The sequence below is a fragment of the Ambystoma mexicanum genome, chromosome 2q (assembly GCF_040938575.1).
Source record: "Ambystoma mexicanum isolate Mex_15411 chromosome 2q, UKY_AmexF1_1, whole genome shotgun sequence".
NCBI classification, from domain to species: Eukaryota; Metazoa; Chordata; class Amphibia; order Caudata; family Ambystomatidae; genus Ambystoma; species Ambystoma mexicanum.
The window spans coordinates 288,906,517-289,194,874 of record NC_090924.1 but is presented as its reverse complement, the minus strand read 5'-3'; the positions used below and the strand labels follow the sequence as shown (position 1 = coordinate 289,194,874).

Sequence of the window (288,358 nt, the reverse complement as noted above, 5' to 3'; positions counted from 1 at the left end):
GAAGGCAGAAAGATTCTCGAGGGAAGTCCTAGAGCAGATTCGACAGATCACAGGCCTGTCAATCCCATGGGAACCAGGCATCATCTTACTGGGAGACACAGGAGAAGGACAATTTTCTTTGACCGGAAACCTGGCAATCCTCTGTACGCGCTTACTAACGGCAGCCAAAATCTCGATTGCCAAAGTATGGAAACTCCCGGAAGGTCCAGCAATCCCGATTTGGTGGGTAAAATGTTGGGACATCGCAACAGCCGAGAAATCACTGCCATCCACCAGGGAAACAGGAACAAGTTTCACAACATTTGGGACCCATTCTTTGACTTTGTACACAGATTTCCAGGCATAGCCAGACAACCACCATCACTCTGATGGCTGACGAAGATGGACTAACAAGTCAGAGTTGCCCCAACCCAGACACATAGCGGTCCCCCCAACCGCGAACAGTGATCAGAAGATCTGTAGTGCTGTAATGAGGCAACTGCAATCCCCAACGGTCCCCTCCGGGACACCTCCCACCCAAACCTAAGTTAGCCTCAGTTGAGGCGATATTACTGTTGTAACTGTTTTTCGTTTGCTTTCCCTTTTGTTTTGTTCTTAAAAGCAAATCAGTAAGATGTATAATGGCTTGGTTATATATAAATGCCAATAAACTAACATGTTGAAAAAAGAAGGCAAAGTTTTCATATGCAAGCAGTTTTGACTCAATAACCCAGAGTGCTTTTTTGTTAATGTCCAGTTGCATATTAAGATTGAGTTCCAGATGTAACACCCAAGGCACACATCATCATTATATTCCCTTGCACAACAACCATCCAAATGGTGCTGTTCTTCTGTTCTTGGGGGGTGCCGGAGGGTGCAGGTGTAACCCAGGGCAGTTAGTGCTACTACTCAAAATATATTTACTCGCTGCCCCTTGGTTCATCCTAAAAGCCTGTGCTCATTGGATACCATGCTGATCTCTGGCACAATGCCCCATAAATGAAACCTGCCACTGACTTGGTGATGTCACCTTCAAAGTCCCCTAAGAGAAAGGACAAAGCTGCAGTCCCATTCTCTAAAACCCTTCCTTCGTTCAATAAGTGGGGTTTGATGCATCTTGATCTTAGATCATCATATGCTGGACCTTTGAGAAGGACGAGTTGCACATGTTTATCCTCTTACCCACATATTTTACATTTTGAACTGGAGGAATTGTTCCACACTTCAAGGTTTTTACCCGTGGGAGGGTATCAACTATAGCTAGAGCAAATAGACATCTAACTTGTGGATTTACAAAGGTCGTCAGGTACATTTGGTGCTATCTCCCCAGGTCAAAAATATCTACCCAGACTAAATAGGTCAATTGTTCCAGTCCCACTTCATCAATACGTCTTGTTCGTGCCAATTGGGAGTTTTTTAGCTTGTTTTTCATCTTCCTGTATGTGTCAGTGAGGTGGAAAAATTGATCCAAAATGTAGCCTAGCGCCAGTGAGGTCAAGTTGTTTTCCAACTTGTTCTTGTAGGTGGAAACAAAGTCGTGTTCAAAGTGTTCTCGTCATGCCAAATCCACTAGCTCGTTGTTATTTGATGTGATTCTTTTCTATGCATCCTCCATTGTTGACTTCAAACACTGACATCAGCAAGCAGGGCAGAGTTTGGAAAGCCTCCCTGGAGATATAAAAGCTGTTTCAAGAATTGGCGTTCATAAATGCCAACTCTGGTGACATTCTTGTCCAAGCCCCAGATCTCAGTTCCATAGGCCACCATGTCGCCGCAATTTGCATGGTGGAATTTTCTGACTTCCGGCACAAACTTGTCATTGTGCTTATGGGCAAAGCTGATTATTGCTCTCCCTGCTCTCCCTGCTACTGCCGCTATTCTTGTTGCATATTCGACATGTACTTTCCAAGAGAGATTTGGTGTTATAACCACCCCAATTTGGAGATAGGAGAGGTGGGGGAAAGAGAGGAGGATGAAATGAGTATTTGAACCCAATGAGTCAGTGGTCTGATGGAGAAGGCTCAAATGTGAGGATAGTTGTGGTGAAGGCACAAGATAGAAAGACAAGGGCAAGGAGGTTGCCTTCAGCATAGATAGGTTGGCTCAAGCTAGTGGGGAATGTTAATTTTCGGAGGTTGAAGTGTTCCATGAGGGCAATAGGAGCCTCAGTAGGAAGGGAAAAGGCAGGAGATCGGGGAAGAGACAAATGGGGTTGAGTGTCAGGGGGTGTAGATCAGGAGCATAGTCTGAGGGGGGGTTCAAGGTGTTGGGTGGCAATTTATTCAATGGCAAGAAGGGTTGAAGGTGAGCAGAGATTATTAAGCCTTCACTTCTACTTATCTTGGCCACTTAGGAGCAGACAACAAAAGTATTCTTGTGTGTATGTTGAGCAACACTGGGGGCAGTGTTGAAGTGGGTTAAGCATTCTTCTCTTACAATCATGACAGTGGTTGAGAATTATGGGATTTAAATAGGTTGGAGACAAAGGGGATGCAATTAAAAATGATGGGGCATTTCATATCCCCCGAGTGAGAGTTGCATAAGAGGAGGGGGTTGGAGAGCAAAAGGTTTGGAAGAGGACCTGAGCCGGATAGATGAGGTAAGAGCCTGATTGATTGACCCTTGCTCTTTTTTAGGTGAATAGAAGGACAGTAATGGTCAAGGAAGGATACGAGTAGGAGGCAGGATGGAGCAGACGGATGTTCTTTCATGGAGGACTTGGAGAAATCCAAAGAAGGGGAGGAGGGTTGTTGCGAGTAGCAAGATGTAGATATGGAGATGTGTAGTCTGGAATAGGTTTGGATGAGTTGTTGTGAGCAAGTAGGGCCATTAACGACAAGGTTCAATAACGACCAAGGCTTAAGGGCACAGGGCCACTTACTAATAATGTGCAAAGTACATGGGCACTAGTTACTAAAAGGCATAGTACCGGGCGACTAATGGACACTAATGGACACTAATGAACCGGGAACAATGTATTGACCAAAATGCAGAGTGTAGGGCCTCTCATTGGCAAAGAATAGCATAATTAATAGTGAGGATCATGCACCGATGTCACTTTGAACCTTTTTCTCTGCAAGATCCAAACCATAATGCCTCTTCTGTAGTACCAAATGGCCATCCCCCCTCCTCTACCCCACATTCAAGGTGTGCATTTCTGATTTGCATGAGTTGGTGGACATTGTGTATCCTTCACCTGAGAAAGGCCTTTGTTTGGGTCATAGAGGGCCGATTGTCACTTCAATGGACCCCACAAGGGGAGGGTGGGGCCTTATTAAGCTGTGTCTCAATAGCCTCTGGGGAATATTAGCCATTTTAGCTTTCTTAGTAAGCGCACAGCCACAGCCACATGAGTAGTGCACATTAAAGATGCTGTCTTTTTGCCAGGGCCAGACACTCAGTATTTGCAAATAACAAACAACCAGTACCTCTCAAAGTGGTCCTGAGGCCATCGCCACTAGGTGTGGGGGTGCAGTCCCTTTTTCACCCACAACCCCCATTGAAAGATCACAACAGTTCTGAGAAGGTGCAGAGGTTCCTTTTGAATTTCGAAACAAATGTGGGTGGGCACAAACGGCACTTCAATTTAATGCACCATGTACACAATTCGGCCTGCATGCACCCTCTAGCCTTTATCATAGTCATATTTTGTGCTGACGCAGTCCTTAAGGTCTCATCATAAAATCTTCTCATGACCAAGCTGTGGTAATCTGTGAACATTGCGGCCCTGTGCCTTTTCTTGTGTGTCATTGTGTGCATCACAACAGATTGACATTTTGCTACTTTATAGTTTTTCTATCATAACGCGCTTAACACCAGAGATTGGTTTCTAAGCGTGGCATCGGGATTCGAACCTGTGCTACACTGTGTTGTTTTGTTCCCAGGATAAATGCTTTGCCCCTGCTCTATCCCCACCTTAAAACGTAGAATGAGCATTCAGCACACTGGATAACAAACCTAATGCAGGAAAGTGTAGCGACAGGAAATGCACCTGATGTCTCACCTGAGTCCATTGAAATCGGAAACGTCAGATAACCAAAACAGAGAGAAATATGCAAGCATGACTTGTGCTAACACGTGTACAACTTGACTAGTTAGCAATAGTACATTTTCGCTCCCTATCCCAGTGAATTCATCTAGTTCCTAATAATTTCAAATATTGAGAATTCAACATGTATGCCCCTTCATAGAAGCATAGTTTCATTTGGATGATGTTTTCACCTTCTACTTCACCTTGCCTGCCCTTTGACCCTGGTGCCCTGTGAACTTCTCAACATGATGATTTGTGTAATGCCATGACATAGGCTTTTCTTAACATTTTATTACACACCTATATAAAGGCGGATACGATACTACATAATTTTCCATTAAATCAATTTCCTTTGCTTACTAAGGCCCCATTCTAAAATTAAATCGTACATCCTTGAACTATTCGGGGCCTATCCATCATTGCCCCTCCACTGCTCCCCAGCTATTATTCTGTCTCAGTCCTTCCTGCCAAACGTCCCCATTATTGCTACTTGGCTCAGAATTACGTCCCCGTTCTGGGCTATGGATCATAAGTCTGTGCTGCCACAAAATATTAATTTTAATCTGGATGAGTCATGTAGGCACACTTCAAACTGAAATTCCCAACATTTTGGAATATACTTCCCATGGTTCAATCTTCAGTTCATTGTTTTTTATGAAGGAATACAAAGTGTCCCTTTATGTGTATGCGGTTAATGGGTTCGGTCAGCCCCATTTGGAATTCTCTTAGGGTAACACTGCAAAATTAATTTAAAACTTGGTCTTCACTGCTTGGTTTATAAATAAATGGTATTCAGAGTTTCCCCTGATCTCCTATCAAAGTTCCAGTCTATGAAGTTATTGAAAGCCTGTTAGCAGGGAATTGTGAGAAATGTCTTTCTCCCTTGTCCTTCTTTTCCTTCCAGGATCTCAAACCTGCGGTAAGGGCGCAAGTGTTTGGTGCCTGAGCAGGGGTGTTGCTAGGCCTGGAAAAGACCAGGGGCTACGCTAATGTCAGAACTTTCGGGACTGGGGGCTAGCTAGTCATTTGGCTGTAGCTCCTGAGATTCTATCTGGGGCTACAACCAAAAGACCAGGGGCCCCCTTAGCCACCCCTAGCAACGCCTCTGTGCCTGAGTCATTCACCTGGCCCCTGGGACTTGCCGTAGCTGAGTGTGTCCAGGCCCGCCACCTTGCCTAGAGCCTGTGGCAAGGGCACAAGTGTTTGCACTGGGAGGGGAGTCTGTTGAGACTATACCCTGCACTGGGAGGGGAGTCTGCTGAGACTAAACCCTGCACTGGGAGGGGAGTCTGCTGAGACTAAACCCTGCACTGGGAGGGGAGTCTGCTGAGACTAAACCCTGCACTGGGAGGGGAGTCTGCTGACACTAAACCCCGCACTGGGAGGGGCGTCTGCTGAGACTAAACCCCGCACTGGGAGGGGAGTCTGCTGAGAATAAACCCCGCACTGGGAGGGGAGTCTGCTGAGAATAAACCCCGCACTGGGAGGGGAGTCTGCTGAGACTAAACCCCGCACTGGGAGGGGAGTCTGCTGAGACTAAACCCCGCACTGGGAGGGGAGTCTGCTGAGACTAAACCCCGCACTGGGAGGGGAGTCTGCTGAGAATAAACCTTGCCCTGGGAGGGGAGTCTGTTGAGAATAAACCCCGCACTGGGAGGGGAGTCTGCTGAGACTAAACCCTGCACTGGGAGGGGAGTCTGCTGAGACTAAACCCCGCACTGGGAGGGGAGTCTACTGAGACTAAACCCTGCACTGGGAGGGCAGTCTGCTGAGACTAAACCCCGCACTGGGAGGGGAGTCTGCTAAGACTAAACCTTGCACTGGGAGGGGAGTCTGTTGAGAATAAACCCCGCACTGGGAGGGGAGTCTGCTGAGACTAAACCCTGCACTGGGAGGGGAGTCTGCTGAGACTAAACCCTGCACTGGGAGGGGAGTCTGCTGAGACTAAACCCTGCACTGGGAGGGGAGTCTGCTAAGACTAAACCTTGCACTGGGAGGGGAGTTTGTTGAGAATAAACCCTGCTTAACTGATTGGGCTCCTGCAGTCGCAGTTTGGATTTGCAAACGGAAAAACGGAAAATAGCAAACTGCACCTCACGGCGGAAAAACATCATTCAAGGCAAGTGTTGCATCCATAGCGTCAGAGAGTTAGAGAGAGGCTAACGGGGGAAAGTTACCTCAGCGCAGAGATTACAACCTCTTTCTGGCTCCTGCTCGTTCACCGCTGGTGTTATTTCCTATGAAAGGTTCAATTTCGGCACTCAGCCCCTGGCATCGCTAATGAACTTACTTTTATCCCCATGAGGCCTGTGGGGGGGGGGGGGCAAATACTGTGATCAATGAAATGAAACACTTTCTAGTCGCAATAAGCGACTCTTCTATTTCGGAGCCCTGAAGTGATCAAGACGCCAAGCGTGAACTCAGGGCAGGACTGGCCTACAGAGAACTCTGGAGATTTTTCTGGTGGGCCTCTTTTGTATTTTATTTTTACAATCTCTCATAGGAAAAGGGTTGGGCTTGCTCAAAATGTGTAATATGGGGCTGCTCTGAAAATTATTTCCACAGCCTCTTTTGGTTCCCAGTCCACCCCTAGGTGAACTGTGCAGACACCGTGTCTCTGATTCTCCAAATGGTGCAATGATGCCCCCATTGCCCAGGTACTTGGCCCCACCCTAGGCGGATACAATCCATGTGGTGTCACGGGGGGGGGGGGGGGTTGAGGGTTGAGGGGGGGGCAATGACAGGAATATGAGCACCACCATCTCGGATGCTCAGATTCCCAGCAAGGCCATGTCGTTCACTATTGACATTCCTGATACATTGCCAATCACTCAGGCAGGAGTGAAGCACAGCATTACATCAGCCACTGTCTGTACTGCCAGTGCGGGCAAAGGCAAACCAGTGCTTCCAGTGATCATCACTGGCCAATTCCCTCTCACCGATGGGCAACGGGGTGGAATGCAGGGCGGACATTGCGTAGATGATGTGACCTCAACCATGTAGGGTACCGCACCAGAGTTCAGAACCTCGACTTCCGATAGATTTGCCTTACTCATATGAAATGCGGGAGGCGATAGTAAGGATTGTGTTTATGCTGATCACCTAGATCAAGAAGGGAAAGGCCAGTTTACGCCTGCTAAGTGTGGCCCCATGTATCACATTACCCCCACCTCCCTTTTATCTACCCTCTCCAGTCCCTCTGCAATACATAACCCCTGATTTAGCTGGTAAGGGAGGAGTCGTGACCACTGGATGCACATGCAGCATTGTCCTGTCTGAGTTGGCGGCCTTAAGGAAACTTGTTTAGTTTTATTTATTTATTTATTTATTTATTTATTGGGTACCGGGTCGTTTGTGTCTCAGTTTTTTCTTTGATAAAGGTCTCTATATGTCTTTGATTGTAAATAACAACACGAGAGGGGCGCCACATCCCCTTGACCCCGTGGGAGACTCCTTGACCACTCCAGTAAACTGGACGGGTACACGTTGACCCACCCCACAGCTTGGAGCACACAGCGCTGCGCTAACATGATTTGGCCCATAGGGACTACATTGCCCATCATCCTGTGCGGCCTTGCTTCATTCCACTCCATTGGACATCACGCGATTGGCTCCCAATAGCCTTTTAGGCACAACCACTCTGCCTTTCCATACAGCAACCACGGCGTTCAGAGGTGTCAGGGGCAGACCTGGGGTGGCATGCAACAAGCCTGGGGTGGCACGCAAAAAGCGTGCAGCAAAACCTAAAGTGATGAAGCTGGTGGGTGCCCTGCACTATGGGCCACGTGTTGTGGATGTGTGTAGTGTTCAGGTAGGATGGGGAAGGGTGCTGCCATACAGGAGACTGCTTTGTCCTCCCTGTAGGCTGCAGGCACTGCAAGTGCATCGAGACTACACTTCCCAGCATGCCTCGCGCACAGACAACCAATCAGGGATTGGATCGGGCGTGGTACGCCCCAACGTGCATGCGCGAAAACATCAGCACGGGGCTTGTGCTCGAGACCGCCGGGGAGAAAGACGTGAGACACTGAGCTCCGCAGGAAAACTCGTGCGAGGGGCCCCGCCCCGTCTGATTGAGAATTCGGCCCCTCGCCTATACTCAGATAAGTTGGGGACGCATACCCAGGGGATTGAAGCCGCGCAATACGCAGTACTGAGAAAGCCCGTAGAGGGAGTTTTGGGAAGCGCAGGGGGCACAGTCTCCCAGTCCATATCGCTCGCCCCTGCGCCGGCATACGAGATAAGTACTAACCCTGGGGTGAAAGTGTTTAGCAGCGAGAGTCATGCAGATATGAGGAACGCAACATAGGCATTGGAGAATACCCGCGCCCCAAGCCACGCGTGGCGAAGCTCGCGCTGGCATTTTTACTAACGACTTGTTCGCTAAGAAGACAAGCACGGCGAGCGGGATAGTTTGTGGGGAGTCGTATCGTTAAGCCTGGGAAGAAAGTATGAATGTGGCATGGAGTGAATGACCACGTGTGTGTGTGACCAAGAATAACATATATTCTTTCTTTGTAGCGGAAGGCGTGACCAGTCTACACCGTTTCAGAGACGCAGCACAGACTGACAGTTTATCAAGGACTGAGCACTTGGACCGGACAATGAAGCCAAGCCAAGAGTTGCATGCTAGTCTAACTGTGACAGTGGTTTTCCACTGCCAATTGAATTGCTCAAAGGAGTCAGATGCTGGTTTATGTGATTCATAATTCAGAAAGCGTACTGTCTGGCCCAGCCTGTAGGCACTGTAGGAATTATCATGTGGTGTGTGATGAAGATGACGATGAAGGTGTGCAGCAGTTAAGCCTCACCCAATCTCCCTCTACCTACCCATTACCTCGCCCTACTCCTCTACCCGGTTTTCCCACAACCCCCCAACCTATCCAATCAACGAGACCCTAACCCTCTTTCCCTGCCCTGGTCGCGAAGGCCTGCGTAAGCTTAGTCTTGCAGGTATCAAGACCGGTGTGGGGGTAGTTGGTACATCCACTCCTGCACCAGGTACCGGTGTGCAACCTTGACAAGAGGTCCTCGTCCAGCTAAGCACCTGCGAGATTACTGCGGTAAGTTACCGGTAGGAGCACTTTGCGTTTTCGCTCTACGCCCTCAGCAAGAGGACTGGGCAGCATTTTTAAACGCAACACTAATGCACCACGTTCTCTCCACTCTAATAAACGTTTTTATTCCAGGCACCGTCACGTTGCCCACAATAGCACTAGATTGCCCAGCACGGCATTTGCACATGCAGTGTCTACCATCTTGCCGGTAGTGAGGCCCTGAGGTTTGTTACTCCCATGTGAGCACCATTGTCACCCTGGAAGTTCTTCAGCAACCTGCTGATCTCGGCCACCCATCACGCACCAAGTTCCATCCTGGACACAACAGCACTGATAGTGCACTTAATACCTCGAGGACACGGCCCCCACTACAAACAGTAGGCATGCCTTTCCCAGCACCTATGAGAACTTTTGGACCACCATCACCAACGGTATTCTGTCCATCACGCTCAGTTCGGGATCCATTACCTTTTTTTCTGTCCCCTCTCAGATATGGGATCAGTCCTGGCCTATACCAGTCGCATGGGACCGTGAGAGACGTCGGCCCGTACAAAACGACAGCCGACTCACCAAGTGCCATTTATGCACCAGCAATCCTGCATCTTCTAAGGATTACCTAAACAGCAACTTTCTGCCACCACAGCAGTAGGTAAGCTGTTCTCCAGATACGCCACATGATGTATCACCTTGGCACTACTTTGCCTGTATTGAATACTTTTAGTACTTAGTCAATCTATACCCGAGATCCTCACAGGTCTGTTTAAATCCACAGATTCAAGGGACAGCACCGCCACAGGTGCCTCTCCTGACGAAGGCCAGCACAAAGACAGGCGCTAATCAAGCCCCCTTTTTTGGCCGAAACACACCCTGTGTCGATCCTTGTGACACAACTATACCACCCCCCTCGTGTATGTTATATGTAAATATTGTTGTGTGCACCATGTGTAAGCTATGCCTTGGACCTATGCAAGTCTCAGGCTCACGTTTCCCTGCTCTATAGGGTTGTTATACCCCCTCCATCTGTGGGAAATGTGCATCCGATTGAAGTTTTGACCTCAATAATTATTGAGGCCGACACCTATCTGTGTTACTACTATCCATCACCGACCTTGTCCGTTTATATTTCACTTACCTTTCGTGCTTATCGAAAGAACTGTAAAATAAATTGTCTAGTCACCTGAAACTTCCTGTGTTGATGCAAAATAAATACACACACAAAGAAGTTCTCTGTTTTCTGCCGGATCTCTTGATCCTGATTTTTTGTCTATTATATTTATTTATTTACTTATTTATTTATAATATGCTCACAGCCAAAAAATGGCTTTACATATACAGACAATTTACACATACAACAGTTTAAAACACAAATTCACACAATCCATGTTAAAAACGGTTTTCACACAAAAATACCCTCTGATAGATCCTTTAAAATTGTTAAAACAAGTTCATAAAATTTCATCATGTGATATATTAAGTTAATATGATTTCCTTCCAGCAGTTTCTTCCAAATGATTTCAACATTCTCAGTTATACTGGAGTTTTTGTAGTTTAAAAGGATTTTTTTGCGGATGAATGCAAGACTCTCACAGTGACATATTAAGTGTTTGGCATTTTCAATTTCAGACATTCTTCATAATCTACAAAGCCTTGTATTTCTCTCGAGTCTCAATTTAGCTCCAAGGATTTCCATCGTATCACAATGGTTAAACTTGAACAGAAAGTACTATCTTACAGTTGCTGCGGTAGGGAAGGCATATTGATATTTGGGTTTCACAGATGTTAACGACCTGTGTTCTAAAAATAAACCACTTGTGGATTTTGTGGACAGGGTAATCATGTCACACTCCTTTGCATAGCTGTATATTATTCCTTGTAATAGTTTTTTTAATCTTAATTTGCTTAAGGAGTAACCAACTCTTCGTGTTAACTGTCACCCATTTCTCATATACAGCATGTAATCTACTTAAAGATGAAAACTGTTTTTTGTGGCCCTCCTTAATGAATATTTTCATCAGTTCAACCACAAAAGTACTGGTAGATGGCATACTTAATTTTGCATATAACATTGCTGATTTGTATTCTAAGATGTCTTTCGCAAATCTAAAGTTACATTCTAATAAGATGTATTCACATGATGTTGCACTGGCTAACTTAAACAATGATTTTAAATGTTTCCTTCTAATATACACATTTCATTAGCATATTTACCTCCCCAAATCTCAGCACCATATAATAAGCAGGATATTATCTTACTTGCGATAATAATAAAATTGTATTTACAGAGATACCTCCTTGCTTTCCTATGAATTTACTAATTGCACCAGTGTTGTTTAAACATAGAAGTTTAGTTGCTTCCCAGTGGGGTTTCCATAGCAGCTTAGAGTCGATAATGACTCCTAGGTAGCGATAACATTCAAAGTCTTTCTGAGTTCAACATCCACTTAAAGTTGTTGGACCAAGTTTGTTTCGTGGTGCCCATAAAGGCCATTACTTTTGTTTTTGCAATGTTAATCTTTAACCCATTGTTTTCAGAAAAATGCAGCAAACAGTTTAATCTTGTTTGGAGTCCTGTCGGCGTATAATCTAGTAGGACCAGATCATCGGCATAGCCTAGCCATGGTAGCTCTATTGTACCCATCTTCACTGGGTTAACTATATTTTTGTCTACCTCGTTCATACAATCGGCCAGGTAAAGATTGAACAGTGTTGCTGCTAGTGTGCAGCCTTTTTTTACTCCACAAGTTGTGGGAATTGATTGGGAGAGCCTTCCTTCACCATCTAGGCGTACCCTAACTGAGGTATCAGAATAGAGTAACTGTATCATGAACAGAAGCCCTTCTGGAATCCCCCACAGTTTTAGTTTGTTCCAAAGTTTATCTCTTATCAAGGTGTCAAATGCTGCAGTAAAGTCTATGAATACTACATATACTGGTAGCTTGCAAACATGCCACGAAAACTCAACTGCTGATACTAAATTAATTACATTGTGAGTGGTGGAAGATTTTGCTCGAAACCCAGCTTGGTAGATTGCCAAGATCTTATTCTTCTCTATCCATATATCTAGGTCATCGAGTAGAACTTTTGCAAATAATTTTGCCGGGATGTCCAGCATCGCTAACATACGGTAGTCTTTCCATTCTCCCTTTTTGTACATCGGCAGAATAACACTTTCTTGCCATGTTTTTGGAATCGCCCCGTTCAAACCGATCCATCTAAACAGCCGGTATAAAGCTTTTGCCCATACATCTGGTGCTAAACGTAAGAGTGCATTACATGTCTCGTCAGGGCCAGTGGCTCCAGATGTATGCAATTTCACTATCACATTGACCAAAGAAAATTTTGAGAAATTGTCTACCCAGATTGCTTGTCTTGGCAATGGAACGTTTTAGTGATCACTTCAGAGCCCAAAGTATGTATTACGTGCATGATCTACTCATTTTCTCCCATGCTGTTAATGGGGAGATTACGTTTTTTTGCATCTTTAATTACTCTCCACATCCCTTGCTGATTATCACTTCTTGCTTGGTCCGCAATCTTTAACCATATATCACATGCCTTATTTTTTTTCTGGTAACGCATCCACTTCTTATGTTGTTTTTTTAACCATTTTATCTGTGTGGTAGAATCAATACTCTTGGTTTCAGCAATTTGTTTGATAGCTTTCCTCAAGGTGTTTTTTGCTTTATTTATTGCCGGATCATAGTGATTGCCGTGAGTTAGATTCCATTTCTCACCGTTGCTGGAATACTCACGTTTTTTGGAGGCAGCTACTTTGATCTTACTTATGGCTACTTCATATGTGACAATGAGTTCATTGTCGGTAGCAGTTTGCCCAAGGTCTATCATCTCCCACCATTCTAGCAGCTCTTTAACAGCTACACCATTAACATTTTCTAGTTTAGTGGGATTCCAAGAAATCCGGTTAGCACCATTATTAATTTTTATATTCCCAGCCAAATGATATTCTGACTCCTCTTTAGGGTATTCCAGCATTACAATAAGTGGAAAGTGGTCACTTTCTTCACGGCTGCCTATTGCCATATCGATAATAAAACTGTTGGCTTTTTCATTAACAAAGATGTAGTCGATTGTGGATAGACTACCCCAGTCTACTTTTGTTGTCCCACGGTTAGCATCACCTTTAGTGTGACCATTTAGCATGGTAAGCTGTTGGCTAATCAGCTTACACCAGGCATCGCCACACCTATTGGAAAGTTCCATTGCAATGGGGCCAGAGGTCTTATCATCAAGCATGAGGTCCACTGGTAAAAATATCTTGGCATTAAAATCTCCTGCAATGATGATAGGAAGCACAGCATTATGTTCTAACAAGATTTTTGTTACCATCTCGACGTTCTCTTTATTCTTAATTCCATTCGGAGGGTTGTAAATATTTATAAGCAGACAAATGGGGAGACGGATACTATTGGTTTTAACAGTCACTCCCAGGATCATATGATTGGACCAGCTGGATTTAACACCGGTCCATGGGTGTTTGATAGCTGTTAAAAGTCCCCCTTTTGGGCGTCCTTTCGGACCTTTAGATGCCAGACTTTGAAAAGAACACCACCCGTCTATTTCACATGTGTCACATAACCATGTCTCTTGCAATGTGACCAGACGGAATATATCTAAATTATTGAGGAGTCCAGCTTTTTTCTCATAGTGCAGATTCCCTCTGGTGTTCCATGAGATCATCATGCTAGTGTCATCAGGAACATTGTTCCAGTCTGGATTTGAACTCTATTGGGAGCCATTTCCAGTAGCCAACGGTGTCTGGATCGTTGTTGGAAATACCTTGAGCTTTAATGTTACCGATTGTATTTGGTTGGCTAACCTTACTAGCATGGTTTTGATTCACTATTTCTTCAGGACATGTAGGTGGTTCAGGTGAGTTAATATCAGTATGCGTCGCATTCAAGTTTACAGGTCTTAAATTCTCACTTCTTTTTACTTGAACAGGTACTCTCTGGTATTTCACTCTACGCATGGAGGTTTCTGTGCAGGTGTATCCTAATTTAGTAAAATATTCATGGTGACTAAGTATAAATTCATGAGTAGTAGCTTCAAGACACCACACATTGGTCGTAATAAGTTTTGGAGTTATTAGTTGGTTGACGATCTTAAAGTCGCTAGATTTTACTGTCCGCAGCGGCACTACCAATGAACAGAGTTCAACTATTCGTTGTCTATTTAGTAACACAATGGGTCCATATTTATCAATTGCCTGAAACTGTAGTGCTTTAACACAATTTAATGGGTCTCTCTTATAAGTAGGATCATGCACTTTATTGTTACTATTTTCATCAAAATGGACAAAGTTTTCAGCCTGTTTCTCTACAGCATTACCTTCCTGGGAAGATACAGCCTCAGGGGATGAGACTGGACTTAGAACAGGTACCAAATTTTCTTCTAAGAAGAGAGTTGTAATGGCTTTTAGTACCTTGGTGGAGATTTCTTTATTCTTATTCGTCTTTTTTCCCTTCTTATCTTTTTGCTTTACTGGGACTACCCATTCATCCAGTGTTGGTGCCTCTAGTTTGATCGGTTTTGGGGTCTTGTATACTTTATTTGGACCCTTATGCTTTTTGTGATCATCCTTTCCAATCATATTTACTGGAGCCTGGATAGTGACTATGTGCTTACCAGAGAAATTGGGTTCTTTGGTAATATGAATCGGTTTAGATCTCATAGCTTCCATAGTGACATCTTTGGAGCATATAGATGCACATTTTTCTACATTATTAGACATAGCTTCATCATTTACAATGCATCCATTAGAGATTACTCTCTCACACACACCATATGCAGACGGCTGCTGAGTTTTTTTCAACTTTCTTTGTTTCATTACTTTTTTTTCCCTTTCTCAACTTTTCCTTATACCAGCAGATTGTAGCATTAGGGTCTATAGTGTACCCCGCAAGCTGGTCATGTTACCTTAGCTGTGTTTGCATCGGATTCAGGACCACCTTCTGTAAATGGCATTAAATACGATTCAGTATTAGTGCAGGCTTCTCTGAATGTCGTACCTTCTTTAGAGGAGTTAGCATGCAATATGGCAGTGTGACTTTTTATCTTTCGTTCAATCATATCACATCTTTCAACAATTTCAGTCAACACCCCCTCTAGAGCTTCCCACAATTCCTCATTTTTCATTAGCGTGAAGCTCTCATTCTCATCAGATTGTCTGCTATTTATGGTGATCGTACTAGCATTCATTCTAGTATTAGGGATAGATGTTTTTATGTTTGTCTCCTTAGGAGAAGTGACAGTATATGTTATTAAGCCCGAGATGGGGTCAACAATAATCCTGTCTTTTACTTCTTCATCTAATTTACACCATTGGCTGGTGTTGCGACCACAGTCCACCTTAATGGCAGTATCGTAAGGTGTGTCTTCTTTTACGGTTTCGTGGCTCGTGGGATCTGGGACTTGCCAGTTTTTTAGATCTATAGGATGGGGCATATCAGGTCGATAAACTGCAGAACTGCTCCATATGGCCATATCGGTACATATATTACCTGAGACCGTGGTATTTATTCTCTTAAGTGGACTCAACTCCTCTTTGACGTTTTGAGTTTCTAACAACTCAGAAAGAAACTTAGCGCCAATACATGGTAGTCTATTGGAGAGATCGTCCACTAGTTCAGCGCTAATCTCAGATCTTACACTTTCAGCCAGGTTAGTGTTAGCTGACTTTATACACTCAATTTTATCAAAAAAAAAGATGTCATTTTGGCTAACTTGGCTTCAGGTAGTAGTCCCTGGTTGCCAATGATCTTTCTTTTACAGGCACGGTTAGGGCGCTGAATCATTTCAGTTATTTTTTTTTACTTCAAAGTCAATGCTATTATTAGATCTTAAATTCATTCTCAATCAAAAAATATTTTATTATAGCAGGATGATTGCTAAATTACAATAATAATTCCACTCACCTTTATAAGAGTTTCACTAGTGGGCACTCTTTCAATTAGATTCTGTGCAGCGTTATAAATATAAAAACAAACTAAGTTGGTTTCGTTCACATGTGTAGCTATCGAATTCCCTTGATTGGACTTCTGCATGGGTCTCGCGCAAAGCCACTCGCGCCTCACACCGCGAACAGCCAACAGCACACTTTCGTGCACTTACTGGTGCGCGCACATGGTGCGCTGCATGCTGGGATTAGGTTCCAGCTCAGGGGAAGTGGGGGGGAGGGGCCATATGAGTCGAGCCAATCCGTGGATCTAAAAGTTTAAAAAAGATTAAAAAAGCTGCAGTTAAAATCATGAGTGTGCATCCGGGATGTGACTATTACTGGGAGGGATCGGGTGGGTTTAACAGAAGGTGGGCGTATCCAAGTAGGAGTGTGTCAAGGTACTTGTACAAGGGGAGTGGGCGTATCCAAGGGAATTCAAATCTCGAGCGACACAGGGGAAGATAACATGACCAAACAAACTGATTGAGAATATTTACTGGGAAGTCAGGGAAAGTCCAGGTGTAGCCGCAAAAGACTTCCTCCACGTGTCTCGCCGGCTGTGTCCTTGTGTGTAGCTGCTGCTGAGCTGCTGAGCGAAATCCAGGAATCAAAGGCAAAGTCAATCCCAGTCAACAGCACACTTTCGTGCACTTACTGGTGCGCGCGCATGGTGCGCTGCATGCTGGGATTATGTTCCAGCTCAGGGGAAGTGGGGTGGAGGGGCCAGATGAGTCGGGCCAATCCGTGGATTGGGAAGTCAGGCAAAGTCCAGGTGTAGCCGCAAATGACTTCCTCCACGTGCCTCGCCGGCGGTGTCCTTGTGTGTAGCCGCTGCTGAGCTGCTGAGCGAAATCCAGGAATCAAAGGCAAAGTCAATCCCAGCCAACAGCACACCTTCGTGCACTTACTTGTTTAGTTTTTTTCTTGAAGCTCATGGAAGGGGGGCACCTTGGTAGAGCTACCAAATGGGGTGGAGGGTGTCAAAGAGGCCATAAAACCATCAGAGGTAGTAGCGCTCAAAACCTTAGCTGCTAGTACTAATACAGTCAGCACAAATATGGATGGGCAGGGCTCTAATTGTAGCAACATAGAGAACATTGGGACTAATAGTGTCTTGCCCGATAAAGGGCACCAGGCTTTAAGCCAATCAGCATTCCCCACCCACCCAAGTGCACTGCATCATGCAGTACCTCCACTCCTATTGATCTCTACCCAGTGGGCAGATTGCACAAGTGGAAATACTGTGGTCAGCAAGTGGACCAATAGGGCTGGCCACTATACACCCAACTTTACCCCATATGGTGATTTCCCCAGAGCCCTTAGACACCATCCTGGGTAGGGTAAGAAAAACAGGCAGGTGACAGGTGTTCTAACGGGGGGGGGGTCTTATTCTTGCATAAGGTCCCCAAAGTGGCCCCAAATCAGTTTGCCACCATGTAAGCCCTTCTAAATTAATGTACCACTGATTCTGTGCTCTGCGTGGTTGCACATGCGTAATCCGCGATGACATCGTTAGCTGCACCTGGTTGCATCATCAGGGGGAAAGTGTTTTTTGGTTTCATATGGATTGAATTTAAGGAGCCGACAGTGACCACCAGTGTCTTATTGGGAATTGACAAAAGACGCTGCCCTCTGCCTACCAGTATGGTAGAAATTAGAGACTGACCTCTGCCTAAGTCTGATTACTCTTCTGTAGCTAGATCACAATGGCATGTGCCCTCTTAAGACAAAACAGTGCCATTGGGAAAAAGGATTCTGGACAATTCCAGCCTGTTCAAGTAATTATTTATGATACATGCTCAGTAAGCCGCAAGTCTGTTAGGTCTGGTGTGCCTAGAAGAGGACTGAGTGATGGTCTCGTATCATCGTTGTGCACCTTTAGATAGAGTAAGCAACTTTATTATTTGAGCACAAACGATGACATTGTATAACTATATATGTCAAGAGGCCCCTAGCTGGGAACAGAGTGTGCTTGATATCTGCTAAGTACTAAGGTTGTCGCTATTGGTTTAATTATAATGTGGGTGAAATGTATTATTTAATTGATTTGATTGTTTTATTGTTGTTGTGTATGTAACCTGCACTTGTACGTTCTCAATGGCACTGGGCCTAGTAAGATCGTTTGTTTTTGTCCTCCCTTGTTCCCGCTCCCTTGCCTCGTCGCGCTCTGAAACACTTGTGTATGAGTGCGATACAAATAAAATATCATATCATACCATATGTGTCGTGATATACGTTTATGACCACGTGCTGAAACTAAAATTACTAATGATGAAAAGCACCTCAACCCTCTTCCTCGAAATATGAAACTAAATATCTATTATGGAACAAACATTTATCATTCTGCCATGGAATGGCAATGGGCTACTGAATGAATGCAAGAGATCCACCGGATTGATGAATGGTAGCCTGATGTTATTCTACTGCAGGAAATCATATTTGACAGCAAGCAGAAACAAAACACATGATCAGAGTCGATGGAAGAATCTATAGGTAGCTCTTACAATGTAGCCATGGGTGAGTGTGGGTAGCAATTCATAGTTAGATCAATGAAATATAACTTGTGAAGTTGGGCAGTGGCTGAATCCTCAGGGGAAGGTCCTGCCAGTAGTGAGCCTTTGTAGCCTGAATGCAGATAACATCATGGCATTTGGTTCTCTCATGGTTAACTCAGCCTCCCAGCCCCTTTTTGAGGGAATTTAACTTTGCACTCAAGCCATTAAATGATTCCGCTCAGAGCAACCTAAATTCAACAAATAAAATCATCCTAGGAGAAACTGGAGGGTTATTTACATATCTTCCATGTAGCCGACAGATGGAGGATAAAATAACCCAAAACTTAGGTCATGCAATTTACTCTCATAGACATAAAACGACATTTAGAATGGCCTATGTTTCGAATCATCTATCCTATATGAAATTGATATCTTCCACCATAACATTTCAGAGCACTCTGCAATAACTATAACAGTAAAGGGGAGTGGAGTGCAAAATAGCGATTACACATGGATTCTGGGTAAGATTCTCCTCTGTACTGAGCCCTTACAACAAGGTGTGAAGGCTGAAATCAAATGGTTGTCCTGCCAGAATAAAATCCATTCAAAATTGATGGTAGTCTGGAACACTTTAAAACGCCTTAATGGAAGGTCTGTGTATGAGTTAAGTAATGTCCAGGAGCCAGCATGAGAGAAGAACTTGATACCACTCTGACAAAGGCTTAATATTACCACGATTAATTATAGGGAGGGAATCCAAATGCTAGATGTTGGTATCTTCTGTAAGAAACTGACCATGCTAACATGTTAGTTTTGCTTATCATAACAGGACAGAATAAATAATTGTATCTGGATCCTAAGTGACTGGGCTTCACAATCAAATACAGAAACATACAGAGCACGGTTTTGAGCTTTTTGTCACCTTCCTTAGGGGAAACAGATACTCTAAACTAAGATGGAGAGTACCCCTACTGCAGACAGATCTTATATTAAAGGGATATGTAAAATCCCAATGTAGCTCATTTAAAAATAAATTGTAGTTGCACAGAGTTGACCGTTTGCTGGAGCAAAAAGCAGGCGGTTTTCATGGGAAAGCATTGGTTTCACTGAAGCATGAAAATTTCATGCTGGCGAGAAGCCATGTTGTTTTTGTAGGTGGAGGGCAAATGGGAGCCAAAAATGGTAACTCCCATTCCACCCCTTCCCGCCACCTTCAAAAACAAAATAAATCCCCTGTAGCGTGCATAGAGGTGTTAAAACAGGTCTACCACCATGATACCTGTCTTTAACTCCTCCATTAATGCTACAGGGACTTGAAAAATTAGCTCCATTAAGTACACAGAAGAATTCCTTACATTTTGGCATTTAAAGCATGGGTCCACTTGCGGCCCACATGCATTTCTGAAGGAGTTTCATTAACTCTTCAAGAACAATATCTCTCACTTTTTCACTACAATGATCAGCAGCATTTATCAAAATTCTTTACCACCAAAAATAGGGAATGAAGACTTCTTCAAAGATGGCGAAGACCTGAAATGCTACAGTTCATAGGAATAGTTAGAAATTACTGCACCGAAAGTTGTGACCTATACAAAAAGGTCGTAAATGCATGCCACCAAAGGTTGGAACACCAAAAGTTCAAACCTTTAGTGGCATGCTTTTTTTCAGTAGGTAAAAAAAAGAAAGAGACTCTGGGGGTTGCAGGCTAGTCCCCCGCAACACCCCAGTCACCATATTAAACAGTATAGTGATTGAGGGTTGCGGGTGACACCCCCACAGCACACACAAGAAAAAAAAAACGGGGGCTGCAGGGGGTGTCCCCCACAACACCCCGCTCACCACACTGTACAGTATAGTGAGAGGGGGTTGCGGGGGACACCCCCGCAGCACACCTGAGAAGAAAAAAACAGGGGCTGTGGGGGTGTCCCCCACAACACCCCGACCACTATACTACACACTATAGTGAGCAGGGGTTGCGGGGGGAACCCCTGCAGCTGCCCGTAAAAAAAAGAAAAAAAAGAAAAGGACCCTGCAGCACCGGTTCCCGATCATGGTAGTGAAAGGGAATTTCCGCTGCAGGGACACATCGCGTCTTCAAAGGTAAGTAGGGTGTGCGTGCGGGTATGTTGGGAGGGTGGGTGGAGGTGTGTTGGTGGTGTGGGTGGGGGTGTGTTGTGGGTGTGTAAGGGGTGTGTGTGTGGGGGTGGGCTTGTAGGGTTTTTAAATGTATGTTTGCATGGGAAATGTACAACCCTTTTGTGGTGTGTACATTTCTCATGCAAACCTTTCCATCGCAGACTTTTCCATGACGGAAAAATCCCCTAGATCCCAGTTCATATAGACCAATACCATTCCTTAACAAGGACTGTACATTGTGGCTCGTACGTGGGGCCCAACTCAAACATTGCCCCGATCAGATACTTATTTCAACAGACAATAGTTACATATTAAACATGTGTCTTTGCAAGAGAATAGAATCTCTAACAAATTCTCAATAGGGTTGAATGGGACCTTCTGTGGCCACACTCAGAAGGATATGCTTTGAGAGAAGGCTAATTACTTTGATTTGGGATTGTTAGTCCTAGGGAGTTCAAGAGCTAGGGTTCATGTCAACCTTAATATTAGCCCCTTTACGAACAGAAGAAGGGGCACCTGGCAGGATATCAACCTGTTGCATTGTTGTTTGTTCTCGTGTGGCACAGTAGCATAGAGAGGAGATGATGTGCATAGACTTTAGCTACAGCCTCTCTAAATTGAGCCTAACTGTGGATGATGGGCTCCTCTCAACTTTCAATTACAACAGTGATTATTGATAATTATGCAAAGGCAAAAATGAAGACATTTTCAAAACATTCTGGTTATAAAAAACAATTGCTGAAGACAGCTAACATGATATGATGTGCCCACTTAAAAGATAAAACTCCAAAAAGTACATATATAACTAGGGAAATCGTTAGGATGCACTTTGAGACATTACTTAAGAAAATTAAAAAAAACAACGTAGGATAGGCTTCAATTCATTATACTTGATGGGGTGACAAACCTTAGTCGGGTGTGGGCGCTGACTGGATCCGAGTGTCCAATGCTGGCAAATTAAGCAAACTTTTTGTAGTCTAGTAATAGTCCAGTCTTTAGGTTTGTAGACATGGGGCCTTATTATGACCCGGGCGGTAAGGGATTACCGGTACTGGTAAGGGCACCGGTGCCAGTAATCCCTTACCTCCCAATTCCGAGGTCCCTTTGCGGGTCCTCCCTAAATGGCTGGTTTTACTAGCCGTTAAGGACGGGCCCTGCAAAGGGACCTTGGAGGTAATTACGGTACCACAATTTGCGGTACCATAATTACCGCCTCCCCCATTTCCATTGAGCCCTATGTGGGCAAAAATAGGAATGGGGAAGGGTCAATGGTGAATGCGGAATTACCGCCCCGCCAACCTTGGAATGGGGTGGTAATTCCGCAATTCACCATGGCGACATCGGTAAGGTATCAGCGTCAACCATGGGGCTAATAGTGCCATGGTTAACGCCCGGGTCGTAATGAGGCCCATGGTGTTTTATTGGTGTAAGTTACCAAAACCAGTCCATATGGCATTGTGTGCCAGAAGTGAAATGGAAGATGAGCAATATTTTGCAGGTGCATGGAATAACACGGCCAACTATCATCTATTAGCCATGCTTGATATACCGGCAAACATTTTTGCAAGGGTCCTCCTAATTGAACTCAATAATTGGATTTGGGCTTTTAACATCTTGCTTTCCAATCAAACTGGATTTAGGGAAAAATCCAATACGACACACAACATAATCATTCTAACCACTGCAGTTGAATATTATTGGAAGTGGCGTAACTCTAATATGTATTGCGCATATATTGATTTTAGCGCAGCCTTTGCCTTGGTGAATAGGAAGAAGCTGTGGGCCAAATTTGTGAAGTAGAACATCCCCACGGGTTTGCTAAAAATGCTGTTGGCTTTGGATTCAGACTCCTCAGTACAAGTAGGCCTGGATGGTAAAATATTTCCCCACATATCAAGGTGTTAATCAATGATGCATAGTGGTGGCTATACTTTTTAATCTTAAGGATAACTTGACAAGCCCCCACATGTGCCCGGATAAAAATAGGATCTATGTCATTATACTGGTTAACTTACGCAGATGATCTGTTACTGCTTGATCACACTCCCTATGGCCTACAGTTGACGCTCAATGTGTTAAGCGATTATGCCATAAGTAATAATCTCAAGGTAAATATGGAGGAATGTAAAATCATGGTGTTTGCGAAAGACAGAGCTAGCCGTCAAAAATATACATAGACACTCGAAGGTACTCCCCCGGAACAAGTGGAGAATTACAAATATCTGGGTCTATATGTCGACAACAAGCTCAATTGGAAGTCCCACTGGCTAGAATGGAAATGTAAATATCTAAAAGTAGTAAATACGATAAGCTGTTTTATTGGGAAAAATATGAGGTTCTCGGTTATGACGGTTTTTCTTCTGTACATGGCAAGAGTTAAATCTATGTTATTATACGGTGTGGAGATCTGGGGACACAACTTTAGATGTGAACTTGTAAAGTTTGAGGCTTTTTTTCTGCGTAAATGTTTGCATCTTCCTCACTGTGTCTCTGTTGAGTACATTTTGTCAGAGTTTGAGTTGAATAGTATAGTCACTTATGTTAACTACAGACACACTATGTGCTATGAAAAACTGACACGATTAGATAATAATATGATAACAGTCCAATTTGTATCTGCCTTTAAGAAAATTGAAAATTTTATGAAGATGGGATCTCTCTGGAAAATGATGTCTGTACATAAGAATTGGAAAGATAAACATGAGTCCATCAACGCTCCCCAGAGTGTTCAAAGGTTTAAATCTAGGTTAAAAAAGAAATCCAAAGAATGTAGCACTGAAGTAAATATGGTTAAACTGGCTACTACCCTTAGCAATAGTATAGAGTAATTACAGTAGCGGATGTATCGTAATACTATTCCGGTTACATACAGGCATAGCCTTGTCCAAAGATAATATGTCAGTATAGTTTATTGAAATGTAATAGTTGCAAGACTGTGGAGACTATTGGTGCAAGACTAGGTATACCACGAGCAGTAAGGTGGTGCTGTTTATGTGGCAATGTGAAATTGGAAACATTCAAACATCTGTTAGTCGACTGTGAAAGTTTAAATGATATTAGAGAAAGCTATCTGAAGGCGTACGATAACCAGTGTGATTGTAATAACTTATCAACTCTTTGGAGTCGTCTTATGGATGGAAATGATATGAATAGTATAAATGTTATTGTCAAATATTATTGGAAGTCCATTGACATTTTAAATCAGCTTTCTGAAGATGTCTTAATCCCTAAACTTTCCAGCATGAATAATACGTTATACTGAGAGTTCTTAATGTAAAATGTAGCTTGTTTTAATTAGGTTTTATCTACTCTTTTTTTAAATGTATATATGTCTTTGTGTTGTATTAATGCGTGCATTAACTGAGTGTTTTCTATTTGTTATGTTTTATATGTATATACAAAACCTTGTGGTTATATGTATATTATATCAATAAAATAAAATAAAATAGTTTTGCCTGCACTGACTTTGTTTCTCTTTCCACTTAAGTACACCCCTTCAAGGATGATGATATAGCTATTTCGTTTTGTAACACTTACCCATCACCTTTCCATCTCAGCCCACTATTATTGGCACTAACATTTGCTCCAGACGTTTGAAGAATCTTGGTCTTGCTACATTCCAAACAGCCCTCTCAGTCTCCCCTACCATCACATCCAACCCTGATCCTAATCTTGATTATCCCGATAACATTGTTGGTTAATGTCTGCTTTAGACTCCAGCACTTCCTGCAATTATCTAGCCACTCCCAGGTGGAGATGGTGTATCCCACCCTGCTAGCTGAAAAATCCCTTAATAATGCCTGTGAAAGGAACTCAAGAATGAACGTGTTGTGTTTTATGGGTGGGCACATGCAGAACAAGGTGCGGCACAGCAGCACGTAATAAGGACAGCCACACAGGATATTGTTATTGACAACTCTGATTTATTTGTGCCTCAGACACACTTTTTCCAACACCAGTCATGTGACCGCTCTACATGCTGAGCTCAGGTCACCTGATTTGGTGACCTGACGCGTAACTAGAATGCTACACCTCCCCCCAACATAACATTGTCCTAGCCCATCTCCTTCAGCCATCATCTTGGTCTTTGGATGCTCCAACAGGGCGTCCTTCTGTCTGGGAGATCGGTTGGATTGTCCATGGGGTCATCTTCATGGTCGATCTACACTTTGGTTCTGGACTCATCTTCGTCCCCTGAGGATCTGGACTCTTCCCTGACGTGGGTCTCATCATCGCTCCATTCGTAATAGGTTTGTGGCAGAGTGCCTTGCGTTTTCCTGAAGAAGGAGCTGTTCATGTTCATTTGCTGTCACGACCCTCGCCCAAAACCCCCTCTGGCAAACCCATTGGCCAGGTGGAGTCAGGACTCTGGCCTCTAGAGCCTGGCATCCTCTTCAAAAGCCCTCCTGGGGCCAGTCCTAGTGCATATTTCGCCATGCTCATACACCATGAAAAACATGTGCTTGGGAACTACTTTATTGTGTTGTCAGCCAACATGGAGGCATCCACATAGCTTGGTTCCTCGGAACCAAGCTATGTGGTCTAGTGTTTTGGGTGTGGTAGCCTAGGGACTACTTTACCTGGACTATTTTGTTGGGGCTATTTAAACCACACCCGAGCAAGACAACATGCTTCCCGTTACTTTGCAGTTTGCAACGTGCCGCTCACGGTGTCCAGCTATACTCACGAACCTCGGAGAAGCAGAACCTGCATGGAGACAAAAGGAACATCATTTGCAGCAGCATCTTACCTGCAGTCTTCATCTTTAGCTACTCACAGCTTCTGAGAACAGCTTCCTTGAATCTGCACCAGACTGAACGACCTGAAAGAGGAAGATAGAGGCAACATTAAAGAAAGCAGAAGAGGCATTGCAAATTACGAACTGCTCTAAAGGCTTACCTGGCTGGTCGCCTCTCGGCTGGCACCACTCTGGAAATTCCACACGCGCTGAAGGACAACGCGACCAACGAGGAAAAAAGGAAAAAACAGGCTAGCAAAGGCAAGACATGGCAGCGCAGTGCATAGCGCTTACCGCATCATAGCACTCTTAATGCACCATCATTTATCAGTGGGGCTCAACCAAGCCAGTTCACCGCGTTGAAGCTCCGCATACCTAAGGGAGAAAGAGACATTATTAAACAAAGAAAGGCATGCAGGATAGCAACAATACTAAAGAACAGCAATAAGACCTGCCTGAACGATAACAAACGGGCCGGCGTCAGTGAAGTAACTGGACCACACACGCCCACGAAAGACAACGCGCCCCTGAAAAGAAGACAGGATGGAGAGCATGCCTAACTCTACCACAAGGTGAGGAGAGGGTCCCAGAGGGGCTGAAATCATGTGGGGGTGGAGGGAGGATACTTACCCTGGTCGGCCAGTCTTGAACACAGTCCTCCTGTATTTTCAGGCAGAACCTTCCCCACAGACCACATCTGGGCAAAACAGAAGTATACCAGCGAGTATCCCAGCTGGGTGGCGTCCCTGTGGATACCAGGTGAGCGTAACATTTGCTAGCTGTCTCTTGTAGCTGTGACCATGGACCCCTTCATTCCAGTGATCGTCATTGGCTTGGGTGAAATGGCAGTGTCGCTTTGTGGGATTTAGTTTGCCATACTAAGACAGTGTTGCCCACTTGTAGGCTAGATTCTTGGGCATGTCGCCTCCGCTCTGCGTATTCTTTCATTTTCTCATTTGCTTGATTGTTACTGTTCTTCACGTCCTGTGACTGAGGGTCTTCTTTCTGTGATGGTATTTTGTGGGGTATGTGTGATCGTGCTGGACACATTCTGGTCGAGTCATGGGGTGTATTGCGATACTCCCTTAGGAGCTGACATAGCATCTGTTCAATGGGCAAGTGGGTCATGTTCGCTTTTCTGACTGCTCTTTACATTTGCCATGAACCGCTCTACGGTTCTGTTTGCATGTGGCCAGAGTGGCATGAATTTTCTGTGGTGGAATCTCATGTATGCAGGGAAGTTGGCAAAGTATTTCCCCATGAATACAGGGCCATAATCCGATTTTACCACTTTGGGGACACCATAGGCTGAGAATATTTGGTCAATTGATGGTATCACAACCATGGCGGCTGTGGGTGGCAGTATTGCGGTCTCTGGGTACCTGGAGTGTTCGTTGAGGGCCACTAATACGTATTCTCCAGATTGAAAAAGGGCCATAGAAGTTGATCACTCTTTCTTCCCAGACACACTCTGGGAGGGGTGTCATGTGTAGGAGTTCTGGACTTACTTGAGGTTGTAGGTTGAGACATATGTGGCATGCGTTTCATCGACACAATCCCTCTGTGATTTTCATGCGCAATATCTGCCCCCCTCTGGTGAAGGGAGGCTGGCAGCACTATTCAATCTCTTTTCAGCACTTTGGAAGATGGTGACATAGAGAATTCATCTTTGGATCGGTTCAGGGTCTTAAATAGTTGTTTGTCCAGTGATGGAATGCTCTGAACTAAGTCCTCTACCGACCTCCACCTGCTGTTGAGGATGCAGGTGTTTACGAGGGCCAATGTTGTGTCATGTGCTGTGCACTTTGCCAGTTCCACTGTGGGTATTGCTCAGGGCACCGCGTGATGGATGTTATGATTAACATATCTGTCTGCCCGGTCATTGGCATCAAGGACTCCTGGGATAGGGTGGCAGACAGGAAGTCCACCAGATTCTTGTGTTTTCTGGGTTTGTGGACAATATCATATCTGTACTCTTGTATTCATATTCCGAATCTGGCTATCCAGGGAGGCATCTGGGCCCTGGGCTTTCCATATATGGTGGTGAGGGCCTGATGGTCTGTGATGATGGTAAACAATTTACCATACAGAAAGAGGTGGAAATGTTCAAATGCCCATACTACTGCTATTGCCTCCTTTTTGGCCTGAGAATACTGCTGTTCTGTATCTGTGAGGCTTTTGCTGGAATACAAAACTATTCTCCTCTATGCATGTCCGCTGACAGAATGTTGAGCAAGAATAGCATCCAACCCCACTGGGCTGGCATTGACTATGATTTCGGTGTGCAGGTTGGGGTCGAAGTATGATATGCAGATGACCCTTGCAATGTCTTTCTGAATTCTGTTGAATGCCTTATGTTCTGCCTCCTCCGACACAAAGGTGTGGTCTTTCGTTGTTAGGGTTCTAAGTGGGATGCTCGGGGAGGTGAAGTCCAGCAGGTAACGGGTGCAATAGCATGGTAATACCCGAAATTATCTGTCTTGTGCAATGTTTGTCTGGTGGGGGTCTCCGTTAGTACTTGGATTTTGTATGGGTCTGGTTGGATTCCCTTCTCAGAGAATATGTGCTGGGAAAATGTCCATGTCGTCTTGTTGAATGCACATTTCTCCTTGTTGCGGTTTAGTTGGGCATCACTTATCATGGAGAACACTTTCATCAATATGGCATCATGGGCCTCTTGTGAGTGGCCGAAGATGAGAATGTCATTGCTGTCATTTGTGCATTGCAGTATGTGGCAGATTATTTTGCGGACCTCCTTTTGGAATATCTCTGCCGCTAGGGATATCCAAAGTTTAATCGCTTGTAGAAAAAAAGTACCAGATGGGTGGTGAAGGAAGTGATGTACCATGACTCCTCGCTAAGCTCTATTTGGTGGTAGCCTTTGAGGTGTAAGCAGGAGAAGTTCTTTGCCCCATTGAGGAGATGCATCATATCTGTGATGCCCAGGAACTGGTGGTGTTCCCTTAAAATGGCTTGGTTTGGTGCATGCATGTTGATGCATAGCGTAATATGTCCTTCTGGTCCTTTCTTCGGCATGGGTGCTACCAGGGAGATGCACGGGGTGGGACCCAATACAGGTTACATTTTTTCATCTTCCACCAGGGTTAGAAGCTCCTTTTCCACAAGGTGTTGGATGCTAAAAGGAATTGCCTGGTAGTGTTGAGCTACAGGCTTCACTGGTTCATTTATATACAGTTTGATTTTCCATCCCATCAGATCCCCTATGCCCTTGAAGAGGTTGGGGAAGTGTGTCGCAACTTTGCCTGCAGGTGAGATGTACTTGTCCATGATTATTTGGTATAGTATGTGAATGAGGCCCATCTGCATGGCTGATTTGAAGCCCAGGACGCAGCCACTGGATACTTCGGTGTCTAGAACGTGGATGAGAATGCGGTCTTGTTTGTCTTTGTGGCGGCAATTGGTTGTAAAGGCCGCTAGGCATGGGAGAGGTCATTTGGCCCCATATGTGTATATGTCCATGCAAGCTTTCTGCAGCTTTAGGGTTCGCTCCAGTTTGTGGTATTCATCTTCTGGCATTGCGTTGATCTTGGCGCTTGTGTCAACAAGGAAGCTGAACTCCTTTCATTGTAAGGTGATAGTCAGTGTGGAGCTGTGTTCTGAGGCTGTCGGTTTGCCCAGGACATACAAATATCCCCTCTTCCTCTGCTCCGTGCTCGACTGAGACTCTGATCCGCTCGTGGAGGGTGTGCTTGTGCGCATGTGTTGGCAGCCTTCCCGTGAGGGCAAGTGCCTTGGTCGGGCATGGCGTCTGACTCTGTTGTGTCATCGTTCTACATGTTTGGACCTTTCCTCTCGGTGGTAAAGTGGGGGAGATTTGGTGTGTCTTTGGCTCCGTTCAATGAACATGCTTGGCCGATTGTCGGGCATAGTTCAGTGTGCGAGAGGTCATAGACACACAGGAAACACTGGTGCTTCTCTGTCCTGGAGCCATGGGGCTACATGCATCTGCGCAATGAGTTTGTATATAGCTTCTTCCTTTATTTTTGGTGCTGTTGATAAGTGGACCTTGCTCAAAGAAGATATTTGGAAGTCCAGTGCCGAGATTGTCCTTGCCAGGATGAGGATCTCAGCCACTGAGTGTGGAACTTGCAGTATTTTTTTTTAGGGTAATGGATTCACATCCAGCAAAAACCTATGATTTGATGGCCTCGTCATTGGTATAGCAGTGGAATTTGCAGTGTTTCACCTTAGACCGAAGGCATGTCACAAATGTGTCCATACACTCCCCTGGGAGTTGTCTTGTGGTGTGGAACACGTGCCTTTCGTAGTCTACATTCTTGTGTATGGCAAAAGTTTCATTCAATATGGTCTTGAGTTCTTCAAATGTGTATTCCACATCTTCTGGGAGTTCAAAAATGATGTCCCACACTTCGAGGCCAGAGGTAACAGTGACGAGTCCTATTATGCGTTTATCATTCTGAGTACCTAGTGCATTTAGATAAGCCTCAAATTCCTTCATCCATCGAGACCATCGCAGGACCCGGCTCGTGGAATCTGAGGTGAAGGGCAGTAGAGACAGTAAGGGGAATGCATCCCTCCCTTGAGGTCTCTGTGGGTCCAGGGTGGCTGGGCCAAGGTCTGGGGCTTGGGCGCTCATGGTACTGTGCTTGAGTTGGCAGCTTGTTTCCATTATTTGTACTTGGGCAGGTGCTGTTCTTCTGCAAAGGGAGAGTCGCGTCCATGCATGATGCTGGATACTTTCTACACTGTCCCTTTAACAATGTGTGCAGGCATGGCAGGGGGTCGCCTCTGTAGCAAGTGGAGCATGGGCCAAAAGCAGCTGGGCTTCTTGATGCTGGAGCTGTGCCCTCATGCTATCCAATCGGCTCTGCGAGTGAGGCTCCGCAGGCCTTTGATGTTGGACTGAGAAGACTGCAGCAAAAGCAGCCTGCAGCATTATGGAACCTGGTGTGGGTGGCAGGGGGTTCACTGCTTCGTCACCATTGTTGCATTTTATGGGCGGGCACACGCAGAGCAAGGCACTGCGAGCAGCGTGCAAGGACAGCTGCACAGGATATTCTTAATGACAACTCTGATTTATTTGCGCCTCCGGAGTGCTCTTTCCAACTCTGGTCATGTGACCGCTCTAAACGGTGAGCTCAAATCATCTGAAGTGAAACTAGAACCCTACATAATGTTTCTCCAGTTGCTAAAGTTACCCATCACGCACAATCTCGCAGTTGCAAAGAAAAATTCAGAAATCCTTTAAGAGGCTACTACTCTAGGCTCCTCCTGTTAGTCCTAGCCACCTCTCTACTGTGATCACTCTACCTGTCCCTTGCTGGATTCCTTTAATTTTATCCCAGCACATTCTGTTCCTAGTCTGCATAATACTTGTACTGGATGTCAACAGAGTATTGGCCATGATTATTTAAGATCTGGCTGCAGCCGTCCACACCATCAACCATCACTAAGCCACCTCTCCTCTGTGGATTAATTACCTTTGTGTGTGACCACACCCAGACCAGCCCTATCTCTCCTTTTATTTTGCAGTTCAGTCCTTTGCCTTGTGGAATTTGCTTGGGCTTCTCTTCTTCCTCAATTATTTTTAACATGCTTGTTAGCTGATGTCATTCAGACATGTGGCCGCTTTTTATCTACCTGCACAAATGGCACTCAGTTGCTCCTTGGCCTGGATGATCATCCCTAGGAGATAGCTGAGAAAATCCAACTCTGCATGTGGGCTGTTTTTAGCTGGATGAACATCAACAACGTCAAGGGGATCTAAAGGCGATCATGTTGGTTGGAAACAGCATTCCCTGTTTGGCCCTCATTTTTGGCCTGACTCTTTGGGCCAACCCCCAATGATAGTCCTGCTGTCAAACATCTAGAGGTAAATCTTGATAAGCAGCTCTACCTCGTACCTCAGGAAAGTCAGGTTAGCTCTTCCCACTTTCACCTGATTTGCATCTTGAATCACACTTGTCTTTACTCTCCCCTGCCTCTTGTTAAGTATTTTAATCAGGCAATGCACCCTGGTCTCAGCCTAGTATGCAGCGCACAGTTGAAATGCTTATTTTATTATGTCTGTAGGTTCAATATTCTGATTGATATACCACTCATATCACACCCCTTCTCAAATACCCCAGGTCACAATGGACCAGGAATCAGGCTGGTTGGTAAAGGTAATATTTATTTATTTATTTAAAATTCAAATCAAACATTTACTTTAAATAGGGAGCAGCAATCAACAATGTGGTGACAATTACAGATAAAAGGTATGTAATACACTTAAATTCACTCTTTAGCAACACAGAACACAGAAGGAAAACACCAGAGAAAAGAACATGTTTGGCTTGTTTGGAAAGATAGCATTTAAGTTAGGGTTTCCCCCTGCAGTATTCCTCAACCCACAAATAGACAATTCTAAATAGATATAAGGGGGCAGCAAGTAATCAAGAACAAGGAATGGCAAACAGAATTTGAATACAACCTTCCCTCCCCAAACAAGAGAGAAACATGGGGATTTGAAATCTCACACTTTAAAATTACATTTCGGAAATGGCTGGGTAAAACAGTGAATGTGTGCATAAATCCTTAAATCAGTACAAATCTCTATGGGAGCAACATTGGAAAGATACTAACAAAAAGTAAACACTTTGAATCTGAATGGAAGGTTGCAAATAGTTCAGAACAGAAATCACACGTGTAAAACTTCGCAAATTGTTGGATTCCCACCTAAAATTAACCAAACAGGTTGTAAGAAAAAATGGTGAAATACACTGATTTCTCTAGCTATTATATTGATGAAAATATGCAAGGTTGAATGAGAGGCGTTTTTAGAAAAATCGGGTAGTGAAAACAGAAAAGAAACTCAGTTTGGACAAGAACATATTTACTATAGTTTTACTCTATGACTAGAGCATTCCGGCTAGAATATCAAGGAGGGACAAATTAAGCGCTGGAGTAGATTCATGACTTCAACACCAAATCCCCACTGCTCGCCACGGCAGAACCAGCCGGATCACTTGAAGTAGGATGGATAACTTAACATTTACACAAGATAAAAATGACTAAAGAAATGGTGCTTAGCAAGATAAATCAAAGACAGGATGGCAATAAGGATTCTGACAATGTTACAAGTTATTAAGGTAAGGATAGGATGTTTTAGAGATTGAGATGAGACAAGACAATGCAAGGTATGCTATAGTTTTCTATGCATCTTATTAATAGTTACAGTCCACTTTAATTTAGGATTTTGGACTGTCAAGGGTTCTGGTCATCACACGGATCAGGTCTAACCAAGAACAGCTGGGCAACTCAGGAGGGGCAGGATCATCTGGACTGTTCTGGTCAATGGACTGGCCCTTCTGGTTACTGGAGACTGGAGATCAGTGGGATGCGAGTTTTTTTCAGCAGGCATGCATTTAGTAGCAGCAAGCCACCTCGATCAGAATGCTTCTCTTGCGGTTTTGGGATTTTTAGGATTTGAGGCCTAGCTGAAAAGGGTTCAGCAATGCATAGGTCTTGGCTTTGCAATGAAATCAGGAATCAGGATGAAGAAATCAGGAACAGGACGCTATGTAGGAAATCAGGAAGAAAGTCAGAAATCAGTGTGTGTGTGAGCGGTCACGTTCCCTTATTTATCATGCCAAATGACATTACTAAAGTATATGGCAGGGGCAGGCTTACTGTCCACAACCATAATGCTAGGATTTGGCAAGAGCATAGTTTCTGCATTGCTCTTCACTGATTGGATCACAGAAAAGGATGTACTTTTACAATGTCTAGAAACCTCCCCAAGCTCCTAGAACCAAAATCGAATTTTACCACAAATACATATTTATACAGTGATAACCTCTGAGAAAAGCAGATACCCAGGTTACATATTGTGTGGGTCATATTACAATCCAAATCCCAAGTCTGTGGGACCTGGTTTAGCCTTTCTTCTACATTTTGGCAATTTTAACCATGAAAGATTTGGCCTAAAATTTGCCAATTTTGTACATAGATGCACATTTACCCCTAAGATGTGTGTGCAAAATGCTATGAGCGCAATATCAATACGTTCCCCACAATCTGTAATTCTTTACAACTTCTGATCCTTATGCAGTAGTGAGTTCTACCGAGTCTTCACAGAAAAAGCATACAATTAGATTTAAAACTACCAACTTTCATATGTTTCCTCATTCTTGCTGCAAAGTTAAATGTCTTGAAACTTCAGTTACAAAATAGGCTTTTTAAAACTTACAGGAAGTCTATTGTCACTTATCAGTTTTTTTTTTCTTTTCCCCAACTGTAAGCACATTTCAATTCCTTTGAAGCAGGATGAAGGGCTTATCTCTTGACTGAAGTTTACTGCCCTCCCACTTGAAAGGTGAGAGTCTTAGCCTGCTATTGTCTCAACCTGGGGCAAAGACGAATGTCTGACGACTCGGGAAGTCCCATTGTCCTGGGTATTCAAAGCCTCCAAGCTAGCAATTAGCCTTTCCTGTGCCAGCAGTTTATGAGGTGTCACCCTTTTCGCAGGGCTAGCACTGGCAGAGCAGGTATTTTTTTTTTACAGTTTAGCAACTTATCCTGGGTTTAGCTTTTATTTTCTCATTTTAAATCTTGCCTGAAAGTTATGGAATTAAAACAGTTTATAGGAGTACTTTTACCAGCAAGACATATTTTTACATTTCTAAATGAACATGCCTTTACACAACAATGTACTTTAAATAGGTGATTTTTCTCTTCATTCAGGAAAAACACATTTAACTTATTTCTTTAAATTCGATTTTCATCTGCAGCAAATATACACTTTGTAGCACTCTAGTTCTTTCCTTGAGTGCTGGAGTTGTTTGCAGCATGGATACATGTATCAGGCATCTGTTTAGAGTCTGTCTCTTACAGCTAAATAAAAATAAATAAATAAAGCTGATTCTTTAGATACACTTGCAAAGTTTTAGCCACATTTCCTCTGTAAAATGAAAAACAAAGTCCCTGGTTGCTTTTCCAAATATACATTTGACAGGAGCTATCGTTCAAATGAGGCCCGGTTCCTCTGAGACACATTAAATAATGCTGGGCATTGCAGGGCCCCTTAATCACAGTGGTTCATGAGAAATGATGGATTCAGCACCAAAATAGCACTTTGAAGGTTGAAAAAGTGACATTTTAAAGAGGCTTTTTTGGGTTTTCAGCACAATGATGCTGACTCTTTCACTTCACTCCTTGGTAAACGTTGCAGAGCACACTGGCACATTCCTGCAGTGAGAACTCTGTTCTACCACCCTGAAATGTGTGTTGGCAGGGCTGTGCAGTCATTTTCTGGTTGTTACAATATGCAGTTTAGAGATCTTGGCATGCACAGGAGTCATCACAACCATTTTGTGTTGTTTCTTGTGCACCAATGCATCAACATGATGTAGCATAGCACAGCTGAGAGGATCAAAATATCCCACAGATTCCCCCCCTGACTTCGTCTGGAATTCCAGTCGTGGGGGAGTCGGGCAAGTGGGATTTTATTTTTTCATCTTGAAAAGCAGGTTCAGTCGGGTATGAGTCCTTCTTCCATCAGCAAATGATGCAACATGCTCTCCTCGCTGCCTCTGTTTGGAATGTGGAACGATACCCCAGCTTTCTCTCAGGTTTTCTTTTCTGGTGTCGAGTGACACTCTGGATTTCCTTGGGTTCCTCCTTCCGGGTCCCTGAGGAGGTCCTCCTTGGCAATGACCGTATAATCAGTGCAAATCTATAAAATACAACACAAACCAGTTATGACATTTTTCCCACTTTGTGCTCCAATCGGGATTTCAGCAGTGGGATATACATGCATTCAGTGAACATTGAAATAGTTCTATGCTTCAGAAGTATCCCCCACTGGGTTTTCTGTAGACTCCTCTATTTGTTGCATTGTGTGCCCGGGGTGGAAACTCTTTAGCTGATTGATGTGGAAATACCTTTCTTCTGTCTAATCGCCTTTGGGGATGCGGATTCTGTAGGCGACTGGTGAGATTTTGTCCACAATTTCAAAAGGTCCCTACCAGCTAGGCAAGAATTTTCACTCTTTGGTTTGGTTCCTGTAGAAATTTTCCAAGTATACCCTGTCTCCTCCTTGGTATTCCTTTTTGGTTGTCTTAGATAATAGTGGTTCTTCATGCTGTCTGCAGATCTTTCTAGATTCTGCTGAGCATGCGCAAAAGCATGTTGAAGGCGTTTTCTCAGATTCTCAACATGCTCATGAGTTGTGGAGGCATTTTTCAATGTCTGCTCTTGGGTTCTATAGAGCAGATGCTGGGGTAGCACCATCCTTCGTCCAGTCATCAGCTCAAATTGAGACATTTTAGTTGCAGAAGAAGGGGTAGATCTGATGACCATCAGGACAAGTGGTAATCAGATATCCCAACTTGGCCCAGAATCTGCCACAAACTTTTTTAATATGCTGACAATGGTTTTATTGTACCTCTCAACTCCACCACTAAAGGTCCGGCGGTATGCAATGTGTAGTTTCCTTTTTACCCCTACTATCTCCCACCTCTTTGTCATCACTTCACTGGTGAAGTGACTACCTCGGCTGAGTCAAACCTTTGGGGTAGTCCAAAACACGAGAAGATGTGATTGATCTTCAGGGAAGCTGCTGATTCTGTCTTGCAATTTGAGGCCGGGAGACATTCCACCCATTTATTAAACAAGCATGTTATGGTTAACATGTACTTGTTCCCGCTAGAGGAGTGAATCACGGGCCTGATGAAATCTACTTGTAAATCTGACCAAGGCAGTGTCATTCCCCTTTTTTTGGGGGGGGAGCTCGGTGTGTGAGTGATGGCTGAAATTGTGCACACACAAGACACCCCTTCAAGTATTGGTGGAGGTCCTGCCCCATGTGTGGCCAGTGTGCAACCTCTCGCAAGATTTCTAAGGTAGTATGAAACCCCCGATAACCAGCTGTAGCCGCATCATGGGCGTGACTTAGCATCAGGCTTCGGATTGAGGTAGGGACAACCCACTGGTCACAGCCAGATATGGATCTCCGCACCAACAAACCGTCTTGGATTCAGAACATTTTTGGACATTTCATCAACACTCTGAGGTCATCTTTCCCAATGCAATCGGTATCCGTCAGGGGAAAGTATTCAGGGTCCTCAATGTGCTGATAAAACTTACCAATTATTTGATCCCCTTTTTGAGCTGTGATTAAATCAGCATCTGGGGTCTCCTTACTCCACTGGGCAGTTGAGAGTTCATTGTGAGCATTTGTCTGGGACCTAGTGATAGCCGTGATCTGGATTTCCCCCAACAGGGACTCGATCTCAAGGAGATCCCCTTGGATGGCTCTGGTTGGGGCCAGCTGATCAGCAAGGTCATTTGCAGTTTTGGCTGGTCCCTCTATTCTGGAATGACCCTTGATCTTTTTCCAGTATATGGTCATCCCACTAGAGGTGACTAGATCAATATTTTGCATTAGCTTGCCATGATGAATGGTTTGTTGTTAGCACATAGCATGCTTCTGGTTTTCCAATTAACCAGGTGCTCCATGAACCTGTTCCGGACATAATCTGAATCCGTGATTACGACCAGTTTGTAGAGGTGGTGTTGGACAGCAGTGAGGATGGCTTGATGAACTGCTATCAGCTCTGCCATCTGATTACTACGGGGACCAATTTTGTACCCAGCGGAGGGTTCCAGGCATCATCCACCCAGGCATTCCCAACGCCGGGCACCAGTTCATTTTCCCCATTGTTGTCAACATGGTAGGAGCACCAATCCACATAAACAGTAGGCATTCCCTCACACTTGTCTTCATAGACTTTGTGCAGGGAATTCAGGTACGCCTCCATGTTGTCCTGGGTTTTAAGACTTTTGTCCTAGAGACAGCTTTCTCTGGCACAATCATGCAAGTCAGCCAAACCTTGCGTGAATGGACTCTTCTTGTTTTGGCCATATCTGACCTCCATAGGAAAGCCTTGCATTGACAGAATCCAGGAAGTAATTCTGGAATGATGATGACTTGGGAAGTCCCATTGTCCTGGGTATTCAAAGCCTCCAAGCTAGCAATTAGCCTTTCCTGTGCCAGCAGTTTATGAGTTGTCACCCTTTCGCAGGGCTAGCACTGGCAGAGCAGGTATTTTAAAAAAAAATATAGTTTACCAACTTATCCTGGGTTTAGCTTTTATTTTCTCATTTTAAATCGTGCCTGAAACCTATGGAATAAAACAGTTTATAGGAGTACTTTTACCAGCAAGACATATTTTTACATTTCTAAATGAGCATGCCTTTACACAACAATGTATTTTTAAATGGGTGATTTGGCTCCTCATTCAGGAAAAAGCACATTTAACTTATTTCTTTAAATTTGATTTCCTTGAGTGCTGGAGTTGTTTGCAGCATGGATATATGTATCAGGCATCTGTTTGGGGTCTTTCTCTTACAGCTGATTCTTTAGCTACACTTGCAAAGTTTTAGCCGTGTTTCCTGTGTAAATGAAAAACAAAGTCCCTGGTTGCTTTTCGAAAGATACATTTGACAGGAGCTGTCATTCAAATGAGGCCCGGTTCCTCTGAGAAACAATGAATAATCCTGGGCATTGCAGGGCCTTTTAAGCATAGCGGTTCATGGGAAAAGATGGATTTAGCACCAAAACAGCACTTTGAAGGTTGAAAAAGTGACATTTTAAAGAGGCATTTTGGGTTTTCAGCACAATGATGCATTATGGGTTTTCAGCACAATGATGCTGCCTCTTTCACTTCACTCCATGTTAAATGTTGCAGAACACACTGGCACATTTCTGCAGTGAGTACTCTGTTCCACCCCACCCTGAAATGTGTGTTGGCAGGGTGGTGCAGCAATTTTCTGGTTGTTACAAAACGCAGTTTAGAGATCTTGGCACGTACAGGAGTCAGTGCAACCATTTTGTGCTGTTTCTTGCACCAATGCAGCATCATGATTTTAGCATAGCACAGCTGAGTGGATCAAAATATCCCATACTCTCACCTTCAGTAGTGACTGGCACAATGTGGTGTAGGCTTAACTACGGTAACATTACCTATTTAATTCTTCCTGGGTATAGCATTAAGCATCTGCAAACAAATAAAAATGCTGCATCTAGGCTATTTATCAATACTAAAACATGTACCCACATAATCACTATCCTACACTCTCTCCACTGGTTGCCCATCTCATTTCATACTTTGCCTTGTACATCACACATTCCATGGACATGGGGCAACTTTTCCCATATATTGTCAGAAGTCCTGCACACCTGTATGGTCTCTGCATTCTTCAGACACTTTGCTTCTCATGATGCAATGTTTTGAGATGTTGTGTGCTTGGGGAGACCATCTCTATCCTTGCACCTGCACTAGGGTAATATCTTCCAGTCTCACTATACTCTATCCCAAATGTTTCATATTTCTTCAACTAGTTAAACACCTTTCTTTTAATAATACCACCCCTGAGTCCCCCTGGATCTGTTACTAAACCTTGATTTTCCAGCAGCACCCAGAACCCCACTTCTGGATTTACATTTCACTAAAATTAATTTAAACTATCACAACATATTCATCAAGCTTCTGCTTTGAAATTTAGGGTACATACATCAACCAAAAAACATATTAAGACATGGTCTGGCAAGCCGATCAGTCCCCTATCACAAAATCACCAATGTTAATGTTGCCAGCCATCCACCACTTCATAACCCTCAAGACTCATCCATGTTTTCAGGGCAAAGCCTATTAGTTGACAACAGAGTATCGCTATACCTGGGTCTCCCCTGCAGCAACAAAACACCCATGTGTCCTAACCCAACTCACATAGAATTTCACTAGCACAGTTAGCTGGTGCTTTCTATATGCATTTAAATATTTTATTTTATTTTATTGGATATTTATAAGGCACATACACAACAGAACAGTGTTTCAAGGGGCCACAAGGCACAAGGGAAGGGAACAACAAAGAAAAAAAACAATAACAGTGAATAAATAATACAAACTAGCAGCAGTTCTACTAGGCCTTGTGACATTTGGACCATGCAAGTGTAGTGAAAAAAGGGGAAGGGGATAAGTGCTGGAATGGGTCGCCCATGGGAAAGGGGGCGTGCCAGAGGTCCTGTGAGCATTGTAGGGGGTGGTGCTGGTGGCAATGGGGCATATGGCCTGGACCCTGATGGCCGCTGGAGGGACCAGGCCACCAGTTTCAGTGGCAGTGGGGTAGATTAACATGGGTGGGAGAAAGGGAAGAAGGTGGAGAAAACAAGAAGTTGTTTTTGGAACTTTAGGTGGTCTGGTTCAAGATGGAGAGGGGGAGGGAGACTGTTCCAGAGGAGGGAGCCAGCAGAGGAGAGAGATCTGCTCCCATCTCTGCTTGGGGACACACCTGATCAGCAGAGAGTTGGAGCTATGAGATCAAAGGGATCTGGAAGGAGAGTATTTAGCGAGAGACAGCTGCAGATGGCATGGTCTCAGGCCCTAGAAATCCTTGTGGATGATGCAGAGGGTCTTGAATTTGATCCTTGCAACCACTGGGAGCCAGTGGAGAAATTTTACAGTTGGAGTAATATGGTCCTTGGACTACAGGCCATGGATAAGTCTTGCAGCTATATTCTAGAATCAGTTGAAGGAGCAAAGGAGGAAAGTGGTGGGTTAAGGAAGAGGCTGTTGCAGTAATCCAGCCTGTAGAGTACCAGAGATCTAGAGACATTGGTCCTCATTCCGAGTTGGGCGGTAAGGATTAACGGTCACCGGTAAGGAACCCGGTGCCGGTAAACCCTTACCGCCCAATTCTGAGTTGCCTTAGCGGGACCAGCAAAGGACGTGTGGTCTGACCACACGTCCTTTGCTGGTCCCGCTAATGGACCAGGGCCCTAATAATAGACCCGCTATTTGCGGGCCCGTAATTAGCGCCTTCCCCATTCCCATTGAGCCCTATGTGGGCTCAAATGGGAATGGGGAATGGTTGGTTGAATGGGCACTTACCGGGTCTGCAAAGGTCGGAATGTCCCAGTAAGTCCTCATTCAACCTGACTGGACCCGGACCCGGTTTGTAGTACTACGGCTACCTCTGAACTCAGAATGAGGCCCATTGACATTCTGGTGGAATGTGAGCAAAGGGGAATGCTTCTGAGGAGGAGAAGTTGAAAGTGGGCCTTCTTGGCATGTTCCAAGATGTGAGTAGTTATGGAGAGAGAGGAGTTGAAGATGACCCCAAGGTTTCTGGCCTGAGTGGAAGGACAAAGGGGAGAGCCCATAGATGGTAGCCAGTGTGCTGGAGGGAAACTGGGAGCAGTTGTCCCGATAGGAAGAATTTCTGTCTTACTGGCATTAAGGCAGAAAGGCACACCAAGACTAAATAGCAGACAGATCATCAGGAATGATGTAGGAGGAAGAGGAAGAAGGGAGCTGGAAGAAGAGTTGTGTGTCATCCACATAACACTGGAAATGAGGAGAGAAGTAGGAGATCAGGTGAGCGAGAGGTGCCAGATCGATGTTGAAAAGCCAAGGTGAGAGTATTGAGCCCCGGGAACACCACATGTAGAGAGAATGTTGGGAGAGGAGGAAGGACCCAGGTGCACCTGGGAAGGACAGTCAGTGAAGAAGGAGGTCAGCCAATCCAGTGTCCGGTCTGATATACCAAGGGCATCTTGGAGCAGTTTTATGAGGATAGAATGGTTGGCCGTGTCAAAGGCAGAAGAGTAGTCAAGGAGAATGAGAACAGCAGGAGAGTTGAAATTGAGATTTGCGAGCAGTTTTTTACGGTTGTTCAGGAGAGCAGTTTCCATGCCGCTAGATGCTTGAAATCCAGATTGATGGTCATGAAGACAACCAATGAGTTCAGTGTGATGGGTAATTTGGGAGAACACCAACTTCTCCAGGAGTTTCCCAAGAAAGTAGCTGGTAGATTGGCCAGATAGGAAGGGTCGGCTGAATACTTTTTTAGGATGAGGTGCACAACGGAGTGCTTGAGAGAAGGAGAGAACGAGCCAGAGGCTAGGGAGTGGTTACAGAAGTCAGCTAGAGCCCGAGCAAGAGAGGAGGTGTTGTCCTTAATGGTTCTGGAAGAACAGGGAGATACCTGTTTGGATGAGACCTTCATTGAGTGGACTACTCTCGAGACCTCATCTTTGGTGAAAGGTGAAAAGGAGGAGACAGTGGGTGGGGCTGGAAGAGAAGCCAAGGGAGGCAGGGGCAATGGGAGTAGATGAGGGGAAGAAGAGAAAAAGGTCAAAACAGCTTGAATTTTAGAGGTGAAATGAGTGGTCAGTGCAGTGCAGGAGGCCTGGGAAGGAAAAGGCAAGGTTGAGACTGCACATGGGTTGGCTAGTTCTTGCAGATTTTGAAAAGTTCATCTGTGTCGTTAGTGTCTCCAAAAATGCAAGCTTGGATGCGGGCCCACTTCTTGGAGTGGATAGAGAGATGGTATTGCTTTTCAAGTAGGCCACAGGCCAGTTTGTCAGAGGGTGAGCCCACAGGCCAATTTATCAGAGGGTGAGCCCGAGGATCTGCCACTTGCATTCAGCGACTCTGCACTTGCCTTTTAGAGAGGCTAGATCAGAGTCAAACCAGTTGTTACGTTTGGAGGCAGGTTTTAGGCGGATCCTCATGACAGGGGCAAGAATGTCAAGAGAGTTGGAGATAGCAAGGTGAAGATTGCCGTGGACATATATGCATGTATCCAAATTTCATGTTTTTCACATTTTGCTTTTCCTTATGTTACCACTACCTCTTACCCCAGCTCCCCACCCACTATTCCAGACCCAGTTACATTGCATTACATTCTATGGTAAAGATAATGTTGGCTTGTACCTGTAAACAATTAGTCTTGTACAAAATTGGAAAATTAGGACTGTAAAAAATTAGGACATATGAATAAGCACTGTCCATTAACTGATGTATACAAATCAGACTATGGTAGGCCTTTAAATGTAATAAGCTTAAAGTTAAGCAATCTCTGGTGAATTACTTCTGTAGCCATTGTTCACCAAAATTGTGCATATCCTCTAGCGGCCTTTCACTAGAAGTGGTTTACCAGACCCTTTTTAAGTCAATAAATATAAATCAATATTTATATTTTATTCCAATATGGGGCTGCACTCTGAGATGACAGGATGGAGGTACTTTTCTGTAACTTGCAAAGTCTTCTCTGTAGCAGATTACACACCATAAGCAATATACATATTTGTAAATCTGACACATTAATAAATCGAATTGCTTTTTGTATACACATATACAAAACAAGGAGAGTAACAAAAAATAAAGTCCTTACATACATTCGACCAAGTCAAACACACTGTACGGGTTGCCACCTTTTGAAGGACGGTATCCATGGACAACAGTGTAGGTCATTGATATATGTCTCCCACTCACCTTCTCACCCACACTTTTCTCACATTCAGTACACTGTAACTCTTTGGTTATGTACAATATGAGTGTTAAGCACTATATATGTGCAAGATACACAGTAACATCCATCTGCATGTTATTCCCTCTTTGGTCATCCATTTCGTCTTCAATTGTGCTGATCTATAGCATTTATATTCTTGTGTAGTTTGTATTCAAACTGTCCTGTAAACAATATTCCAATTAAGCTATGTCACCACCTTGTATGAAGCAGGTTAGTTCGAAATGTGCACTCGTGCACTAATGTATCTTTCCAAAAGTGTTCTCGTCATGCCAACATCCATTCTGTACTTCATCCCCATCTTGGACTTTGGATGATTTGATATGCTTTACACATCTGGCCTCTTGCATGTTGCAGTGAATCCAAATCATAATTTTGATCATCACAATTCTATCATGTTTCTGATAACTATGCAAATGGACAGACATTCGTATTGAGATCCTTACAGCTTGGACTTGAAATAGTGTCCAATTCTGGTCTATGATTTAATGGTCATGCTTCAGTGCTTCTATACATGAATTCCACCACAACATACCTAAAATAAGACAGTTGTGTAACCAAAATCATAAGAGATATTACTTAAATGGACAAACAAACAGAATAGGCTTAAAACAAGAAAATGTAGCAAAAATTATAATTAAAATTATTAAATCAATAAAAATTGCATGACCACAATAGAACACCAATGGCTGTTCTCTAATATGGCCTGCCACATCTGAACAATCGATTTGTAGAGGAATACACATTAAATCACCTCAATACAAACAAATTGCAACAACTGGTACAATGCATAATGTCTATACATAACATTGATATACTGGTCCAACATAAACTCTTCCCCTAAAGTCATTTGGCTAGCCAAATATTCTGAGGTTTACAAGAGGGATTGCTCATTCTGGAGACAAGGCAATGCTATCGCTTGTCTGACATTTTGCACGGTTGACCCTGAATGTAAAAGAGGGTAGAAATGAGAAATTCTGAAAATAATTCCATAATGGAGACATAATTGGTCGTGATCCTAGTGGGTAAAACGATTGCAACCTTGATCCTATTTTTAACTTAGCACAATTGCCTGCCAATCCCACTTTCAAGGATAATGATTTTATTATTTAATGAGCGCCATGTACTGACATTGCTTATTGCAGAATCCACCATAAGGACATGGTCAAATAAACGGTGTAGAGACCTAAAGGAGGTAAAGGGGATTACACAGAACTCTTTGGGAGCAAAAGGAGCATCAGGAAACAATGGCCCTCATTACAAATCAGGTGTTAAGGGCTTAACGGCGCCGTCGGCGCCGTTAATGCATAACGCCTGATTCACATTTTAATGCCTGCTTTTTGCAGGCATTAAAATGCAAGGCGCTAAGCCACCTTAGTGCTAATTACGGCACCGTAATTTACGGTGCCGTAATTAGCGCCTTTCCCCATTCCCATTATGCCCTATGGGGCAAAAATGGGAATGGGGAAGGGGCCATTGGTGAATGGGGAATTACCGCCCCACTCACCTTGTAATGGGGCGGTAATTCCGCCATCCACCATGGCGTTAACGTAAATTACGCCTTGGCGGTAAAGTTGAAAACTTACCGCCAAGGTTGTAATGAGGGCCAATGTGTGGTTGACAAAGCAAGGGATCCCCGGCTGTCGAAATTAGTGCAAGGGGCCAATGCCGCATTGGCAGGAGTTGTGATGAGAATTTGGGAACTAAGGCTTCATCATTTGAATAGAGAATAATAAGAGTTATTCAATAATTAGCGCAGTTCAGCCTTAGGAGTATTTTAAACATAACCAAGATAGTGCATATAGGAAAACAACAACAGTGCTTGGCAAATCAAATAACCAATTCAGAAAACATACAGCATCTGATAAAATGCAGTGAAGGTAATTAAAATGACTAAAAATGATATAAAAGCTCCTGAGAGGCTGAAGGAAATGCTTAGGGACTTGGGTGAATGAAACAACAGAATATTCTGGAACTAATGGTCCCATGGATTGAGAAGGACTACAGAAGGATAAAGACATGTAATTATAAGCACACCATTGGGTAATCCTCTTCTGCTGTGTAGAATTACTTCTTTTTCTACGCACCAAATGTAATGTCCATGTTCAAGAGTTCCACTGAATCAACTGGACAAATATCTTTTACAGGATACAGAAAATGTGGAGGGTCATGAGACAGATGGCATGTGGGAAGCCGTCAAAACACAACATGGTATCAGCTGTGACCTTCCCACTGAAGGAAGGATGGGGGATTTCAGTGCGGATATATGGTTTTATCATCCTCGCAGTGGAAGAACCTCTTCCAGCAGCATGGCACCAACATATGCTCTGGTCTCTCTAAAAGAAAAGGCCAAACAATCGGTTGCGATCGTACAGGCGAAGACTATTCAACATTGATCAAAACGTAAGTGATTCTGGAGGAGCTTTATGCATGGGGTGATGATAGGGAAATCTTCAACCCGACACATGGTAGCTCTCCAGAGTAGACCAGGGCCGTGTTCTCTCATGTATTAAAAATACATTTAAGAATCATGGTATGCCATCTATTTGACATTCTCGGACCTTCCGTCTGCATTCAGGAAGATTACACTCTTCTTATAAGCAGATGATTCCACTCTGATTGCTAAAAGGGGGCATGCCCCTCAAGAAACATTGACTGTAGTGGGAGATAATTGCATACTGAAAAAAAAATGTAAAACAAGGCAGGAAACAAATAAACAAATACAGTAGTGTTTGGAACAAGTAACCATAGGAAGGCTCAAATAAAGATCAATTGGTGGAATGGGACATTCAAACTGGTCTCCAACCTTTTGCAACCTGATGGCTACCATCACTGCATGCCCCCAAAGAAAAGTGAGTAGTAGACTCACATAAAGGGTTTACATTTGAGTAGGTGGTATCCGAATGACAAGCTCAGGTTTCTCAGAATGAGCAATTTGGAAATACACCTTCACATACCTCTCTGCATTCCAAGAGTGCCCTCAATGTTTGACTGGAAGCCACATTGCATTCTGGGAAGAGAATGAAGGGCTCCATTAAGTCACGTAGCCAAGACAACACCGGCTTCCATGGAATTCATGCTCAAGAGGTTCTGGAGAGAGCACAGAAAAACACAGAAAGGTTCTCTTTGTTCTCAGGGGAAAACACAGAGAACCAAACAAAAAATCAAGAGATTTGAAGGAGCTGGAAGTGACTGGTCACATTACATTTTGTCCCATGAAGGAGTTAGAGTTTTTTTACAGGACGTAAACCTAGCAATCTGAAAAGGGAGAATGTGCCGTGATCGTCTCAAAATGCAAACAATTAAAACGTTTTAAACATTTCAGGTTTTGCCAATGGGGGTACATTTAAAACCATACATCTTGTCGTCAGTTAAAGGGGCTACATTATGCCCTTCTAAAAAGAACCAATGAGCACTCATAAGTGCCAAAAAGACAGAAATCCAACCCCATGCAATAGGGGACTAAGAAATATCTGCCGATGTTCATAGTGCATTTCATGCAATTGGTCTTAGCCGGCCAATGCCTTGTGCACAATTCACAAACAATATTTAACAAGTGTTTTCCAAGTCAGCCCCCAAAGTGTGAGGAAGTGTAATGTGCCACCACCGTATCAACATATATAAACAAACTATATAGGGCCTCACAGGTCCATCGGTGCTACCGGCGGGTTGCTGCCAGATCGATAAAAAATGACCGGCAGCTGAATTCCCATTGCCACTGGGCTATTCCAAGTCCGGTGGCCAGGATGTCAGGTGCCGGTAATTTCGTTAGTCGGTGCCCCCGTGAGAACTCTGCAGGCAGGTGCTGTCCCACCGGCAAGTCTGACCTGCCGGTGGACCAGAACCCACCCGCAGAGTTGTAGTGTGCCGGTCTGGAAACCACAGTGCTGGTAAGTTTGCCGGTACCATTGTTTCCTGACCGGCACACTTAGAATGAGGCCTTATGCGTAGTGTCAAAATGAGGCAATTCTGAGGATCACTGAAGAATCTGTCCTTCTTGATCCTAGGTCTCATTTGCTACTTCTCGCTGTCCCTTCTTGCATTGCTGGTCTGCTATAAGAGTGAGCGTCCTATGATGGCATTTTGAACTCAACAAACCTGGGGGTGGGTTTTTATTTGTATTTGTATGCTCATCCTCTGTGGTTACATTTTTGAGCCGGGTCTCCCTCATCTGCTATTCTTGCAGAAAGAACCTGGGTCCAATCTTTGGTATAGCTAGATAGATGGCTTCAAGCAAGAACAGCATGGATATCCTTACATCTCTTATCTCTTGTTGCATCAGACTCACCCAATCTCTCTGTTCATGTGTTGCTATTTTGGACACAACCACATAACATGCTGGATGGTTTCATGGCACTTCCATTTGCAGAACCGCAGATAAGACAGTTTACTTTTCAACAGAAGACTTTGAAGAGGAATTGAGTTTCCTCTTGCAATAGCAAACGTGTCTTCCATCCAGACTGGCACATGTTGAGGAGTAAGGGTTTTGTTTATTGGAATATTAAAATGTTTCCAATTTTTGCGGGGATTATTTGAGGGTAGTTTATCTTTCAATCACTCCAGCTCAGGTCAAATGGGTTTCTACAGGTTAACATCTTAATGTGTTGAATGGATTCTCCACCCCTCTTCTAAATAGTACTCATATATATATATCCGAATTTCCTGATGGTATAAATCAGGGATCTGCAACCTGTGGCTCTCCAGATGTTTTCGACTACAACCCCCATGATCCCTCTCTATTGACAGTTACTGCTAGAGATGATAGAAGTGTTAGTCGAAAACATCTGGAGGACCATAGGTGTCAGACCCTTTGTCTAAATGAACAAAAGGAGTGGTTTACAGCAATGACCTAATACATGCAGCATTTTCTCTGAAATTGTTTTAAAGAATGTGTGAACACTGTGTTGGATAGATGTTGATGGTAGGATGGCTAGCTGCTGCAGTGGGTTGGATGTGAACTGAATGCATGCATGCCAGTGGTGCTGCGTGAGGGATTAGCAGGTGAAGTAGCAGACTAGTTATCATAGTGACGTCACTATGTTTGGCTGTAATGTGTATGATTTACACATAAATTGGCCTTTGGCATGACTCCAGGTGCACTGGGTTTTCAGAAATGCTATTGTGTTACATATACATTTGGTACAAGATGCTTTGATTCTCTAAGTATGTACAGAATTATCCCTTTTAATGGTTTTTCAAGAAGCATTTTACAGGTTGGAATACATTAAGTATAATCTATAGCGAGTGCAAGGGTGTGAAGAATGAGCAAATGTAAAGAAATTATGGAGCCTCTAACAATTGAAAAGGCTAGTTCCGACAAAAAGAATTTGTTTTTGTACAAATAGACTATTCTTATAATGAAAGGTGTGTCCATTTATGATATATTTGATTGATTCTATTGTATTTTTTTTAAGACAATGGGCCTCATTACGACTGAGGCGGAACGGGTTAATGGGCTTCGCTAAAGGAGGCAGAACCATTAAACACGTTGCGCCTCATTACAAGCTCCCCTCGCGGGACCCGGTAAGTAACGCCTGGTCAAACCAGGCGTCCTTACCGGGTCCCGCGAGGGGAAGAGGGAGCAAACAACGGGCTGCTCATAATTGGCCCCTTGTTTGCTCCCTCTCCCATTCCCATTGAGCCCTATGGGGGCTCAAATGGGAATGGGGAAGGTCCGGGTTCATGAAGGGAGGAATTACCGGGCCCTCCAAACTCGGAATGGCCCGGTAATTCCCCATTCAGGGAACCCGGACCCGATTGTGGCGGCAGCCATGCCGCCAATAGCGGCATGGCTACCGCCAAAGTCGTAATGAGGCCCAATGTCACTGAAAGCAAGAGGCCCTCGCACTCTGTGAAGATGTGAGTATGCAGTAATAACCTTATAAGTATGAATTTGACAGTGCTATCAGACTAAATGTAGCTTTCATATTGAAGCCTTTTGTAAGTGTAGTCTGGTGACTGGTTCACTGGTTCACTTATTCCATCAATCATCCACTTGTTGTAGGTATTGATAACAAAAACGCATTACTTTGGCTAAATAAAGTAGATATATAGTTACACTGAATTACAAAAATGGTGTTGCCATGATTTAACATTAAAATATTAATAACGGTGTGTTGCTGGGAAGTGTTAGCATTGTTTGTGTCTCATAACTTAGTGGCATTTCCTGAGGAAGCCAATGAGGTTTATTCCAAGTTTGCCGGTCTGAAATAAACGTGCCGGTACCAACGTTTACCGGCACATTCCCATGCCGGTAAATGACAAGTTTGCCTGTGGGGTAGCCTGATTTACTTCCAGCAAAAAGCTGAAGGTAAGTCAGGCACCCCACCAGCAAACAACTGCTGGTATTACAGCTACCGGTATTACTGGTGCCGGTAATACCAGCAATCCCCCCATGGAGTCCGATGGGACTCCATGGAATGGGGATTAACCGCCCCTTACTGGCACTCAGAATTGCTGGTAATTCCATCAGACGAGTGCTGATAAAGGTAATTCCATTTGGTGGTATCCTGCTGGATTTACTGGCAGCATACCACCAAACACACAATGAGGCCCAATGGGCCTCATTATAACCTTGCTGATGTGGTAATAACATGCTGGTAATTCTATTACTGGCAAGTTACTGTACTGGCAAATTAGCAAGTTGATTGTGGGGTGGCCTGAATCAACTCCAGCTAGCCTGTAAAACTCCCCTATGGAGCACTGGAATGGCGATTAACATTACTTACTGGCATTCATAATCCAGCAGTAATTATGCCAGACTAAGTGCCAGTACTGGTATTACAGGTTGCCGGTTGATGCCAAGATATCAGCAAACACTTAACCCAATGTCTTAAATAATGGGGTTGATCGCCAAAACTAATCCACTGATGTGAGATGGAATTAGAGTATATTGTGCGCTGACAATATTAATTGCTGATATGATCATTATTATCATGTATTATTATTATCGTTGTGTATTGTTATTATTGTCGTATTGTATAATGTAATGTATATTTATGAATCGGATGTATTTAAGCAGATTTTAACAATAATGCTGTATTTATGGAGACATAAACATTGTGAATTAATACAATGTATTTTTGATAAAGAAATCACTAGCAGTCAGAGTTGTTGACAGAATTCTTTATCAAATCATTTTATTTCGGCAAATTGCCATAAAAGAATAAAACGCATATGGATATATTATAAAAGGATAAAACACATGTAAATATTCATATAGACATTATAAATAACACAAATCTCAGGAGCAGTACAGAGTTCTGGCAGATGCAAATTCTGGGGTACAGAATGGAAACTCTATTTATGCGTTCCAGATTGTATTCAGTTAATATGTTGATTTTTTTTTTTCGACATACCAAAATGTCGAACCAAAATGCAGAATTTATTTCTCTCGAATGTATTTTTTTTATTTTATAGGTTTTAGTTTTGTTTAGTTAGAAAATAAAAGATGTTTAAAAAAAAAAACGGGATGTTGGGGCGGTATCCCCCCAAACATTTTTTTTTTAAAAAAGGCATTCTAAAAAAAAAATGTCGGCAATTTTGGTTCGCCATATTGGTATGTCGAAATAGTCACTGTCGAAAAAGTCACTATAAACCGTTCCAGATACCACAAGGTTAAAAATGTATCTATTATCAATAGAAATAATGAGTGATGAGAAGCAGCTATATACGTTTTGGTCAAGAATTTTGCAAATTGCACATATTAGCGTGTGCCTCTCCCATTTGTTATTATTTTTCTGGACTGGGCCACTTTTGTGAGCCCATAAACTAACACAGATGGAGGATAGAATAAATGCCCTCCTGGCCATAGCTTGTCTCAAGAAGGATAACAGTGACCAGCTCACGAACAGATTTTCTGCCCAGAGATGATATAACAAGGCTGGCCGGCATTGTGTGAATTGTCTGTCTGCAAAGACTTGAGCCAATGGTGTTGCTCTAATGTCCTTAAAGACTGGACAAAACAACACAAAGTGTAAAGTATCCTCCACAGCATCACTACCAGAAGGGCACACATTGCTCTCCCTGCCCCATGACCATCGGGATAATGTAGATCTTACTGAGAGGCAATTGAATCTTAATCGAGTTATGAGGTTTATTTCACCAGGAGTGTTTGCCCACAGTAAGTAGTTTTGTGTTGCATCTGATGCAATCTTAGCCAAGGTTCTATTAGTGCCCTTTTCCAATTCCAAACATTCTCTGTCGGCCCAATATATGGGAAATGCCTGGAGCTTAAGCTTTGTCAAAACGGCTTCGGTGATAAACATGGGGTTCGTCAGATGATGTCAACATTCATTTTTACCAACCACTTCCTCACCTCTGAGAGCCATGGGACGTTCTTGTACAACCTCTGCCTGTCTAGCCGGGCACAGGAGACCTTTAGTCAAAGTCTCCCTTCCTCCATTCTCATTAATACTCTGTGTTCACCGAATTTAGCTTCATGTTGGTTTTCACCTACTTAGGAGTTGTTTTCCAAATGTTTTATCGTATCCATCACGCTTTGTAACTATTTTGTTTGTGTACTGGACTTTACGCACAACCATGTTGAACACTAACTGTTTCACTACTATGCTTATCATCAATTGTTCTCTAGAAAAATGTTCTAAATCAATGCATAGAAAAGCCATAATATCAGCTAATTAATAAAAAGCTGTAATACTACATATGAATGGTATGTGTTTTCATAAGCAGTTTGCTTTTGTTACAAATGGTGAATACCCCATTTAGATGGGTGTTCAGAAGGGTTCAAACTAACATGCATTTAAATTGTCTTGCACATATTTGAATTTCAGAGGGTAGGACCACCCCCCAGTTACAGTGTTTTGTAGGCCCACCAGTCCTCCCCGTCCCCGGGCAGCCTCTTTTTGTTCATCCCTTTTTAGTTCAGCTAGCAAACATATTTTTCCCTACCTCCAATTCTTGTCAAACCAAGAGGCCTTTTTTGACAGAATTCACATAATTGATGATGATTAAATCTAGGAGTTTAAAATTGTATAGTACAATATTTTTACTGGTCTCGAACTGAAGCCTGTGTATATGTATGTCAGGTATAATTGCCTTTTCTAGTTCAAGTTGTTTGATACAAACCAGTGTTTTATCAAAACATCTGGAGAACCAAATATTGCAAAACTATGTCCCAAACAGTTGACAGACATGTTCATTGTACCACTTAGTACCACCCAAAGTGTGATCCAAAACATTTGCAGACTGCTTATTTCTAAAGCTAACAACCAGCTATTAAAGAAACAAAAACATAACACAATTGATTTTTTATTAAAGTTCATGTATTTACAGAAAAAACATCTTCAATGACTTATCCAAAGTAGACCAGAGAAACAAATCCCTATCCAGGCCCTGTCAAATAGTTCAACCACTGGAAGTGGCCGACCTGCGCTCCTTAGTGCGCAAAAGGATCTGGTAAGGCAACCATTTGTAACGAAAAAGGAGACCAGCAACTAATCTACTAAAGAGCTCATTTAAAAAAATTGTCTCTTTAAAAAATTGTGTCTTTACTCTGAACAATATATGCAAGAGTAAAATTGACAATGGGCCTCATTAGGACCGTGGCAGTAGCCGTGCCCTTATTAAGGGCACGGCTGCCGCCGGTAATTATTTTTTTACCAGGTCCAAGAAAAGGGCAATAACTGGGTCATGCCGACCTTGGCGGACCCGGTAAATATGAATCCCCATTCCCATTTGAGCCCTATAGGGCTCGATGGGAATGGGGAGGATCCTAACAATGGGCCCATTAATAACGGCCCGTTGTTAGAATCCTGGTCTGGTAGCGGGACCCGCTTAGGATGTCTGGTCTGACCAGGCGTTCCTTACCGGGTCCCCCAGCAGTCCTCGTAATAAGGCAGCCTGTAATGAATGGTGCCGGTCCCGTACTGGCACCGTTCATTACGGAAACCGCCAAGGTCCTAATGAGGCCTAATATCTCTTTCTTTACAGTGACACCCAAAAAAAGACAGTTGGGACACCTCAAAAGAAGAAACATCACAAAATGGCTAACATGTCTCAAAAACACATTTTCTCCATCATTGAAGTAAATATCACGGAGCACTCGCTACAGTGCTTCCTTAAAAATAAAGCATCCAGCACGAATTAGGCATAATACTAATAAATAGTGTTATTAAAATCAACATAGAACCAACTTATCAATTAAGAGAATGTACTAAATTTAGAAGCATAAGAACTGTGCATTACCATAAAATCAAATATTGTGATAATTTAAATGTAACAACAAAATCAATATTCCCAACTTTAACATCACTAAGTATGTGTTATCAGCTTCAAGACAACATAGTCCCCTCTGAGATATGTTAGCTGCACCAAGAAAACTGTTGAAGCCTCAAACAGCAACATTAAGCATGCGACCATGGAACAAGAAAAGGGGGAGCATGACACACACGCAAATCACCAAAGAAGAGACCCTAGCTACTAGTACCAGCAGGGAAACAGATATAGAAGTTGACATGCGTGATTAGCAAAGTCCTTAGGAATGTGTTAACCAACTGAGAATGTGCTTAAAAAGTGAGCCAATCGAGAAGTGAAAAGGAAATAATACACCACCTAGATTTGGGAAACTAACAATACAGTGCACTTTCATTATACCACCACTGCCAAAACAAAGCAGCAGAAAAGGCTCAGGCAACAGAAAAATGCTTCACATAACCATAGCTATAAAATGAGGGTGGATGGTCATCGCTCCAGTAATCCTTATCTGTGCAAAATAAGTATAATTTGCAAGCTTACTATGCTAGTCAGAAACCTTAACTCTATTTTAAGGTTTATCAGAAGCATACCTTCATCAATTTAGTAAGAAACATTAACTATATTAGTCAAATTGTGTAACACTACAAACAACATGACTTTATACAAACTAATGCCTATCTACAGGTGTGCATCGAGTTGTGAAACAGATTCGTATACCTGCCAAAGCCAAATATTCACTGATTAAATGCTTCACAGCAGAACAAAAGGCTACAGCATTAACAAAACATTCAGATAGAAAGTACACACTCTAATTCCCTTCCTACGTTGGAAGTTGGGATACCTAACATAAAATATGGGTTTACTTAACCAACAATGAAAGTAGAAGAATGTCAACTTTCTAACTAGGGTGGGTAAGAACTAAACAAACTACATGTGCAAAAACAAGACAGAAACAGCTAAAGCTCGTAAACAACAATTGGGGTAATTCATAGATTTCAGCGCAGAGGCAGCACACGCGAGCAGTGCAGAGAGGGAGTGTGCGCCAGCGGGTGCCAGCCCTGTGCGCTAAACAGCATTCTGGCACACCGTGTATTAATGGAATTACCAAGCCATTTTGAGCGCTGGCATAGAGAACATCCCGCAGCGCCAGTTACGGCCCCAAGAATGCCCCTTGCGCAAGTAAAAAACCATTGAAATCCCCAATGCAGCGCAAAGGGCCGCGCTAACCCTGGACCAGGTAAACTGCAATCGCGCGAGCGGAGAATGTGTATTTTGGGGATTTGCGGGAAGTTTCACACACGATAGGCCTTGTCCGAGCAGGGTACGTGTATTTCGGGGGTTCGTGGGAAGTATTACTCGTAATAGGCCTTGTCCAAGCAGGGTACGTGTTTTTCAGGGTTTCACGGGATGTTTCACACGCGATAGGCCTTGTCTGAGCAGGGTACATGTATTTTGGGGGTGCGTGGAAAGTATCACACACAATAGGCCCTGTTCAAGCGGGGTACATGTATTTCTGGGTTGCGCGGGCAGTTTCACATGCGTTAGGCCTTGGGTGAGCGGGGTACATGTATTTCTGGGGTGCGCGGGACATTTCACACGAGATAGGCCTTGGGTGAGCGGGGTACGTGTATTTCTGGGTTGCGCTGGAAGTTTCACATGCGATAGGCCTTGGGCGAGTGGGGTACGTATATTTCTGGGTTGCGCGAGAAGTTTCACACGCGATAGGCCTTGGGTGAGCGGGGTACGTGCATTTCTGGGGTGCGTGGGAAGTTTCACATGCGATAGGCCTTGGGCGAGCGGGGTGCGTGTATTTTGGGGGTGCGCACTAAGTTTCACACGCGATAGGCCTTGAGCGACCGGGGTACATTTATTTTGGGGGTGCGCAGGAAGTTTCACATGCGATAGGCCTTGGGCGAGTGGGGTACGTGTATTTTGGGGGTGCACAGGAAGTTTCACACACGATAGCCTTTGGGTGTGCGGGGTACGTGTATTTCTGGGGTGCGCGGGATGTTTCACACGCAATAGGCCTTGTCTGAGCAGGGTACGTGTATTTCTGGGTTGCGCGGGAAGTTTCACATGCGATAGGCCTTGGGCGAGCGGGGTACATGTATTTCTGGGGTGCGCGGGAAGTTTCACACGCGATAGGCCTTGGGTGAGCGGGGTACGTGTATTTCTGGGTTGCACGGGAAGTTTCACATGCGATAGGCCTTGGGCAAGTGGGGTATGTGTTTTTTGGGGTGCGCAGGAAGTTTCACACGCGATAGGCCTTGGGCGAGCGGGGTACGTGTATTTCTGGGGTGCGCAGGAAGTTTCACACGCGATAGGCCTTGGGCGAGCGGGGTACGTGTATTTTGGGGGTGCGCGGGAAGTTTCCCACACGATAGGCCTTGGGCGAGCGTGGTACTTGTATTTTGGGGGTGCGCGGGAAGTTTCACATGCAATAGGCCTTGGGCGAGCGGGGTACGTGTATTTTGGGGGTACGCAGAAAGTATCGCACGCGATAAGCCTTGGGCGAGCGGGGTATGTGTATTTCTGGGGTGCGCGGGAAGTTTCACACGCGATAGGCCTTGGGCGAGTGGGGTACGTATATTTTGGGGTGCACGGGAAGTTTCACACGTGATAGGCCTTGGGCGAGCGGGGTACGTGTATTTCTGGGGTGTCCCAACGCGAATTGTCAGTGTGTGGCCTCCCAGGTAAGCCCTCAGCACCTTCCCCAGGGCATGCAGGCAGCCCACACCCCAGGGGACTACCCTGCACCCCTGGCCATGCCCCGCAGGCAGCCTATCCACCCTGTCCATGCAACCAAGCTAGCCCACATGTCACCATGCACAAGTGAGCACCGACACATGTCCCCCTGGACCCCCACCCAAACAGCAGTGACGGGCGCCTGCCAGCAGGCCCCGACTCATGTCCCCCTGCACCCGCACCCACCCAGCAGTGACAGGCACCTGACAGCACAGCAGGCCCCGACTCATGTCCCCCTGCACCCCACCCACCCAGCGGTGACGGGCACCTGCCAGCAGGCCCCGACTCATGTCCCCCCCAACATGTCATAAAGATGCACACTCATGGGCCTCATGTCCACCAAAATCCCACTGCACGTCACCCCAGTCTTGAGACCCAATCAAGTTTCCCATCCACCCCACACTGAAAGGCCTATTACATGACATAAACCATAAGTCAACTATCTACATCAACACATGTCCCTCACACACACACACACACACTGGTTGCCAGTGATTGTGTAAACCCACATTGTGACATGCAGTAAACCAATGAGCAAAAACCACACATGGTAGTATTAAATCAAAATGTATTTAGTACAAAATGAAGGTAATGGAATGAAAACATGAAAAATATTTTAAACAAAAAAAGAAATGCATATCCACAAATGAAAAAAATAATGAAGTTCTAATCCAAAGTAATAAAAACAAAAGTTTGTCCAAACTCTCTGTCCACCAAAGCAAATCCAAAGGAAACATAAATTGTAAAATCTATTCATCCATGGTGATAAAAAAATATTTTGTTTTCATAAATGCACTGTTCAACTATGTACAGCGATTCAATCCAGGGTCCATGAGCCCAACAAATGAAAAGAAACCTATAAAAAAATACCTAAGAAATAACAATATACAAAAGGGTCAGGCATTGTCCAAGCACCCCAAAATAAAGCAAAACGAAAATGAAACCTAACACTACGAACTATATACAGCGGGCTAGTCCGACGGCTCACTTATTGATTACCTGGGCCAGGACATCATCAAACTCCTTGTCTATGTCCTGGAGGCTGGACTCGTCCATGGCCCTGAGGTTTCGCAGGGACGATGCCATGTTCAACTCCAACTCCTTGAGAATTGCATCGAGGCACTCGGCCCGCCTCAGCGCCCTGCGCATGGAGTTCTCCGCCATGACCATTGTGAGCCGTGCCTCTTCTGCCTGCTGCTGCTAAGCATTTATGGCCTGGCCCAACTGCTGCCTCATTGAAGACACTCCCAATCCAGGGTCCTCCTACCCTCTGGCCGCTGCCTGGCCCTCTGATGTTGATGGTCCCGAGCCATCATCGCTCCCACCTTGTGCCTGCTGCTGCTGTGCCTGTTCCCTGCCTCTTGCTGCCTGCACGTCCTCCTCCGGCTGGGGTGCAGTTGTTGTGGTGGCCACCCCTGCTGGATGTCTGACTCCCGACTGTGGCATCGATGTGTCCTCCACCAGCCTGGCAGTTGGGTCAGAGGCAGCTCCACAGGGTACCCAGGTGATACATGAGTGGGAAGATGGCATGGAGGACGACTGGCACATAGGGGGTTCAGGTGAGGAGGGGGTCAGAAGAAGGTCCAGCACACAAAGGAATCCAGCACTGGTGACCCGTCCTAGTAGGTCAACACAGTCAAAGAGGCATACGAGATGACGTGCAGTGTCTTGACGAAAACACTGCAGTTCAGCTCGCATGCCCTGTTGATGCAACGCCATCCCAGCCAGGACAGGCTCAACCTGGTCCCAGATTGCCACGTCCACAGGGAGAGGGAGTCAGTTGTTGTGCGCTCATCCACTCCCTGAAAATGGGTCTGGATGTAGGCATCCCTGCTGGTGCAGGATGATGCTCACAGGATCGGGGACAAGATTACACACAGGCACCTCCGCAGCGGCCTGTGCTGCCTCCTATCCCTGCCCCTGGACTGCACCACTAGCACCAGTGGAACCCCCCCTCCAGACCCTATGTGTGTCCCTGTGCCCTTCCATAATCTTCTCCTCCACTAAACCACACATCCAACCTGGATGACTCTGTGCCATCTTCCTCCGTTGGACTCTGTGGGGTCTCAGCTGCCCCTTCTGCTGCCGAGGAGTCCACCTCCGACCTCCACCTCTTGGACCTACCCTCAGCAGCTGCGGCCTGGGATGCGGCACCAGACTCCTCACTCCCCAATGAGATGACAACATGGGAGGGGAGCTGGGCCTTGCGTCTCCGGCTGGTGGTGCGATCCCTGCCGCTTTGCTCCACAGCGACCTCTCCGCCCTCTTCATCAGTTGATGCTTCAGACAGGGAGAGATAGAACACAGGCATCAGGGCACTGTACAAAGGTCTCATACACACATGCCAGTTGCACATGAGTGGAAGTGTCAAACTTCATACATGGCATCACACTCCCCAACACACATGTCATTTCAACTCACACAAATGAGCAAATCAACAGGAATGTTGCACCAGGCAGCACCATCCATACACAAACAACAGCATGATGAGCCGAAGGTGAGCCTGACGTCACATGCAACACGGGGGGTGAAGAACACATGCACACACCCCACCAGACTTACATGCATCTGTACATCTCCACCACCTGTCGCAATGATAACATCGCCATCCATGTCACATCTGGCAATTAGCCTCCCTCATGTCAGTGTCACATGCATCCATGTTGTATCACAGTTGCACACTTGTCAAATACACACACATGCACATGTACATAGTGCAGATACATGCAGCTGGAACCAGCATCCATGTGTGACACCACAACCATGCCACAATACATACATAGAAATTTTAACATGTGTGCACCCACACATGCATTTGGCCAGCATGCTTACCAACACATACACCATCGATGAGTCTCTCACACGAGAGGACTCACATGTGGCAGGTTCACGTCCCTGTACACACGCAACATACACTCCTGGCACACCTCAACACGCACAGCGTCCAATCAGTACACAAGTACACTTACCACTCGACTCCAGACGGGTCTGCCTCTCAAGGACCTGGATGTGGAGTGCTGGTCGTATACGTTCCAGGACCCTCAGTTGGTTGTTGGTTAGGCGGACCCGGCACCCCTTGCCTTCAAGAGGGTCCTGGACCTGAAGTCCTCCCACTGCTTCCGGATATGTTGAATGTCGTGGACTGCAACCCCCTCCTCGTTGATGGCAGCCACGATGTCCATCCAGATCCTCTTCCATCCTTCATTGTTGGCGCACAAACTTCCAAAGAGGGCATCATACTGCCCCAGGACTTGCTCCACCAGGATAACAACTTCACTGGCACTGAAGCTGGTAGCCCTCTGCCTCTCTGGCTGGGGGTTGCCATTGGTGCAAGATGGTGTTGTGTCTGACATGGCAACCCCAGAGGCAGGTGTGGGTGGGCAACTGGGTCATGGGGCTGGGCTGTGGAGCAATGGTATCCCAGTCTGGAGTCCTCAGTTCCAGCAGGGGTGGTTACAGCAACTGCACCCCTGCAGATGGCTGCAGATGGCTGATGTGCAGGCATCAAATAGCAGGGCACGTGGGCAGCAGGCAGGCAGGCAGCAGCAGATGGCAGGTGGGAGCGTGATGGTGGCTCTGGGGGTCAGGAAAATGGCCTTTTGGGCAGGAGTGTGGTCTTCTGTGTGTTGTCGCGTGGCCAGATTGATACAGAGTGATTTGGCACGTGAAAAAAGTGCACATCAGCTTGTAATTCGAGGAAAGGCCCTTAGCGCGTAAGCGCATCAGTGACGTAATGCACACAGGCGTTTCCCACAACACGGGTACATGTTCATTGTCCACGTGAAAACAAATTGTCCGGGTGGCACTGCATGTAATTGGAGGAAAGGCCCTTACCGCGTACGCGCGTAAGTGACATGACACATGTTGGCTGGCTTTAAAGATACGTGTAGGATGCCATTTTCTTGTACGTGCTTTTTGTGGAGAGCGAGCGTGTGATTCTTGTACTTCTTGTTGGTTCACACGCGATTACTTCACAACGGTTCCAGTTCGTATTCCCTGTTTCCTCAGACAGCGTTCATTTCTTCTTTTGGCGGGGGAGTTGCCAATGCGCACACGCGCATCTTTTTCACATTCTTTTTCCAGGCAGACGGTGAGTCATGCACGTATTTTCCAACTGTGGTTGCCCCCGTGTGTGGCGTACCCCTTCAGAGGTCATTGTAGGCTGCGTGTATCACGCATACAGTTATTTTTGTGTTCCTGGGTGCCACATCGTATTGCGGGTTCATTTTTCCACAGGTTTACCAGGGGTTGCATGCATGTTTAATTTTGTTTTTGGGGTGCCTGTGCATTGCGTGACCCGTCATCTTCCCCCAGGGGTCACAGACAGCCTTGCTAGAGCACTAGGGTACGAATTCCATCTAGTACCCTACCCCTTTCACCCCAATTGCCCAGGACAATTGTTTACTGCAACTCCCATATGCACAACATCAGTGCCATGGTTGGGGGGCGACCAAGCAGTAAGGGAGGCAAAGGTGGCCGACCTCCAAAAGTTGGGCGCAGTAGGGGACGTGGCCAAGATGTGCAGGGTGCCCCAAGAAGCCAGTGTGTGGAGGACCAATCGGGGCCACCTATACCCTTCCCCCAATGGTTGTGGGAAATGTAGCTGACACCATCCCAGCTCAGCCCTTGTTAAACCAGCCCATATTGTCAACTGAACCGGCACAGGATGACTTCCAGGCTGTCTTCCATGTCACCAAGTCTAAGTCACGTGTGGCAGTGAAAGTTGCTGTCACCAGGCAACATGGATCTGGGGCAGCAATGTCATCTGCTGCCCCAAGTAGCCAGGGTGAGGAGGCTGCAGGGGCAGCTGCAGATCAATCCACCCCAGCTCGAGTCTCCCAGCCGGGACAGTGTCGGTCCAAGTCCTTCACACCGAGGTTGGTCCTGCCAACATCACCCTGCGGCCAATGCCTGCATTGAGACCTTTGGTCATTGTGCCTTTGCAAACTAGAAGTACCCAGTCCACCTGCGTTTCTGCCCCTACCAACCAGAGTGGCGTAAGCCACTCAGGATCCGCACCACCTTCCAAGAAGAAGGGTGCTCTTGCACTACAGGCTGGGATCACAGACACGGCTTCACACTCCGGCACGTCAAGGAAGCCTAGCTTCAATGACGCCGAACTAGATGCAGTTGTAGCCTATGTGTTGGCAGCCGCAAAATGGTGGTGACTGCAGGGTACAAGACTACGCCTGCTCAATGTAAGGCCCACTGGCAGACCATCGCGGACCACATTAATGCCCTTGGATTTGTGAGGCGCACAGCTGATGATTGCTATAAGTGGTGGAATGACCTGAAACGCAGAGCAAAGAACAAGCTGGCTTCCAGTCATGCCTCTACTCTGGTGACTGGCGGTGGGTCTCCACCAGAGGACGACCAACTGACTGAACATGAGTCTGTCGCTGGAGCCTTCATCACAGAGGAACAGACCCGAGGCGTGGGAGACCTACCAGATTTTGAAGCATGGTCCGGTGAGTGCCCATGCATGTGTGTGCAATCCATGTGTATGTTGCTTGTGTGATGTGTTCTGATTGAGTTGCAGGTGAGGCTGTGTAGTCATGACTGGTATGGGCCACCCATGTGGTCCCTCAAAACCATTCCCCGGCCTTGGGTTTGGGTGTGACAGTATCCCTTACGACCGCAGTTGCCAATTTGCACCAGATTACTGCAGTTGCCCTTCAACTGTCATCTTGCAACTACATTGTTCAAAATGTTTTCCTGTTCATTCAGCCTGATAGTTTCAATCCTTGCCATTTTTAGGACACCTTTTTTGGACGTACTGCCAAATATGTGACATACTTCTGTCATACATTGCACCCCACAATGGCCCAAATTTATTACCTTGTTATGGGAATTATTTAACCATTCAGGCTGATTGAGTAATGGGCTGCACACAATCATTTTTGGGCCCTGTTTGAATGTTGAACATGACTGTTGTCTTCTGTCATGTTGAAGTGACCAACCATTGATGTATTCATCTGCCTGCCATCACTGTATCAGGGACCACTGGATGTGTTGCAGCGTGTGGCATATGCATATTTTGTCACACTATTTTGCATGTTTCATCTCCTCATGTCCATCTCACATGGATGGGTGACAGTACAGATTTCCTACCATATGGATGTAGTAGTCAAATGTACCAGGGCTATGCTACGTGACATCTGTGTGATGGCATGTGTCATGTATGTGTATTGGACATGCCACTCACAGGCTAATGTTTGCTGCCAGTGCTATCCAGCATGCTGCACATGTGTTGCTTTTCCATCTTGGAGTCCTCAGTGTGTGCTTTTTGCCTCCCCTTCCAACTCATTGATGGTGCATGCATGCCAGAGTTATATTCATGTGGGACATGTGCAATTTATGTACTGGATCTCTGCCTCGTCAGGCCTATGTGTGTGCTATGGTTCTCATGCCTGTTTCCATTTGTTGTCTTTCATGTTTTTGCAGGTGATGAGGCACTTGATGCTGTTGAGGAGGAGGAGATTGTGCAGACCTAGGAGGAATCTCAGCCACAACTGGGCACCAATGGAGGACGTGGGGTGGTGGTGGGTGAAAACCCAATCCTCCTGCAGACCATACTGTCCACGGGTGTCTCTGGGTACACCTCCGCAGACCTCTATGAATCAGGTGCTGAATCGGACAGTCAGACATATGTGCCATTGCAGGTGAGTGTTTCTGGCAGGGATGCTGTTCTGTCCAACCCACCTGCACCGGGGGTAGACCCCTCTATGGGGATTTCGGTGTTGGAAAGTCCGCCTGTGGCGGTTACGAATGCAGGGTCACACTCCGCAATATTTGCTCCTTTTCCTGAGCCAGCAGATCAAAGGAGGAATGCAGTCCCGGAGCCTCAGGCAGTGCCAGCACAGCAAGGTGCAGATCGCCTTGCCCCAAACAGGTGCGGTGCCCGCCAACGCGGAGGCCGTGTGCCACCAGGCAATACTGTGTGGAAGAACTCAATTTACAGTATTGCAGCACAACAGGGGGCATCGTGTGAAATGATGGCTCAGGCAATGGATAGGGTGGCCACTTCCATTCTCCCCCCTGAAAGGCAGATGGAGCTCCAGCAGCAGGCAACAGACTCCATTTGCCACTCACACAGGGAGGACATGTTGGCGTCCAACAGGGACCGAAGGGCTGCACTGGAGACTCTGCGTGCAGCCATGAGGTTAGAACACGGGTCCCTCAGAGATACTCTGGATGAACTTGAGGTTTCCCGGAATTTTAGGTCAGAACAGCAGCTGAAGCAGCTCACACATTTACTCTCAGCTGAACTCCAGGCAACCCGTGAGGAGATCCGGGCATCACGCAAGGCCATGCAGGCAGAAATTGGTGCTACTCATGAGGTGCTGCATGCGGATCTCCGTACCATCATCCTGCAGAACCAAACCTTCCAAACCCGCATACTTGCTGCCTTGGAGGACCATACCAGGGCTTTGCGTGGGCTGCCTCCCATATCACGGCCACCTCCTGATGTAGCCGCAGAGGGTGATGAGCGACGCCAGTTCTCCCACTGTAGCGTAGCCGTGCAGGCCATGAGCCCATGGAGGTTTTTTTTTCAACATCCACGCATGTGGGTGTTGGGGTGCACCCTGTACCTCGTGCCTCCTGGGTGGCCTCCCCCTCCGCTGGTCCACACATGGCCATTTTTGATTTTTTTTCAAAAAATATATTTTTTTTACAGTGTGTTGCTTTGTGTGGCACCCGTGGGCATCCACTGTGTATTCCAGCTGGGCACATGCAGGCTTGTCCTGTCTTTGGGTTAGATGCTTGGTTTCCTGACACACACACACACCCCTCCTGCTTCCCCTTTCCATGGGCTTGCAAAGGGTGTGACCAAGTGACAGTAACTTACACAGTGACATTGTCTCCCATGAGTTGTGTGGGCAGTCTGTAGTCAAAACTGTGTGTACATCCCTAGTGGGGATTGTTGTTGGATTCTACACTGCATGGTGTATTGATATGTGCTTGTGCATCCATGTCTTTCTCCTTATACACATGTAGGTTCTTCATGTCTTCACAAGGCCGTCTCCTTTGCAGATGCAGTTCATGTTGTATGCAGTACACTGAGACATTTGCCTGACAGCAACACTCTGCAGTTGGAAGGGGCATACTTGCAAACCCTACAGATTTAGGCAGTAGGCTACTGCTTTTTAAACAGTCCTACCGCCTACAGATTTGGGGGACAGATCCTACTGCTTTTTACAGTGGGAGGTAATTTATTTGACTCTAAGGCAGGATGCAGGACAAAGCATGTGACTCATTAATTTGTCTGTACAGTGGGATGGTAGGTGATTACTTTGATTGGGCTCAGACCAATCCAATGACCTGCCATCTACGTGACTCTGTCCTATACTCTTGCCGGTACAACCATTAGGTGAATCACCAGTGAATGCAAGCAGCAGAGCGTAACACCAGCACACAGTATCTGCCTATCAGACTGAGGGGAATATCAGTCTCCATGTCATTCGGTGTTAAACTTGCACTGCAGGAATACATATATATTGCCCAGACTGATGCTACAGAACAGTGGCAAATGTTGCCTACCAGCTCTATGTGGATTTGATGTTAACTTGTCATTCCGAATTTTACATTTTGAACATTTGATCATCTTTCCATGTTGTACTGTTTGATGGGTTGGTATTTTAGAATGCTTCAATGATGCCAACAATGTATGTTTTGTATTTTCCTGTGATGTCATTGATGAGCAAAATATTTTTGAAACTTGAAAAATCCTACATCTTTTTGGTCACAGAATGTTGGCAAGTATGAAGGGGTCGATGTGATGCCTTAGTCAGGTTGTGTGACTTGCACTACTTTAATTTTTTGCTGTCATATGTTGCCATGATTTCATCCTGTACTGCTGTTTTGTGTTGCTGGTAAGTATTTGTTCATGTGTGGTGTTTCTTATTGATTACTGAGAGCATACTGTCTGTGGACTGTTTACATTAGGGACATTACACTTTGTGACACTTGTGACACAATGCTTTCACATTGCATGACATGCCATGGTGTGTTGGGTAGCTGAGATGGGGAGGGGTTGGGTGACATGGCACTATTTTGATGTGGTATTTTGCAAGGAGGTAATCATTCCTGCTGCATGAATGTGGGTCTTTTTGTGACACAGCATTGGGTGTCTTTAAATAGGTAGGGATGCACACAATGTAACAGTTCCAGGTGAACAATCTCAGGCTGGTATGGTTGTGACAGTTTTGGATTGGTAACCACTACACTAATGTGCAAGATTTCATCATAAACAGGACTTTGCCTGACCAAATAGCCCTCAGAATAAAAAGTCAAGCTACTTACCTCGAATACACTGAATTTTGGGTTTCACTATCTTGGTTCTATTGCATTATAAATCTGTTGTGCCAATACTGGATGTATTAGAATCCATAATTGCTTTACCAGTAAATTACCACACTAGCAAAAATTATTTTTGTATACTTGTTGTTTTCGTTTTTGAAGAATTAGGAATCAGTTGATCCTTGAGAATGGTTCTCACACAGAAAATAGTTTTCTGTTAAATCCAATATTGTTTTCCAATTTCAGACTTCATGCTTTGTCTTAGATATGGGTAAACCTGGTTATAAACAATGTCTCCATTCCTTGACCATATATAATGTCAATAATTTTGTCTATGTTTATATGTTGTTGATTTGATTCTCACTTTTAATACATGTAAATAAACACATGTTCCCTGAATTAAGGGATTTAGAAAAGCTGTTATGATTTACTTAAATAGCATTGGTTATGTCTCTAAAATGAGGGGATAATCTGAATACTTGTATGCTGGGTTTAAGGTGATTAATTCCAACTCAACTACAGATTCTTATAAATAATACAACATTCCAAAATTTGAGAATGGTTAAAACTTCTCGGCGGTTACCAACCCCCTCAGTTAGATATATGGTTGTGACAGTTGACTGTCCCTTTTGTCATCATCATTGATTGTGAGCTGGTATGTGGCAGGCCTGTGTGCACTCCACAGGGGTGGGATTTTAGGTGAAGTAATTTGCCACAAGCTGGGTACGGGCTGCCTCACCACGTGCCCTTTCACCTTCCATGCGCAGCAGCCGTGCATGTGGTTGGGGATGTGGGGGCACCACCATGTCCACCGGCACACGCTGGCGGGTTGCAACTTTGTGCAGGACACATGCTGCCACTATGATCCTGCACACTCCTGGGGGCGCGTATAGCAGTTGCCCACCAGAGCGGTCAAGGGAGCGAAAGCGTGACTTGCGCACTCCGAATGGGTGCTAAACTATGCCCGGATTGCAATATGGGCTGTGTTGTATCTTACCTCGGGTGATGTGGTGGGGTCCCAAATTGGCATCATCATGTAGGTGCTCAGAGAGTAGACACTGTCCGCTGGGAGGTGATAATGGCTATCATTAGTGGTCTTGTCACATTACTCAGTATCTGACATGCATGCATGTGCAGAGGCATTTATACTCACCAATTTACATACATATACTCAGCACTTTGGGGAAGTGTGCCACCCCGTAAAAGTCCTGCACCACGGCCTGCCTTTCTGCAGGTGTTCTGGGCATGTATATGTGCCTGCGGACTGAGGGGCGTGCAGTCATGATGGCCAACACATGGTGTAGGCAGCGTGACTGCATGGCGTGTGACACATCCCCCACTATGGCACTTGTCTGCTGAAATGAACTAGTAGCCAAGAAGTGCAGTACATTGAGCAGCTTTTCCAAGGGGCTCAGTGCTTGCGAGCACCAGGTGGGTGATGTGAGGTCATCCTCCCTCTCCCTCACCAGCTCTAGGATTATGTGTGGTGGAAACCTGTACCTCCCATACACCGGGTCATCAGGCATCCCAAAAAGGCTGGTCCTTGGTAAAAAAAATGTGGGACCTGGCTATCCTCCTCCTGCGGTGTCCCACGACCACTGCTGCGAGGAACGGTATATTTATCGTAGCGTCTGAGCTTGTTTGTTGTTTGCGCGCACTTTTATGCTGTGCGGGGCCACTTACGCCTGCTTCCTGCTGGCGTACGTGTTTCCGGATTAGTGCGTCTTTTTTGGCACACTCCTTTCCCCTGTTCGATTCCATGAATACGTGTTGTTGGCGCGCATGTGGGCGTTGCAAGCGTTTACCTCCTGTACTTCCCCCGTAACGGCCACATTTCATGTGCTGTTGCCCATTCCGCGTGTTATGCCCCGTGTTCCGCCCACTTTTGTTGTGTGCGCTGCGCTATGTGCACTTTCCCTGTGCACATAGCGCACACCGTTTAATGACATGTGCGCCCGCGTGCGCCACCCACGATTATAGCGCACATCCCAGGATTTAAACACGCACTGAATTCCATGTGTGCGCTGCGATTTTCACGCTTGCTCTGCGATTATCACGCTTGTGCTCCCCTTTTTGGCACATATTTATTCCATGAATCGGCCTGAATATGTAGTCACCTTGTTCCATATGCTATAATGCATCTTTCAATGGTGTTTTTGTACCTTCCAGTGTACTGCACACTTTTTTCTGCCCTTACATTTAGCGGCCACACTGTTTTGATTCCATTCTTTAACCCCTCTTTGCCCCTCTTTCCCTTCCTACCAACTACCATCCTTTCTTCCGTTCTCGGTTCTCATAGTGTTCTTTCCTTTGCTTGTGGATCCTCTTTTGCACCCACATTATCGCGTATCTTTTCCTCTTTCATCACTTTCTCTAGCTCAGTATTCTTCAAACTGCAGGGCATGCCCCCCTTGTGTGGCGTGGCACCATGCCCGGGGACGGTGGCTCAAATCCCACAGCTTGAAGAAAAATGAACAGCCGATCAATGTTTGTCTTTCAGTTGATGCTCCTTTCAAGTTTTTGAAGGGAACATCCGACTGAAAGGCATAATTCAAAGGCAGCACTTGCTGCAACAACACCGATAAATTCCTCTAAAAACTGATCGTATTTTAATCGGCTATGCTGCAGCAAGTGCTGCCTTTCAGTCAGGTGCTTCTTGAAAAGATCACCTGATTGAAAGGCAGAATGCAAAGGAAGCTCTTGCTGCAATTGTGACAAAACAAATTCTGGGTGAGCCAGTGGTCCAGGGATGAATATTCGTTTTTAAAACATCAGCCCCACACCACTAGTAAACCAGAAAGGATCCAAACAGATTGGAATACAGGTCAGTTATAAAACTCCTTGTCCAATTTTGGCAATGTGGACAGAACGGCATGCTTATCTCCGCAAGGTTTTGGATCATCCGTCAGGTGCAACACAGTGAAAATACAATTAGTACCCAATGATAAAAGGGACTGTCCAGTCAAGTATGTATTAAACATATCTACTTTATTATTACTACAACAAACAGTTCTAGCACACTGCAAAATACAACCCACCCTGTTAAGGATCACAGAGGACAGACAGTTTCACGAAGGAAAGGGAAGCACTCTGGATACTGACAGGAGGGTAGTTGGTAAAGTAATCAGTCTTACTGTTCAATGTTATTTGGATTAAACACCAAGGGGAAAAGGGTCGTAACTGGCTCTAGGGGCCTTTGGAGAAGGACCAGGGGGGCAGAACCACAGGGTACCTGTTGCTTAAGAGGTTCTTGATGCTCAACAGCATCAAGGTGATTCCCCGGCACTTTGCAGCTCCTGAGCCAGAGTTTGAGGCAGGTATCAGGCAGCAGGAAGTTCGGCAAGCAAGGATGGACAGATGGCTGCAGGCTGGCCTACACAGTGGCTTGGGGCCAAGAATCATTGTCTCTGTGCTGGTTGGCTGACCTGGAACTCTGTCTTGAAAATGTTCTTAAAAGATGGACGCTGGTTGATGCTTGTGTGGCACTCATCTTGGCTTGTTCTCAGGGCTAGTGTCATCCTTTCAAGGTGGATTGCCCAAGCTCAGGAGAGTGGTTGCAGGCAACGGCCTTGTCCATTGTCCAGATACTCTCCGGCACTTCCCACCTAGGAAGCTTGCATGCAGAACCTAGCAGGGCATGTTGTGTGCTGGCTGGGTAACTGTTCTGGAGCTGCTGGAGGGGTCCTCTGAGTCTGGTATCGCCCTCTGTTCCCTGGGAGATGTTTAGGGGAAGGATTTTGCTTCCCTCTTGGAACTCCTGGCTTTCCATCACTGGGAGAAGATGTAAGGAAGACTGTACCTTCAGCTAGGATCCAAATGAGCCCTTCTTCTTGCTCCTTTCAAAGTGGTTGGATGAACTGCTAATTGAAGGGTTCAACCCTCTCTTAAAGCCGATTTGGCCCCAGTGATTGGTGCATGATAAGCCTACCTTTATTAACCATTCCTGGGTCCCCACCAACAATCTTCTGCTACGCATGAGGTCAGGACCAGAGTGCTCTGCAGCAAGCAGGAAAGTTAAGGGGTAACAACAGATACCCAAGGCCCACCCATATTCCTGTCTGTTGTAGATCAAATTGTCTCTCTGGTTAACTGAGCCCTCTTGATTAAATTGTTATTGATGTTGATATTGATATTTTATTTGTATTGCGCTCGTACACAAGTGTTTCAGAGCATGACAAGGCACGGAAGGGGAGCAAGGGAGAACACAAACAATGATCATACTATGACCAGTGACATTGACAATGTGCAAGTGCATAGGAGTGGGAAGGGGAAAAGTGCATGGAAAGGGAGAGAAGTGGAAAGCGCGGTGCAAAGGTAAAACTGAAAATAATTTAAATTAATAAATAAAGGCAGCACACAGTGGTAGTGCAGGCCGCAAGTGGCAAGTGCTGGGTTTAAGGCGTCAGATAGGGTATGTCTGATAAGTGCAGGAAGAGAAAAAAAGGTGGGCTGTTTGGGTACAGATACAGACCCCAGTGCAAGGGGTGGGGTGGCCCAGAGGCCGTGCGGGTGGGTGGCAGGGTGAGAAGGTACCTGGACCCGGAAGACAGAGGGTAGGCCAGGTGCACGGAGCTAAGAGAGAACAGAATCAGCAGGGGAGACGAGGGGAGAAGGCAGAAGCAAAGAGGTAGGTTGTGAAGTGCTACCGGAACCAGATATGGTTCTCCTCAAGTTTCAGAGAGGCTTGTTTCTTTGAAAAATGACTGACCCTGAGGGAGTTAGAGGTAGAGGAGTGAAGAGCTCGAGAGGGGAGGTATCTGCTGAGGGATAGCTAAAGGTATATTGGACCCTGGCCCCAGAAAGCCTTGTGGAGAATGCAAAGGGTTTTGGATTTAATCCTTGCATCCACTGGGAGCCAATGGAGAGATTTCGGGGCTTGAGAGATATGAACCCTGGGCTTGAGGCCAAGGAAAAGTCTTGCAGTACTGTTCTGGATTAGTTGCAAAGGGCGGAGAGTAGTGGAAGGTAGATTTAGAAAGAGGCTGTTACAATAGTCCAAGCTAGAGAGAACCAGTGCTTAGGAGACAAGGAGCTTTTGGGGGAAGGAGAGGAAAGGCAGAGTATCTTAAAGCGCAGGTCTCCCTTGTACTTTGTGATGGGAGCAGACTTCATGTCTCTGCCAAATCACATCTTTTGTCAATCTGAAAGGGGTCCGCTCGCGCCTTGAAACACCTGTGTATAGGCACGTTATAAATGTCATATCATATCATATCTGCAAGGACACCTGTGGTGACTGATGGACCCAGACATGTAATTCACTGCTTTTTATACAGAGGGGTGGGAGCTAAAATCAATTTCACACATTCTATGCTAAAAGGGTGATAGCCCGCTTTCCTTTTGTCTTGTTCGGCAACTATGCCCCTTCAGGCTTGCCTCAATGATCTCTTGTTAGCATGCACTGCCACAGCCGAACTAACACAACAGGAAGGCAGATCCATGGAGCCTTTGATATTTTAATTAGGCTGCCCATGGCTGGAGGAAGGTGTGTCTTCCCCCTTCTTGAGATGATGTGATGTACCCGTGGCTGTCACATTCCAGCTGAACATGTTCTCGCAGAGTACACGTGACTATGTGTTTCATGCAGTGAGCAGAGAAAATGTTTGCTGAATGGCCTCACACATTTTCAGAGGTTGATCTCCCATCATTAATTTTCATTATCAAAAAATCTAAAAAGCCCATATAAGCATAAACTCCCTGTGTGGATGGTCAAAGAGAATGGGGAGAAAGATGGAATGGTAAATGAGAGCAGCTGAACAAAATGAATGGAATGGGAGGAGAGGGTGAACTAAAACAGGAAAGGAAGAAGAGACAGAATGTGAGGGACAGAATAGGAAGGAGAGACATATGAGGAGGCAGGCATAATAGGAGGCAGAGAGTTAGACAGCATTGGAATGACAGTGAGGCAAAACTGAGGGGGGAGACAGAATGACAGCAAAGGAGTGAGGCAGAATAGGAGGGGTAAGAAATGAGCGAGACTAGGAGGGAGATGTAGTGAGATTTAAATGAAAGGGAATACTGAAACAGAGAGCTAGAATGGTAAATGAAAGAATACCAACTGAGAGCCGTTTTGCCTGTGAGAGAGGAGGAAACGGAGAGTGAATGGAGTGTGAACATTAAGGGGTGATAGATGACAGAAGATTGAATGAGAATTGAATATGGCAATGAGAAACTAAGAAAGACCAGTAAGGAAGAGACAAAACAGCAAAAGAGACAGAATGGGAGAGAAGCTAAGAGACAGAACAGAAGGGGGAACATATAAATACTTGCTGGGGAGAAGACAAGGCAGAAACTGCAGGAGGGAGAGTGTGGGGTACATTTACCAGCCCTAACAGAAATTCCCTTCATCACAACACCACATTTCAACATTTCACACAAAAACAGCTGTGGTGTGTTCTCCGTGGCACATGTGTGATGAGCTTTGAACACTGTCACCCCAGAGAATGGCTGCTTTTGTTTTGCTTCAAATCAAGCACACAAAAAATGACCTGCATTCAGGAAAGCATTGCAATTTGTCCTCCTTTCATTTTAAAAACCTCAATGTTTTGTTCCATTAAACACAGCCCTGCTGTGTATTTTATCTGATTGCCATGAAGAAAGGCAACACCTTCAAGAACAGCATTATTTTCACTGGGAAAGTACATGCAGAGCAAGAATTCTGTTTCAGACAACACGGCTATGATTTCCTTTTGAAAGAGGCCAGTGCATTCAAATTATTGCAAAGGAAAGGAATAGCGCAGCTCTCTCTTTTGTCTCATGTCAATTTCAAAGAAATGCTTGGCAGTATATCTCTCTGTGTCCAGGACCTAACAATATCTGTAAAAGTTCTCCAGAAGGTTAATTAACAATAAACTGTTTGTGGCAGAAACCGCCTTTGTAAACTTGGCATAAAAGAAAAAGGAACCCACATGTAAAATGGTGTTTTTTCAACTCAGGAGAATGCTGTTTGAAAGTGAAATGCAATTGCAGCCTGTGAGCACACATGAAAGGGATTAAATATATGGGCCTGGGGGTCTTGCTATAAAATGTGTATGATATTTATTCCCAAAAAGACTATAGGGGCCTCATTCCGAGTTGGGCGGTAGCCATGGCGCTATTAGCGGCTGCCTCCCATACCGGGTCTGGGTCCAATGTGGTTGAAAGGAGACTTACCGGGTCATTCTGACCTGTGAGGACCCGGTAAGTCCCCATTCAACCAACCATTCCCCATTCCCATTGAGCCCACATAGGGCTCAATGGGAATGGGGAAGGCGCTAATAATGGGCCCGCGAATAGCAGGTCCGTTATTAGCGCTAGGGTCCCTTAGCGGGACCCGTAAAGGACATGTGGTCTGAGCACACGTCCTTTACGGTTCCCGCTAAGGGACCTCGGAATTGGGCGGTAAGGGATAACCGGCACCAGTCTCACTACTGGTGCCCAGTATCCCTTACCTCCCAACTCATAATGACCCCCTAGGTTTCTGCTGAAACAAAGAAAGAAAAAAATCTTTGAAACCAGCAGAACAGGTTTGACCCAGGCACTGACTTCAAAGGTGCCCTCTCTCACATGGGAAAAGAATTACCTCCACAAGTGAACCAGCCCCCATGGGCATATGAATGACCCAAAGTGTGGAAGTTCGCAGCCTCGTCAGACTGGCCGGCAACCCTACAGAAAGGAACAAAGTACCCAAGGGGAACTAGCATTTTCACCAAGAGGTGTGATTTCCTTTGACATCCCTCCCCACCCCCAACTGCATGGCTTCAAAGAACGTCATGGAAACCCTTTGTTCAGACTGACCCAGGAAAAGACAATTTGGCTGTGTGGGTTTGCCACACATGGGACTAATCCAGCCCATTGACTGTAAAGAACTTTCTTATATTAAGACATTTCTCTCAATGCCCGGAATAAGCAGTAATGTTATATTATGTCAGCATTTTATGTGAGTTATGGACAAACCCAAAGAGACTAAGCACATGTTCCTAGCACCAGGGGGACTGGAATGGCAGGACAAATGTATTTCTGGGTGAAGTATAAATAATACAGACATAAAACTTGGTGAAAATATGCAAAACAGTAGAGGGCATGTTTGTAGACATTTGCAGAATTTTAAATATTATATTTCCCCTAAATATGGTGAAATTGTGCCCAAAAGCAATGCTACCTCACACAGAGTTGGCAATCCGACTGTCTGATTCCCTGTGAAATATGGAATTTACATATCCGTTTCTAATGATGGTGACTAGTATAGATTTGATGTTTTGATCCATAACTATTTTTTGTCAAGAAATAGTCTTGGTGAGACAAAGGAAGTCATAAATGCAGACACATAAAATGATGTCCCCTGAACCAATCAGCCCGCAGGAAGGAGGGAACACCAGTAGCCTGGCCTATCCCAGTAGAGGGGTAAGTACAGAGTACTTCCCCCAGATTGAAAAATTCTATGATGTCACTCAAGCTATATAAGCAGGAGACAGAGAAACACAAGGGATATTCAAAAACTCAAAAACCAGATCCAGAAGCAGCTGATTCCATCCATGCAGATCCATGCAGAACCACCCCTCTAGATCCAGATATACCCAAAAGTCTAGGGAGAAAGGAGGAAAGTCAGCTGATCCCATTTAGGAGAGCCCAGTGAGCAGACCTTGTCCAGCTGACCCATCCCGCTGTCCACAGTTACCAGACCTTGCACAGCTGATCCCATTAAGAAGAGCCCAGCTGTCTCAGTGACCAGATTCCTTGGCCCTGCTGTCCAGAGACCTTGCTGGCTGTCCAAATGACCAAACTCAAGCTTACCTTGTAAGTATCATATCACCCAGTACCTACAAAATACATGTCCACTCTTTTTACCTTTGTCTCCTATTCAAATCCTATGAAAATCCATACAAAATCCCAAATTGCTAGTATCATATGTTCACCTTTCCTTAGAAGAATATGTGTTAGTCCACATCTGTTAGCGTATTCCTTTTATAATTATTTCAGTTATCTGTGTAAGTCCTTAGTACCATTTTGAAATAAATTAATCAATTCCCCTATAAGGAGGTATGTAGTGCAAGCTGGTTAACATTTGAAATTAACCCCCTTGTGCGCAGTGTATTTCCTTAATAATATAGTTATTAAAAGATAGCCTCAGTAGAACCTGTCATTGTGCAACCAAAACAGAATTTGCCCATATGTTGTCCTTGTCTCTAAATTCCGATGTGCCTTTTTCCCATAAAAAAACTCAAACATAATCCGATTAAGAGGATTCCCTTTCCCTCCGAATCCTGTCTGTTATGAGCCTTTGTTTCTCATCCAAAAACCGATTTACGATTTTGACAGCTATGTCTCTTTTCTTAGCTGCTTGTCATTTTAAAGCCTGTGTAAAATAAGAGTGGCAATTCTGCCACGTGAGTTTTCTTCTGCATTGTTTTCCTCCCAACATTGATTTTCTTACCTGTGTCACGTTGCCCTGGGTGCCCTGTTCAATAGTCTCTAAGCTTCCTTATCATTTAATTGTAGCCACATGAATGTCTGTCATAGCTATCCTACCACAATTGTAAACTGAGATGCAAGTAACAGGTAAAATCTGATTATGCCATTTTGCTCCTTTTGAAGGTTTTCATTCTCTTTTCTGGCCTCCCATCTTGGGGTAGTGGGCTGAAGTTTAAATCTGATTTGTCCCTCTTCTTTCTGACTCCTTGCTACTGCTTTCCATCCACAAATAATTTAGTCAGCAGTTGTTTGGGGGAAGTGTTGCAGGGGGAGTTCTTAAACTGTGAGCTATCTGTTTATTTGAAGAAAAGTAATTTTGTTTCTGTTTCTATTAAAAGTTATGTATCTTATGTTAAGAGTGTGAAGCAGCTGTATTGGGGGATTTTTACATGTATACTGCCACACAGTGGTGGCTGCTGCCCTAATTTTGAGTTGCTTGATTTTCTTTGAATTCTAAAAATGTATAAATATTTCATTGTTACACACCGGCCTCGTTCATAGTCCATTGTGACACAGGGTATTTAATGTGGGTGTGAGACGGGTTGGGTGTCTACTCAACCAAGAACCCAGGGTTCACCTAAAAATAAAGCATTTTTATTGTGTGTCGCATTGATTGTCAGTGGAAAGAGTCCCTGGCTGGAGTGTGCCGTGTTCTAAAACCGTTACAAGAGAAAGAGAAGATGTTTAGAGAGGCAATATACTAAATAGGTGTAGGGCTAGAGAAATTAGAAACAGAACGGGAAGAGGAGGAACAACAGAACTGGGGATGAAGGGGAGGGAGAATGGGGAATGGGAAGTGTGTAAGGAGAAGAAATAAGAACATTAATTTCAGTGGATGAGGAGAAAAATATATTGCAAGTGATAAGGTAAGAGGACAAGAAAATGGCAGTGAAGCCTTGAGAGAAGTCAGAATAGGTGCAGTAAGGAAGAGAGAGGACAGTGGAGAGTTAAGGATTGGAGAGACTGTGGGGGTCATTACGACCCAGGCGTTAACCATGGTGCTATTAGGGCCATGGTTGACGCCGGAATCCGCCATGGTGAATGGCGGAATTACCGCCCCATCACAAGGTTGGCGGGCGGTAATTCCCCATTCACCATTGGCCCTTCCCCATTCCCATTTTTGCCCAATAGAGCTCAATGCGAATGAGGAAGGCGGTAATTACGGTACCACAAATTGTGGTACCGTAATTGCCTCCAAGGTCCCTTTGCGGGCCCGTTCCTTAATGGCTGGTAACACCAGCCGTTAAGGTAGGGACCCGCAAAGGGACCTCGTAATTAGTTGATAAGGGGTTAACATGCGCCGCCACCTTTTACGGCACCGTTAACCCCTTACCGCCTGAGTCGTAATGAGGCCCTGTGTAAGGAAGACGTGTGATACAGAAGGGATTAACAGACAAGGTGGCAGTGACATGGGACTGCAAACGTGATAAGGATGTGAGGGATTCTGTGGCTGAGTGTAAATCCCATCCATGTAAATAACATATGTATGCTGTCTGCGTGGGATGCATGCTTACCTTCCATTCTTCTGTAAATAAATAATCTGTAATGTGAGGAAGCCTCAACGTTCCCACCACATATGCACATTTCTCAATGTTGCCTCATTTGGGCAGTGCCACTCAACAAAATAAATGCCTGATATTGAACTCATGGGACCACCTCCATTTCACTGCCTTTGGAAACTCAAGAGCTCGAGAGAGAGCACTTAGTATCTTGGTATCTTACCCGTTCAGAGCTGCCCCTGTAACCATGAGTGGGTGGTCTCTGGAAAGATGTGTCCCCCTCTCATCCAGCCACCTCAATAACCCAGGGGCCCAAATTCAAAACCTTTTCATAAAGGGGGGGGGGCTTGGGATAGAAAAGATTGAAGACCACTGCTCTAGCTCATACAACAAACCATCTTCCCAGTGCCTTGATCAAAGACAATCCATTGGTTTTGTCAGTGCTTGTTTATTTAGTGATGGTCTCAAACATGTTTTTTCACTTAAGAACCTCCGCAAAACATTGCAGCAATTTACAGGCAGCTTGGCATGCACAATTGCTAAGAGGGCAAACTGTACCAATGATGAAGGTGTGTTTATAGAACCACATACTGCTAATCCCTATTGATCCGGAGCACACCTTTCGTTAAATCAAAATATAGAAAGTTTCTTAAATTAGTAGGAGGGTGCAGGGGAGAAAAACAATCCTGACTCTAGGTTGTGTCAATAGTTAAACAAACAAGCAGGTATCCACCGTCTTCTGGAACCCTCCTGTGCCCTGCACACCAAATTGTAATGTAGTCTTATCAATATTTTAGACCATCTAGATCAATTTCTTTCTGTAGTCACTTTCTTCCACAATTTATAGATCAGTGATTATGATTGTTCACAAGAAAGCAGTAATGTCCGATTTGTTTATGTATATATTCATATTTTTAGTCGTTTTGCAAAAAAAAAATCAAAAATTCATACACCAGCAATTCATAAATCATCAATACAAAAAATCACATGCTCTACGCATTTCGGGAAATTCCTTCACTTCTTTAGGAGATATTATTGATACTTTTTTATGCATCAAGTTGTGTGTTGCTTTCCAAAACTTGCAAAGAAAACAGAGAGTATACCTATTTAGTGTTAACATCCTTACATAATCTTACTCTATACATACAATAGGTAATCAATATCTATCATGATTTTTCATTAATATTCACCTGGCCTCATTAAACAGTTAGAATCTGTGAGATCTAGATATTCTAGAATGCTGGTATTACATTGCTGTCAGGAAACCAGGGGAAATTTAGTGCATTAAGCACAATTTATTTACACCAACAGACTCTATTTTTGATTGTTGATGGCATTACGAGTAACAAGAAATTGATAACAACATTACGATGTTGAATAAGAGCAGGTCATCAAAGCGAGAGATTTCCTCGTTTGGCAGAAGAAAAAGGAAGACGCATCCTCCACCAAAGGTGATGATACTAAGGGATTTAGTAACTAAGAAGGACAACTAGTATTGAATAGTAGGATAAGTAGCTTACATTTTTGTTTTGTATTCATTAGGATTAAATTGTGGAAGAAAGTGACTACAGAAAGAAATTAATCTAGATGGTCTAAAACATTGATTGGACTGCATTACAATTTGGTGTGCAGGGGACGGGAGTGTTCCACAAGGTGGTGGACACCTGTGTGTTCGGTTATAGAGCCAATATAACATTGCATGAATTGGCATGCCAGCAGAGGATGTGTGGAATTGTGGATGGGTATGACGCCCACTGAGGTGTGGTGGGTGATGCCATTGACAACACAATGGAAATGACCCTGTGTTAATTATTTGCAGATTAATCTCATGTATTGCTCTGTTTTTGCGGCTGTAAACTTTTTTTTTTCCACTGCAGGTTGGACTCGGGTATTTCCTGGGCCTGTGGTAATACCTCTCAGCTGTGGAGGCCATGAAGAGGTGTCAGGCGTCAGCCGGAAGAAGCACTGAACACAGTTCTTTCGCTGTACGAATCTCCAGCAGCTTTGGAAGTCTCGTTCTGTGACACGAGAGCAACGCACAGTCAATCTGGTTCTTTGTCGATGCGATTGTGCCTTGGATCATGTTAGCTACAGCTTTTAATTGGTGTGATATGCAACAAGTGGAGTGTCCCCCTCCTTTTCCCCATCATCCGGCGGAGGAGCGAGCTGGGAGGGGCTGCCAGACAGACTGACAAAGGACAAAACGGTCAGTTGTGGCTGGACCAGAGAGACTAGCTGAAAAGCATGCCCCAAGTACAGTGAGGGGATTGTGAAGGAGCCAGCAGGCATTCCAGAGGAAACAGGAAGCAGGCTGGACAACATGAGAATGGCCAGAGATGGCAAAGGGCACATACAAGGGAAGGGCATGCTGGCATCTGCAGACTGCGACCGCGCCTACCACCACCCCCACAACTTGCATCTGGACAAGACCAGGAGGGGGTTTATACGCTAATCTAAAGCAAGAGATTGACCTGACCGAGGGCACTTTCTAATCACAGAGCTGTGAGAAACACAGCAAGTGCAATCTTCTTCACATAAATGCAGCTGTTCTCGGGAAACGGGACCTTCACTTGGCTTGACCTTTGCACCTAAGAAGGTAGGTGGCATCCCCGAGCAAAGAGAAATACTTAGTTAACATTGTCTATGCTCCTTGAGACACGTGTTTTGTTAAAAATGACAGTTCATAAGCTGGGCTGAGCATTTATGGCATACGAGCAGTTAATTCGTTACCTAAGCATTAAGTATGCGGCTTGCAATTGCTTTCCCTGTTTCTTTATTATTTTACATTGTCCCCCCTCTATGCATGCATGAGCAGGGTTTAGTAATGGCTTGAATGATGGCTGTCTTAAGCAATGCGAATCCTAGCTCAGCATTCACGAAACGCCTTTCATTCTGAGGCAGTCGTTCGTCCACTGTCTTAGGTTGCCTAGTAGAAACCTTCTAATCTGACCACATTCTTCACCGAAAACGAACACACGCTGTTCTTATGCAAAGGAAGAGCCGCTTTGGCAATGAAAACACATATACATAATTAGGCAAATACTTAAATGAAGGGGTCTATTTTTTTGAGCTTTCACGGCTGCCCTTTTGCAGCCCTGTATTCAGAGATGCTTTTATCAGAGGGCAAAAGGGGCACTTGCCCAGGGCCCCCACCTTGGAGGGGGCCCCGCAAAGCTGCCTGATCTGAAAAAGTAAGATTCAATTGTTCACCAGTCCTAAATAGCACACATCAGGATATTGTATGGGGTGCTGCTGAAGGTCTAAACCCATTGCCTTTCTGTTTTGACAAGTACATTCTGCCTCAATCAATTCATCATGTATTGCTTTCTGTGTTCACTGTGGTATACATAGATTGTGTGTTCCTTATGGCACAACTCTGTAGCATTCTTTCCTTCCGGTGGGAATTATGTTGATCATGTGCAATAGGAAACCGTGAAATGCATATTGATACATTGAGCACCACTCAGAAGTTAGCTCAGTGTGTGAAGCACCCATTGCAGAGATATGTGTTCATATGCAAAATTAGAATATCACATTCCAATTTAGAACAGAGTCACATCTATCCATAAAGAAGATGAGATTGCTTCTTTCAGGACCCAGGGAAAAGTGTCCTCCGGAATCGTGGTATTGTGGTTCTACACAGAGAGCCTGCTTGTGGATGTGGATGAACGCGTTTGTGCGGGAAAGACGGTCAGGCAGTGAAACGCTTCCGTGGCGGAGATTGAACTTCAATCGTGATACTGAGCAGAGAGGATCAAGCCTCCATCTTCACCGTCGTAGAACAAATACATCCACAAGCAGACTCTCTGTGTAGAACCACAATACCACTATTCCGCAGGACACTTTTCCCTGGGTCCTGAAAAAAGCAAGCTCGTCTTCTTTAGAGATAGATGTGACTCTGTTCTAAACTACTCTCTTCACCATCTATGAAGAACCTGCACAGTTCCATAGTGCAATCAAGTTCCGAAGTGACAAAACCGCCTCTGAGCACATGTCTGCTAACCCAGTCAACTAATGTGAATGACCTTTGAGGAGATTGACATTTCAAATATCATATCTCTAATAGAAACCACGTATGAACACCAACCTGGGAAATAGATTAATTACCGACTATATTGAAGAAATTTTGTCCTGAAGATGGCCCATAAATTTAGAGGGAAAAAAGACACTAGGGAAAGTGTCTAATGTTTAATAAGGGCGAAACATGTCGACGATCTGAGACACCCACAAGAATAAGTTTGGGTTCTCTCGAAACAAAGTGGTTACTAATTATATGTGCTGTTTTATTTGCCCCGATTCTAATGTGTGAATTTTGTATTTTGTATGTCTTTGCGTACATTGTTTAAGAAAAGTTTTTTACTTGTGTCAATCATGACAAAAAATGGAATTCAAATGTTTGTTATGATACACTTTATTTTATCTACTTTTTGATAATTAATAAATCAGTCTTTTTAATATAAGTTTTGTCGGGTTCTACTATACGTTTGGATTGCAGAATGAATTATTAAAACTACATATGTTTAGTTTGTAAGCATCACCACTCTAATTGCTTGGCGGCGTAAAGAGGGGCAATCAGTCTCACATTTGCACATATACTTTTTTGATTTAAGTTCCCTTTTCAGTACTGATCCCCCGTTATCAAAAAAGTGGCAACTAACCTGATTGAGGTAAGATTATCCATGGAGTATCCTGTGCCCTGCTGCGATTTTCCAGGATGACGCTACCATTGGGGGAGGCATGATTATCTATTTTGGCTGATCCCACCACCACAGATCTATTTATTTGTTTCTCAATGTCCTTAAAGTGCTTTGGGTCCTTGGCCAGTCATTGCCAACGGTAGTAACCAAAATAGGATATATGGTTATGCAGACACAGAACTGCTGGGAGCTTCTTGGTAAGAAAAGTACATGTAGCTTCATTATACATCAGGTGCTTAATTTATGGGGGTGTCTGCCAGAGCTCAGCCCCAGCACTTATTTTTGAGCATTGGCACTTATTGTCTTAGACTCAATTTGATTATGAAGTGGCGTTTAGGCAAATTTACTGTTTCAACTCTGTCGTCATAGTCAAACATTCAGCAACTACAGCCTGCAATGGCTAGGGTCTCTGCATCCTAGGCCAGCTCACTGTTATTCATGCACCTGATGATTTAGGTGGGAAGCACAATGCTAGCTATCCATTTTCAGGGAGAACAATGAGGTGGAAGGTGACAGTCAATCCTCTGTGCTTGTAGACAGGCCAATGACAATGCCAAAAGCACCAACATGGGGCAAAGGACAGGGGGAAAAGTATATTCCCAAGAGCAAAGCATGTTATGAGTATCAACCTATACAGAAGGGTGCAGCTGCAAGGAAGTTCATTAGTTCAGGTATGCTTTTTCCTGAATTTGCTCATCAATTTTCTGTAGGAGGAATACACATTTGCTCGTTTTCTGTGGATAGATGGTCAAGATGGTTCACTTGACACTTATAGATTCAGAGCCGCGTGTTAAATAGGATGTGTTTTAAAACGCACTTAAATATTTCCCTTATTGAAGACACAACTAGTATGCTGAGTTATTTTTTGTTGGGTTGATTGATATCTGTCAATCAGCCATATGCCTTGGGTAGTGTTCCATCAACCCCAATGAGCCGAGGAGAGTTGCAGCCTTAACCCCACATATCCTGACATTGTGGGAAGCAGCCCAACGGTGATGGCAACAGTTGACTAAGGGCTGCCTGCCCCGATGTGTAACGGGGCATGCTGAAAAATATTTGGGCCCTGGCATTACGTTTTAGCAAATTAAGCATTGTATACATCTTTATAGTACTTTATGGGTTTGAGTTACTCTTACGGTATGTACAGGACAGACCATCCACATGCACTCCAGCACAGGCCCCCAACTGCCACATGGAGAATATTCACAATCAAGCACCCGTCAACATGTTCCTGAGCTGTCAGTCACACACTTGTATCAATATTCTTTCAGTATGCAAAGATGGCCAGAAAGACAGGACAACATTCAGCAGGGGACTAGACAGTGCTTGGCAAATGTCTATATCATGCTTACAGAAATGCCAACACAGTCGGCTTTGCCAATGCTTACTCTTACTGCTTCTAGGATGGCTTTCCAAAGGATCACCACAATACTCAAACTGGTATTGCTAATGCCAAATGTTTTGTTTTTTTGGGTAGTGAAAGTACTTTCTGTCTTTCAATATACATGTCAAATCTTTATGGTTCCTTGTACAAAGAATTGCTTCTTTTATTCTGTTCCTCGGGTAAGTTACAGGTAAGTAGTATATCAAAGGAGACAAAATCAATTATTCACCTGTTTCAGGTAAAGGTAGGCCTAGCTGCCACTCCTGGAACATCCTCACATTCAACCAAACATCACAGAGACCACATTCTGCCTTCCATTCTAGGTTCGACAATACACACCTCCCTGTTCCTGATAGTCAACTAAATACAATTGATTAACATGCATGGCATACAACCAGAACCCCATTCCCACAAACTACATCCAATTCCCGAAAGGATAAGAAAGCAGCTATGCAAACAGAGCACACTCAACACAAGCGCGAGCTGCAAGGATTCCTGCTATTGCATGAATTGCCATGTTAAAAAGCAGAACAAACAATGTGTGCTTGCACTACCATGTGCCTCAACATTCTAGAACACATGCTGCCTGTCCCTAATCACTTACTCATATCAGAAGCACGTCTACCCTTCTAAGACACTGCAACCACTTCACCAAGCGATCCACAAACAATGACACGCATTTACAGCATAGGCACACAATCGAGTGGCATGAAATTGATTACCTCAAAGAAGCATCACGATATCGCTCTTGTCATGGCATTATTCCCGTCACAGAAACACTAATGCAGTTCGCCCAGGCATTGACCATTTAATACATGGAAATGTCAAGCAATTCCCACTACACATACACTGCACAATATATTGAATACTTTCCAGAACAGAAACAATACGCAGTGCACATTTCGGATCTACCACACAATAAATTGAATATTTTTCTCCATGGAATTCAGACTTTGTATACACCGTACAATACAGGCAATTATTGCCTCCACAGAAACGCGATGTGAGTGACACTTGGCATATACCACGTATGAAAGAAATGATGATTCTCACAGAAACATCAGGCAATTCACACTTTCCATACACCACACAGCACATGGACTTATCCCGACTCCCCTGTCCCGATACATCATGTTCTCCACATACATAATGGGATATTTGATCACTCAGACACAACTGATTGCAAGCGATTGCATGACTTCATGCACATGCATCATGGATGTGTAGCCTTTTGCATACAGCTTCATGGAATGTGCGACCACATGAACACAACCAGTAGAATGTACCACTTGCAAAGATGCAAACCAACCGCTGGCGTACTAGCTGCAAAGGATTGCACTCCCTCACAAACAGTTTATGGAATTGCATCACTTGCATCTAGCTTCAGTTTGCAAACACTCGAACACAACTACTAGAATTCATCACTTGCAAAGATGCCAACCGAGCACTGGTGTACCAGCCGCCAAGGATTCACCAATATCACCTATGATGTAACCAATCTATACCTACGCCTGTTAGGGAAATGTTCCCTTTTTGGAACTTGTCCTCATTGATTTCAATGGGCCTCCCAGCATAGGGGTGAATGAGGTCTATTTAGCCTCAATGCCCTGCTGCACTTATTTTGTTTGAGGCACTGAGCAACTGTGGCTCCTAGTGCTGGGAAAGATTCTCCCATGTGTTTAACCTTTGTTTATTTTAATTCAGCCCATCCAAGTGTTTGTTTTTGCCTTTTAGGTCACTTTCATTAGTCTTTTTGATGTGTACAGAACAGGCTGATGGCAGTGAGCCTATGTTTGCTTTCTTTTGGTGCACTAATGTGCACCCGTGATTGTGCCGCAAGAATTACATTTTGAGTTGCATAGTCTCAACATCCATCCTCCTCATGGCTCAAGACTTGTTCTTTGTGCAATCTTGCATTTGACCATCTTCCCGCCCCTGCCAGGTCAGAAGATAACCATACTACTGCCCTTTCAGGTCCGAAATTAACATACTTGTTCATGCACTTTCCTTCCTCGGGGTGTCCAAGGACTCCCTATCAATGCTCTATATGTATGGAATGGCTGGACCTGCATCTTGGGGCTCTTTGGTCAGTCCCAATATACATTACAGGCAGAGGGTCTCTCTTGCTGGGAAGATGTGGGTTGGCTGGATGTCTGTGATTGGACAGCATCTATTACAATGGTGCAGATCCTACCATTCAATGGCTGTGGTTGCTCCCAGCCTCAATTTGGGATATAAAGAGAGGGTCTTGATTATGGCTGCCCCCACTGGAACCAGGAGTACAAAACAGATGAAAAAACATGCATGAACACAAGAGGACTGCATCTGCAAACCATAATTTCCAAAGCCATCAACCAGGGAATTTCTGGACCATCTTCTTGTGATAAGGGGAGATCCCCCACACCCATTGGTGCCTCCTCCCTTAGACTGGTGGGATTAAGCAATATAAAGTCCTGAAGAGACATCCTGCTCTCGCTGGACCTTGGGAGACTCACTAGAACTTCCCAGGGCCTGGAAAATCCTCATAAGGGATGCCTCTGCTGCTTGGCCATGGTCTTGCCTAGATGCCTCACACTCTGCAGATCCATTTGTCATGACAGTCAAAACTGGTTGCCTCCAACTGTTGCTCTCCACCATGAAGAGGGACCTGCCTGAGGCCTGTGCTTTATCATCCTGTGACCTGGACCCTGCCATCCTGGGATGCTGTAAATGCTTTGGGGGGACAAGGCCTCCTCGTCCTTGTCCACTACTTCCCTGTTAGTGTTTTTCTGTGTGTTGTCCTGCCACAGGAGTCCAGTCTGGACCTCTAGCAATGCAGTTCTTCATTTTTGTTATTGGTGAGCAAGACCCTATAGCACACATGGGTAGAGGTACCTCTTGGTACCCCTAGTGTGCGTTTCTGGACAACTGTGTGTTGTGAGTATGCATTGGTGGCAGCTACATGCTGACTTTTCAGTGGTTCTGGTCTCCCCCATTTTGGATGCCGGGCCCTGTTATAGGAATCAATGGATTCCTGAACAAAGGCAATTTGGCCACTGAAAGCATCATGGATTCCTGTCTTTCCCTTCCTGTTTCTCAAAGTCCTGAGGAGCCCTGGATCTTTCTCCATTCCCCTGATTAGAAGTTGGGTGGAAGGACCATATATGGCTCTGGGCCTGCCCATGCTATATTGGTAGGAGCCTTCCCAGGGACTTCTTGTTTTGGGTACACCCTAGGGGTTGGACCCGAATGAATGGAAAGGGGAGTCAATACATATTCTGTATTGTGGGTGTCTGGTTTTGGTTGTGTTTCACGATGCCTGTTGTCTTCTTGAGCCAGCCCTGTCTAAAATCAGAATGAATGCAGTCTGTGCTCTGAAAGGCTGGGCGTTGCCCCCAATACACATCCACTGTTTCAAGTGTCTGGTTTTAGGTGAATTACCTGAATGCCTGGGAGCCTGATTGGGTGCTGCATGATGAAAGCCCTAGTGTTTGATTGGCTGACTGAGTGAGTGGGGGGATTTGTGTATAACAGAAGACCCCTCACTTACATCTGTGTCAGAAGCTCCAAGTAGAAAGCCCAGGTCAGAAGCCCATGTCAAAACTACAAGTCGAAACAAGAAGTCAGAAGATTGGAAGCTTGTATGCTGAATCCAGCGGGAGGAAGAAATCTGTGGCTGCAACTCTTCAAGAAATCCAAAAGGCTGTTGTGCTGATTCAAGACAAGCAACCTCTTCCCGTAGCTACACTAGGACATTGTGCAACTGCTGTTTTTGCCCGAAGTGTCCTGGAAGCCAGTCCTGAGTAGCTCCTGTACTGCAGAGGTACCTTTGTGGGTTCAGAAGAAGAGTGACCAGACATCTTGAGCACAAGAAGTCCACCAGCATCGTCCTGTGTGCAGAGGCTGTCCACGACCAGAAGAAAGCCAAACTGCTGTGTATTGCCCATAGGATGGGGTATCCTTGCATAGTGCTGCCCGATGCCCATAGCTTTCCAAGTTCCAACCGACTGAAAAAATCTTCAAGTGGCAGAGAAGTGCACTGAGGATTGGGTTTCTAGGGTCAAAGTTGGTGGTGGCCCTCAGAGAAGTTCAGTGCTTGAGTCCAAGTTGCCAAAAGCCATCCTGTCACCCATTCTGCGGCTCCAGCACTGAAGAACCAAACGGCGGCCAACTGCAAATCACCAAAACCCAACACTTACTTAGTTCACTGCACCTGTCACCAACAAACAACATCAATGAAAACCAAAGGACTAATCTTCACTGGGTCCACAGTGAGTTTCAGCTCTGTGGGACATACACAGCCGGCGTACCGACCAGACCAATGAGACCATCACGACACATCTTCACTGCTGCCTTTCTGACACTGCATGAATCGCATCTCCTGCTCAACAGCTATGGCCCATTGACTTCTTCTTCCAGAGGGGTCCATCAATGTAGGGCATCATCAAGTAAAACTGAGAAACTCCACCACATTGACTTCCAAGGCATCTGATGTACTGTGACAAGGAAGAGAGGCCCTCCCTCAGTATCCATCCAAGGGTCCTAAATTCTTCTTGGGTCTGGTTCTCCTGGTGCTTCCCAGGTACTTTGGGGTGGTGGGATCTGTAGAAACAAAAGCATATAATTAAGGAACACATAGGGATTGGGCATTGACATAACAGCAAAGTATAACTTACCTTCTCTTACATGTTGCCCAGGTGAGGAGATCTTCGCACATAATTGCATTCTTACTCTGAAAAGTATTCTGCCAGTGATATAAAGTATTACCTTCATGTCTACATTGTAATGCTTTTTAATCACTGTTACCACTTGGTGCATTATTGCTGAACTAAGAATAGCTGTGGTACCACATTGAGTTACATATAATGTGTTAACTATTTCAGTAGAATATCATAGTACAAAGTGATCATTATTTATTTTTATGTATCCACCTAACTTTGTGTGTTCTAATAAAAGAACTGTGTTAACACATAACATAGTCTGTGGACATTCCCTTGTGGGGGGCTTGGTGATTCAGTGTACCTAAGAACCAGACTGCATTACTTACCTCGAGTCTCAGCTTTGGCTGCTCATCCACTACTATCATTTGAGAGCCTTGGCTGTGGTGCCTCTGTCCTTCTACCCCAACCATATATTGGGCAGTACTACAGATACATCCAAGTCTTTTTGCTGCCCCTGTCTGGGGTCCCCAGCCCAAATCATTGTGCTTGAAGAATAATGAGGGTCCTCCAACCCCAAGTCAACTAACCAAGTCAAAACAGTCATCCTTAACCCTCATCTGTCCAAGCAACTGTTGCATCATTCAAATCCAATACCAGATACAAGCCAATAAACTCTTGATTCTGGACTTCTTGCAACAAAAGAAATGATGAACTGTTCCCAATGGCAACTACTTACCCGGGGGTTGTTTTTCTACAAGTTAGAGATTGAGGTCTGAGATTGCATACCACTATGTCTACACATAGTAATTCAACAGGCAATATTTTAAGATATGTAATTTTATGTTATTTTATGTTATACAGCTCTTTAATCACCTGAAAGGTATAAAAATGTTGTAAAGTGTGAACTTATATTATGCTTGCAGACACAACATAGCAAAGCTACATATTTGCTGGATCTAAACACCCACGTTTTCTTTTTTTCCTGAAACATAATAAAACACCCTCCTACCTCAGAATAAGAAATTCCAACTTCTTAGAGTGAATAATGTCAAAGATCTTCCAACCATTATGTCTTTTTTGTTGTTAGAAATCACAAACCTAGCATGGACTCTGGATCTTCACTGTCGTGCGGGTTGATAGTGTACAAAACAATGTGATACAATCCTTGGGTTAGTTCCATAAATTGACTTGTGCACAATGCACAATACACATGGAATTGAAGATTATACCTTTCCTAACAGGTAGGCAGTGCTGGGAGACCTGTTCTATTAAAAAAAATAAAAAAAAAATAAACAACACTCTGGAAGCTGCATTTTGCACCAGTTGCAAACTTGAGAGACCAAGATAGAGACTACATTTGAATTATAGGTGTGATAAAGCCAGGTTTGAAGGATTGCCATCTGGTAAGGATGAAAAAGCCCTAGCCGTTTTGATTTGTATAAATAATACAATAAGGCAGATAATAACATATCAGAAAGGGTAGTCTGCTAACCAGTCTCTCCATTCACCAAAATGCATGCCAAAAAGATAGTGTACATCTGTGCTGCGCTGCTTCATTACCCTGATCTGCAGTGCCTGCTCTCCAGTGGCACAAGCAGGTTCAAAGATCACAGGTGCCCTAATGATATATGGGGTGACAGCAAAGTCACTTCAACACAGAGGCTGCTTTTAAACTGTACACAAATGTTCCAAAACCACATAATTTCATTGAGCTACAATTCTGGTGGCAGTTTAATTGTTGAACATAAGCCATACCTGAATTGGGGCTGGTGGCTGGTAATTCACATAATTATTAAAGTCAGAACTGATCCGTATCATTCATCTGTCAACACTGTGAGCGAAGGCCATTGTGTGTATTCTCCCTAGATGGACTTCCTCTGCTGCACCCAACTAGACCGGAGCCAGTGGGGGAATTCTCACTTTTGATCCTTTGTGAGGTTAAGTATCACCTATCTCCAGAAAGACAGTCCCTCAGCAGAAGTGGTCCTGAGAAACAGGAATCAAAAGGCACACCATAAACAAAAGGACTAGTGTCACGAGTGTTGCTTACCAAAGGGCCTTGATGCTGTGGGACTGAGAACGTGGTGGGACTAGCGTTGTCAGAGAAAGCTCAGCACAGTTGGGGAATAATGCCACCATCTTGTTTTTTGCTGTAACTCTCCTTCGTACCTGTCTCCTACACATCCTTTAGAACAAAGCACTTTGGGTATGATGCAACAAGACAAAGACCCATTGTCACAAGGACAGGACAGAAAACTGTTCCCTGAAACAGGCCTGCTTTCAGCAAATCTTATGCCCATAAACGAGCCTCCCCCCTTCTTTAATTCGCTTTTGGACCATCCAGAACTCAAGAAAGAATTAATTTGAATATCTTCCGGGAGAGTTGAACTTTCCAAAGCCTGCAGCCATTGAGGTGAAAAATAAGTGTTGCAAGGCAGAGGCAAGATTTTCTCCCCACCCACTCCCAGGGTACATTGGGGTTGTCTACCGCTGAGGGCCATGAACTGCATCTCTGCTTGTAAATCTCCTTAGGCTGGAAGAGCAGAAGCTGAAAGGACTCACCCTGTCGCAGAGCCCCCTGCAGTGGGTCTCACTGCATCTGGAGGGCCCAAAGAGCCAGGATACAATAAACCTATTATGCCACATTCAGCTGTGTTTGCCACATTCAAACCAGAAGGATCCACTGATGCTGCCTTGGATACTCACTCACTCACTCTTCAAACCACTGTGGTCACCTCATGAAACTATCTTGACACAGTCTTGTCCCAGCAGAGCCCTGTCTCCTGTCCGGTTCAAGCACCATTGCTCCATGCAGATGACTTTGAACCTCTGCATCAAATCAAGCATGGAACCATAAGGATTTAGTGGCGCAGTGTAGCACAAACTGCTATACCATTCCTTCTCTCATCGACCCAAACCAAAAGTACTCATCATCTCAAATTCTCTGAAACTTACACAAAATCCTGTGTCCTAGAGACATACCAGACAACAGAGTCATTATAAACAAGGACACAGCATGGACTAGTTCTCCCTTAAAGGAACCACATCTGCGCTTAGATTCGGTTATGCATGACTCGTCTATGATGGTGGATAGAAAAAGAAGAAAGGTAATAAATGGTAAAAGGAGACCACTGTACAGTCAACTCAAGACAACCAAATATTCCAGCCTCATTAATCAATATTTTCTTTGTGTTTTATGCTTTTAACTGCTGTGATATACTCGAAAAGGGAAAGCACAAATTATGAGCACCTTAGTGAGAACCAAAAGTTCCAAAGGGTAAATAATTAAAACTGGAAACCCGCTAGGAGGACTTCAATTCTTTAATTCAACTGCATTAGTGGTTCCCAAGGGGTACAATGACCCCTTATTAAAAACAGATCTGATCATTAGACATTCAAGGAATGATCATGTGGTCAAGGGCATCACTATTATTTTGGACGTCACTTGCACTGGTCGACCGGTTTCAGTGGTTTGTGTCTAACATTCACCATACTTCAGAACCATGTAGGCTATGTTGTTGAACAGGGTACTCAACACAGAATTTTATACATCCTCAAATGTCAGTATAATCTATACTTGCATGTTTACAGAAGCTAATACCATAACATCGCAACTACCTGTGTCAGTGTTGTGGAGAGGACTCCTGTGGTGAGTTTACTCCCACATGGCAGCTGTACAGAAAACATAAGTGATATAGAACTCACTAATGATGTCTGTAGATAAAGGACTGTGTATCCAAGCTTTGCACTGCCCTGGAGTATTATACACTTACTTAAAATGCTTCAATATATTGCGTTGTATTTGCACACAATTGGGCTGATGGTCAAACCCAATTGTGGCATGCCCATGTCTAAAAATTGGATCTACATAACACAAGTTGTCCAAAAGAGTCCTTATAGACAGTTTTATGCATCACTAAACCATTAAATACTTTAATAGAAAAACTACATTGACTCTTCGTTAGTATTTCTTCTATATTCTCTTGTGGTTAGACTATTGTCTCGTTTTGGTTGTCCTCTCAGGTAGGCATTCTCAACATGCAAAGAGCCTACTGAATATAATCTCTGCGTACTTTCTGACCCATATTCATTAGTACATTTGAAAAGTATAAAATATCTGGCCTCCCCGTGGTGATTCGACGGAACCAAGTGGAGATCGTAGGCGGCAGTGAATTCGGCTATCCACTTTATCCTGATTTGGTCTAGTCCCGGTGGGCCATGTGTAATGTTACTGCACCATGTTACACTCTGTGTTCGTGGCAATGGATATCATGAACATGTAAGAGCGTACAAACTATATTATCCCAGATGATTCTGTATCTATATGGACGGATCAGGGAGCCCACCAGTTTTGGCTTTAGTGTATGAACTGCAGTGTGCAGTATGCGTCCCTTGTCTAATAGCGGTCATCAGTTGCTGCTATTTTCGCAGCAGCGACGGCGAGACTGCTGAACATTTTCAGTTTATGCATTGTGCATGTGGACACTATCCTCAGTGTCAAAGATGTCAAATTGATCAAGGCAGACTCCATGTCAGAAGGAAATCACGTACTAGCTTTGTCTAAAACAAGTCTGTTTAGTGTGCCAAGAGCGTATTTAGAGTACATGTGAGCAACAACACAAGATTCTAACTGGATGTAATTCTGGATAATATGGTAGAAGAGCAACAGAGTTACCAAATCTCTCTGTGGCCATGCACCGAGGTGATATCTAAAAAGGGGGCCAAGTCTTTCTTAGCTCCCTTTCAGGGTGGCGATGTTTGCCGGGAGATTTGTTCATTCAGGACACATGTATCAGTTTTGAGTCTGAACTCCACTGTTGTTCTCGCCTTAATAAAATCGCATGCACATTGCCTCCTCGCACTGGTCTCACAACCTTTTCCAACGCAGTCCACGCACTTAAAACCGTTCTCTATATGATTTGTATCTATGAAATGTTGCACCATTGGTGCCTTAATTTTCCTAGTGTAATACAGGATCTGTGTTGTACGATATGTTTTTTTACAGGTCTATCAGTCATTCCAATATATCTAAGGTGACATGGACATGTCATCAGATAGATCATTTCCACGATATGGGCGTGGTGAATTCTGGACATGTAGTGTTGGGTTGGTGTCTTCCTTCCTTGCGTGTCCCTCTTGATTAGAGGACTCTAAAGGATAGAGTATATCTTGATTAGTAAGCTACTTTGTTGTACACCTGTTGTCTTGGTCACAAAGCGAAATACATATAGAGTATCTTGCTATAGAGTATTATGCTATTACTAGTTGGGTTGCCACTGGCTCACATTCACATTGAAAGAGGTTTATCTCTTAATTGTGCCTCTTTTACCTTCTTGATTTGGTTTGAAGAAGTGTTTAGGCTAAGTAGGTGGTTAAGTCACTACTCATTCCTATACTCCTGCAGAGAAGAAGATATCTTGTCACACAAAGGCAATCAAAACTAATGCTTTGTCAAAAAGTGAAAAAAGCGAGCACATGTCTCCATTTTCTCTGTAGTACACTTGTGTATAGGTGCATTATAAATGCCATATCATACCATGTCAGATTGAAAATAACAGAGGTAGCCACCTGAGCTAGTTGTGTTCCAATAGACAAACGTTTCTCTATAGGAATACCCAGGTTTTGTACTTCTGGGGAGAATGTATGGCCAGTGCCAAACAACATGGGCCAGAACAAGGTGCACCATGCATTCTTTGTGGCAAAAGCCGCCAACTTCACAGTTGTATCAGGACTGGTTTCCAAAGAATTTGAATCTATCCCAGTTTTGATGGACGACAGATATTCCATGCATTTAAGGGAGGTGCGCATTTTATTGTAAAAGTGCTAAACAAACGAGCAAGTCTTCTTCATAATTCCTAAAACAGAAGCCCCAAAATATTTGACTAAAGGTCATATATCCAGGTCAACAAATAATCATGATTATGATGGCCCTTGAGGTACCCAACATGTCAGTGTTCTAGGCTGTGGCAGCACAGATATGATCTGAACACACTGTTATCTATCAATCAGAAACAACCTCATTCACTCAAGACCCTTCCTAAAATAGCAAAGGATTTCATCCTTGCCAGGAGAATACCAAAGTGCATGCCGTTAAAAAGGACAAGTGCAGCTGCTCCTCCGATGTAAATTTTCATGCCAAGATTGTCAAGCAAGGTTGTAGTTTCCAGCTCAGTGTTCCATCCTTATCTAAAACACAACTGAGCCAGGTCAGTAGATCATTTACCATAGGTACTTAGCTGAGTAGTAGCCATGCATTTATTTTATTTTGCCATGAATGGCAGTTGGGGGACTAAATAACATTTCCAGGGCTCATTTGACAGCTATGTCATAATACAGAAAGCATTGCTTTGCTTAAGGGAGATCCACTAGATGAATTGTTAGCGCATGGATTTACCAGTGGTAAGGTTACAGGTTCAAGTTCATGCTTTGGCTTGAAAATGTTCAATCAGATACAGTGCACTGTCCACTAGGAGGAAAAAGTTAAAATGTTTAGTTTTATACTGTTATATTGTCGAGAGTGAAGCCCCTATTTTATTCTGAACAGCCATTGCTAGTTCCCAGAGGCATCTTCACCGGATCTATGTGATCACTGCGACCGTCATAATTACGACGGCTGAAAATGAGACTTTATTTTGTTAATTTTTTTAAACCGCCTTTTCACCACATATATATGAGGGGGGAGACCCCAAGCAGGCCCCCATATTAATATTATATCATATACCCCCCAAATATATATGTGGTGTAAGGGGGGCAGTCTAAAAAAGAAGTCAGCATTTTCGGCCGTCGTAATTGTGAGGGCGACATTTTGGGCCATTACCTCTCACCTATTACACCTTGTACAGCTATAATACAAAAAAAGCTGTTCTTTCTGAAAGGAGACCCTGTCCAACTCCAGACCTCAAGGGCTGGATTCATGTCAGATTTTCAGGATAGCCCTCATTAATATTCATGAGATAAATTTGCATACAATGATTCTAAATGAGGGATATCCTGAAAACCTCTCAGGTTTCTGGCCTCAAGGCCTGGAGTTGGTTGCAGATTCCAGTGCATGGATTAGCTTGAAAATATTCAAATAGGTAAAGTACATTGGGAGAAAATTGATGCACTTCTTAATTTTTTTTTTTTTGTGTTGTATTGTGTTGTAAAAAAAAATCTTGGATCTTTAATTCCATTACAAATGACTCTGAGAGAGAGAGCAGCACCTATGTTCATCCGACCCACCATTGCTAGTTCCCAGAGGCATCTTCATCACCCCCTTGACAACTAAGTCATAATGCAAAAAGCAGTGCTTTCTGAAGAGAGACCCACTGACTCTCTTACTCAGTACGAAAGAATGCAATGAGTGAGTAAATAACTTGCATTCTCCAAATAAATCCCTTAAGGGAAGGGGGCAGCTTGCACCTCTGTGGTATAATGTCGTTGTTTGTAGAATAGCAATGTGGTTTCCTGGTGATTTGCATAAAATCAAACAGCATTTTGGGAATATAAAAATGAGCAAAAAACTTTACATTTTGAATATGTTTGTGATAGTGATTCAAGCATTTAAACCACCTAAGCATGTACTAAAAATTGTGCTTGGTGTTCTCTTCATATTTCACAGCACTCACTCTAACAGTAAAAATGTCACTAACCGTATATACTCATTTGGTCAGCATTAGCTTATGGAAATTAGGCTTGGGGTTTTCTGCATTGGTAGAGGGCAATGTTGCTTTTTCTTAAATGATTCATGGGTCTTGTAAATGAATGAAATAATCAATCAATCAAACAATGTTCCCACGCTTACTGTGCCATGTGTGTACAGGAAAAATCACATGCGCTTCTTAAGGGTGACACAGAGTCCAGCAAGTGTTATGATTCATTCACAGTTTTTGGAGAGTTTCTGGGCTCCATCCCAACGAGCCCGGGCGAACTTAAAGTACTTCTCATAGTAATCTAAAGATTCACATTGGTTTTAATTTACCACCAGTCTGATATTCATCAATGAACATTTAAAAAAGAAATGTCTAATATCAATATTCTCAGCCTCAGTCGTGCCTTTATTCCATAAGCATGATTTGTTAAGAGATAGAGTTCTAGATTGTGTTAGTAAGTGGCAATGATTCTCCTCATCCTATAGGGTTTTAAGGGGTGACAAGTTCTCTTTCCACAACTATCCGTATTTTACCATGGGCAGTGGAGTTCGGTTTAGGGTTCCTTCCTTGGAACCCCTCAGTACTTAGGGTTTTGGAATTGCACCATCCCTTTGAGGGAAACCCTGTATTTGAAGCATGTGTGGAATTATGTAAAGGACCTACTCACCGACTAAGGCTAATCCTCCATTTAGAGGAATTTGTGAGTGTCTTTACACCCTTACCAGGTGCTTACCTTCAGACTGGTCCCACTGGAATCATTGGGCCTCATTACAACGTGTGCGGCCACGGAATGAACGGTGCCGGTAAGGGACCAGCATCGTTAATTCCGGGCCGCCACATTACGAGGTCTGCAGCGGGTCCCGCTGAGGACGTCTGGTCAGGTGAGGCCCTTTGTATCTGAGCTTCTTAACTAGACTGTGCACCCTAACTCTGTATCTATACATGTATGTATACATGCAGATTTTGTTTTTCCTAGTGAGCAGTAGAATGAACTTTAATGCATGTGTGTTCCTTAAAAAGAGTGTGTTTGTGTACATCTGTTTGGGCGTTCTAACAAGTGCCAACATTGTTTGATGTTAAGTGTATCTGCCACCAACCCCCTGATGGCCAAAGTGTAAACCTTACTGCCGCGACTAGGGTAACCCAGGGAGAGTGTGGATACACCAACATGTGAAAAGTCCTTGCGGGTTCAGTATGTTGACTCTCCAGAACCCCTCACCAGTATTGGCTTCAAGAAGCCCCTTTAAAATGCCTATGACCAGAGGCGTTGCTAGAGGGGGTTGAGGGGGCTATAGCCCGGAGTCTTTTGGTTGTAGCCCCGTATAGAAGCTGAGGGGTTACAACCGAAAAGGCTAGCTAGCCCCCAGTCCCGACAGTCCCAAAATTAGCCTAGCCCCAGATCTTTTCCAGACCGCGCAACACCCCTGCCTATGACTAATACTGTGGTGTTGTTTCCAGGCACTACACTAGTGCTTCATTGGGGTGCCTTCATGGTTCTCCTGACTAAAGAAGAAATTCCTTCCCAAAGGTTTTCATTTTGGCTCTTGAAGGAGCAATGGGTATAAAAGAATGACAATGCACATTTACACATGAGCCCACTTTTATTGTGATACCTCCTCTTAGGGGCAACATCATTCAGTAACAATCACAGCATTGCCAGGGGAATCAATGCTTGTTTGTCAATAACTCTGCCCTTCTTGTTATTAATGAGAGTGTTAGTATCTTTAATATGTATTTAAAGCAAAACAGGATCCCTGAAAATATGTTTAAATGCACATTTTTATGTTATGGTGTTTCAATGTTGGAACGGTATCCTACATTAAATTAATTCTATAAAAGGTGGGGGGGGGAGTCTCTTTTTGGCTTTTGCATGGAATTTCTATTCACTTAAGCAAGTTAGGTAGGCACACTTTACCAGCCCTTTATTTCGTTTTTGTGTGTGGCAAGTGGAGTCACAATTTAAATATGTTGATGGCCGTCACACAAGTGTCAGTGTTCCATTACCACAGCCCCCTATATTTGTTTCTTTCAGACCTGAATTACGGTGAGGTGTTGTTGTGCACCCTTCAACCCCCTATTTATATACAGGTTAGAGTCCTGTAGCTTCCCATGTGCAGGAGGGAATTTCACTATTATTCACAAAGATCATACGCTAATCCCCATGGCCATTCCTGCCCACTTCCTGCCCCTCCCTGCCTAAACACATTCTCCTGGGATCTCTTTGGGACAACTATTTCTAGCCTTACTACCAACCTTTGTCTTTGAGTTAATGACTTAATTGGAGCTGTAAATGCGCTGGTGCTGTAATGAGATTGTCTTAACCAAGTCTGCCCTGCTCCACTCAATTTGTCAACACTACACGTGCCCTTCACTGAAGTCCGGTTAAAAACAAGCATTGGCAACCTTAACAGTTCTGGATTGTGTCTACAAATGAGGCATTTGCCAGGCACTGCTATTATATGGTCAGGTATTCACGCCATTCTGCAGCTGCTACAATCGATGGCTAGTTAATACCACTATGACAGTGCGTGGAAAATGCCTACACAAAAGCCCAAACATTTGGCATTGGCAATGCTTGTTTTAATTTCCTTCGTTACTATAGATGCCCAAGAATGCACCACATAGCCGACTTTCTTGAATTTCAACTCTTCATTTGCTGGAATGCCTGCTCTGCATGGTGTCCCAGCTCGTCTGTGTCTGAAACACAAAGTAACAAAACCTGACATGAATCCTCAAATTGTCTTGGACAAAAATGCATACTTCCATAACTGTTTCTGACTTGCTGTGATCACAGCTCCTCTTCGGGTGTCTTCTCATTCATTCTCGATTTCACACAGCACACTTGGCCTCATTATGAAATTGGCAGTAATTCAGAGGTAAATCCGCGGAATTACTGGCAAATTCGATTATAGTTATCAGCACTTGTTCCCACGGATTTACTGTGAGATACAGTGTAAATCGCCAGTTCTGTTGATTTTTGCAGAAGTTTGGCATTAAAGTGGTGGATTCATCTGCAGCTTTTTGCAGGAGCAAAATCCTCCACTTCACCACTAAAATCATAGTGCAGCTGTGCGATAATACAGCAGTAATGTGGCAGTAGCAGTATTACTGCCCCAAGGTTGCTGTTTGTACCCGTAACGCTCCAGTTGCATAAGGACCAATGACTCCACCCACAATGTTGACAATAATTCCAATTGGCACAGGGAGATGGCACTGCAACTTGCACCAAGACTTCAAACTTGTTTTCCACAGGCTCTATTCTCGAGTTTTCAGCTTTAGAATGCTGCTGAATCATAGCCATGAACCTCTCAGCCACTCTGCTTTGCTCTGACCCCATCAGACCAGTTTGTCGATTCATGGAATCGACTACGCTGCACTTTATCACACACTGCGGGAACTTCGCGCAGGCTTGGCACATCTATGCAAGCAGCAGATAGCCTTGCATGAGACACCTTTGAGAATGCAGGCATGGCCTGTGCATAGACCAAAGTAGGGGGAAGAACTCGCAAAATGGTGAAGAACAAGGGAAAATGTGGGTGTTACGAGGGACCGCCTGCACGAGGTGATCGCACACCCACAACTGCACAGGAAAAATCATATTAATGGAGCTGACCGCGCAACCTCACGTCAGGGAAATGACCATTCACAGCTCTCGCTGTAACTGCCAATCAAAGGCATTCATACAGGCACTTGCGCATAGGAATAACTACACAGAGGTAAGATCGCATGGTGGATTTATGGGTACGTGCACACAGTCAGTGTTCCAATAGAAGTTAGTGGTGCATGTAAGCAGTTTAGCGGGATGCAGGAATGGTTTACAGAGGTTCGCACACAGATTTTCCAGAGTTTTACCAGGGTTACAGAAATGTGCACGCACTGTTTCAAGGGTGCATGTTTTCACACCCGGGGAGCACGCAAATCTTGCTGTATCTGGCTCTTTTTTCTTTGGTGGGGACTTGTCGGGGGCGTTTTGGCCACAACGTGTGTATACTATCACTTTGCATGAACAATTCCATGAACATGTGGAACACACAGAATAACTTCTGCACGCAAGCTCGGGCAGCAGCATTCTCGGGGCGCAGGCTTTGTGGATCTCTGCACACTTTTCCATAAATTGGGCCCTTTTTGAGTGTTTTGACAGGTTTTAATGGAATCTTCCCTGTTGTTTTGAAAACAGTTTCCAAGTATTTAGTCTGCCGAGATAATGTTGGTGAACATTATTTAGTATTTCAAGCCCATTCTCTGCATTTCGGGCATACAGATTGACCTGGGACTTTGGGCATGATGATGGTTCAGTGCATACTGACACACGTTCCCAAAGTTATCTGGTTTCACCCTACTGCCACGTTTTACCCTAACCAGGCAACTGTAGCTCAGGAAAGATTTTGTAAAGGGGTCTTTTATACATGGAATATTACCAGTGGAGCCCAATAACCACATTAGAGGGGCCCAATCTCCACAGTGCACCAGGAATCCTCTAAGGTTTCCTGGCATGACCCAATGACTGCGTGCGCAGCAGCATCAGGACCGTACCTTCTGCAGAGATCTGGCACAATGTAAGCCAACCTTACCTGCAAGTGCTGTCTGGGTCTACCAATTATCATGGTTATAAAACTGTCCATTAGGGCCTGAGGGGCCCCTCAACGCTGATTTCTGCTCACATTGGTGCTTGCATTGTTGGCTTACACCCTGAAATATCTGCACCCTGCATTTACTGTGCTCTCAAGCAATATATCACCAGAATATCAAACTATTCCCCCCCTATTTCCCGAGGGCCATGTTTGCAACTAGTCCCGCATGTGTCAGCAGATCTATAGCAGCCTGTCCTACTCTTTTGCTCTCTAAGCTCCTCTTTCACACAGCCTATTCTAGATTGAGCCTCATCTGGTATCCAGGGTTACCATCCGCATCCCACGATGCTCCTCCAGAGTTTCTGCTTCGGAAATACTTAAAAGGTGATCTGGGGCAAAAAGCCACCACGATTAACTAGGTGGCTAGAGGACATCTTGAGTCCATCGTATTGCTAAGCTATTAATTAACTATTGCTCCTTTAAATGGCTTCTTATCGAAGTCTGATTCCTAGTGTGAAAGAACACTGAAGCACCCTAGCTTAGATTCAAAGCTATATATCGTAGCCTAGTCTATAGGCAAGAAGTATCTATAGTGCAGGTGAATCATATTAATCTGGATTATTCAAACAATATTTGTTCAGTAAAAGCTCCCCCTCCCACTTTACAAGGGTAGGACACATGTTTTGATAAAAAAAAAAAAAATGTTAATCTTGAGTAACCTGGGATGGCTCTAATGTCCTTAGAGAGAAGGCTGAAACTCCCAATTTGTGTTTCAAGTAGGTCGACCCCAGCACTGTAAAAGAGGATGACCTACGTTTAGATTAGGGATGCGAATTTTAAATTGCAATTGGAGGAATATAGGGCCATTTTCATGTATCACTTTGAAAGTAATGCAAAGGGATATAGAGGCAATACTCCTGCCCATAAGGTGTCAGTGTGAAGACAAGATGGCGGTAGAAGTGTGCCCTCGGTATCCAAGTCGAAGAAGAGTGTGCAGTCTAGTAGCCAGGGAACCAGGGTAAAAGCTACAGCATGAACGAATCTTAAAAGCACAAAGGGAAATGTGGCAGTATATTTTTGAGGGAAGTATTCTTGCGTCGCCTTTCAAATCCCCAAGTGCATATTGTGAGACAGCAGTAATTTAAGGACCCAAAGAAACGTCTCTATCCATTGAGACAAAAATATGTACTCATGTAATATACCAGATATTCACTTAAAACGTGCACAACAGATATGTTACTACAATTAAATGTAGATTCTTTAAATCAATATATGCCTGATATTGCCGTAAAAGGAGAGGTATTCACATCTATTGATTGGGTACCCATGTTATCTGCAAGGTACTTCAGGAACATGCTCAAGGACTCATATTATATGGCATGTATTACGAATATAAATCGCACATCATATGCCAGTTGTTGCAAAAAAAATGCCAGCGACCCACTGTGGGAGGTTTTTACCCATGCATCCAAGCCCTACCTCAAAAACTGTGCAGTACTGGCATTGAAAACATCATGATGGCCAGAGCTTCCCAGAAAATGCCCAGGGAAGTGCATGAAGAATAGGCTGCCACCCATTTTGCCGATGTTATGGGCACAGAAGGGCACTGCCTAAAACCACCATTGGACTACCCACACAGTAGTCTGAAACCATTGGGAATGGCAATGCTGATTGCCAAAAGCAACCTAGAATTGTGGGGAATTCATTTTCTTAAATACCAAAAAGGGGTGCAGTACCAGTACTCACCACTATCAGGAAGCCGGCGTTTTAAAACCACCAGATTTTGTTTAAAACTGAATAAATGAACCCAAGGCAAGCCAAAGAAAGACTTACTGAGAGGTGGATACAATCTAAAGTTATATTCTGAAGTGACTTAAAGGTTTATAACAAGACTGGCTGAGCTGTGGATTTCAGCAGTTTAAGTAAATTTGGACTGAAAGACACTAAAAACCTAAAGGTTTAAAAGAAATGAGTGACCTACTTTTGAGTGTCACATAGGTTGCAATTCTTTAAATGTCATAGTTTTAAACTTAGAATCAGCATCCTAGCTGCATATGTAAAAAAATTGTCTTGACTTAAACTGGGGAACAAAAGTGACATTAGCTGGGGCCTGGTTTAAAGAACTGAATTCTGCCCACCAGCTACCCCCGACAGGAGATGAGACTTGCACAACAGCTGTGTTCCCAGGCCTAGCTGTCCTTTTGCTGCTCCCACCAAAACGGATATGACACTTCTCTGATTGAATTACCTGGGCTCTGCAGGAAATTGAACAAAGCCCTGTCCTGACTCAGGCAAATGTTTTATTACGGGGGCTGTAAAGGTGGCTTCCTCGTGGAAGTAAAGGGGAGGAGCACTACCTGTGAGAGCAAGCTGGCTTGGCAGAACTGGAAAAACCAGAAATTCAACCTTGTGCTGGGGGGAAACCACACCCCTGTAGCCAGAATATGGTTTTAGAAAAAGATGAATAACTCATAGAGCGGACTTGTGAAAATTATTTAAATGATACCATAATTCTTGTGATTTTTCTGCCCACATTTTAAGAGGTTTTTAGAACCGGTGGCATGATCTGGGGGCAAACTAGCAGTTAAGAGGGTATTACTTAAAATGTATGCAAGTTAAAAGTCTGATACTTCATCAATTAATGCCTGCATGCCTTGCGCACATGTGTATAAATTTGAGTAAGAATCTGATATTGGTAAGCTGTCCAAAAAGTGAAATATGTTGCCATTTCTCAATGCAAGCTCCCAGGAAGAGCAGATTTGGACAGGGTATATCTCCTGTGATATGTGATGGGTGCATGTAATTTTAAACAAATGTGTACCTGTGCAAATAGGTCTTTTGGGTCAAAATATAGATTGTGTGTAAAGTTGACAGGGGTGGGTTCTCTGTATCATAAACAGACCTCATCATGATGACACTTCATTTCATTCCCCCAATCAAGTGGAAGCGGATGAAGTGGCCAATGACAAGTGGAGAGGGGTAGAGCTTAGTGATGCTGCACACACACCCATTTTCAAAACACATAAAAGCAGACAGACAGGACAGATAGGGACATTCAATTCCATTTGCTGCAACGCACTCTGCCGGACCATACCACATCCAGAGATCCAGACTTCAAATCCATCAATATCCAGAATCCAGAGAGAGAGAGAGCTGACCCAGATCACTGTGAAGTGCAGAGACCAGACCAGAGTCCAGTCTAAAACCTGACCAGATCCGTGGCGAGGCCCATTTAATTCAAGAATATAGTGTGAGTACCTAGCAGAACTGTGCAGAACCAATCTCTTAGTTAAAATAATATAATTCAATCTATTTTAATCTAAGTAGAACTGCCTCCTAACTGTCACCTGTCATTTGTAAAGCTGTCACCTGTCATTTTCTAGTTGCTAGCTGTCATTTGTCATTTTGAACTTTAAAATTTCAAATCCGAAAAACTACCTTTATTTAATCGTCCATAACTCCGTGACCGTTTGTGCTAGAGACTTGCAGTAACTTTCCTCTGAAAGCTGGGAATCGTGGCTTTTCGAACCTAGAACCGCATTCCTACCCCCGATACTTTTGCCGCAATCACGAAAAACGCACTCGCGAATTTGCTGCGATTTGCAAATTTCTCAACGTGTGAAAACAGCAGTTTTCTTGCTTTCAGTTGCCAAAAATTCGTTTAACCTGCTAGTTACTCCTAGATCCTTGCTAAAGTGAGCCTGGACTAATATTAACTTGATACCACTCACCCTGAACCTCCTAGAGGGAATTAAAAGCATTTTAGCATATTTGTCACTTCATTGCCAGCACATATAAAAGCATTTTGGGCCTGTGTTCCAACTTCTGTAGTCTAAGCTTGCCGGGGTGAACTGAATTACATTTGATTGCATTTCTGAGAACTGTGTGCTTTCCTTCCATTTCCTTGCATTGCATAAAGGGGGGAGGGGATTGCCAGAGAAAAGTGATTACATTGTTTTGTTGAACGCATATTGAGTATTTTCTGTATTGCATTTTTCATTCAACATTACATCCATTTGAACTTATATAAAGTATTCTCTACCACCTTATTCTTCTGTTCCTATTTACAAGTCTGCTAGTGCCAGACTATCCATTATTGATTACTGATCAGATTAAGTGTGATATCCAATTATTAATTTATTATAAAGTGTGATATATATCTATATTGTTCAAATTCTCAAATAAACCTTTTAAATTGCAAAACAGAACTACTTCTTGGCTCAGTGGGGTCAGGGGGATTCCTAGAGAGGGGTGTTATATAGGGGTAGTCATCCAGAACGCATGAACTGGACATAAAGATATATCAATAAGGGTTTCCATTCAGTATCCCAGACTAGGCATTGACTTAGCTGTAGTGTTGAATTGAATCCTCTTACACCACAACATATGACATGTGTCACCATCAAATGCAGCTAATCAAATCATGTGCAATGTGTTGCCACAAAAAAGGTACTCGGATCATATTCTTGGAATTACCCTTAAATGCAAAGATCTCCATCTAAGCGGTAATCTACCACTTCATTCAGAAACAGAGGAGAAGCACACAATCAAGAACACAAGCAGGCTGAGTATGCCCGCTGTGGGGGAGGAGATTGGCAACCATGTTCCCCACTTACCCTTCCTTCTTCCCCAGACCCGATACTACTAAGCTCATTGGTGCAGGAGGGAAGTAGGGGATGTTTCAGTTGGTTGAAGATTGACTTGGCCACACTAGTGAGTTAAGTCTAAGGTCCGCTTACTAAAGAACACTGAGGATTTTCAGGTTTTTGTTATGAGGACCTTGTCCTCCAAAAATGTTGAAGAAGGACACAGATGGAATATGGGAGATGTAGTCCTACATTAGCAGAATTAGCTGTGTCTTGACAACCAGAGCTCTGGTCGTATCCCTCTTGACCTTAGGAACCAGAGTAGGCACTATGCTGGATATGGTCCTGATTTTGTTACTAATTCTGAGCTGAACATTGGGAGTTGCGGTGCTTGCTGTTGGTCTATTGCTAATAGGCCGGGTGACTTGGTCCATGGATATGGTAGAGTTTAGGAGCCTGGGTATGTCAACTCCAGCTCTAGTTGGAGATGGCTGTGATGTCACTTTGTCACACAATCCAGAGGCTGGGAGAACAATATTGGAATACTACATTGCTTTCAATTGAATCAGGATGAGTCTTGTATTTCTTATCTAGATGCACGTTAAATGCAGAAAAGTATTTGGTGCCAAGTCCACCTCTGACATGGCCTGGTGAATCATTCTGATTCTGATATCAGCATATGCAAATTCAGCAACTCTGTGCTGACCCCCTTTCCCATCATACAGGCAGGATGCTACAGGCTCTAGCGGTGTCCATCAAGTTCTGTGTTAAATTATCATTGTCAGTGATGTGGACATTCCAAGATTAAAGCACATATTGCAAGACATTTGAGGTGCTGACATGCAGAATGGTGTGTCACTTGCAGAACGAGAATGATGGTAAACATGTTTAGGCAGCCCCACGAATGAGGGGTACTGGGCCTGCCAAATTAGGACTGGCATATGTATGCTGCACAGCTTCAAGTTGCCAGTCAGTGGTAGGTACTTATGCAATATTTACAAATTCGTAATAACATGAGCATGAACACAGGGCCCGAATTACTTCCTGAAGAACCCCTAGGATAAACGTTTATTTTCTTTTAAAACTATCACTGTTGAGCACATGGAAAAAATACTTAAAGGTATGCGTCCTACCACATGTCATGGTGATGTCCTTCCATCAAGGATTGTGGGCAACAAAGTGAGGACTCTTGGTGTGACGCTAGATTCAAGATGTAGTACTCATGCCCAAACTACTAATATAATAAAGAATTCCCAATATATCTTGAGACTTCTACACCTGATAAAGCCCTACGTATCCCCGGTCAATTGTGGGCCCTTGGTGAGAACCTTGATCCTGCCAAGGCCGGATTATAGTAATCCTCTGTTGGGGGGCGCTGGAAAAGGTTGCATAAAGAGACTACAGATATTGCAAAATTATGCGGTAAGAATTGTAAAAAACATACCTAGAAGAGACCCCATTTCAGAACATAGAAGGGAGCTTCATTGGCTCCCTATGAAAGCGAGAATTCAGTTTAAAGTAAAACTTATTACCCATGGATATCTGTTCAGCCAGGCTCCTTTGTATCTAAAAAAATGCATCTCATTTCGTCTATCATTGAGAGCCACCTGATCTAGGGATGCAATGTGGTTGGCCTGCCTGAACATAAATTGTGCCAGGGGAAAATGACACTCTTTCGAGGATTTAGCAGCACAGTTTTGGAAAAACCTTCGGCTGGAATTGCGGGTGGAAAGGAATGTGCTTATTTTCAGAATGAAATTGAAGACTTTCTTGTTCATTTAACCAGGTTCTCCCCCCTTATCTGTTTATTAGGTTTCTGTGCTGATTATTTATAGTTGCCTTCCCACGCGCTGATGACTGTGGACTTTCGGGGCGTAACAAGTATATACCTAACACAACATAACATAACTTAACAAAATGTAGAACGTAAATAGCATCAGGGATGAGAGTCTGGTTTTGCTCTTAATTTAGAAATCTTATATTCCGCTCAGAGCAGAGTTCATGCATATGGTATAGATCGTAAGGCCGCGGGTGGAAGGTATGTTTGGTCTGTTGTCTCTTATGCTTAGGGCGTGCAATGGTAGAGATGGCAGTGACCAACCGGAAAAAATTACTTACATAAGCATGTGATTTCAAAGCCATATTGATTACATTCTAATTCATTTTATCAATGTGGCGACTTCTAAAATCCTTTTAGATTGTGGAAAGATGTGAGAGCCATCACCAATCTCTTCAAGTAACGTTATAGTTGGGTAGCTTATAGAAGGAGAATAGATACAACAAAAGGTGGAGGGTAACTATCCGGATAGTTTGGGTGCTTTTGGCCGTCTGAGAACTGATTGCGGCAAAGTGACTGAAAAAAAACAGCCTGCATGGGATCAGTTCTCAGAGGCTTAAATGCACTCAATCAAAACATACCTGATTCCCGTCGCCTGGTCCACTTCAGCCCTGCGACATCGGATCTTTCCCTCTAACGCAGGTCGGCTCTGACGCCACAGGGTCCCTTTTTCTTTTTACCCTTGCAACCCTCGCTCTCCATGATCGGTGTGTATTAACCAATTTGTTCGAATATATTTGGTCGAATGGTACAGGCCAAATTCGGTCAAATGCACCATTCGGCCAAATATATTCGAACAAATGTACTAATACCATCCGGATAACATGGCAGAGTAGGCAAGTTGTCAAGTGGGAAGCCTTGGAAAAGAGTTGGTTGTTCCAAATATGTGTGTAGAAAGACTGGCATCACTAAACTATTTTAGATGATAATGCCCCTGATAATACAACGCTTGCCAAACTTCATGACGAAATGATGTCTAGGATGGCATTATTTTTCTGCAAATCAAGTGTAATCGTTAATAGAAGAGAAGAACGTGGTTTGACAAAGAGTGCCAGGAAACAATATGTCTTAAAGCAAGCAAGGGGAGCAAAGGACAGTGGTACTATCAGAATGGCTAGAAGATCCTATAAAAAGCTTCTAGGTAAAAAGGAGAGGGAGTTCTCAGAGTTGCAGAAGAGACACCTACTTAAAGCTATAAAAGCGAAAGATAGTGCACAGTTTTAAAGGTTAGTAAGTACGGGTAGGTTGGAGGATCCAACACTCATCCAAGGTAATATAACAGAACCAATGTGGTATGAGCATTTTGGGGGCTGGTATAAAGAAACATGATCTTATGATCATCAGTGGGGGAAGAAGAGCTCCTTGGTGGCCCAACTGCTACAAATATGGTATTTAAAATTTAAGAGGTCAAATTGGCCCTTGGAGGCCCAGAAATACAACAATGCACCAGGCTCAAATTGCGTCCCAGCTGTAGTGAACATGAAGAAACCCATGATGTGGGAGCCTCATTTGACTAGATTATTTAACACAATAAGTGCAAGTAGAGTAACACCCATGTCTTGGACACCCACAGAAATTCTCCCCATTTATAAAAAGGGAGGAAGAGAGAAGCCCTCAAAATATCGCCCAGTATCCTTACTGGATGCCGGAGGCAATATATATGCAAGGGCATTGATGGCCCACTTAAAAGAGTGGGTGCAGGAAACAGGGCAGATTAATTAACCACCTGCTGACAGAATTTCAAATAGGGAATAGCACAACGGATCAGTGCTTTCGCTTACAGTTGCTGGTCGACAAATATGTATGTTTTAGGAACGTGTTCCTTTATGTCATGTTTGGCGACCGGCACAGTGTTTTCGACAGCATCCCTCGTGATTGTGCGATGCTGTGGCACACCCTTAAAATCTTGGGCAACACATCAAGGCTATTATCGGCGTTGCTGATATTGTACACAAGTAATTAAGTCTCTGTAAACTGGAACACAACCAGGGAGCTATCCAGACCCTTCCAGATTAAAAAAAGGAGTTTTACAGAGTTGTGCCCTAGCCCGGAAATGATTCTGTATATTTATGAATGGAGTCATAAATCAAATATTGGCAACATCAACTGATGCCTCGGCTCTGGGGGTGGGGAGTCAAAAATGCCCAATTGTACTGTTTGCAGATGATTCAGTACTAATCTCCCTGTCACCCATGGGCCTGAATAAGCAATTTTCCCTATTTGATAAAATTTGCATCAAAATGGCTTGACCAAAAACAGTTTTAAAAAAACTATGATATTCGTGGGCAATAGGAGACAAATTGCGATGCTACATATCGGACAGACTGGCGAGCTAATAGATCAGGTAAAATGTTATGACTACCTGGGACTAAGACTAAACGAAGAAGGGAATTGGGGAAACCGGATTGAGAAGGCAGGGGCAGCCATCGCTAGATGTAATAATGCCATTATAGGGTTTCAGAGAAAAAATGCAGGAGGCTCGTTGAGTGCAACAACTGAATTGTATAGGCTGCAAGCACGACAGGCAGCCTTATACGGGTCAGAACGAGGCGGATGTGCAAACACTACTACTCTACTACACAGGTTTTTAAAGAGCATTCTGGGTCTTCCAGCATCCACCCCCACATGGGGCCTCATTACGACCCAGGTGATAAGGGGTTAACGGTGCCGTAAAAGGTGTCGGCGCCGTTAAACCCTTACCGCCTAATTACGAGGTCCCTTTGCGGGTCCCGACCTTAACGGCTGGTTTTACCAGCCGTTAACGAAGGAACCCGCAAAGGGACTTTCGAGGTAACTATGGCACTGCAATTTGCGGTACTGTAATTACTGCCTTCCCCCTTCCCATTGAGCCCTATGGGGGCAAAAATTGGAATAGGGAAGGGGCAATGGTGAATGGGGAATTACCGCCCCGCCAACCTTGGAATGGGGCGGTAATTCCGCCATTCGCCATGGCGGAGTTGTTAGAATACAGGCGTCAACCATGGCGCTAATAGCGCCATGGTTAACGCCAGGGTCGTAATGAGGCCCCATTTCATTTGGAAGTGATGTTGCAGGATACAGAATATGTAGTACAACTGAACCTGCTTCCACACTGGGTTAGAATTTGGAGCTCAGTGGCACTATCAGTGTACAGGGAGGCACTGAAAGACCTCCTATCTCAGTTTGGTAGCCACAGGAAGATATTGTAATTACCAAAAACAATGCAAAGATGTATGGCATAGAACCCAAACCCTGAATAATACCACTAAGGTCCTAGTGAAAAGAATGCATACGTTTACCAAGGAAGAAGCCTCAGACTCGGAGTCATGAATACAGAAACCCTAAAGTTCTTCTAGCAAAGGGAATGTATTTGGGGAGCTGAACGGTACCTAGACACTGTAATGCTAAAATATGCACATGCACTTTATGCAAAATTTGGGATGGGCATCCTACCTTTGGCAGATCTAACAAACCACTGAGACACTAGTGTGTCAAGTAAGTGCCACTGTGACAATGCATCAACTGAAAATGTTATGCATTTTCTTTTTGTTTGTGTGGATCTCATATTAATTTGAGAAAGATGTATTTGCAACCAATGTTTGAGAAGTATGGAGTCAGATCCTGTAGAGAGGCACTGGTATGTTGCTACGGAACAGATGAAGAGTTCACAGTCCATGCAGCAACGGCATTTATCCACAGAGCCTGGGAAGTAAGACAGAACGTATTGTCCTTATCTACATGATATACTTTAATTAAGACTGCTGCAAGCAAAGTGGCAATTGCCCAGACCGCCAAAGATATTTGTTTATGTTGACCCTTCATTTAACTATGTGCTGTATATTTAGCTAGCTGAGGGATTTTAGTAACTGTCCTTGGGATATTTTGAACTAATATTTTTAACAAAAATGCATTACGGCATCAAATTGTATCTATCAATCGTATGTGTGTACTTATTATGACTATGTTTTCTTTAATGGTGGCATGCCGAAAAAACGTATTTGATTGATGGATATGGTATAGATCTTAAGGCCACAGGTGGAAGGTACGAAGGATCTGTTGTGGAAAAAGACCATTAAGATGCAGCACAGTGGTGGCGGGGGGGGCGTTGGCCCACAAGGAATGGAGTGGAACACAAGTGCAAGGTCATAGACCTAACATTTGTTCTCACCATAAATGGAATACTGCTGTCTTAGAAAATGGGCAACTGGATGAAAGACCAGAACAGATGACCGTTAGTGAAATACTTTATCGTTCTAGTGATGCATGCAGACAGTCCGACTATAACTGGAGAATATGAACAGAAGTGCCCCTGCAGTGCTTCCTTACATCAACTTCTTGCTCTGGGCTGAAGACTGCATACCATTCTTTAGCCACTGAAGATATATATATTACACGGCCTGCGGTGGTTAAGTTGCTCAACTCACAGGAAGAGTACTTTTTGGGCGGCTTATAACTTTGGTCCCCCTGGATGAATACTCACCAAACTTTGCACCTCACCTTACGTTCTAACCTCTCCTGCAAACATAGTTTTTAAAACAAAAAAGAAAGGTTCCTTTGGGAACCACCTTTCACAGTTAAAACACTAAAAAAATCTACATTTCTCACACACACATAGGGCCTCATTACGACCCAGGCGGTAAGGGGTTTACGGCGCCGTAAACAGCGCCGACCCTTACCGCCTGAGTGCGAGGTCCCTTAGCGCCATGGCGAATTTAACACCTGCTTTTAGCAGGTGTTAAAATCCATGGCGCTAAGGGACCATGGAGTTAATTACGCCACCGTAATTTACGGTGGCGTAATTAACGCCTTCCCCACTCCCATTATGCCCTATGGGGCAAAAATGGGAATGGGGAAGGGTAAATGGGGATTGGGGACTTACCGCCCCGCCAAGGTCCGAATGGGGCGGTAAGTCCGCCAACCACCATGGCGTAAACGTAGTTTACGCCATGGTGGTAAAGTCACGGCCCAGGCGGTAACTTACCGCCTGGGTCGTGATGAGGCCCATAGACTCAATAAGTTTTTCCAACATTTCCGTTAGCATTTTGTGTTATGCTAATGGTAATAATGTGGTGTTCATCCCCCTTTCCAGGGACTGGAATGGGGGATAACGGCCAGGCAGCCCAAGTTATCTGCCCTAGCGAAGTGTTTCTGTGTGCGCCCTGATGCCTGCGGGCTTTGGTGCAGTATAAATAAATAACAAGGGCTCCAGACCATTATCCTCCATTCCAGGCCCTGCAATGGGGGATAAAGGCCATTAGCACCCCTGGTTCCCATTTGTGATGTCATCTTTGTTGTCCTGGGTGTTAGTCTTAGTATTGCATGGTGGTGGCACGAGTTATGGTTGCTGAGCTTACCATAACTGGCGAGGTTCTGATGTTTTTTGTTTTACTTTTAACCATAACGTCCCTTTAACAACATTTTCTCATTGAATATCTCTATATGTATTTATATTACACAGCCACGTAACTGCTGAACCCATATGCATGCATCATAGTACTTAGCCGAAACCTACCCTTACCCAGAATAATTTGGCTCACACATTGTTTGTCAAGTGTTGGCAATAAAAGGCCATAGGTTTTTATTGTACAGATATGGTTATGCAAATAACAACAATCACATATCATGAGATAATACACAATACTTTTGGGCACCGGGTCTTGAGGTTACCCCCTCTGGCCCGTGCCGCCACACGTGGGCAGGTTGCCGGCTGACCGCGTTCCCCCGAAAGTATCTCTTATTTACAAACCCTGGAGGCTAGAGTTGCTGTAATTTCTCGAAAGAAATGTTCCATGCCCTTAGTTGATAAGCAGGTGCCATCTCTGTGAAAAAGGTCAGGATCATCCATTGTAATGGCTGGGTGCTTGATGAAGCCCAGTCCTCTTATTGTGCAGAATTTCTCTAGCCCCCTGTTGATTTTTCATCTGTAAATGTCTACAGATTTATAACAGTTGGCCCCCTGCCATTTCCTCCTAGGTAGGATGGCTGAAAAGTATATTTCCGTTCCTCTCCAGTTGTGTGCGATGCCTGCAAGGGAGGCGCACATGTCCTCGAGTAACTGCCTCCTCCCCACTGTTACTAGGTCATTGCCACCTAAGTGTATGATCAGGAATTCGGGCGGGTCGCTGTATGCGACCAGCTCTGCTAATGTTTCATGGATCTCTGCCCACCGCAGGCCGCTGTAGCCCCACCACGAGGCAATGGTGTTCCTGAAAGGTGGCCTTTCATTGGTCTCCTCTGCCCATCGGCCCGTCCTGAAAATAAGAGTGGCCGACAATCCATGCCGATTTCAGAGATGTCCTCCCTTCGCCTGGTGTTTCTGTATGAAGGGGGGGGAGAAAGAGAAAACGGGGGTGAGGGTGACTGGCTATATTAATTGCAGTCTGATGTATCTTTTGTAACAGTCTGATTTCCAGCCCCCTATAATGTTCAGCTGTTGGGGGGCTAAACCTCTCTGCCATGCTGAGGTGGCGGCACCTATTCTGAAGGAATGGGTGCCAAAACCCTTGGGGTCCCACCCTGCATTGTTGATTGCTTTCATCAGCACCCCTTTAAATTGGTACCGGCTTAGTGCCGAGGCGTCCTTGTGGATCAAGAACCTCCCCCCAACCTTGGGTCTTTGTGCATTGTAAAGGTTGGTAATACATACTGGGCAGTTTACTTCCTCATCAATACAACAAATGTTGATGGTTATTTTTGCCCCGGTTTTAGAGTGTTGTATTTCTATGCTGATGCTCTCCTGTCGGATCCTGACTTCCATGACGCCTAGCCCGTTGCTGGCCTTGGTGCTGGAAGCAATGGGTTCACTCACACAGAAAGCCAAGAAGTATACTAGGAAAAAAGCTGTTCTGAACAGCAGGATCTCATAAGGATGCCAACATATGGCTTCCAGCTGGTTTGTAATTTGTACCAGTTTGCAGAAATCAAGGGGGCGGCGGGTGTCTACCTGTGGGCCCTCTAATCTGCCCCGTCCTTTTAATGCATAGGTAATGAGGGGGCTTTGGGTGGGGTCTGAATCACGCCGGATTTTAGAAAAATATGACACTGCGTATAGGTGTCTTTTGGCCCAGTCCCTCTTAAAGCCTTGTTCATGTGCCCATTTTAAAAAGGTTTCTATGTCTTTCATGGTTATTAATTCTACGTGTTTTATGCCTGTGGCTTTAAAAACTGTCTGAAAGCACTTACTGTACTGCGCAGCCGTGGTGCTTGACAGTGCCTTCCCTGCCATTTCCGTGAGGAAACCTGGAGAGGTGTTGGCACCCGATTTTGAGGTGCCTGGTTCTTGCTGGACATCCCGGCCATGGCTCTCTGGCACTGGCGTTGATGCCGTCATATTATTGACACCCGTATTTGAGGTGCCTGATTCATGTTGTGCATCCCAGCCTGAGCTCTCTGGCACTGGCATTGATGCTGTTATTTTTGATTTCCCATTATTTCCCAGCATTCCGCCGGTATTGGCGTCATCTGTTCCTGGGCATGAGGCGCTAACTCCCGGAATCTTGGCCACTGAAAGCGAGATAAGGCATCTGCAATGTTATTATCTGCCCTCGCAATGTTTTCTTGCAATGTGACTGCTGTGATGGCTCGTAGGACTTTTAGTACTAAAAGGCATTTGGTAGACCTTCTGTTTATGGAGCCTACGACTGTCATGTTGTCACACCACACCAAGAGTTCTGTGTTAGCCAGCTGCCTGCCCCAAATGTGTAATGTTAGCCAAATGGGAAAAATTTCTAGGAGGGTGATGTTTTTAGTCCACCCTGCCTCCTGCCATGAGTCGGACCAGGGACCTGCCACCCACTCTGTGTCTAGTATGGCTCCAAACCCCTTGCTCCCGGCTGCATTGGTAAAAAGGACTCTTTTTGTCCATGTGTTCAAAGGTGTTCGCCAAAGTGCGGTCCCGTTGAACTTTATTAAGAAATTCCTCCAAATTTCCAGGTCTTGTTTCACCTCTGTGCCTAATCGGATGTGTAGGTGGGGTTTGGTAAATGATTTGATTTTCAGTTCCAGGCTTCTGGAAAATATCCTCCCTTGTGGGATGATTCTGGCAGCGAAATTGGGACTGCCTGCTAAAGATTGTATTTCTTTGACTGTGCCCTTGTCTTTAGTTATCAAGCCTTGTGTCTTCTCCAAGAGTTCCGCGATTTTTGTTTTGGGGATCCTGCATAGCCCTTGTGCAGAGTCTATTTCAATGCCTAGGAAGACTATGTTGGTGGCTGGTTTGGTCGTTTTCTCTTTCGCTAGGGGTATGCCCGAGAGGGCGGCCATTTTCTCTAATTTTGCCAGGGTCCTGGTGCATTCTGTTGAATTCGCTGGGCCCATGACCATAAGGTCATCTAAAAAGTGGACTACTTTGGTCCCTGGTCTTTGTTTTTGAAAAGCCCATTGAAAAAAGGAGCTGAATTGCTCAAATAGGGCGCAGGATACTGCACACCCCATCGGCAGACATCTGTCTACATAAAATGTGTTGTTAAAGGTGAAACCCAACCATTGTTGGGAGTCTGGGTGCACAGGCAATAATCTGAAAGCTGATTCAATGTCTAATTTGGCCATCAGGGCGTTCCTGCCACATTCCTGGATGAGTCTTACTGCCTCTAGGAAGTGTGTGTAGGAAACTGCAGATTCCGTGTGTGGAATGCCGTCATTTAGGGATAGGCCTTTGGGGTAGGATAGGTGGTGGATTAGTCTCATTTTCCCTGGCTCTTTTTTGGGGACCAGTCCTAGCTGTGATATTATGTACTCTTTGAGAGACATGTGGTCCCAAGGTCCAGCGATCCTGCCCAAAAGTATCTCTTTCTTGATTTTGCTTTCCACTATGTGGGGGTTGTCCCAGGCTGAATTTAGGTTAAGTGGGATGTTTTGTGACCCTGAGCCCTGAAATGGTATGAAAAATCCTTCAGAGGAACCCTGCCAAATGTTTTTGCTGGTTACCCTGTCTGGGTAGTTCAGTATTGCATGTTTAAAATTGTTTGGGTTGATTGGTGTCTTGCCTGGGGTCAAATAAGTGGTTGACCCTGGGAGGTTGGCACTAGTCTTTTGGGTTTTTTGTTGGTAGTCTGGTGCAGTTGCTGGCTGCGTGGTCACCGTTGTAGTTTGTGCAAGTGTGTTTGTACCAGCAGTCCTTGCCCCAAGAGCATTGGTTTTTTCCGAGGTTCCTGCATGGAATGTTGGCTTTTGAACTATGATTCTTGTTTTGCCTTTGGGTATTGGATTGAGCCGCCCACGGCTGGTTTTTACGAAAAAGGCTGTTCTCCCTTTTTGTGTTTTTTATTACCGTTATTTCTGGGACCTGTGTTTTTTATATTTTTGGAGCGGTACGGGGAGGCCTCATCCTCTGCTGGGGGTTCAGCATTTAACATGTACAGATCGTTTTGGACCTCGTCCCATTCTATGGCTGGCCTCTCTGACATGCTCCTTCTAAATCTGATGTTGTATGCTAGCCAGGTCTTCCCTTTTTGTGTGACTTTCACCTCTCTTATTTTGTCCATGTAGGCCTATATTTTTCTCCCGTCATGGGGAAATTTCTCTTCGTAGATTGTTGCCGAAATGGCAAATGCTTGGAGCCAGTTGTCCCAGTTCTGTTCTACCTATGCGTTTCTGGCTACGGCTTTCTCTTCTATCTTTTTAGGGTCTCTAAAAGCATCTTTTCCTTTGCGTTGGCCTTCTATTAATGAAAAGATTTCTATGAATTCTTTGGCCCATATGGCTTCTTTAATTGTGGTATCGATATTCCATGCCAGGCATCTTTTATATCTGTTCAGTATTTCATTCTGAAAGGATTTCATTTTTAAATCTAATTGGGCATTGCATATCGTTGCTATGTCTGTTGGATTGCTGTTGCCCTCTCCCGTTTGGCCTACTGCCAATGTAGTAGGAGTTCCTACTGCCAATGTAGTAGGAGTTGACCAAGCCTTAAGGGCCCCTATGGGTCTGCCGTGCTTGCTGTTGGTGCAACTGTGGAGGCAGTTGTTGTTACAGCTGGCACTTGTGGCTGTGCTACGGCTGGAGTTGGGTTAGCTTGGCTTGTTGCTGTTGCGGGGGGGTGGCCACTATGCTAGGTACTAAAGCTATGTTGGTGTTTGGTGCCCCATGCAGTTTGGGGTAATTGTTTCTCCCTCATTTCCTGTATCAACTGCTGCATTTCAGACATATTCTCACATAGTTTTGCCAGTTTTTTGTTACCTTTCTTATGGGCATCCGTCACTTTCTGTCTTTTTGACGGTGTAGTGACATCATCTTGGTTGAGTGGCATGGTTATCCCATCCCTTGACAGGCCGTAAATATTCTCCCTCACCCAAGGCCAACCGTAATGCTCTGCTGCTTCTATGGCTGCCCGCAGGTGTGGGGATTTGGGTTTTTGTGCTGGTGTGCTGGAATCCCGGGTTTTTCTTTTGGGACCCATGTCTTCCTTTTTACCTGTTTAGTTTGGAAAGATAAGAAAAATGAATTTTGCTATGACTGCAAAACTCTGTGTTGTTACCAAAATATTGAGTTTTCTGTTCTTGGCTGTCTGGTAACTGTCTTTAAACTAGTTGGGCCTTTATGTAGCGCTATGAAATTTCAGGTATTCTGAGCGCTGCTTGTTATTTAAGCAATGTGGTGGTGGTGTCTATTTTATTGACCTGACGAGATTTACAAATACTTTGGGAGATTTCTGAAAATGACCAGGAAAAATGTGCTCTTGCCATGTAAATTGCCGCCCTTTTCCTGTTGCACTGCCCCAATTTTGTTGTCTCCCGTGTTGGGAAAGTGTCTGGTGATTTATAAGGTAGTCAATTCTTGGACACTGGAGGTTTGGCGAAAAAATGCCCCCCCCCCCACACTTTCACTTATGAAACTCTTGACATTCCTTTAAAAGTGTCATTGGGAAAGCTATCCATTAAAAATGTACGATTTCCAGGGCCGGGCTCTCCCTCTTACGCTCATGTGTTTATTTCGCATAAGAATCTCCGGGCAGCGTGTGTCCCGCGACTTGTCGGGGGAGCGGCTGGCGCGGATGTTTGTTTTTGGCTTGACTCGCGTAGGAAAAACAAAGTATCAATCTGCTCTGACGGAGCCGGGCGCGCACGCTTACCCTGTGAAGACGTATGCTTGTAGATGTCGCCCCCACGCTGGGCCGTGCTGCAGGAATTCTCCTCAGGTAATTGATCTTGCTGCTTTACGCGATTCTTCCCGGGAGACTGTTTTCTTTGTCAATTTCACTGCATGCTCTCCGTCGGTTTGAACAGGCAATGTTCAATTCAAGGAAAAAAGACGTGGCGAGTGCCACGAACTTCAAAAGAAGAGTAAAGAAGCAAAGGTTTGGAAGGCACTGAGTCAACAGTGCACCTCCTGTGTGTTTGGGTCCCTGTTCAGGGTCCACAAACTAGGTGTGTTTTCTCAGAGCGTGCCGCTCTGTATTTATAAGACCCAGGGGAGCCCTGGGTCTTTGATATGTATAGTAGTGGGGGCTGTTATGTGTCAGCCCCCGGCCGGATAGCCGACTGTCTGGCCCCCCAGGGGGGGCGGTCTTTGAACCTGATCCCTGCCTGCCTGTTGGCTTCCTTGGGTGCTTAGCACCCAGCTGCATGAAGGAAGGGTGAGGTGATTGCTCACACCTCACCCTTCCTCAGCATTGTGCTTGGCAGACTGCGTGTCTCTACGACAGGGGGGAGGAGGAGAGGAGCAGAGAGGGGGGGAGGTTGTGCTGCCCCTCTCCAGGCCTCGCTTTGTGAGGCACTACAGCATTGCCCATTAGTTATGGTGCTTAGTCCCGAAAGCGTGCTTTTGTTAATTTGGTGTAAATTTGTCCAGTAGTTTTTTTATAAATTGCCAAAACGTAAGGCAAAAACATTAGTGATATCTATGTCCGCTCTGCGGACACACTTCCCTGTTCGCTCCGCGGACAGGACACCGATTGGCTAGTCGGCTTGCGTCATGTCTGCGGACGGCAACGTGTTCTCTGATTGGCTGCGGTGAGGCACGAGGTGCGTCACATTGTTTCGATGCGCCCGCCATCTTGGATCCACCGACAGCGTGGCGGCGAACAGAGGCAAAATGAAATTTTGGGGAGTGTGTTGGTGTGCAGAAGTGCTTGTGGAAGGTTGAGGAGTAAGAGAAGGGTCAAATACTGTATTTGATTAGGTGGCAGGTGCCCCTGATGTGTTTGCCATGTCCGCGGTCATAGCAGTTGTCCGTGGATATAATCAATGCACTACTGGCTATTTCCTTTTAGTATGATGTTGGTTTTGGGTTGTTAGTAGAGGACTGATTGTAATTAATATCCCCTATAAGGATCCCACATACCATAGTCAAAATATTTAGTGTTATAGGCGTGTTATGCAACACACACACAGGGTTTGGTACTTCAGCAGAGGTACTTTTAAACTTTATTATTTCTTTTTTGTATGTGTTTAATAGAAGGTTGCTATTTGTACAGTAGTTGGTAGTTTGTGGTAAAGCTAATGCATTTTGTAAGTGGCTTTCACTTCCCCAAAAGATTCTATCGATATGCTCCATTTCTTCCAGTAGTTGTTTGACTGTACCATGTAGAAGATTGTTATTTAAATTGACTAGTGCTAAAGCAGGACTTTTAGCATAGTAGAGTTTATGGACCAGATTTTTATAGTTGCATGATGTGTTAATATCATTTTGATATGAGGGAAGGTGGTTTTGCAAATAGGTCCTGAAATGCAGGCTAATGAATGTGGTTGTAGTCCTGTGTATTTGCGCACTGGACAGGCATCCATATTCTGCAGGAATTTCATTTTGATTTTGTTTTTGCTTTTTACATACTGATTGAGGAAGTGGCGTAAAGATTTGAAAGATTCTTTGGCAATGTTACAGATTGATGTGCACGGCCATTTGTAGACTGGGTGTTTTGGATTATTAGAATGGAGAGGTGATACTGAGTTTTTTGGGGATATTTTTGTGAGCAAAGTTTCTTGTTTCATAATGGTGTTATTGTGTTTTTCATACCCTCATCCACTGCTATGTATGGCGATTGGGTTTGTTTGCTTTTGTTTATATGCTTCTTAATGAAAATATGGTTCTGTGGTGGTGGTGTGACCCCATTCACCTCCACAGATGTTTAAGGAGTTATTTTTGTTGATATTTAGTTTATTGAGAAGTGTTTTTTTGTAATTTAGTAGTTCGTTTTGTTAGTGGTTTCATTCTGTTTAAAATAAAATAAATAACTTCCTTTTCAGAAGTATTGCACTCTTTATGAGAGCTTTTAGGATTACTTTTCGATGGTAGGTTTTAAGGGTTGTCCATGATTTCTCTCCTGTTTTTATAAGGTTCTGAAGGAGTCTGTGGCGGAACATTTTTTGTGAAATATTTGTTTTGGTATGGTTAGTTGCTACTATATCAAGATTTATAGGTGCAGCATTATTAGTAGTGGTAAGTGAAGTCTTGTTAATCACTTTTACTGGAAAGAACTGAACTTCATAATAGAATACTATGTATATCAATGCATTGCTTAATGCACTGCGTAGCTCATGATATTTATTCCAATGATCCTTGACACTTTTTGTCAACATTATAATAAGAATCCCTTGTACAGAATTTTCATGAAAAGTAAATGCACATGTGATGTCATCAATGACATTTGTGATGTCATCTTTGATGTCCTTGGTGTTAGTCTTAGCAGTGCACGGTGGTGGCGCGAGTTATGGTTGCTTAGCTTACCATGACTTGCAAATTTCAGGTTTTTTTTCGGTTTTACTTCGAACCATAACGTCCCTTTAACGACGTTTTTTATATCTAGATATATTCAATGAAAAGACTTTAGTTAAGGTGAGAAAAATATTGCAACAAAAGCCCTGAAATTCAATGCATTAGGGAACTCAGGACCATCTTAACTTGGCGCGTTTCCACTGGTCCTCCCCAAAATGCCATATCCCACATAATGCCATTTTGTATGGCATTGTAAGTTCCTTTTCTTATAATATATATGTGCTCTTGGGCATTCAGCCGTGGCCACTATATGAAAAACAATGGCCATGGCCTTTGGCCGTGCCAACTGTATATTTTATCCCACTTTCAACCCACTTGCCATGGACTTTGGTCATGGCCAGAGAGCATGGCTTTTGGGCATGCTCTCTGCATATTTTAAAACATGTGCAGCCCACTGGCCATGGTCTATGGCCTATGTCCATGGCTACTGTATATCACACTCACTTGTCCGTGCCCACTCTTTACTTTAAAACACTACCGAGTCACTGGCCGGCCATGGCCTTTGGCCGTAGCGAGTACGTTTTCACCCCCAACTTCAATGTATCTGTCCCAATGACTAATAAAAAAGAAAAAAATACCATAGACGTGATTACGATTGCAATTCATTAAAGATACCTGCAGGTACGGACTACAGATGCCCCTGGTTATTGTCGTTTTATACCCACAGTTATCGGGGAAAAATGTCAAACAAACAACACTGCTTTTCTCACCAAGTCCCCCCCACCACCTGTGTCAGTTCCCCCCTACTCACCTGATGGCCTGGTCACCTCCCCTGCCCTCTCCCATTCCCCCCACATCACTTGTTTCTGTGATGCAATTTCGGTTGAAATATCGGGTAGCAACGGTAATACCCCAGGTTATAGCCAAGTTTCTCAGAAAAATGTTTGAGCCTCATGTTGCAAACTTCTTCCCTAGCCCCCCTCCAAGTGCCATATTTCAAATTGTGTCCTTTTGCCTCCCCCCACCTCTAGCCTGATGGCATTTGCATGCTTTTGACCTGAAAATGTCTTCTTTACTGTATTTAATGTTTCCGATACCCTCATCTCTAACCTGGGGTACAACCACAGCTACCTCTCCTATTGAGAAAACAAAGATCGCAGCTATTTCACTTATAAACACCCTAAACACCCGCATACTGAATGTATCTGGGCAGATATAGCTAATTATTTTGAAGAGGGGACACCTCCTTCTCCATCAAATATTTTAAAAAGTACTGGACGGAATAACACCAAACCACAAAAGGATTGCGAGTCAACGATTTGTACCCAAGTTGTTTCATACCTGGTCCAAATCTGTCCAGCAGCTTTGGCTGTGATGTGCAGAAATATTTACCTTTTTTGTTCATGGGAAAAATGAATCGGGAGTATGGAAAAATGAATTTTTTGTTTTCTTAATAACATTTTTATTTTTATTTTTTTAACAGATCGTTCCCAAACTTTCCAATCAGCAAGTGGGCGGGAGGCAACTCTCAGCCAAATGCATTGCACAAGTCAAAAGTTATTGGCTATTGATATGGAACTCCAACTCACAACTCACCTTAACTATAGGGCGGTGACCACCACCCTAGAATATATTACATGGCGTGCGTTAGCGGCTATGTAGTTATGGTTAAGTTGCTAAACCCATAGGAAGAGCACTTTTTGGGCAGCTTATAACTTCGCTCCCCCTGGACGAATCCACACCAAACTTTGCAAAATACTATATGGCCCACTCTGAATTTGTTTGCAAAGATTGGTGAGGTTTGGTCGAGGGGGGCAAAGTTATAGGGGAGGTCCCAAAATTAATGTTTTTCCCATAGACATAATGGGAAAAAAAATGTGCTCATGCTTACAGCCCAAACCGCTGGACGGATTTTCACCAAATTTGTGGCAGGAGCGACGGATTGGTCCAGAAAGCGTGCTTTTGTTAATTTGGTGTAAATCCGTCAAGTCATTTTTTTTTAAACAACCAAAACCTAAGGCAAAATAATTAGTGATATCTATGTCTGCTCCACGGACACACTTCCCTGTTCACTCCGCGGACAGGATACCGATTGGCTAAAAGATTTGCATCATGTCCGTGGACACACAACGGGTTCACTGATTGGTTGACGTGAAGCCCGAGGTGCGTCAGATTTTTAGAAATGCCCACCATCTTGGATTCGCGGACATCGGCCGGTGTCCGCGGACATTGCAGTAAAAACATATTAAAAACACAACATTGCACTTGTCAAACTTAACAAATAATCTCTGGAGAGGTGAGGGGTGATGAGGATAGGATGAAATATGGCTGCAAGAAGCAAATATAAAACGGGTGTTTTTAGCCGTGAAAGCCCGCAAACGGTTCGGATGTTCGCAAACAGTCCTTTGAAAGTTCGCGGACACCTCTGCATTACTGGTTTGGTGAAAAGCAGTTTTTGGATGGCTTATAACTTTGGAGCAACTTAATGGAACTGCATGTCATTTTGCAATTATATTCCTGACCTGATTCCGAATGCGTTTGCAAAGTTTGGTGGGATTCTGTCAAGAGGGGGAAAAATTAGAGGGGGTTCCTAAAATAATGTAAAGGCTTATAAATGAGGTGCCATTTGATGAATCTACACTTAATTTGGTAAACTGATAATAGATCTAGACATAAATGTTTTTGCAAAGTTTGGTGGGATTTTGTCAAAAGGGGGCAGAGTAGAGGGGGGGTCCCAAAATATTGTAAAGGCTTATAAATGTGGTGCCATGTGACACATCTGCACAAAGGCTTGCAAAAAGATTATAGATCTAGATATAAATGTTTTTGTAAAGTCTGAATGGATTTTGTCAAGTGGGGGCTAGGTTATATGATGATTATATGTGCATCATTTGACACTTTTGAAAAAATAAAACATGGGTGGAGTTCCAGCAAACTTGTGTAAGGAGCAATAAGAAGGACTTGAAAGCATGGTTTTGCAAATGTGCCCATGTTTTATCTTTTGACAAGTGACATAAAGTACGTACAAAAAATAGTGATATACCTTTGGTGACTGAGGTGTAGCCTGTGGCCATGTGCAGTGGCCAGATTGTCCGGGTCATGGAATAAGGTCATGATCAGGACAATCTGGCTACTGGCCATGACCACGAGGGACAAAACATGGGGTTAAAGTGGCCATGTCCACCTGGGACTGGCTTTGTGTTAAAGTTATTCGAAATTGGGATAGATTTGAAAAGGAAGAAAAATGTGCTTGTGGTAATATGATCATATAGTTCTCTTTTTGTCTTCTGCAGGCTGCCATGGAAGCGAAGAGGGGCCCTGTATGGAACCCTTCATTCCCTTTCCATGGTGGCCATCTTTTTAGCATTTTTTTTTTTTAGCACCCTGGGTTCCCGCTTTGGGAACCTAGGGTGCTAATGGCCTTCATCCCCCAATACAGGGGCTGGAATGGTGAAATAATGGTCCCGAGACCTTGTTATCCACCCTTGCTTCGCTTAGGCTGATAACTTGGGCTGCCGGGCTGGTATCCATGGAGGATGAACACCACAATATTCTCATTAGCATAATACAAAATGCAAATGGCAATGTTGGAAAATCTTATTGAGTCTATGTACTTTACTGAGAAATATAAAGTAGATGGAGTCTATACTTTTTTTTAGATCTATTTTTTAACTGTGAAAGGTGGTTCCTAAAGGAACATTCCTTTTGTTGTTTTTGATGTATTTTTTTTTTGGCAGGAGAGCTAAGAACGAAAGGTGGGGAGGGAAATGAGGGAAGAGGCACCAAAATCTAATATGGAGGGGTAGGTGGACAGGGGAAAATGTTGTGTGTGTGTTATATCTATGGTAGGGGGCAGTGTTTCTCATGTTCCTTGATTACAGCAGTGGTGGTGGCTCTTGTGGTGGAGGGATGGCATTAGCTTATGCCATTTTAAAATAAATAGCAGTTTTGCTAAAAGTATGTACTGTATACTAGATTGTTAATGGATAATGAATAGGAATAGGTGTTGGAGCTGTGCAATGGAAATTTTGAAGTTGAAAGTTCCTAGATAAGTAGAACATGCAGTTCTGAACTGTCCGCGAAGCACGGATCTTATTGAGAAGTGCGGACGGGTTCTCGGACACGTCAACATGCCGCGCGCCAGCTTATGGTCATGTGGCACTGTCCGGAAGGTCCGCAATGAAGGCAGATGTTTGTAGACATCTACGGATTCAAAACTAGTTGAAATAGTTGTAAGAAGTGTATAGAAGTGTTAAAAATGATTCTAGAAGGTGGGACATGGCAGAGTTTGTAAATTGGACACAAATTTTGCTATATTGGGTAAGTATGATATTAGTAAGTTGTAGGAAAATAGCATGCACTGGTAAAAACCCATGAAATTTACTGAGAAAACTTTGTTAAAGGGATGTTCTGGTTAAGTTGGACTAATAAAAATCTTTGTTAAAGGGGTGTTATGGTTAAGTTGGACTCATAAAAACCTATCAAATTTAATGAAAAAACTTTGTTAAAGGGACGTTATGGTTCAGTTGCACTAATTAAAACTTCGAAATTCAATGAAAAAACTTTGTTAAGGGGACGTTATGGTTAAGTTGCACTAATAAAAACATTTCAAATTCACTGAAAATCCTTTGTTAAAGAGACGTTATGGTTAAGTTGCACTGATAAAAACTTATGAAATTCAATGAAAAAACTTTGTTAAAGGGACGTTATGGTTAAGTTGCACTGATAAAAACCTATGAAATTCAATAAAATAACTTTGTTAAAGGGACGTAATGGTTACAAGTAAAACTGAAAGAAAACCAGAAATTCGCCAGTTATGGTAAGCTAAGCAACCATAACTTGTGCCACCACCGTGCACTGCTAAGACTAACACACAGGGCATCAACGATGATGTATGCTAAAGGTGATGTGCTAAGTGCCATACAAATCATATATAGATCTCTCAAATCAAATATCAATGTTGTTTGAAAATTACGAAGAGATTTTATATATTGTATAGTATAAAATACATTATTACAAGTGTGTCAACACAGGATGAATACAAATGCAGCTTGCATTAGAATAATGAGCATACAATTAGGATAATTCATTGAACTAAAATAATGAGTGCAAATTTAAGTAAAGTGCTGGGTGCATTCCTGAATAGCATGATGGCCAATACCAATGCAAACTGACATTTTTATTTAGGGAAAGTCAAACAGAAATGTCCATAATGTTTACAAAACATTACAGAGAGGACCATTATAATATTTGAACCAATGAAAAGAAGGGACATATTAAAAGTAATCTTTATGCACATAATTAGGTAAATTAAAAAGAAAATATCAATAGCAATGAAATATACTATATATGACAACTCAATAGTTTTGGCTTAAGTGGTGTAATTGTCATATTCATTGCAAAAATAGCATAGTACAGTGCGTGCAAAACGAGAACATAGACTCAATGGGCCTCATTATCCGGTAGGTGGTAGCCATGGTGCTATTAGCACCATGGCTACCCCCTTACCGCATTCCGGGTCCGGGTTCCCGAAATAGGGACTTACCGGGTCATTCCAACCTTGGAGGACCTGGTAAGTCCCCATTCCGGGAACCATTCCCCATTCCCATTCGAGCCCCCATAGGCCTCAATGGGAATGGGGATGGAGCTAATAACGGTACCGCAATTTGCGGTACCGTTATTAGCTGCGAAGTCCCTTAACAGCTCCCATCCTTAACACCTGGTAAACCCAGGCGTTAAGGAAGGGACCCGCTAAGGGACCTCGGAATAGGGTGGTAAGGGATTACTGGCACCGGTGCCCTTACCAGTGCCGGTAATCCCTTACCACCTGCCGCGTAATGAGGCCCAATGAACATTAGGTACCCAAACATGTTTTAAGTTCTACATCAATATTGTGTCCCTTCAGGCCATGGTTTCAAAATTTGAAATAATTTTTGTCTCAAGCTGGCGTAATTTGAATGCCCTACCTCCAGCTCTAGAATGCTGAAGCACACGGAGAAAGCCAAAAAGCTGCAGCCATCCAATTTACCATCATGACTGTCATGGTAATGCTTTGCCATGGGATATGTAAATTCAGCATTCTTGATTGTTCAGATATGTTGGAGAATGCAAAGTTTTAATTTGTAAATGGTGCTCCCAACATACCGCTTGTTGCCTGAGCATGACAGCACGTACACCAGATATTCTGTGTCACAGGAAATCTTGTGATCAATTGTTACCTTTCTTCCCAGAATGGGATGAGTATTGGTGTCACATGGAGTGGCATAGAGACAGGCATTGTATTTAGTACATTTAAAGAAATCAGATCGCATTCTTGTTAACCAGGTCTAAACAATAACTAGTCACCAGTTTGTCATTTAAAGAAGGTGCCCTTCGGTTAGTAACATAAGGATGGCTAGGTAGTATTGATGCCAGGCCTTTGTCTGCTTTCAACACATGCCTGTGCTTTTTCATAATTTTACGTATGGGCAGCAATTCGGCACAGAAAGTAAGAATCAATCTGGTCTTACTTTTTTTTAGCAGATTTTGAGTCTGGGTGGGTGGTTGGCAATTGATTATGTTATGTTATATTGCATGTGTGTAGCGCCTAATGCTGGTATGGCCTCAAAGCGCTGTGGGGAGAATGCCCCTGGAGGCCCGAAGTCCGAGGTATGAGAATTGAAGGAGGCTAGGTCTCTAATGGCGACCCATGGGTATCTGTCTGGTGGATGGGTGCTGTGATAGACTGTCAGGAGCGAGGTGTGTCAATGAGACTGATAGTGTGCCCAGCTACAACACATTTCTGTCAGGGGACTCGGCTACATTCCAGTGGCAGAGGTGAAGTGCGTTATGAGATGGAGCTTCACAGAAGGCTGTCTCAATAACTTTCTTGGAGTACCCAAGGCTATGAAAAATGTTTGCTTTTGTTCCACTATCCTTATCAAAAACTTTGATATCGGAGCGATTTTACCTGAGTCGAATAAACTCACCATATAGGATGCTTTATTGACCACCCAAAGGATGATTACTGGTGACATGCAGTGGGAGATTGAAGCTTGCTGGTTTTCTTTTCAAGTCTGTTACCAACTCACCACTATCTTGTCGGACGAGTGCATCCAGAAAAACAATCTCCTGTTTCATATCTGATTTTGTAAATCAGAGATTTTGATTGTTATTAGGAATTTGGACAAAGCTCATCAAATCTGATTAATTGCCACTCTACATTATGAACAGGTTGTCGATATACCTTAGCCATGTCACTATCCATTCTGTGTAAAAGGAGTTCTCACTTTACAATGCTACAAAATTCTCCCACTAACCCATTGTTGGTGCAAACATAGGGCCCATATATGTGCACCTAAATTGCTTGTATTACACCTCATCAAAAAGAAAAACATGTGTTAAGCCAAAAGCAATCATTTCAAGAATCATGTTAGTGTGTCGAGGGTAGTTAAGAGACCTGGTGCCTCATTACGAGGATGGAGATAACCATGCCGCTTTTAGCGGCATGGCTACCCCCATACCGGGTACCGGGTCCGGGTTCCTTGAATGAGGAATTACCAGGCCATTCTGACCTTGGAGGGCCCCGTAATTCCTCATTCAAGGAACACGAACCCGGTACATCCCTATTCCCATTCGAGCCCCCATAGGGCTCAATGGGAATGGGGTGGATGCTAACAACGGGCCCGTTAATAACGGGCCCGTTGTTAGCATCCTGGTCTGCTCGCGGGACCCTCTAAGGACTCCTGGTTTTGGGGCGGTAAGGGGTTAACGGCTCTAGCACCTTTACCGGCACCGTTAACCCCTTACCGCATTTCTCGTAATGATGCCCCTGGTGTCTAAGAAGTGTCTACATGCCCTTATTCCCACATTGTGCTCAATTGATGTGTATAGGGAAACAACATCTAAGGTGGCCAGGATATAACCCTCTTACCAGGGAATATTCTTAATATGCATCAAAAAATCACTTGTGTCCTTTAGATAAGAAGGTAGCATAGAAACAAAAGGGATCAGCACCTCATCCACAAATCGTGACATATTTTCGAGCAAAGACCCAGACAAAGTCACAATGAGTCTCCCTGGAGGTTTCTTGAGACACTTGTGAATCGTGGGTAAATCTATATGTATGTACATATCTGTAGTCCTGAGATTGTAATAACTCTTTTGTCAGACCTTTGCAATGGGAGTGACGGTGTAATATTAAAGAGATGAGATGGGTCTTTTGTTGTAGGTTTTATTACGGCAAAATAGCAGCATTTGGCAACAGTGGCACCATGTTAAAGAATCCAACTCCAAGGCTAGTTTGGGTTTACATTTTCCTGTGCTCTGAACTGAAAAAATGAAAGGACAGAAATGTCTGCATGACAAGTCAGATATAGTGATTAACACTGAGATCAAAGATCCACCATCAGCTACGCTTACATGGTGACCCCAAATTTTACTAGTTGCCTTGGACAGCAAATTGGCATTAATTTGAGTGCCATGATCTGCTCAATTCTGTTTTGTTAGAAGTGAGGATTGGCCCTTCCTCAAGTGTTGATTTCCCTTCACTCTGGGTTTTAAACCCGGTTAAGTCCTTTGCCCATGTTTATTTATCCATTAGTAAAACATGCTGCTTGCACACTCGCTAGACTCCACAGCAGTCCCTCCGGTCCATAGATGTAGGGCCTCATCACGACCTAGGCGGCCGCGGAATGAACGGTGCCGGTAAGGGACTGGCACCGTTCATTCTGAGCCTCCCTATTACAAGGTCTGCAGTGGGTCCTGCTAAGGAACGCCTGGTCAGAGCAGGCGTCCTTAGCGGGACCTGGTTACAGACCAGGATGCTAACAACGGGCCACTCATTAACGGGCCCGTTGTTAGCATCCCCCCATTCCCATTGAGCCCTCTGGGGCTCAAATGGGAATGGGGATTGATTTTTACCGGCGCCCAGAAAAGGGCAATTACCGGGTCTGCCAAGGTCAGCATGACCCAGTTATTGCCCTTTTCTGGGCTCCGGTAAAAATTAATTACCAGCAGCAGCCGTGCCCTTAATAAGGCAAGCCTTAATAAGGGCACGGCTACCGCCAGGGTCGTAATGAGGCCCGTAGTCTTGTTATTAGAAACCTTCCTTATCCTCAGAAACCTATATGTCTACTTTGGGAGAGAAAGGTTGTTTTGTGGTATCTCCTTTTCAATTGTAATCCTGATGGAACCTTTTTAAAGAACGATGATTTTGTGAACCACATGTTAAGACAGGTAAGTGGCAACAATGTGATTTTTTAAACCTCTCTTTTTAGCTGATTAAGGAGAGATTCTCTCATCCTGGCTATTGCCCAGAGCATTCTCTTGTAAGTGCTAACTCGAGGATTAGGCTTGCCTTGTGATGAAGAATACCCTGATGTCTGGGCAATAACCAGCAGCTATCTATTTGCTGCCATATAGCATCAGGTAGTGTCCTAGTGCCATCAGAAGCCTGTTCTCTATATCAGAGGCATGTATTGATTGAGTATCTGCAATAGACCCATATACATTGAACAGCTAACATCAGAATGAAGTCCTTCAAAGGCACTGAGACAGCATAGGTGAATGTCAGTCTTCTCCATTGACTGGCTCTCTGTGGATAGTTTTTCTAGATCTTGTTATGATTTTTTATTTTATTTATTTATTGTTCACTTGTTAGGTGCTTATACAGGAAGCTAATACTGTTTCAAAGCACCCGCATGGCAATAGGGAAGGTACAAGGGATGATAGACAATTACAATTACAAAACATATAAATAAATAAAACAAAAAATAATGAGGGGAAGATGAACATTACTATGCCTTGTGAGTGTTCAGAACATGCAATTGCAGAAGGGAGAAGGAATGGGATAGGTGCTGTGGTGCTCGTGGCTGAGCAGCAGGTGAAGTGCAATGAAATTAAGTGCAAGCCTCGAAAGATGAGGGTGAGCCAAGGCAAGTGCTGTGGATAGACAGCAGCTCGGATGATACAATGTGGGAGGTCAGGGCCCAAGGATGCAAAAGGGCCCTGCACACCAATTAAGCTACTGTGCGATAAGCAGGGGAGAGAGGGAGATAAGGAAGAGGTAAAGAGGAAGGTCTTGAGGCTCTTCTGGGATTTAAGAAGGTTCTGCTCAAGTCGAAGAGGGAGGGGGAGGCTGTTCTAAAGAATGGAGACAGTTGAGTAAAGCGATTGACTACGTACCCTCTGTTTGACAAACTACTTTACACACAAGGAATTGGTGCCAAAGGAGTGCAGAAGTCTAGAGTGGGTGTATTTAGTAAGTAGGAGTTGCAGATGGTGTGGTTGCTGGCCCCAGACAGCCTTGTGGATGGTACAGAGGGATTTGAATTTAATCCGTGCAGCAAACAAGAGCCAGTACAGATTTTGTAGGGGAGGAGAGATGCGGACCCTGGCCTTGAGGACAGGGATAGGCCTTGCTGACCTATTCTGGATTAGCTGGAGTGGTCGCAGAGTGGACGAAGGAAGATTCAGGAGGAGGCTATTGGAATAATCAAGCCTATAGAGAACCAGAGCCTGTGTAACATTGAGCCTCTGGGGGAAGGTGAAAAAATGTAGAATTCCCTTGAGAAGAAAGAGCTGAACGTGGAACTTTCCTGGCAATATTCTGAGTGTGAGGCAGGAAGGAGCGAGAGGAGTCGAACATGACTTTAAGATTTCTGGCTTCAGAAAAGGGAGCGGGGGGGGGGGTGCCCATGGAAGAAGGCCAGAGTGAAGATAATAAGTAGGGTGCAGGGGTCCCAATAGGAAGGATATCTGTTTTGCTGGCATTGTTACAGAGATCATTGGAAGTACATTAGGACTGAATGGCAGAGAGGTAGTCGGGTATGATGGACGGTGCAAGGGTGTCCGCACGAAGTTTGAAGAAAAGTTGTGTGTCATCAGTATAGCACTGGAAGTTGGGGGAGAAGTAGGAGACGAGGTGTGCCAGAAGGCTAAGAGTTGTTAAAGAGCCAAGGCGAGAGAATAGGTACCTGGGGGATGCCACGGGTGGAGTAGGAAGTAGGCGAGGAGAAGGTGCCCAGGATGATTTGGGATGAGCGGTCAATAGGGAGGAAGTCAGCCAGTCCAGTGCTTGCTCTAAGATACTAAGGGTCTCGTAGAGCCTTTTATTGAGGATGGAGTGGTTGACCATGTTAGATTCAGAGGAGAGATCAAGAAGCATTAGGACACCAGGGGAGTTGGAATCAAGGGATGCAAGCAGTTCTTCATGGATGTTCAGAAGAGCAGTTTCCGTGCCTCTGGAGGCTCGGAATCCATATGTATGGTCGTGGAGACCACCAACAGGTTCAGTGTGAGAGTTAAGGTGGGGCAGGGCCAACTTCTCAAGCAGTTTCCCCAAGAAGAGGGTGATGGAAATGGGGTGATAGTCTGCTGGACAGGAAGTCTCTGCTGATGTTTTTTTAAGGAGGGGGCACACAAGGGAGTTATTGAGGGAGGATGGAACAGAACCAGTAGCATAGGAGTGGTTACAGAGATCAGCGAGTGCAGGGGCGAGAGAGAAAATGTCCTTGATGGTTCTGGATGAGCAAGGGGCAACCTGTTTGGAAGAGACCTTCATGGGATTGACAACTCTGGTGTCTCTTTCCAGTGAGACAAGGGTGAAGAAGGAGAAGGAGGAAGGTGAGTGGCCAAGGGAGGCAAGGGGGTAAGGGATGGGTTGGGAGAGTGCATGACAAGGCTGTTCAGGATGTCCTGGGTGTTGGTGGTGAAGTGGGTGGCAAGTGCGTTGCAGAGGGCCTGAGAAGGAATAGGGGAGGATGGTACTGCAAAAGGGTTGGCAAGTTCCCTGCTGATTTTGAAAAGTTCAGCTGTGTTGTTAGAAGCGCCAGATACCTGTGTCTGAATGGGGGCCCTTTTCTTGGAACGGATAGAGAGTTTGTAATGCCTTTGAAGCACATGGAAGGCCAGTTTGTCAGAGGGTGAACCTGAGGTTTGCCACTTCCGTTCTGCAGCTCTGTACTTACATTTCAGGTCTGCAAGTTCGGAGTCGTACCAAGTGTTACGCTTAGAGGCACAGTTCAGATGGATCCTCATGACTGGAGCAAGAATGTCAAGGGTGTTGATGATGGACTTGTGGAGGTTACTGAGAGCAGAGTCATTGGTAGAGTCTTAATTGGGCGGTCAAGGGGGGATAAAGGTGGAAGTGAAGGCAGCAGCTGACACTCATTTTATATGACGGATGTTCGTGAAGGAAGTTGGCAGGGCTTTTGGAGGAGTTGTCACATGGCCATAGTGACCCAGGTGGGAGGAGAGAGGAGAGTGGTCAGAGTATGAGAGAGGGGTGACAAGAGGAGATGAGAGAGGGAGGTTGGAGGGGATGAGGGCATCCAGAGTGTGTCCGGCAGAGTGAGTTGGACACAAAGGGAGAATGGAGAGTGATAGAGAGGTGCAGAGGTCTATGAAGTGAGTGGATGCTGTGCTAGAAGAGTTCATTTGGATGGTAAAATCATCCAGGAGAAGCACGTTAGAAAAAGTTGAGAGTAAGTAGGAACAGAAATCAGCCCATTCAGAAAGTAACACAGTGGTAACAAAAGGAGGCCACTAAATGGTAGCAATGTTCAGGGTGGAAGAGGGAGAGATCATCAATTTGCATACCAGGGTCTTAAAGGACAAATAGAGCTGAGTGGGTAAGGTGGAAGAAGGAATGCACTCAGGGAAGATTAAGGCAACTCCACCCCCAGCACGTTGGAGTCGAGGCTAGGAAATGATCTTAAAGCCATCAGGTAAGCAAGTGTCAAAAGCAGTTATTGAGCTGGCATTGAACCAAGTCTCAGTAAGGTCGAGAATGTCAAGGTCAGTGTTTTCTAGAAGGAGACAGATGTCAACAGAGTGTTGGTTGGCTGAGCGGATGTTCAGTGTTGCCAGGTGGAGATGATCTCTGCCTTTGAAGGTTTTCTGAGGTGGAGTATAGGGGCCTGGTGCATCAGTCAGAGGTGGTGGAGCAGGGAGGGAAGTAGGGGGAGAGGCAGAAGAAGAAAGGAAGTTAATGAGAGATGGCATGATCCGGTCAAAGAGAAGGAAGTTGGCCTGCGGGCCCTGAACCAGGATGTCAAGAAGCGACATGAGAATAAGCCTGCCGAGAGGACTTCCCACTTGGTGCCACCATTAATGGGAGAGGACGAGAAAGGGGAGAGAGTAGAGATAAGATGAGATGTCCATAGGTATGGAGATGGGACAGAGAAGAGGATGTCAGTGAAGATTTCTCTGGAGGATGCACTGATATAGGTGTCTACGATTGGGAGGCCAGGGTTGCACCCAGGATGTCTTTTTTGTTCTTGCGGATAGGTGATAGTGTAGCTCTTAGAGAAGATTGGAGAGATGGAGAGTGCCAACTCAGGGACAGGGGATAGATGAGAGCAAGGCATAGAAAGAAAATGGGGGAGTGGGGGTGGCAATGCACAGTCCTGACCCAAACTGACAGGCGGCATAGCAGTTAAAGGAGGAAACAATGCAGGAATCTTTTTATAATTTTTTTTTTAACAGAAAAACAAAGCAATGCGAAATGTGATCACACCCACCTAGATTTTTTTTGAAAACAAGAATATAAGCAATGCAGCACAAAGTGGATGCAAGATGTGTTAACACAGTGTGCACAGGGATGCGAGAGTTAAGGAGGCAAACGCAAAGACATATGTAATTACCATGTAGCACAAAGGGAGCAGAGTCATAAGAGCTAGTTAAAGGAGAGGCAGTCAGCAGTGGCACAGATAAGGATAGAGGGATAGCTGGAGGAGGCAACAGAGCGGTCAGCCATCACTCCCCTTTTTGCAGAGGAGGGAGTCCATAGTCTAATGACAGGTGATAGATGTGCCCCAGAGCTTGCTGCATTGTTTGTGGACCTGCAGTAAGGTTGGGGCCCATCCAAGCCCAATATGGCTCAGACTGGGCCTTTTGCAGTGGGCCTTCTGTTAGGAGGCCGGCAACGAAGCCTGCTGGCTTCCAATTGGCTGCTAAGTTGTAAAAACGAGCCAAACACAGCCTGTGTGTTTCATGTTGTCAATGACCAATCCAAGATAGCCACTGGCAGCCAAGTTCCAGACAGAAAGTGAAGCCAAAAACCAGAAGGAATGACAAACGCTGTTGTCCCCTGATCGCCTAGTTCATCAGTGGTTGCTCTATCTGATATTGTTCCTGTTGTTGCTGGGATGAGGTGATTTCTTCCTGATTGGTGTTGCAAGAGAAACCTATTGTGGCTTTCGGCTGGAGATGGATTTTGGTCCAAAATGATACCAAGCTAGCTTCCCCTGGTAGTGCCCGCTTCTGACCATGAACTGGATAAGGTTTATTTGTATCATGCTGCAATTATTTTGAGACATATCTTTGCTAAGTGTTGTCCACCGCTGTTGTTTAAGCAGAATGTAGGAGTTATAGTGTATGAAAAACTGTTACAACTTTCTTTTCACCTATTTCCGTCATCATGTGTAGGTTTGCTACACTATTGTTGTGAAACATTTTTCTTTGAATAAAAGGTTAGATTTTGTAAACAAATGTCAAGACCCTATTTATACACTGAAATTGTATCTCTCAGACATGTAATGTGAGCCCTCTACTTTGTCATCTACAGGGTAAAGCCTGATTGTTGAGCCTTTCTACCAAATGGCATGCCAGGTGTTCTTGTAAACCACATTCGGTTACATTGGTTTGATCAAGCTAGCTTGAGTACAGAAGACCACGTTTGGACCTCCCTAAACTGGTAAGTCTCCAGCTCTCTCTCTGAATACTGCTTCTCCCTAGTTTCTCTCCCAGTTTTTTGCAGATCTTGTTGCATCCTGGTAATTGTTCCCATTTCAGGACTGCTGAGGTGTGTGCTTAGTTACCCTGCCTTCTCTCTATGTTTCTGTTTGCCCTCTGCTTCACATTACAAAAATTAAACAAATTGATGGGGTGAATGTCTGCACTCATGGTTATGCTAGCTGCCTGCCGTGCCATTTGTTATGCATTTCTGCATTAATTAAAAAAAATGGTGGATCAGCATTTTCAGATACATGTTCCATAAGCAAGTGTTGTTGAACATGTACCTTACACAATGAGGATGGAGAAGAGGATGCATTATGCACCCCTGAGTTGGAACCTGGAATGCCTAATGCCACGCTTGTTAGCCTTCTGCATGCTATCCTTGTTGAAGCATTTAATATTACTACAACGGTGCTCCTTATCCACTGTTCTTCATCTATTCTTCTTCTTGCGCATCAGTTACCTTTATAGTGGCATTGGTCTTTCAGCATTTTCTGTCGCTGAAGGGTAGGGTGACCAGATTTCCAAAACAAAAAACCGGGACGACCAACAACATAAAAGAGGGACTACCACATTGCAGCCCACCAATTACTGCCCCTCCCCCAACACGCCCCCACAACTATCACCCAAGCATATTTCCAGCACTTCTCCTTTTTTATAAACTGTATATGATCTCATTTGTGCAGTTTTGTCTGTGAATCTTGGCATGTTAATTCAAAACAAGCGTTTGCTCTAATTGATCTAACATGGCTTGCTGTACAACGATTTCCAAGTCAGTCTCTGTGGCACAGTCAATGTGCCTCATTACGACCCAGGTGGTAAGTTACCGCCTGGGCCGTGACTTTACCACCATGGCGTAAACTACGTTTACGCCATGGTGGTAGGCGGACTTACCGCCCCATTCCAACCTTGGCGGGGCGGTAAATCCCCATTTTCCCATTTTCCCTTCCCCATTCCCATTTTGCCCCATAGGGCATAATGGGAGTGGGGAAGGCGTTAATTACGCCACCGTAAATTACGGTGGCGTAATTAACTCCATGGTCCCTTAGCGCCATGGATTTTAACACCTGCTAAAAGCAGGTGTTAAGTCCGCCATGGCGCTAAGGGACCTCGTACTCAGGCGGTAAGGGTCGGCGCTGTTTACGCCGCCGTAAAACCCTTACCGCCTGAGTCGTAATGAGGCCCAATAAGTGTTGTGGATTTTAACTGAAACGGTTTGGTGTTCGAGTCAAACCTCCAACTTCAAAATTCTTTAAGTGTTGTGAAAAATAATTACCCGGACTGGGTTTCTAAAATGAAAAAACTCCCGGGACTGTCTCGGGAAAAACCGGGACGTCTGGTCACCCTACTGAAGAGTCATGACTTGCCTCTCCTGTGGGTTCACATTTCCCTCTTGCTTATTGTGTCACTCCCGTCATCTTCAGCAACCTCATGCCTATGAACTCCTTTTGTGTGCATAGAAGGCTTTTTATAGCATGCTTACTTCAGTTTAAATTGTTACCCAGAAATACTTATGAATTATGCGAATGTGGGTGGGATCTTGACATTCAGGTACACATTCGGTAGAGCTAAAAACAATATAGATGTATCTTTACAGGACTACGGTTAGCAATTTATTTAATTGTTTTTTTGTATTTTTTATAACGCACCTAATACTGTAGTTCGGTTTCTTAGAGAGGATCCAGGATTTGACCGTCGGTTGCTCCGCGTGGTCTTTCTTCCAAGAACAGTGTGTTGCCCCTGCATAGTAAAACCACAAAGGTAAAGTGAGTGCCTGTCTGAGTGCAGGGATCCCTAATGCGTGAGAGTGAGGGACTGGCCAACAGAGTGACTGGGTGAGAGTGTAGTGAGTTAGCGAAGGAGTGAGTGGGTGAGGAAACAATCAAGGGAGCGAGTTAGTGAATCGGTGAAAAAAATAACAAAACAAACAATTATACCTAAGGAGGGAGAAAAAAAAGCTATCATGGAGGGAGTGAAAGGGATGTTCCTAGTGAAGACGCGAGGCGGGCAGTGACTTTCTTCTGTTCTGAGCAACAGAGGTAGTTTGTGACGCTTGTGTGTTCTTGCCCGATACACGTGCCTGATGCCCTATGATTAGTCACATAGGGCCTCATTACACGGACGGCGGTAAGGATTAACGGTCACCGTTAATGGTAACAGTGGCCGTTAACCCTTACCGCCGTACTACGAGGTCCCTTTGCGGGTTGGGGAATTTAACGCCTGCTTTTTGCAGGCGTTAAAACCCAACCCGCAAAGGGACCTTGGTGCTAATTACGGCACCGCAAATTTGCGGTACCGTAATTAGCACCTTCCCCATTCCCCTATGGGGCAAAAATGGGAATGGGGAAGTGCAATGGTGGAAGGGGGAATTACCGCCCCACCAACCTTGGAATGGGGCGGTAATTCTCCTTTCCGCCAAGGCGGTGCCGGTAATTTACCGGCATCGACCAAGGTGCTAATAGCACCTTGGTCCACCGCCTACCGTGTAATGAGGCCCATAGTGTACAATCTTTAACGTTTCACTAGTATTCCGATGACAAACTAAAGAAAGTAGATGTAAGCATTGAGTTTCTTTTTTATGGTTTGAGGCATTCGGCATGCCTGTCATAGTGACGGTTTGTGGCATCCATAGAAACTTCTGAGTGGCATGAAATCCTCAGCAGCCTCCATCTATAAAATGCATGCATTACTTGTGTTACCCATGCAGATGTGTGGGACCTTCATGGGCCCTACATTTGCAGCAGCAATGTGGGGCGTTGGATGGCTATATATGCCTTGGTACTGCCTATGTCATACTGAACACCATATTGATCATGTATTTGTTATACAGGTGATGAATATGTGATAAATATAGAATACGAATGGTGTACGCATATCCATCCTAGGCATGGCAAAGAGACAATGCTGGTCTGTGTGTGGGATGATATTCTGGCTCAGGTGGATGAAGGCGTACTTCCACTACTAATCATGATAGATCTGTCAGCAGCTTTCAACATTGTGGACAATTCCCTTCTTCTGGAGCGGCTGGCCGCTGTGGCACGTGTCTCTGAAAATGCCCTCCACTGGTTTAAATCATGTTCGCCAGAATGAGTACTAAGGGGCACTTTTGGTCCCTATCTCTGCATCCCACTGGTGATGGACTGCAGGGTATCTCAAGATTTATCGCTCTCTCCTCTGCAACTTAACATCTATATGCCTTATGAGTCTTTTGGGCTCTTTAGACCTGCGTTTTCATTCCTATCCAGAGGATAACCAGATATATTTAAATGTTAGGAGACTTAATGAGGTGATATGCCCCGAGGTGGCGGGCCCACCCTATGAGTAATGGCCCGCTGCCCAAGTAAGGGCCCGAGCGAAGTGAGAGTCCCTTAACGAGGGTGGTATTCTGTTAGTCACAGAGTGGGCGCAGCCTCCAAGGGGCAGATCGCCATTAGCACCCGTCTAGTGCAATACACGGGTGCTAAATGGTTTAAAAAAAATAAAAAGTATTTTCTCTCCGTGAACTCTACCAACATGGCCGCCAAGGAATTGGAAGCCAGAGGTCAATACAGAGTTCCTCTTCCATTTCAATGTTGGTCACACAGGGAAAGGAGCTGCGCGGTGGATCCCTGTTGCCGCAATAAGGTAAGTGGGACGGGAGAGGGAGAGAGCACCAAAAAAACAATTTGGTGGGGGAAGATGGCGGGTGGGGGAGCCAGCCATCAGGCGGCTTAGGACGCAGACTTTCACTGGTAGTGTCAGCCCGCGTTCCTAGCCACCTGATTGGCTGGCTCCCCTGCCCAGGGTGCTAATGACAACTTTACCACTCTGTCCCAGGTACTGGAAAAGGTAAGTGCGTGGCTAGGGAGTAGAGGACTGGGGTCAAAGTCATCAAAAGTGAAGTTCTTCTTCTTTGTCATTGCCATTGGCTTAGGACTCCCTCCCACATATCTGTTTCACTGAAACCTTTTGCCCTTTGTTCTTTTTCCACCAACAAATTGAAGAACCTTAGAATGTATTGGGAGTCAGTCTTGGCATGGATGCTCAGATTGGCTCAGTCGTTAAAGACTGCTTTTTCATACTCTCCCTTACATCCCAACGCAGCTGAATCCCTCAGCAGTTGTCTCAGCTATTACATGAACACTAGCTAAACCAACTCCCTTCTTGTGGTTCTTCCAGCATAGTAATTGCAATGCCTGCCGTGAGCACAAAATGCAGCTGTTCGGCTGTTTTTCAGTTTGAGGAAAAGAGATTCCATCTCACCCTCTCGTAGAACATTTGACTTGCTGCCAGGACACCAACATATTGGGCCTCATTACGAGTCCGGCGAAAGCCGTGCCGGAAAAACCGTCAGGCTGCCTCCGGACCGGTAATACCATTCCGCCTCCGTGATTGCCAGAATCACCGGGGCATTACAACCCCAGTGACCCGGTAATTCTGGAGGCGGAATTCTGTAAAAGTCCATTCCCAAGGACTCCATGGAGATGGGACCATGGAAACACCAGTTCCGTCTATGACAGAGCAGGTCTTTCCATGTCTGCCTGCAGGCGGGTGGTGTTACTTCCGCCAGGTCAGACCTGGCAGGAGTGACACTTCCCAGCCTGCAGGAATCGGAAACAGCCGGTCCGGAAACAACAGTGGCAGCGGATTTACTGCCACTGTTGTTTCCGGACCAGCTGACTTGTAATGAAGCCCATTATTTTTAAAGTTTTGTGTTTGGTGCTTACCTACCGTTGTGGTCTTAGGCTCCTTTACTTGGTGGACATAACCCACTTTTATCCATCCCCCAGATCTCTCAGAATATCTGGGCAATCTTTCCTACCGTTACCACAAGTCCATTTCAAATCTAGACAAGAAAGAAGGGTTGCTGGCCAGAGTCCTAGATGCTGGAATGCTCTCCCACCCAATATCCATAAGATCGCCCATTGTATGACCTTCTTGCAAGACGTCAAAACCCATCTTTTATTTAATCATTCGCTTTTCAGTCAGCCCAGTCAGTCTCATCCTTATATTCCTGAATGCATTTCGCTTTGCCGAGGTGTGCATTACAAGCACCAATACACAGATAATAGGAAACTGGTTAAATGTCAGATATTACCTATTTATAATAGGTATGCAATATAGAGTTTAACACATGGGTCATGCATATGTGATATTTGCCATGCATATGTGACCTGTCAAAAAGCAGTGCATGCCAGCATTTCCCACAGACATGTACCACAAAAGAATAACTGCGTGTTGTCCCTGAAAACAGGCATAGTATGTTGTTACTCCCCATTTTTTCCTAAGTGTTCCAAGGCCTGTAATGGCATCATGCAAGTCTGCCCGACCGTGACTTCCTGAGCCTGCTCAAGTAACTGCCTTAAGAAGTAAAGGAGGCCTATGTACTGAATCTTGCATTATGTGGGGCAGATGTCAGTTGATGAAAGTTCCTGCTGTGCGGGGTTAGTGCATATGGAGTAGGTGGACAATACGCCTAATAATAAAGCTGAACAAATGCAGACATAGAAAACTTGGTATGCAGCCTGGTGTCACGTGCCCCTACTGATTCCAAGTATTTACTTATCATTCTGCTCAATAAGCTGTCTGCACATTGTTTCTTTCAACTTTAAATGCTTGATTAGTTCCTGCGTGTATTGCCTCCACCTCAACAGGGTGCACTCGACCTTAGTTGTATTTTTTTTTTTTTGCACTTTCAGACACACCCTGTCTGTTGCCTTAAACCTACCAGTTGCCACTTGCTGGCTGCTCTATCACTGTTTGTTGCTTTTTATTAATTATTATTATTTTTTTTTATCCCTTTGCTCAGCACTTCCACTTCTCCCCCCATGCACTTTTACCTTTCCGTCTCCCATGCACTTGCGCATTCTCAATGTCACTGGGCCTAGTAAGATCGTTGTTTTTATTCTCCCTTGTTCCCCTCCCTTGCCTCGTTAAACTCTGAAACATTTGTGTACGAGCGCGATTAATATAAAATATCAATATCCATATCATCTCCTGCATAGACTACTGCAATGGGGTATCGGGGCATTGAAACACAATATTGGCAAACTTCAAAGGCCACACAACTGTGGAGCCAGGTCCAGTGCTCAAATAAGAACGTTACTCCTGCACTCTATTGGTTACTAGCTAAATAGAGAGTGGCATTTATCTGGCACGGTTAAAACTAATAAACGACTTTAAAAAAGGTCTGTAAAGCCCACAGCAAATAAAACAAATGCACAAAAATAATGCAGGACCCTGTGGGTGAGATGGAAAAATAAACATATGCTTAATTATTTCAACTGAGGAGATGGGGAGTACAATGGCCCTCATTACAACACCGGCGGTAAACAATGGCGCTATTAGCACCATGGTTGCTGCCGGTATTGTAACGAGTCTGCCATGGTGCAATGGAAAATTACCACCCCATTTCAAGTTTGGCGGGGCGGTAATTCCCCATGCACCATTGGCCCTTCCTCATTCCCATTTTTGCCCCATTTTTATCCCTTTGCTCAGCACTTCCACTTCTCCCCCCATGCACTTTTACCTTTCCGTCTCCCATGCACTTGCGCGTTCTCAATGTCACTGGGCCTAGTAAGATCGTTGTTTTTATTCTCCCTTGTTCCCCTCCCTTGCCTCGTTAAACTCTGAAACATTTGTGTACGAGCGCGATTAATATAAAATATCAATATCCATATCATCTCCTGCATAGACTACTGCAATGGGGTATCGGGGCATTGAAACACAATATTGGCAAACTTCAAAGGCCACACAACTGTGGAGCCAGGCCCAGTGCTCAAATAAGAACGTTACTCCTGCACTCTATTGGTTACTAGCTAAATAGAGAGTGGCATTTATCTGGCACGGTTAAAACTAATAAACGACTTTAAAAAAGGTCTGTAAAGCCCACAGCAAATAAAACAAATGCACAAAAATAATGCAGGACCCTGTGGGTGAGATGGAAAAATAAACATATGCTTAATTATTTCAACTGAGGAGATGGGGAGTACAATGGCCCTCATTACAACACCGGCGGTAAACAATGGCGTTATTAGCACCATGGTTGCTGCCGGTATTGTAACGAGTCTGCCATGGTGCAATGGAAAATTACCACCCCATTTCAAGTTTGGCGGGGCGGTAATTCCCCATGCACCATTGGCCCTTCCTCATTCCCATTTTTGCCCCATGGGGCTCAATAGGAATGGGGAAGGCGGTAATTACAGTACTGCAAATTGCGGTACCGTAATTACCTTCAAGGTCCCTTAGCGGGTCCCTACTTTAACGGCTGGTCCAGACCAGCCTTTAAGGTCGGGAGCCGCAAAGGGACCTTGTAATTAGGCGCTAAGGGGTTAACGGCGCCACAGCCTTTTACGGCGTCGTTAACCCCTTAGCGCCAGGGTCGTAATGAGGCCCAATGTCTTTTTCAGATATTCTTTGATCATGGATTAAAAATAAATTGTCCCTGCCCCTAGCCCCAATAATGTCATATATCACCCACGTCATTACAGCTTCCCTTCTTAGAGCAGAATGTCTTAGGGCCCAGCCCCCTCGGTTTTGATTTGTCATTTATGTTTGAAGGAAGGACTCATTCAAGAATACGCAGTCCGGTTGGCACTAAAGATCATTGTGCGGCCGAGGAAGGCCAGCGTGTAGCAGACTGAACCGGTATAAAGCAGCAGGGACATTGGGGTTGCTTATACAGTGAGCAGAGGTCATCATGTGGGTGGAGGTTAAATGCCCCTCAATAGAGAATCACAGACCGGCAGTCATCATATTACTTCATAAGCAGAGGTTGATATAAAGGACGGACTAGCAGGGCATGAATGGCTTAAATGTTTTTGTGGTAGGCAAGATAAGTGTTCCAGACGTCCTTGCAGCAGTTTTTTAGACTTTCCCCTAGTTATGTGACAGGTGCTCTATACGAATACAGGGTCTGTAGGGTGGGTCAGTTTAGTTGGGTGGAGTCCGGTTAGGTTCAGCACAATGATTTCCTTGACTTGCAAGCCAATGAATACAATTTACCTCTGTTTGCCATCACTTGTAGTTGATGTATAAGCCTGGTTTCTCTGCCAATTCTGGCACCACGACTCGTACATGTCACGCAACTTGGGTGCAAGGCAAAGATTGCGGTTGGCCTCCTTTCAAATGGCCAGTGCATGAACAACTAGGAAGCAAGGAGTACTTGTTAAAAACTCCAGTGGTTGGTCTGGAGAAGGTTCACCATAAGTAGTATGCTTGTGTGCCACTTAGGGGAATGAGAATTTTCTAAAATGGTTAAACAAGATGTTGACTTGGTTAAGGGTTATGCTGCACGTTTTGGGTTGGTTATTTGGTTTTGCTGTTTGCTGTTTGACTTTTCCTGGCTTGTTATCGTGATCCTGTGAGTTATATATTTGTCATTTCCTTATATAATTCTGGCAAAGTGATAGCAATTTTAAGTTTAGATCATTATGGTCTGGTAACAGTTGACAGACTCTCTGGTAACTTCTGGTTTCTGGTCTTGTAAGAGTTTGTGGATCCCAAACAGGATCTGGTGTTCACCTTCTGGTGTACTGATACAGTATTTGAGTATTGGGAAGACATTTAAATTGAATACATGCACAGGGGATGGGTGTAAAGACTGGAGGGGGTTATCTGTACTCCTGCTCTCTATATGGGAGAGTAAAAGCACTGAGCACCCCAGCCAAGATTATACATAGGGTAGAAATGGACGAATGATCATGGCTTAAGCTCTCAGGATGTGATTCAGGTTGGTTCTTAAGTACAGTGTAGTCCCCAAGCCCCCACAAAGGAATGCCCACACACTATGTTAGTAACAACACACATATGTATATAAATAAGGTTCAAATTATATACACAATTACAAAAACACACTTTGTGCTCAGGCAATATTATGATAAATGTGCAATTTCTATGTGGAACCCAATTACTCTTTGACTCCATTAAAATGCACCAATTGCTGACAGTTTCAAATGGCATACAAATCAATAGCAAAAGGCATCAACCATGACATGGGAGGAAAAAAATCTGGTTAAACAATAGGCAGAATACTGGGTCCCTACCAAAGACAGAGTTCTGCGTGAGGATACCCCTACCTGGGCAACCTATAAATAATATATTAAATGAGCCCAGTCCATATATTGCTTAGCAGAGTCTTATTTCCTTCTATAAATGTTCTACTACCCCAATGTACCTGATTTAACAGAGTTCGACATTGGATCATTGACAGATCCTTCTTGAGTGATCTCCTTTTAAGGCAGGAGCCATGGATCATCAAGATCCTTCAAATAAAAGGGTGAGCAATGGCATCGAGGCAGCAGCTTCGGTCCTGGCGGTGCTTGTCAATGATCAGTCGTGGAAGACCTGCGATGTTGAGGCATGCAGTGCACCTCGACGATGATAGTTTGTTGCTGCAAACAGTCAATGAAGAACGTAGGCCCAGCAAAAGCGATAGGTCGTCAGTGTTTGGCTTCGGCAATCAGGATTCAACCATGGCTGGCTTTGAGATCTTTTGTTGGCGTCTTTGAGGACTTTGGTTGGTGGGAAACCCACTGATGGTTTGTCCTTGGTTCATCTGCGACCTTGACTTTCTCTGGTGGGACAAAGCAGTCGACGTGATGAGCAAGGGAGTCCTTGATTCAAAGTGTTCTTAGGCAATGGAGCGTTGCAGCTCCGGTTGATGATGATGATGGTCGTCAACGGCGATGGAATTCAATGTCCAGTGCTTCGCTTCAGATTCTTCTGCAGTCCCTGTCTCCGGTCGGCAGCCTTTCAAGGATTGACTTCCAGGGAGCCTTGGTGAGGGTTACCTGGTGCACGATCTTCCCTCATAGCTCGGGAAGAGGTCTCCTAGCCATGTCCTCTCTTGGATCAGTTAATTGACGGCAAGGCAGCTTTCAGATTGCGTGAAAGGGAAGCCACAGTAAATCTTCTTCCAGCTCGGCTTTGAGAATAAGCATCAAGTTTCGACTTCAGCTTCTGAACAATTCCAGTAAGTGAGAGGTCCCCAGATATACTGTTCTGTCTCTCATTCACACTGCTGAGCCAGGCTCAGGCAGCCAATCATTCAGAAGGGCATTCAGCAGGCAGGCAGCCAATCAGGCTCACAGTACACTCAGGCCATTCCTCCCTATCCAGACACTCACAACAAGGAATGTGGATTGGGGAAATCATCCAGCCATTCAGCACTCCATACTGTATTCATACCAGTTTCGGGCAGGGCTGTCTCATTCATTGTGTTACACACCAGAAACCAGACACCCATAACATGAACCCAGGTCCCACCCATAGGGTGTACCCACAACATACAGTCACTGGGAAGGCTCCAGCCAGTCTGGCCTGGACTTCCCCACAATACCATATATGGAACTTCCACCCAACAGTCAGCCATGGGACAGAGTCAGGGCTTCCCAGGACTTTGGGAAAACAAGATAAAAGGCAATAAAAAGCAAGAGGCCACAGGGGCCATCTTGTCTCCCTTCAGGAATCAACTGATTTCAATGACAGTCCTGGGTATCCCAAAATGGAGGATACTCAGAGCACCTATCAAATTCAGCATTGAGCTGCCATCAACCCATACCTTACTCTGTGGGCCACACACAGGTGCCCACAAACATACACTAGGGGTACAGGGTTATACCCCCACCCATGGATGCCATGTTCACCAACCCAAAAAGAGGAAGAACTGCACTGTCAGGAGTGCCACATGTGCAGAAGATAACACAGAACACACATGATAAAAGGACTACAGGACAAGGACTCGGAGGCCCTGTCCCTCCAATGCATTTCCAGCATCACAATGGGGAAACAGTTTACCCAGTTAAATAAGGACAGAAGGTGCAAGTTCAGAGTCCGTGTCCCTGTAGTCCTTTCACGACCACTTAGCCTTGTGTCATTAAAGCTCCTTCCCTTCTCAGGGCCGTATAAAAGTGGTGCCAGGTATAGGTGGTAACATGGGCAGTTCATATTGTATGAGTAGCACTAAAACGAGGGACAGGCAAGGGCCAAGGACCGTCAAAACAGGAGCCTGAATAGCAAACTATAAAAGCACTAAAGATGAGTTTCTTGATATCTGGCATAAATTGATGCAGGACAATTTACATTCTCAGTTTCCGTTGTAGAGCACATTTAATTTATAGAAACGGGCAACGCTGATGCGTGCACCGGAAGCAAAAACATGGAAAGGGAGTCCAAGACAGAGGTAGGCCTATGCCAGTGGGAGGCGGAATGTAACAGACCTCAGGGAACTGAAGCATTCCAATTAGAGGGGAAATTAAATGATTTAGAAATAAAGGGCGAGTTGATACAACTAAACCTTCCACACTCCCATGCCCCCGAATACTAGATGAGAAACAATATGTGAAACATGATAAAGGAGAAAGCAGAAGATTTGATAGGATATGTGCACACTCACTCCAGGAGCCCAAACAGCTTCACTGGCGACTCCAGCCCAGGTGTATGTACTGGCACCCACCGTGCCACCTCTGCCTGCACCGACCCTGATAACAAAACTGGGGGCGAATATTCAAGGCCATTTTACTCAAATGTAGAATGGGCAGCAGGGACCAGATGTGTACAGATAACGATTTTGATTCTCCCTAAAACTCCATCCATGAAAAGTAGTGCGGATGGGATAGATCAGTATTCAAAGTGCACCTGAAGGGGTAGAGGGAGAATAACCACTTTGTTCACAGTTCCTGTGGCCTGGATTCCAAGTGATTTGCAAAATCTGGTGAAATAGTTTCTTAAAATACGAGAGGAGCCTCAAAGTTGTACTGAGGATATAAACACTGTGATTCAGTGCAATAACTCGACAAGGGCTGACATGAACCAGTTTCAGAGAGTGGTTGAGCCTCTAGAGTTTAGACATAGATAGGCACAACATACATATTGGCCAGTGGCTGGTCTGGGTACAGGGATACATTGGATCAGGATCAAAATCTATTGATAACTGCTATAAGTAAAAGTTTGGTGCAAGATAGTGAACTGCAAGCAAAGGCGAATCACAGACAGACTAGATAGATTAAATATAGTATTTATATGACATTAAAGTATCACTTTAACTGATAAAAATGCACAAGAAATAATTGCTAATACTTTTGTTTCTGGTTTAGAGCCAAACAACAAGCACAGTTGAAAACAAGTTAGTTGCCACAGTGGATCATTGCGCCACGTGCTAAGAGCAAAAGAAAGAACATCAAGGGAATAAGCTTAGAATGCTGCAATCGTAAAATCTGCACTTGCAGGGAGCACACGTCTAAAGTGGTGGAGGATTTTGCAGGAGAGCAACGGGCATTTGATGAGGATCCCTAATGGAAATCACCAGGTACATCAGGGCCATCAGGGAGAGTACATGCATGCAATGGCATGTAACTATCGTAAACAATTGGGGAACTGGAAGAATACAGGACACAGATAATCAACCCACGTCTTGCTCAAGGACAGGCTGCATTACATATGTTTTCTATTCCAGGTAATTTCCCTAATCCTACTGCTCCAAAGTTTGTTCTGAATAAATCACTTTAAACCCAGAAGAAAGAAGAGCAGTTCCTATAGTCAGAGGGAGGTAGATGGGCAGACTGCCCTACATCTAGTAGATACCGGCTCAAGAAGATCAACTATTCATCCAGAATGTGCCCCTGATGTTCCAATGTCCTCTGAATCTGTAAAAGTAATAGGATATTCAATGGCCAGTAGTACACAAGATCACTGAACCTCTCATAGCTATTCTGGGTCCAGTCACTGATACACATGCTTTTCTTCTTCAGCCCTCTGCCCTCGTCAACCTGCTTTGTATAGATTTATTTTGGAAACTGAATTGCGCAATCTGTTGTACACATGGCGGGGTATTTCTGAGCGCACCCAGCAAAAACACTGAAGCTGTTTTCGCCACTCTTCAAGACCTCACAGACTTCATTTCCTGTGTCAGGAGATTGGCCACCCAAGCTGCAGAACCTCAATTGATATGGTCCCTAAATGACTTTGGTCATATATGACAATGAAGTAAGATGTATCAGAAATGCCAACGCGGACAAGATTAAGATTGAACCTTCCTTGAAACTACCATAAATCGCACAGTATCCTCTCAAACCAGTAGCAGAAGAGGGAATAGCCCCTGTTACAGAATCCCTCTTAAAGCAAGGCATTGTTATTTATTTTTCTAGTCTGTGCAACCATCAGATTTCACGTTCAAAGATGCCAAGTGGGAAACATATAGATGTGTACAAGATTTAAGAGCAGTAAACCCTGTTGTTGTATTTTGTCACAAATGGTTCCAGGAAAACTCAAAGTCTCAGAGACAGTTTTTGGGATTTGTACTTGAAGATTACTCAGTACCTTTGGACTGTCCCTTTGTCTCTCATCTAGACAGCACCAATTCAACCTAGGCCAGGCATCCCTACTCCTCAGATTACTATATACAGAATATTGAGCCCTACCCTATAGATTCATACTTATACTGGAGCTGAAAACCTAAAGGCAAAACAGACTTATCTGTCTGACCTCCCTCAGGGACTTCCTACATTATTCGGTGGTTAGTTATCCAAGAATGGATAGTGGATTGTGCCTTCCAGACACTTTGCCTGATTCAATTTCCTTCCAATCAAGCTCATGCATGCCTCTCCCTCTCACTTCCAGATATTCTCCTTGTACTACTCTCCCATGCCTTCTTTTGCTCTACTCCTTGCATCTTCCTCCTCTTTCCCTCTGATGTCTATCACTCAAGCCCTTACAACACCCTTTGATGTTACTACCTTCTCCACCACTCTACTATCCCTGCCTCAATGCTACTGCTCCTCCCTTGCCTCCTTCCTCCAAATCACTGTTCCCTCCTCCACAGTACCAGTCCACCTCCACATTATTGGTTCCTCCTTCACACTACTAATCACTCTTCCATACTACTTCTACTACTACTCCATCTGACATTCCACTCAAGCACCCTGCTTTCACTCAACACACACTTCAAATTCACTCCCTACAAGTCTTTTCCTAAACACACTTGCCAATCTTCCATGCACACTTACAATGCAGTACCACTTGGACTCACTAACCAACACCTCACCTGCTCCAGAAATGGCGTTCACACTCCACTCCAGTGTCCTCTAGTTGGTCGACTGTTCCTCGCTAATCTAGGCCTGTCTTCCCCACCTGTGAGGTATTACAAAATATTTGAAGTTTCAAAAAGTGTGCTAAGCCCTGTCCCTTTTCTCCTCACTGGGCCACTGTGGAGTAGAATGTCAGCCCACGTTCTTGATAGGGGGCCCTCATGTGGTTTCCACTGAGGTGAGCAAATGCTTGTATTTGTTTGCTGCTCCAGCAAAAGTTCCTGGTGCTCTATGTCATTGGCAGCAGTTTTGCTGCTTCATGTCTCGACACTGGGGAATGGTGCACACCACCAGAAAAAAAGTGTAAGATCTCTGTTTCATCTGTCACTTTGTTCTATTTCTGCCCAAACTCTGTGGCTCTTCTTGTGAAGTACTAATTGTGTGAAGTGCTGATGGGTTATACTGCTGTGGGTGGCTTCAATACAACCTTTAGTATCCGGTAGCACCAAACCCACCTACAATTTCATCCTGAATATTGCCTTCTGCAACACATTTCACTGTAGTAAACTTGGTCTCTGCATTCTTTTCTGCACATCTAGACAGTCACTTTCTGCTTGCAATTTCTTATCAAGGATTTCAGTACACGTGGACTAGGCTGCCCAGGGTGTGCGCCGAGTCCCCTAACCTATTTTCTCAGCAACCTAAGAAGTATTTGGATGCTATTCATTTCCCAGGAAAGTCTGTGTTGTTGCAGTGCAGTGACAATCCTGGTACCAGTGTATAAAGCCGGTGATGGGCATCTCCTGGACAATGTTCCCCCTAATTATTTTTCTCTATGTGGAAATGATAACATCCTGAAAGGGGAATTCAAAAGAAAACTCAAGTAGTGGGATTTGGTAAATAATTATGGTCATCTAAGTAATCTCCATAACTACATACGAATAGAAGGAATTGTATACAATTATTTTCGCCCTCATATTTATTTGTTAAAGTGCCCTGATCCGGCACTCCGCACATTCAGATTACTCTTGCGCACTAACCAATTTCCAGTAAGAGCATTATGGGAAGCGAAATGGAAATTATCCAAAGAGCAGAGAACGTGTTGTATGTGCAAAAGGAGTACCAATTTCGAAATAGCAAAACATGTCCTAACAGAGTGCCGTAGTTTGCGTTAAACTTATATAACGTTATTTGCTCGTTTTGTACTCCACTATCACATGATCAAAACTACTGATTTTTGGCACTATTGTCTGAATACTGAGTCAGGGGCGATGCACATTGCACCTTTTAGGGTATGGCAAAATGTTATAATGCGTTTTAAGAATGAATGATAATGAGTCAAATTAAATGAAACAATGAAATTAAGTAATAATGATGATTCTAAATTCTATATTTTATAATGTTGTCAAGTTTTAGAACTACTTGATGAAATGTACACGTCTATATTTAAATGTTTAAGTGAATGTTTTAAAGGTATAACTATTATAATGTAAGTTGTGAAAGTTCAATTTGAACCAAATACAACTATAAATAAATAAAATAAAATAAATAAATAAATGGGCAATCTACCATTGACTGCATGAGCCAATAAAGACACAAATAATCCAGGCACTGTAGTTACATAGAGAAAGAGTACATTGCCTGGGACATTATACCATTCTCATCTAGGAAAGAAGCAGTATACAAAATCCCGAAAGCCTAAACCATTACACAAATGAGTTTGTTTTATGGACATGGTGGGATATTGAAATTGATGGATTCTCGGATACAGAGAGATAGTAAAACCATTCCAACACTATACGAGGGCCAACACTGCACAACCTCTTCAATGGACATCAAAAGTGGAGAAAGGGTTTGAGGCAATTAACAACAAACTAGCTGAAGCTTTGGGTTTACTGGATTATTAGAAGAAATTTGGACTTTATTGCCATGAAAGAAAGGTGTGTCTTGGCAGTATGAACACAAGCGCACAGCCATTATCAGAGACAGATTGCATACTTTAGTAAAGAATTAGATCCAGTGGCTGTGGGTGTGTTTTCAGACTTTGCAAATGCAGCCCTATTTATGCAGAAATGTGAAAGCATTGCATTTTGTTCCCCATTTGTAGTGCAATTCTTCATTCAGTAGTAGCAGTATTGCTCAAAACACAGCACCTATCTTGCGCTATTAAACATGAAATCTTGCTGTTGGATTCCTCAAATATTACTTTGACTTGACACCTAGTGATAAACCCAGCTTCCCTGACCCCTGTTCTGAACGATGGTGAACCACATTAAACTGAGACCCATTTCTGTGTTGATTTTCATCTAACTCCCAGAGGTGATTTAACAGATAACCTTCTAGACAGTGCAGATCTATTGCACATCATGGACAGCTCTTGTCACTGCGATCAGAACGGTCAGTTGCTGCCAGGGTATGCCATATGTGCACCAGGAGTCGTGGTAGAGAGTAGTGCATTTTTACATCTGCACAAGTACTTGACCATCGCATTAACAAGAGCTTTGTCATGGTGCATACTCCCAAACATCAGGAGCCGACAGGCCTACCCCAGTTACTGGCACCCATAAGGGCTTATAAAGCCCCAAAAGGTTGTCTTAGGACTTCCTTGACTCAGTCCTGGCGCTGTTGGCGCCAGGCTCATAGTATTCTATCTGTTGGTAAACTGCATGGGACTACATACAGCCCAGCCTAATGGGGCTGAGCTATCCAGCCTACCCTGGGTGTGGTTGAGGGACTACTTTAACTGGAACTACTTGCAAGGCTATTTAAACCACACCCTACAGACAGAACACGCTTTGCGTTATTCTGCACTCCTGCAGCATAACGCTCACCGTGTATGCTCAGCTCCTGTACCCGATCTTCAACTGCCACGCCTGTCCTGGGATCACGATCCATCGTAATCAGCGAAGAAGGGAAAGAAAGGAACAGGAATTAGAACAGCGATTGAGGCCTTACCTGAGGCAGTCCATCCGAAAGGCCACGCCGTCAGCTGCTCTTCGGATCATCGCACCTGCAGAAAAGAAGGCAATTGCATGAAGAGCTAATACTCGCCCAGAGACTGCTTTCTTCTAGGATTCCATTGAAGCGGTTCATCCAATCGCCGCTATGGAGCCGCGCCGCACCTGCATTGTAGAAAAAGAAAAGAACAGCAGGTTAGTCGCGCACGGGAAAGAAACCATTTAAAAGACATTCAGTGCCACGCACTCGTGCTAATCCCCACCCGCAGGAAATCTGCTCAGCGTCATAGGAAGAGGCAAATCTTCATCAGAAAACCGCCCAAGGCCACGCCTGAATGAAATTAAGAACAACAGTGAGAACTTGGGCAATAAGGACATCAAGCAAACTATACCAAGCATCTATTGGCATAGAGACTTACTGAGTCAAGCTGTTCAAGACTCCGCTACAGCCCCGCAGGATCAGTGAAGCAACTTCATCCAGGGAAGAGGCTGAACATATAGCGCCCCTGCTAGAGATTGCAGGACGGAGAGCCCACCATTAAAAAACCCAAGGTAAGGCATAAACAGAGAGGGGCACTAGGAGGTTACGGGAGGTGGGGGCCAACCCACTCCTCGCGGCTGGCTAATATCTTGTTTCGACATTTTAGACAAATGCTTCCTGGGAAGCGATAATGAGGGAGAAGACGCGTGCAAGCATCATCACTCAGCCCCGTGCAACGCGAGTGCAGACGTCATGCAGCTACGTGCAACGCCCCCGTGGAGAACAGGTGAGCGTGACAAGCTTACAAGTTAGCAGAACATCATTCAGTGAACATATATTCACTGATTCCAGATATGACTTAGGGGTTGCCTGTGATTTCAGACTGTGTGGAATCAAGAAGACTTCCTGACCTCTTCTAGTTCCCCCATAACATTTAAATGACCAGTACAAAGGAAGCCTTTTAAATGTCGTTGTGCTTACAAAATCAAATAGCCATCATCGGACGTGCAACAAATAACATGGAGATAGTGTGGTGAACTGCAGTAACTATTTTGCAGGATCTAGTGCAAAGCTGGTGGCTGTTGCGGACTCTCAGATTGAAAATGTCCTTTGCACACATAAAGTGAATGAGCCACCTCCTTTTGAGACTCTGGAGGAGCTACCACAAATACAAGAGAATTCCCGCTCCATAGAGCAAGACAGTTGGAGGGACTTAACCTTCGTGGTGGACACCAGTGGGTCCAGCTCCTGTTATCCAGATTTCAATTGTTTCTAAGCTTGAAACTGAATAAAGCACCCTATAAGGAACTTACCTTGGACTGTGAATAGTTGCTTTATTACACTGTCGGTGAACTTTTCTTTTCAGAGGCCAAGGTGACGAATTTGGAAGAAAAAAATAAGTATTCCAAGTGAGCTGTGGTGTGTGGAGCAGGCATTGGAGGGCCCACTGCACCCTAGACAAAGACCCATTACCCAGGGAAGTCAGGCTAAGATAGACTACACGGGCAAGGAAAGGTTTATGAAGGCAAAGCTAAATGAATTTGAAACAAAATGGTGTGTGTTTGTGCGTCAGGCTATGTTTGGTATAGTACAAAGTGTCCGCATGGGGAGACTGAAGGCTGACAGATGGGTGAAAACATTAGGAATGACCTATCAGATACATGATGGTGTTGGCCCCACGTCTCAGCTGAGACCTTTACCTTCTCCTAATGAAGATGGACATGCTCAAGGAGTCTGTTGTGGATCTTCTGTGCGGAGAAGTTGGGAACATTCCTCAACCCAGACCTAGATCTCTGATGTCTTTGTGATGCAGGTACAATGATGAACGATGCCCATGTTGCATGGAGGAAGCTTTTGGAAACTGCATACCTCTGTTGTCAATAGGCTACGGCGTGAAAGAGATGGCATTGGGTCAGGCAGCGTTCTGCGATGTTTGAAGAAAGCACCTTAGTGCATTTGTTGGGTCTGGAACATTGTCGATGTGGCCTCATTTCCGTAGTGGGAGTCACGTCACATACTCTGGGTGATTCTTTGGATGGGACGGAGAAGCATTTTTGGTGAAAGCACGTTGCTGGCAAACAGACAGTATGCAATACGGAGAGGCACCATCAGCAACAAGGAGCAAGGGAGTCTTGGGAATTGAAATGAGCAGACCGGGACCGCCACTTATCAGTAAAGATATGATGGGTCATTCAGGCAAATTGCCACAATGGAACTGAGCCTGAATTACAACCGAAAATGTAAAGTACTTTCAGTGTGAGGGGGAGTTGGGTGTCCCTGAGGGGACCCGATACATGGGTAAATAGAGTAGAATTTCACTAGATTTTTTAAGGCAGTAATGTTCATATATTTACATGTAATCATAGAGAGTAAGTTGGTTATAGTGAATGGATGATATCATGAGGAAGTCATCACGGTGTTTACGGCCTAGCTTTAAATTTTGGTCTAATTTTAAAAATATTTTGGAAGCTTTGCAGCATGGTGGTCGCAGAAGTGCAACAAGATCAGTTAGGAGAAATAAGAGTACCGGTTAAGCATTGCCACAATTAAGAAAATAGATGTTATAGGAGTGTCTAAATGTAAAGAAGTAGTGATTTTAAGGGTCATTTAAAAGTATAAAGTCTCTTGGATTGAAAGGGAAAGTGTTGCAAAGTGGAACAAGGTCGCCAGGGAGAGCCCAAATACAAGAAGGTTGTGGTGGGAACTGATTTTGGGCCAGATTTGCGAAAAAGAGTTATATATTGCAACAAGGACTTGTGGGACATGACGTACTGCCTGCATGCCGTTAATGTGTCACAGAAAGGAATTAGGTTGAAAAACGTTGATTGTTGTCATTAAGAAGACTACCGCTATGAGGCTTGGATATATATGTAAGTATGTCGAGGAGTTGCCGATAAACCATCTGCATGCATGTATAGAGAAATAGATGGCGAAACATGCCAATCAATGCATGGTGAATGGTGTGTGTGGAGTTGAGGCAGTGCTGCCTCTTAGTTATCTCATTACACATGTATGTTGGTCATGCGTATTGGATGTGTATGTGTGGCTGGTATACAGCCTCACAGGTGCAGGGGTTGTAGATATTACGACTACACGCTGAGGTGGGTTGTGTGTTTCTATTTGATTATATGGTGTTAAGGAGGTGCTACTTGGTGCACTAGAGGTTATGGAGCATAAGGAACGGAGTTATGGAGTATAAGGATCGGAGCTATGGAGCATAATGATCTGAGTTCTGATCACATTTGCGCTAAAAGTTATGGAGCATAAGGATCTTAGTTGTGATTACATGTGTACTAGAAGTTATGGAGCATAAGGATCGGAGTTATGGAGCATAAGGATCCCAGTTGTGCTAACATGTGCGCTGGAAGTTATGGAGCATAAGGATCAGAGTTATGGCGCATAAGGATCCTAATTGAGATTACATGTAGAGGCGGGTGAGGCAGGATCATAGACGTGCCAGATGAGACAAAGCATTGTGCTCGTGTTTTTTATGGCCTTGGGGGTAGGTCAGCAGTTATTGTGAGTTATAGGTGTATTCTTGTGGAAAGGAAGAAGGTGTGCTATGTGAACATTTTGTGTATGTGTGTTTGGGAAAGAGAAAATATGTGTCATATGTGTATTCTTATGTCTTATGTGTTTATGTGTGTCAGTGAAATCAGAGTGTATGATGTCAGTAGTGGAAAGAATGTGGCTTGGTGTTAAATGTTTATAATTGTGCTGACCCAGGTGTTCAACCCAAGTCAGTTGGAAGGATGTACCACGGGTGGTGGGCAACAGTAGGTCCAGCTCCATGAGAGGTGTGTTGCCCTGTGGGTATCAAAGATAAAGATCGAAGTCTGTAATTTACCCCTCGCCATGATTTGGAAAATTTAGGATTGTATCCTTTGGACATATTGTAACCACCAGTCGGTGCTGCCCCACAGGTAGCCTGCTTTTAGAAACTCTATTCATAATAGTACGTAAGTAACCATGGTTTTCTTAACAGGTGAAACAAAAATGGTCCCTGGTGCGTTTGTTCCTTCATATGTCTGAGAATAACAAGTACAGGCTGGTACAGGCTGGTGATGCCTAAAGCGACTCGAATGATGTTCCAATTTAAAATTGGATTCCAGTGGATTCCAGTTTCAAAATAAAGACCGTAATGCACATTTTTTTTAATGGTCTATATGGTGCTGATTTGTTCCAGGACACTGTTCTATTTTGAGGTTATTGTGTAAATCAATAAGATAGATCTACTGCAAACGATTTATTTTTTGTCACATCATCAGTATAGATGGACCCTATTTAAGTTGTAGTCTCTTTTGCTTTTTCGACTGGGCTGTTACTTATGGTTTTTTTTTTTGTTGGTTGGGGTGATGACCCAGTTAACATGCAATCATCTGATTTGTTTTCACTACACAGTTTCTGCATGGGATATTCCCATGAATGCCAAGAACGTTCCTTGACATTGACAAGCACCTCCTTGTGACATCGTACCTTTGGAATCCTTATTGATTAAGTAAACCTGGTACGTCATTTGTTTACCTTTCATATGATGTTTGGACTTTTTTATTAATCACAATGCGATCCTATCTTTGATGTCCAAAGCGTTTTGTTTTACCCACCAGGGACTTTAACTTTATTTTGGACTGGGTAAGCCCTTTGATGTATATGCTCTCGATCAAATCTTTGTCTCTGGACATACACATAGGTTGCAGTGACTGTGTCACGGGAGATTTATTTGGTTACTTTGTTAAATCAGACTTTCACTTCTGGATATTTACCATTTTTTACTTTATGCATTAGAATAATACCCTTTCTCTTTCCTCTGAGGCTTATCTTTTGGGGTGTCTTTGGGTGGGGAGGGGTTGGTACCTATCTCTCATTCTCTGTCCATTCAACTGACTAGCTGTTCCATTTGATAATGCATTGAGCATCCCATCCTATACTTTGCATGCACTATGAATATCGTGCAGCAATCCAAACATGAATGGCCAAATTACACAACCAATGTTTTTTTTTATTTTGCTACTATCCCGCATCTTCAAATCCCTCTCGTGTTTGACAAAAATCATGGGTATGTAATTTGGCTCTTGTTATATTTCTGTGTATATATATATATGTTTATCTTAATTGTATTCTTTTGTATCATTTGTCATGTTGACATTTTTCCAAATCTACCAAATGTCATGTGCAATATTATGTCACACTTTACTTAATATGTAATATGTTGAATTGGTTTTTCTGTTGTTAATGACATCATGTCATATTTTACAAACATCCTTGAGGACGACCTAGTGGAGGTCGAAACACGTGTCAGCTGTACTGTCCATACCACAAGAATCATTAAATCCTCTGTGAACATATGCTAATTGTGCTCCATACCTAATGGACATTGAATGCTTGAATTTAATTGATTAGACTTTAGTATCTGTGATATTAAACTCAGCAGGGAAGAGTGCAGACACCCCAGCACCCATCAAACCCCCTTTTTTTCCCCATATTTTGAGGTTAGGTGGTCAACAACTCATAATGAGGTTTTTGTGATCTTTAGACAGTAGATATATAGTACTGGAGTCCTGGGGTCTGTTGCTCTAAGGAATTTGGCTGCAGATTCTAAAAAAAGTCAGTTCTGGCTTTTCTGTGATGACATTATGTTATCAGTTTCCCTCGTGATGCGTCAAGAAGAAGTACGTTTCTGAATCTGACGTCTGTCAAGACGTATTAATGATATGGCATTTTGTGTAAAAGAGCACGTTCTTCATGTTTATTGGCGGGTTGCGTTATCGTGGTGTGGCTATGTTGCAGGTCTTCTAACGCCCACCCTTGTCCGTCAGATAATCTGTGCTCGGTGGTGTGCACGGTGAACTGCAAGCGGGATAGTTCTTCGTTGTTAGTTTAACAAAAACATCTGAAGCTTTCCTGAATGGATGTTGTAAGTATGGGTTCTCGTTTGAAAAAGCATTTTCAGTCTCAGTTTCCAGAAAAAATGGCGTAGTTGTAGCTGTGTTTAAAAAACAGTATTTGGTCATGCGGAGCTGGTAAAAAGGACAGATCACTAGACACTAGTTAAGAATGTGCTAGCGTTCTCTGTGAAAGATTATTCATGCAACGTTGTGCGTTTCCTCTGTTGACATATTTTCCGTTCTACTTCTCCGTGAGGGTGTGCTCAGGCCACTTGTAAAAAAGTTACTACTGTAATTGTTATTTCATGCAGGGGCAAGAACAGGTGGATAGGCCTCTGCTGAGCCGGCTGGCTTGTATTTATTTATTTATTTACTTTTTGCATTTATACAGCCCGCCTAGCCCTCAGGCATCTGGGCGCTTGAATTAAGAAGACGGTTGCATATACAATGAACAGCTTAAGAGATCGGTTACCTATACATTACATGACTTAAGGGTGATGTTACAAATGCGTTTCTTAGGAGTACAGCTACTTTAGCAATCAATTATAATGATACACATATCATGATCCCATGAGGGTGCAGTGTCGGGTACGCACATTACAGTGAATTGCATGCCAGGAATGCAGAGTTACAGATCGGTCCTTGTGGGATTGTGTTTGAGGCATGGTTGATTAGCAGAGACTGTGCTAGTTGCACGTGTCCTGGTTGAAACGCCAGGTTTTCAGTTTTATTCTGAAGGAATGTGTCATATGGCTTTCATATGCCATATTCGTTTTACAATTCTGCAACTTCTGAATCTGTTTTATCGCTCTCTTTTTCTGAGTCTATTGACAATCTGAGTGAAAGTATGTGAAAATGCTTCTGTTTGTGATGCTGAGGACGTTTTTTACAGCCAGCTCTATGCTCTGACAAATTGATGATTGATAGAGCAGTTTAACCCAGGACATAAAACAGCTCCCAAATCCCATTCGGCCCCTCATGCCCCACAGAGCGTCCAATTCGACTGAATCAAAGGCTTTTTTCGAAATCCACAGCCAATAGCGCCAATGGATCCAATATCGCTGGAGCCTGATTGATAGCAAACTGTACCCTGTGTAAAATCATCCGAGTAGATCTGAGGGGTATGAAACCACACTGATCTGGGTGGACCAGGGAGTCCATCACTCCCAGTAATCTGTTGGCAAGGACTCACGCCAGGACATTAGATTCACCATAGATTAGTGATATTGGCCTGTAAGAGACAGAGGGGGTCATTACAAGGTAGGTGGTAAGGGATTACCGGCACCGGTAAGGACACCAGTGCCGGTAATCCCTTGCCACCCTATTCCGAGGTCCTGTAGCCGGTCCCTTCCTTAGCGCCTGGTTTTACCAGGCGTTATGGAAGGGGCCCGTTAAGGGACTTCAGAGCTAATAACGGTACCGCAAATTGTGGTACCGTTATTAGCTCCATCCCCATTCCCATTGAGCCCTATGGGGGCTCAAATGGGAATGGGGAATGGTTCTCGGAATGGGGACGTACTGGGTCCTCCAAGGTCGGAATGACCCGGTAAGTCCCTATTCCGGGAACACGGACCCGGAATGCGGTAAGGGGGTAGCTCTGGCGCTAATAGCGCCATGGCTATCTCCTACCTCGTAATGATAGAGTTCTGGGGGCTTTCCGGGTTTGGGGATGACTATAATGTATGGGCCTCATTACAAGTTTGGAGGCAGACATGCCCTTAAGGGCATGTCTGCCTCCAAACTCGGGTCCGGGTTCCCTGAATGGGGAAATACCGGGCCATTCTGACTTTGGAGGGCCTGGTATTTACCCATTCAGAGAACCCGGACCTGGACCATCCCCATTCCCATTTGAGCCCCCATAGAGCTCAATGGGAATGAGGAGCATGCTAACAACGGGCCCGTTGTTAGCATGCTGGCCCCCTCGCGGGACCCGCTAAGGACGTCTGGTAAAAACAGATTTCAAGAGCGGGTCCCGCAAGGGGACCTCGTAATAGGGTGGTATGGGGTTATCGGCTCCGGCGCCTTTACCGGTGCCGTTAACCCCTTAATGCCCACCTCGTAATGAGGCCCCATGTCTTCCTGATGTCCATTGGGAGTTTTCCACTCTCTTTGCTCTGTAAGAATATACGATGCATGTGTCCCATCGTCGTATCCCCCAGTCATTTCCACCGGAAAGTTGTTGGGTCCCGGGGTCTTACCTGATTGCAAATGAGATAGTGAAGCATCCCCCTCCTCTACCGTAATCTCAGTCTCAAGCTCCTTCACCTGCTGCTCAAAGAGACCAGGAATTTCGATCGAGTCAAGGAAGTATGAGACCTCGCCTCGACTGTCTTCCCCTGGAGGGAGTAGACTTTTTCATAGAAGGCAGCAAATGCCTCTGCAATATCCGAGTCCTCTGTCAATGTTTCCCTCCCATCCACTTGAATGGCATTTACATGCCCCTTGTTTCTGTCCCGTCTTTCCAACCAGGCCAGGGTTTTGCCAGCCTTATCCCATGTCTCATATATTTGGCTCCGTACTGACCAGTGAACCCGCGCATTGTCTAACGCAAGACCTCTTGTGCCGTGATTAGAGCCTCCTGTGAGGCCTGAGATCTTGATTCGAGGAACTGTTCCTCTTTCATTGTCGCTTGCTCACCTGTTTCTACAATTTCCTGGGAGTGTCTTCGGCAGTGAGCCAACACCAGAGAGATAGCCTCTCCTCGGAGTATTACCTTATATGCCTCCCAAAGCACAGTTGGGCCCTCTACCGATCCCTCATTCAGTGCGAAAAATGCCTCGTTTTTTTGCGTAAGCCCTCTGTTATTTCAGGCTTCCCCAGGTAATATGTGTTGAGGCACCAGGTTGTGCTAGGTTTTCAGGGCAATCAGTAGGGGGAGTGATCTGGAATGGCCCTGGCTAGAAACATCGCAGACACCAGCCTATGAGCTGTGCCCTGAGGGACAAAAAAGTAGTCTATCCTGGATAGTGATCTGTAGGCATTGGAATAGAATGAGAACCCGGATTCCCTCTCATGCAATGCCCTACATGCCTATACCAGCCCCAATGCGGTAGCAAAGGAGTGTAATTTTGTTGGATTGTCCGGGTTCTTGTTGCCCCTATATGATCTGTCTCTCCCCACCTCCATAACCTTGTTGAAGTATCCCCCCAGGACCCATTATTCTGCCTGTTCAGTGAGCATTATTGCTTGAAGCTCGTTTAGGAATTCTCACTGCCATGATGCCTGAGCTGTCTCCCTGTATTTTCCCGGTTACCACAACAAATCGCCCTTGTGGGTCGGCCTGCACTTCACGCAGTTGAAATGGTACCCTCTTGTGTGTGAGGATCAGAGTATCCCTTGCCACTCCTGCGTGATATGCTAGCACATAATTGGATCTCTTAAAGAATTTGCACTCCGTTCCGACTAGGTGCGTTTCTGTCAGGAGAGCAATATCAGGTGAGTGTCGTTTGAGGAATTGGAGTACCAACCTCTTCTTAATGCTGGAGACCAGTGCATTGACATTCTACGTCAACAATGATAGTTCCCCGTCATGTGTAATTAATGCCCCTGAGGTTCGATGCGAGGCTTAGGACCCGTCCCTCGATTCTCAATCTCCCCCTACCCTTGGGTGACAACGTGCCCATTATGTCATTGTATTCCTCCCGATTCCAGAGGCTCCTGGTCTCCCCACCCCGTCCACCATATGAAGCATGATGTATCCCCACTCCTCCCGCTTAAGAAATGCGACCAACAGAACTAAACCATAAGAAAAAACAACCCCTGTCTCCCCATCCCATGTCCCCTTCTTGGTCTGCAGCTTATGTGAATTGACTGTGACTTCGAGGTCTCCCTCGATGAGCTTCAGGTCAGAGTATGCCCCCCCCTTTCCAGAACTGTAACTAGAAAACACCCCTCACCCTGCACCTCCCCACAACTAGAAGTACCTGTCGCCCAAACTTATTCAAACTAAACCTTTTGAAAACATGTTTGGGGTGGCCCCTGAGAGCCGTCTCTGCTCTTTGATATCCCTGGCCGGGAGGCTGCTACCTGAAGGATTCAGATTCAGGTGTCCAGCTCAAATCCAGAAGACCAGTCTATCGGAATCTAAAGATCCATGTTTGAACCCTGTATTGTTCCTTCGACGGCCAGTCCACCTTCCCCTTTCCTGGGGATCCGCCATCTTCCTCCTCGCTCTGCGGTATTAATGCCTCTGGTCGGGCCAGGATCATTCCCATAGCGTCGCCCTGAACCATCCAGTCCTTTGGGGTGCCCGTGTGTGGGTCGGAGAGGACGTTTGTCTCCAACCAGTCCCAGACTTCCTTGGGGATATGGAGCACATGGACCGTACTGTTGTAGTACGGCTTGAGTGTGACGGGGAAGAAAAGTGCATATTTAATGATGAGGGATGCAAGCTTTTTCTTCACCAAGCCAATGTCACGACCCCCATCCAGAAGACCCCCTGGCAAGCCCATGGGCCAGGAAGGGTCTCCACTAAAACCAGTCATCCTTGGCCTAGGCCTTCTGGGGGCCAGTCCTGGCGCCTTTGGCGCCAGGCTCATACTTGATAAAGGACTTGTATTGGGAACTACTTTATTTCAGTGTCAATCAACACCCGACTGGGATAACACGCTTCGCGTTACTTGCAATTCTGCAACGTGACGCTCACTGTGTTCAGCTGCACCCGCGAACCTCGGAAGAACAGCATCTGTAAAGGAGAAAAAGGTCATTGTTAGTTGCAGCAGCTTACCTGTAATCTCTTTGTTAGCTGTTCACGGCTCTTGAGATCAGCATCCTGGAACCAGCGCTCCTCCCGAACCGACGGATCTGCAAAAAAGAAAGAAACAAGGCATTAGACATTTTTACAATTTAATGAACGGTGCAGAAAAGCTTACCTCGCAAGCCGCTCCTCGACCAGCACCGCCTCATGAATTCCATGCACCGGGTGAGCACCTCGACCTGTGGGAAGACAAGACAACAGGTTAGCAAGAGGCAAGGCATCATAGCGCTGCGCTTAGCGCCTACTCACCGCATCAAGGCGCTCTAAAAACACCATCACTTACCGGCGAGACCCAATTCAGTCTATGCCACATATTGGGCTTCCGCGCACCTAAGGAAGACAAAAGACATTAGTTAAACCAAAAGGCATGCAAGGACAATAATATAGCACAGCAATAAGACCTACCTGAAAGACTCAAAGCGGGCCGGCATCAGTGAAGTAACTTGATCGCAAACGCCCACCAAGCACAACGCGCCCCTGCCAGGAAGGCAGGATGGAGAACACACCTGCATTAAAAACAAGGTAAGGAGAGGTTCAGTGAGGCCGCGGGTATACAGGGTGGTGGGAGACTGTTTACCCCAGTTGCCCAGTCTTGAACATTGCCCACCTGTATTCCAGGCAGAACCCTCCCGCTGGTCAAACCTGGGAACCGCAGTGAAGGATACCTGAGTCCCAACTGCTGGGTGGCGTCCCAGTGGAACCAGGTGAGCGTAACAGTCAAAGTACTGTTGTGATTTCTGTACTTCCCTTGTGTTGTCCGGGAAGAGACCAATTTGATTGTCATTATAGGTGATCTGGCCAGTCGCCCTCGCAATATGCAGGAGCGTGTCTCGGTATCTATTATTCATGAGCCGGGCAATCACTGTGTGCGGGGAGTCCCAGGTATCGGTCTAGCTGTTGGAACTCTGTGTGCGTGCCAATAGAGAAGAGGTTTGAGAGCTTTTTCGGTGCCATGAGGTCCAAGAGCCATCGTTCCAAAAACAGTTCCATGGAAGGTCCTTCTTCTTTCTCTAAGAGACCGAGTATGTAAGGGTCATTGCGGTGGAATCTGCCTTCGCTGTCTTCTGCGTCTCTAGAGTGGTTAGTTTTTGGGACATCTTCTCCAGTCGATCTTCCATCTTTCATATCGTGTCTTCGCGATCCGATATGCAGTGGCGGCCCTGGGACTCCTAGTAGTTCTGCAATGGTCCATAGACCAGCATTGTCCTAAGTGGCAGGGTTGTGGGGGCAGGCAGAGTCTTGACTGCCCACCCGTTCCAGGATTATTCATGCCCTTCCACGCAGGGTCTGGTGCCCCTTGCAGGGGGGCGGGTGCTGATCACAGGGTCGGTGCTTCTTGCAAGGAGGGGTGGACACGAATCCCAGTCTGGCTGCTCGTCAGCGTCTCTGTCCCTCTTTTGCCCTGCGGGCTTCTCAGTGTGGTTACACAGGGTCTGCTTCTCTTCCTCCCCGCGCAGCACTCACCATTTCTCCCCCTCAAGAGCAGGAGCCGGGCAGGGGCCTGGGTGCTAACTTACCCACTCCGCCATCTTTTAACCCGCCTTCAGGCATCGGGTGCTCTGACTCCCTCTGTCACAAGGGCCGGCTCTACTTCTTTACGTGTGGGCATCGGTTGTCTCCCGCACCCCATGGTGGGGGGTGCTGGCTAGGACTCACCATTTGTGCTGCAGCTGTGATCTGGTTCCCGCCTCCTCGCAGAGCTCGGGTGAGCGGACTCTACGTATGTTACAGCAAGTGTTGTTATATCGCCTTGCCAGCACCGATTTTCTCTGGATTTTCGCTGTGTGCTACCTGTATGCTACCTGAAGACTTCCCTCACTCTGCCCAGGTCGGAATTACTGAGGGAATCGAGCTGTAACCAGGATTTTCTTGAGGATGTACAGCAGCCCCGGCGGAGCAGCAGAAGCTCATGTCTGCATACGCTAGCTGCTAAACAGTGCCTCCCCCACCCCTTATGACCACTCTTGATACCTATACCCTTGACGCTCACGGCACACAAGATGGAGAGATACGCAAGTCAAATGAAATACTGTACATATATTTATTCCTTTCTGATTGTCAGGTTAGATTTTTGTCTTTGAGTGGAATGTACACTCATCTTGTTTAGCAATGTGCTCTGTTGTCTTGTGGTCGTTTTGATCCTCAATTCCGCAAGCTGCAATGTTTCACAGGAGTGGCAGTTGAATTTGCTTTTTGGGGGACCTTATATTTAAGCCTTTCTTTACCCAAAAGAGTATTGTTATACAGAAAACAGTTCTAGGTTCTGAGACTCTTTTGCCAGCTAACATAATTGTTAGATAAAGGAGAGTTCTGATCTGTAATACCCTCATTCCTAGCATACAGCAGAGTTAGACGAAAAACAGTTCTGAGCTTTGAGATTAAACAAAATAAAAAACAAATTTATCTCTGTTTGGGGAAAAGAAATACATGTGAGACTGCACTGCTGTATAACACTGCTTAGTCAAAATTCATGGCCTGGTCGAAAATGATCTGGTCCTATTCCAGCACTTGTTCGAAACGGATGCAGGGGAATGTGCCTATTTTCTGTGTATTTCAATGCGCATCGTATGTGTGTATTCAGTATGCATGTTGAAATGCTCAAGAATGACCCCTTTCTTGTGCAAATACATAGAAGGGATGTAGATGCGCACCTTCAGGTGCCCATTGCAAATTGTGAATTACAGTTTTTTGGAGAAAGTCTTGCGCAAAAAATTTTTGCGAACCTGGCCCACTCAGTGGTTTGTAACAGGCCTGGCGGAATGTTATAGTAGTCTGTGCTTTGGGGTCAGTCCAAGTCAGGTGGGTATACACCATTATTGTAAGAGATGTAGCTAGTGGTGGGTCGGTGGATGGAGGTTTACCACATTCTGTATTTATAAATGGGTGAAGAAAATGGGAATGAGATATGGTGGTGGGGCCCTAGCAAAAAGGCACACTAAGGGCCTCATTATACGGATGGCGGAGAACCATGGCGCTATTAGCGCCATCGTTCATGCCGGTAAAATACTGGCTCTATGGGAATGGGGAAGGCGCTAATTACGGTACCGCAAATTGCGGTACTGTAATTAGCTCCCTGGGTCCCTTTGCGGGTTGGTTTTTAACGCCTGCAAAAAGCAGGCGTTAAATCCCCCAACCCGCAAAGGGACCTCGTAGTAAGGCGGTAAGGATTTACCGGTACCGGTATTTTACCAGTACCGGTAAATCCTTACCGCCATCCGTGTAATGAGGCCCTAATTGTGGATGGTGTTGTGAGGGACACGCCTATCCCCTTAAGGGTTAAACAGGCGCTGATGTAAAGAGAGAAAGAGGTGGAGCCTCAGGGAGGAAGAGGCAATTAGTTAATAAAGTACGGTGATGAATTAGGACGTTGTCCTGTGTACTTTGTCTTTCGCCCAGGCTTAACAACTGGCGACGAGGACAGAAGCAAAGCGCCATCCGGCCTGGGGTGCCCGAGCAGCCGTCCTGCTGTGAGCCCCACAGAGGCTCACCCGTCAAGATCCCAGCATCCTTTGAGGCACCCACCAGTCCTTATCGCCGGAGTGGCCAGCGTTCGATAAAGGCAGTCCGCCTGTCCTTGCTGCCAGCACAGTGACTAGCATCCTTTGTGCTGCGCATACTGCACCACAGTAAGCTGGTGGCCGGGGAACAGGCGTCTGCGTATGAGCGACTAGCTCATCCTTACCAGCAGAGGAGCCACAATGTCATCCACCCACCCCCAAACTGAGAGGTGATCCCTGGCCGCACACACACATATCACCCCCCTCTCCCACTCTACAAAGAAAGAAAAAAGAGGGAAAATGAAGGATAAGAAAACACTGCCACGTCCCTGTGTAATTGCTGATTCTGTTGTATATTTTTGCTGTTAAGCGCGCCTTGTTGGTTCATCGTTGGTCAGAATGTACTGCTGTTTTCTTAAAATAAGTATTGAAATGAAAAAAAAAAAAAACACTGCCACCAGCGAGCGAATTCAAACTAACAGGAACCAGTTACCACCTAGGTGAGGATTGCACGCCCCTCATCACCTGAGGGCTCATCATAGGGCCTGGTGTCTGACAGAAGGCGCATAGAAACTACAAACAGCACGGGCGGGCGCACAAAAAAAATAAAAATGAACACCTCCTCCCACGCCATTAACTACAAAGAGGTTGTTCATACGGGACAGCAGAGAAGGAGGAAGGTACTACCTCATAAAACATACAGCACTACCAGGCACGAGTGCCCAATGCACTGATCACCATGTTGGAGCCAGCACGGGAACAGGGTGTACACAGTACACCGGCAGCAACGTGGCTTTTTTGAGGAAGCAATACTCATTCAACCTCCAACCACAGCTGGACAGAGGACCCAGATGAACCACATCGATCGAAGATTTCACTGGATTGATCAAGGCCACAGGGGAAGAAAAGTCACCAGTGCTCAAGGACATCTTCACGAATCTGGTGGGGATGGAAATTAATGGCATCATCAAAACCATCCCAGCAGAAGATAGAACCACATATGACGCCCTTGTGGCTGCCCTGGATAAGAAACTGGTCATACAGCCAAAATGGAACTATGAAACTTATCTGTGCAACCAGTGCCAACAGGCGTCCCATGAGACAGTGGAGGAATTCATCACACGCCTGCATCAAAAGCTGTTCCACTGCCAATTCTCTGCTTTTTCAGATGACGAAGCGATCAGACTCTGTGTTATCGAAGGGAGCACGTCATCTGTACTGTGAAAACGGCTCCTGAAGAAGCCCCTGAAGATCGAAAAAGTCATTGAGACTGCAAGAGTCCATGAGAGAGTGGTGATCCAAGCATCCGCCATGGAGACAGCCAAAAAAAAGACTGACAGAAAAGACTTGGTAGCTGCCCTCACCAGCAGTAGGGACACAGGGAGAGCATCACTCACTACCAGACCCCGCTGAGGGAACCGCCAGGGGAAGGGTACACGCAGACGAGACCAGGACCATGCCCACAGAGACTATGCTACCGGTGTGGCCAGATATTCCCTCACGCAGGCCTATGCCCGGCGATGAGCCAACGATACTCCAGGTGCAGAAGAGAAGGCCATTTCCAGGCCGTGTGCTGAGAAGGGAGACGTGCCAGCCAGCTCGACAGAATCTTGTGACTCAAAGCAAATGGAGACAGCCGTACAGGCTAAGCCCGACAACTACACAGAGGAGACAACTGCAGTTTTAACCACAACAGCCAAGGTGAATGGTGAGAGCAATGGACCAGGGCCTAGACTATGAAGAACACCCGGGTAATAATCAGCTAACACAACTAGACTACTACACGGACCAAAACAGCTACCTGGTTGATCAGTACACAAACTGGGATGAATGTGCATATGGCCAGGATCCAGAATTTCCCGATGAGTTTGTGAACCTGGTTTCTGGGGAGCAAGACGGCAGCGAAGCACCAAAAGTAATTGTGGACATGGATGCCACACACATCTGTTCCTAATTGACACGGGAGCCACCGTCAATATTATGGGGGAGTTCATACTGCGTAGGAAGAAACAGGATCTAGTACTGTCAAGAGCAAGAATCTTCCAATGGGGGGCCAGCACGCCACTACCATCGCTGGGGCAATTTAGAAAAATGCTTACATTCAAAGGGAAGACGACTGACGCCATCATTCATGTGCTCAGAAGCCCAGTCAATGGGAAATGTCTGCTGAGCAATAGCATTGCGAAGGAACTTGGCCTCATAGACATTCATTTTCAAGACAATGATGTAGTGGTATGCAGAGGAGAGCAGAGCGGAAATAAAAAGGAAGCTATATGCCAGATGATGGGTTCCCAAGTGAATAAAGAGATGATCAGGACCATGTTCCCCGAGCTTTTCAAGGGCCTGGGAAAGCTGAAAGGCAAGGTAATCAGCCTACACATCAATGACAACATAAAACCTGCCCCACAACACCCTAGAAGGGTGGAGTTCCACCTGCAGGAAGCTGTCTCACTAGAACTACGACAACTCCTGGGAAACAATATGGATCTTGCCTCTGGTAGTGGTAGCCAAAGATGGAAACAGACTTCAACTAAGCGTCGACATGAGAGTGGCAAATACCGCCATTGAGAGGGAACGACATCCAGGTCCAAAGATAGAGGACATGATTGTGAAGCTAAACTGTGCAACAACATTATCTTAGCTGGACCTCAATTAGGGGTACCACCAGCTGGAACTACACCCTGACTCCAGGGGAATCACGACTTTCACCACCTACGACAGTTTATTCCGCTACAAGCGTCTGAACTTTGGAATCTCCTCTGCCATAGAGATTTTTCAGGAGACTATCAGACGTCTGCTACTCCCAGTCAAGTCGGCGTTTAACTATTCTAATGGAATCCTTGTATACGGCACCTCCCAGGAAGAGCAGGACCAAGCCCTCATCAACATATGCAACATCCTGAAAGAGGTAGGACTCGCACTGAACTACGAGAAATGCAACATCAGCAAGGACAGACTGAGGTTCTACGAACACATTTTCTCAGGACAAGGGATGCAGCCTGACCTGGAGAAGGGGCGCGCCATCAACGAACTGCAGATACCCACCGACGTGGGCCAATTTAGATCATTCCTGGGGATGGCTGGCTACTGTGCCCACTACCTACAGTGATATGACGTTACCACCGAACCGCTTCGATGCCTGGTACGGAAAGACGAGCCATTCACCTGGTCTTACGAATGCTAGAAGACATTTGACAACATCAAATCCGAAATATCAAATGCTACCCACCTCGCCTACTTCAATCCACAATGGCACACAAAACTGGTGGTCAACGCCAGCCCATTCGGCCAAGGGGCTATCCTGTCTCAACGAGAGAGACCGGAAGCCCCTGCAAGCTGCATGCTAGCATACGCAAGCACGTCCTTGTCCCACACAGAGAGCACATACTCACAAGTGGAGAAGGAAAGCTTAGCAGCAGTGTGGGCCTGTGAATACTTACACCACTTTGTGATAGGGAAGTGGTTCACCCTTATAACAGACTACCATGCCCTGCTATCATTCTTTGGCAACCCAAGAACAAAGATGCAACTAAGGATAGAAAGGTGGGGCATCCGCCTACAAAAATATGACTATGACATTCAGCACAGACCAGGGGGAGACAGCAACCTTGTGGATTCATTCTCATGCCGCCCCGACAACAAGGGACATGTCACTGAGGGAAGGGGATGTGGAATACCTATGCTACATCACAGAAAAGGCTTTACCACCAACCCTCAGCGTTCGGGCCTGACCATAGCAACACAGGCCGATCCATCTACTAGGTGGGCCAATTTGAGAGACTACAAGAGAATGACACAACATCAGGAGGGAGTCAAGAGACAGGAACTTGAATGCATGGCAAAGATCAGCACGGAACTCGCAGTGTCGTAACAAGGAGTTCTGTTGAGTGGCTGCCGCATTGTAATCCTATCGTCCCTATGGAGAGGGCTGGTGAAGCAGGCACATGAAGGACACTGAGTAGTTGAAGCAACTCAAAAACTGCTCCAACAGACAGCATGATTCCCGCTCAAGGATGCCATGGTGGAAGAAGTAGTCAGGAGCTGCCTACCATGCCAATGCACAGCCGGAAGGGAGCCACCTCTCCCGTTGCAACCAATGCACCTACTGGAGAAGCTATGGCAAGGAGTTGCAGTGTATTTATGCGGGCCACTTGAGCCAGGAGACCATCTTCTGGTAATCTGAGACATATTCTCCAGGTTTCCCATCATCAACCACACGCCATCTACAACATTTGCCCAGGTAGTCTGGGTGATAGACGAAGTGGGGCATTCCCGCCACAGTCAAGACTGACAACGGACCGCCGTTAAATGGCCAGGACTTCCACTGATTTGCGAAGTACATGTGTTTCACACACCAAAACATAACACCACAATGGCCACAAGCGAACGGCATGGCAGAAAGATTCACGTCATCCATAAAAAGGACCATTCATAAAACGAATATGGGGGGCATGTTAATCCAGCAAGCACTGTACCGAATGTTACGGCACTACAGGAACACTCCACACTCGGTAACTGAGATACCACTGGGTGACATTATGAGGGTGAATCAAGTCAAAGCGTGCCTTCCCCGATGCAGTCAAAGAACACAGTGGCAGCGAGATATCCGAGACATCCTATAAGATGAGGTGAGGGAGATAGACTCGAGAGCAATGGAAGCAAGCAAAGAAAGAACTGACTGTATCCGAAGGGTGTGACCCTAAGAGTTCGAGGGAAGAGAAGAAGTACTTATGAAGCAACGGAAACAGAGGAAAGCGGACACAACGTATGACAGCACACCCCTCAGAGTGTCTGATGTGAAGGGGATAATGGTGACAGCCGATAACCCCTACAGGGTGGACACCACGAATGCATCATTCTTCAAACATTTTGTGCCAGATGGAGATCCTGCAGAGGAGAACAACCAAGACCAAGGACCAAGGGCGCCCGACGGAACCGAAGAAGAAGGTGCAGGCCATAGCCACATACCAGCAGAGACACATGAAGAGGTGGACCCGGAAGGGCGGCTGCAACGGATCATCAAAACGCCATGTAGACTCATTGAAGAAGCGTGACATGGACGTAAGGAGATATGTGAGGGGGAGGTATTGTGAGGGACGCACCAATCCCCTCAAGGGTTAAATGGGTGCTGATGTGAGGAGAGGAAGAGAAGGAGTCTCAGGGAGGAAGAGGCAGTTAGTTAATAAAATATGGTTATGAAGTAGGACGTTGTCCCGTGTCCTTTGTCCTTCCCCCAACCCAACCAGATAGGTTTTGTCAAAGGGATGTTTGTGTGCTTTAGCATGTTTGGTATCACATGCAAAGTGGTTTTCATTTCACACAAAGGAAGTGAAGATTTATTTTGGAGTCTAGGTGCATACATGAGTTTCTGTGATGAATTGAAAGATCGGTGTGTGGTTTTAATTCCAAATACCTTTCACATTGTATTCCCCTGTAAATGTAGTCAATTATTATTTTCGATTTTATTAGTAAAGCATATTTTCTATTGTTTCTTTCTCACAAAATGACATGTGTGAGCCAGTTTATTTTTAGGACTGTTCAATTTCGAGCTAAAACACCATTTGCATTATGTTCAATGGGAAAGTGCTATTTTACAACATACAAGACAAAAGGGCAGCATACCACACAATTTGCAAAGGTGAGAGTGCTATTAAAACTAGGGTAAATATTACCCAAAACCAGATATTTGTTCCAAACGCATTCCTTTACAGCCGAGCTCCCTGTTCCAAACGCACACGTTTACAGCCCAACTCCTTGTTCCAAACACATACCTTTACAGCCCAGCTCCCTGTTCCAAACAGACACATTTACAACCCAGCTTCCTGTCCCAAACCCATACCTTTACAGCCCAGATCCCTGTTCCAGACTCACGCCTTTACAGCCCATCTCTCTGTTACAAATGCACACCTTTACAGCCCAGCTCCCTGTTCCAAACGCGCACATTTAAAGCCCAACTCCTTGTTCAAAATGCAAACCTTTGCAGCACAGCTCGCTGTTCCAAATCCGCACCTTTAGAGCCCAGCTCCCTGTTTCAAATACACACCTTTAGAGCCCAGCTCCGTGTTCCAAATGCACACCTTTACAGCCCAGCTCCCTGATCCAAATGCACATCTTTACAGCCCAGCTCCCTGATCCAAATGCACACCTTTACAGCCCAGCTCTCTGTTCCAAACACACACCTTTGCAGCCCAGCTCCCTGTTCTAAACACACACCTTTACAGCCAGGCTCCCTGTTCCAAATGCTCTCATTTACAGGCCAGCTCCCTGTTCCAAAAACGCACCTTTACAGCACAGCTCCCTGTTCCAAACACACACCTTTACAATCCAGCCCTAGTTCCAAATGCACAACTTACAGCACAGCTCCCTGTTCCAAACGCACACCTTTACAGCCCAGCTCCCTGTTCCAAACACACACCTTTACAGCCCAGCTCCCAGTTCAATATGCACACTTTTGCAGACCAGCTCCCTGATTCAACTGCACATTCTTTTTCAGCCCAGCTCCCTAGACAAATTCACACCTTTACAGCCCTGCTCCCTGGTCCAAACACATACCTTTACAGCCCAGCTCCCTGTTCCAAACATGCACCTTTCCAGCCCTTCTCCCTGTTCCAAATGCGCACCTTTACAGCCCAGCTCCCTGTTCCAAAGGCACACCTTTACAGCCCATCTCCCTGTTCCAAAGGCACACATTTACAGCCCAGCTCCCTGTTCCAAACGTACACATTTACAGCCCAGATCACTGTTCCAAGCACACACCTTTACAGCCCAGCTTCCTGTTCCAAATGTGCACCTTTACAGCCCAGCTCTATGTTCCAGATGTGCACCTTTACAGCCCAGCTCCCTGTTCCAAATGTACACCTTTACAGCCCATCTCCCTATTTCCAATGCACACCGTTACAGCCCAGATCACTGTTCCAAGCACACACCTTTACAGCCCAGCTTCCTGTTCCAAATGTGCACCTTTACAGCCCAACTCTATGTTCCAGATGTGCACCTTTACAGCCCAGCTCCCTGTTCCAAATGTACACCTTTACAGCCCATCTCCCTATTTCCAATGCACACCGTTACAGCCCAGCTCCCTGTTCCAAATGCACACCTTTACAGCCCAGCTCCCTGTTCCAAATGCATACCTTTACAGCCCAACTCCTTGTTCCAAACACATACCTTTACAAACCAGCTCCCTGTTCCAAAGGCACACATTTACAGACCAGCTCCCTGTTTGAAACGTACACATATACAGCCCAGATCACTGTTCCAAACGCACACCATTACAGCCCAGCTTCCTGTTCCAAACGCACACCTTTACACACCAGATCCGTGATCCAACTGCACATCATTTTTCAGCCCAGTTCCCTAGACAAATGCACACCTTTGCAGCCCAGGTCCCTTGTCCAAACGCACACCTTTACAGCCCAGCTCCCTGTTCCAAATGTGCACCTTTACAGCCCAGCTCCCTGTTCCAAATGTGCACCTATACAGCCCAGCTCCCTGTTCCAAATGCACACCTTTATAGCTCAGCTCCCTGTTTCCAACACACACCGTTATAGTCCAGCTCTGTGTTCCAAATGCACACCTTTACACCCCAGCACTCTGTTCCAAACGCACACCTTTGCAGTCCAGCTCCCTGTTCCAAACACACAACTTTACAGCACAGCTCCCTGCTCCAAACACACACCTTTACAGCCCAGCTCCCTATACCAAACACACACCTTTACATCCCAGCTCCCAGTTCCAAACGCACACCTTTGCAGACCAGCTCCCTGATCCAACTGCACATCCTTTTCAGCCCACCTCCCTAGACAAATGCATACCGTTACAGCCCAGCTACCTGGTCCAAATGCATACCTTTACAGCCCAGCTCCCTGTTCCAAACATGCACCTTTCCAGCCCAGCTCCCTGTTCCAAATGTGCACCTTTACAGCCCAGCTCCCTTTTCCAATTTCACACCTTTACAGGCCAGTTCCCTGTTCCAAGAGCACACCTTTACAACCCAGATCCTTGTTCCAAATGTATACCTTTACAGCCCAGCTCCCTGTTCCGAGAGCAACCCTTTACAGCTTAGCTCCTTGTTCCAAACGCATACCTTTACAGCCCAACTCCTTGTTCCAAATGCATACCTTTACAGCCCAGCTCCCTGTTCCAAATGCACAAATTTACAGCCCAGCTCCCTGTTCCAAATGTACACATTTACAGCCCAGCATCCTGTTCCAAATGCACACCTTTACAGCCCATCTCCCTGTTCCAAATGCACACCTTTACAGCCCAGCTCAATGATATAAATGCAAACATTTACAGCCCAGATCTCTGTTCCAAACGCACACCTTTGCAGCCCAGCTCCCTGTTCTAAACGCACACCTTTACAGCAGGCTCCATGTTCAAAATGCACACTTTACAGCCCAGCTAGCTGTTCCAAATGCACACCTTTACAGCCCAGCTCCCTGTTCCAAACACACACCTTTACAGCCCAGCTCCCAGTTCAATATGCACACCTTTGCAGACCAGCTCCCTGATTCAACTGCACATTCTTTTTCAGCCCAGCTCCCTAGACAAATGCACACCTTTACAGCCCTGCTCCCTGGTCCAAACACACACCTTTACAGCCCAGCTCCCTGTTCCAAACATGCACCTTTCCAGCCCTTCTCCCTGTTCCAAATGCGCACCTTTAAAGCCCAGCTCCCTGTTCCAAAGGCACACCTTTACAGCCCAGCTCCCTGTTCCAAAGGCACACATTTTCAGCCCAGCTCCCTGTTCCAAACGTACACATTTACAACCCAGATCACTGTTCCAAGCACACATCTTTACAGCCCAGCTTCCTGTTCCAAACGTGCACCTTTACAGCTAAGCTCTCTGTTCCAAATGTGCACCTTTACAGCCCAGCTCCCTGTTCCAAATGTACACCTTTACAGCCCATCTCCCTATTTCCAATGCACACCGTTACAGCCCAGCTCCCTGTTCCAAATGCACACCTTTACAGCCCAGCTCCCTGTTCCAAATGCATACCTTTACAGCCCAACTCCTTGTTCCAAACACATACCTTTACAAACCAGCTCCCTGTTCCAAAGGCACACATTTACAGGCCAGCTCCCTGTTCGAAACTTACACATATACAGCCCAGATCACTGTTCCAAACGCACACCTTTACAGCCCAGCTTCCTGTTCCAAACGCACACCTTTACACACCAGATCCGTGATCCAACTGCACATCATTTTTCAGCCCAGTTCCCTAGACAAATGCACACCTTTGCAGCCCAGGTCCCTTGTCCAAACGCACACCTTTACAGCCCAGCTCCCTGTTCCAAATGTGCACCTTTACACCCCAGCTCTCTGTTCCAAACGCACACCTTTGCAGTCCAGCTCCCTGTTCCAAACACACAACTTTACAGCACAGCTCCCTGCTCCAAACACACACCTTTACAGCCCAGCTCCCTATTCCAAACACACACCTTTACAGCCCAGCTCCCAGTTCCAAACGCACACCTTTGCAGACCAGCTCCCTGATCCAACTGCACATCCTTTTTCAGCCCACCTCCCTAGACAAATGCATACCGTTACAGCCCAGCTACCTGGTCCAAATGCATACCTTTCCAGCCCAGCTCCCTGTTCCAAACATGCACCTTTCCAGCCCGGCTCCCTGTTCCAAATGTGCACCTTTACAGCCCAGCTCCCTGTTCCAATTTCACACCTTTACAGGCCAGCTCCCTGTTCCAAGAGCACACCTTTACAGCCCAGATCCTTGTTCCAAATGTATACCTTTACAGCCCAGCTCCCTGTTCCAAGAGCAACCCTTTACAGCTTAGCTCCTTGTTCCAAACGCATACCTTTACAGCCCACCTCCTTATTCCAAATGCATACCTTTTCAGCCCAGGTCCCTGTTCCAAATGCACAAATTTACAGCCCAGCTCCCTGTTCCAAATGTACACATTTACAGCCCAGCATCCTGTTCCAAATGCACACCTTTACAGCCCAGCTCCCTGCTCCAAATGCACACCTTTACAGCCCAGCTCAATGATATAAATGCAAACATTTACAGCCCAGCTCTCTGTTCCAAACGCACACCTTTGCAGCCCAGCTCCCTGTTCTAAACGCACACCTTTACAGCAGGCTCCATGTTCCAAATGCACACTTTACAGCCCAGCTAGCTGTTCCAAATGCACACCTTTACAGCCCAGCTCCCTGTTCCAAACACACACCTTTACAGCCCAGCTCCCAGTTCAATATGCACACCTTTGCAGACCAGCTCCCTGATTCAACTGCACATTCTTTTTCAGCCCAGATCCCTAGACAAATGCACACCTTTACAGCCCTGCTCCCTGGTCCAAACACACACCTTTACATCCCAGCTCCCTGTTCCAAACATGCACCTTTCCAGCCCTTCTCCCTGTTCCAAATGTGCACCTTTAAAGCCCAGCTCCCTGTTCCAAAGGCACACCATTACAGCCCAGCTCCCTGTTCCAAAGGCACACATTTTCAGCCCAGCTCCCTGTTCCAAACGTACACATTTACAACCCAGATCACTGTTCCAAGCACACACCTTTACAGCCCAGCTTCCTGTTCCAAATGTGCACCTTTACAGCCCAGCTCTCTGTTCCAAATGTGCACCTTTACAGCCCAGCTCCCTGTTCCAAATGTACACCTTTACAGCCCATCTCCCTATTTCCAATGCACACCGTTACAGCCCAGCTCCCTGTTCCAAATGCACACCTTTACAGCCCAGCTCCCTGTTCCAAATGCATACCTTTACAGCCCAACTCCTTGTTCCAAACACATACCTTTACAAACAAGCTCCCTGTTCCAAAGGCACACATTTACAGGCCAGCTCCCTGTTCGAAACGTACACATATACAGCTCAGATCACTGTTCCAAACACACACCTTTACAGCCCAGCTTCCTGTTCCAAACGCACACCTTTACAAACCAGATCCGTGATCCAACTTCACATCATTTTTCAGCCCAGTTCCCTTGACAAATGCACACCTTTGCAGCCCGGGTCCCTTGTCAAAACGCACACCTTTACAGCCCAGCTCCCTGTTCCAAATGTGCAACTTTACAGCCCAGCTCCCTGTTCCAAATGTGCACCTATACAGCCCAGCTCCCTGTTCCAAATGCACACCTTTAAAGATCAGCTCCCTGTTTCCAACGGACACCATTATAGTCCAGCTCTGTGTTCCAAATGCACACCTTTACACCCCAGCTCTCTGTTCCAAACGCACACCTTTTCAGCCCAGCTCCCTGTTCCAAACACACAACTTTACAGCACAGCTCCCTGTTCCTAACACACACCTTTACAGCCCAGCTGCCTATTCCAAACACACACCTTTACAGCCCAGCTCCCAGTTCCAAACGCACACCTTTGCAGACCAGCTCCCTGATCCAACTGCACATCCTTTTTGAGCCCACCTCCCTAGACAAATGCACACCTTTACAGCCCAGCTACCTGGTCCAAATGCATACCTTTACAGACCAGCTCCCTGTTCCAAACATGCACCTTTCCAGCCCAGCTCCCTGTTCCAAATGTGCACCTTTACAGCCCAGCTCCCTGTTCCAATTTCACACCTTTACAGCCCATCTCAATGATATAAATGCAAACATTTACAGCCCAACTCTCTGTTCCAAACGCACACCTTTGCAGCCCAGCTCCCTATACTAAACGCACACCTTTACAGCAGGCTCCATATTCCAAATGCACACTTTACAGCCCAGCTAGCTGTTCCAAATGCACACATTTACAGCCCAACTCCTTGTTCCAAACACATACCTTTACAAACCAGCTCCCTGTTCCAAAGGCACACATTTACAGGCCAGCTCCCTGTTCGAAACGTACACATATACAGCCCAGATCACTGTTCCAAACACACACCTTTACAGCCCAGCTTCCTATTCCAAACGCACACCTTTACACACCAGATCCGTGATCCAACTGCACATCATTTTTCAGCCCAGTTCCCTAGACGACAAATGCACACCTTTGCAGCCCAGGTCCCTATTCCAAATGTGCACCTTTACAGCCCAGCTCCCTGTTTCAAATGTGCACCTATACAGCCCAGCTCCCTGTTCCAAATGCACACCTTTGCAGCCCAGCTCCCTGTTCCAAACCCACAACTTTACAGCACAGCTCCCTGTTCCAAATGCACACCTTTACACCCCAGCTCTCTGTTCCAAACGCACACCTTTGCAGCCCAGCTCCCTGTTCCAAACGCACAACTTTACAGCACAGCTCCCTGTTCCAAACACACACCTTTACAGCCCAGCTCCCTATTCCAAACACACACCTTTACAGCCCAGCTCCCAGTTCCAAACGCACACCTTTGCAGACTAGCTCCCTGATCCAACTGCACATCCTTTTTCAGCCCACCTCCCTAGACAAATGCACACCTTTACAGCCCAGCTACCTGGTCCAAATGCATACCTTTACAGCCCAGCTCCCTCTTCCAAACGTGCACCTTTCCAGCCCAGCTCCCTGTTCCAAATGTGCACCTTTACAGCCCAGCTCCCTGTTCCAATTTCACACCTTTACAGGCCAGCTCCCTGTTCCAAGAGCACACCTTTACAGCCCAGCTCCTTGTTCCAAATGCATACCTTTACAGCCCAGCTCCCTGTTCCAAGAGCACACCTTTACAGCTCAGCTCCTTGTTCCAAATGCATACCTTTACAGACCAACTCCTTGTTCCAAATGCATACCTTTACAGCCCAGCTCCCTGTTCCAAATGCACAAATTTACAGCCCAGCTCCCTGTTCCAAATGTACACATTTACAGCCCAGCATCCTGTTCCAAATGCACACCTTTACATCCCAGCTCCCTGTTCCAAATGCACACCTTTACAGCCCAGCTCAATGATATAAATGCAAACATTTACAGCCCAGCTCTCTGTTCCAAACACACACCTTTGCAGCCCAGCTCCCTGTTCTAAACGCACACCTTTACAGCAGGCTCCATGTTCCAAATGCACACTTTACAGCCCAGCTAGCTGTTCCAAATGCACACCTTTACAGCCCAGCTCCCTTTTCCGAACACACACCTTTACAGCCCAGCTCCCTTTTCCAAACACACACCTTTACAGCCCAGCTCCCTGTTCCAAACGCACACCTTTTCAGAGCAGCTGCCTGATCCAACTGAACATCCTTTTCCAGTCCAGCTCCCTAGACAAATGCACACCTTTACAGCCCAGCTCCCTGGTCCAAATGCACACCTTTCCAGCTCAGCACCCTGTTCTAAATGTGCAACTTTACAGCCCAGGTCCCTGTTCCAAATGTGCACCTTTACAGCCCAGCTCCCTCTTCCAAATGCACACCTTTACAGCTCAGCTCCTTGTTCCAAATGTATACCTTTACAGCCCAACTCCTTGTTCCAAATGCATACCTTTACAGCCCAGCTCCCTGTTCCAAATGCACACCTTTACAGCCCAGCTCCCTGTTCCAAATGCACACCTTTACAGCCCAGCTCAATGACATAAATGCAAACATTTACAGCCCAGCTCTCTGTTCCAAACGCACACCTTTGCAGCCCAGCTCCCTGTTCTAAACGCACACCTTTACAGCAGGCTCCATGTTCCAAATGCACACTTTACAGCCCAGCTAGCTGTTCCAAATGCACACCTGTACAGCCCAGCTCCCTTTTCCAAACACACACCTTTACAGGCCAGCTCCCTGTTCCAAACACACACTGCCCAGCTCCCTGATCCAAATGCACACCTTTCCAGCTCAGCTCCATGTTTTAAATGTGCAACTTTACAGCCCAGGTCCCTGTTCCAAATGTGCACCTTTACAGCCCAGCTCCCTCTTCCAAATGCACACCTTTACAGCCCAACTCAATGATATAAATGCAAACATTTACAGCCCAGCTCTCTGTTCCAAACACACACCTTTGCAGCCCAGCTCCCTGTTCTAAACGCACACCTTTACAGCAGGCTCCATGTTCCAAATGCACACTTTACAGCCCAGCTAGCTGTTCCAAATGCACACCTTTACAGCCCAGCTCCCTTTTCCGAACACACACCTTTACAGCCCAGCTCCCTTTTCCAAACACACACCTTTACAGCCCAGCTCCCTGTTCCAAACGCACACCTTTTCAGAGCAGATGCCTGATCCAACTGAACATCCTTTTCCAGTCCAGCTCCCTAGACAAATGCACACCTTTACAGCCCAGCTCCCTGGTCCAAATGCACACCTTTCCAGCTCAGCACCCTGTTCTAAATGTGCAACTTTACAGCCCAGGTCCCTGTTCCAAATGTGCACCTTTACAGCCCAGCTCCCTCTTCCAAATGCACACCTTTACAGCTCAGCTCCTTGTTCCAAATGTATACCTTTACAGCCCAACTCCTTGTTCCAAATGCATACCTTTACAGCCCAGCTCCCTGTTCCAAATGCACACCTTTACAGCCCAGCTCCCTGTTCCAAATGCACACCTTTACAGCCCAGCTCAATGACATAAATGCAAACATTTACAGCCCAGCTCTCTGTTCCAAACGCACACCTTTGCAGCCCAGCTCCCCGTTCTAAACGCACACCTTTACAGCAGGCTCCATGTTCCAAATGCACACTTTACAGCCCAGCAAGCTGTTCCAAATGCACACCTGTACAGCCCAGCTCCCTTTTCCAAACACACACCTTTACAGGCCAGCTCCCTGTTCCAAACACACACAGCCCAGCTCCCTGATCCAAATGCACACCTTTCCAGCTCAGCTCCATGTTCTAAATGTGCAACTTTACAGCCCAGGTCCCTGTTCCAAATGTGCACCTTTACAGCCCAGCTCCCTCTTCCAAATGCACACCTTTACAGGCCAGCTCCCTGTTCCAAAGGACACCTTTACCGTCCAGATTTTTGTTCCAAGCGCATACCTTTACAGCCGAGCTCCCTGTTCCGAACGCACACCTTTACAGCCCAACTCCTTGTTCCAAACACATACCTTTACAACCCTGCTCCCTGTTCCAAACGGACATCTTTACAACCCAGCTTCCTGTTCCAAACCCATACCTTTACAGTCCAGATCCCTGTTCCAGACTCACGCTTGTACAGCCCATCTCTCTGTTACAAATGCACACCTTTACAGCCCAGCTCCCTGTTCCAAACCCACACCTTTACAGCCCAACTCCTTGATCAAAATGCCAACCTTTGCAGCACAGCTCACTGTTTCAAATACACACCTTTAGAGCCCAGCTCCCTGATCCAAATGCACACCTTTACAGCCCAGCTCTCTTTTCCAAACGCACACCTTTGCAGCCCAGCTCCCTGTTCTAAACACACACATTTACAGCCAGGCTCTCTGTTCCAAACGCACTCATTTACAGCCCAGCTTCCTGTTCCAAAAACGCACCTTTACAGCCCAGCTCCCTGTTCCAAATGCACCTTTACAATCCAGCCCTGGTTCCAAATGCACAACTTTACAGCACTGCTCCCTGTTCCAAACGCACACCTTTACAGCCCAGCTCCCTGTTCCAAACACACACCTTTACAGCCCAGTTCCCAGTTCCCAGTTCCATACGCACACCTTTGCAGACCAGCTCCCTGTTCCAAACACACACCTTTACAGCCCAGCTCCCAGTTCAATATGCACACCTTTGCAGACCAGCTCCCTGATTCAACTGCACATTCTTTTTCAGCCCAGCTCCCTAGACAAATTCACACCTTTACAGCCCTGCTCCCTGGTCCAAACACATACCTTTACAGCCCAGCTCCCTGTTCCAAACATGCACCTTTCCAGCCCTTCTCCCTGTTCCAAATGCGCACCTTTACAGCCCAGCTCCCTGTTCCAAAGGCACACCTTTACAGCCCAGCTCCCTGTTCCAAAGGCACACATTTACAGCCCAGCTCCCTGTTCCAAACGTACACATTTACAGCCCAGATCACTGTTCCAAGCACACACCTTTACAGCCCAGATTCCTGTTCCAAATGTGCACCTTTACAGCCCAGCTCTATGTTCCAGATGTGCACCTTTACAGCCCAGCTCCCTGTTCCAAATGTACACCTTTACAGCCCATCTCCCTATTTCCAATGCACACCGTTACAGCCCAGCTCCCTGTTCCAAATGCACACCTTTACAGCCCAGCTCCCTGTTCCAAATGCATACCTTTACAGCCCAACTCCTTGTTCCAAACACATACCTTTACAAACCAGCTCCCTGTTCCAAAGGCACACATTTACAGACCAGCTCCCTGTTTGAAACGTACACATATACAGCCCAGATCACTGTTCCAAACGCACACCATTACAGCCCAGCTTCCTGTTCCAAACGCACACCTTTACACACCAGATCCGTGATCCAACTGCACATCATTTTTCAGCCCAGTTCCCTAGACAAATGCACACCTTTGCAGCCCAGGTCCCTTGTCCAAACGCACACCTTTACAGCCCAGCTCCCTGTTCCAAATGTGCACCTTTACAGCCCAGCTCCCTGTTCCAAATGTGCACCTATACAGCCCAGCTCCCTGTTCCAAATGCACACCTTTATAGCTCAGCTCCCTGTTTCCAACACACACCGTTATAGTCCAGCTCTGTGTTCCAAATGCACACCTTTACACCCCAGCACTCTGTTCCAAACGCACACCTTTGCAGTCCAGCTCCCTGTTCCAAACACACAACTTTACAGCACAGCTCCCTGCTCCAAACACACACCTTTACAGCCCAGCTCCCTATACCAAACACACACCTTTACATCCCAGCTCCCAGTTCCAAACGCACACCTTTGCAGACCAGCTCCCTGATCCAACTGCACATCCTTTTCAGCCCACCTCCCTAGACAAATGCATACCGTTACAGCCCAGCTACCTGGTCCAAATGCATACCTTTACAGCCCAGCTCCCTGTTCCAAACATGCACCTTTCCAGCCCAGCTCCCTGTTCCAAATGTGCACCTTTACAGCCCAGCTCCCTTTTCCAATTTCACACCTTTACAGGCCAGCTCCCTGTTCCAAGAGCACACCTTTACAACCCAGATCCTTGTTCCAAATGTATACCTTTACAGCCCAGCTCCCTGTTCCGAGAGCAACCCTTTACAGCTTAGCTCCTTGTTCCAAACGCATACCTTTACAGCCCAACTCCTTGTTCCAAATGCATACCTTTACAGCCCAGCTCCCTGTTCCAAATGCACAAATTTACAGCCCAGCTCCCTGTTCCAAATGTACACATTTACAGCCCAGCATCCTGTTCCAAATGCACACCTTTACAGCCCATCTCCCTGTTCCAAATGCACACCTTTACAGCCCAGCTCAATGATAGAAATGCAAACATTTACAGCAGAGATCTCTGTTCCAAACGCACACCTTTGCAGCACAGCTCCCTGTTCTAAACGCACACCTTTACAGCAGGCTCCATGTTCAAAATGCACACTTTACAGCCCAGCTAGCTGTTCCAAATGCACACCTTTACAGCCCAGCTCCCTGTTCCAAACACACACCTTTACAGCCCAGCTCCCAGTTCAATATGCACACCTTTGCAGACCAGCTCCCTGATTCAACTGCACATTCTTTTTCAGCCCAGCTCCCTAGACAAATGCACACCTTTACAGCCCTGCTCCCTGGTCCAAACACACACCTTTACAGCCCAGCTCCCTGTTCCAAACATGCACCTTTCCAGCCCTTCTCCCTGTTCCAAATGCACACCTTTAAAGCCCAGCTCCCTGTTCCAAAGGCACACCTTTACAGCCCAGCTCCCTGTTCCAAAGGCACACATTTTCAGCCCAGCTCCCTGTTCCAAACGTACACATTTACAACCCAGATCACTGTTCCAAGCACACATCTTTACAGCCCAGCTTCCTGCTCCAAACGTGCACCTTTACAGCCCAGCTCTCTGTTCCAAATGTGCACCTTTACAGCCCAGCTCCCTGTTCCAAATGTACACCTTTACAGCCCATCTCCCTATTTCCAATGCACACCGTTACAGCCCAGCTCCCTGTTCCAAATGCACACCTTTACAGCCCAGCTCCCTGTTCCAAATGCATACCTTTACAGCCCAACTCCTTGTTCCAAACACATACCTTTACAAACCAGCTCCCTGTTCCAAAGGCACACATTTACAGGCCAGCTCCCTGTTCGAAACTTACACATATACAGCCCAGATCACTGTTCCAAACGCACACCTTTACAGCCCAGCTTCCTGTTCCAAATGCACACCTTTACACACCAGATCCGTGATCCAACTGCACATCATTTTTCAGCCCAGTTCCCTAGACAAATGCACACCTTTGCAGCCCAGGTCCCTTGTCCAAACGCACACCTTTACAGCCCAGCTCCCTGTTCCAAATGTGCACCTTTACACCCCAGCTCTCTGTTCCAAACGCACACCTTTGCAGTCCAGCTCCCTGTTCCAAACACACAACTTTACAGCACAGCTCCCTGCTCCAAACACACACCTTTACAGCCCAGCTCCCTATTCCAAACACACACCTTTGCAGCCCAGCTCCCAGTTCCAAACGCACACCTTTGCAGACCAGCTCCCTGATCCAACTGCACATCCTTTTTCAGCCCACCTCCCTAGACAAATGCATACCGTTACAGCCCAGCTACCTGGTCCAAATGCATACCTTTCCAGCCCAGCTCCCTGTTCCAAACATGCACCTTTCCAGCCCAGCTCCCTGTTCCAAATGTGCACCTTTACAGCCCAGCTCCCTGTTCCAATTTCACACCTTTACAGGCCAAGTCCCTGTTCCAAGAGCACACCTTTACAGCCCAGATCCTTGTTCCAAATGTATACCTTTACAGCCCAGCTCCCTGTTCCAAGAGCAACCCTTTACAGCTTAGCTCCTTGTTCCAAACGCATACCTTTACAGCCCACCTCCTTATTCCAAATGCATACCTTTTCAGCCCAGGTCCCTGTTCCAAATGCACAAATTTACAGCCCAGCTCCCTGTTCCAAATGTACACATTTACAGCCCAGCATCCTGTTCCAAATGCACACCTTTACAGCCCAGCTCCCTGCTCCAAATGCACACCTTTACAGCCCAGCTCAATGATATAAATGCAAACATTTACAGCCCAGCTCTCTGTTCCAAACGCACACCTTTGCAGCCCAGCTCCCTTTTCTAAACGCACACCTTTACAGCAGGCTCCATGTTCCAAATGCACACTTTACAGCCCAGCTAGCTGTTCCAAATGCACACCTTTACAGCCCAGCTCCCTGTTCCAAACACACACCTTTACAGCCCAGCTCCCAGTTCAATATGCACACCTTTGCAGACCAGCTCCCTGATTCAACTGAACATTCTTTTTCAGCCCAGATCCCTAGACAAATGCACACCTTTACAGCCCTGCTCCCTGGTCCAAACACACACCTTTACATCCCAGCTCCCTGTTCCAAACATGCACCTTTCCAGCCCTTCTCCCTGTTCCAAATGTGCACCTTTAAAGCCCAGCTCCCTGTTCCAAAGGCACACCATTACAGCCCAGCTCCCTGTTCCAAAGGCACACATTTTCAGCCCAGCTCCCTGTTCCAAACGTACACATTTACAACCCAGATCACTGTTCCAAGCACACACCTTTACAGCCCAGCTTCCTGTTCCAAATGTGCACCTTTACAGCCCAGCTCTCTGTTCCAAATGTGCACCTTTACAGCCCAGCTCCCTGTTCCAAATGTACACCTTTACAGCCCATCTCCCTATTTCCAATGCACACCGTTACAGCCCAGCTCCCTGTTCCAAATGCACACCTTTACAACCCAGCTCCCTGTTCCAAATGCATACCTTTACAGCCCAACTCCTTGTTCCAAACACATACCTTTACAAACCAGCTCCCTGTTCCAAAGGCACACATTTACAGGCCAGCTCCCTGTTCGAAACGTACACATATACAGCTCAGATCACTGTTCCAAACACACACCTTTACAGCCCAGCTTCCTGTTCCAAACGCACACCTTTACACACCAGATCCGTGATCCAACTTCACATCATTTTTCAGCCCAGTTCCCTTGACAAATGCACACCTTTGCAGCCCGGGTCCCTTGTCAAAACGCACATCTTTACAGCCCAGCTCCCTGTTCCAAATGTGCAACTTTACAGCCCAGCTCCCTGTTCCAAATGCACACCTTTATAGATCAGCTCCCTGTTTCCAACGCACACCACTATAGTCCAGCTCTGTGTTCCAAATGCACACCTTTACACCCCAGCTCTCTGTTCCAAACGCACACCTTTTCAGCCCAGCTCCCTGTTCCAAACACACAACTTTACAGCACAGCTCCCTGTTCCTAACACACACCTTTACAGCCCAGCTGCCTATTCCAAACACACACCTTTACAGCCCAGCTCCCAGTTCCAAACGCACACCTTTGCAGACCAGCTCCCTGATCCAACTGCACATCCTTTTTGAGCCCACCTCCCTAGACAAATGCACACCTTTAAAGCCCAGCTACCTGGTCCAAATGCATACCTTTACAGACCAGCTCCCTGTTCCAAATATGCACCTTTCCAGCCCAGCTCCCTGTTCCAAATGTGCACCTTTACAGCCCAGCTCCCTGTTCCAATTTCACACCTTTACAGCCCATCTCAATGATATAAATGCAAACATTTACAGCCCAACTCTCTGTTCCAAACGCACACCTTTGCAGCCCAGCTCCCTATACTAAACGCACACCTTTACAGCAGGCTCCATATTCCAAATGCACACTTTACAGCCCAGCTAGCTGTTCCAAATGCACACATTTGCAGCCCAACTCCTTGTTCCAAACACATACCTTTACAAACCAGCTCCCTGTTCCAAAGGCACACATTTACAGGCCAGCTCCCTGTTCGAAACGTACACATATACAGCCCAGATCACTGTTCCAAACACACACCTTTACAGCCCAGCTTCCTATTCCAAACGCACACCTTTACACATCAGATCCGTGATCCAACTGCACATCATTTTTCAGCCCAGTTCCCTAGACGACAAATGCACACCTTTGCAGCCCAGGTCCCTATTCCAAATGTGCACCTTTACAGCCCAGCTCCCTGTTTCAAATGTGCACCTATACAGCCCAGCTCCCTGTTCCAAATGCACACCTTTATAGCTCAGCTCCCTGTTTCCAACGCACACCGTTATAGTCCAGCTCTGTGTTCCAAATGCACACCTTTACACCCCAGCTCTCTGTTCCAAACGCACACCTTTGCAGTCCAGCTCCCTGTTCCAAACACACAACTTTACAGCACAGCTCCCTGCTCCAAACACACACCTTTACAGCCCAGCTCCCTATTCCAAACACACACCTTTACAGCCCAGCTCCCAGTTCCAAACGCACACCTTTGCAGACCAGCTCCCTGATCCAACTGCACATCCTTTTTCAGCCCACCTCCCTAGACAAATGCATACCGTTACAGCCCAGCTACCTGGTCCAAATGCATACCTTTACAGCCCAGCTCCCTGTTCCAAACATGCACCTTTTTCAGCCCAGCTCCCTGTCCTAAATGTGCACCTTTACAGCCCAGCTCCCAGTTCCAATTTCACACCTTTACAGGCCAGCTCCCTGTTCCAAGAGCACACCTTTACAGCCCAGATCCTTGTTCCAAATGTATACCTTTACAGCCCAGCTCCCTGTTCCAAGAGCAACCCTTTACAGCTTAGCTCCTTCTTCCAAACGCATACCTTTACAGCCCAACTCCTTGTTCCAAATGCATACCTTTACAGCCCAGCTCCCTGTTCCAAATGCACAAATTTACAGCCCAGCTCCCTGTTCCAAATGTACACATTTACAGCCCAGCATCCTGTTCCAAATGCACACCTTTACAGCCCATCTCCCTGTTCCAAATGCACACCTTTACAGCCCAGCTCAATGATATAAATGCAAACATTTACAGCCCAGCTCTCTGTTCCAAACGCACACCTTTGCAGCCCAGCTCCCTGTTCTAAACGCACACCTTTACAGCAGGCTCCATGTTCCAAATGCATACTTTACAGCCCAGCTAGCTGTTCCAAATGCACACCTTGACAGCCCAGCTCCCTTTTCCGAACACACACCTTTACAGCCCAGCTCCCTTTTCCAAACACACACCTTTACAGCCCAGCTCCCTGTTCCAAACGCACACCTTTTCAGAGCAGCTGCCTGATCCAACTGAACATCCTTTTCCAGTCCAGCTCCCTAGACAAATGCACACCTTTACAGCCCAGCTCCCTGGTCCAAATGCACACCTTTCCAGCTCATCACCCTGTTCTAAATGTGCAACTTTACAGCCCAGGTCCCTGTTCCAAATGTGCACCTTTACAGCCCAGCTCCCTCTTCCAAATGCACACCTTTACAGCTCAGCTCCTTGTTCCAAATGTATACCTTTACAGCCCAACTCCTTGTTCCAAATGCATACCTTTACAGCCCAGCTCCCTGTTCCAAATGCACACCTTTACAGCCCAGCTCCCTGTTCCAAATGCACACCTTTATAGCTCAGCTCCCTGTTTCCAACGCTCACCGTTATAGTCCAGCTCTGTGTTCCAAATGCACACCTTTACACCCCAGCTCTCTGTTCCAAACGCACACCTTTGCAGTCCAGCTCCCTGTTCCAAACACACAACTTTACAGCACAGCTCCCTGCTCCAAACACACACCTTTACAGCCCAGCTCCCTATTCCAAACACACACCTTTACAGCCCAACTCCCAGTTCCAAACGCACACCTTTGCAGACCAGCTCCCTGATCCAACTGCACATCCTTTTTCAGCCCACCTCCCTAGACAAATGCATTCCGTTACAGCCCAGCTACCTGGTCCAAATGCATACCTTTACAGCCCAGCTCCCTGTTCCAAACATGCACCTTTCCAGCCCAGCTCCCTGTTCTAAATGTGCACCTTTACAGCCCAGCTCCCTGTTCCAATTTCACACCTTTACAGGCCAGCTCCCTGTTCCAAGAGCACACCTTTACAGCCCAGATCCTTGTTCCAAATGTATACCTTTACAGCCCAGCTCCCTGTTCCAAGAGCAACCCTTTACAGCTTAGCTCCTTCTTCCAAACGCATACCTTTACAGCCCAACTCCTTGTTCCAAATGCATACCTTTACAGCCCAGCTCCCTGTTCCAAATGCACAAATTTACAGCCCAGCTCCCTGTTCCAAATGTACACATTTACAGCCCAGCATCCTGTTCCAAATGCACACCTTTACAGCCCATCTCCCTGTTCCAAATGCACACCTTTACAGCCCAGCTCAATGATATAAATGCAAACATTTACAGCCCAGCTCTCTGTTCCAAACGCACACCTTTGCAGCCCAGTTCCCTGTTCTAAACGCACACCTTTACAGCAGGCTCCATGTTCCAAATGCACACTTTACAGCCCAGCTAGCTGTTCCAAATGCACACCTTGACAGCCCAGCTCCCAGTTCAATATGCACACCTTTGCAGACCAGCTCCCTGATTCAACTGCACATTCTTTTTCAACCCAGCTCCCTAGACACATGCACACCTTTACAGCCCTGTTCCCTGGTCCAAACACACACCTTTACAGCCCAGCTCCCTGTTCCAAACATGCACCTTTCCAGCCCTTCTCCCTGTTCCAAATGCGCACCTTTAAAGCCCAGCTCCCTATTCCAAAGGCACACCTTTACAGCCCAGTTCCCTGTTCCAAAGGCACACATTTTCAGCCCAGCTCCCTGTTCCAAACGTACACATTTACAACCCAGATCACTGTTCCAAGCACACACCTTTACAGCCCAGCTTCCTGTTCCAAACGTGCACCTTTACAGCCCAGCTCTCTGTTCCAAATGTGCACCTTTACAGCCCAGCTCACTGTTTCAAATGTACACCTTTACAGCCCATCTCCCTATTTCCAATGCACACCGTTACAGCCCAGCTCCTTGTTCCAAACACATACCTTTACAAACCAGCTCCCTGTTCCAAAGGCACACATTTACAGGCCAGCTCCCTGTTCGAAAGGTACACATATACAGCCCAGATCACTGTTCCAAACGCACACCTTTACAGCCCAGCTTCCTGTTCCAAACGCACACCTTTACACACCAGATCCGTGATCCAACTGCACATCATTTTTCAGCCCAGTTCCCTAGACAAATGCACACCTTTGCAGCCCATGTCCCTTGTCAAAACGCACACCTTTACAGCCCAGCTCCCTGTTCCAAATGTGCACCTTTACAGCCCAGCTCCCTGTTCCAAATGTGCACCTATACAGCCCAGCTCCCTGTTCCAAATGCACACCTTTATAGCTCAGCTCCCTGTTTCCAACGCACACCATTATAGTCCAGCTCCGTGTTCCAAATGCACACCTTTACACCCCAGCTCTCTGTTCCAAACGCACACCTTTTAAGCCCAGCTCCCTGTTCCAAACACACAACTTTACAGCACAGCTCCCTGTTCCAAACACACACCTTTACAGCCCAGCTGCCTATTCCAAACACACACCTTTACAGCCCAGCTCCCAGTTCCAAACGCACACCTTTGCAGACCAGCTCCCTGATCCAACTGCACATCCTTTTTGAGCCCACCTCCCTAGACAAATGCACACCTTTACAGCCCAGCTACCTGGTCCAAATGCATACCTTTACAGCCAAGCTCCCTGTTCCAAACATGCACCTTTCCAGCCCAGCTTCCTGTTCCAAATGTGCACCTTTACAGCCCAGCTCCCTGATCCAATTTCACACCTTTACAGCCCATCTCAATGATATAAATGCAAACATTTACAGCCCAGCTCTCTGTTCCAAACGCACATCTTTGCAGCCCAGTTCACTGTACTAAACGCGCACCTTTACAGCAGGCTCCATGTTCCAAATGCACACTTTACAGCCCAGCTAGCTGTTCCAAATGCACACCTTTACAGCCCAGCTCCCTTTTCCAAACACACACCTTTACAGCCCAGCTCCCTGTTCCAAACGCACACCTTTTCTGAGCAGCTCCCTGATTCAACTGAACATCCTTTTCCAGTCCAGCTCCCTAGACAAATGCACACCTTTACAGCCCAGCTCCCTGGTCCAAATGCACACCTTTCTAGCTCAGCTCCCTGTTCTAAATGTGCAACTTTACAGCCCAGCTCCCTCTTCCAAATGCACACCTTTACAGCTCAGCTCCTTGTTCCAAATGCATACCTTTACAGCCCAACTCCTTGTTCCAAATGCATACCTTTACAGCCCAGCTCCCTGTTCCAAATGCACACATTTACAGCCCATCTCCCTGTTCCAAATGTACACATTTACAGCCCAGCATCCTGTTCCAAACGCACACCTTTACAGCCCAGCTCCCTGTTCCAAATGCACACCTTTACAGCCCAGCTCAATGACATAAATGCAAACATTTACAGCCCAGCTCTCTGTTCCAAACACACACCTTTGCAGCCCAGCTCCCTGTTCCAAACCCACAACTTTACAGCACAGCTCCCTGTTCCAAATGCACACCTTTACACCCCAGCTCTCTGTTCCAAACGCACACCTTTGCAGCCCAGCTCCCTGTTCCAAACGCACAACTTTACAGCACAGCTCCCTGTTCCAAACACACACCTTTACAGCCCAGCTCCCTATTCCAAACACACACCTTTACAGCCCAGCTCCCAGTTCCAAACGCACACCTTTGCAGACTAGCTCCCTGATCCAACTGCACATCCTTTTTCAGCCCACCTCCCTAGACAAATGCACACCTTTACAGCCCAGCTACCTGGTCCAAATGCATACCTTTACAGCCCAGCTCCCTCTTCCAAACGTGCACCTTTCCAGCCCAGCTCCCTGTTCCAAATGTGCACCTTTACAGCCCAGCTCCCTGTTCCAATTTCACACCTTTACAGGCCAGCTCCCTGTTCCAAGAGCACACCTTTACAGCCCAGCTCCTTGTTCCAAATGCATACCTTTACAGCCCAGCTCCCTGTTCCAAGAGCACACCTTTACAGCTCAGCTCCTTGTTCCAAATGCATACCTTTACAGACCAACTCCTTGTTCCAAATGCATACCTTTACAGCCCAGCTCCCTGTTCCAAATGCACAAATTTACAGCCCAGCTCCCTGTTCCAAATGTACACATTTACAGCCCAGCATCCTGTTCCAAATGCACACCTTTACATCCCAGCTCCCTGTTCCAAATGCACACCTTTACAGCCCAGCTCAATGATATAAATGCAAACATTTACAGCCCAGCTCTCTGTTCCAAACACACACCTTTGCAGCCCAGCTCCCTGTTCTAAACGCACACCTTTACAGCAGGCTCCATGTTCCAAATGCACACTTTACAGCCCAGCTAGCTGTTCCAAATGCACACCTTTACAGCCCAGCTCCCTTTTCCGAACACACACCTTTACAGCCCAGCTCCCTTTTCCAAACACACACCTTTACAGCCCAGCTCCCTGTTTCAAACGCACACCTTTTCAGAGCAGCTGCCTGATCCAACTGAACATCCTTTTCCAGTCCAGCTCCCTAGACAAATGCACACCTTTACAGCCCAGCTCCCTGGTCCAAATGCACACCTTTCCAGCTCAGCACCCTGTTCTAAATGTGCAACTTTACAGCCCAGGTCCCTGTTCCAAATGTGCACCTTTACAGCCCAGCTCCCTCTTCCAAATGCACACCTTTACAGCTCAGCTCCTTGTTCCAAATGTATACCTTTACAGCCCAACTCCTTGTTCCAAATGCATACCTTTACAGCCCAGCTCCCTGTTCCAAATGCACACCTTTACAGCCCAGCTCCCTGTTCCAAATGCACACCTTTACAGCCCAGCTCAATGACATAAATGCAAACATTTACAGCCCAGCTCTCTGTTCCAAACGCACACCTTTGCAGCCCAGCTCCCTGTTCTAAACGCACACCTTTACAGCAGGCTCCATGTTCCAAATGCACACTTTACAGCCCAGCTAGCTGTTCCAAATGCACACCTGTACAGCCCAGCTCCCTTTTCCAAACACACACCTTTACAGGCCAGCTCCCTGTTCCAAACACACACTGCCCAGCTCCCTGATCCAAATGCACACCTTTCCAGCTCAGCTCCATGTTTTAAATGTGCAACTTTACAGCCCAGGTCCCTGTTCCAAATGTGCACCTTTACAGCCCAGCTCCCTCTTCCAAATGCACACCTTTACAGCCCAACTCAATGATATAAATGCAAACATTTACAGCCCAGCTCTCTGTTCCAAACACACACCTTTGCAGCCCAGCTCCCTGTTCTAAACGCACACCTTTACAGCAGGCTCCATGTTCCAAATGCACACTTTACAGCCCAGCTAGCTGTTCCAAATGCACACCTTTACAGCCCAGCTCCCTTTTCCGAACACACACCTTTACAGCCCAGCTCCCTTTTCCAAACACACACCTTTACAGCCCAGCTCCCTGTTCCAAACGCACACCTTTTCAGAGCAGCTGCCTGATCCAACTGAACATCCTTTTCCAGTCCAGCTCCCTAGACAAATGCACACCTTTACAGCCCAGCTCCCTGGTCCAAATGCACACCTTTCCAGCTCAGCACCCTGTTCTAAATGTGCAACTTTACAGCCCAGGTCCCTGTTCCAAATGCACACCTTTACAGCTCAGCTCCTTGTTCCAAATGTATACCTTTACAGCCCAACTCCTTGTTCCAAATGCATACCTTTACAGCCCAGCTCCCTGTTCCAAATGCACACCTTTACAGCCCAGCTCCCTGTTCCAAATGCACACCTTTACAGCCCAGCTCAATGACATAAATGCAAACATTTACAGGCCAGCTCTCTGTTCCAAACGCACACCTTTGCAGCCCAGCTCCCCGTTCTAAACGCACACCTTTACAGCAGGCTCCATGTTCCAAATGCACACTTTACAGTCCAGCTAGCTGTTCCAAATGCACACCTGTACAGCCCAGCTCCCTTTTCCAAACACACACCTTTACAGGCCAGCTCCCTGTTCCAAACACACACAGCCCAGCTCCCTGATCCAAATGCACACCTTTCCAGCTCAGCTCCATGTTCTAAATGTGCAACTTTACAGCCCAGGTCCCTGTTCCAAATGTGCACCTTTACAGCCCAGCTCCCTCTTCCAAATGCACACCTTTACAGGCCAGCTCCCTGTTCCAAAGGACACCTTTACCGTCCAGATTTTTGTTCCAAGCGCATACCTTTACAGCCGAGCTCCCTGTTCCGAACGCACACCTTTACAGCCCAACTCCTTGTTCCAAACACATACCTTTACACCCCTGCTCCCTGTTCCAAACGGACATCTTTACAACCCAGCTTCCTGTTCCAAACCCATACCTTTACAGTCCAGATCCCTGTTCCAGACTCACGCTTGTACAGCCCATCTCTCTGTTACAAATGCACACCTTTACAGCCCAGCTCCCTGTTCCAAACCCACACCTTTACAGCCCAACTCGTTGATCAAAATGCCAACCTTTGCAGCACAGCTCACTGTTTCAAATACACACCTTTAGAGCCCAGCTCCCTGATCCAAATGCACACCTTTACAGCCCAGCTCTCTTTTCCAAACGCACACCTTTGCAGCCCAGCTCCCTGTTCTAAACACACACATTTACAGCCAGGCTCTCTGTTCCAAACGCACTCATTTACAGCCCAGCTTCCTGTTCCAAAAACGCACCTTTACAGCCCAGCTCCCTGTTCCAAATGCACCTTTACAATCCAGCCCTGGTTCCAAATGCACAACTTTACAGCACTGCTCCCTGTTCCAAACGCACACCTTTACAGCCCAGCTCCCTGTTCCAAACACACACCTTTACAGCCCAGTTCCCAGTTCCCAGTTCCATACGCACACCTTTGCAGACCAGCTCCCTGATTCAACTGCACATTCTTTTTCAGCCAAGCTCCCTAGACAAATGCACACTTTTACAGCCCAGTTCCCTGGTCCAAACATGCACCTTTCCAGCCCAGCTTCCTGTTCCAAAGGCGCACCTTTACAGCCCATCTCCCTGTTCCAAATCCGCACCTTTAAAGCCCAGCTCACTGTTTCAAATACACACCTTTAGAGCCCAGCTCCCTGATCCAAATGCACACCTTTACAGCCCAGCTCTCTGTTCCAAACGCACACCTTTGCAGCCCAGCTCCCTGTTCTAAACACACACATTTACAGCCAGGCTCTCTGTTCCAAACACACTCATTTACAGCCCAGCTCCCTGTTCCAAAAATGCACCTTTACAGCCCAGCTCCCTGTTCCAAACACACACCTTTAGAGCCCAGTTCCCAGTTCCATACGCACACCTTTGCAGACCAGCTCTCTGATTCAACTGCACATTCTTTTTCAGCCAAGCTCCCTAGACAAATGCACACTTTTACAGCCCAGTTCCCTGGTCCAAACAAACATCTTTACAGCCCAGCTCCCTGTTCCAAACATGCATGTTTCCAGCCCAGCTTCCTGTTCCAAAGGCGCACCTTTACAGCCCATCTCCCTGTTCCAAATGTACACCTTTACAGGCCAGCTCCCTTTTCCATAAGCACACCTTTACAGCCCAGCTCCCCGTTCCAAACACACACATTTTCAGTCCAGCTCCCTATTCCAAATGTACACATTTACAGCCCAGATCACTGTTCTATACACTCACCTTTACAGCCCAGCTTGCTGTTCCAAATGCACACCTTTACAGACCAACTTCTTGTTACAAATGCACACCTTTACAGACTAGCTCCCTGATCCAACTGCACATCCTTTTTCAGCCCAGCTCCCTAGGCAAATGGACACTTTTGCAGCCCAGGTCCCTGGTCCAAACGCACACCTTTACAGTCCAGCTCCCTGTTCCAACGTGCACCTTTACACCCCAGCTCCCTGTTCCAAATGTGCACCTCTACAGCCTAGCTCCCTGTTCCAAATGCAAGCCTTTACATCCCAGCTCTATTCTCCAAATAAATACCCATATAAATCGTACAACTTTTCTGTACAAAGGCTGGTTCCCTACCCATTATTGTGCTCCCCTTTTGATTGTGGTTGAAAAGAAGGACACATTGAAGGGTTGTTTTTTCCTCAGTTCTTTGCTTGTTTCAAGATATCCAAATTGTATTATCCAAGGACAATTTATCCTGCCTGAAGAGTCGGCTTTACATTCAGGTATTGCCGGGATTAGGTGGGAAATACATTCCCACCAGTATCCTGTCTGAACCTTTCCTCCTATATGCTGCAGTTCCAGGGTGCGATGTATTGGTTCTCACCAGACCAGCTTCAGGTGATTTATTCTGCATTGACGAATAGTTATGATCTGAAATTAGGGTGACAATAAGGCAAGCTTTACTTACTATATTCAACAATGTGGCTTGGGATTTGTTTGATGGAAGAAATAAGAAATGTAGATATTCCTTATTGAGATTTGGAGATCTACTGGTTTTACGGTAGCATTTGACGTCACCTGGTTTCTGAAAAAGATTGTTATGTTACCACATCAAAGCACTTGGTTGTTGATGGGCAATTGTTTTGGCAGGGATGCCATTTGAGAATGTGCAGGGTGCTAAGGCACTACTTGTGGATTTGACACGATTAAGAGGGATTGGTTCTGAGTACTGAGCTCCTCCGAATGTCTTTCAAATCTGCCTTGGAGGAACCTTTCCAGGCTGTGCCTGTTAAGTCAATATTTGGCTGTGTTTGTGGTTTGGAACGCTGATGTTGTCTCACCTCAAACTGGCCTCCAATGGATACATTATGTGCCTGAGAGCAAGCCTGCTGCAGACTTGTAGCAGAGGTCTATGGTTGCGTGCTGATTATTTATGTCTGTCTTGGATCTTTCAGGTGGTTTGAAGTGTGTGGTTAATGTGATGTGCACCATATTGTAGCTGCTTTGTGAGCCGTCGACTCTTCTACTTTGGTTGCTAAAAGGCATTTGGGACTACTGTAATCTCACCCCAGGATACACCAGATCTGCAAAGTAACTGGCTTAGGGATTTGGCTAATTATAACAAAGTTGTATTGTATTGTATTGGGTTATTTATGTAGCGCTCTTTCCCCATTTGTATGGACTCAATGCGCTTTGTGGTTGGAACGCCCTTGGTGACCATGGTCAATGTGCTGGGAGTTCTAAGAGTTATTAGATTAGGAGATGTGTGTGTGCATTTTTGCTGGTCTAGGACTAAGGTGGCTGGCTAGGCTCGACTAAGCAGCCCAAAAGGTCAGGCATGTGGGTGGTGGGCTTCATGAAAATTATTGTTACCTGTTCAATCAAAAGAAAGCCACTTATCAGTTTAGTCCAGCAGAGCAGCCGTGATTTGTCATGAAATATGTCACTATTATTAGATTGCCACCATATGGCTTAAGTCATTTCTACTTGTAGGTCTGGTTTTGAGGTTTCTCGGTTTACTTTCTATGGTCAACTGATTAGAAAAGTTAAGGAAGGTGATCCCTTGAATCATAGGGGTTAATCAATTCACTTCATTTTATTGTTTGTGGAATTTCTGGTTGTGCTTGGATGCAGCATGCTATGCAATTAGTTTGTTTTTGTATTTGGTGCAGTGATTCAATTTACTAAGGCGATAAAATAGGCAATTAATACATTATCTAATTAAAAGTCTCAGTTGCTAAGCAGCATCTCTAAAAACTCATGTTTCGCTCAGTTTTATTTAAAAAAATCTTCTGACTATGTCAACCAACTGAATTGTAAAATCTAATCAGATTTTATGGATATCGTAAATGAGTAGGAATGAGGCAATTGTTCATAGGTTAGTTTAGGATTCTGAAAAGCCAGCTGGACCTAGGACCCTCTGGACAGCTAGGCAAGGGGTCTGGTCACTGCACTCTCCTTGGTTTGGGATTCTGGACAACAAGCTGGATCTCAGGACACTCTGGACAGCTAGGCAAGGGGTTTGGTCACTACACTCTCAAGGATGGTATGCATTAGCAGACTCCTCACTGTCCTCCTTCTCCTGTCTCCCCAGATTTTTTTGTGTCTCCTGACTTCATACAGTCCCCCTTATATAGCCCAAATGACATCACTCAGTTTACAATCTAGGGGGAGTACTGTATAATTACCCCTACCCCTCGGATAGGGAAGTTTACCATTCCTCTCTCCGCACTGTGGCATGTTTGGACCAAGGGAAGAGGGCACCATCTCTCTAATGGCATTTTATTACCCTTCTTTGTTCTCTGGCCACTTTTTGACAAAAACCCTGTTATGTCTCATAACTTCATATTTCTACTAGCCCCTGACATATGCATTAGATGTGCGGTTTGATGGGGGTCATAGGCAATTAGGTAAGCCAATCACCAAATCTGTATGTGGTAGCATGGCCCTTTGGCACATTTCTGTCATTTTCAGAAAATGTATAATAGTTATGATTCTGCAAATGATTAATGTGGGATATTTTGACCCATTCCAATGTGCCTAAAAACATGGCTAAAATTGCAACAAGTAACAGAATCAGCTGTGCAGAGAGAAACTCTAAACAAAGGTTGAATACATGTATCCAGACTGCAAACAATACCAGCACGCAAGGGAAGACCTAATGCTGAATAAAATGTGTACGTGCTGCATAGGAAAATCGGATTTACAGAAAGCAGTTTCATGTGCTTTTATGAATGAAGTGCAAAATCACCTGTTGTGAAAGCATGTTTTTGTTTAAAGGCTTAATTCGTTAAGAATGTCAAAGGATTGCTAATGTAAAAATCTACCTATAAACTGTGTTCATTTCATATGTTTAAATGAAACATTTAGGTGAAACTTAAAGTTAAAACACAGTCTTGAGTTAATTAACTATTTTTAAAAAAACAATTCTGCTCTGACAGTCCTTATCCTGGGAAAGGTTGACAATTCACTGCTAGCAGGAAAGAAGTAATATCTGTGGAGAGACCTTGCATACTCATGACAAAGGACCTCATTATACATTTGTCTTTGCCAGAGGCAAAGGCAATAGAAGGCTTGGACACTCATTCTTCCAGGGGAGGGGCAGGATGCTCCACTCTCCAGGAAGAGGCTTCTCATTGAACTTCAAAGGGCTTGCCAGTTGCTCACACTTGGGAAGGAAAGAAAAAAAGGGACATGTGATTTTTGGATTTAAAATGCTTATTTGCCACTAAACTTCAAGACATTTAACTTGGCAGCAAAAATAAATAAACAAGTGAAAAATACATACACATAAATCTGAATTTATGCTAGCCATTTTAAGACTTGGTAGGATTTCTTACTGTGTAAGGAACTGAAGTTATGAAAAGGGACTAATTGTGCAGAAACTATTAATGCTGCAAATCTAATATTGTGTACCCATGTTCTATTGGTGATTGCACATATATGTACAGAAGTAGGAATTGTTAGGCTAAACCGTTATGATGAAAATTGCCAAAATTCAATAGAAAGACAAAACCAGGTCCCACAGACTTGGGAGTTGGGTGTAAATGTGACCCACGAAATATGTAATTTATGTGTCCGATTTTCTTAAAGGGCATAATTATATAAATACATATATGTTGGAAAGTTAAAATGTGGTCCCAATTACTGTGGGAGGTTTCCAAACTACATCATAAAACATGACAGCCCTTTCTGTCATCCAACCAGAAAAAAGCAAGGCGGGAACCCTGCCTTTGACCAATCATAGCCTTGTGGGTGTTGGTTGTAAGTCTGCCCCTACCACAAACTGAGTGATGTCATTTGGCAGGATACATAAGGGAACCTCACAACACACACGGACACACACTGATTCCTGACACCATCCTGATTTCCGCGTGGTGCTGTGTTCCTGAATTCTCCATCTGGTTCCTGATTCCAGATTTCTTTACAAAGCCAAGGCCTCAGCATTGCGGAACTCTTTTTCAGCTATGCCCAAATTCTGAAACAATCTCAAAATCTAAGGGAATTTTGATCCAGTTTGGCTTGCTATCATAAATGTTTGCCTGCTGAAACTCGCCATCCCACTGATCTACGGTGTCCAGCAACCAGAAGTGCCAATCCAATCCAGTACAGTCTGAGGTGCCAGTCCACGTGACCAGAACTGCCCAGCTGACCTATCCCGCCAGAAGTGCCCTACTCTCCGTAGACCTGTTCCGTGATGACCAGAGCCCTTGATGGTCTAAAATCTTAAGTGGACTGTAAGTATCAATAGGAATCATAGTAACCCATAGTATATCTTGCCTTACCTTGTCCTACCCCATATCTAAACCATCCTGTCTTTACCTTAAGAACCTATCATCTTGTCAGAACCATTCTTGCAACCCTGTTTGGGATTCCTAGTATTAGCACCAATGTCCTTTTCATTCTTGTTTTGCTAGACCGTAAGCCATTAGTGATTTGGATTAAATCACGTAGTTCCCATAAATATAACGTGGTATCCACCACGTGAAGGGTTACAGTGGCCAAGTAACTGTGGAGATACATGGGTGGCCTTCTTTTTTTATTAGCCATTTATCTAGTTTTAGTAAATGTAAGATGTCATTTAAACCCGATTTTCTTTTTTCTCTGTTCTATTTCCAAAAACACCTCTCATTCAAACTTGCATAACATCCTAAATTTAATAGCTAGAGACTTAATTTCAACTCTGACTTAAACATAAGACCTTTAGCTACATCCCTACCCAAACACCAAAACAGTGTATTTGAGCATTTTTTCTTCAAAACCGTTTAGTGAAAATTAGGCGGGAATTCACATTTCTGCAAAAGTTTTACACATGTACATTTCAAATCAAAGTATTTCCAAACTTCCATTCTGATTCAAAGTGTTTACTGTTGCCCATATTATAGCTTATGTTTGTTAGGACCTTTTCAGTGTTGCTCCCATACGAATTTATATCAATTTACAGACTTTTACACACTTTCATTATTTCACACAGCCATGTTCGTATGTCATTTTAAAAGTGTAAGATTTTCAAACCGTTTTCTCTTGTGTTTGGGGAGGGAAGGTTATATCTAAATTCTGTACACTGTCCTTTACTCCTGAATACTTGCTGCTTACTTACGTCTGTGTAGAATTGTTTCTTTGTGACTTGAGAAATTTGCAGGGGGAAATCTTAACTTAAGCCAAAACTGTTCTTTTCCCTGTGCTTTATCTTCTGCATTGCTATAAGTGAATTCAACTGCCTAAACTATTTTTCTGATTGTCTTGTCACCTCATTGGTGATTGCTGCCCCATATATTAAACATATGTTTGATTTGAATTTTAAATAAATAAATAAATATTACCTTTACCAACCAGCCTGATTGCGGGTCCATGGTGACCTGTGGGTATTTTGAGAAGGGGTGTGATATGAGTGGTATATCACTCAGAATATTGAACCTACAGACACAATAAAATAAGTATTTTGTTTGCGCGCTGCATGCTAGGCTGGGACCATGGTCTATTGCCTGATTGAAATCCTTAACAGATTTGGGGGCTCGTCTGGGATTTTGAGTTCGAGTTACCACCCGTGACAGTCTAACATAGCAGACTAACCTGCAGGTTACAGACACCTTGTTTGGTAGGTGTACTGTGCTACACTGTACAAGCACCTTTCAATATAAATACTCCAAAAGCAGGCCTGTTTGTAAAAGTAAATGTAATTTAACCCTAAAATAAGTCATAAAGAAATTGATATTTCCAAAATGGCAATCCCATTAGAAATCAGTATGGCTAGGGAATACCCCCTGCACAAACTGTTTGTCAGGGGTGAGTGGCCCGAACAGAATGAACAGGTCTGGCTGCAGGAAATCAAAGAACAGGTCACTGCCATGGACCTGGATACATGGCAGGACAAGGGCCCATTACACCAAGCTCTTAGTGAACTGTATGTGGCCACAAAAGTGAAAGAGGAGCAGAGTAAAATTGCCAAAATAGCGTCCTACCTATACTTCCATATAGGAGTAATGCAGGAAAACCATGCTGAGAACATAGTTCTGGCAAAGAATCAAGTGGAAACACTAGAAAGAATCCAGACTGATCTAGACTCTGCAGGGCAAAGGCTACAGAAGAACCAAGGATTAGAGACGGAATCTAGACAGTATGTTACAAAATTAAAAGAAGATCTGGCTCTCCTACAGCAAGACAATGCAGAGCAAGACAATAGGCACTGAAAGAGGAGTGTCATGAAAGGGTGGACTCTTTACAACAGAGTCAACAGAAACTGGCGCATCAATTAAATTATAACAGAGTCTGCGCAGAACAGATAGTCACCCTACAAAACCATATAGAATCCTTGAAAGAGGAAAATAATAAATTAATTATTAAAGACCTCCACTCTCAAGAGGAATTTGACGAGGAGCGCCAGAAATTCAATGCATTCAAAAAACAAAGGGATGACCTGGCTAAACAGAGGGGCACCCTGAGTCAGGAGAGGAACACCTTAGGCCAGGAAGTAAGCCAATTAAAAACCAAGCTAGAAGGAAGAGAGCTGGCTCTCCAGGAGCTCAATATAGTAAAAACAGAATATGAGAAGCTACTAGAGCACACCAGACGGGTGGAGGATGCTCTGAAAAAGAACACCCAGACGAATGATGCTAAAACTAAGTAGGAGTCTCCTGCAGCAGAAATTGGCCCAGTATTTCCAGACCAGGCAGGAAGTGAATAGAGACGATGAGGCTCTCTGTGAAAAGAATGATGTGCTCCACCAACAGATAGAAATGCAAGAGCGAATTAGTGAGACCAGTAAGGCCCTGATAGAGGAACAAAAGACCCAGATTTTGCCATATCACCAGGGAATAGGAGTTGAAAGAGAAAAGGTAGAGAGGGATAGAGAAACCGCTAATCCTAACATCAGGACCCCTGTAATCAGGGACTCTAAACCCTTCAGTACCATGAACTCTGCCACCTTCACTGACATATATGAACCAGGGGCCATGGGGATGGTAGACTTCAACAGAATTGGTAAAATGGGACTGACATATCAGCCAATCCTGGAGGCAGGAGAGAGTCAGAAGACTCTTCTGAGCACGACAGGCATAGGGAAACTAGACCCCCACATTCTGCAAGCCCCTCTCAAGCTTGCAGAATCAGGGAGTGCCTTGAGGATCCGATTTGCCACCTCCAGTAGTAGTGCTGTTGAGTCAGAGGATGAGTGGATGCGGGTGACTAAGACCAAAAAGGCAAACACAATCACGAGGGGTATGCAAAAAGATCCCCTGAAGCAGATCTAGTCCATTAGTAGTGTCATAACTCCCTATCATAAAAATGCCAAGTATTCAGTCTGGGAACACCTTGAATTATACGAACAGATGATGGATACTTTTCATCTGAAAGATAGTCAGAATTGCATCCAATATGTGAAATGGACATTCTACACTGAGTACTCCAGCTACATTGCGGGGTCTGGAGGATCAGAACCCCTCAAGAAGGTCCACCTACAGGGCGGCCATCTTAAAACACTTCCCTGTCCAATGAAATCACCAAGAAGCCCGCAAGGCGGCCTACAATCTGCAGTGTGGAGAAGATCTGGCCTCACAAGAATTTGTGCAGGAACTCAAACGTGCTTTTGCGCAGACCACCAGGAGGGTGCACACAGATAGTAAGGAGTTCATTAACACCTTTTTCCATGCACACCCCAAATACATCATGACTCAGGTGGTGAGGGATTTTCACGAGAATAGATCATTGGACTGGGTCATAGAACAGGCAACCTGTATTTATGAGGTGCAGAACCCTGTAGAGAACAAGAACACCAATAAAAACCCCAAATCAGCCAACACCCCTGCTGCTGCTAAGGTGGCGGATGTGAAGGTTGCCCCTATTTTAGATCTGGAGATGGGGCGCCTAAAAACATACCTGCACATAACCCATCCAATCAATGAACCAGAAGGCCTTCGGCCCAATCCCAGACAGGTAGTCAGGGAGGTAATCCCACAAATGGGACCCCTAACTCCCCTGATTACATTAGCCCCCGACACAAGGGCAACAAACCCATCCTGGGGTATGTGTGGACTCCCCCAGCCCAAGGGGGGATCCAACCAGGTAGGTACCAACCCAGAAATCTTCCCTCCTAACTTTCCCCAGGAGGGTAGTAATCCCCCAAATGCCGGGTTGAGCTTCTTTCCCCGGTACCCTTAAAACGTCAACCCACAAAACAACCCTCCTTTCTTTCCCCACTTTCCTGATCCCAGAAAGCCCAATCCTGGTGAGGGGAGGCCAAGGGTGGAGGATTACCCAAACTATCCAAACCCAGGGTGCTATGGGAGAAGGGACCGTTACCCTTCCTGTGATCCACCTGGGATGGACCAGAGACCCCCTTACTAGACAGAGCGGGTGTCCCAACTGGAGCGCCAGGTCCAGAACTTGTCCCAGGATCTGGGTCGCATGTTGATGGCTCAGCAGAACCCTCATATGAACATTGCGGCTCAGAACTCCACAAACCAAGGGTCTAGTACTCCAGAACAATGACGGGGAGAGAAACCCGACAACTCATTGGTTCCAAAGGAGGTGGCATGGGGGGAAGGGGAGTGTAAAGCCTTAGAGGAAGCTTCCTTCCCCACTTGTGAAAAGCCCCTGGAAACCCAGGAACCGGAACCAAACTCTCCTGCCCCCGAAAGTCTGCAACCCAAGGAACAGAGGGTGGGTAGGAGAAATAAAGGACCTAAAAAGGCCCATTTTGTGGAGGAGGTTAGTGTCCTCCAATTTGAAGGAGAGGGGTCCTCAAAGGATTCTGGAAAAAAAGATCTTCTCCTTCAAGCATGGGGAAACTCCTCCCAAAGAAAAATGGGTCTAAAGAGATCCTAATGAAGACTGGGTGAATGTGGGGACTGAGTTAGAATCGCCCATTATTGAACACCAGAATGATAATTTGGGAAACCCCACTGCCCAAACCTGTTCTTGTGACTGTCTCTAAAAAGAGGGGGAGGCAAAATCAGAACCAGGCGAGCCCAAAACTCCCCCAATATCCAACTGCCATATTTTTCTTGCAGATTCCCCAGCTCCCCAAAGACATTCTGGTGCCTGTCTCCAAAAAGGGGGGGGCGGCCCAGAATCAGAAAAGGAGGAGCCCGAAACTCCCCAAAACGCGCTGTGTCAAAATTCTTTGTCAGATCCCCCAACTCCAACACCGACTCCTGACCCAACTATCCCGGTGTCGGAGTCAGAAATAAGGGAATTGACCACTCAGCTTACCAAGAATGCCCATTACCTTTGCCCATTGGAGGAGAAAGAAGGTAGATTCTACGCCTCCGTCCAAGTGCAAGGGCAATGTGCAATTCCAGCACTGGTGGACACTGGATCCCAAGCCACTCTTCTGTCAAGAAGGATCTTTGAGCAGCTAAATTCAGGAAGGGGGGAGAGATACCGGATCCCTCTCACCCCTCTTCTTGGACAACTCCAGAACTTCGACAGGAAGGAAATTCCAGTCGAAGGGTCTGCAGAGCTGGAAATTAAAATTGGCCGACACAAGATGAAGCACCCGGTCTTAGTCGTGGCGCCAGAGGGAACCCCCTGTCTATTAGGGAATGACATCCTCCGTAGGTTGTCTCCCCAATAGACTGTGCAAATAAGGTACTCTGGACCCAGACTTACAGGCCAATCAAATTAAAACAGAGTATCAACCATGTTAGTCTCAATGGCACATGCCACATGGTTGAACAAAAACCAGATCAAATAAAGTTTTATCTTCAAAATAATGAAACACCCGATGTTACCCTAATTGCTGTGGGACAACAAACTGGTGATGGGAACTCCTCTCCATTTCTGCAAATCAACCTTCCCTCCAGTCTCAAGTGGCATTCCACACTGGAAGGAAATACACTGAAATTATATACTAATTCACAATCAGAAAATCCCATTTCCATAGCCAAAATTGATAACAAACCATCACCACGTATAGCTGGCATTCTGAAGAAGGGTGAACAGCTCTTCCTCCCGATTCAGTTAAATGACGGGAAGGAGTCTGTCCTCGCCCGAGTGAACTTGGCTAGCGAAGAAAGATTCATCAGCAAAGTATTATTCAAGAAACTCCCAAAAGACCAGACCCTGTCCACCGTGGAGTCAATTTGTCCATGTGTATGGGGCCTGGAAATTCCCAGTTCCCAACATCGTCTGCTCAGCAGTTGCATGACAAACATTTCTAGCAGTGACAAAAGCATAGTGCAGACTTGTTGGGTCGTGCAAGGTGTTCTTTCTCCCTTTCCATGGGCAGCCACATCCTCAACCGACAAGAGATTAATTTGGACCCCAGTTATTGCCAAGCCCAGTCCCACCTAGAGAGTAAATCTCAGGGTCCTGGCCATCCTAAAGAAAGCCTTCCGGTCAGCCCCAGTGCTACGGTAGGAAATGGAAGTTCAGAAATGGAGGAGAGGTCACCATCCCAGGCCTCGCCTACAGAATCCGCATCTCCAAGGGCGACTTGACAGAAGAAAAAAAGTGGGTTCACATCAATTAGCTAAAGAGTTGCCACCCCAGGCACACTTTGCAGCAAATAGAGGAGTCCAAAGAAAACACATTGGGAGAGAATTCTGAAACATAGGAGTATTTTAAATTGTCACTGAATGCATGCGTCTTTCCCACTGCTGAAATCCCAATTGGAGGACAGTAGGGGGAAAATTACCATAACTGGTTTGTGTTCTATTTTATAGACTTTTGCACTGATTATACCTAACAACCAAGGAGGACCGCCTCGGGGACCCGGGAGGAAAAACCCAAAGAAATCCGTAGTGTCGCTCCACACCTGAAAAGAAGCCTGAGAGAAGAGGGGGGTATTGTTCCTATTCCAACCAGAGCTGGCGAGGAGACCATGTCACATCATTCACTGATGGAAGAAGAACTTACACCTGAATCGACCTGTGTTTTTCATGAAAAGAAAGTCGAAGTCGAGGGGGGCTTCTGTGGGATATTTTGACCCATTCCAATGTGCCTCGCTGCATCACTTCTCAAATGGTGAAAGAAACAGCCTAAAATGGATGCGCTGATTCCTGTGCGCACCAAAGTCTTGAAACTGCGTTTGGGTCACAACCACAAAAAGCAGCATCCCCTGCCGCACACATTCAAGGGAAGAGAAAAACAGAATTCTCACTGCAGTAGCATGCCAGTGGGCTCTGCCACATTCAATATGGTGCAAAGCAGCAGAATTGTGCTGAAAACCGAAAATGCCTTTTAAAATGTTAGCTTTGCAACCTTCAAAAGTGCTGTTTTTGGCGCTAGATCCGTTTATTTCTGTTTATTTCCATTTGAATCATTGAGATACTGCAATGCCAGGACCATCCAGTGTGGCTCAGAGGAACCGGGCCTTATTGACTGACAGCTTTATAAAATGTATCGAAGGAAAAAGCAACCCAGGAACCTCTGTTTTCATTTCCACTGGAAAATCGCAGCTAACATTGCAACAAGTAACAGAATCAGCTGTGCAGAGAGAAACTCTAAACCAGGGGTACACACATGATTTTGACAGAGGGCCGAAAGTACCCTACATGATGGCTATAGTGGGCTGAAAAGTAAATGTGGGTGGAGCGGTAGGCGTGGCGTGGCAGGAGGTTTTTTCAACCCCTAATTTTTATTAAACACTATGCCCCATAGCCCCCAACCCTCAAGCAAACACTATGCCCCATGGCTCCCACCCCTCATGCAAACACCATGCCCCAAGGCCCCCACCCCTCAAGCAAACACTATGCCCCATGGTCCCCACTCCCCAAACACTATGCCCCATGGCCCCCACCCCTCATGCAAACACTATGCCCCAAGACACCCCCCCTCAAGCAAGCACTATGCCCCATGACACCCCCCCTTAAGCAAACACTATGCCCACCCCCCATGCAAACACTATGCCCCATGGCCCCCACTCCTCAACCAAACACTATGCCCCAAGACACCCACCCCTCATGCAGACACTATGTCCCATGGCCCCCACTCCCCACCCAAACACTATGCCCCATGGCCCCCACCCCTCATGCAAACACTAGGCCCCAAGACACCCACCCCTCATGCAAACACTATGTCCCATGGCCCCCACTCCCCAACCAAACACTATGCCCCATGACACCCATCCCTCATGCAAACACTATGCCCCAAGACACCCACCCCTCAAGCAAACACAATGCCCCATAGCCCCCACTCCCCGACCAAACACTATGCCCCATAGCCCCCACTCCCCGACCAAACACTATGCCCCAAGACACCCACCCCTCATGCAAACACTATGCCCCATGACACCCACCCCTCATGCAAAAACTAGGCCCAAGACACCCACCCCTCATGCAAACACTATGTCCCATGGCCCCCACTCCCCAACCAAACACTATGCCCCAAGACACCCACCCCTCAAGCAAACACTATGCCCCATGCCACCAAGCATGCACCATGCACCCATAGAGACCCGAACCCCCCCACCCCCAACTCACCATACAAACTCACAAGTATACACCATGCACCCATACAGACCCGAACCCCCCACCCCCAACTCACCACACAAATCCACAAGCATACACCATGCACCCATACAGACCCGAACCCCCCACCCCCAACTCAGCACACAAACTCACAAGCATACACCATGCACCCATACAGACCCCACCCCCAACTCACCATACAAACTCACAAGTATACACCATGCACCCATACAGACCCGAACCCCCCCACCCCCAACTCAGCACACAAACTCACAAGCATACACCATGCACCCATACAGACCCCACCCCCAACTCACCATACAAACCCACAAGCATACACCATGCACCCATACAGACCCGAACCCCCCCACCCCCAACTCAGCACACAAACTCACAAGCATACACCATGCACCCATACCGACCCCACCCCCAACTCACCATACAAACTCACAAGTATACACCATGCACCCATAAAGACCCGGACCCCCCACCCCCACATCTCAACATACACTGAACGTGCACACAACAACAACAAACATTCAGGCAGACCCGACCCCTCCAACCTCCCCCCACCCCCAGCATCTCAAAATACACTTCACTTGCACACAAACACATTCAGGCAGACCCGACACACACACACCCCTCCGCATCTCAACACACAATCCACTTGCACACAAACACATTCAGGCAGACCCGACACACACCCCACCCCCGCATCTCAACATACACTGAACTTGCACACAAACACATTCAGGCAGACCCGACCCCCACGCCCCCTCTGCATCTCAACACACACTGCACTTGCACACAAACACATTCAAGCAGACCCGACACACACCCCACTCCCGCATCTCAACATACACTTAACTTGCACACAAACACATTCAGGCAGACCCGACACACACACACCCTCCGCATCTCAACATACACTGCAGACATACAAATACAAACACACCCGACACACCCCCCCGCCTCCGCATCTCAACATACATACAAAAACAAAAAACACAGTCAGGACAGACACACACACACACACACACACACAAACATACAGCCATACAGCCCCCCCCATGCACTTACCCAGACGTGCTGGAACGCTGGTGAGGCTTCTGGCACTACGGCTGGTGTGGCAAGCAAGGCTGAAATGCCTTCCGGCATCAAGCCTTACTGGCCACGCCAGCTGTAGTGCTGGCACTCCATTGGTGCAGCACACACGCACTACGTGGCTCATAGGAGCTGCGTGGTTCGTGTGCACTGAACCAATGAGGGCCAGTGTTTTGTCCAGCCCAAAAGACAACAAAGACTCCATTAGGAAAGTATTTTCGTGAAAATCCCTCACCGCCTAAAAGTCTTTGTGCCTCGCGGGCCGGACAAAACGGCATGGCGGGCCGCAACTCGCCCGCGGGCCGTATGTTGTGCACCCATGCTCTAAACAAAGGCTGGATACATGTATCCAGACTGCAAACAATCCCAGCACTCAAGGGAAGACCTCATTCTGAATAAAATGTGTATGTGCTGAATAGAAAAATCAGATTTAAAGAAAGCAGTTTGATGTGCTTTTTATGAATGATGTGCAAAATCACCTGTTGTTAAAGCATGTTTTTGTTTAAAGGATTAATTCTTTAAGAAATGTCAAAGGATTGCTAATGTAAAAATCCACTTATAAACTGTGTTCATTTTATATGTTTAAATGGAAGATTTAGGTGAAACTTAAAGTTAAAACCCAGTCTTGAGTTAATTAACTATTTTTAAAAAAAACAATTCTGCCCTAACAGTCCTTAGCATGGGAAAGGTTGACATTTCACTGCTGGCAGGAAAGTACTAATTGCTGTGGGGAGGCCTCACATACTCATGACAAAAGACCTCATTAGACATTCATCTTTGCCCTAGGCAAAGACAATAGAAGGCTTGGACACTCATCCTTCCAGGGGAGGGGCAGGATGCTCCACTCTCCAGGAAGAGACTTCTCATTGAACTTCAAAGGACTTGCCAGTTGCTCACACTTGGGAAGGAAAAGAAAAAAAACTGACATGTGATTTTTGGAGTTAAAATGCTTATTTGCCATTGAACTTCAAGGCATTTAACTTGGCTGCAAAAATAAGTAAATGAGTGAAAAATTCATACATATAAATCTGAACTTATGCTAGCCATTTGAAGACTTGGTAGGATTTCTTACTTTGAAAGGAACTGAAATTATGAAAAAGGACTAATTGTGCAGAACCTATTAATGCTGCAAATCTAATATTGTGTACCCATGTTCTAGGGGTGATTGCACATATATGTACCGAAGTAGGAATTGCTAGGCCAAACCTTTATGATGAAAATCGCCAAAATTCAATAGAAAGACAAAACCAGGTCCCACTGACTTGGGAGTTAGATGTAAATGTAACCCACAAAATAAGTAATTTATGTGTCCAATTTTCTTAGAGGGCATAATTATATTAATATGTATTTGTGGGAAAGTATAAATGTGGTCCCAATAACTGTGGGGGGTTTCCAGACCACATAGTAAAACATGATATCCCTTTCTGTCATCCAACCAGCATAAAGCAAGGTGGGACCATGCCTTTGACCAATCACAGCCTTGTGGGTGTGGGTTGTAAGTCTGGCCCTACCATAAACTGAGTGATGTCATTTGGCAGGATAAATAAGGGAACCTCACAACACGCACGGACACACACTGATTCCTGACACCATCCTGATTTCCGCGTGGTGCTGTGTTCCTGAATTCTCCATCTGGTTCCTGATTCCAGATTTCTTTACAAAGCCAAGGCCTCAGCATTGTGGAACTCTTTTTCAGCTATGCCCAAATTCTGAAACAATCTCAAAATCTAAGGGAATTTTGATCCAGTTTGGCTTGCTATCATAAATGTTTGCCTGCTGAAACTCGCCATCCCACTGATCTACGGTGTCCAGCAACCAGAAGTGCCAATCCAATCCAATCCAGTCTGAGGTGCCAGTCCAGGTGACCAGAACTGCCCAGCTGACCTATCCCGCCAGAAGTGCCCTGCTTTCCGTAGACCTGTTCCGTGATGACCAGAGCCCTTGATGGTCTAAAATCTTAAGTGGACTGTAAGTCACAATAGGAATCATAGTAACCCATAGTATATCTTGCCTTACCTTGTCCTACCCCATATCTAAACCATCCTGTCTTTACCTTAAGAACCTATAATCTTGTCAGAGTCATTCTTGCAACCCTGTATGTGATTCCTAGTGTTAGCGCCGGTGTTCTTTTCATTCTTGTTTAGTGATTCGCATTAAATCAAATAATTCCCATACAGGAAATGGGGTATCCACCACTTGAATGGTTACAGTGACCAAGTAACTGTGGAAATTCACGGGTGGAATTCTCTTTTTCTTAGCAATTAATCTAGTTTAAGCAAAAGTAACCTGTCATTAAAACCGATTTTCTGTTTTCTCTGTTCTATTTTCCAAAAACACCTCTCATTCAAACTTGCATAACTTCTTTAATTTAATACCTAGAGACTTAGGGGGTAATTCATAGAAATCAGCGTGCACAGAGGAGAAGAGGGCCGCCAGAGTGCCCGACACATGTAGGAACCCTCCGACCAGGGCCCCTCCCAACTGGGCCACATTGCCACGCAGCTCTTCATGATGACGTGCGTGGTCCCCCCAGGAAGCATGCACGTCATCACGAATGTCACGCGTGCGCAACGCGACACCCATCAGGGCGGACTCCATACGGTCACAGGTGTCCTTGTCCGCAGGTAGTGGAGTGCCAGATGACGTGGGCTTCCCCCCTACCTGCGGACAGGCCTGGGACAGGGCATCCCTGCTGGTGCATGGTGCTGCAGTAGTCACAGGGACATAGGGACAGTGACATGCACAGGACCCCTCCGCAGCGACCTTTGCTGCCTTTTGCCCCTGTCCCTGGACTGCACCATTTGCACCATTGGTACCAACCCCACCAGGCCCCATGTGCGGCTCAGTAGCGTCCTTCTCCTCCTCTGTGTACACCACCCGCTGGATGGCTCCGCACCATCTTCTGCCATCGCAAGCCCCTGTGGGGGCTCACCCGCCCCTTCCTCTGCAGCCATAATGGTAGACGCGGCACCAGTCCCCTCGCTCCTGGATGATGGTAATTCCTTAATTCCTGGGAGGGTGGCTGGGCCTTGAGTCGCCGGCCGGTGGAGGCATCTCCACTGCTTTGCTCCACAGCGCCATCTTCGCCCTCTTCTTCACTCAACGCTGTGTAGAGGGAGACATAGAACACAAGCATCAGGGTACTGTACAATAGTCCCCTAGACAGGAAGCAATAGCACATGAGTGGCACTGTCAAACGACACTTCCATCATGTCCCTCCACAACACATGGGTCAATGCAGGCAACACACATGCAGAAACTGGCACAGCGAATGCAATCAAAATTGACATCCATGTCCAAGGGCCTCTATTAACATACAATGTTGTCTTCAAACTCACATGCATCATGGGTCATACTGATCCCATGCACACACATCACCGGAGGCTCATGCATCTGGCCTCGTACATCACTGACACAGTGGATACAAGGATGACTAGACTGCATCAGTGATTCAACACATCGTCACGGACATGTGTCATGCATCCATGGCGTTTCAAAGTCACATACACGCTACTCAGACACACAAACATGTACACCATACATGTCCATAACAGCAGCACCCATCCCTCACACCCCATCCATGTCCAAGAACAGAGACAGGCATGCATTCATGTGTGCATTCCGCATGCTGCTCTGCATGTTGCATTGTAACACATGCACCATCCATGTGTTTCACGCATGACTGGTCTCACATGCAGCACCATGATGTCCCTGCACACACACATCCACACATGGCCTATGTCACACATACAGGCAAGTAGATGACTACCAGCACACTGCTACATGCCCTGTTTTACACAGCAATGCATGGCCACTTACCGCTCAACTCCAGACGGGTCTGCCTCTGAAGGATCTGGACGTGGAGCGCTGGGTTTATGCGTTCCGGGACCCTCATCTGGATGTTGGTCAGGTGGACCCGGCACCCCTCTGCATCCTCTGCCTTCAAGAGGCGCCGGGCCTTGCTGAGTGTCCTGGACCTGAAGTCGTCCCAGTGCTTCCGGACGTGTTGCATGTCGCGGGCTGCCACCCCCTCCATGTCAATGTCCTTCCCGATCCCCTTCCATCCTTCATAGTCGGCGCGTGAACTTCCAAAGAGGGAATCATAATGCCCCAGGACTTGCTCCACCAGGATGCCAACTTCTTTGTCACTGAAGCTGGCAGCCCTCTGCCTCTCTGCTGTGGGGTTGCCACTGGTGCCAGATGGTGTTGTGTTGGACATGGCAACCCCCGAGGCAGGTGTGGGTGGGCAACTGTGTCCTGGGGCTGGGCTGTGGAGCGATGGTATACCAGTCGGAAGTCTTCTGTCCAGCAGGGGTGGTCACGGCAACTGGACCCCTGCAGATGGCTGATGTGCAGGCACCAAATGGCAGGGCACGGTGGCAGCAGGCAGGCAGGCAGCAGCAGATGGCAGGTGGGAGCGTGCTCAAGGCTCCGAAGGGCAGGAAAATGGCATTTAGGGCATGAGCGTGGTCTTCCGTGTGTTGTCGCATGGCCAGCTTGATACATAGTGACTTGTAACGTGAAAAAAGTGCATGTCAGTGTGTAAATTGATGAAAGGCCCTTAGCACATAAGCGCGTCTGTGACGTTATATGCACGGGCGTGCCCCTCGTGATGGGTGCATAGTGATTCAGCACGTGAAAAAACAGCACGTCTGAATGTTACTGTGTGTAATCAGAGGAAAGGGCCTAAGCGCGTAAGTGATGTGACATGCGCGGGCGTTTCCCTCAGCACGGGTTAAAGGTGAGCATGGCCAGCAGTTCGCTGTATGTGCCTTTCGTGGAGACTGACGTGTGTGTTGCTACTTCGTGTTGTTTCATGCACCATCACAGCTTCACAGCGGATCAAGGACGTATCTCTTCTTTTGGCGGGGGTATTGGCTACGCGTGTTTTTCATTATCACGCTAGTCTGACGGTGAGTCGCGCACGCTGTTTTTTCCACTGCGGGTGCCCCGTGTATCGCGTCCCCGTTTTCGAAGTCATAGTAGCCTGCGTGTCCCAATCGTGTGTGTTTTTCGTGTCCCTGGGTGCCACCGTGTACTGCGGGAGGTTAATTCCACACACATGGGCTACCGGGGGTTGTGTGCATGGTTTTCCTGCAGTTTTGGGGTGCCTGAGCATTGTGTGACCCGTCACTTTATAACCAGGGTCACATACAGCCTTGCAGGTTCAGGGGTGCTGTTAACATCTTGTATCCCAGCCCCTTCACCCCAATTGCCCAGGAAAATTGTTGTGTACACCTCCCATTGGCACTACTCCATCTGTGCCATGGCTGGTAGGCCACGAAAGGTGAGGGGTGCCACAGCTGGGTGTACTCTACGTGGCGGGCATGGTCAGGGATGAGGCCGGGGGGAACAGGGAGTAGGGGGACTCCAGGGTGTCCAGGGTGGCTGCAGAGGGGGAAGAGGCAAGGGTGTGTCAGCTTGGCATGATGTTGTGCCACGTGTTGGTGCAGTCATGCCACCAGCCCTGCGGCTCCGGGAGATGCAGTACTTGCATCTGGCACTGGTGCCCATGTGACCCGGCAGTCCGTTTCATTGACTGCCACGGGCCCAATGGTAGTGGTAGCTGCAGGTGCAGCTGTGGACACCGCCACCCAGGCTCGGGGTCTGCCAGTGCAGGCTGCGTTGGCACTTGAAGAGTCCATGGAAGATTTCCAGGTGGTCAGGAGGCACACCGTCGGTGCATGTAGGGCTGCCCTGACCAAGGCATGTGTCCCTGGGGCAGTAATGTCATCTGCTGACCCGGCCAGCCAGGTGTGGCAAGTGCAGGGACAGATGCAGCCGACACCACCGCGATTGTGAGTCTACCAACCAGGACAGTCCCGGTCAAGGACCCTGGCACAGCAGATGTTGCTGTGCTGGGTCCATTCCAGGGCACCCAGCAGCCACTGACGCAAGTCATGGGTTCACTTCATGTTCCACCTGCCACTCCCTCGGCTCATTCCACCAGCGCCACTGCCCATACTGATCAGGGTGGCATTTGCCAGCCAGGGTCCGGACCAGCGTCCAAGAGGAAGAAGGTTGCACCAGCAGTAGAGGCTGGGACCCCAGACACAGCTACGGCCTACGGCACGTCGAGGAAGAAGCCTTTATGCAAGCAGGAACTGGACTTCCTCGTGGACTACGAGCGAGAACACAACCATGACATGCTAGTGGGGCCGAATTGTCAAACTATGGCTGCCCATTGTAATACCCACTGGAAGCAAGTTGCGGATGATATGAGTGCATTCGGCCATGAGGTGCACACAGCGCAAGAGTGCAAAAAGCGCTGGAATGACCTCAAACGCAGCGCTAAGGCAAAGCGTGCCTCTAATAACAACATGACTCTGGTGACTGACCTCACTTCGCACGAGGCACTCGTTTCGGAGTTCATACCAACAGAATTGGTCAAAGGAGTGGGAGAGATGCTGGACTTTGATGCCCCGTCCAGTGAGTGTTGTTGCCTGTTGGTCGACAACATGTGTGTTTTGCTTGTGTGATGTATTGTGCTTGACTGCCACAGCATGTCATGTGTACATGGTTCTCATGTGCAAGTAATGCAATGCTTCTATGCTACGTGCCTGCTGTGCAGGATAGTGGACATGTAGAGCAGACAGGGACTGTCCTCACCACCACACTTGCACCCTAATCACATGCTAGCCACCCAGCTGCCCCTACAGTCCATGTTCCAGCTCAATGGCCCTTTTGCATGTAGCCTGGGGTGTGTTTCCTCTCAGCACTGGGACTATGGCATTGTATGACTGACGTGCATGTGTCCTCTGCATGCATGCGGGTACTCCACATAGGCATGCTCCCTTGACCCTCCACCAACCCTGCACCCCAATTTCAACAATGCACAGGTGTGCATCACGTTGGCGTACTGCAATGGCCTGTTCAAGACTCCTGTGTACATGCAAACTTCCACCAGCCAACCTGCCAGACACATGCAGTGGTGTACATCCTCTGCACTTCATGCAGGTTGTCTCACTTGGACTGTGCAGATGGCAGATGCTCCACTGGAACATGAGTTCCCATTCATGCTCCATGTGTATTCCATGCATGCCCCTATTTGTCCTTGACTGGATGATCATTGTAGTACGTGTCCAGGATGACCTACATTTCTTTGCTTTTGATCATCCATTCCATGGCCGCTCTGGCTCAGTCCTGCACCACACACATGTTTAGGGTGTCACAGTCTGTGCAGGGCACAGGCCTCCCCCCGTTTCAAGCCCACTGACTCTGGTCAACTGGTGTAGGGGCTTCTGCACACATGGCTGTACTACTGAGGGGTCATCATATGTCCTGCTTCCTGTCCCACCATCATCTGCTGTGTTGTCAGTTGACTCAGATGATGCAATTGATGCTAGCCAGCACTGTCTGCCAATACATAGGTCTCAGGTCGCCCTTTCGCAGCCATGCAATGCATCCCTAAATTTTCACTTAGGGGGGGGTTTCTTGTAGCCATGCAACACATTGCATGCACATTGAACGTGATGCCTGGACTTGCCCTTGCACTGCCTTCAAGTCAATTGATACACATCATGATGTACTTGTTCATTTAGATAGTGGATAACGTACACATGTCCTGCACTGCATCAACCCACTTCTGAGCCATGTTACACCGTTTTACATGCCTAGTCCCTGATGCTATGTCAAAGTGACCTTACATGCATGCCAGATTCACATTTGTGTGTGACATGTGTGTTTCATGTGTTGTCAGTCTGTGTGATGTCTATGTGTGTGTGTGTTATATGCTTCTGACATGTGTACTAATGTAAATTTTCTCCACTTTCCAGATGATGACGCAATGGAGCCAGAGGATGGTGTTGTCATGTCAGATAAAGGTTTGCTATCACACCAGCAACCCGGCACAAGTGGGGGTCGTGACGTGTTAGACCACGAAAACCCACATTTGTTACAGACCATCTTGTCTGTGGCAATGAGTCAAGCCCGGACGATCACTCTGACAACAATGTCGAGTTGGATATGCATCGGGTCCATTCGTCTGGGGTGAGTGATTCTGATGTAGACGCTCCTCTGTCCACGACACCTGCACTGAGAGGCAAGACGGTGGTGGGACCTATGCCTGTGGTGGATCGGGACGCAGGGTCACCCTCCCCACCAGTCGCTGATGTGCCTGGGACATCACTCGACGGGGGAATATAGTCCTGCAGCCGCGGGCGGTGCCAACCCGACAAGGATGGCCGGTCCTTGGGACCTGCATGTGTCAAGCCCAGCAACGTGGGAGCAAGACATGACTGCCAATTCAGAATGCCAGAGGCCAGCAATTGAAAACATCGCTGTGAGCATGGAGCGTGTGGCCCAATCCATGCTCCACCCTGCTAGGCAGATGCTTCTCCAGCAGCGGGCAGCACATGGCCCGCTTGCTCAGGCTGGGCATGGCGGCCTCAGACAGGGCACGCCAGGCTGAAATGTTGTCTTTGCATCAAGCAATTGCTGCTCGCGCAGAGGTACACATGGAGGCCCTGAGGGCTTAGTATGAATCCCTCAGATCCACTCTGGGTGTCCTCTTGATGTGCCAGAGGGAGAGGTCAGAGGAGAGGTTTGTGGAGCTTGAGAGTACCATCTCGGCTGAACTATGTGCATGCCGGGAGGTGCATCAGTTGTCCAGCCAGACCACGCAGGAAGAACTCTGTGTTACATGTGCTACCTTGCAAGAGGAAGCACGCGTATCATGAGAGGTTCTGCATGCTGACCTGCGTGTCATTGCCGCACAGAACCAGGCTCATCCGTCCAGCAGACTTGCTTGCCGACGAGGGGCAAGCTGTGCCTAGGCATGGTCAGGCACCTGTACCACGTCTACCTTTTCAGGAAGAGGCTGACTCGGACGACGAGATATCTCTCACACAGGCCGGGCTGTGCAGGCGGTGAGCCAATAGAGTTTGTTTTTTTTGACTCAACATCATCGCATGTGGGTGTTGAGCTGCACCCTGTACCTCCCCCCTCGTGGGTGCCTCCCCGCAGCCCCCCGGGTCGAATGTGGCCATTTTGGATTTTTCATTTTAGTTTAGTTAGTTAACATTGTTTTTGATAGTTAGTTTAATTAGTTAATTAGGTAATGTAGGTTTTTTATAGTTAGTTTAATTAGTTAATATAGTTTAAAATTGCTTGTCTATTGTGCATTCATGTGATGGTGTGGTGCTTTGTGGCTTATGAAAGCATCCACTGTCTGTTCCAGCTGGGCCCTTCAAGCTGTCTTGTGTTTGCAGCTTGGGATCCTTACTCACAAAGGCCACTCCTGCTTCCCTTATCCATGGGCTCACAAGGATGGTTCGGTGTTACAGTCATTTACACAAGGGCTTTGGACTGTCAAACCTGTGGCCTGTCTGCTGCTGTACTACTTGTGTTAACACCCCTAGTGGGGATTGTGGGGATTTTATCCATGGCATGTCTGCATTAGATTTGGGTGGGTTCATGATTGATGTGTCCATTAATTGATATACATTGTGCTGTATGTTTATTTTCTTTCCTGTACATGTGCTTGATGCACTTCATGCTGTAGACAGTGGCCGGCACCCTTTGCCTGTCAAAGTCACACTGATCGTGGGAGGAATTCTGATGTAGGTGTCTGACATGGCCCAGTCACAGCCAGCATGAAGAGACACACACAGGGAACTTTCCTGCATTAATGATATGGTTTGTGCCCTTTCTGCAGGAGAATGAGCCTCCAGACCACCTTTGCCAGCAGACATGGGCCACTGTATGACATACAGCTGGCCACGTTTGGTGGGGCAGACATGCACATGTGTGCACAAGCAGTGCCACAGGGCTTGTACTCAGACGTCCAACAGAAGCAGACATGTTTCCAGGAGCTCCAGGCAAGGTGAGCAGCAGAAGGGGGCCACACCGCAGCCAAGCTTCCACCAGGCCACTTGCACATGCATGCCAAGTAGCACCACTGATGGGGAGCTTGGACAGATATTGTTGTTGAAGCGCACAGTACAGCTAAGATGCATTGGGGGACAAATGGCAAGTTGCTTACCAAGTTGTCAGGGGCACACGCAGGGGCTGTCGCACATATCCTCCGGTCCACCCTGCTCCATAGAAGCAGAGTCATTAGCGTAGTAGCGTTCCTAGCCAGAAAATGAAGCAGCGCACAGGGACACCCAGCGAGGCACAGACTCGTGTGCAGTGCATATCATTTACATGTCCAAATTGACACGTGCAATACCTATTTTAATCTGCGGATGCCAGGACACAACTTGTACTGAAGTCACACCTTGCTAAATGCATCTAGCTGCTCACCCAGGGACCATTGTATGATGTCTGATTCTTGACGCATTGGTCTTCCATTTGCTGCACGCCCACGTGCGCCTGCTTTACTGTATTGACAGTGTATGGACCATCACGGGGGCAAGCTAACATATGGGTACACAGCAGCAGACAAGAGTGTTTGTTTGTGGAGGAGTCACTTACTTTGGGGCATTTATGGTGTTGCGTGTGTGTGTTGTAGACACACACAGATTAGTAACTCACACTCTCTTTGCAGCATTAAACTGCTCCTGTTACCGGACCTGAGAGTGCGCAGGCAGGAGGCCAGCACTCACCCCAGAGAGAAGTCTCTCTTTGGCTTGCATTTGACTCATTGGGTACAATGTGCATGATTGAATATGTGTTATTGTGAATATTTTCTTTTCTATATTCCCTACTTTCCCTTGACAATCCTACTCCCCTCTCCTGCCCCTCTTTCAGGTTATCCTGAATACCAATGCCTGTCCAAACAACATATCCCTGACCCTCCTTCCCCACCGGGGTCTCAGAGGCCTGTGTAAATTTGACCTTGCAGGCGCCCAGACCACAGAAGGGGTGGTTGGTTCGTGCCAGTCCTGCGCCTGGACACCGGAGCTGTGACACTACCCATCAGTTGGTGCATCATCATTGTATATTTTGTACCGAACATGGTACCCATCCTGTTGTGGCATTGTTGAACTGTGCTACCTTGGTTGTTTTATCATTGTGCTTGGACATGTACTTGGACATTTTCTGCTACTTCAAGTCATCTACTGGAGACTCTTCCAGGGTTTGTGGTTGCCTACAGGCTTTTTCCATGGTTTGTGGGTTTGGCTACTTGGAGTTCTCTGCAATTTGTTTTTTTTGGCCAGTCAAGGTGGCCTCTGAGGGGGCTGGACCCTATTTACACACAAGGTGGAACTGGAGACCAAGGGGTAGGGTGATGCTGTGGCCAGGTATACTTGAAGGAAGCAGGCTACATACCCCAGGCACAGTTGTTCAGTTGGTCATGGTGATGTGTGAAGGAAGGAGGGCCTTTTGTTGGTGAACAGTTGGCTTCGGCTACAGTGCTTTGGGCACTCTGACATTGTAATTTTGGGGTACTATGTACATGATGTGTTCTGCTGGTCAATGCCTGTTCCTGTGTTGTCTTTACTTTTCAGGTGTGACGGGATTGGTGTGGTTGACATGCTGGGGTGTACACACGGGCAATGTTCACATGTGATGTGTACAGGACACTGAGGGTCACTTGATTTCACATGCATATATTGGGTGCATGTCCCTACTGACACACACAGTTGCACAATGATCCACCACATGTACAACCACCCTTCCCTGGCCACAGGTGCACACAGATTGCCTACTGGGGCCTGCTGTGTACCTGCAGCACATGATATATGACCATTTGTGATTCCTGTACATGCGTCAAATGGTTATTATTTTAATTAGTCATTTTCATGTGATGCTCAAGGTGTATCTCCAACACAATAGCTGCTCACTGTGCTGTGTGTTGAGCAGTGTGTTGCAGGAGACACACACAGCACACGGGTTCGGGAGTAGGGATTTTGCCTTGCCCAATGTGCATGTGAACAGGCATTCAGTGTTATGTTCATGCTACGACTGGTGGAATGCATTGTGTATGTGTGGGAGGTTGTTGGGCAGTCATTTCATGTGATTCCATGTCAGGCGTCATTGTCTGGAGCCACTTTCCATTTATCACATGTCACTTCGGATCTTATTTGTCATGTGTTGGCCTTTTGCTATTGCTTGCCATGTCATGGTGTGGCAGACAAGGGTGATGGGGGTTGGGAGGGTTTGGGTGACATACCAGGGATTGTCATGTGCTGGTTTGCGGGGGGGTGTGATACACATCTTGCATGTGTTCCTTTTGGTCACACAGGATTGGTTAGGTTTAAGGAGCTAGGGATGCACACAATGTAGCACTTCCATGGCAACATTCTCAGGGTGGTAAGGTTGTGACAGTTGACTGTCTCTTTGTCATCATCGATTGTTACCTGGTATGTGCCAGGCCTGTGTGCAGTCTGCAGGGGTGGGAGTTTAGGTGAAAAATGTGGCCACAAGCTGGGTCCGGGCTGCCTCGCCACGTCCCCTATCCCCTCCCATGGGCAGCGCCTGTGCCTGTAGTTGGGGATGTGGGGGCACCACCATGTCCACCGGTACACCCTGCCGTGTTGCAACATTGTACAGGACAAATGCTGCCACAATGATCCTGCACACTACTGGGGGGACATATAGTAGCTGGCCGCCAGAGTGGTCAAGGGAACGGAAGCGTGACTTGAGCACTCCGAATGTGCGCTCCAATATGCCCCTAGTTGCAATAAGGGCAGCGTTGTATCTTTCCTGGGGTGGTGTGGTGGGGTTCCGGATTGGCGTCATCATGTGGTTGCTCTGAGGGTAGGCACTGTCCCCTGGGGAGGTGATAATGATTCTGATTATTAGGGTTTGTGTATTTGTCTGTGTGTGACATGCATGCATGTGCACAGACATTTGTACTCTCCTAGGAGCCATGTGTCGCCATGCTTCCCAGCTTCCAGTGCCCGGCTCAGGTCGGACATTCTGTATATGAAACTGTCATGGGTGAAGCCAGGGTAGTTTGCATAGACAGAGGTGATGATTCCCTTTGCATCGCATACAACCTGCACATTGATGGAATGCCAGTGCTTGCGGTTTTGATAGATGTGCTCAGTGTCCCTAGGTGGACGTAGAGCCACATGGGTGCAATCTATGGCACCGAGCACTTTGGGGAAGTGTGCCACCCTGTAAAAGTCCTGGACCACGGCCTGCCTTTCTGGAGGTGTTCTGGGCATGTATATGTGCCTGCGGACTGAGGGGCGCGCAGCCATGATTGCCAGCACCTGGTGTAGGCAGCGTGACTGCGTGGTCTGTGAGACCCCCCACTATGGCAGTAGTCCGCTGAAATAACCAAGTGTCCAAAAAATGCAGGACATTGAGCGCCTTCTCCAAGGGGCTCAATGCTTGGGAGCACAGGGTGGGGGATGTAAGGTCATCTTCCAACTCCCTGACCAGGTCTAGGATGATACAAGGTGGAAACCTAGTCGTCAGGCAACCCAAAAAGGCTAGTCCGGGGGGAAAAAAATGCGGACCCTGGCTATTCTCCTCCTCCTGTAGTGTCCCACGATCAGTGCTGCGACAAATGGGGCATTCATTATAGCTGTATATACATGTTTGTTGTTTGCATGCACTTTTATACTGTGCGCGGGGACGCTTACACCTGCCTTCATGTGGCGGGTGTGTTGACACCTATGCGCATATTTTAGCATGCGCGTGTTTCCTGTATTCGATTCCATGAATACGTGTTGTTCGCGTGCGTATGGGCGTTCCGTCTATTTCCCTGCAGTACTTCCCCAGTTACACCTTCTTTTTCACGCGTTGTTCCCCATTGCGCGTGATACGCCCCGTGTCCTGCCCCCTTTTTGGTGTGTGCGCCAATGTTGTACGCTTTCCCTGTGCGTGTCGATCACGGCGTTCGGGATGTTGCAATGACTTGTGCGCCCATGTGCGCCACACATGGATTAGGCACACATTCAGGGGAAAACACGCACAGGCCCTTCCTTGAATCGCACGCGTGCGCGTGCTCTTGCTTTTTCACATTTGTGCAAGCTTGCGCTGAGATTTTCGGCGCACATTTGTTCCATGAATCGGCCCCCTAATTTCAACTGTAACTTAAACATAACATCCCGCATCCAGAAACAGTGTATTTGACCCGTTTTTCTTCAAAAGCGTTTACTCAAAATTAGGCGGGAATTTGCATTTCTGCAAAAGTTTTATACATGTATATTTCAATTCAAAGTATTTCCAAATGTCCATTCTGACTCAACGTGTTTACTGTTGCCCATAATATAGCTTATGTTTGTTAGGGCCTTTTCAGTGTTGCTGCCATAGGAATTTATATCAATTTAAGGACTTGTACACACTTTTAATTGTTTCACACATCCATTTTCGAATGTGATTTTAAAAGTGTAAGATTTCCAAACCGTTTTCTCTCTTGTTTGGGGGGGGGGTTATATCTAAATCCTGTACACTGTCCTTTACTCTTGAATACCTGCTCTGTGTGTGCTTCGGTGTGAGCTGAGAAATTTGCAGGGGGAAATCTTAACTTAAGCATTATCTTTTCAACAAGCCAAAACTGTTCTTTTCCCTATGTTTTATCTTCAGCATTGCTATAAGTGAATTCAACTGCCTTACCTATTTTTCTGATTGTCTTGTCACCACATTGGTGATTGCTGTCCCATATATTAAACATATGCTTGATTTGAATTTTAAATACATACATAAATATTACCTTTACCAACCAGCCTGATTTCTGGTGCATTGTGACCTGGGGGTAGTTTGAGAAGGGGTGTGATATGAGTGGTATATCACTCAGAATATTGAACCTATAGATACAATAAAAGTAAGTATTTCATTTGCACACTGCATACTAGGCTGAGATCAGGGTGTATTGCCTTATTGAAATCCTTAGCCTCAAGCATGTTCCTAATTTCACCTTCCATCTTTCCATCAAATCTCATAATTGTCACATCTTCAGAGCATCCAGAAACGAGTCTTAACTGGCCATTTCAGACCCCAGGGTTCTAGAAAAAGTCACTATAGCTCATAAAAACTGCCTTGAAATGACAAAAAAAATAGCATAAAACAAAGTTATTTCACATTCTAATTGTTACAAAAATGCCTAGAAATTGACTTTATTCATTAATGTCAATTTGGGGGACCTGTCCCCCTCTGTGGGAGGGGCACTTTATCCCCTACAGCCAGTGACCAGAGATTTAGATTACCCCCTTTGAAGTTGTCAGTCTGTCCTTGGTAGTGGGTGCAGGAGGAACTCACACCTCCCAGTCAGGCTATGAGCCTTCAAGTCTGGCAGAGCAGGGAATTATAACACTCTCAGTACATCACATGTCCTTGCAGGCTGATTAACTAGTAGCTGCGACTTTCAGGGGAGAGTGTTATGCCTGAGCCTGACACGGTGAGCCTCTTCCAAGGTGATTGAAGTCTTATGGGTGGGAACATAATGTACGTTGCTTAGTCAGCCCCCTCCCCACTGTATTGTTCACTGACAGTTCTGTGCAAGCAAAGCTATCCTTTCACAGTGGCTTTTTAAAGTAATTTCTTAATTTCTTTACACGTGTGCAAGCAGTTTCTGCATCTGATGTTTGAGCTCATGTCTTGTGTGTCCGAGGATTCTTTAATTTGTTCTTTTTTGAGTGAGTAGGCATTTGCTGTTGGTCCATTGACAAGCAGGGGTAGGCCCCCTTCCACAGGCTTCTTTTATTTGACAGTGAATAAAAGAAAAAGCCAAGCCGTTTTTCATTTGCAATGTTTTAAAGGGCAGATGTTCAAGTGAAATGAAAAGCAAACAATGTGTCTCATTGTAGGATTGACATTCTTGCCCCCTCATGTGAATGAAAAGTACAATAAGGCCGTTTTTTGATGCAGTGCATGACTTCATGTCATTCAAGTGAAATAAAAGCAATGCAGGGACGTTTTTGGGTTGCAGGGTTCAACTGCTTGTCACTCATGTGACAGGGAAAGCAAAGCACAGCTGTTTTTGGTGCAGAGTTTCAATGCAGTTTTTCAAATGAAAACAGATTTCTGTTAAGGGCCTTAAATGCACCCCAAAAGATCATGCACACATCACAGCAGCGAGCGCTCAACCCACTGAGCTATTTTACTGGCTATAGCTATCTTACTAGCTATTTTAAAATGAGCAATTACATGTCTGAATGTTCTCAAAGTCAGAAAGCAAATTATACTCTGTAGTGGGTATCATTAACCTGGTAACAGATTTAACTTTAACAGAAGGACAGTTCATCTGCAGGTCTGGTGCAAAGTTGGCCACATGTAAAGCCTGCGTGGATTGACTTTTCAGGCTTCAGAGGTTGACAAAATACATACCATTAGGAGGGTTCATTTCTGTGTATTAACAAATTTAGAGTAGTGCAGTAAAGCAGTGCAATCACATGGCATACTGTACTCTGGGCCCTCTTTACCTCATACATGCAAACAAACATCCTGAACAGCATGACATGGAGATAGGAAAGATAGACACATTACAACAAAGCATTCATTGTGGCACAATGAAATCAAAGGTCGCTTTGTGTGCTATGGTCAAACATTTCCACACTGTACACAAGCTTTTAGGTGCAAGGATTGTGTCAAGTGACCGAGGACACTGAGATGTTGATCGTAATAGAGAAAACAGCATTAAAGAAACATGCTATAACTGCAACTTGCAAAAAGCAAAATACATAGTCCGAAATGGATGCTTATTCTACTCTAAATGCTTTGTGACGTTGTTGTCTACATTGCGAATTTGAGGTGTTTAAGAACAGACTAAATCAGTGACTCACCCCCTAAAGTGTCCCTGAAATAAACGGTTAATGAGTCTAGCAACAATTGTATAGAATTCCAAAAAGACAAATTATTTTTTAATCCTAGTCTTTCTTATTTAGGGTCAGTGCTCAAAGTGTTACACTTTTTAAAGAGCCCTGAACACGAAAGCCAGCCATTCCAGAAACAAAGAGCGACAAGAGCCTCCATTAAAACAGTTTTAGGGGTAGCAAGGGAGACCACATGTGTGTGACTTCTAATGACATCCCTTGGAGTAAGGATTATAATTATAATTGTTCTTTTATAAAATGCTTAATACCAGCAAGTGGTTTCTAAGCACGGGATCAGGATTTCGAAGTTGTGTTGCCCTGCCTTGTCTTTCTTCCAAAACGAGCGAGTCGTCCCTGAGGTATCCGTCCTACTGGAAGGATTCTTACTCTCTCAGTTACAGTGTCCGTTTGAAGCCCTGCTTTTATGCACTGGGACCAGATTTGATCATTTGAACGCCAACTGTGACCTTCTGGTGCTTTTCTGATTGTTGTGCTCTTTGCGAATTTTAAAATGTCCTTAGTGTAACACAGGCTCTGTTTACAAAGAAGCAACATATCTTGCGTGTAAAGTCCTGTGTTTTCTGCTTTTTTGTAGGGCCTATATATTACGGGACAAACTGGTATTATTTCCAAATCGAATATAAAAAGCATCATTGTATGTCAATCCATCTTTTGTGTGGTGCTTTGCTGTCCTTTTTTCACTCTGGCCTCCTTCTTTATTCCTATACCTCTCTCCATGTTTTTTTTTTTTCTGCCCACTCTTGCTAAACAGATTACCACTTTATTGGCATCCCCAAAAATGTTTTCACCAAAGATTGTATATTATAAAATATCCATATGTATTGAACATAAATGTATTACATTTGATGAACGAGTTGCTTGTTTTTGAAAAATATTTCTGTATAGCTGTTGAAATGATTTTGCTAGACAGTGTGTTTTCGAAGATAAATGCATATATATAAATAAAACAGTTGTTATCTCCAATTCAGAATTGATCATGTCCTAAAATATGTTTATTCTTTCTCCTAATGCTATTTAATCCAGAATTTCGGTGAAGAACATTGGACCCTAAATTATTTAAAATAATCAAATGGATAAAGAGATGGAAGACCTTTCCAATGAACTCTTCGAAACTGAAATGCTGGATCGCAATCTGACGTACTATTCTTACCCCGATGAAGATGTCCCCTCATATCGGGACCTCCCCCTCACCATCAGTTACTTTGTGCTGTCTGCTATGGGTCTTGTTGGTAATGCCTTGGTGATCTTCATATTTTTGCGATATGCCAAAATGAGAACCGTCTCCAACATTTACATTTTCAATCTGGCCGTTGCTGATGCGTTGCTCATGTTTGCCTTCCTGTTTCTCGCCACTCAAGAAGCCGCTCAGACCTGGCCCTTTGGCATTGCTTGGTGTAAACTCATTCTGGCAATAGAGTTCATTACCCCACTAGTCTCCATTGACTTTGTGATGGTGATGGGCATCGACCGCTGCATGGTCCTCTACCGTCCGCTCATATCCAGTAAGTGGCGGAAACCAAAGGTGGCGTCTCTTCTCAGTGCTGCAGTCTGGACCGTGTTCCTTTTGCCTGCAATTCTTGTCGTCCTGAATGGATCTTTAATTGAGAATAGTCATGTTTGTGCCATTTACTGGTCTAACCAATACCAGGATTTCTTTTTCAATGTTTGCCAGATTACCCTCGGATTTCTTCAACCGCTGGAGGTGATTGTACTCTGCCTCCTTATGATCGCAGTCAAAGCGCAACCTCCTGGCCATCCAGTTCATGCCACAAAGTACAGGGGGTCTGATAGGACCAGGATGGTTACCACGCTCTTCGTAGTCCACACAGTTTGTTGGCTTCCATTGTTCGTTGTAAAAACCTTCAGTAGCCTGACCGATGCAGCATTAGTCCTGGGGCACGGCTTCTTCATGTATGCAATCCCCTTTCTTACAGTTATGTCTGTAGCCAAGAGCAGCATCAACCCAGTGCTGTATTGGTATTTGTCAGAGGATTTCAGACAATCTTTTCAGATGGCAATGTTCTGCATGAGAAACAACCTAGCCAGGCATGAAGTGGAGAATAATCAGGGGGAGAGTGCCTGATAGAAACATTCAGAGCTCGACCCATGATCCATTCAAGATCATGGAATCTGGAACCGGGTTTCAGGGCAGCTGCTAAAAGCAAATTCTCCACACAAAATAAACCTTCTAAACAGGCTGTTCATTGGTGTCCTCTAATTAGACCCATGCTTTGTTCATAGTGATGGGTACATTATTTCCTCCTACACTTTTCCCTAAGGGATTTGGTTTTTCCCACTATAATCCATTTGGGGCAAATGTCATTAAAGCCATAATCACGATCCCTAATACCTTTTCTTTGGGGGTTTCCAAGCATTTGAAACACTAGAAAGGCGATGGTGTAAAAAAGAAGCAATATGTTCACCGGGAAAGCCTCACAATTTGGCAATAGACAACCAAAGTGAGAATCCAGGTCAGGTCTTCAATGTGCTTCTGTCTGCGTGCACTGCACACTTTTGTTCACCAGATGACTGATTAGCCCTTACTGTACCTAGATGGCCAGCCCATGGTACAGACAGAGATGCCTGTTGCATGTACTGTAGTCCACTAGGCCACGCCTAATGGATGCTAGCAGATACTACAGCACACAGCAAGCACTCACTGCCACCATCAGATATGGGTCCATGGGACTGTTGCTTTCGGAAGTGATGAAGTGTGATACCCCAGTAGAATGTACCATGTGCACGTGTGAGTGATTGCGTGAGTAGAGGTCTTGTATAGCTCGTACTGCTCATCTTGGCGCTTATATATAGACGTGATGCCTGTGGAAGCGTCTGATATGAGAGGACTGAAGCATATTGTATTTCCTACCAATGGCCCTGGAGATACTCAACTGCGTGAGAAGGCTGCTCAGACTCATTTAATGCGTGCCTTCCTCTCAGCAGAGACTGACAATGGCAATGGCAATTTCCCCAAACTCTGAACGATGTGAGTTTCTTTTTCAGAATGGCACTTACGCATGGTATGAGAGAAGCGAGGGGGCTAAGAAGGAGACTGCTGTGATGTAGAGTAGGCTAGTTTAGGACGGAATGATAGCCTATCCTGTATTCCGTTGCAGAGTATTTTTTCTTTGAATGTGCATGTTGACAGCTTTGGAGAGCGTGGCAGTGTAGGGGGGCTCTTATATTCAACTGAGTTAGTCTGCACTCCCTTGCACTTCATTCTTTACATATTGGCGAAAAGTGTTGGAACCCACCAGGAATGGAGCCATACTGTGTGCCAGACAGTAAGGGAAGAGCCTTGTGCCTGAAGCACAGGCAAACATGAAGGCTACGCCTATCCGAGGGCGGTGAAGATCATAGGAGTGGAGGAGGAGCACACAGGCAGAGAGTGGAGCCCATCAGCATGGAGGTGACAGAGGCCACCCCAGAGGGTCACCATAAACCACCAGCAGGGCACAGAGTACATTCAAATGGTGGCCTGCTAAGTGCAACAACAAACACCTGCACATCCCACTGAAGCATCACTATGACAGCTCATCCCAGCTATTTCCTGTCTCATTCATAAATGACTGTCAACTCTCACCACCATCATGTGGGTACTGCCAGGTCCTGAGCACATAGTGACCACTTAGAGAAAAGAACCTGAACACATGTTCTGCCAACGATAACCAGGAGTCCAAAAGGACTGTATAAAGATGGGAAAAATAGCTCCTCCTTTGGATTTCCTCTCAGGATAATTTGCAGTCCTTGTGATGACATCAATCATTCAGGGAGAAAGTAACAACAAGAACGATTTCCACCCCAGAGTTCCCAAAGAGAACCACCTTGGACCTGGACAGCATAATTATGATCGTAGATCTGTTCTCCAGTTACCCCCAGATAAAGCTGTGTGAAACATTTCCGCTTTTGACATCCTTCATGACACCGCGGAGGACCCTACAGATATAGACGGATACCCTCAGACTGGCTTTGGCGGTGACTGTATTTCAGCATTTTCCTTCACGAACTATTTCGAGGAACAATAGGAGTCGACTTCTTCCCGGATGGGATCCCATGACCTGGAAAGAAGGTGAAGAACATGGCACCCATTGCAGAGTTGCACAAAGTGTCATCAGAGTCAGGGGCCTCACTCTGAAACTGGGGAAATGCTGAGTTAAGGTCAGTGAAGGGGCAATAGTTGGTGCAAACAGTTTGCCATGAGTGCATTAAGCCTAAAAGGAAGTTGGTAGACAAAATGTGAAACATGCATGCTCCATTGGGGTGAGTATTACTAAAAATTCTTTTTTGGGGTGAGTATTACTGTAAATTCGTTGCAATTTGTGATCCAAAACCTGAATACATGAGAAGAGATCTCCTCAAGAAGGTCTGGTCTATGGACAGCCAAAGGGTGTCGGAGAGGATAAAGGGAGACATTAACGAGGTGCCCACACTCAAGGCCTTTGACCCTTCTATTCATGGGTTCTCCTAACCAGATACCTGCAGGGTGATAGAAGGCTTTGTGTACATGCCTCCTATTATACAACGTTCCACTATCCTCCACCTCCTCAGAACCAAATTGCACACTAGTGCTGATTACAATTTCTTCAGTTATCCCTCCCTGTCAAAGATGGTTGTCAGGAAAGGCGTAACATTATCTGTTTTGAGGCCGCTTAGAACCACACCCCACCCCCATCCACTGAGAAGAGTACTCCATGAGCACCTGTAGGCGTGTCCTATTGAAAATACATTCCTTGCATATTTCAAGCAAATAGAACCAATATATTATGCATATCTATGTGTGAATTCATAGAAATTACAGTTAAGAGGGAATCACTTGGGCCAGAGTGGATCACAGGAGGACAATGCATTTCCGTACATATTGGATCCTCCAGCTATGGAAAAATGCAAGAAGAACTTGTAGATACATGTAGTAAAAACACTGTTGAATTGTCATCACGTATGTGCGTAGGCATACCATGCATATGGCACTCTCGTATGCATTTAAGTCCTTTTGGTCACAATAAATGCACCCCACTAAATGGAGGGTATCAGGAAATAATGTCCCCATACATAATGTCCCCATAACTAATATCACAGTGAACAGCCATTGGCGACATTATAGATGGTGACATTATGTATGGGGACGGGTTGCAGGGATGTCCCCTGCTCCCCTTGTAAAAAAATAATAATAATTGTCCCCCGCATGTTCAATGTAATAATGTCTCTGCAAAAAACGGCGACATTTATGTCAGGAGACATTTTTGTGGGGACATTAGTACATGCAACCATAAAGGCATTGACTCAAAGTGCTGTGATCAATTTTGCCTCTGATGCATTTTACTGTTTGGAGCAATGTAATAGAGAGACAATGGTGCTCATTATAGGTTTGGCGGTGGGGGGAAAAAAGTGGCAGTTATTCTGTTACCGCCACTTTCCCGGAACGCCAAACTATAAGTTTGCTGGAGGGGTAGCCTGATTTCAATCCAGCCAAGAGCTGGAGGTAAGTCAGGCACCCCACTGGCAAAAAACAGCCAGAATTAGTATTGTTGGTGCCGGTAATACCGGAAATCCTCTTATGGAGTCCGATACACTCCATGAAATGGGGATTAGCCTACCGTTGCCGTCACCTGTAATATTCCAGTAATTCTGGCATATCAGGTGCCAGTAACGGTAGGTCCGTTTGGTGGTATCCGGCCCGATTTACCTGCAGGATACCACCAAACATTTGAGGACCAATATGCCTAATAAAGATTGCAAAGCCATAATTTCCCTCCATCTAACTGAGTTGAGGGACCGCATGCCCTACTGACTGAGTAGAGCACATGAGAGCCTAGGTACGCCCCCGCATATGTTCCTTCCATCAAAACGTATATTAAGGTCCTGATTCATGGAATGATTTGCGTGTGTGCCTTCTGCCCGCAAATCGTCATTCGTCAAAGAGGAATTTGCGGGCAGATGGCACGCAAATCCTCGTTTTAGACGCAAATATTTCCATGAATCAGGGACCAACTGTCTAACCATACGATAACAAATTGCTCATTAATAGTACATCAATGACAGCCTAAACAGGAAGTAGTAGCATTTGGAGTAAGCAAAACATAAAGATGGAAACTCCTGAGTGAGCTCTTTTCAGCCGCTGGGAATTCCGTTTCATAGCATTCCATTGAATGTGGTTTTTGCTGCCCAGATCCACTAGAGAAGGGGATCAGCCATATGCAAATCACTAGTGAGCCCTCCTAAAAAAGGCTCAGCCTCCCACCCCCCAAAGTGGCATGTCACATCCTCCCTGTTAGATATATTCGCTGTCATACCCATCCCACGCATGGCAGCAAGCTGAGAAAAGCCAAAGGAATTGTGTTGGACATTCTTCACTGGGAATTGCACTGGGCAACATTCTCATTAGTGTCAATGGATACATTTGTATGACATTCTCCTTGAACGAGAAACCAGAAGCATTGAAAGTAACACTTTAATTAGTGCAACAGTTGAAGATGGGGTGCAAGGGTCCTCGACCATTCCCACCATGCAAATGATTCTCAGACACCCCTGCATTCAGTCATGTATTCAAGTGCTTCACACAAGCATTGCTTGTGCCAACACTTCAAGTGCTTCCCTTTCCCCAGACTCTAACTCTCCCCTTTCCCGAGACTTCCCTCTTCCCGGCTCACCAAGGCAGAACCTCCCTAAAGGCCCCCTCATCCTCCCCAAAACCCCCCTCGCTCGATCTCCCATGTTGGTGCTGTGTGATTCTGTCCTTCTCTCGTGAGAAGATTGATGCACCAACATGTGTCTTCTATGGAATTCCAATGTGCTTGCACCCAAAGGACATAACACAAGCCTCGGGCTTGTCAGGCATCAGGCCCTGGCTGCAGAATCCTTAGGCACTGCCAGGCACACGGTTTAGCAGGCCAGGCTGAACATGCCTGGCATTCCGGTGCTGACTGCCCTTGGGCAGGACAACAACTGATATATAGGGGAAATGTCTCTTCTGTGAAAGGATGGTGAGCTAAAGACTCTGGTTGAGACTCAAACCCGGGATATTGGCAAATAGAGACAAACTCCCAGAACCCCCCTTACTTATGAACATGAAGACCACCTGAACGTGTTCAGCACCGCTCCATGAAGCCAGAACTTGCCCACATATCTCAGACTACTTCTACTCACCATGTGCGCATTGCCCCCTATGCAATATATGCACTCCCCGCTATCATTATAACCTCTTGTCCTCTGTAAAGACTAGGACATGGATCTATCACCTAAACATGTACAATTCACCATCACTGTTCTCCGTAAAGCACTGTGCTGCCCTTCGCAGCCTGGACCATGCTTTATACATACCCCAAATCCAATAAAAAGAAACACAAATACCACAAGACTGCCTTTATTATTACACGATGCTTCATATGTGGTCATTCCTGCATTGTACTTTTTTTGAACCTTTATTTTGCATTTGCTTTATAAGGACCAGTTTCCTTGTGTATGATATATACATTTAGTTTCTGCTTATGTATTCAATTAAGTGGACGTTTGACATAATGCGCATTTAAGCTTAAAGGGTATCAGTGATATCACTTCATAATGCATTGCCACTATATGTCAATCACTGCATTGTAATGGCGTTATTTTTAAATCAAATAAAACACACATTTAAAGTCTAAACGTGTCTTCAGTTGTTCCTTGATAATGCTAAAGCCGATGACATGTATTCCATCTAGGGGAAAAGAATCCCTTCTTGGGTCCCTTGGTCATCCAATGAATATTGGGAAAGTGATGTCTTTTGTTTGGCCGAGCCTGGGTGCTGGAGCCTGGCCTACCATTTTGCAATAAATCAGGTCCACCTATATTTTTGCAGATCTCATAAGCAACACCTTGCTATAGTCTAAACTCTGAACCGTACATTACTTCAACACATATGGCAGGCCCTTCTTCAATAGTAAAAGAGATGAACTTCACCAATCAGTCTGAGAGAGAATGCAGCGTTTTCAGCTTCATCATTTACACACTTTGGGCCCCATTTACAGAATGTTTAGTGTGGTGCAAAGTGACTATGCACTGGTGCAAAGTGACTTTGCACTGCCAACAAACACAATGATTTACCGAACAGTGCAAAGTGTACTTTACACTATTCTGTAAATCACTTTGCACTGAAAGAGTACTCTTTGCACTGCGCTAAAGGGGCCCAGTTGACGGTGCAGAGTACTTTTTGCAACTACCTCATTGGGTAGCCTTGTTGGAAGTGGGACCGGGTAGGAAGAGTAGCTCAGGAGTTTTGAATCCCGATTCTGGGTTTAGAAACCACTTGTTAGTATTAAGCGTGTTATAAAAGAACAATTATAATAATTAATTATAATTAACAAACACCCTGATACATGGAACAGCACAAAGTCTCTGTTTGCTGTGCAAAGTCACCTTGCACTGCAAAAATACACTTTTCACTGCCCAACCCTGATTCATGGAGCAGTGCAAAGTGGATTTTTGCAATGCAAAGTGACTTTGCATGGCAAAAAGACACTTTGCACAGTACCATGATCAGGATGTTTGTTGGCAGTGCAACGTGCATCGTCATTTTGCACCAGTGAAAAGTCACTTTGATGCGTGCACAAAACTCATGAATCAGGCCCTTTATGTCCCTGAATCGCCAGAGCGTGACTGTCCCGAGGCCGTAACAGATACAGGGTAGGACATTAGCTTTACATCTCGACCGACTTTTCCAAAGCAATAAAGGACGTACGGCAGGAATTCCTTAAAATGAGGCTGGAGCTGTGGACATGGGACATTTGGTATGGACGTCTGGAAATGGTTTGGCTGCTCATCAAGAAATGAAGGACAGAGGAGGGTAGTGATTACAACAACCTTTCAAATTTTTCTCAAGGGCAGGTGGAGGTCACCATAGACTCCTTCAAGCTGTGACAGTCAAGAAATGTTTGTTCAACGGACGACAATCAGACTCTTAACTCCATTTGGAGAAAGGAGGTTACATCAGAGACTGTATGAGATCAATGTAAGATATCCACGTGTTGGACCTGGAGGGTAGTCTAAAACCAGAATCTTCCCTTAATCATAGTGATCCCACATTTTGATTAAGATCTTGTTTTTGAATGATTTTTCAAGAGACCATTATTTGGTTGCATTTTGGTTGCCTTTGTATCATATAAAGACTGTATTCCAAATGAAACATTGCTTCAACTTTTTCTATGGAGGGCAGATATTCTTTAAAAACCCACAGGTCCCTCGTTAGTACCATAACATTCATATCATGAGGCCATGGTGTGTGTAAGTGGGCGTAGTTAAAATTTAATAGATGGACTGGAGTTCTAAGATAAATTTCCTCTATCCTCATGATGCGTGAAGTGTCCTTCAATGCAGAGTGTTCAAGAATCTTGGTCTTTCCTTTTATTATATGGAGAGATCAAACTGTAGTCTGGCATAGGATTTTAAATTTTAGTCAATTTTCTGCACAGTCACAGTATAAAGATGAGCCAACTGGTTTCAGTGGTACCGAGGCATTTACACCACTTTCATCAGGGCTAATACAGCTGGTATACAGTGGTCTGCTGGTTTCAAAATGTTCATGCAGCGTAATATGGCTGTTTGTAATGAGGACCCGCATGTTGGGAATACAAAGCGGGTGAGGGGGAGGGGAGAGAAACAAGGAGAGCAAAATGAGCTCCAGGTAAAAGCAGAATCGAATGAATATATCATTTAGCCATCGGGGTGGTGTCACATCTTAACCTCAAAAAGTGGTATTCCCCTTTTTCCAAGGTGGTCATTCTCTCAGATGGAGTGCCTTCAGTCTTCCTGCAGGGGCTGTGGATGACCAGACACATGCAATGTAACCTATACACAAACCATATGTGGTTCTCAGATTTGGCGGACCCTTAAAAACGGTGGTAACAGCGCTACTGCCGGATTTAAGGGATACCACCAAAATCGTGATGAGAATCTCCATAGTTTCCTGTAGGTTCATGCTAGAGTACAATTACTATAGACCGAAGACAGAAGCCCAATAGTCTCTTGTAGATTATTGCTAGAGTACTGTAACTATAGACTGAATACAGAATACCCATAGTTTCTTGTCGGTTCATGCTAGAGTACAATGGCCATAGATTGAAGACATAATCCCCATAGTTACCTGTAGAATCATGCTACAGTACCATGGCTATAGACTGAAGACAGCATCCCCATAGTTTCCTGTAGCTTCATGCTAGAGTTCAAAGGCTATAGACTGAAGAAAGAATCCCCATAATTTCCTGTAGGTTCTTGCTAGAGTACATTGGCTATAGACTGCAGACAGAAGCCCCATAATTTCCTGTAGGTTCATGCTATTGTACAGTAGCTATAGACTGAAACCGCATAGTTTCTTGTAGGTTCATGCTAGAGTGCAATGGCTATAGACTGAAGACAGAATCCCCATAGTTCCCTGTAGGTTCTTGCTAGAGTACAATGGCTATAGACTGAAGACAGAATCCCCATAGTTTCCTGTAGGTTCTTGCTAGAGTATAATGACTATAGACTGAAGACAGAAGTCACATAGTGTCTTGTAGGATCATGCTAGAGTGCAATGGTTATGGACTGAAGACAGAATCCCCAAAGTTTCCTGTAGGTTCTTGCTAGAGTATAATGGCTATAGACTGAAGACAGAATGCACATAGCTTCTTGTAGGTTCAATGGTTGAGTACAATGGCTATAGACTGAACACAGAATCCCCATACTTTCCTGTAGGTTCTAGCTAGAGTGCAATGGCAACAGACTGAAGTCCCACAGTTTCATGTAGGTTCATGCTGGAGTACAATGGCTATAGAGAGAAGACAGAATCACAATAGTTTCCTTTAGCTTCATGCTAGCGTACTATAAATATAGACTGAAGACAGAATCCCCATAGATTCTTGTGGGTTCATGTTACAGTACAATGGGCCTCATTATAAGTTTGTCAGTCCAGAAACAACAGTACCGTTAACCTTGCCAGTACCATTGTTTGTGGACCGGCAAACTACGATTTCTGCTAGTGGGTGCCTTTCAGCCCACCAGGTCTGACCTGGCAGGCGGAACGGCACCAGTGCACAGAACTCTCCGGATGCACCGGCACCATTCATGAATGGTGCCGGTGCATCTAGCCTCCCCATTCCCATTGAGTCCAATGGGACTTAAGTGGGAATGGGGAGTAATATTTTCCGGCACGCGGGAATAGGCAATTACCAGGTCCGCCGGGGCTGTAATGCCCCAGTAATTGCCAAATCCCGGGCGTGGGAAAATTCATGACTGCGGCAGCAGCGGTGCCGGTATTTACTGGCATGGCTACCGCCAGGGTCATAATGACCCCCAATGACTATAGACTGAAGACAGAAGCCCCATAGTTTATTGTAGATTATTGCTAGAGTACAGTGTCCATAGGCTGAATACAGAATGCCCATAGTTTCTTGTAGATTCATGCTAGTGTACAAAGGCTAGAGACTGAAGACAGCATCTCCATAGTTTCCTGTTCAAAGGCTATAGACTGAAGACAGAATCCCCATAGTTTCTTGTAGGTACTTGCTAGAGTGCAATGGCTATTGACTGAAGACAGCATCCCCATAGTTTCCTGTAGGATCGTGCTAGACTACAATGGCTATAGACTGAAGACAGAATCCCCATACTTTCCTGTAGGTTCTAGCTAGAGTGCAATGGCAACAGACTGAAGTCCCACAGTTTCATGTAGGTTCATGCTGGAGTACAATGGCTATAGAGAGAAGACAGAATCACAATAGTTTCCTTTAGCTTCATGCTAGCGTACTATAAATATAGACTGAAGACAGAATCCCCATAGATTCCTGTGGGTTCATGTTACAGTACAATGGGCCTCATTATAAGTTTGTCAGTCCAGAAACAACAGTACCGGTAACCTTGCCAGTACCATTGTTTGTGGACCGGCAAACTACGATTTCTGCGAGTGGGTGCCTTTCAGCCCACCAGGTCTGACCTGGCAGGCGGAACGGCACCCGTGCACAGAACTCTCCGGATGCACCGGCACCATTCATGAATGGTGCCGGTGCATCCAGCCTCCCCATTCCCTTTGAGTCCAATGGGACTTAAGTGGGAATGGGGAGTAATATTTTCCGGCACACGGGAATAGGCAATTACCGGGTCCGCCGGGGCTGTAATGCCCCAGTAATTGCCAAATCCCGGGCGCGGGAAAATTCATGACTCCGGCAGTAGCCGTGCCGGTATTTACTGGCATGGCTACCGCCAGGGTCATAATGACCCCCAATGACTATAGACTGAAGACAGAAGCCCCATAGTTTATTGTAGATTATTGCTAGATTACAGTGACCATAGGCTGAATACAGAATGCCCATAGTTTCTTGTAGATTCATGCTAGTGTACAAAGGCTAGAGACTGAAGACAGCATCTCCATAGTTTCCTGTTCAAAGGCTATAGACTGAAGACAGAATCCCCATAGTTTCTTGTAGGTACTTGCTAGAGTGCAATGGCTATAGACTGAAGACAGCATCCCCATAGTTTCCTGTAGGATCGTGCTAGAGTACAATGGCTATAGACTGAAGACAGAATGCTCATAGCTTCTTGTAGGTTCAATGGTTGAGTACAATGGCTATAGACTGAACACAGAATCCCCATAGTTTCCTGTAGGTTCTAGCTAGAGTGCAATGGCAACAGACTGAAGCCCCACAGTTTCATGTAGGTTCATGCTGGAGTACAATGGCTATAGAGAGAAGACAGAATCACAATAGTTTCCTTTAGCTTCATGCTAGAGTACCATAAATATAGACTGAAGACAGAATCCCCATAGTTTCTTGTAGGTACTTGCTAGAGTGCAATGGCTATAGACTGAAGACAGCATCCCCATATTTTCCTGTAGGATCATGCTAGAGTAAATTGATATAGACTGAAGACAGAATGCCCATAGCTTCTTGTACGTTCAATGGTAGAGTACAATGGCTATAGACTGAAGACATAATCCCCATAGTTTCCTGTAGGTTCTTGCTAGAGTGCAATGGCAATAGACTCAAGCTCCACAGTTTCCTGTAGGTTCATGATGGGGTACAATGGCTATAGAATGAAGACAGAATCCCCATAGATTCCTGTGAGTTCATGCTAGAGTACAATGGGCCTCATTATACGTTTGCCAGTCCAGAAACAACGGTACCCATAACCTTGCCGGTACTGTTTTTTCTGGACTGGCAAACTATGATTTCTGCGAGCGGGTGCCTTTCAGCCCGCCAGGTCTGACCTGGTGGGCAGAATGGCACTCGCACGTAGAACTCTCTGAATGTACAGGCACCATTCAGGAATGGTGCTGGTGCATCCAGCCCAGGAAATTACCAGATCTGCCGGGGCTGTAATGCCCCGGTAATTGCCCATTCCCGGGTGCCAATTCAAGACTCTGGCAGCAGCCGTGCCGATATTTATCGGCACAGCTACCGCCAGGGTCATAATGACCCCCAATGACATAGACTGAAGACAGAAGCCCCATAGTTTCTTGTAGATTCTTCCTAGAGTACAGTGACTATAGACTGAATACAGAATGTCCAGAGTTTCCAATAGGTCCTTGATAGAGCACAATGGCTATAGACCGAAGACAGAATATTCATAGTTTCCTGTAGGTTCTTGCTAGAGTACAATGGCTGTAGACTGAAGACAGAATCCCCATAGTTTTGTGTAGGTTCATGCTAGAGTACAATGGCAACAGACTGAAGCCCCACAGCTATAGAATGAAGACAGAAGGCCCATAGTTTGCTTTAGGTTCATACTATTGTAAAATGGCTTTAGACTGAAGCCCCATAGTTTCATTTCGGTTCATGCTAGAGTGCATTGGCTATAGACTGAAGGCAGAATCCCCATCTCTCCCTATAGCTTACTGCTAGAGTACAATTGCAAAAGACTGAAGACAAAATGCCCATAGGTTCTTGTAGGTTCAATGCTACAGTACAATGGCTATAGACTGAAGACAGAATCCCTGCAGATTCTTGAATATTCTTGCTAGAGGTCAATGGCTATAGACTAAAAAAAAGAATGCCCCTAGTGTCTTGTAGGTTCAATGCTAGAGAACAATGGCTATAGACTGTAGACAGAATCCCCATAGTGTCCTGGAGGTTGAGTCTAGAGTACAATGGCTATAGACTGAAGACAGAATCCACATAGTTTCCTGTAGGTTCATGCTAGAGTACAATTGCTAAAGACTGAAGACAGAATGCCCATAGTTTCCTATAGGTTCTTGCTAGAGTACAAAGGCTATAGACTGAAGACAGAATCCCCATAGTTTTGTGTACGTTCATGCTAGAGTACAATGGCAATAGACTGAAGACAGAAGCCCCATAGTTTCCTGTGGGTTATTGCTAGAGTACAACGCCTATCGACTGAAGACAGAATCCACATAGTTTCCTGTAGCTTCATGCTAGACTGCAATGGCTATAGACTGAAAGCAGAACCCCCACAGTTTCCTGTAGGTTCATGCTTGAGTGCAATGGCTGTAGTCTGAAGGCAGAATCCCCATAGTTTCCTGTAGGTTCATGCTTGAGTGCAGTGGCTGTAGTCTGAAGGCAGAACCCCCATAGTTTCCTGTAGGTTCATGCTAGAGTGCAATGGCTATATTTCAAAAAAGGTGGCAGGCGCTCCTCTCCAGAAAGAACATGGCATGATAACCTGTTCTGATATGAGAGTTTGCAGCACACACTTTTTGCTCACTGTACCTTTCACAGATGGGAACTAATCATTTGCATATCAGTCTTTGTCCCGCCCACATGGGCAGTCCAGCACCGAAATACCATGGCAATTCCTCTCTGAACAAGAGTACCACCAGCAACCCCATACACGTGTTCAGCCTTGTTGGGCCTCATCAGTGAGGTGAAGCTGTGCCTCTCTGAGCACAGTGAGCAGGGAGTCCACGTCTGGTTGCCTGCAGGTAACTTAGGGTGACCAACCCAAAGTTCCTTGCAAATATTTCAAAAAAGGTAGCAGGTGCTCCTCTCCAGAAAGAACATGGCATGATAACCTGTTCTGATATGAGAGTTTGCAGCACACATTTTTTGCTCACTGTACCTTTCACAGATGGGAAATATCCATTTGCATATCAGTCATTGTCCCGCCCACATGGGCAGTCCAGCACCGAAATACTATGGCAATTCCTCTCTGAGCAAGAGTACCACCAGCAACCCCATACACGTGTTTAAGCCTTGTTGGGCCTCATCAGTGAGGTGAAGCTGTGCCTCTCTGAGCACAGTGAGCAGGGAGTCCACGTCTGGTTGCCCCAAGGCAAGGCTGAGACACGTGTATGGGGTTGCTGGTGGTACTCTTGTTCAGAGAAGAATTGCCATAGCATTTCGGTGCTGGACTGCCCATGTGGGCAGGACAAAGACTGATATGCAAATGGATATTTCCCATTTGTGAAAGGTACAGTGAGCAAAAAGCGTGTGCTGCAGACTCTCATCTCAGAACAGGTTATCATGCCATGTTCTTTCTGGAGAGGAGTGCCTGCTACCTTTTTTAAAATAAGTGCAATGGCTATAGACTGAAGACAGAATTCACATAGTTTCCTGTAGGTTCATGCTAGAGTGCAATGGCTATAGACTGAAGACAGAATTCACATAGTTTCCTGTAGGTTCATGCTAGAGTGCAATGGCTATGGACTGAAGACAGAATACACATAGTTTCCTGTAGGTTCTTGCTTAAGTGAAATGGTTATAGACTGAAGACAGAATCACCAGAGTTTCCTGTAGGTTCGTGCTAGAGTACAATGGCTATAGACTGAAGACAGATTGCCCATAGTTTCCTGTAGGTCTTGCTAGAGTACAATGGCTATAGACTGAAGACAAAATCCACATAGTTTCATGTAGGTTCATGCTAGAGTGCAATGGCTATAGACTGAATACAGAATCTGCATAGTTTCCTGTAAGTTCATGCTAGAGTGCAATGGCTATAGACTGAAGACAGAATCCACACAGTTTCCTGTAGGTTCTTGCTTAAGTGAAATGGTTATAGACTGAAGACAGAATCACCAGAGTTTCCTGTAGGTTCGTGCTAGAGTGCAATGGCTATGGACTGAAGACAGAATACACATAGTTTCCTGTAGGTTCTTGCTTAAGTGAAATGATTATAGACTGAAGACAGAATCACCAGAGTTTCCTGTAGGTTCGTGCTAGAGTGAAATGGCTATAGACTGAAGACAGATTGCACATAGTTTCCTGTAGGTCTTGCTAGAGTACAATGGCTATAGACTGAAGACAAAATCCACATAGTTTCATGTAGGTTCATGCTAGAGTGCAATGGCTATAGACTGAATACAGAATCTGCATAGTTTCCTTTAGGTTCCAGCTAGAGTGCAATGGCTATAGACTGAATACAGAATCTGCATAGTTTCCTGTAGGTTCATGCTACTATCCTTTTTCATTAAGTCGTTTCCCTAATTGTCCTTTGGCTCTTCTGCCAATCTCTGAACTAACCAAACGATGAATAGCAAATGCTTTGTCTCGGCAGGTGTTCATGATATCTTGGTTGTCTGTGGAGTAAATTGCTCCGTTTAAAGGCCTATGCATAGTGCCTACTGTAACCTGACCACGCAATTCTTGAAAGAAAAAATGTATAAGCTATTTGGCCAGTGGACTACTACCTCCCGCTGTTGGAAATGTCTGCATGCAGAAGAGAGAGACTGGGAGGATGCACCTTCTCATTGCACTCCCCCAGAACCTGGAAAGGGACAGTCAGAGGATGAAAAGAGCATTGAAGAACATCTAGGTTTCAGAGAAAGGGTATACATACATCTCTTTTCCCCCTGCATCTGAGCGCCATGCCATCAACTTGCAACACTGAGCGTCACATGATGTTCAGCGACAGTTTACCGTAAACTATGGTTTTAGTGTGCTCAACAAATCCCACATAGCATAACATATCAAAACATAGCATAGCTTAACTTAACATTACACTCACAATGTTGTTCTGAATCGTTTCACTGAAACTAGAATATTTGATATTGGGGAAGGCTTGGGGATGGGGTGTGTGGGTGGCCACTTGGGGTGACCTATGGAATGGAAGAAGACGTATGTCGGCAGGATGGGATAATCCCCTTACAAAGAGTAGGTTCAGTGCCATATCCAGAAAGATGAAAACCGGTATGTTTGAGGGGATACGCTACAGAGACGTCCATTGGGCACTTGGTTAATGTTTTAATGTCAGTTTACTGGAATGAGATTCCAGAAGAATTATTTATAAAGGTATCAAAAAAGAAGGAAAACAAGAAATGACAACTCATTCACACTCATCTAATCAATCTATCCTAATGCTTTGATACATAATCAAATAAGCAATCAAATGTATACAATGCACCAAGTAAAATCACATTCAAAAAACATTTTATCTTAATACAAGCGATACATCACAAGTGATGTGTTTTTTTTTCTTTTTTTCTTTTATTATGTCTTGGACTATAATTGAAAGTTGTGACATTTCCAAGACTCAGACAGGCCATAATGTGTTAATGTGTCACATTTCTGAGATGTTTGTGATCATTTTGATGTGACCAGGTTTCCTGCATCTATGAAGGTGAGTGCATATACAGAGATCATCACATTGCATATTCATGCACACCTTGGCCGAGTATATCACTATGACATAATCAGGCCAGCCTAAATGATAGGTGATCGAAAGTGATATCTATCAATTTCAGTGGGCTTAATCACTTCAACAGGCAGCACACGTATATTAAGGTACTACAATCCTACAACCCTGTATCATATCTGCAGTTCAGCTAGGAAGAATAGTGAGGTGGCAATTGTTTTATGAAAATACCAACGTGCTATAATATCAAAAGTTTGGGAAGAAGGTGAAAGGAAATGTGTAGCTATCTAGTTGCATATAGTGGAGGATACTTTGCTGTTTGGCTTGGCATAATCACCCACCGGTTACAAGAGGCCTTTTCTGTCTTACTTGAATCCCATCCTCTTGGAAATTGGATTTTTTCCCTAATCATAGGGCAAGATTTCAAACTTGCTCAAGACCCCATCCTGGACAGTCTGCAAGAATGCATGATGGGGTCAGAGGGGAAGATTTAACTTCAAGCAAAGCATACAGAATCATGTTCTAACAGAGCCATGGCATCTCACATACACCACAGAAAGTGACAACACCATTGGTGTCATTGTGTGTTTATGGAAGTAGGACCTATTTGCATATAATGCCCATAGAAAGGCTTTTCAAAACACACAGATCGTAGCCCTCTTGCTCTGGCAATCAACCAGCTGCTGAAAAGGGCAAAGGCAAACCACCATATGCTTAATTAAAGCAGGTCTCCAACAACCTCTCTCTACAGCAGGTGACTTAATAGATGTTGTGATGGCACAATTAGATTATGGCAATAGCTGTTGAATGTAGTATAAAACTCAATAACATAACATATACTAATGAAAGACTAGAACCAGCAGGAAGAGTCTGACACCAATTCACATGAACTGGGAGCTTCCAAATTTTGAGTAAACATATTTTTTACTCAATACCCTGAATATGCTCTCTTTGGGTTCTGTGACCCTCCTTATTACTAGGTGGGGAAGCTGGACATGTGTGGGTAGCACAGCATAAGCAAATAGAGAGGCAACCACATGCAAAAGTCATTCTGAATAGAAAGTGGTCTGTTGAGGAACCCAATACAGAAAAAACATGATCATATCCGAACTGAACTTCTGCAGGAGACTTAACACGACAGAAAAGCTGCTTGACACCACTACAGAAAAGGTATCCATGGCTGTGCCCCCACTACCAACACTCACAGAAGAAGAGAGGTTCATGATAGAGGGCCCACCTACTGAGGCAGAAGTTAGACATGCATTCATGGAGATGGGGATGGAGAAAGTGGCAGTAGAAAACAGGAAACACGTTCATAGGGTAAGCTTGATCATTACCATTCTGACAATGTTGTTTATTGTGGATGAATTCAGTAGGGCCTTAATAGCAGCCATTCTCTGACCAGGCCTGGGTCAACTTCTGGCAGGGGAGCATATGGAAAGTGCTACGAGGTCACAGGAATACACAGCACGTTCTGGAGGATTCAGGAAGTAACCCTTAGCATATTGCACAGTGTATGGACCAGGCTGATCCTGGTTGAGATATGCAGTCACAGGAACCACAGGAGATGGATGAGCTGGCTGTAAGCAAACAGACACAGAGATAAAGAAAAGTCAAGCACATAAACTGGGTTATGAGGGTTGATTGGAATGATAGGTGTACTGGAAAATGATAAACAGTCTCTTAGGAGATTAGGGAAAGCCCTTGGGGTTGTAAGTTATTTCAATCCGGCACACACCCAAGTTAAAGCTCAGCATGTAGTGCACAACAGAAATCCTTATCTATTTTTGTCTAAAAGTTCAATATTCTGAACGATATACCACTCATATCACACCCTTCTCCTGGAACCCCCAGGTCACACTGAACCAGGAATCAGGCTGGTTTGCAAACGTAAATATTTATTTATGTATGGAAAATGTAATCACAATATGTTTTAATAGATAAACAACAATCACCAATGGGGTGACAGAACACTGGATAATGTCTTTAATACACTAGGAATGAGTAATAAGCAAAACAAATGCATACTTTTGTGTTGGTTCAGATCAGATAGCACTATGGTTAGCAGTTCCCCCTGCAACACCCCTCAACCCCCCAATAGGCAATGTAAAGAGATAAGAGGAGAGAGCAGGTATTCAGGAATGGCACAAATCAAACAGAATATCAATCCCACTTTCCCCAGAAAACACAATAGAAAAAACAGAATTGACTGTCCAGCTGTCAGAATGGCGTTTAAAATTGTCTTTAGAATTGACTGGGCAAAAGCACCAAATGTGATCAAAAAGACTTAAATTGCTCTAAATTCTTATGGGAGCCGCTTTGAATAGTTGCACACAAACACAAGCAATGCTTTAGTCCAAAGAAAACATTTGTAATCTTAAAATCCAAGTTGGAAGCAGTTTAGAGCTATTTTACACGTGTAAAATCTTTCAACTCTTTAAATTTGTGGCAATCTTTTAATTGCGTGATATTCGCAATAACGGGAGAATCACACTGGGATAGCTATGGATGTAGGCTACAAGTAGGAGTTGAAATTTTGTATCTATCACAAAAAATGAGAGCGTTACAGAGGTTTTAGTAATGGTTGTTTTTGCGAGCTAGGCGCGAGAATGGAAAACAGGAATGCACTTTGAATTGACAGATGAGTTTGCTTACACTAGGGGATGACTATGAAGAAGCGAATACCACACAGGGGTTACAGTCACTGGATTAGGGTGACCACCTGATAAGGAACCCCAACTTCTTCAGATGAGAAAAGGGGCAGCGCAAGGATAGTTCTAACAATACTGGTTCTGAAGGAAAGATAGGATGGGTTTGGTAGGAATAAGACAAGGCAAAGATGCTCCTAACAATACTGGTTCTGATTGATAGTTAGGATGGGTTGGATAGAGACAAGACTATGCAATTATACCATGGCACACAGTTCTTCCTATTTATACTCACTGGATAAGTTTTTAAATGGGACCGTCAGCTCTGGTAATGGAGTGGGTCTGGTCTAAGAAAGGCAGCACCTCAGGCATGGGACCTGATCATCTGGGCGGGTCGCCGGATTGGCACAGGATCTATTCTCCTAGTCTGTGGGTATTTGAATCAGCTAGATGGCGAGTTTCTCAGGCAAGCCTAGTGGTGGCAAGCCAGAGAATTTCTGGATACTGGTTCAAAAGGCCTTTACACCCACACAACGCTTTACTGAGTGGAGAAAATACATTTTAGGATTGGGGCCTTGCTGGAAATCAATAGTCGCTATTGCTGGCAAGAGATTTGGCATCTGGATCTGGAAGAATATTTAAAGCTGGATGTAGAAAGCTTGATCAGAGTGCTTTGCTGGAATCAGGAAGGTGGCTGGATCAGTCAGTCCTTGTGTGCTGTCAGCTGTCTCTATTTATGCCTAAAAATGACATCACAAAGGGGTGTATGGGCCGGCTTAGCTAAGCTTGCCCCTTTGAAAGGTGATTGGGTCAGAGTCTACTCTCTGCCTTGATAGGAGGAGAGAAACAGAGTGTCATCTTTATGGTATAATTTTATGATGCTGAGAATCCATCCCTAGCCACTGGAACACAAAGTCTGATTTTTTACACATGTGGAACCTCTATAAAATCACATACACAGATTGCATATTTTACATAGCAGCTATTCCTCAAAACACTTTAGCTGTGGGATCATGTCTCCCCTTTCTACAGACTTTTGCCCTTTTCGCTATAAACACACTTTTCAATTTTTATGCAAGTTTCCACAAATGTGCGTGTTTAACATGGGAATGAGTGTACAATGTTTCACAATTCTAGAGGAAATACAGACCCCATAAACCCACATTTATTGCCATTCCTGTTCAGAATAAGCTACACGGTTGTACTGAGTTTTCAAGGGTAGTGCTAAAAATTAGGTTAATTAATCTGCCATTTTCAGATTTTTCACCACTTTTGATACACCTTCTAAAAAGGTCCATTACATATCCTGTTAACACCAACTGGTCAGTATTTGTCACTCCTTGAAGCATGTGGTGGACTTCTCCTTTGGAATTTTCTTCTGTCAGCCAGGAGTTTCCTGTGCTGCAGCAGTTTTACGGCCTTTCACACCTTCAATGTCCTGGGTTGGAGGATGGTCATTGTTCCTTTGCTCTCTGTAGACCAGATTCTGTTCAACCCCTGCAATTAACACCTCCCTGTGAGTTTCTGCTGAGGGAAGGCCTTCCTTCTGTGAGAAAAACCTGCTACTACAGTTTTGCAGCTTCAGCCAAACTAATTAACTTTTAAACTTAGCAAAAAACACATCTGTTGCATCACATACAAATACATTTCTTTCTTGGCCTTAAAATCTGTGGAATCAAAACACAACTAAAATCTGTATTCCTTTTTGCAACAATCCTGTTTATGTTGCTACTTCAGCACACTTTTGAGTTTTAGGTCATTTTAAAGATGCCTTAGTAACTCTGACAGCTGTCATTCAGGCATAGGGGGTGTCAATTTTCAGACTTTGTATGTTTCACAATGTTCCATTTGATACATAGATTTTAGCACCGGGCAAGATTGTGAATGTTGAAAAGTATTGTGTTATAGGCATTTTGGAGTTTTTAGGCAACAAAGCAAATGACAATTGTAGGCACATTTTTGTGTTTCATTCGCAAAGTGCTGCTTTTCTGTCTGCACTCTGTTTGCTAGTCATGGAGCCCACTGGCACATTTCTGCAGGGTGTGCTCTCTTCCACTTCACATGCACCATGGGTGGCAGGTTGTGCATCCCTCTTTTTTGTGTGCTGAAGCACACAGTTTTTTGTAGGTTTTTGGCACGCATAAGGGTTTTGCGCCATTTTTGCTGTTTCTTTCCTCACAACTGGCAGGATGATGCCGCATGGCATAGCGGAGTGGGTCAATACATCTCACAGGGTCAAGCAGCAAATTGCTTTAAACCATAGGGCAGAGTTCTAATGTAGTGGTGCTGAAGACACTCCAATACTGAATGCAAGGTAAAACTAGAGACAGATACTGAGACAGGCAAGACGCCAATGCACTAGGGGGACACAGCAGAAGCCTTACCCTTTGTTGGATGTAATGACGTCCAACCTGGTGCACGCGTTCAATGTAGATGTAGAAACAGAGGCACAACAATGGAGCGATTTGGAATTTAGATGGGAAACCCGAGAGGAGAGAATACAATCAGAATATAAGAACAGTAGATGGGGACTAAAGACACACAATCTAGTAGCCCTGACAAAGAAGCCATGCAGTATGCTAAGGAAAAGAAAGTCAAGGAGCAAGAATCAGGAAAAGACATCAATTCCAGCAATCTAGCAATATCAGGAAATACAAGACACTAAGCACATACATGGCAGACATGTGCTGCTAAACCATGGCATATGTGTAAGTATCTGGAAACTCGGGGCACTGAATGACAGACTATCAGGGACAGCAGTTTAGAAGCAAAGGCCAAAATACATACTTGGGGACGCTTAGTGCATCCATCAAACCCTGGCAAGCCAAAAGCAATTTCAATGATCCTGCTGGTGCAAATGATGCTGTACTGATGCCCTGATGCATAGTATACGGGCATTACTCTACTGTCTCATTTGTCATTTCAAGAGACACATACGTGTGGCAACAAAAGGCCATGTCATATTGATGATTTATCAGCTTTACTTGAACCCAGACTAAGATGAGCAAGGACCAAGAACAGAGATGACCAGCGAACGCATCTGGCTGATATATACCACCCACCGGCATCCAATACCAGAGCAACGCTTTCTGCCTCGGCCACTCTGGTTGGCCTTCGCTGCAGTCTGACAGGTCCACCTACAAACCATAGCATCACTATTGCTTGATATAAATCCAAAAAAGCTGCATCGTTAATGTCACCTCTTTGATTAGAAGTATGCCAATACACCATGTATGTGTTCCCATTTCAAGAACAGAATCTAGCAGTACTGTAGTTTTGGAATATGAATATGAATCAATAGAAAACCTTCTACGCACACCCATACATATGTGTACCGGTTCCTATAACCCAGTGTGTAGGTATGTGTACTTAGTCCCAACATGTCAGAAACGTGTGTACCTGTCAGACAGCTGCCGAGCACTGTTCAAAATAATGTTATTTAATCTATAGCTCCGTAGTTCATACCCTAGGCGGCACATTATATGAAAGCTGGGCATATTAAACAGGAATATCGCTTGACTGTGAAATGATGAGATACATAGTGGGGGTATCACTGCTTACAAATTGGTTTTTAAAAGATCCGGGTCCAGAGTCCATGGCAAGTGTAGATGTCACATAACTATGTAATATGAACACATGCGCGGTGTCCTGCTTTCGAGCGTTACTATTGCATACTATACTGCTCACACTCATTGGAAGTACTCTGCAAATTGCCTACAGCCACCTTTCCTTGGCCATTTTGTTTGGCCATGCCCTGGCTCCGGTAAGCCACCGAAGTAGCCATTTGACCCTGCAGATTGGGTTGAACAATGCCCCTTGCTCCTCCCACCACGCCATTTGATGCGACAATTGCCAGGTGCAGGGGCTACTTTATTTAAGACATGGTCTTCAGCAATGCTCTTTCCTCCCACTGTAGTCACCTAGAATGATCAGTGCCAACTTTTCCATCGGCCATATCCCAGGCACCACGCCCCTCCCCCCAACTGGGATTCGACACAGACCTGCTGCATTTTGTTTTTAGTTTCAGAATGTGGTTTTAATAGCGTCGCCCCATGTCAGTACCTTTCCTCCCCATTTGTTACCCTCCCAGAATGATACTGGCTCCTACACCCCCAGTCCCTGGATCTATCTCTTGTGCCCCTATTTCATCCCGCCTGGTGCCTGGCAGAACTGGCGCTCTCTGCTACTGCTGCAATGCTGCTGTGTTTGTTTTCTGTGGGGCTTTTATTGATGTTACTGAGGACCAGTGAGTTATTTTCTCCTGGTTTAGGTGGCTCATTTTTGGTGTTATTTTCCGGAAATTGAGGTGTTGACAATGTACTATTATTCTACTGGCCCATGTAATGATGTCTCCAAAGTACATGTTCCATGTGCTTATTGTGCTATTATTTAAAAAAATACAAATCCAGTTTCTTGGGTTCCATTTTATCACAGGAACATCACGTGCATGCTAGAGGCTAAAGAGAAGAGCAAGATAAGTAGCTATTTGCATATCCCCATGTAGCTGCTGTCTGGGCATTGCCAGGTGTGTGGTTGGCTCAGAATGGTGAATGTGATGGAAGAACACAATACATTAACAAGGTGTGGTAGGGAGGTGTTGCCCAGCAGGAGGCAATGGCATTGGCTAACAATGACCCATCCCCGCCGGTTGAGCTGATAAAGGGTCCGAAGAGATAAAATAATACTAGAACAATATGGAATCATACACTTTGCCTTTCTTTGTTTCTTACTTACTTTCTTTGTTTCTTTCTTTCTTACTCGATTTTCTACAATCTCACCTTTTTCCTTCCTTAGAAAGGCTGCATCATTTCTTTTCCATTATAGCATCCTTCCTCATTCTCTCCATCCTTCTTTCCTTCCCTCTCTTCCTCCCCTCAGTATGTCTAGTCCTATCATCGTTCATTCTTCCTTCCTTTGTTGCTTCCTTTCCCACTTTTATTTTCCTTTTTTTCTACCTTCCTTTCTCTTCTCTTCCTTCACTCAATCTCTCACCCTCTTTCTTTCTTCTTTCTTTCTTTCTTTCTTTCTTTCTTTCTTTCTTTCTTTCTTTCTTTCTTTCTTTCTTTCTTTCTTTCTTTCTTTCTTTCTTTCTTTCTTTCTTTCTCTATATTTCAAGGCCTGGCTCATGTTATGCCACCTAATTGGGAAAACCAGGATGATCACCCACTGGAATTTGCAGTGGGAAACTTCTTCTCCGTTATAATGTATGCACCACTCAACTGCCTCCCCCAGCCCAAGTCCTTTACTGACTTAGCACTGAATTAATCCTTCCCATTCAGTGTGGTATATCTTGATTATGTGATGTGTGATAAGGTATGTGCTCATAGAATACACTGCTGTGCCTAATGGTACTGATTGTGCCCCAATACACGTGTTTACCATGCCACTTGCATTTTGCATTTGAAAGCGTTAAATGCAAAAGTTCAATGTATTTTTGTTCTTAACATATGCAGGCAGATTTTAACAGCTCTAGGCAAGAGGCCCCCCAAATATAATTTGGAAATGCCCTACCCCTCCCCCATATATTCACCCTCCGTGCTTGTGTATCTTTGGGTAGACGATACCAGGGTGTTCCACCACCAGCCAGTTTGTGGTAGGGGTGAGAGTGGGGGTCCTGGCCACCTGACCAGCAAGGGTCAGCAGTGGCAGCATGTAGGTTGAGTGGGCCACAGGGTGCACAGCTCCATTTAAGAGCAGTGCCCACAAAGGTGAAGGGCTTTTTTTATGGGTGTACATTGGGAAGAACCGAAAGTTATGAAAATGGGCGTCATGTCCAAGGCACTAGGCAGGGCACAGGAAGTCATTACAGCCTCCCTCAAAACTTGCGTTAGGAAGAAAAAGATCCAACCTGTGCGAATTATGTTGTGCACTTAGTTTACATAGCGATGCCTGAGATCAGAGAGACCAACCCTGGGGCAGGTAGAGGGAGGCGGAAGGCGTACTCTCCACAATGCGCAAATGAGATTCATGACTTCCCTGTATACTTGGAGTCGTTGCGGCCACAGCTTGGCAACTTTATAACTATACAATGCCAATAACATCTGTTGTTATTACCCAGCTGAACCTATTTTACAAATCAAGAAAAGGCGAAGGCTGAGTCGGATGTGTCTGTATTCTAACCTCTAGTTAAAAGGTTGCACAAGGACCCCGCAGAAGGGATCTTACCTTGTGAAACTATCGCACCAGCCTTTTAATGTATGCATTGCATTTGTTTGCTGGTGCTGTTTTTTATAGATCTGGAGCTCCCCTACCCAGCTGAGCACCTCAGAGTCCCTGCCAGTTTTCTCGAGGGAATTCCCAGCAGTGTTATGAAGCAGATATCCGCTTCTGCTGAGGGTACAGACAGACAGAAGCTGTCCCATAATGCCTGCTCCTTCACTTGAGCAAATCATGTGACCTTGTGCCAGTGGAGTAACTTTGCTGAAAATGTTGTGCGGGGTGGGGGGGCATGACAACTGAAAGAAAGGGGCAGGGTGGAGGAAGGGCAGACGGTGGCTCTGAGGATAACACTAAACTACTACACCACAAGAGTCCATTGCCAATGCTCTGTTATAAATTTCATAAGACTGGTAGCATATCTTTAAAATTCAATTCTGAAACTTATAACACATTTGGGCTTTCGAATTCACTGCATTGACAACAGTAAAAAAGCCTGCGCCCCCTCTACCTAATGAAGACCTGCAAGCAGCCTCAAGGGAGCTGGTGTTTGCTTATTGCCACCAGGGCACTGACCCAAACAAGCATATAGACATAAAACAAAATGGATGCCTGCAAGCATTTAAAACAGAACATTAGGTTGCTTATTCTGATTTCATTACTTACTTGCAACATTCTGACTCATTAAAATGAAGGTATGTTTTCCTGTGTTCAAATTACCCCAAGCAGTAGCGTACCAAGCAGAAGGCCAGATTGGGACATTTTTCAGTGGGACGCCACTCCCGTTCTGCACCTCAAAAAGGGTGCCCAACGGGAAAGGTGTCCCACTGGCTGGACAATGTGTTCCGAGCAATTCCTGCTCAGCATGCTTATTGTCCTGGCAGCAGGACACCTTACCCTTTCCGAATGGGAGCGGTGTCATGCTGCCAGGACAATGTCCCAAGGAGCTCTGGGAAGCAGAGGGTCCTCACGTTGCTCAGGGATGTCATTTAGGGGTCACCAGAGGTCGCAACTGCGATCTCTGAGGTCTCCCTTGTGACCTCTGTGGTCTCCCTTGCGACCTCTAAAAAAAGATTAAAAAAAAGATTTTTTCTTTTTAAATGCAATCTCCAGAGCAGTGGCCAGCACCATGTGGCACTTTAATTCTGAAGTGGCTGTCTTTCCTGTTCAGGCCCCTTAAAAAAATAAGAAAAATAAGAACAGGAGTATGTCAAGTCTAACACTTTCAGCACTGACCCTAAATAAGAAAGAATATGAATACCAAATAATGTGTCTTTCTGGAATTCTATACAATAATTGCTAGACTCATTAAATGTGTATTTCAGGCACACTTTAAGGGGTGAGTCACTGATTTAGTATGTTCTTAAACGCCTCAACTCAGCCTTTCATCCTTCTAAGTTCAATAAATGAGTACCAACACAGGTTGGGTGACATTGGGTGTATATTTTTTCTATATAAAGCGCTTAAGCGTAAGTGCTATATAATAACACATCATTATCATTTGGTCATGGAAGTCTGCTTGCATTCACAGTAATTTGGTAATATGGGCCTATACACACTGATCTTAATGATACATATGGTGATCCATTCTTGTATGAAATGTACATCACACTATAGTCATATCGTAACCATATTTTTCGTAGTGTACACTGCTATGTGATACCACTTCCTATTTTGTCAACGAGTGAAAGGTCGTGTTCCATCGCTTCCCGCAAAATCACTTTGGGGTGGGGTCAAATGACATCACTTCCTGTGATGTCATCAGGGGTCAAGGCATATTCGTGAAATGATGTCCCTGACGTTGCTCTGTGTCAACAGAGCATTACACTGTGAGCCATTAGTGACTCATGGGAGTGACTATTAGCAAGGATTTTTGTCCCTTTAGAAATCTGTATTTGAGGTATTGATCAGAAGTGAGAAAGGTGCATAATGTTACATGCCTAATGAAATCATGACTATGGCTTTAACACCCAAGTGGTATTTGTTAGGCTCACGTTAATCTGCATTATGCCATTGTAACTTTTCATGCAGGATGGGGAGAATAAAACTTAAGCCATACTCTCATTCCTCAACATATTTCTATGACAATGTATATAGTATACAGTTAGTTTACAATGAATGTCTAGCTTATTATGTAATGTGGTTTGCTTCCAAGGCATTGTCAGAAATCATTATTTAAGCAAATGAAATGTAAAGCAAAACCTTGGGAAGATGTGCACAGTTGTTTAAATTGTCCACATCCCAGTTTCACCATTTAACCAAAGTGTGTGATCATGGGCAATTCATTTAATCACATTGTGTCTTGTATGAAGCTCTGTATGTGATTCTGATTAACTTCATAGCTTATGTTAATATATCAGGCTATTATAATAAAAAAGCATAATGAGTAGAGTTGCTCCATATATAACAATAGTGCAATTTAGTTATTTTGCACCACAGTTATTTGCCACTTGGCTTAATTATGGCAAATTATTCTAAAGTCACTTCCACAGTGCCTCCACGTATCAAAGACTGATAATGCTCCTGGCAATGTCTGTTTCTGTGAAGTCACTTCTGTTGGTGCAATCCATATGCAAATTAGGAGGTTTTCATGTATTGTGCCCCAGAGGGTCTGGACATAGCGCTAATAGATGGGTTTCCTGCATCTGCAATGGTCCTGCAGTTTTAAAAAGGCCATCTACCACTAATGTTACCAGAAAAGTAGGTTGGAGCAGGGATGGGCGGTGTGGTGGTGTGAATGAGAATATTACACGCACTGCATTTTGTGGCTCACCTCGCCCCACACTCTTGCAATGCTGGATACTCCCCTGACCCTAAATGTGATTGTCCAAATGTGACCCCTCACTAGGGTCAGCCTGCAGCCCAGCCCTCCAACAAACATACACACATGTGAGCTCAGCTGAGCATTATGTAATGAGACAGAGCAAGCCTGTCTGGGCACCTCAGCCAGGCGCACGCTGTTCAAATACACGATCAATGAATGCAGCGGCCACAATGCTGCCCCCATTCCTCCCACCAAAAGATGGGGGAACAAAAAGGCATGCCACAAAAGTTGGGGGGACTTGTCCCCCCATCCCTCCTGATGATAATTACACCCATGTCTTGTGCAAATCGGTTATTCTGCCTCTGCACTGCTGAACCCCAAGCACGTCTGCTTAATGCAGTTCAGTGTGAGAGGTATACACTAATAGCTCCCCTAACACCGCTTCATGGCTGGATCAGTGGATCACCACCTCCCTAGGAGGTGGGTACTATGGCATGCCGCATCCGGGGATCTGATTGGCTGAGGCTGGAGAAGGATTTCTGTGTAAAATAATAATACGTGGCAGACTGAGGCTGGTGGAGTCTCCTTCTGTCATCCTGCCAGCTTTGCGCTTGCGAGAGCACCGCGATACATCCCCAGTGACAGTGCGCAGCCCAACTTCTTGGACAAAGCCTTCATGTGGCTGGACCCCAAAAGTACTCGATAAGCAATTTCTGGTGCCGACACTGGGGGGGGCACCCATAACACACATGGCAGAGTTTTGGAGACACTCCCAATTTACATTCCACACTAATGTAGAGACTCACGGCTATCATTTTGTTTGTAGCCCCTGAGCTTCGATCCAGGGCTACAACCAAATGACCCAGGGCTATATCCTCCTCCCTAGCTCTCCCCTAGCAACACCCCTAGTATGCAACCCACAAATTAGATGCAAGTGATCCAATGAAACACTTGTTCATAATTTGCAAAGAGCACCTATTTTTTATTAAGCTGCAAATACAATTGGTCACCCTATTAGCCTAAAGGCCACATAAAAAAGCCCATCTATTTTGGATAACATGGATGGTCTTCCTACGACAGTGCGTTTTATATATAGCGTGAAATGAACCGCTGATTCACTTGGCTGCAAGAAGAATAAAATACATGTTTGTGTGCGTCCATCAATGTTTAATTCAAACTGGAGAATCTGGCAGCTACACATGTTCAGATCAGATACTGCTGAACATATTTATTTAGTTGGAATAGATATTTCATACATTTAGTCAACTGTTCCAGGTAAACGCATTGACATTGAAGCTATAAACTCTCCCCAGAAGGTGATATTAGGTATTTCTGCGTGGTTCCAGCGAGGTACAGGGCTCCTATTATCATACCTGGAGATATGCAGTATGGCAATGTGACCTTTTTAGCGGTGTGTACTAGAACGTTGGTAATTGAGACAGGCTGATAGACTTGTGATAAGGATAAATATATGTGGAGCTGATATTCCACACAATCATATAATTACCCAAGCTGCTGTTAAATAGATTAATTAGCACTGTGCTGCAGATATAGATTGACCTGTGATCTAAACACAGAGTAAAAGTCTCTGGCCATGGAATCACAGTCAGCTGTCCTGATAGGAGGAGAGCCCTACTCATGTGCAGAACCAGGGAACTTGTACATTTTAAAACAGTTTTATGAGGTATCCAGAAATATACAAAGCTGCTTAAAATTATATGAAAGAAACATGCAAAGGGCCTGATTTATGGAATTATCTGTGCAGAAAATTGGGATTTTGCATGGCAAACTGTGCAAAATCAGTTTGTCAATTCGTGGAATGGACTGCGCCTTTTTCGTACTTTGTGAGGACTTTGCCCAGGCTTGGCACATGAGCGCAAGAGGTCGAGTGCAATGAGTGAGACACCAAGCAGAGCATGGGTGTGGCTTGTGCAGAGGACAGGGTAGGGGTCAAAATATGGAAAATCAGGAAGTACAAGGCAAAATGTGGGCATTACAAAGGACGGCCCATAGGCCGTCCATTGAACACCGACTATTGTATGGAATGATATGTATTCATGGATACGAGTGCGCAAACTCTTGGCAGGGAAATGTCCATGCAAAGCCCTCATACTATCCACCCCCCGAAGGCAGGTGTACAGACAATTGCGCATAGTATTCATCGCACAGAGGTAAGATCGGGTGTCAGATTTAAGGGTGCCTGCACACAACTGTGTTTCCGATCTGACTCTTGGGTGCACGTACGCAGTGTGGTGGGATGCAGGAATGGTTTACAGGGTTTGCATGCAGATTTTCAGAGTTTTATCCGAGTTATGATAAATTGTATGCATGTTGTCGTGGTGCCGGTAACAGCTATGGGGTACTCCGCGCTGGGGCCCTGTGATGCAGGCCTGATTACGGGGAACCCACAGCACTGTTTGAAGGGTGTGTGTATTGTGGGATATTTTTACCCATGCCGATGCACCCCACTGCAGCCCTGTACAAATGGGGAAAGAAACAGCAAAAAATGGATGCGCTAACCGCTGTACACGCAAAAATCTGCAAAACTGTGCATGGGTCACACTCACCAAAGGCTGCACACCCCTGCCACACACAGTCAAAGTGGGAGTAAAAACAGAACTCACTGCAGGAGAATGCCAGTGGGTGCTGTTACATTTCACATGAAGCAAGGCCACAGAATTGGGCTAAAAACCAGAAATGCCTTTTTAAAAATGCAGCTTTGCATCCTTCCAAGTGCTGTTTTGGTGCTAGATCCATTCATTTTCAGTGAATCATTGAGAGCAAAAGAATTACAGATCATCCAGTGTGGCCAGAAAAGCAGGGCCTCATTGACTGACACCAGTTAAGAAATGTTTCTCATGAAAAAGGCAGACCAGCAACATTTCTTTCAGTTTCACGGGAAAAATGTGGCTAAAAATGGCAAAATATGTAAAAATTTCAGCTGTGCAGAGGAAACTCTTATGTAAAGGATTCAGTTTAAATGTGTTTTTTCCACAAAAAAGTGCAACATTGCCTATTAAAAAGCATGTTTTTGTGAAAGCTCTAATTTTTTAAATGTCCAAATCCCTTATAAACTGTGTTCATTAGTATATGTTTTAAATGAAAGATCTTAAAAGTGAATCTTATAGTCAAAACCCAGTTTTGAGTTAAATAATTAATTCTGACCTGACACTGCCCAGCCTGGGAAAGATGACATTTCATGTTGACACTCCACTGCTAACAGGAAGGCTTAATGGCTGCAGGAGGTTCTCACATATTGATAACAATGAACTCATCAGACTTTCGCCTCTGGCCCAGCCAAGGACAATGGCAGGCTGAGCACTGATCCCTTTAGGGGAGGGGCAGGAAACTTCCCTCTGGACCCCCACCCTGACCAAAGATATGTGACAGCTGTTGCCTGTTGAAAGGAGAGAATAAAAACAGCTGAAAGATATTTGTTGTTTAAAATGCCTATTTGTGATTAAGTTTTGAAAACCTTTAACTTTATAACATGAAGGAGGACAAATCTAAGAATTGGTAGTGATAAATCTAATTTTATGCTCTTTCTGTGAAGACATGAGTGAACTGTGTACCACAAAAGGAACCAAAGTTACACGAAAATAATAATTGTGTCAAAACTATTAATGCTGCAAATATAATATTGTATACCCATGTTCTAGAGTTGATTGCCCAGATATGTACTGAATGAGAAATTGCTAGGCCAAACCGTTATGATTAAAATTGTCAAAATTTCACAGAAGGACAAAGATAGATCTTACTGGGATGGGAGTTAGATATCAGGATAACCCACAAAATATGTAATGTACGTGTACGATTTTGTTAGAGGGCATAATTATAGGAATGTGCATTTGTGGTAAAGTTAAATTGTGGTTCAAATCAATGTGGGAGTTCACAATTCAGATTAAAAAATGACAGCTCTTTCTGACTTCCAACCAGTAAAAGGCAAGTGCCATTGACCTATCACAACCGTGGGGGTGTGGTTTGAAATACTCCCCCTACCATAAACTTTGTGATGTCACTTGGCATGATAAATATAGGAACTTCACCACGCAGAGGCACACTGATCCCTGACTACATCCTGATTTCCGCACAGTGCATTGTTCCTGTCTTCTTCATCCTGTTCCAGAATTCTTCATCTTGCAGCTGATTCCAGACTTTTTTGCAAAACCCAGGCCTCAGCAATTGCTGAACTCTTTTCAGATAGGCCCAAATTCTGAAACCCTCCGAAAGGAAATAATTCTGATTCAGTTTGGCTTGCTACCATTAAGGCTTGCCTGCTGAAACTTGCAATCCCGCTTATCTACCGTGTCCAGTGACCAGAAGGGCCAATCCAATTCAATCCAATCTGAGGTGCAGTACAATTGACCAGAACCGGTCAGCTGACCATCCCGTCAGAGGTGCCCTGCTGTCGGTAAACCTGACCTGTGACGACCAGAATTTGACGGTCCAATCTGAATTTACAGTGGACTGTAAGTATCAATATGAATTGTAGTAACCCATAGTGTATTTGCCTTGTCCTATCTCAATCTATAACCCATCCTCTCTTTCACTTCAGAACCTCTAATATTGTCAGAACCATTCTTGCAACCCTGTTGTAATCCCTAGTGTTCACGCTGATTTCTTTCTCATTTGTTTCATTAGACCATAAGCCATTAATGATTTGGATTAGATAAAGTAATTCCAATAAAGAAAACATAGTATCCGCCATGTGAAGAGTTACAAGTTGCCGTGCATAACTGTGGAGAATCCCGGGCACATTCTATTTTTCTTATTCATTAATATAGTTTAAATAAAACCAGTCTGTCATTTTAAAAACCAAATTTCTGCTTTTCTCTGCTCTATTTTTTCAAAAACGCCTCTCATTAAAACTTAGATAACTTCTTCAATTCTATAGCTAGAGACCTCATTTCAACTCTCAGTTAAACCTAAGACCTGTAGCTACATCCACGACCAATATATTTTTGCAAACGTTTTACACGTGTCTTTTCCCATTCAAAGTGTTTCTTAAACTTCCATCCTGATTTAAAGTGTGTTCTGTTGCTCATATCGTAGCTCATGTTGGTTAGAACCTGTTTAGTATTTCTCTCATAGGAATTTCTATCAATTTAGGGATTGTTGCACACTTTTCCTTGTGTCACAAAGCCATTTTCAATTATCAGTTTAAAAAGTGTACATTTCCCAAAAACGGTTTTCTCTCTTGTTTGGGCAGGGAAGATTGCATTCAAACTCTAGACATGGTTCTTTCATTCCTGAATGGCTGCCGCTTGCTTACTTCTGTGTAGAAATGCTCATTTGTGCATTAAGAACTTTGCAGGGGGAAACTTTAACCTAAGCGCCATCTTTTCATGAGCCAAAACTGTTCTTTTTCCTGTGTTTTCTATTCTGCATTACTATAAGTGAATTAATTTGCTTTACTTACTTTCTGAATTGTTTTGTCACCACATTGGTGATTGTTATTACAATGTGTGTTTGATTTGAATTTGAAATAAATAAATCCATATTTACCTTTATCAACCAGCCTGATTCCTGGTCCACTGTGACCTGGCGGGTATTTTGAGATGCGTGTGATTAGTAGAAACAGGTAATTGATCAGAGCTACCAGACCATTGTGAAGGGTTTTGACCCATGCTGAATCAATAGACTGGGTAGGTATGGGGATGAGCTGTCGCCGCCCATCATTCCATCCCAGAGTCCAGGAGAACCGCGCAGTTGTGCGCATACCAAAAGCGCCAGGGGTGAAAGGTGGTGCCAAGGAAAAATAGCAGCACCTGTCAGAGCAAAAGCACTTTTAAATCACCTCTGTTTCTTTGAGGGCAAGCTCCAAATGTCAAGTTCAAACATTGCAAGATAGCTAATACCGGAGACCTTTGTTCAAAAATCTGTTTTACTGATGTCAAAAAGTTGCTGAAATCATGGGCACAAGACCACTCTAAAGATTCTACCTTCTTGTGGGGGGGTTCGACATAACCACTCTAATGTCAGGATGCCTATCAGAACAATAGCAAAAATCTCCTGTCAAATTCAAGACAACTCAAAAATGGATGCAGTACCGACAAATTCCACAAGGCGGCGCTAGCGGTCTAAACTCTGACAGGAGAACTGGCTGACAAAGGGACCTGAGTCAACTGGACTTAAAAGCCTGTGGGTTAATTAAACAATCTTACCCACCTGCTGTTCCCAGAGGCCAAGAGGCTGAGAACTCTTAACACCCCAGAGACTCACAACAGGAGGCAGGATATCACATGACCCTTCTGAGTGAGAGGGAGGGGGTCTCCCCTTCAGCCTGGAGGAGAGAGACAATAGCCCCTTTCAGTTGAATGGGGTATGTTAATTTTGAGTGTTTCCTGTCAACAGCCCTCTGCCAGCAAGGAGAGACATGTGATCACTGACCCACCCAGACTTCTGGAGGCGGACCCAAACACTTTGGGGAGTTGAATTGCAACAAATATATATTTTATAGAAACGGTGGTAACTTATTGTAACCAAATGACAGGAATGTACAACTTTGAGAGTCTTAGTATGAAAAATGCCCTCACGATTTGAGTCCAAACTCCAATTTGTACCATGTTCTGGGGCAAAACCCTGCTAATTATGAATATTGTAGACACTGTATTTATGCTAGAGACATGGAAAGTTACTGGGATATATGTGGAAGGGAAATGTACCTTTGTATAATTTTTGATGAAAATCCCATATTGCAAAACCCACTAAAATCGAAAATAAGTTGCCATTTTTGAATGCAAGCTCCTAGGAACGCCAGAGGCGGAACAGAGACTACTTTGAGCAAGGTGTAATATGAACATGTAATGTCAACCACTTGTGTACCTGGGAAATCTGTATTTGGATCAGAAATAGATTTGTGTGCACATTGACCAGGGGAGTGTCATTTCTGTAGGTCATAAAAATGACATCACTCTGACACACTATCCCTTCCAAAATCAGGGACCAAAGAATCTATTGACCTATCAAATCAAGAGAGGGGCAGGCTTAGTGATGCTACGCACACACCCACTTTCAAAACACATAAAAGGAACATTGAAACCCAGGTAGAGAGATTCATTTTCCATTTCTGTGGAGCATTCTGACGGCCAACATCCCATCCAGACAGAGACCAGAACCAGGGACCCATAGACTACATAACTTTGAACCTAGAAGGCCCACTGCAAGCAAAAGTATTCTCAGCGGGCCTTCAGAATCCAGCACACCTAACCAAACTATTCAACAGCCGGGCGAGCTGTTTGAATTCTTTGCCAAGAACTTTTGCCGGAACCGCAGACCAGACCCAGACCGCTGTGAGCAGAACCAGAGATCCGGATCGCTGTGAGCAGAACCGGTGCCTGATTGACCCGCTGATCAGAGAGAACCGCCGCTGGACGTGTTGACCAGATCCGTGATGAGGCCCATTCATTTCAAAATTAGGAGTGAGTATCCGCCAGAACTGTGCAGAACCCAATCTCTTAGTTAAAATAATCTAATCCAAACTATTTTAACCTAATTAGAACAGCCTCCTAGAAATCGTGTCATCTGTCATTTTTAAAGCTGCACAACTGTCACCTGTCGATTCTGCAGCTGCAAGCTGTCACCTGTCATTTTGAGTTTACTTTAAATCCGAAAAACTACCTTCACAAAATCGTCCGTATCTCTGGAACCGTTTGTCCTAGGAACGAGATTTAATTTTCCTCCTTATACTTTTACCGCAATCGCGATATACGCACTCGCAAAATTTACCGCGATTTGCGATTTGGCATGATTTCATCATCTGTAAAAAGATAGCCACTTTTGCCTGACCTGCTAATATTCGTTTGCAACCTAATAACCATCCCTGAACCATTGTTAGGGCTACCTGAACTGATTTAAAGTGTCTACCACTCACCCTGAACCTCCTATTGGGAATTAAAAGCAATTTTAGCATTTTTCACTTCCTTGCCACCACATTACAAAGCACTCTTGCCCGTGTTTTAAAAAGCATACCTGTTGTCTAAGCTTGCTGGGGGGGGAACTGTATTCTGTATTGTATTTGATTGTATTCCTGAAGACTGTGTGTGTTACGTCCATCTCCTTGCATTGCATATAGGGGGGGGGGGGGGGGTGAATTGCCAACAGGGGAAAAGTGAACATATTATCTCTTGTGAAACCATATCAGTTTATTTTCTGTACTGTATTTATTCCACCTTGCATTTCCTTGAAACCATAAAGCATTTCAGCTACCTCATCCTCTATACTACTTCTAAGTAACCAAATCAGTTTACCAGTAGAACATTATCCATTGTTGATCACTGTCATATTTTAAGTGTCATATCCAATATTAATTTATTATAAAAGTGTGATAGATATATATTGTTATATTTCTCAAATAAACCTTTTAAATTTGCAAAACCGACCTACTTCTTGGCTCAGTGGGGTCAGGGGGATTCTAAGAGTGGGGTGTTATATAAGGGTTGTCATCCAGAGTACATGAACTGGACCTAAAAATATATCAATAAGGGTTTCTCTCAGCATCCCAGACTAGGCATTGACTTAGCTGTAGTGTTGAAGTGAAGCCGCTTAACAAAGTGGGTGCTCGTAACCGGAGATTCTGGGTTAGATCTATCACTTGTGCAGATTAATACAGTGTGCTAACTGACAGGAGACATACATCCGGTCGGATCACCACGCTGTGTTACGCTGTAAAGCACTCCTCAAAGGAACGCTCCAAGGAAACGGTCTGTTTTTCAAAAATAAAATACAAACTTCTGTAAGTCAGGAAGGAACTCAAATTCCAGAATGACGACACTGGTAGACATCAAAATTGCCAGAGAGCACTTCTTACATAAGCTATTTGTGAGTGGTGAGTGGACTCATCAGGACCAAACGGTCTGGTTGCAGGCAATCGCGCAATAGGTCACTGAAACAGGGTCAGATAAATGGAGAGATCAGGGTCCATTACATGTGGCCCTGAGTGAATTATATATGGCTCCTAAAGCTAAAGATAAACACGACAAGCTGGTTAGGATAGCGGCATATTTGTATCTATATATGGGAGCCATGCAGGACAAATGTGCTGAAGGCCAAGATCTGGCAAATAGGCAACAGATGGCGTTAGAGAAGGCCCAATCTGATCTGGACTCTTCTGAGCAGAGGCTGCTCAGGAGCCAGGAGTCAGAAAAGGACAGCAGACAGTACATCACTAAAATAAAGGAGGATATGGATGTGCTGCAACAGGAAAAGGCTGACCAGGATACCAGATTTCTGGCCTTGCAGAAGGAGTACCAAGAAGGTTTGGACTCCCTACTGCAGAGCCAGAAAAAGCTGGAGCAACAGTTAGACTTCAATAGGGCATGTGCTGAGCAGGTAGTCACCCTGCAAAGCCACCTAGATAGGGAGAAGGCAGAGAGCAATAAACTGATTTTGAAAGACCTGGATACCCAGGCAGAGTTTGACCACGAGCGCCAGAAAGCTGGTGCCTTCCAAAGGCAAAGGGACGACCTGGCGGCACAGATGCAGGCTCTTGGTCAGGAAAGGGATACCTTAGACCAGGAAGTCTGCCACTTAAAAAGGAAAATGGAAGAAAATCACCTGGCCCTCCAGGGACTGGGTGACCTCCAAAAAGAACACCAGAACTTGTTAGAGCACACCAGGAGGTTGGAGGATGCTCTGGCAAGAAAGGAGCAGGCCAATAGGGACACAGCTCAGGAGGTAACCCTCCTGCAGCAAAGACTGGCCCAGTACTCCAGGACCAATCAGGAGGCACAGAGAGAGAATGAGGCTCTCTGCCAGCACAATGATAGGCTCCAGCAACAGGTAGCGATGCAGGAGAGACTGATAGGGTCTAGTAAGGCCTTAACTGAGGAACTGAAAGCACAGGCTTTTGCATTGCAACAGGGAGCAGGGGCGGATAGAGATGAGGTTCGCTGGGAAAGAGAAACTCCTGAGCATAACCTCAGGAGCCCTAGTACCAGAGGCCTTCATCTCTCCCAGTCCCTGGACTCTGCCACCCCCATGTCCCCTTGCGCACATGAGCCCAGGGCCACGGGGATGGCAGATTACTATCCAGCTAGAAGTATGGGGCTTATAGGCCAGTACCTCCCAGGAATGGATGGGCGGGCATCCGGGTATGGGCACCTAAGCACAGTGCAATTTAGTGGGGAACCCCAGGAGAGTAGGCCCATTAAGGGCATCCTGAAAACCTCTGCCCAGTTAGGTCAGTGGTGGGGGTACCCATCAAATCCTGGCAGCAAAGAGGGATCTGAAGACTCCTCTGAGCGTCACAGGACACAGGAGACCAGGTCCCCACATTCTGCCAGCTATTCCCATGCTCGCAGAATCTGGGAAAACCTGGAAGATCAGACGGGCACCTCTGGGAGCAGTGCTTCGGAGTCAGAGGATGAATGGACCAGGGTGACCTGAACCAAAAAGGCCAATAAGGCAAAAAGGGCCTTGCTTAAGGACCCATTGAAACAAATAAAGGCAATAAGGAGTGTCATCACGCCTTATCATAAGAACGCCAAATATTCTGTTTGGGAACACTTGGAGCTCTATGAGCAAATGATGGAGACTTTCCATTTGAAGGACAGCAGAAGCTGCATCCAGTACGTCAAATGGACATTCTCCCCAGAATACTCCAGTTTCTTTGCAGGGCTGGGGGACCAAAACCATTCAAGATGGTCTGCATATAGGGCGGCCATCTTGAAACATTTTTCTGTGCACAGAAATCCTCAAGATGCTCGCAAGGCAGCCTACAATTTGCAATGTGGGGAGGATCAGGCCCCACAAGAGATTGTGCAAGAATTAAAGTGTGCTTTTGCACAGACCACCAGAAGGGTGCGCACAGATAGCAGAGAATTTATCAATAGGTTTTTCCATGCCTTACCCAAATACATAATGACCCAGCTCGTGAGAGATTTTCATGAGAAAAGATCTTTAGACTGGGTCATTGAACAGGCTACCCGGATCTATGAGGTGCAGAAGCCCATCGAAAATAAAAATAATGCGCAGAAAAACCCCAAAACCAACAGCACCCCTGCTGCTGCCAAGGTGGCAGAGGTAAAGTTCACCCCCGTTTTGGATTTGGAGATGGGGGCGCCTAAAAACCTACCTGCACCTAATAATGCCAAGCCCAGAAGGCCCTCGGGCCAGTCACAGACAGGGAGTCGAGGAGGGAGTCCCACAAATGGGGTCCCTCACTCCCCTGATTATGTAAGTCCCCGCTACAAGGGAAACCGACCCATCCTGGGTTATGTGTGGACTCCTCCAGCCCAAGGGGGGGTCCAGCCAAGCACCTTACCCAGGGAACTTCCCTCCTAACGTCCCCCAGGAGGGCAGAAATTCACCAAATCCTGAGCAGAACCTTTTCCCCAGGTATCCACCCAATTTCCAGCCCTAAAATCATCCATCCTTCTTTCCCCAATTCCCTGAGCCCAGACAACCTAATTCGGGAGAGGGGAGGCCAAGGGTGGAGGGGTACCCGAATCTTCCCAACCCAGGGTATTACAAGAGAAGGGATAGCTACCCTTCCCGGGATCAGCCCAGGGGAGAAAATAGAGCCCCGTATCAGCCTGAGCGGGTTTCCCAGTTAGAGCGCCAGGTCCAAAATATGGCATGGGATCTGGGTCACATACTGAGGGCTCAACATAACCCTCAGATGACCATGCCACCGCAGAATGCCCCAAACTCTGGACCTGGTGCTCCAGAACAATGATGGGGGCAGCACCCTGATAACCCACCGGTTCCCAGGGAGGAGGCACAAGGGGAAGGGGGTTGGAAAGCCTTGGAGGAAGCTTCCTTCCCAACTTGCAAACAGCCCCTGGAAAACCAGGAACCAGAAACAAAATCTCCTGCCCCTGAAAGCCTGCCTCCCAAGGAGCAGAGGGGGGTAGGAGAAACAAAGGACCCAAACAGACCCACTTTGTGGAGGAGGTACAGGTCTTCCAATTTGAGGGAGAGGGATCCTCAGAAGATCCTGGGAAAAGGATCTTCTCGTTCAGAGATGGGGGAACTCCTCCCAAGGAAAAATGGGTCCCAAGGGATGCCAATTCAAACTGGGGAGATGTGGAGACTGAGCTACCGCCGCCCATCATCTCATCCCAAAACCGACAATACCAAAATCCCATGTGTCAAACCCATCCTGATGACTGCCTCCAAAAAGAGGGGGGCGGCCCAGAACCCGAAACCATTTCCAGTTGCCAACTTTTTCTTTCAGATTCCCCAGGCTCTCCACAGAATTCTGCCCAAATCTCTTCGCTAGCAATGTCCAAAACCAGAAAGTTAGCCCACCAGTTGTCCAAAAATGTGCATTATCTGTGCCCCCTTGAGGAGAAGGAGGGAAGATATTATGCCCCGGTACAAGTACAGGGGCAGGGTACAATTCTGGCACTGGTGGACACTGGATCTCAATCTACCCTTCTGTCCAAAAGGGCCTTTGATGAACTGAATTTAGAAAGGGGAGAGAATTATCGTATTCCTCTCACCTCTCTTCCTGGACAACTCCAGAACTTTGACGGGAAGGAAATTCCCATCGAAGGGACTGCAGACTTGGACATTAAAATTGGGCGACACAAGGTGAAACACCCGGTCATAGTAGTGAATCCAGAGGGCACCCCTTGTTTACTAGGGAATGACCTCCTGAGAAGGTTGTCACTCCTAATAGATTGGTAAACAAGGTCCTCTGGAACCAGACTAGCCGACCAATAAAATTAAAACAGAGTGTCAACCATGTTAGTTTAAACGCCACCTGCCACATGGTTGAACAAAAATCTGACCAAGTAGAATTTCACTTCCAGAACAACCAAATTCCAGACGTGACAGTAATAGCAGTAGGACAACAGACTGGTGATGGGGGGGTCCTCTCTATTTCTGAAAATCAACCTTCCTTCCAGTTTAAGGTGGTATTCCACACTGGAAGGAAATACCCTGAAATTCTTTACCAATCCACAACCAGACACTCCCACTCCTATAGTCCAGAAAGCTCAGAGCCTGGCTGATATTCAACAAATTGGAGATCAGTTGTTCATCCCTGTTCAGTTAAATGATGGGAAGGACTCTGTTCCCACTCGAGTGTGTGTGAACAACGGTAAGAGCTTCATCAGCGAAGCCATGTTCCGCCAACTGCCAAATGATCCAGCCATTCCCACATTCAAACTGATAGACAAATGGGAATGGACCTGGAAGCACCCAATTCCAAACATCTCCTGCCAAGCAGGTGTATGCTCAAAATCTCCATTGGCAACAAGAGCATAGTCCATAAGTGTTGGGTCGTGCGAGACGTCACTGATGCTTATATTCATCTTAATGCTTCTCTCCAACAGCAAGGGTTAGGGGTAAACCCAACACCATTAGTCAACATAGAACATGACACCATTCCAATAGAGGTGGATAACAGCGACTTACAGAGTATTACTCTAGCCGCAGGCACCATCATTGGAATGGCGGTTGATGACCGACATTTCTCCATTGATTTAAGAAATGAACTGTTAGGACCAATCCCCAAGGACTGTTTTGACAGTGACAGTGATGACAATACAACACCAGACAGGATTTTCACCCGGCATGGGGGGAACTTCCTGGTGTACACTTCTTGCCCTTATGGTAAGGAAGATGCGACTTGTGACTTCAGAGGATATGAGGTGATTTTCCAGGTCCATGAGGGCTGCCTTTCCCACCTGAAGCCTCCGGTCCAAATCAGCACTCTGACCAGGGACTTCTCCACCCAGCTGGAGGAGGCCGCAAAGATAGCAAAACCAGAAGTCTTTCCAGGCTTCAGGCAGATGGTGGAAGAGAGAGTCAACCAAGCTGATGCCTGCGTGACTCTGGAACAGAAGCAAAAGTTGAAACAAGTTTTCTTGGATTTCCAAGATCTCATGCGGTAGACTCATATGACTGTGGTCGCACCGACATCCACACAACCAAAATTCCCAAGGACCTTGGCATGACTCCAGTGTTTGTGAAGCAATAGCGCTTGCCTCTCGCATCCATGGAGTCCCTTACTGAAATATTTAAGAACCTTGAGTCCCGGGGAATAATCTGTCCAGTACACAGCACCTTCAATAATCCGGTGCTGGGAATATTGAAGCCAAACGGCCAGTGGAGACTCTGTGCCGACCTTAGGGAGCTCAACAAACGGGTCCATACTTCCTGATGGCCTCTGCCCTACATTGACCAAGGGCTGGCATAGATCCAGGGGTCAGAGGTATTCACTGCAATAGACCTGACCAATGGATACTGGACCGTGCCTGTCAGTAGGGAGGACCAATACAAACTGGCTTTTACCTTTGGGGGCCAGCAGTACACATGGACCCGGACTCCCTTCGGATACCTCAACTCCGGCAATGAATTCAACATTTTCCTACATAAGGCCATGCCCGACCTGGGTGCGAGGGGTAACCTGGCTTATGTAGATGATGTCCTCATCAAAAGCTTATCAGTGGAGGAACACATAGCGGAGATCCGTTATGTTCTGACATAGTTGAGGGCCGTCGGAGCAAAACTTTCCTTTCAGAAAGCACAGTGGTGAGGAACCTGTGTTAATTTCTTGGGGCATGAGATTACTCCTCAGGGTCTATGTCCCCAAGAAAAGAAAGTGGAAGCACTTCAGAAACTGAAAGACCCCACGACTCTGCGGGAACTAAGGAGCCTCTTTGGACTGACTAATTACAGCAGAAAGTTCATTGAAGGCTACGCAGAGATCACTAGACCCCTGATTCATCTCTTGAAGGGGGGGTCAAGTGGGAATGGGGTCCAGAACAATCCGAGGCAGTAAGACAACTCAAAGGAAGCCTCTCACAAGCGCCTTGCCTTGCTTACCCTGTCAGAAACAAAGAGTTCTTCCTGGAGACAGGGTTCTCTAATACATGCTTGATGGCAGTATTATACCAAAAGCATGACAAGGTCAATAAAGTAATCTCCTATGCGAGCAAAACTTTATCCTCTGTGGAGGAAAAATTCAACGATTGTGAGAAGGCACTCCTGGCAATGGTGTGGGCATTGAAGAATTACCGCCCATTTATCCAGGGGGAACACATCATAGTGGAGACTCCACACCAGCCTCTGCAATATCTCCAGAGTGACAGAATCCGGGCCGGAAATGTGAGTAATTCCTAAATTACTTCCTGGATTCTGTCAATGCAAGGCTTTCCTGTGGAGGTCAGATATGGCCAAAACAAGAAGAGTCCCCTTGCGCAAGGTCTGGCTGACTTGCATGATTGTGCCAGAGAAAACTGTCTCGAGGACGGAAGTCTAAAAATCAAGAACAACATGGAGGCATACCTTAATTCCCCACACAAAGTCTTTGAAGAAGACAAGTGTGAGGGAATGCCCACTGTCTATGAGGATGGATGCTCGTACCATGTTGACAACAACGGGGAGAAAGAACTGGTGGCCGGCGTAGGGAATGCATGGGTGAATGAGTCCCCAGAACCCTCCGCTGGATACAAAATTGGTCCCCGAAGTAGTCAGGTGGCAGAATTGATGGCTGTGCATCAGGCCATCCTCACTGCTGTCCAACATCAACTCCACGAACTGGTCATAATCACAGATTCGGATTATGTACGGAACGGGTTCGTGGAGCACCTGGTTAATTGGAAAACCAGAGGCATGTTATGTGCTAATAACAAACCCTTGAACATGGGAAGTTAATCCAAAATATTGATGATCTGGTCACATCGAATGGGATGACCATCTACTGGAAAAAGATCAAGTGTCATTCCAAAGTAGAGGGACCAGACAAAACTGGAAATGACTTAGCTGATCAGCTGGCCAAAACCGGGGCCATCCAAGGGGATCTAATAGAAATAGAGTCCCTGTTGGGGGAGATCCAGGTCACTGCCATCACTAGGTCCCAGACCAATGCTCACAATGATCTTTCAACTGCACAATGGAGGAAGGAGACCCTGATGCTGATTTGATTACAGCTCAGAAGGGGGGTCCAATAATTGGTAAGTTTTACCAACACATTGAGGACGCTGAGAACTTTCCCCTGACGGATACCGATTACATTCGGAAAGAGGACCTAAGAGTGTTGATGAAATGTCCAAAAAGGTTCCGAATCCAAGACGGTTTGTTGGTAAGCTGGCCATGATCAATGGGTGGTCCCTACCTCATTCCGAAGCCTGATGTTAAGTTACGCCCATGATGCGGCCACCGCCGGTCATAGGGGGTTTCACACAAGACTGGAAATCTTAAGAGAGGTTGCATACTGGCCACACATGGGGCAGGACCTCGACCAATACTTGAAGGGGTGTCTTGTGTGTGCACAATTTCAGCCATCATCCCTCACACATCGTGCGCCTCTCCAAAAGAGGGGGATGACACTGCCATGGTCAGATTTGCAAATCGACTTTGTAGGCCCTGTAATTTGCTCGTCTAGAGGAAACAAGTACATGTTGACCGTTACATGCTTGTTTACCAAGTGGGTGGAATGTCTCCCGGCCACAAACTGCAAGGCAGAAACAGCAGCTGCCCTGATGATTAACCACATCGTTTCCCGTTTTGGTCTACCTGAAAGGATTGAGTCTGGCAGAGGTAGCCACTTCACCAGTGAAGTAATGACAAATATGTGGGAGATACTGGGGGTCAAAAGGAAGCTACATATTGCTTACAGGCCAGCTTCTTCTGGAGCAGTGGAGAGATACAACCGAACCATTGTGAGCATCTTAAAAAGGTTTGTGGCAGATTCTGGGCCAAGTTGGGATATCCGACTACCTCTGGTCCTAATGGCCATCAGATCTACCCCTTCATCTGCAACTAAAATGTCACCATTTGAGTTGATGACCGCACGCAAGATGGTGCTTCCTCAGCATTTGCTCTACAGGACCCAAGAGCAGACCCTGATAAATGCCTCCACAACTCATGAGTATGTGGAGAATTTAAGGAAACACCTCCAACATGCTTTTGCCTATGCTCAGCGGAATCTAGAAAGATCAGCTGAGAGTATGAAAACGCACTATGATTTGAAAACCACCAGGAAGGAATATGATGTGGGAGACCAGGTCTATCTATACAATTTCCAAAGGAACCAGGCCAAATAGCGAAAATGTTTGCCTACATGGAAGGGACCGTTTGAAATTATAGACAAGATCTCCCCTGTATTGTACAAGATCCGCATCCCCAAAGGTAGTCTGGCGGAAGGGGAAGACAAGTGGATACATATAAATCAGCTAAAGTGTTGCCATCCCAGACACACGCTGCAGCAACTGGAGGAGTCCTCTGCAATACCAGCGGGGACCGCTCCAGATTAATTCAGTTCCAACCCTAAAATATCCCACATATAGTCTCTAAAATATTATGACGCTTGTAAGCCACTGTCTCTAAAGTATATCTTGTTTTTCAAAATTGGAATGCTATGTCTATTAAAGTATAAAATGTATATGTCGCCCCACTATATCAATAGTGGGGGAGAAATGTCTATGAATAGGTATTGCTGCTTTCCTTTGTCGTCCTAGGAGAAAGAAAACCTGGGGACTGGCCAAGGAGGACGCCCAGGGACCCGGAGTAAAGATCCGAGGGGCCCGGGGTATCGCCCAATATTCCCATCAGGACCGGCGAGGAGGACCGATCGATCCAACTGGGTGGAGGAAAAGATGCTGAACTGTGCCATCTACAGAATTGGAAGAAGATAATGTGGACATACCAGCGCAAGGGCTCAAAACCTCCTTTGCACCCGACTTCCCCTTGACTTGAATCAAAGCGTAGTCGGGCAGGGGGTTTGTGAAGGGTTTTGACCCATGCTGAATCAATAGACTTGGTAGATGTGGGGATGAGCTGTCGCCGCCCATCATTCCATCCCAGAGTCCAGGAGAACCGCGCATACCAAAAGCGCCAGGGGTGAAAGGTGGTGCCAAGGAAAAACAGCAGCACATGTCAGAGCAAAAGCGCTTTTAAATCACCTCTGTTTCTTTGAGGGCAAGCTCAAATGTCAAGTTCAAACATTGCAAGATAGCTAATATCGGAGACCTTTGTTCAAAAATCCGTTTTACTGATGTCAAAAAGTTGCTGAAATCATGGGCTCAAGACCACTCTAAAGATTCAACCATCTTGTGGGAGGGTTCCACATAACCACTCTAATGTCAGGATGCCTATCAGAACAATAGCAAAAATCTCCTGTCAAATTCAAGACAACTCAAAAATGGATGCAGTACCGACAAATTCCACAAGGCGGCGCTAGCGGTCTAAACTCTGACAGGAAAACTGGCTGACAAAGGGACCTGAGTCAACTGGACTTCAAAGCCTGTGGGTTAATTAAAAAATCTTAGCCACCTGCTGTTCCCAGAGGCCAAGAGGCTGAGAACTCTTAACACCCCAGAGACTCACAACAGGAGGCAGGATATCACATGGCCCTTCTGAGTGAGAGGGAGGGGGTCTCCCCTTCAGCCTGGAGGAGAGAGACAATAGCCCCTTTCAGTTGAATGGGGTATGTTAATTTTGAGTGTTTCCTGTCAACAGCCCTCTGCCAGCAAGGAGAGACATGTGATCACTGACCCACCCAGACTTCTGGAGGCGGACCCAAACACTTTGGGGAGTTGAATTGCAACAAATATATATTTTATAGAAACAGTGGTAACTTATTGTAACCAAATGACAGGAGTGTACAACTTTGAGAGTCTTAGTATGAAAAATGCCCTCACGATTTGAGTCGAAACTATTGTACCATGTTCTGGGGCAAAATCCCGCTAATTATGAATATTGTAGACACTGTATTTAAGCTAGAGACATGGAAAGTTACTGGGATATATGTGGAAGGGAAATGTACCTTTGTATACTTTTTGATGAAAATCCCATATTACAAAACCCACTAAAATCGAAAATAAATTGCCATTTTTTAATGCAAGCTTCTAGGAACGCCAGAGGCGGAACAGAGACTACCTTAAGCAAGGCGTAATATGTACATGTAATGTCAACCACTTGTGTACCTGGGAAATCTGTATTTGGATCAGAAATAGATTTGTGTGCACATTGACCAGGGGAGTGTCATTTCTGTAGGTCATAAAAATGACATCACTCTGACACACTAGCCCTTCCCAAAATCAGGGACCAAAGAATCTATTGACCTATCAAATCAAGAGAGGGGCAGGCTTAGTGATGCTACGCACACACCCCCTTTCAAAACACATAAAAGGAACATTGAAACCCAGGTAGAGAGATTCATTTTCCATTTCTGCGGAGCATTTTGACGGCTGACATCCCATCCAGACAGAGACCAGAACCAGGGACCCATAGCCTACAGAACTTTGAACCTAGAAGGCCCACTGCAAGCAAAATTATTCTCAGCAGGCCTTCAGAATCCAGCAAACCTAACCAAACTATTCAACAGCCGGGCGAGCTGTTTGAATTCTTTTCCAAGAACTTTTGCCGGAACCGCAGACCAGACCCAGACCACTGTGAGCAGAACCAGAGATCTGGATCGCTGTGAGCAGAACCGGTGCCTGATTGACCCGCCGAGCAGAGAGAACCGCCGCTGGACGTGTTGACCAGATCCGTGACGAGGCCCATTCATTTCAAAATTAGGAGTGAGTATCCGCCAGAACTGTGCAGAACCCAATCTCTTAGTTAAAATAATCTAATCCAAACTATTTTAACCTAATTAGAACAGCCTCCTAGAAATCGTGCCATCTGTCATTTTTAAAGCTGCACAACTGTCACCTGTCAATTCTGCAGCTGCAAGCTGTCACCTGTCATTTTGAGTTTACTTTAAATCCGAAAAACTACCTTCACAAAATCGTCCGTATCTCTGGAACCGTTTGTCCTAGGAACGAGATTTAACTTTCCTCTGAAAGCTTAGAATCTAAGCCTTCCAACAAGCCTTCCAACCTAATAACCTTTCCTGAACCATTTTTAGGGCTGACCTGAACTGATTTAAAGTGTCTACCACTCACCCTGAACCTCCTATAGGGAATTAAAAGCAATTTTAGCATTTTTCGCTTCCTTGCCACCACATTACAAAGCACTCTTGCCTGTGTTTTAAAAAGCATACCTGTTGTCTAAGCTTGCTGGGGGGGGAACTGAATTCCGTATTGTATTTGATTGTATTCCTGAAGACTGTCAGGGTAATTCATAGAATTTCGCAGAAAAGTGTCGCAAGCGGCTGGCGCAGAGTGTCCGCGTGCGATTGACTGCGCCAGGCACGTGCGCTAAAACCGATTTCCGCGCACAGCGTATTCATGGATTTTAGGCTCCCAAACCAGCCGTGGCGCAGAGTATCGCAGCGACCCTGCAGCAGCGCCAGTAACGCCCCCAAGAACGCCCTCGCGCAAGGAAAAGCCATCAAAATCGCTAAATCATCGCAAAGGGCTGCGCTAACCCTGGACCAGTTTACAGGGCTGCCAAACAAGGAACGCAAAGCGGGTAACGTGCATATCAGGGGTACGCGTGAAGTTATACACGCGATTAGCCAGGGTACGTGTATTACAGGGGTACGCGGGAAGTTTAACACGCGATTGGCCAGGGTACGTGTATTACAGGGGTATGCGGGAAGTTTAACATGCGATTAGCCAGGGTACGTGTATTACAGGGGTACGCGGGAAGTTTAACACGCGATTAGCCAGGGTACGTGTATTACAGGGGTACGCGGGAAGTTAAACACGCGATTGGCCAGGGTACGTGTATTACAGGGGTATGCGGGAAGTTTTACATGCGATTAGCCAGGGTACGTGTATTACAGGGGTACGCGGGAAGTTGAACACGAGATTGCCCAGGGTACGTGTATTACAGGGGTAGGCGGGAAGTTTCACACGCGATTAGCCAGGGCACGTGTATCACAGGGGTACGCGGGAATTATCACATGCGATTTGGCTGTGTACGTGTATTACAGGGGTACACGGGGAGTTTTACACGCGATTCGGCTGGGTACGTGTATTACAGGGATGCGATTTGGCCAGGTACGTGTATTACAGGGGTGCGCAGGAATTATCACACGCGATTTGGCTGGGTACGTGTATTACAGGGGTGCGTGGGAATCATCACATGCGATTTGGCTGGGTACGTGTATTACAGGGGTGCGTGGGAAGTCACACGCGATTAGGCTGGGTGGGTCCTCACAGGTGTTCCCTGTACACCCTCCACGGCCCCTGCAGGCAGCCTACAAAACAGGGGACTACCCTGCACACCTGCTCATGTCCCCCTGCACCCCCACCCCCCAGCAGTGCAGGGGCAGCCTCCACCAGGCCCCCACCCATGCCTCCCACCACCCCCAACCCCCAGCAGTGCAGGGGCAGCCTCCACCAGGCCCCCACCCATGTCTCCCACCACCCCCACCCCCCCGCCACCAGGGGCAGCCTCCACCAGGCCCCCACCCATGTCTCCCACCACCCCCACCCCCCCGCCACCAGGGGCAGCCTCCACCAGGCCCCCACCCATGCCTCCCACCACCCCCAACCCCCCCGCCACCAGGGGCAGCCTCCACCAGGCCCCCACCCATGCCTCCCACCACCCCCACCCCCCAGCAGTGCAGGGGCAGCCTCCACCAGGCCCCCACCCATGTCTCCCACCACCCCCACCCTCCCGCCACCAGGGGCAGCCTCCACCAGGCCCCCACCCATGTCTCCCACCACCCCCACCCCCCCGCCACCAGGGGCAGCCTCCACCAGGCCCCCACCCATGCCTCCCACCACCCCCAACCCCCAGCAGTGCAGGGGCAGCCTCCACCAGGCCCCCACCCATGTCTCCCACCACCCCCACCCTCCCGCCACCAGGGGCAGCCTCCACCAGGCCCCCACCCATGCCTCCCACCACCCCCAACCCCCAGCAGTGCAGGGGCAGCCTCCACCAGGCCCCCACCCATGTCTCCCACCACCCCCACCCTCCTGCCACCAGGGGCAGCCTCCACCAGGCCCCCACCCATGTCTCCCACCACCCCCACCCCCCCCGCCACCAGGGGCAGCCTCCACCAGGCCCCCACCCATGCCTCCCACCACCCCCAACCCCCAGCAGTGCAGGGGCAGCCTCCACCAGGCCCCCACCCATGTCTCCCACCACCCCCACCCCCCCCCGCCACCAGGGGCAGCCTCCACCAGGCCCCCACCCATGCCTCCCACCACCCCCAACCCCCAGCAGTGCAGGGGCAGCCTCCACCAGGCCCCCACCCATGTCTCCCACCACCCCCACCCTCCCGCCACCAGGGGCAGCCTCCACCAGGCCCCCACCCATGCCTCCCACCACCCCCAACCCCCAGCAGTGCAGGGGCAGCCTCCACCAGGCCCCCACCCATGCCTCCCACCACCCCCAACCACCAGCAGTGCAGGGGCAGCCTCCACCAGGCCCCCACCCATTTCTCCCACCACCCCCACCCTCCCGCCACCAGGGGCAGCCTCCACCAGGCCCCCACCCATGCCTCCCACCCCCCCAACCCCCAGCAGTGCAGGGGCAGCCTCCACCAGGCCCCCACCCATGCCTCCCACCACCCCCAACCCCCAGCAGTGAAGGGGCAGCCTCCACCAGGCCCCCACCCATGCCTCCCACCACCCCCACCCTCCCGCCACCAGGGGCAGCCTCCACCAGGCCCCCACCCATGTCTCCCACCACCCCCACCCCCCCCGCCACCAGGGGCAGCCTCCACCAGGCCCCCACCCATGCCTCCCACCACCCCCAACCCCCAGCAGTGCAGGGGCAGCCTCCACCAGGCCCCACCCATGTCTCCCACCACCCCCACCCTCCCGCCACCAGGGGCAGCCTCCACCAGGCCCCCACCCATTTCTCCCACTACCCCCACCCTCCCGCCACCAGGGGCAGCCTCCACCAGGCCCCCACCCATGTCTCCCACCACCCCCACCCCCCCGCCACCAGGGGCAGCCTCCACCAGGCCCCCACCCATGTCTCCCACCAACCCCACCCCCCCGCCACCAGGGGCAGCCTCCACCAGGCCCCCACCCATGCCTCCCACCACCCCCACCCCCCAGCAGTGCAGGGGCAGCCTCCACCAGGCCCCCACCCATGTCTCCCACCACCCCCACCCTCCCGCCACCAGGGACAGCCTCCACCAGGCCCCCACCCATGTCTCCCACCACCCCCACCCCCCCCGCCACCAGGGGCAGCCTCCACCAGGCCCCCACCCATGCCTCCCACCACCCCCACCCCCCAGCAGTGCAGGGGCAGCCGCCACCAGGCCCCCACCCATGTCTCCCACCACCCCCACCCTCCCGCCACCAGGGGCAGCCTCCACCAGGCCCCCACCCATGTCTCCCACCACCCCCACCCCCCCGCCACCAGGGGCAGCCTCCACCAGGCCCCCACCCATGCCTCCCACCACCCCCAACCCCCAGCAATGCAGGGGCAGCCTCCACCAGGCCCCCACCCATGTCTCCCACCACCCCCACCCCCCCGCCACCAGGGGCAGCCTCCACCAGGCCCCCACCCATGCCTCCCACCACCCCCAACCCCCAGCAATGCAGGGGCAGCCTCCACCAGGCCCCCACCCATGCCTCCCACCACCCCCAACCCCCAGCAGTGCAGGGGCAGCCTCCACCAGGCCCCCACCCATGTCTCCCACCACCCCCACCCTCCCGCCACCAGGGGCAGCCTCCACCAGGCCCCCACCCATGCCTCCCACCACCCCCAACCCCCAGCAGTGCAGGGGCAGCCTCCACCAGGCCCCCACCCATGTCTCCCACCACCCCCACCCTCCCGCCACCAGGGGCAGCCTCCACCAGGCCCCCACCCATGTCTCCCACCACCCCCACCCCCCCGCCACCAGGGGCAGCCTCCACCAGGCCCCCACCCATGCCTCCCACCACCCCCAACCCCCAGCAATGCAGGGGCAGCCTCCACCAGGCCCCCACCCATGTCTCTCACCACCCCCACCCTCCCGCCACCAGGGGCAGCCTCCACCAGGCCCCCACCCATGCCTCCCACCACCCCCAACCCCCAGCAGTGCAGGGGCAGCCTCCACCAGGCCCCCACCCATGTCTCCCACCACCCCCACCCTCCCGCCACCAGGGGCAGCCTCCACCAGGCCCCCACCCATGCCTCCCACCCCCCCCAACCCCCAGCAGTGCAGGGGCAGCCTCCACCAGGCCCCCACCCATGCCTCCCACCACCCCCAACCCCCAGCAGTGCAGGGGCAGCCTCCACCAGGCCCCCACCCATGCCTCCCACCACCCCCACCCTCCCGCCACCAGGGGCAGCCTCCACCAGGCCCCCACCCATGTCTCCCACCACCCCCACCCCCCCCGCCACCAGGGGCAGCCTCCACCAGGCCCCCACCCATGCCTCCCACCACCCCCAACCCCCAGCAGTGCAGGGGCAGCCTCCACCAGGCCCCCACCCATGTCTCCCACCACCCCCACCCTCCCGCCACCAGGGGCAGCCTCTACCAGGCCCCCACCCATGTCTCCCACCACCCCCACCCTCCCGCCACCAGGGGCAGCCTCCACCAGGCCCCCACCCATGTCTCCCACCACCCCCACCCCCCCGCCACCAGGGGCAGCCTCCACCAGGCCCCCACCCATGTCTCCCACCACCCCCACCCCCCGCCACCAGGGGCAGCCTCCACCAGGCCCCCACCCATGCCTCCCACCACCCCCACCCCCCAGCAGTGCAGGGGCAGCCTCCACCAGGCCCCCACCCATGTCTCCCACCACCCCCACCCCCCCGCCACCAGGGGCAGCCTCCACCAGGCCCCCACCCATGCCTCCCACCACCCCCACCCCCCAGCAGTACAGGGGCAGCCTCCACCAGGCCCCCACCCATGTCTCCCAACACCCCCACCCACCAGCACTGTGGGGCACGTGGCCAGCAGGCAGTCAGGCAGCAGCAGGTGGGAGCGTGCTCAGGGCTCTGGGGGGAAGTAATTTGGCCTCCTGGCCAGGAGCGTGGTCTCTCGTGTGTGAACGCGTGGACAGCCTGATAGGGAGTGAAATCCCACACGTCAGCAAAGGCCCTTAGCGCGTAAACCCGTCAACAGCATATGCGCGCCTATAGTCAGCTGCACGTGCAGGAAATTGTTGCGTGACACGTCCCAGTGTCAAAGCGTGTGATTGGTGAAAATGGATCTACACGCAGAAGTGACAAAGCGTGTGATTGGTGAAAATGGATCTACACGCAGAAGTGACAAAGCGTGTGATTGGTGAAAATGGATCTACACGCAGGAGTGACAAAGCGTGTGATTGGTGAACGTACACGCCGCGTAAGTGACGCTGTACGTGTGGGCCAGTATATAAGGTACATGTAGAACACCATTTCCTTGTACGTGCTTTTCGTGGAGAGCGAGTGGGTGAATTCTGTACTTCTTGTCGTTTCACACGCGATTTACTTCACGGCGTTTCCAGTTCGTATTCCCTGTTACCTCTGACAGCTTTTTCTCTTTTTTCTCTTTTACTGGTTTACCTGGGCCTGTTCCCTCAAACAGTGTCCCCTTCTACTGTTGTCCTGTCTTCTCAGACAGCTTACACATCTTCTTTTGGCGGGGGTTTAGCCAGCCAAACGCGCTCATTTTTCACGCTCTTTTACCTGGCAGACGGTGAGTCACGCACGTATCCAACTTCTGTGCTTGCCCCCTGTGTAGCCTACCCCTTCAGAGGTCATTCTAGGCTGCGTGTGACACGCATACGTTCATTCTTGTGTTACTGGGTGCCACAGCGTAGTGCAGGTTTTTCTTTCTGCACACGTGGTCTAGGAGGGGTTGCGTGCACGTCATCTCCCTTTTTTGGGCCTCCTGTGCGTTGCGTGACCCGTCATCTTTCCCCAGGGGTTACAATCAGCCGTGCTAGAGCACTAGGGTACAATTACCATCTGGTACCCAACCCCTTTGACCCCCAATTGCCCAGGACAATTGTCTACAGCCACTCCCATACGCACATTAATATCAGTGCCATGGCTGGGAGGCGAGGATTCCGTAAGGGTGGCAAAGGTGGAAGAGCCACAAGTGGTGGCCGTGGTGGATCCGGTAGGGGACGTGGTCGTAACTTGCAGGGTGAGCCTGTCCCCCCATGTGTGGAGGACCAGTCAAGGGCACCCATCATCCCCCTCCCTCCCCCCCTCCCCCCCTCCCGTTGAGGCTGAAGTGGCTGACACCATCCATGCTCAGCCCTTGTTGGACCAGCCCATTGTGGCACCAGACCTGGCTGACTCCATGGCTGACTTCCAGGTCAGCAGGGCTACGACACGTGCGCTGGTGCACGTTGATGCCATCATGCCACATGGAACTGGGGCAGCAAGGTCATCTGCTGCACCAAGGAGGCAGGGCGGAGAGGCTGCAGGGGCAGCTGCGGCTCCATCCACCCCAGCCCTCACACACCCAGCCAGGACAGTGTCGGTCCTAGTCCATGCTGCTGACATTCCCCCTGACACCATCACACTAGAGCCAATGCCTGCACCAACTCCCATGCTGAGTGTGCAATCCCACACTCCTGATACAGAGTCCACCAGGGCTCCTGCCCCTAGTGTCCAGAGCGGCGCAGGACACTCAGGATCACCACCACCTTCCAAGCGGAAGAGGAAGAGTGCTCGTCCGGCACAGGCTGATGCCCCAGACATGGCTACACAGTCCGGCCCGTCGAGGAAGCCCAGCTTCACGGATGACGAACTGAATGCACTTGTCGAGTATGTGTCCGGACATGACAACGAGATGGTCATTGTTGCAGGATCCAAGACCACACCTGCACAACGCCAGGCACACTGGCAGACCGTTGCGGACATCGTAAGTGCCCTTGGAATCGTGAGGCGCACAGCCAATGATTGCTATAAGCGCTGGAATGACCTAAAGCGCAGGGCAAAGAGTAAGCTGGCCTCAAGTCACGCCGCAACTCTAGTGACTGGAGGTGGGTCTCCAGTAGTAGACATGAAACTCACTCCACATGAGTCAGTCGCTGGGACCTACGTCACGGAGGAACAGATCCAAGGCGTGGGAGATCTGGCTGATTACGAGGCATTGTCCGGTGAGTGCACATGCATGTGTGTGTCATCCATGTGCATGGTGTGTGTGTGAGGGCTTCTGTTCGGGTGCCAGGTGAGAGTGTGTGCGCCTGAGTCGTATGGGTCAGCCATGTGCTTCATGCAATCCTTCCTGCGCAGCTGCATTTGGCCATAGCAGTATCCCTTCTGCCAACAGTAGACATCTAGCACAACTGCACGCCAGTTGCCCTTGAAGTGTCACCTTGACACAACATATTTGCTTCTTTTTCACTGTTCATTCAGTCAGTTTGTTTGCATTCCACCACTTTCACTAGGCATGTCGCTGTCCACTAGTCACATGTCTGACATGGCTATGGTAAAGTGGAGTGACTTTGTTACCTGGATATCATTTGTACACACATGTCCCTGTGCAATTTGACCATTTCAGACTGGCAGCTCCAGGTGAAAAATCTGACCTGTTAGAATTAGAAAAGCTATTACATGCGGGAACTGGACTGAATGAATAGGTGCTGCCCTCCTCTCCATCTTCACTCAATAGCAATGGTACATGCCATCTGTGTGATGGCATGTGTGTTTCACCTGCCAATCACAGGCCAATGTGTGATGCCACTGCCAGGCAGCATGCAGAAAATGTGTTCATCTTCCATCTTGGTGTCATCAGTGTGTGCCATTTGCCTGCACTTCATACGCAGTGAGGGTGCATGCATGGGAGGGTTTTAGTCATGTGGGACATGTGTCAATCAAGTACTGGTTCTCTTGCTTCTCAGCCCTCAATGTGTGCCATGGTGCTAATGCCTGTTTCCATTTCTTTGTTTACATGTCTTTGCAGGGGAAGACGCACCTGATACTGCTGGGGTTGTGGAGATGGCGCAGACCCAAGAGGTGTCCCAGGGCCGACCAACCACCAGTGAGGGACGTGGTGTGGTGGTGGGGGAGAACCCACAAGTGCTGCAGGTCCTGCTCTCAAGGGGTGTCTCTGGCTGCACCTCCCCCGAGCTGTACTCAGGTGTTGATTCGGATGAGACCTACGTGCCGTCGCAGGTGAGTGTTCCAGGGAGGGATTCTGTTCTGTCTCACCCACCTGCACCAGGGTCAGTACCCTCCATGGGGATGTCAGTGTTGGCAGCTACGCCTTCGGTGGTTACGGATGCAGAGTCACACTCCGCGACATCTGATCCTGTTCCTGGGCCAGCAGATCAGAGGGGGAATGCAGTCCTGCAGCCTCAGGCAGTGCCGGCACAGCAAGGCGCAGTTCGCCTTGCCCCAGACAGGTGTGGTGCCCGCCGACGTGGTGGCCGTACGCCACCCGGCAATACCGCATGGGAGCAATCCATTTACGGTATGGCTACCCAACAGGCTGCATCATCCGAGATGATGGCTCAGGCCATGGACAGGGTGGCCACTTCCATTGACCCCCCAGAAAGGCTGATGGAGCGACTAGAGCAGGCAACCGACTCCATCTGCCAGTCACACAGGGAGGACATGTTGGGGTCCAACAGGGACAGGCGGGCGGCACTGGCGACTCTGCAGGAGGCCATCTCCATTGAGTCCCAGGGCCACAGGGAAGCCCTGAGGCAGGAGCTCCTACACCTCAGGACGACTCTTGTTGAGCTTGAGGCTTCAACACACCAAAGGACAGAACAGCAGCTGGAGCGTCTCACCCGTACGCTCTCAGCTGAGATGCAGGCAACGAGGGCGGAGGTCCGGGCATCCCGTGAGTTGTTGCATGGGGACCTCCGCACACTCATCCTCCAGAACCAGACCTACCACACCCGCATGCTTGCAGCCATGGAGGAGCAGACTAGGGCCTTGCGTGGGCTGCCTCCCATAGTGCAACCACCTCCGGATGCAGCTGCACAGGGTGATAATAGCGACAGCAGTGATACTCCCACAATAGGGTAGCCGTGTGGGCCATGAGCCCATGGAGGTGTTTTATTTTCCCAGGATCCACGCAGGTGGGTTCTGGTGTGCATCCTGTCCTCGGACTTCCTGGGTGGCCTCCCCAACCCCCCCGGGCCCATCAATGGCCATTTCTGATTGTTTCTTATTTTTATTTTTATTTTGATTTCTTTTATTCCCAATTTTTTTGGGACGATCTGTTGGCTTCGATCTGTTGGCTTCGATTTGTTGGCTTCGATCTGTTGGCTTCCGTGGTTCCTGTGGGCATACGCTGCATTGTGGCTGGGCACATGCAGGCTTGTAATGTATTTGGTTCAGATGCTTGGGTTTGAGTCACACACACCCCTCCTGCTTCCCGTTTCCATGGGCTTGCAAAGGGTGTGCCCAAGTGACAGTGAATTACACAGTGACGTTGGACTCCCATGAGCTGTGTGGCCAGTCTGTAGTCAATACTGTGTATACATTCATAGTGCATATTGCTGTTGTGTTGTACACTGCATGTTGCATTGATGTGTAACTCTTCTTCTGTGTCTACCTCCCAATTTGCAGGTCCCTTCCTCAAGTCCACACAAGGACCTCTAGTCTGGAGATGGGGACCATGTTGGCAGCAGTGCACCTACAACTCTACATGGCGACAACACTGCACAGTTGGTAGTGGTGGGAGTGCAGGCATTTCCAGGTGGTGAGACTACTAATATGTAACATTTGTGATGTCATGTTAATGGTACTACGTGCTCAAGTATGTTGTTGGTCCGGCATTGCTGTGAGCATTTCAGGTGTTGCAGGTTTCTAATAGTGCCACTGTACATAGTGAGAGTGATGTCATGTTGTGGGGATTACTTTGTTTACCTGCAATTAGCATGACATGGCACGGTGTGTCGTGTGGCAGTGCTGGGGTTGGGTTGGCTGACATGGCACTGTCCTCTTGTTGCATTTTGCAAGTGGGTATTCATTTTAGCTGCTTCAATGTGTAACTTCACAAAACTGCATTGGTGGTGTCTGTGTGGGTAGGGATGCACACATTGTGACACTTCCAGGTGAACAATCTCAGGCTGACATGGTATTCCCGGTTAATTCTCCAGACATTCAGGATCAGTGTCAGGTTGAGTCATCATTGATTGTCAGATGGAATGTGCCAGGGCAGTGTGCACTCCACAGGGGTGTGATTTCTATGTGAAGTAATTAGCCACTAGCTGTGTACGGGCTGCCTCCCCCCGTGCCCTTTCCCCTCCCATGCGCAGCGGCTGTGCATGTGGTTGGGGATGTGGGGCCACCACCATGTCCACGGCCAGGCCCCGGCGTGTTGCAACGTTGTGCAGGACACATGCTGCCACTATGATCCTGCACACTACTGGGGGAGCGTATAACAGCTGCCCGCCAGAACGGTCAAGGGAGCGAAAGCGTGACTTTAGCACTCCGAATGTGCGCTCCACTATGCCCCTGGTTGTAATGTGGGCTGTGTTATATCTTACCTGGGGTGGCGTGGTGGGGTTCCGAATTGACGTCATCATGTGGGGGCTGAGAGGGTAGGCACTGTCCCCTGTGGAGGTGGGGATTGGTATCATTGGTGAGGTTGTGACCTTGCTCAGTATCCAACATGCATGCATGTGCAGTGGCATACATACTCACCAAGCAGCCATGTATCGCCATGCCGCCCAGCTTCTAGGTCCCGGCTTAGGGTGGACATTCGGTAAATGAAGCTGTCGTGGGTGGAGCCGGGATAGTTGGCATATACTGAGGTGATGATTCCCTTGGCATTACATGCTACCTGCACGTTGATGGAATGCCAGTGCTTGCGGTTCCTATAGATGTGCTCAGATGCCCTGGGGGGACGTAGAGCCACATGGGTGCAGTCGATGGCACCTAGCACTTTGGGGAATCGTGCCACTGCGTAAAAATCCAGGGCGGCAGCATGCCTTTCTGCAGGTGTTCTGGGCAGGTATATGTGCCTGCGGACTGATGGGCGTGCAGTCATGATGTTCAAGACCTGGTGTAGGCAGCGTGACTGGGTGGCCTGTGACACCCCACCCACTATGGCACTTGTCCGCTGAAATGATCCAGTGGCTAAGAAGTGCAGTACATTGAGGACCTTCTCCAGGGGGCTGAGTGCTTGGGAGCACAGGGTGGGTGATGTGAGGTCATCCTCCCACTCAGTCACCAGGTCCAGTATGATGTGTGGTGGAAACCTGTACCTCCCATACACCTGGTCATCAGGCATCCCGAAAAGGCTGGTTCTGGGTGTGAATATTCTGGCCCTGACTATCCTCCTCCTCCTCCTTTGGTAGCCCACTGCCACTGCTGCTAGGAACGGTATGTTCATCCTGGCGTCTGAGCTTGTTATTGTTAAAGTCCGCAATTTTATGCTTTGCGCGTGTTCTAGGCGAGCGTGTGACCCGCGCACCCCTGGAATCCAGTTCCCAGTCCAATAGCGTGTGGAAATTCACACGCACCACGGGATGCAGCGTGTGACCCGCGCACCCCTGGAATCCAGTTCCCAGTCCAATAGCGTGTGTAAATTCACACGCACCACGGGATACAGCGTGTGACCCGCGCACCCCTGGAATCCAGTTCCCAGTCCAATAGCGTGTGGAAATTCACACGCACCACGGGATACAGGTTCGCTGACGTACTTGCGTGTGTAAGTGGCCGCGCACCCATTAAATACACGTACATAGGCCAATCGCGTGTACGCGCACTTTTGTCCAATTACACGCGATGACACTCTGACGTGCAGTATCTCCACGTGTGCCCCGTCATCACGTGCTGAGTGGGGAACACCCGTGCGGGTCACGTCACAGACGCGCTTACGCGCTGAGGGACTCTGGTCCAATAGAATCGCGTATGCGTGCTGACGCGCTTACGCGCTAAGGGCCTTTCCTCGGATTTCACGCTGACGTGCAGGATATTCACGTGCCAAATCACTCCGTATCAAGCTGGCCACGCGAAAACACACGGAAGCCCACGCTCCTGCCCAGAAGGCCGAGTTACTGCCCCCCAGTGCCCCGAGCAGCCTCCCACGTGCCATCTGCTGCTGCCTGCCTGCCTGCCTGCTGCCACCGTGCCCTGCCATTTGGTGCCTGCACATCAGCCATCTGCAGGGGTCCAGTTGCTGTGTCCACCCCTGCTGGAACTGAAGACTCCCGACTGGGATTACATCGCTCCACAGCCCAGCCCCAGGACCCAGTTGCCCACCCACACCTGCCTCTGGGGTTGCCATGTCGGGCACTTCCACATCTGGCACCAGTGGCAACCCCAGGCCAGAGGGGCAGAGGGGCACCAGCTTCACTGTCACCGAAGTTGGTGTCCTGGTGGAGCATGTCCTGGGGCAGTATGATGCCCTCTTTGGATCGTCCCGCGCCAGCAAGGAAGGACGGCAGAGGATCTGGGCCGACTGTGTGGTTGCCATCAACGCGGAGGGGGTGGCAACCCGCGACGTCCTGAAGATCAAGAAGCGCTGGGAGGACTTGAGGTCCAGGACCCTTGTGAAGGCCCGGCGCCTCGTGGAGGGGGGCCGGGGCCGCATGAGTTCCATCCAGATGAGGGTCCTGGAATGCGTACGCCCAGCGCTCCACGCCCAGATCCTTGAGAGGGAGGCCCGTCTGGAGTTGAGCGGTAAGTGTCCATGCATTACTGTGTGAGACAGGGCATGTTGCGGTGTGCTGGTTCTATGATACTTGCCTGTATGTGTGCCATAGGCCATGTATGCATGTAAGTGTGCAGGGACATCATGGTAATGCATGTGCGACCAGTGATGTGTGATGCACATGGTTGTTGCATGTGTTGAAATGCCGCATGGGGAGCCCTATTCAGATTTTGAACATGAGAGCATGCCAGTCTCTGTACCTGGACATGGGTGGGGGTGAGGGATGGGTGCTGATGCCAGGTACATATATGGTAGCCATGTCTGTGTGCCTGACCTGCGTGTCTGTGACTTGTGCATGCCATGGATGCATGACACATGTGTGTGACAATGCAGAGATTCAGTAAAGCAGCCAAATTACCCTTGTATCCGCTGTGTTTGGTGTGTTTGGGGCCAGATGGATGTGACTGAGGTGAAGTGTGTGCATGTGATGGGCATGAGCCATGATGCATGTGAGTTACATATCATTGAATGTTTCAAGAGTCCATTGGACATGCATGGAAATGTCCATGGCATGCACCATGCCTGTTACTGTGTGTGTTTTGCCTGGACTGACCCATGTGTTGTGGAGGGACATGATGGAAGTGTACTTTGACAGTGGTGCTCATCTGCTATTGCTTCCTGTCTAGGGGACCATTGTACAGTGCCCTGATGCTTGTGTTCTTTGTCTCCCTCTACGCAGCGGCTAGTGAAGAAGAGGGCGGAGACGGCGCTGTGGAGCAAGGCGGCGGGGATGCCCCCACGGCTGCAGCGGAAGGGGTGGGTGAGCCCCCACAGGGGCCTGCTACGGTGGGAGACGGTGAGGAGCCATCCAGGTTGGTGGTTTGCACAGAGGAGGAGGAGGCCGCCACTGGGGCACACATGGGGCCTGGTGGGGGCATCCCTGCTGGTGCAAGTGGTGCAGTCCAGGGCCAGGGGCAGGAGGCAGCACAGGTCACCGTGGAGGGGCCTGTGCATGTCGCTGTCCCTGACCCTGTGAGTGCACCACCATGCACCAGCAGGGATGCCACGTCCCAGGCCTGTCCGCAGGTAGAGGGGATGTCCATGTCACCTGACTCCCCTCCACCTGCGGACGTGGGAACCCCTGGCCGTGCGGAGAAGGTCCTGATTGGGGTCGCGATGCGCACGGCTGTGATTCGTGATGCCGTGCGTGCTTCCCGAGAGGAGCACGCACGTCATCACGAAGTGCACCGTGCCGACGTGGCCCAATTGGGATCGGCCATGTTCGGGGGTTTCCTGCATGTGTTGGCCAATGTGGCGGCCCTCTCCTCCTCTGTGCAGGCTATCCACCAGTCGTTCTCCTTGCCGTCTTCCAGCCCAGATGCCACCAGGGCCCCCTGTGGACCTGCCCCGACCAATGCAGCCAGCTCGGTGGGGATCCCATCCCTGCCACAGTCGGGAGTCAGAGATCCAGCAGGGGTGGACACCAGAGCAACTGGACCCCAGCAGATGGAGGATGTGACGGCATCATCGGGCAGGGCACGTGCACGACGGCGTCGGTGGTTTCCATCAGCCTGGATGCCGTCGTGCTGGCACAGGCAGTTGCGTCGGAGGCAGCAGCAGGCTCAACGTGGGAGGCATCATGGCTCGGGGCCATCAACATCAGGGGTGCAGGCATCGGCCGGAGGGCAGGAGAACCCTGGAATGGGAGTGGCTTCCGTGTGGGAGAGGTTGTGCCAGCGGATAGGTGCGGAGCGGCAGCGGGCAGAGGAGGAACGGCTCACGATGGTCAGGGCGGAGGACTCCATGCGGAGGGCGCTGAGGCGGGCTGAGTGCCTCGAGGGTCTTCGCAGGGAGTTTGAGCTTGACACTGCGTTATCCCTGCGGGACCTCGGGGCCAGGGAACATGCCCGCCTCCAAGCCATTGACCAGGAGTTCGATGATGCCCTGGCCCATGACAACAACCAGTGAGCCGTCCAAATAGCCTGCTGCCTTTGTATATAGTTGTATAGTTAGGGTTAGGTTTCCTTTGTTTTTTTGATTTTTTTTTGGTTGCGATTGGACAATGCACCACTTTTTTGTATATAGTTCACTTTTTAGTTAGTAGTCAGTTAGGTTTAATTTGGTAGGGCTCATGGACCCAGGATGATCTTCTTCATTGGCTTATTTTATTTTTTCAGATTATTTTCTTGGACATTCATCTTGTTTAGTTTGATTTGCTTTGTGTTTTTTCTTATTTCATTTCCATTCTACTTGCTGTTAAATACATATTATTTTTTTAATCTTCAATGTGTCGTATCATCTCATTGCTTTCAGGCATGTCATGTTGGGTGTTTTGTCATTCACTTGCAGCCATTGTGTGTGACAGACATGTGTTAAATTGCATTATTTAAATTGGGGGTGTAACATGTAATTGCCTTTGATATGTGGGTGGGTGTGATAGTTGGTTGGGCCTTTTGGCAGGGGAGGATGGGCAT

At 46.1% G+C, this 288,358-nt stretch overlaps 1 protein-coding gene across 2 annotated transcripts; it reads left to right on the top strand.

The window, feature by feature from the left end:
• The first annotated feature begins 78,055 nt into the window (after positions 1-78,055).
• Positions 78,056-232,135, top strand: LOC138569349 (somatostatin receptor type 5-like). Of its 2 annotated transcripts, XM_069647252.1 has the most exons (4): positions 78,056-78,532; positions 133,460-133,588; positions 154,971-155,076; positions 225,521-232,135. In XM_069647252.1, exon 4 carries the CDS (start codon positions 225,567-225,569, stop codon positions 226,578-226,580), a length of 1,014 nt encoding a protein of 337 aa, XP_069503353.1. In that variant the 5' UTR covers positions 78,056-78,532; positions 133,460-133,588; positions 154,971-155,076; positions 225,521-225,566; the 3' UTR covers positions 226,581-232,135. The 2 variants fall into 2 exon arrangements, with proteins under 2 accessions (XP_069503353.1, XP_069503354.1); XM_069647253.1 differs by lacking the exon at positions 154,971-155,076.
• The last annotated feature ends 56,223 nt before the right edge of the window (positions 232,136-288,358 follow it).

Coding starts and splice junctions, on each gene's coding strand:
- LOC138569349 (XM_069647253.1), top strand. CDS start 225,567: ATGGATAAAGAGATGGAAGACCTTTCCAATGAACTCTTCGAAACTGAA.